Here is a 218886-nt window from a genome sequence, read left to right on the forward strand (position 1 = left end):
CAGAGATAGAGACAGAGAGAGAGAGAGAGATCCTTCTCTTTCTCTCTCCCTCTCTCTTTGAATTGATTACTTAGAGTTCGCTTCCAAGCGACACGTGCCGCTTGTCGCCTGTCACTTGTTGCTTAAGTGTGAAACCTCCAAAAGCCAAAACCGGATCCAATGGACCACACCCTTAGCCGCAGAGACAGAGTAGTGTGACAATGCGCTTATAAAGTGAATGCAAGTCAATATCTTGTTAGTTTCTATTGTCTAGACGTAAAATACCATTCTTCATCGCACAATCGTCGCAGTCCAAAAATTGGTTTATAGCCTTTCATCGGGTATTCGTCACGTCAGATAACGTAACCAATGGTAGCGGCGCAGAATCTTCGGACACAGAATATTAAATTTTGAAAGTCTATACTTCATAACACTGTAATAAATTTTGTCAAGTGTAATATTTCGATTGTAATGTACAAGTGAATAACAACGAATGTGCTGACTTCTTTGTCAGACCGGAAAAAATGTTTGCTAAACTGTAACAAAGAAATGATGTGTGTCAATTTGGAATATTTAATTTTAACGCATATTCACGAGTATTCCGTGCATGCTACGACAGTTTAACTTGCAATAAGTTATTTTAAGTACCGTCATACCCGCACATTTTTTTTCTTTGGAATAAGATTCACATAATGGTCACACCACACTTTTTTGCAAAAATATTTTGCATAAAATCTGCGACGATTATGCGGTAAAATACTGTAAGAAAAAGAATCGTTAATGCGGTAACGAACCCCTACAAAGAGTGCATTTGAAAGTTCTTTTTGACATTCTGGTTTATGTTTCTGCTTTTTCTCCCGCAAGAAGAAATCGATCCCCTGTTTTGTGCCGCAGTCGGGGTCTCCGCGGCGGTTCTTCATAAGGTGCGGCCATAGATCCGGAGTAAGCAGCGGATCAATCAGCGGATCCTCTTCCTTCCTGAGAGAGAGAGAGATTAACGGCAACGGTCTATCTGCGACGTGTTTTATTGTGGGCAACGCGACGGCAATATTTCGCCCGCGCTTCATTCGGCGATAATGAACTCCCATGCGACGGGGGCGACTAATGAAACAGTCGGCGGGGCCGCGTTTTTCGCATTCCGCGCGGAAACTGTTTCGCGTAATCACGTTTTCGCCGGCGCCCCGGTCACTGCAGTGACGCGACGGCAAACATTGACGATGGCTGACGGCCGGCCCTGCAACCAGGGGCACATAAATTACCCAACGGCTTCGCCAGGTTGCCCGAAATTTTGGTTTTGAATTCGGACTGTTTTACACGGTTGTTGCAGCCCGAAAAGTCATCTCGCTGGCCGAGTGCATCCTGTGTTCGAATCCCAGACAGTATAAGATGGGTGTTTTACCTTCATCAAATGCCTATCTCCGTAGCGAGCACAGCGCCACGACGCCAGGGGTCCAGGGTTCGAGTCCTGCCTGGGCATGGGTGTTCTTACATCATATCATGTATCCTCATCATGACGATTAACGAAAAGTGGCAGAAAAGCGAAGTGAAATAAACTAAATCAATCGATCAATCCCTTCATCAATTTAATGAAATCACCGTTCATCCTAATTCTAACGAACAGGAAAGCAATTTCAAAGGACAATGTACAAAAAGTAAAAAAGTTTTAGACAATAAAAAAATAACATTTAAAACAAATAGCAATAAAATTTGAGTCATCAGAGGAAGCATATTTTTTTTGTTACGAAATTGATAGTTGTATTAGAAAAACATACGTTTGCAATATGTCTTCCGCACATTAACCGCATCAAATGCTGTTCCCAAAGGTTTCGTACAGTATGTTTGAAGTCCGACGTCTTGAAACTCGTTGACCTGTTCATCTCAAATCTTGCTGCCATGAAACTTTCAACTCAAAAACTGTAAATTTATTATAATTTGCGGTGCACGATGAGGTAGTTGATCAGCGCACGGGACTTGCGGTAAAATCTCAGGTTCGTCTTTGGTTCGATCCCCACCACCGGCAAAATGAAGACGACAGAAGAATAGTTCTGCTGGAACAAGTAAACAGATACATGTATCTGGATAACATCAGAGGATATATGGGGTAAATTTTTCACCCGGGTGAGGTGGAGTTTTGGTGCCCGCTCCACATGTTCTACCTAGATCTTCCTACTTTCCACCTACTGTCTTGAAACGTGGTGATATAATGCATAGTAGATAAAAAGATAGACAATGGGTAAGGTACATGTATGCTAATGATTGTACAGTTACCGGCAATAAAAATGGAACACCTGCGCAGATCCTGAAATACTAGTTGGCGTTATGTGTGTTGCCTAACTCTGCTGCGATAAGTGGATTGTAACGGCAACTTTTCAATGGCAACTTGAACTACGTCCGTAGACAACACACATAACGCCTTGCAGAGTAGCAAGTATTTCAGGCGATAGGTGTCTCATTTTTATTGCCGGTGACTGTACATACGTTGAATATACATAGATGTTTATAGCTTCCACTTATTATCTAGAAGTTTCTAGTTATAAATATATTTTTGTTTTTTGCTGTTGGTGAGGAAATACGAAATCTCAGATATTGAAAATAATAATTGCATTTCGTTCCCCGTGTGGCCTCTCCCACTCCTTGCTATGAACAAGGTTCTCTTTTCCAATAGCCTCGTCTCTTGCAGATAATTTTCCGGAACCTCAAATTAAATTTTAACAAGCAGCTTTTCTCGAATGGTTGAGCAAGGTTATTAGATTTATGTGGAAGCCTCGCTTTTGAAATTATGTCCTAATTAGGGCGTTAGTTTTTGTTTCTGATTACTTCGGTTACAGTTCAGTCCGTTTCTTTTCTCTGGCTTGGTTCAAGGGAATCTAATTTGCTGCAGAGTTTTTATTGGTTTATCCTTGCAATGGTTTTGGAAGCTTCGAAGTTAGTTGACAGAGTAAGGGACGCCATCGAGTCGAATCGAGACTTGCTCGATTCTCGTCTCGCCCCGCTCTATCTCGTCTCGATTTATAAACACGCTTCAAAGTTAGAGTGAGATATGTCCGCTCTAATGATTTGATTGATTGATTGGTTTGGTTTATTTTACTTCGCTTTTCTGCCACTTTGGCTAATCGCCACGACGAGGATGAATGATGATATGATGAAATTGATGAAGGGAGACTCACAAAGAACACTCATGCCCCCGTGCCCTTCCTGCTAAATCCGCCAATGGCTGAACCTACACACAGAAACCTAAATGCATCATATCGATTGATGCACCAGAATGCATCGATTGATGCACTGAAGTGTGTTTTATGGCTTTTTCAAAGATTCAGATTCACATTTGATTCATTTGGGTGCATTTTTGTATGTCGTGAAAGAAACACCAAAGTGCATCATTTGATTAAAGTGAGGATTTATCTCAGTCGAGATGCACTTCAATGCATCACTTGATGTTCCTTGATGCACCTTCCTGCATCTTTTTTGCATGATGCACTCAAACTTTTGGTCTGAGCTAATGACTATGTAGCTCAGACGAAAAGTTTAAGTGCATCATCAAAAAAGTTGCATTCTGGTGCATCAGAACGCATCAACTGATGCATTGAAGTGCATCTCGACTGAGATAAATCCTCACTTTAATCAAATGATGCACTTTGGTGTTTCTTTCACGACATACAAAAATGCACCCAAATGAATCAAATGTGAATCTGAATCTTTGAAGAAGTCATAAAACACACTTTAGTGCATCAATCGATATGATGCATTTAGGTTTCTGAGCGTAACTTTCAGTGTACAGTCACCAGAAATAAAAATGGTACACCTAAATCCTGAAGTGCTCGCTTCTCTGCGGTGGTAGAGTGGCCATCGAAAATTTGTATTTGCTATTAAAATCCACTTATCGCCGTAGTTAGACGATACAACGTAACGCCTTGCAGGGAAGCGAGTTTATCACAATCTAGGTATCCCATTTTTATTGCCGGTGGCTGTACAAACACAACGTAACTTATCTTTGACAGCATCCTCACCAAACTCCGCCATTCATCCTCTGGTGTTTCTTGCCGCAGCGCCCGTTTCCTCTGCTTCGCCGCATTTCCTATTTCTTCTTCCTCCGAATTCTTTGTATTGGTAAATGGCGTGTTGCGGGGCTTCCTCCACCTGCAGAGGGCGGGGGAGATAACCGCGTTTCCAGAAGCTTCCCTCGAAGCCCAGGGAATCAATTGGCCTCCAATTTCGGAGGATCTCCAGAGAACTCGCGGGAAGAGGATTCCGTCACTCTCGACAACCGCCTGGGAGGGCGGGCGCTGTCTGCAGGAACCGACTTCCAAGCTCAGAGTTTCTTGTAAGTCAGCTTTTGCTCGGATCACCAGAAATGTTTGTAAGGGGGGCATTGCTAAAACTTGAACAGTAAAAATAACAATAATAATAATAATATGTAACGCCGTGGACATTACATTAGTTTTGTTATAGGTGGATCTAGAATCTTTTTTCTGGGAGAGGAACAGAATATGTAATAAGCATGTAAGATGTAACACTGGAAAATAACATCATATTTTACGACACACACATACTCATACATCCATAAGGTACACACACACAGATATATATATATATGTGTGTGCGTGTGTGTGTGATATTCACATTAATACAATTACAAAGGTTCGTTGTAGGTACACTGTGTACCATGTATCTCCACCAGCAAAGGAACTAAAGAACCTTCTGAGGTGACAGCATTAGTAGATTTTTGTTATTTGTACGGTATTAACAGTGATTACAGAAAGGAATAAGCTCGAGAATTCCTTCCTGAGCCCAAACTTTCACAAACATGGGAAATCTTTCACCTAGAATGCTCTCGTTTTGCATTCACCACGTTATTGCCTTGTAACCAACCGACCCCGACTTCGATTTCCGGTCAGGGGTCCCAGGTTCGAATCCTGGCCTGGGCATGAATGTTTGTGAGTGTCCATTCATAAATTTCATCATATCATCACTCATCCCCATCTTCGCAAATTAGCCAAAAGTGGCACAAAAAGCGAAGTAAAATAAAGCAAATCAAATCAAATCGATTTCCGGTGTCGATTTATTTAACGGTCTAGTGAAATCTAGTCACTATTAATTTTATCTAATTCTTTTACTATATAGAAAAGGATTGCTCGAAAAAAAATTATTCGTTGTAGTATAATGCTATCAACACTTTCTACGCGCGCAATGAGTTTGTTACTTTGAGTTTGTTCATGTTTTATATTGTCAACTGTTAGTGTGTCACAAACAACCAGTATCAGGATTGATTTGCTTTATTTTACTTCGCTTTTTGTGCCACTTTTGGCTAATTTGCGAAGATAAGGATGAGTGATAATATGATGAAATTGATGAATGGACACTCACAAACATCCATGTCCAGGCCGGGATTCGAACCCAAGACCTCTGGCTTCGTAGCGCGATGTGCTAACCACTCCGCCACGGCGGCCGGCCAACCAGTATCAGGAGTACAAGTGGATAAATTAACCTATAGATGTCAATCTATCCGTGGCAACGAGTTAACAGAATAGAGAAGAATTCGATAAAAATACCGACGCGGACTTTTAAACGTTTGTAGTATACAAGGAATAATCCTTTTGGTAAGGTTAAATTGGAAATTTCGTTTACCCCCACTTGAAATTATGAGGGTCTTTTGGTCACATTAGGAGCGAAGGGCTAATTTTCGTAGAGACGTGGACGTAACAATTGTCATTGTTGTGATTGTTGCAGGGTGTTTACCATTCTGGAAAAGACTGGGAATTTACTTTTTCTGGAAAGGTCGTGGAAATGGCAGAGAAATTTATCCTTCTTAGAAAATCATTGTCTTTATGGTAGTGCAGTAAAAATAGGTTTCCGAACAAAAAATATTAGCAGTAATAAGAAATTTTAAATTTGTCATGAACATACTTTTATTTGATGTACTGAGTATTTCTGGAACCAAAATGTGCGGCGTTCTTCAACACATCGTCGTCACCCGTCATCCAGTGACAAATGCTTGTATCATCCTACAAGGAAAAACCGTAGACAGAAAGGAGGAAATGAGAGATATAGGAAGGAGAGAAATGGTCACCCTAATTTATTGACATATTTGTCCTGCCCACTCACGCAAAATTTTCTGACGTTTTTAGTGGTGGTTGATTGAATTGTATTATTTTACTTCATTTTCTGCCAATTTTAGCCAATCGCGAAGATAAGTTATGATATGATGAAACTGTTGAAGGTACACTCATAAAGAATACCCGTACCGTGCTAACTACTAACTGTGACTTAGCAGGAAAGGTTGGTCGCCACACAGGAAATAAATTTTCCCTTCCTGGACTAATCGCGGATAATCTTTATAGATTTCATGATTCTGAATCCAAACATGACTTGGAAACATTTTAATACCTGAAACACGGAATCACAAACATATTATTAATGAGTATTTGGAAACTAGAATTTTCTTTCGTTCTGCCTTTCAAGCATGCACATAAAATAGGCTAGACCATTCGGAAAACAAAACTCTCGTTTCAGTGAAAACGATTCTGCACTAAAACAAACAATTGTTCTCAACAACAAACAACTGCAATTCTGCAATTTTTGCTCACGGGTCAATAGAAAAGGAAAAACTTTCATTAACGAAATAACAAACCCAACGGAACATTGTGCAAATAAGCAGATTTTGTTCTGTGAAACAAATATTGACCTCTGTGTAATGGCTGTGTTGTAACTGCGACATGCACCCCAGGGGAATATCCCAGTTAATTTTAGTTAGTATCTCGCAGAAGCTGATATGAATCATGCTGTTACACAGGGTGGTATTTACTAGGCGAAATACCCATCTGGATAAATGCATCCCCATTTGGGGTTGGATGGAGAAAGGATCTAGTTAATTTCTACCTCCTTTTTCATTCTTTTGAGTCATTTTCACCATAATGTAACTTTCAGGGCCATAAGAACATGAAATTTTATATGATTTTTCATGCTTAAATGTGTAAATAAATAATGGAATGTTCATGGGCTTTCTCTATGTTCGAAAATAATAAATTATTTGGGGCGGGGCTTCAGGAATTCATTTTCCGCATGCTTCCAGAACGAAACCAAGTGTTAGGTAATAATCAAAATGTAATTATAGATAACAGTTCATTTCAACCAATTTGTAAATTGAAATACTAAGGAGTAATATTAACAGATGGATATAATACGAGATGAAGGTAAAATTAATTCAGCTAGTGTATGCTTTTTCCATTCATAAACATTTTATCATCTCTACTACTAAAATATACAAGGCAGTAATTTTGCCTGTAGTATTGTATGAATATGAATCGTTGTCCCTTTGACTAAAAGCGGAATTCAGATGAGTTTTTGAAAATAAAAATCTTAAGGAAGATATTTGGACCTTGAAACAATAGGTGATTGAAGAAGGTTTCACAATACTGAACTCTATAATCTGTATTCATCCTATATTTTAAAAATAACTAAATCAAGAAGTCTTCGCTAAGTATGCCGTGCAGCATGAATGTGAAAGGACGGAAATGCTTATATGGTTCTTGTTGGGGGAACCTGATGAAAGAGACCTATAGGAACATACAGTGGCGTGCCCAAAGGGTGGGGGTCATATCCCGCATTTGGCCCATTATTCCTAAAAAAAGGTTAACGTCAAAGGCAGGAAAAGATGGCTGACTACTAAAAAAAAGTATATGTAACTTCCTCCTCTCTTTCGAAAACTCTGGGCCGCTACTGGGAACACATCATATATAAAACCATAGTAACTAATAACATTTCAAGAAACGTATTGAACATCCGATGTAATTATTACGGCTCGTCACACAATTAAAATTGTGTTATTACAGTAACAGTAACGTTTATTATTTAATAAATATTTATTAAAAACCAGAGACCTCTTAAATGTATTTTAAAGTAAAAGTTCCAGTTCCAGGATTTCAATTCTCTTCAGAAAGATTTGACATGGTAGTAATGGGGTTATCACTTTCCCTCATTACTATTAAGTTCTGGTATTGAAAATTATGGATGAATAATACAAATAGTTATGGTAGTGCAAATATTCTCAGATGGGAGAAAATTTCTTCTCGAGATGTTTCACAAGAAGTCACTGAAACTTCCTCAAGTGGAAAATATTCAAAATAGCGAGTTCGTTTGAGAAGGAAATTAATGAAAGCGTCCCTCATATATCACGGCTCTGTTCGTTATCTTCCATCTTGCAGGGAAACAATCTCTCGTCCCTTGATAAGTGTGGAAAATAACGAGCGAGTCGTCGACGCCAGGACAAAGCTCCCTGTTCCCGTTAACCGTCGGGGAACGGAATGAACTCGGATACAAGAGGTTGGAGTTCGGCAGTGCGCCAAAGCGTGTCGTGTAGGTGAGCGAGATGGGTGGGTTCGTGCATTGTGAACGACTTCCATTCCAGTGGAGATGCGTTTTATGAAAGATACGGAGTCAATTATAGAACAGGGTGTCTACCAAAGTAACATCCAAAATTCTTGACTTCTTCTTGACCTTTTTTCGTTTTCAGAAACCTTTATTTATTCAACAGTTGGAAATTAGCAATTAAGATAGTTATTTAATGAAAATCTCCTACCAAAAGGATAGTTAAGAAGAAAACTGTATTTAACAACAGAATTAGACTTTCTTTATATATTATAATATTTTCTATAATATTTTCTAATATTAATGCGTCCTAGACTGCATTTGGCAGACTGGGCAGAAAAGTGGAGTAAAATAAACTAAATCAACCAATCAGTCATTGTGTTAGTCACAATTCTTGACCACAAGTATAATTTCTTGACTTTTTATTGACTTCTTGACCTACTTGTTAATTTATTTACTTTTTCTTGACCTTCGTGCTTTTCATGACTGGTGGACACCCTGTATAAGCTTTGCATGTTGATCTTGTTTATCCCCCCATCGGCAGAGGTCACCAAACTCCCCGGGAGATGGAGCTACAAAAAATTGAAAGAATGACCCCCCAATGTCAGCGGAGTTTCTATGACGCCCAGGGTCTTGGGTTCGAATCCTGGGTTAGGCATGGATGTGTAATTTCTTGTATAGAGATTGACATTCTGGGTTCCCTCTCACCTCGAAATGAAGGAATATGTCAGAGAATTTGGTTGGGCAAAATGAGTGAGAACATTGACTGTTTTATGCAGTGAAAGATTCAAGAATTGAAATCAAACGCCCAGAGGAGGGGTAAAATGGTGTTACTGGACCCCCTGGAATAAGTAACACTTGGTTACTTTCTCCTCCCTGATATATCTTTTTGTATCCCATTTTTCTCTTCTTTTCTTTTCTTGCTTCTTTCCAGCATTTCATCTTTTTTTCCTACTCCTACAGTCGATTGTTTGTCGCTTACGATCTTTTCTGATCATCATTTATTTTACAACCATTTCTCTCCTGTTTCGTTTTCCCCTCCTCTCTCTTTCTCTCAACCTTTTCTATTTTATTCCCTTCCTCTTCTCTGTTCCGTTTTTTTTTCTTCCCCTTTGTCTGTTATATCTCTTCTTTCTTTTTTCTCTCGTTCTCTTTATCTCTCTTTTGCATTTTATTTCCTCCATATTTCTCTCTCTCTCTCTCTCTCTCTCTCTCTCTCTCTTGCCAACCTCCGTGGTCGAGTGGTTAGCACAGCGCGCTATGACACCAGGGACCCTGAGCATGGGTGTTCTTTGCGAGTGTCCCTTGATCAATTTCATCAGGCATCCTCATCGTCGCGATTAGTCAAAAGTGGCAGAAAAGCAACGTAAAATAACCTAATCAATCGAGAGGAAAATGGCAATTAGAGATATTAAAAAAAAAAAAAATGGTTTGCAATGTGTAAGCATGCAAACTGTCTCTGATTCGATATCCGGTGGAAGCACATTTAACAGTGATCCCGACCCAACTTTAAACTGTATATCCAGTCCCCATCAGCATATTTGGAATTTAACAAACTTTGCCTTTTTAAAACAGGCATTTACAAGTCGATACGAGCTCAAAAGCGAGACGCGCCTCTCCACACCGCCTCTAAAAATATGAACGCGCATGCGTGGCGTAGAAAATTAGTTCCTTGATATCGCCTCCGTATTGAATGTGGGTGTTCCTTCCTTAATTAGTACAACCCGAGAAATTTAACTTTGCTAGCTGGAATTATCTTCTTTCCTAATTAAGTTTTGTTCTATTGTCCTGTGGGGATGAATGGTGGACTTCTAAAACTAAGGAAGACTAATTTGTTCTGAAATTGCTGAACAAAATTAGTTCTACTCTTTTTCTTCTCACTTTTATTTTCACGAATGAGCAAATTGGGCATTTATCACGAGACAGAGTGTTTATTGGAATTCTTTGTAGGACCGGAAGAAGCCTTACCGTGACTTCAAAATGAGTTTCTTGCTTGTTTTGAGTACGTGCTTTAGTCACAAAACCTGAAATTAAAGTCCACTTATGTTCTAGCCATTTTATCCCAAATAGAATGACCAGGAGGCCAGAACTGTGGATTTTTGTGCAGTATGTACTATGAAAGAAACTGACAACTCAGATATCTAGATATGTGGCGGATAACAGAATTTCTAAAATCGGAATAAAATCTCTTTCGGATGTAGCCTGTCAGAGCACTGACGTATCGTTTAACGTTTTTCGAGGAACTAATGGATTTAGGAAAATTAAATTTGATTAATTTAACGTGGAATAGTTGTCCACAGAATTATTTTTGTCAAAATTGTCCATCACTGTGCTGCTTTACTCAATTGCAAAAATAATATCAGGCAAATTGTTCATCACTGTGTTGCTCTACTCAATTGCAGAAAATAACATGAGGCAAATTGTTCATCACTGTGTTGCTTTACTCAATTGTAAAAATAGCATCAGGGAAATTGTTCATCACTATGTTGCTTTACTCAATTGCAGAAAATAACATCGGGCAAATTGTTCATCACTGTGTTGCTTTACTCAATTGCAAAATAACATCAGACAAATTGTAAAAGCGAAGCAAAGAAGTAAATTGTAAAAGCGAATCAAAGAAGTAAATTGTAAATGCGAAGCAAAGAGGTAAATTGTAAAATCGAGCAAGGAAGTAAATTGTAAAGCGAAATGAAATAATACCAAATCAGTCAATCTATCAAGCATTGTAAATGAGGTGGCTGGCTGAGATTGGAGAATATACACTGGCACTTGCGTTGTGTTTTTGCCTGTGAAGGTTTTTTCGTAATTTCAACCGCATTGGCTTTGCACGAATATCTCCGGAAAAAAACATTCGGGAGATTCGGGAGGTCATATTTCAAATAAGTGGTAATCCAGCTCCGGAGCTCAGCTAACCACGTTCCGACGATATCCGCAGCATCAGCAGCTCCGGGATTATTATTAATTTATGCCGTGGCGGGGGAAATGCACGGGAGCCCTATTAGCTGTTCTTTTGCGTTTAATTTGCACTTGTTTGAATTGGATAAGAATATTTTCATCAAATCAAATCCCTTGCATTTTCGGCGCGTATTTGTACCGTTAAGTTCGATGCAAAAGCATTCTTTGTACTGAAGATTTTGTCTTCGGAATGTACGAGGGGTGATCAAATAATATGGACGAGAACTTAATTTCCACGAACGCAGGAAACAATGTATGGAAAGGCGAGTTCTGTATTTTAAACTGGCGGCTGGGAACCTTCTTTCCAAGTGTTGTTCACAAGCGTGTTTTTATTGCAATGCTACATTCTGTCCCAGGAATAAATGGAGCAAGCGAACGAAACAAGTCCTCCGCGCAAGTAGGGTTCGAGAAGGCTCACCAACGAAGGCTTGAGAGGGGAAGTGAATACATGGAGGGGGAGACGCGGCTGCTGCTACAAGCTGTTTGCAGCGGCGCACACTGCTTTGATCCGCCCTCTCGCTTTCTCCCCTTTATGTGCGGCCTTCTTAGAGATCTCTGAGACAGACTCAAAGTGGTGTTCTGGACAAGTTAACGTTCATATTTGAACAACCCTTGTATATCATATTTCGGGGATGTCTTTATGTTTGGAAGGTGAAACTAGAGTCGTTTATGTTCTCGTGGAAAGCTGGTTTTATTAAGTTCTTTAAAAGTAACAGTGGTTTGCAAAAGTTCGATCAATTTCTTCGAAGGTTAAGGTAAAGATAAAGCATACCCCTGCAAATTGCAACATTCCGTGATAGCACAAAGGGGTTTTCGACAATGACCCGGTCGCCTTTACCCTCTCCTCTCACGTATCCATTTTATTATAGGCTGGGTGAACCCCAGAGCCATTTCATGCAGCGATACGATTAGTGTTGGGCGATATGATATTGAAATAATATCTTCCAAGCGATATCAACTAGACGATATATCGTCATGATATATTTTGACGATATATATCGTGTCGGCGATATATCGTCACGATATGTCGGCAATATATATCGTGTCGGCGATATATCGTCACGATATTTTGCGATATATATCTTGTCGCCATATATCCTCACGATATTTGGCGATATATTATGTCTTGTCCGCGATATATCGTCACGCTGTTTGGCGATAACTACTGTGTTGGCGATATATCGTCACGATATTTTAGCGATATATATATATCGTGTCAACGATATATCGTCACGATATTTGTCGATATATATCGTGAAGACGATATTTCGCCGATATCACGATACGGAAAAATATTGTATCGTATCGTCTGTGACGATATATCGCGATAACAACAAATTTCCGATATCGTCCATCCCTAGATACGATTGGTAAAATCCCCCCCCCCCCCCTCAGATCACACCTAACCTGGGAGTCGAATTGGGGTGTCTCGCGTGGCAGTTAAAACTCTGCCGCTTGGACCACCGCGACTCTCTTCGAACATTAAATCGTGTATTTAAAAGATTTGAAACAGGGAAGAGAAAAAAATGTGTTCATTTATATTTCGGCGACCAATCATTCAATCTTCCGGGAGAACAGCAGTCTCACGAACAAATGTCAACTATATCATGATGTAAATTTTGAAAAATGAGGAGACGAATAAAAAACATGAAGAAACAAAAGAAGGAAAACGGCTGAAATAAAAACCAGAGAGAACTGCTGCCATAAATGAATGGCACAATATTTCTAAACGCCTTCCACCGAATGGGCCCTTACATTGCTCTGCCGAACGGAAGTGCCTTGGGAAGGCGGGGAATATAAGTGAATCCCCAAAGACGAAAAGTCATTAAAAAGAAAAGAAAAACGCTCAAACTTCCTAGGAACTGCATGGGGGGGACGTTCAGATCATTCCTCGTGCTTTCCTGGAAAGCTTCACGGCTCCGTGACAGTGTTGCCAACCCTGAGATCAAAAACGGAATTAGAAGTTTGTTTCGAAGTTTGTATGACGTCCGGTTTTAATTTTATCCGGTTTTGCCATTCATAGTTGCAAGAGTCTTTTTAAAGGACACGCAAATAACATGAGTTACTCAAAGCCTTAGAAGGCAAATTCTTTTCCGTTCGCCATCAGAAATAGGTCTACCTGCTCCCTGTGTGTCGTTGTACCTTCGTACCTAGGTATTTAGCGGAGTGTAAGAGTAGGTTTAGAGCCAAAATTATCACAAATTGGGCCTCTGTGAAAAATTTTAAGGGAGTGTTGAAGAAAATTTGGGTCGTGTAAGGGGGAATGTTGGCATTCTGGTGCGCAGGACGCTGAGGTAGGTTTATTTCATGGAGGGCTAAAGCCCCTCCTCGTCCACGGCCCTGTTGATCCGCCATTGCTGAAAATGCATACTTTATTTGCAACTGGGATGGCTGTCGTGGAGACCAAAAACACTAATAGAGTATTTATCTACTTATTTTCGGAACCAAAAAAGGCCCAGATTTGGTTCCAAAAAACGTGAGTCGGCAGCAGTGTGCTTTAGTGTCAATATGAAATCTTTATTCGTTTGCGTTAAAAACAGGCAGAGCTGAAATTAAGGTAAGTAAACGTGTATTCTGCGAGCTAAGTAAGGGAACTCCCACTCCGAACCCAAGCTCCAGCACTTACTTCATACAGTAATCCTAATTTATGCACTTTTTTTGTCATTACGTCCCGCGTTGGCCAACATTACCCATGTCTCGAAATGGCTCGTCTTAATAGTACTCGCTGCTGCAAGTTTTACGGTTGGGCCGTAAACGAGGAGAGAGGGGAAAGGTTTCCGCTGGCTTCTGATGCATCGCGCGAGACCCTTCATTCCTCAAGCTCTCGGTCGCAGCAAGCACAAGAGCCCTTCTACAAGATTGATTTCCCTGTGCGATGTGGGTTTAGGCTCTGAAGCAGATAATACGCTCTTATTACTAACAAGATGTAATGCGCTTTAAAAAAAAACGCAGTAATGGGCTGATATGATAGCTCTTGTATCTTGAACAAGCCCTGGAGTTAGGGGTGGTTCTGTGCCAAGCCCGGTATGTTATGAGTGAAGAAGTGACAGTTTTGAATAAATAATTGAAACCATTCAGCAAGTGGCGCTGATATGGAGTCTTCAAATTAGAAGACACAGGAGACGCGCTTTTGAAAAGTTCCGTATTGGAGGAACCAGTAAACGATTTATAGTTTGGAAAAAGTGACGCGGGATCCATTCTAAAGAAATGAGTGGGTGACGCCATGGATTGAAGCACAGTATTCTGTTATTGTAGAGTAAATTAAGAAAGAAAAAGTAAGAAGAAAGAATAAAAAGCACATGAAGGGATATGAATGTAAGAATGAAGGAAAACGAAAAATAAAGAAGGAAGGAAAGAAGTAGGAATAGATGAAAGAAGTACGGAAAGGATGGAACGAAGAAAGGAAATGAAGAAAACGAAAGAATGAGCGAATGATATGGGAAGAAAAATGGATAAAAGTACAAAAGATAGAACGAAGCGAAAATTAATAAAGAATTGAATTTGAATTTAAAATTTTTGGGTGCGTCAGCAGTAAGGCTATTTTGCACCCGCCACATTATACGGGGTCCAGCCCCTTATCGTTACACATAAGAACTCTAACGTTGCAGAACTAAAATCATAAAATCTTCTGTATTTCGTTAAAAGCTGAGGCTGTAAAGATTAGAGATTAGATTTATTTTCTTTTTGTGCGAGCCATAGGCTGTACGCACTACATATTTTTGATTTTTCTACAATATTTTGTTACATTTAGTCTTCGTTTAAGCTGTCTCTTACTTTGTTCCATATATACACATTCTTCCCCTCCCTCGACAGTTCTTATTTCAGTCTTTCTCCTGACTTCTTTTTCCTGCACTCTCACCAAAACACGCATACATGTTGCTTTACACACACTTACACTATAAAGATGGCTCGTCTGGAGCATGATCACTCATTTCGCTACCTTCTCTAATAGCTTTCCCCCGCCGTTCTCTTACCTCTCCCAGATATTTCCCCACTTGCTGCGCCGCTTCCTTTATCTTTATTCTGTCGTCTACCACTTCTATCATCTCCCTGCCTGTTAAGTTTTTCATCCATTTGTCCCTTAGGTCACGTGTAGAAGGGCAGTGCAGTAGGATATGCTCGTCCGTCTCCTCCCCATCGCACAAAGGACATATCGTTTCCCCTGCTTCGTTTCTCTTTCTTAGTTGTTTCCATCCCCCTAATCTGAACCATGCCAGCGCGCCTCTTTCATTTTTTCCCACGAACTGGATATATTTCGCTTTCCCCCATTCTCTTACTCTTAGCTGTTCCCTGATTGAGGTCTTTGTTTGGCAGTCTGCTATTATTTCTTGCCTGTCTATGTCGAGTAACCTGTCCCTGATTTGATTTTCTGTTGAGATGCCCCCCCCTTCCTCCCTCTTCCCATACCCAACCCATTCCGCTATTATATAAGAGATTTTTCACTTCCAGGCCCCAGCTGTAAACGTTATGCTCTCTTGTCTGTATTTCCAAACATTGTCCCCTCAGCGTAGTTTGGCCCTCTTGTGATAATCGCATCCAGTATTTAACAACCCTCATCCGTGCTTGTACCGCGTCTCTGTTCAGTCCCAATTCCTTAAGAATCCCACAGTTGGCCGTGCCTCTGCTTACGCCCATTACTCTCTTATAAAATTCTGTTTGTATGCCAATTATTGTGTTGTCCCCCCTTAACCCCCACAGTTCTATTCCATAGTTTAATGTACCTAACACTACTGATGAATAGAGGTTTTGAATGACCGGGAAAGGCATTTGAGGTGCCTTATTTATTGTCCTTATGACTTGTCCTATTGCAAATTTTGTTTTAGTTTTTCTTGCCCTTATGTGGTGTGTCCAACTCCCTGTCATGGAGAGCGTTGCCCCCAGGTATGTGAAGTTTTTAACCCGCTCGATTAACTCTCCCCCGTATGTCCATGTCTCTTGTCTGCTAAATATGTAGCCATTTTTGAAAGCAATAATTTTTGTCTTTTTAATGTTTACCTTCATTTTATATTTGATGCACCCCTCATATATGCTATCTATGCCCCTTTGAAGACCCTCTATTGTCTCGGACAAGATGACTATGTCGTCTGCATACATAAGGACTGGTATACTTTGCACTCCTATACATGGGATAGAATCCTGGTCCATGTTAATTTCATGCGCTACCCAATCTATGAACAGTGAAAATAGCACTGGTGAAAGGATGGATCCTTGTTTGAGTCCCCTGAGCGAAGGCTGCAGTGCCGAGACTTGGTTTCCTTCGCATCTTACTCCGAATTCTACCCTCGCATATATTGCTTGCAGTGCTCTGATCATGCGCGCGGACATTCCCTTCTCATACAATTTTCCCCACAAAATATCCCTATGAACTTTGTCGAATGCTTTTTCAAAATCAATGAAACATGCGTATAATTTCCCCCGCTTCTGTTTTATTTTCCTCTGTACGAGAGTTTGTAATATGAATATGTTGTCTAACGTGCTGTACCCTTTCCTGAAGCCCGCTTGTAGTGGTGAAATTTTGTCGAATATTTCTGTCCATTTCTGGATCCTACGGTTTAAGATGTGTGTGTAGATTTTACTCCATATAGGTAACAAAGAAATGCCCCTGAAATTGTTTGCGTCATTTCTGTCTCCTTTCCCTTTATAAATAGGACAGATTATGGAGCTTGCCCAGTCCTTCGGGAAGTACCCCTCTTTAAAAATCTTGTCCATTAATTTGCTTTGTGCTTCCACCATATGAATGTCAGTTTCGTTGGCTTTGAAAAATTCCGCCCCAATGGAGTCAAGTCCTGCCGCTTTCCCCTTTTTCAGTTTCCTTATCGCCATTTTTATCTCGTCGACCCCTATATCTTCGTCGAGAATCGGAACGAAATCCCCTAAAAAGTATATTTCCCGCGTAACTTCTAGGCGTGGTGGCCCCCCTTCCTCCCCGACGACACGACGACAGTGTGCTTCCCAAATGTAAGGTTCAATATGTGCCCAGTTGCTCTTTTGTCCCCGTAATTTCCGTAATATGCCCCACAAAGCGGTGTTATTCTTTTCTGCCACGGCCTTTTTTATATCTTCAAAATTTCCCTGTTCCCATTTCTCCTTTTCTTCCGTTAAGATGTTATTATAAGCCTTTCTGCTCGATATATAATTGTTTCTGGTTTCCATGCTATTTACGTATCTATACCCTTTTAACGCGTGATCTAGTTTCTTTTTCATCGCTTTACACCTCCCGTTGTACCACCCTGTCTTTGCAGGCCTGTCCCCCTTCCCTCCTCCCTTTACCATATTTCTTCCTGCACGTTCAAAGATATGATATCCCAGCTGGACCGCTTTGTCTATATTGGATTCGTCTAAGGCTGCGCACATGCGTTCACGCATCATTTTTGTTATGTCATCCCCCATAAAACCCACGTATTGTTCCTCCCCCTCCTTTGTCCATATGTATTTACGTATATTTTTCCCCGGCTCTGTCTTGAGTTTCGTATTACTGTTATTGAAAACTGCCTTCCCGTTTATTTTGTACTGGAGGGAGAATTCGAGAGGCATATGATGCGAATGCGTTTGGGCATGTACATGAAAATCCCTGATTTCTTTCAGCAAATCGAGTGAGCATATGGTATAGTCAATTGTGCTGCTTCCCCCCTCCCCCACGTACGTAAAGTGTCCTGGTTGATCATCGAAAAATTTGCCGTTTAATATCTGCATCCTATGTATCGCACAGAGATCCAACAGCGCCCTCCCCCCCGCGTTTAAAGTTTTGTCCCTGCTTTCTCGCCTATGTCCCAAATACATTCTGTAAGGGAGCACTCAGCACAAATAGGACAAAACACAGGACAACACAAACAAAATTATACTGGCCATGGGGCCAGTCGCCAGAGCCTCGTTAGTCTGCAGTCCAGGGTGTACTACGTGGAAGTGAGGTTGACATTTGGGTGCACTACGTGGAAGGAACACCCCTTAAACCCCTTAATAAAGAAAGAAGGAAAGAAAATAGGAAGGGGCGAAAGGAAGCAAGGAATTATTGGATGATGATAGAAAGAAGAGGTAAAATAATAATAATAATAAAAATTGAAAGGAAGGGAAAAATGAAGGAAAGAATGATATCGGGAGGGAAAGTGAGATGAAAGAGGGGGTTTCAAACGGGATGTGAGCAGGGAAGAAATTATTTTCACAAAATACTGCTTCGTCTTGAAGTTAGGTATGCCCGAATCGACCTGTACGACTTTAATTTGTAGTAATCGATCACTTGTAGTAAATAACGCAAATTATTATGACTAAAGTGGACTTATCTGTGAAATATATTATTTTGAACTGGCATTCGTTGCTTGGGCTGGGAGACCTAGTTTCCATTGAAGACCATAGGACACAGTGTTTTCTACCTTGCAGTTCGTCTGCCAGGCTCCTCTACCCATTGGAGGCTAACGAGGTTCTAGCGAGATTATTGATAAAAAAGTAACGAGAACTGAAGAGAAACATCCCAGTCAGGACTGCACAGGCATGTTTTATATTGTCTGTTTATTTAACAACTTAACGCTGTGTGGAACTGTAATACAATTCTCAAATCATTGACGTTTCCCTTTCAATCTACCGCACTCCGCTATTGATTGTTATTTTTTTTAGTACCGTTCTCGCGTAAACCGTTCGTCGATAAAGAATCGATAGTTTTCGATTCCTAGGTAAACCAAGGAGCTTTCCCCTCTCTCCCTCGCTGAGGAGAAAGAGATTCCGTTCGGGTTCTGCACCGGTGGGTTTTTTTTTTTTTTTTTTTTTTTTTTTTTGTCGTCGTCGTCGTGTGGAAGAAGGAACGACGCGTTCCTCCAATTAACTCTCAGTGGGAGCGTTTCGTGCGACGTGAGGCAGTCGCGTACCTCGGAGGCTGCCTTTTCCACCAACCGTTGCCTGGCCGGTCGAGACCCAAAATCATGTCCGAATTATTGATTGATTTGGTTTACCTTACTTCGCTTTTCTGCTACTTTTGGCTAATCGCAAAGATGAGGATCAGTTTGATGAAATTGATGAAGGGGCACTCACAAAGAACACCCATGCGCAGGCTGGGATTCGAACCACCCGGAACCCCTGGCGCCGTAACGGGCCTTGATAACCAGTGTTGATATAGATCCAGGAATTATAAATAAATTCAATTCCGGTCCAGGAAAGCAAAAGCAGCAAACGTAAATTGATTCTGGACCGCGAAGAATCTTTTTATCTGCAAAGCATTTCACTTCGGTCCAGGAACCTTTTTTTTTTCGGATCAATTTAAATACGCTCCAAGTTCCGTATTGAAATGAAACAATACCCAACTTGGACCGAATTGAAATTGTGCAAGAAAAAAGGTTCTGGCCATGTTGCGGAACCCAATAGAACCCATTAGAGTTTATGGGTTCTTGGACCTTTAACAACCTGATGCTAACCACTCCGTCACGGAGATCGGCATACCATAGGCGATAACTCGCTGTAAATGTTTTCTACTTTAAAAGAAAATGAAGGCTATAATCAGTGCTCGAAAAAAAATCTTCAAAGCTAGGCTCCAGCTCTGGAAATCAGGCGCTAGGAAACTACCTACTAGCAATTGTGCATACTACAGTGTGTTTCAAAAGTTGCAGAACCCAAACTTTGAAAATGTATATCATGAAAACCGTAAGAGGTATTTACACCAGGTTTTCTGCACTAAACTAATCGTGTACGCTATCACTGGGTTAATAAATTTATGTTAGCATGTATTCAAATAAAAGCAATTACATTATTTTAAAGAAATATTGTTAATTTGCTGAAAACATCTGAGAATTGATTTTGAACAATATATACCAAGTAGAAATTTTCAGCGAAAAATGCAGGTTCGACCAGGACTCGAACACCGGTCTCTGATATACCGTGCCATTGCTCTGACCACTGAGCTGCTGAGCCGGCCTGGCCTCGCCTGATTTTTCGTTGTCGCTGTTTTACCTGCGTGGAATCTTCTCTGCCAGTGCTACCGCAACGGGATCTGTTGCCTTTGAAATACAGTAGACTTCGACGTTGCCTGGTTCCTCCCAGCGTAGAGATGTTAATTATTGAAGATTAGGTACACACAGGAAATATACTACGTAGAAATTTTCAGCGAAAAATGCATTAACATCTCTATGCTGGGAGGAACCAGGCAATGTCGAAGTCTACAGTGTTTCAAAGGCAACAGATCCCGTTGCAGTAGCACTGGCAGAGACGATTCCACACAGGTAAAACATCGACAGCGAGAAATCAGGCGAGTCCAGGCCTGCTCAGTAGCTCAGTGGTTAGAGAAATCGTACGGTATGCCAGAGACCCAGGTTCGAGTCCTGGTCGAGCCTGCATTTTTCGCTGAAACTTTCTACGTAGTACATCTCCTGTGTGTGCCTAATCTTCAATAATAATACCAACTCTTAACAATTTGTGGGATCATTTGTTGGTGTTTGACTAGTCGTAAAACAGTTGCTTTGTGAGGTACAGCAGAAGCAAGGGATTTTTCTTGGAAAACCTCTTGCATATGAGTGTAAGAATGAGTAATAAAATACTCAGCAGCAATGCACACGCGCTGCTCCAAAGAATACGCCATGCTGAATCAATTAAAAGAACAGGCATAGTAGCGTCGAAAGTGAGCGAAGAGATTTCAGTGTAACCAGAGACAGACTAGGATTCTCTCAAGAGTTCAATTCCGGCACAAAATCTTGGTTTATGATTTTTCACGTAAATATATAGCCAATACTTAGACACATGTGGCGTGCGTCTGTTGACAATATTTCGACCTGCTAGCATTGCCATATATGTCCCAAAAATGGTACTTTTTCACTCAACCCATCAAATCGCAAATAGAAATCCATTAAATGTTGCACATGATCAATATTGGTCGCAAATGACAGATTGACATAGAATCAGTCATCAGACATCTAATTATGACCCTTCGTTATTTTCTTGCGTATTTTTCTCATTCAAAAGTGCATTTCTGGAAAAATTTTAACGCTGCCTTCCGCCAGTTATTAATTTATCTAAATTTTCTGTATGGAGAAAACTGATAATTTTAAGCATTGAAAAATATCTCAATGGGCGAGACTTTATAATGCAGAAAACTCGGTGTAAATATCTCTTACGGTTTTCATGATATACATTTTCAAAGTTTGGGTTGTGCAACTTTTGAAACACTCTGTATAAGAAGCTCAGCATCACGGTATTCAAAACATCGGTACATCATTCGAGAAAACAGGAAATGGAGTGTTGGGGGTCAAAGAGTAAGAAATTATTACTGACTCTCTGGAATGTTCACAACGTTGATTAAAAAAATAAAATAATAATTTGCTAACTTACGCTGTACTGGAATTTGAACTTAGAATCATCAAAATTTCGTACATATTACAGCATAAGATCACAGTCGCCAGGCTGAAATTTTTAGTCGCCATGGCGACCTGGCGACCAGGATTTTTCGAGCCCTGGCTATAATTTTCTAATTGGAATGTTCTCTCTTTACTGAAACTCATGAAAAAACTTTATTTGCACAAACTTTTTTTTTTGAACTTCTGAGTTTGTAAAATAACTTGAATAAAAAAAAATCGCGTAGAACAATCTAAAAAAAACTAATTAACAAGTCTATATCTAGAGAGTGAAAAGCTAAGATGAAAGCCTTCAGGCTACTCTTAAGAAGTATTTTAAAATAACAATTTCTTAAGTGGAATCCGGGAAACAGAAGCCTCGGAAGTAAGCCGTGAGGAAGGGAGAAATTAAATCCAAAGGCCGTTGAATGAAATCTGGCTAGAGTGTTTTTTTTTTATGTGTGCGCGAAGTTAGTTCATTATCTAATTGTTTTTCCTTTTCCCTTCTTACCTCCGCTGATCTTTTGTAGATTACATCACGTGACATCTCGAGCAGGGCCCATTCTCTGCGAATCTACGAACACTGTAGTCAAGACATCTAGAGACGTGTTGGGTGAGAGCGTCTACTAAGCCACGTTTGGTTCAACCTGTTATAGAGCGACCACATGGAAAAACTTGGACGAAAAGTCCCCGCGCAGTTTTCCCTTCTTCCGTTCAGCTCGGGCCATAAGGAATCATGGTCCTCTCTCTCCCTCCCCTCCTCGCGGGAGTACGGTACGTACACAGGAGTCGCGGGTCTGCGCAGGTTGTCTTGCTTGTGGTTCCACTATACTCGACAATTAGTGTGCCAATAGAAAGCGAGTAATGTGCCTCCCCGATGGTGTAGTGGTAACATCGTCGCATTGTGATCAAGGGGGTCCTGGGTTCGATACCCGGTGGAGGCACATGCCACATGCCACTTTAAACTGTAGGTCCAGTTCCGATTAGCCTTTCTGTGCATAAGTGGACTTTAAACCACAAATCAACCAATCTAGAAAGCGAGTAAAATGTCAACTGGACAGAGAGGAGCAAATAGCTAATATCTGGCCAAAAGTGCCAGAAAAGCGACGTAAAATAACCCAATCAATCAACCTTCATCAATTTCATCATATTATCACTCACCCTAATCTTCACGATTAGTCACAATTGGCAAGCAAGCAAGGTTTCTAAATAGGAGTGACGCTCTTACTGCTCATCACGCGGCTGCGCGCGCACCTTACCCCTCCCATCAGAAACGAGACCTGCGCAATCCGTCGTGGTGTTGCACGGAGCTCGGTTAGTTTAATTTCGTGAAGGCACGGTGTAACCGGGGGAGGTGTCGTGACGGCGACGGCCACTTGGATCCCCTCGCACCCCAGAGAGTCAGGTGCGTGTCCTCTCCTAAACAGGTTGCTCCTGCGATCATTAACGTGGGATGGGCGAGGAGAGACGAGAGAGAGAGAGACGTCACGCGACGCCAGGCATTTATTCCACTCGCGTGTCTGCTTTTTATGGGAAAGTCATAAGCTCCTCCTACTTTATCATTCCTTCAGAAACAAAGATGCTGCAGATGGAATACCCTGTCCTTTGTATTGGTCAACTGGATGCCGTAAACGTGGTTCCACGGATTATATTTCGGAGCAGTAATATGTGTGCCACATTTTAGAGTTTCTGCTACTTTTTCGGCTCGTAAAAGCAGCTGTTTTATGTTGGTGAAGTATTTCCCGGGCGAACGAACTTTTGTGTGGTCTCTCTCTAGCTAGAATACCAATTATACTGTCAGTGGTTAGCGCTCTCACTTTTGGTGCGATCGGTCCCGGGTTCGATTCCCGGTGGGAGCCCCCGAGTGTCGCAGGGACAGTTGGGCAGCTACGATAAATTGATTCTCTCGGGTTATAGACCAGGTGAATGACGGGGGAGGTAGTTGAAAAGAAGTGAAAGGTCAGAAAACTGCTGCGATGGGACTCGTGCGTTGACCACTCGTCACCCAATGACGAAGCTGCGTGGCATGCCCTGGCCCTTAGAGTTTAGTTTAAATTTATGAATAAATACTTTCATATTCATTCTGGAAACACTAGACTGAATATTATTTTATTACACAAGGACCTCTTTTCTGTAGGCTTCCCTGCTTATGCAATATCTTGCCTCCAGATGTGACATTTTCTTGCCAGAACCCAGATTGCGACAATCGTTAAGAATGTATGTGTAAGTTTTTTTTTTTTAAAAAAAAATATTTGCTCTTTCTTGTATTGTTGTTGATTTCCTGCTATTACAGTAATTTACTGTATCTGAAACTTTAATTATTTAAGTAAATGAACATTCACACAATGAATCTACTCGCTGCTGCAAATTCATAAAATTGTTTTCAGTAGATATAGCTATGATTACTGAAAATAGCTGCATTGTAAGGACCAATGAGGAGGTAGTTGAATAGAAGAAGTAGAGGGCTACAGTCTCGGAAGACAGAAAACAGCGGCGATGGGACTCGATGCGCTGACCACGTGTCGTTTAATCAAAATCTGCTTGGTAGCCCTTGGCCCTCCACGAGCTTTTGCGTCACGGGGTTTATATACAGTGACACACACAAGATACATACATAAATGAAACAAAAATAAGCATAAACATGGATACTCTATACAATGGACGTTGTATACGTGAAATTTATTTGTATATTTCATTGTATATAGCTGCTCTAGGATTCACCCGGCCTCTAATCAGTGGGTATCTGGAGCGTAAAGGTGGCCTGAACGTGGTGCTGATCACATCACCTCCATCATGCCCGAGATCGGTTATGTGCCATTATGGCGTGATGTAATGAACAGGCGATTTTAACTTTACTCAAATAAATGAATCAGCAAAACGTTTGGAACACCTTACCATGAAGGGACTCGACAGTTGAATCCATATCTTGGGAACAGAGTTTGTGAGCTGTTCCATGCGAAATGGAAACTAATATTAAAACAATAATAAAAACTCTCGCCTGATTTCTTATTATATCAGAACTCAACTGGCTCACAATGTCGGGACGTTCTTGTTCAGAGCAAGAGAACCGTGTATCAGTTATGACAGCGCATGACTGTGAAGCGAATCCTGTTGAAAATTTTAGGGAGATGACGCCAGAAGTAATCTATCCGAGACTCATTAAAAAGTCTTGAGGAGGAAACCTCCGCACTTCGAGTCAAATTCCGGAGATTGAGGCCGCGATGTCTGCAGGCATTAAATGGGAACTTTGGATGGAACCTAATCTTGGAACCCTAAGACACCTGCTCACACCTCATTTACAGATGAGATGGAGAGAGAGAGAGAGAGAGAGAGACGGAGGAATCTTCCTTAGTGATGTAGTTATCAAGAACATCCGACAAGCATCTCAGCGGTGGATACTTTGCAGATCATTCGGTACGGTACATTGGTGGGTGATCAGTCCATTAGGCAGCAATAAAAACTGCTCAAGGAGTGAGGAATTGCACTCTTTCTGAGAACAATTGTTTCTCGCAACGATTTTCTCAAGAGTACCAACTGGGTGATGGTTTATCCCGATTCCCATAAAGATTCAAACAGAAGAGATTGACAGGTATTTTTATTTTCCCCTTTGTCAGCTCTACTTACTATCAGACAAGAACCCTCATAAATGTCGGTAGTACTATTATGTCATTTATACGTATATTGATACGCATACGTATATTTCAGGGGTCCCGGGTTCGAATCTCGGCATGGGCATGGATGTTTGTGAGTGTCCATTCATCAATTTCATCATATCACCACTCATCCCCATCGTCGCAAATTTGCCAATAGTGGCACAAAAAGCGCCGACCTCCGTGGCGGAGTGGTTATGACGGCGGGCTATGAAGCCAGGGGTCCCGGGTTCGGATCTCGGCCTGGGCATGCGTGTTCTTTGTGAGATATCAATTTCATGGTATCATCACTCATCCTCATCTTTGCGATTAGCCAAAAGTAGCAGAACAGCGAAGTAAAATGAACCAAATCAGTAGTAAATAATTCGGCTTCCTACTCCTCATAAATTTCATGTAAATTCTTTATATCTGGTGCTGAGCCAGCATGAGTACGTACGGTATGGAAATAGAAAAAGCTGTGTATCTCTGAGCAAACCGGTTCGCATAGACATCACTCCGCTCCATAGAAATATGTGGGATGGTAGAGTAGAAGATGGGTTGTTTCGAACATCGTACCCTGAACAGTCGGTGTTGAAACTGTGAGCGTGCTGATCACATCATCTCCAAAATGACCGAGATGGAGAATGTGTGGGGCCGTACCCACACATTTCCTAAATCTGCCTTCATGGCATGGTGTTATATGCACGGGGAATTTTACCTTACCTTCCGAGATGATGGGTTACTACCGAAACTCATGCAGAAATGTTTTTGCTCCATTAGATCGAATGAGTCTTCACTAACTCCAACACACAATACGCTATCTGCTGGTTACTCGTCTTTTTGACTTACACTGTACATATAACTCCGGAACACACTTGTATATTAACCTTATCAAAATCACAGCATGTTCATGAAAATCCTAGCCTTAATAATTATATATATAATATAATATAATATAACGGATTTATATGCAGTAAAAATGTGCTAAATATGTAAATACATATTTAGTTGAATAAATTCTCTCGGGCTATCGACCAGGTGAGTTATGGAAAATATTCCAAGCTTTCGAGAGCTAACGTCACTCTCATCTTCAGGGTTGTTAGGGTTCAATCCTGAAGATGAGAGTGACGTTAGCTCTCGATAGCTTGAAATATTTTCCCCAACTCACCTGGTCGATATCCCGAGCGAATCTATTCATCATTCGTTGCCAGGAAAGCTTCAAGTCTTACTACATATTTAGTTATTTTCACGAAAATATGGAGTTAAATATGGACTTAAAATTGTAAAAATTTACCTTTTTAAAAAATATGAGCCACTACACCAGTTTCATAAAATACAGTGCGCTTACATTGACACTAATTATAAAACAACACAAAATGTGTTTTAATTTTCTGTTTCCAAAACAATGAATAACAAAATTTTGTTGTTAAGTGTTCGAACGTGAATTTCCTTGAGTTGTCTCTTAAAATGGATTTATATTGAATAACACTGCGTTCAATATCGCAAGATGTAATGGGAGTGTATTTCAAATTGGTCAGTTATTCGGAAGATATTCACTCTCTTTCGATCACGCGGGGGTTCTGAAATATGTAAATAATATGTAAAAATAACATAACTATGTATTTACATATAAATCCGCTACCTGATAATTATGATTGGGGATTGTAGACGTTTGATGCTTCGAGTAGGTGTAACTGCTGGTCTTAGAAGCACTTGCCTCTTACCCTTTCTGTGCTTGTGTTCCCCCGAGCGCAACCTCCTTAGCAGGCAGCGGGCGTCGCGCAGGGCCGAGATTCCGAGAGGCCTCTTCCCGCGAGGATGAACATGTTAGAAGCGACTCACGCACGGAGGGACGGGGGGGCATTAGCCATGCAGCACACGCAGGTGGAGGCGTCTGGAGAATTGACAGCCTTAAAATAGCTCCCTGCGAGCAGAGAGAGCCATATTCCTGCGCTGATAATGAAGGGCTGCGGATGCCAAGGGGGAGCGATTGAATTTGCGATAGGGGCGAGTGGTCATGTGAGCGTTGTCTTCAATTTCGCTAAGGAATTACTTAAATCTATTGTTCTTTGCGGTGGCTGCCAGGGTTCGAACTGAAAAGAACGTAGGAGGGGGAGGCTTTTTCCGCAGTTCTTATATTTTCTTCGGTGTCGTGGCTTATCTATCTCCTGCGTGGCTTCATGATGAGCGCTATCACATTGGTGGGAGCGGTGCCATAAAAATGTTGGTGTCGACCCAGCATCGTGACGACAATTTGTAACTAACAATTCTCTGAATGTTAGTGACAATGGTTCTACATTTGCATGCAAGGTTAATTGGACATTATCCGTTTCTTTAAACTATACTTACTTTAACACTACACTTCTCTCGTCTTCAGGTGATATTTATTTTGCCGTTGGTGGGAATCGAATCTACGACTGACCTGTGATTTTTGCTACAAATCCGGTGCTGTAACAGATTACTCCACGGCGCCCCCCAGAATTCTCTACTAATTTTTGCTCCATTTATGCTACTATATGTAATTTTTGAGCAGAGGGGACCGTATGTGTTTGAATTACACTGGGATGATATAGAAATGGAATGGTCGAAAACCCTATGGGACTCGATTATAAATTATGCATTACTTTGTTATAATAGTACACCCAACGGCAAAGGTAATGGTATGCTGAATGAGAATACTGGTGAGCATTTTTCCTTTTGTCTGTACAAATAGTGAAAATAATCCGTGGAAAAACGTAATGGAACAAATCGGAAACGTTACAAAATGAGAATTTTATTTTGATTTTATTTATTTATTTATTTTGTTAAAGAGGGAGATGTATTTGAACAATTTGTGAAATCATAGTGAAGTGTTTTATGTAATTCGAAGTCTGTTTTGAGTTTCTGAAAGCTAGCCTGGTTAAAACATTTTTTTTGTCCATCCCAAATTGACACTATTTCAAGAGAGTCAGTCACAAATTCAGAACCTTTGGGATCGCCTGTACCCTAGCGTAGAATTTGATTCTCGGTTAAGTGTGACACCTAGTGTAACTCTGTATAACTTCCGAGATTTTATCCTAGAAATAATTATTTCGTGCAGAGATTCTGTTAACTACATCTGCATGTTGTGTATTCGATGATAACGTCGAGAGAAGAGAAAATTCACCCCCTCCCCCCAACACCACGCACCCATTACAATTCAAGTAAAGACCTGCCCTTTTTACCACAACATGATGTAGGAAATGTTCGCTGCAACAGTTTGCCACACTCGCAGGCTGTCCTTGGTTTCTGTCGCCGCTGCAGATGCTCGCAGTTCGTGTAATTTAATTATTCTCTTGACGTCCGGCAAGATACCTCAGTGGAATTTTATTCCGCTCTCAAATTACTCCGAAAGAAGAAACCTTGGAAGAGATTGAAGTTTAGCATTTCGTCCCTGTGACGTACTTCAGTCAGCAATCACTCAAGTAGCGTCGATTTGCTTGACATAGGAGCAGCTCTCGGGTTATAACACGTTCTCGCATCAGCGCAGTGACAGAATGTAAATCGCAAGGGCAATTATTCTTTGGATGAGCTTTACATTAGAAGTCCAATGGCGAAGGAAGCGCAGGTACTATTATAGTATGGGGTGACACCTGTAAATCATATATTTCGCACTTTTTTACATTGCTAACGTACTATTTTGGAATGCGGAACATTTCTAAGGTGAAATAATGCATTTCTAACTAAGATAATGTCTATTTCTTACATTTACGAGCACTTACTGTTACTTATTATCTCGATTCTGTAACACATTATGGTGAGCGATAGCGTACTGGTTCAGGGCGCGTTTTGAGAGTGTTTTGTCGATTTATACAGTGTTGCAACCTCGTTCACCGGAAAATACATACATTCGTGCCCGGATTTGAAATTATGCTAATACCTCGAAAACCATTGACGTTAGCCCCACAAACCATTGACGTTAGCCCCACAAACCATTCACGTTAGCCCCAAAAAACATTCACGTTAGCCCCAAAAAACATTCACGTTAGCCCCCAAAACAATTTTCCGTAAGGTTAGGTTAGGTTAAGTTAGGTTAGGCAAGCATAGTTAAAAAAAAAATACTCGACACATGTTCTAGTGAAAACACTGCGAGTGTGAAACACTGACTACAGGGAACATTGTGCTCTCATGCAGAAAGCAAATGGCGGCAGCAGAAAAAGCGTGTCAGACAGAGATTTTTGCAGAAAACAACATGCATTCGCATTAAAATGGATCAAAACTACATTCACGAACTTCCACAACGCCACAGAAAATGATTTCCGTTAGTACTTTCTCCTGTAAATTTGAAGAAATACGTCACCCCTATACTATAATGTTACCGGAAGCGCATTCCTTGCATAGTTACTGAGTAGGTGTGGATGATTTTAAGAGTTTATTTTTTAAGTTTATGATGTGACAGGCTAATGGGGACTCGTGTCGTCTTGTGAACGAGGAAGCCTGCCTCGGTCTCGTCTCGTATTCCAGTTGCCTCCCTCGTTCTTGTTATCATCCCCATTAAACCCCACTGTGAATCGACTCGAGAGTTTGAATTATGATTTGAATAATTTTTCAGAGAGTTATATTGATATTTTAAAACCTTGATTAAATTTACCTTATACTGAACTTATACCGTGTACTTTTTAATAATTTACGTCGCTTCTATTCCCCTTTAGTTTCATCGCGACGATGAGGATGAGTGATGATAAGTCGGAGAAGGGACACTTACACTATGTTCACCGCAGGACTCGAACCTAGGACCTAGCGAGATCCTGAGTCCATCACTCGACGTACACATACACGGAGGCTACTGCTTTCATATTCTGTTCACTTGAAATTTGTATCATCAAACTTCAAAAGTGCAGAGTGTCTATTTGGACATCGTGTAACATATTGTTTCCTTTGAAGAAATGCGTTGCGAACAATGAATAAGTAGTTAAGTTTCCGAGAGGAAAAACTGCTCGGATCAAACCCGTTTATCTTATTTCTGCACCAATATCTAATTGAGACCCGAAACTAGAAGAAACCCATAAAGTGCTTCAATTGGAAGCCGAGAGGAAACTCGGGAACGGAATTCTTGACTCTTCCCGGCAAATGTTGCAGATAAAAGTCCATTACGGTGACATTGAAAAAGTTGAAATTCGTTCGCATAAAAGGCCTTTTCCTTGCTCGCTATTTTTTTTCCTCTGCTATCTCGGCAGAAAATGGATTATTGATTTCGGATCCAGGAGTGGCCGTAAGCCGTGGGCTTTTCCTGTTGCATTTCTATGAATTTCTGAAGGTGAGGGGACCTTAAAGGATCGAAGGAAACCGCCAAAGTATGGGGTGAGATTATCTAGTTCCGACAGACGTTGTTCCTCCTTCAAGAAAGCGTTCCTCAGTGTGCGTACTGATTCGTTCCCTTCAAAGAGCTCCAAGTGCATCCGAAAGCCGTTATTTATGGTATGCATTCGTGACAGAAAGGGACGAAAAAGATGTTAACACAAGTTCAAGATTTTGGTGGAGTAACACTTCTTTATTCATGGAAAAGTTAAACGAAATCGCACTTTGTTTTTGATGCAGTCTACTCGAGAATTCCGGATATGATATTTTTAGAATTATTCAGTAAAGGCATGAATTACGATAAGGGTAAGAATGCGTGTTTCCACATACAAGGTCGCCCTGAAAACAGACGACTGCGGAAGATTTTGCAACTTTAAAAATATCCTGCATACAGCTTGTTGTCGTTCAACATCGGCACATTGTCACACCGCCTAGAGTACATCAAGATGAGCAAGTTTTCTTGACGTTGTGCTCAGTGATGACTCGTTACACACCGTGGGCCAAAAGTCGCGATCGGATACTATTTATAGTGCAATGACGTATTATTCGCAAAGAAAATTGACGTAATAATTTCTTGTAGGTTGAGAGAATTGTTTATTATCCGTTGCGTGTTATTAATTCGTCTGTTTTCCGATAGAGGTAAGTCAGTCTCAATACTGTGGTTAGGAGTCAGGTTTTCCGATGGAGGTCCGTCCGTTAAGAGCCACGGCGTGCGTCATCCACGTGTTTGGTTTCCTTCCTTGTGTTGCGTGTGTTATAAACAATGGCGGATACAAGCCGATTCACTATTGAGGAACTTCTCGTTGTTAGCGTATGAGTGCATGAAAAGGGACGAACTGTTGAAACATGAAGAAATCAGGGAAGTCTTTTTTCATCGTTTCAATAAACTAGCTACAACTGAGGCGAATTTACGGAAACTTTTCCTATTTCATTCTTTAATATTGTTCAGTTCAGTACAGTTTCTACGTTGATTACCGGATTTTCTTTCACAGTAATAATATTATATCAATATCCCACCCTGTATATTGCATATCTCATTTTATGTTTTTGCATTAAAGAAATGCATCGTAAGTTTTGTGCAGAGGTATTCACACTCCAAAGAACAGCCACACTTTGCCCGTAGAGTACTAATGATTTTGTCATTTTCCGACCGAAAATATAACTGTCAGTGGCAACCGTGTATCCCAACTGAATGGTTGCATGCATACGAGATGCCGTTTTTCAAGGGCTGGTAGTGCCTATACGAAGCTTCAACGAGAAAAAATTTCGGGAAAAAAGTATTTTCTGAGACAGGCCAACATAGCGGTCCAGCGTCACCTTAAACACTGTGCTTGCTTTTGATGTAAAATTCTTGCAGCATCGAAAAAGGAAATTAACAGGCTTAAACCTTGACTTATTTCGGTTGCCTCGCCTGGAGATACACGTGCATCACCGGGAAAGGTGTTCGTTCCTCTGCAAAGCCCTGCCATTCTCTGGGATGCGCCCGGCAGCCACATCCAACATCTGACGCTCCAACGGCGGGCCAAAGGCGGTTCAGCATTCCGTTTGTGTGGAAACGGGTTTCCCTTTGTTCAGCTGAAAGCCACTTAGAACGGAAACCGTGCACATTAGCAGCAAGGGGATTCTTTTTTTCACTCTTGGAAACGTAGCTTTCCACCCCAGCTAGCTTTTGATAAGGATATGTAACACTTGACGGGAGGATGTGGCCAAAATCGGATCAAAGATAGTCGAAAATCTTTTTCGCTTACATGTTGGCTCTGTTTAATAAATCTGCAATGTAATCTCCAAAGGAGGCGCTCAGGTCTCTGTTAGATTAGTACTCACGGCAGTCTCTGGCAGGATAAGATGGAAAAGGGAACAGAATGAACTAAAATATAGGTTTAAGCTCTGCCAATAAGGGCACATTTAAGGGCACGTTGGATATTAGGCGAGAATTGGGTATGTATAGGTTGTCTTGGTTTTGAAACTTTCGTGCAATAGTGAATCTGGGTTCGAGGCTAAGTGCAAGATATTGAATTGGAGGCTCGAATATGTTGGCGGCTCTTACATTCGAGTTCCTTGTACAGTGTCTCTCAAAAGTTTTAGGACAACGACATTTTAAACTAGGCAACCCAATTTACACAAGGTGTTGGTGGGTTGCGTGTAGAGTTAGGCTCAATTTCAGGGTTGCCACATGCACAATAAATATTTATAAAATACGCGAAAGAAATAAAAACAAGTATTAGTGTATAAAAAGTATTAAAAATATCAATATTATATCGCAAGTGACAAAATTCTTTCTGAAAGAAAAATAATAGGTTTTCTAGCATTTCATCGCTGATGAGTCTACAGAAAGGAGAAGAGGTGAGAGAAAACGAGAGGTGACAAATGACAGGAGAAAGAGAAAGCGAGAGGAGAAGAGGAAAAGTAGAGGAGAGAAGAAAGAGAGGATAGACGAGGAGAGGAGATGTAGTGAGGAGAATGGAAAAAGATTCTAGGAGAGATGAGGAAAATGGAGCAAAGAAGAGAAAAGAGAAGGAAAACGAGATGAGAGAAGAGTGGAGAGTAGAGTAAAGGAGAGAAAAAGAGAAGAACGAAAAGAAGAGGAGAAAAGTGCGTGGAGTCGGAAATCTAAGACAGGAAAGGAAATACGAGGAGTGGAGATGAGTGGGATGGAGATAAGATGCGAGAAAAGTAGGGAAGGCGATATGAGATAAAAGCAGAGCAGAAGGAGAAGGAGAAGACAAGAACAGAAGGGACTGAAGAGAAGAGGTAGTTGCAGAAAATACCGTCTCAGCGTCAAGAATTGATGCATTGGTTAAATTATCGACATGAAACATTCAATAACATTTTGAAATGTATTGGAGAATGTAGTATTAAATCGGTGCGAAATGCCTTTTGACTTAGTTCAGAGCAAGGTAAAATCTTCCATTTAAGATCTTTGATTTTACCTGCGATTATACCACTAAAAACATGAATGTAATTTTAATATTTATAAGAATTATCCAATTTTTGTCCAATTCTCGGTTCGTTGAAATGGAGATTTTGTAATTTAATATTTCCCCTCCCCCCATCGTTAATTCCAAACTGAATCATTCCGTCTCACAAGGGGTGAACAATGAACACAATGGGATAGGTCTAAAACTTACGAAAATTTTCTGCCACCGGAAGGGTTTGAACCTACGACCATCAGATTGACAGTCGTGAACGTTAAACACTACACTACAAGCTTTCGCTCCTGAAAGTAAGTAGAAGGAGCTGACCAATGTGAAATGTAGATGCAACTCTCCTTATACATGTAATGTGCAAACAATACTTGTTTGTAACAAAGAAAACGAAGGTAGTACGACTCGGAGAAAATATTTAATGGAGAATTGCACATGATGAGAACTTTTCATTCGATATTTGCGGAGGTATCCTTGCATTGAACTCGAGTGGGAAAAGGGGTAAAATTAGTATGTCCTGAATTGCCACAAATATAAATAGTTATTTCATTAATATTTGTCAATGTCTTTGAAGCAGTACACAATTATCGTTAAAGTATTATAATTCACGATCTTATACTTAAAAATATCCCTTTGAACGTGTGTCAATTCATTTATTTGTTTATTTTTTTTAAATTCCATTTGCAGAACAATGTAGCTACTATACACTATTACAATTAATGTTACCATGCTCTTGTTTGTAATAAAAGGAGAATTAAAAAAAGAACACCTCCTAAGGAGGATCGAACCTGGGACCACAATCAATGCTTTCAAGAACTCTAACCACTACATCACGCCCTTGCTTTCGATTGAAACAACAATTTTTAAGTATTCTGTCTCTCCAATATTGTAAATGAAGTTGGGTTGAACTTTTACTTTAATTTTGGATTGCTTTCTTGTAGTATAGCAGATATCTTCGAGAAATAATTTTCGAAGTGATGAAGAAAAACGAGAATATTGGTAGTTGTGAAAATGCGAGGTATTTCTTCTAATTTATTATTGTGATTAGACATTATTAATGAAAAATATCTAGAGGCTTGAACATTTCAGGACGATGTTCTTTTCCTGTGATACTGCAACAGACGAAATGCTTGTTTGTTTACTGACGCAAGTGTCGTGTTCAGAACAGTCTTATGAAATGTATTTGCTGTTGCGTAAGGTAACACGAAATAATTACAGCGTTTGCGAACTACCAAATCTGCGCAACGTTAGACGTAAACAGGCGGAAAATTTTATTCTTCACACTTGAAAGTATTAGTCAAGAGAGACTCGTGGGACACTGTGTTAAGGTGCTGGAGTAAATCCTTCTTATTTTTCTTCCTCGAAGGACAACAATTTTTATAGTAGAGCAACAGTAGTTCCGCTCCTTCTTATTTCTTTTAAATTCTTCCACATTCCTTTCATTGGGTTAAATATAAATAAAAGTATTGCTTGTATTTCTGTCATTGACGTAGACCAGGCTAGTACGCAGGATTTCTTTGAGGGAGTGGCCAGACCATAATATGTGTGTGTGTGTGTGTGTGTGTGTGTGTGTGTGTGTGTGTGTGTGTGTGTGTGTGTGTGTGTGTGTGTGTGTGTGTGTGTGTGTGTGTGTGTGTGTGTGTGTGTGTGTGTGTGTGTGTGTGTATAGATAAGAGAGAGAGAGATATACAGATATTACAAAATAGTTCAAATAGTGCGAGCGCGATTCAAAAGTCATGATAATTCTATGATTAGAAAATAATATCTTTATAAATTAAATTTTGCGTACTAGGAATTATTATTACAATAAAGAACATGTCTAATTGTGAGTTAAGAAAACAACAATAACAAAGAGACATTCTCGCATCACTTTGCAGTTCGAAAGTGTCGGGTCAGGGATTGAAAGTAGCGCACTGTCCTGACTAAATCGGTGAATCGGACGTCTGATAGCCTTGCATTATAAAACTAAAACCATCCAATATGCAGCCTGAAGACTTTTCCGCAAGAAACAGATTCATTTATGTAAGAACAACATTGAAATGTTTACACATTTCTAAAATCGACGATGTTATGTATTTTCGTAGTTATTGATAGGTTCTAGTGTTGCCCACGGGACGAGACGGGACAGGCTTTTAAAAATTCGAGACGAGACGAGATTGACCATGTGTCATAAGACAAACGAATATTTTCGAGACGAGACAGCATTTCCACGAGGCTCCACGAGACGAGACAGGCCAAAGTCTCGTCTCGTGGGCAAAGGTTCACATTTAAATATTTCAGGGTTCGAGGGGGGCATGGCACCCATGCCCCCCCTGGATACTGGCCTGACGTTAGTGACGTAGACAGTGTGAGAGAAATTTTGGAGAATCTTTGTATTAAATTTATTATTTACATCCACCTTATGCTCAGATAGGTTTATTGACAATCGTGAACTTTTCGTTTAATAGATAATATTTGGTTTTAAACGACGGGAGAACATTGGTCTAATTTTCTTTCTTGCTCTTTTGTGAGAATATATACTTCTACAACAGCAATCGCGTTCGGAAACGGTGGAAAAAAAATGACTTGGTTTTCAAAGGCAGACAACCTTGGTAGCGTAGCTTGCTCGCGTTCAAGTGACCCACTCACGATATTCAAGGCCGCTTCTTATCGCAAAACATTGTCTGTCGATGCACCCAGCAAGTTACGAGTGACCAGAGTCGAATTTTAAAGAGAATCTGAAGAATGATAGATTTCATCAGAGGCGGCTAGGTGGGCACTAGCTCAACATGCAATAGTTTAATTGATAATTTCTGACAACCAAGTAACCTTATTGAATAAATATTGGGATAGTAATACGCGTACCCGCTCCTTTTTAACAATGTAAGCTCGAAGACAATCTGTATTCCATTTGTTTGTATTGGCAACTTGGTCAACCTGAGGTTATTATTATAAGGAACTATTTCCTAGATGTTCATGTAACCGTTATAAAATTACAAGTAAAATATATTCACAAGCTTAGATATACTAACAACGATGAAATAAATTCAGAGTTAATTTTCAAATGCATGTGTATAGAGTAATTGTAGAAGTACAGAGCTATATCAGAGTATTGAACTTCTTTTTGCAGGATAACGTTTACAATATTGACGCGACAGAATAATTAAGAACTGTTTCTCCAAAGGAAGCAAAGGGCGTAGTGTATTGGTTAGAGTTCTTGAAAGCATTGATTGTGGTCCCAGGTTCGATCCTCCTTAGGAGGTGTTCTTTTTTAATTCTCCTTTTATTACAAACAAGAGCATGGTAACATTAATTGTAATATCAGTGTATAGTAGCTACATTGTTCTGCAAATGGAATTTAAAAAAAAAATAAACAAATAAATGAATTGACACACGTTCAAAGGGATATTTTTAAGTATAAGATCGTGAATTTGGTTTGATTTGGTGTTCTTTAAGTCCACTTTATGCACAGTAAGGCTAATCGGGACTGGACCTACAGTTTAAAGTGGGATCCGAACCACTATGTGCCTCCACCGGGTATCGAACCCGGGACCCCTTGATTACAAGGCAACGACGCTACCACTGCGCCATCGGGGAGGCCCCCAAGATCGTGAATTATAATACTTTAACGATAATTGTGTACTGCTTCAAAGACATTGACAAATATTAATGAAATAACTATTTATATTTGTGGCAATTCAGGACATACTAATTTTACCCCTTTTCCCACTCGAGTTCAATGCAAGGATACCTCCGCAAATATCGAATGAAAAGTTCTCATCATGTGCAATTCTCCATTAAATATTTTCTCCGAGTCGTACTACCTTCGTTTTCTTTGTTACAAACAAGTATTGTTTGCACATTACATGTATAAGGAGAGTTGCATCTACATTTCACATTGGTCAGCTCCTTCTACTTACTTTCAGGAGCGAAAGCTTGTAGTGTAGTGTTTAACGTTCACGACTGTCAATCTGATGGTCGTAGGTTCAAACCCTTCCGGTGGCAGAAAATTTTCGTAAGTTTTAGACCTATCCCATTGTGTTCATTGTTCACCCCTTGTGAGACGGAATGATTCAGTTTGGAATTAACGATGGGGGGAGGGGAAATATTAAATTACAAAATCTCCATTTCAACGAACCGAGAATTGGACAAAAATTGGATAATTCTTATAAATATTAAAATTACATTCATGTTTTTAGTGGTATAATCGCAGGTAAAATCAAAGATCTTAAATGGAAGATTTTACCTTGCTCTGAACTAAGTCAAAAGGCATTTCGCACCGATTTAATACTACATTCTCCAATACATTTCAAAATGTTATTGAATGTTTCATGTCGATAATTTAACCAATGCATCAATTCTTGACGCTGAGACGATATTTTCTGCAACTACCTCTTCTCTTCAGTCCCTTCTGTTCTTGTCTTCTCCTTCTCCTTCTGCTCTGCTTTTATCTCATATCGCCTTCCCTACTTTTCTCGCATCTTATCTCCATCCCACTCATCTCCACTCCTCGTATTTCCTTTCCTGTCTTAGATTTCCGACTCCACGCACTTTTCTCCTCTTCTTTTCGTTCTTCTCTTTTTCTCTCCTTTACTCTACTCTCCACTCTTCTCTCATCTCGTTTTCCTTCTCTTTTCTCTTCTTTGCTCCATTTTCCTCATCTCTCCTAGAATCTTTTTCCATTCTCCTCACTACATCTCCTCTCCTCGTCTATCCTCTCTTTCTTCTCTCCTCTACTTTTCCTCTTCTCCTCTCGCTTTCTCTTTCTCCTGTCATTTGTCACCTCTCGTTTTCTCTCACCTCTTCTCCTTTCTGTAGACTCATCAGCGATGAAATGCTAGAAAACCTATTATTTTTCTTTCAGAAAGAATTTTGTCACTTGCGATATAATATTGATATTTTTAATACTTTTTATACACTAATACTTGTTTTTATTTCTTTCGCGTATTTTATAAATATTTATTGTGCATGTGGCAACCCTGAAATTGAGCCTAACTCTACACGCAACCCACCAACACCTTGTGTAAATTGGGTTGCCTAGTTTAAAATGTCGTTGTCCTAAAACTTTTGAGAGACACTGTACATAGGATAGCGAGTCTAGAGTTTGAAGTTCGGTTCGTGCATCTCTGATTCCAGGATCGTCTACTTCAGCGGTCGTGAATTCCAGAATGCGACAAGGTAACTGATCTTGGATTCTAGGATCGGATAGTGTAGCGGGTATTCAATTTCATGATCGGGCAAAGGAAAGAATTTTTTTTTACTTCACTGTATGCACAGGTAGGCTAATAGGGACTGAACCTACAGTTTAAAGTGGGATCCGAACCAATGTGTAACTGGGTGTCCAACCCAAGAGCCCCTTTATTACAAGGCAACGCTCATGGAGACCCGAAACTGGCCTTAGATTATAGTTGAAGATAATTCTAGGGTGTCGGGATAAAACACTTAAGTCACAAACTGCGATTTTCTGTTACTGTCTTTTAAGCCACACTTAATCAATAAAATGAAATATTACATCTATAATTTTATATTGGGCATGTGTAAAGATTCTTAACAGTGATGATCCAATATGTATCTCGTGCCTGTAATGTTTCCTATTAACACAATCAAAGTAAATAACAGGCTGCCACAAAATTTCGTTTTTGGATGCAAGTGCTTTTCCCGAACACCCTAGAATTTCCGTTCGATTCGTAGGCTCCATTTCTAGTGCAATACCTCACTGATTTTAGTGATACCGATGAAATATGTATTTATACCAACGAAATTAAAGTAACCTACGCCTATTTCATCCTGACGGGTCGCTTTTCGCGACCTCACCCCGCAAGCAAAGGAAGAACAAAGCTGCGGGGTGGCTTTCGTTCGGTTTTTCCCCTGGCCGTTTTAGAGCAGCGTTAATTTATTTTAAGTTCTCCATTACTCCGCAATCGTTAGCTGCTTATGCCCCGGGAGGCAGGAATTAGCGAGGAAATTGAGGCGTCAATTGACAATGAAGCGAGGTCGGCTGCCGTGAGCTGATTCCACCGAGTGGGAAGTCAATTTGCGAGCCGCGGAGGCTGGTTATCACCCGGGCCGCTAACTTCGCGAAGGTAAACACGGCCCCGATTCTTTCCTGCACGCCGAGGACTGGGTAAACAGGGGCGGAGCTGCTCCTTCGTTCAATCACCCGTGCTTGCTCAAGCACCCATTTTACCAAATAACTGTTCGTGAAACACTGTTGCAGATATGTCGGAACTTAATGATAGGATCGACCTCCACGTCACTCCATGTTCCTGGTAGGGATGGCCAAATCCGAATAAATATTGGATAAATTTCTATCCGGCTTTCAGACATCCGATATCGGATATTCTGATGTCCGAATTCTCCGGATATCCGATATTAGGATTATCTGAATTATCCAGGTATTCGTATTATTCGGATATTCGAGCTTTCCGGATATGAGGATTACCCGAAATGCCCAGATATCCGAATGTGTGCATTATCCGGACACTATTATCGTCTATCCGTTTTACGGGCTATCTACATATGTTTTAATTCGTCATGTTCGTATTTCACTGTACGCATTTTCCACAAATCCTTCATGAAATCTGTTCTATCCTGATATCCAGATTATCCGTTGCATCTGAAAAAGATATAGGATAATTTGAAATCCGGATATCCGTTATCCGGATTTTGTTGCTATCCCTAGTTCCGGGTTTGAGTTCCGGCCTGTGTGTGGGTCGTGATTGTCCCGTCATCAATACCATTTGTTCTTCAGTCATCTTCATCGTCGCAAGCAGAAGGAGCAGAACAGTGACGAAAAATAATAAAGAAATAAGATTAATGTACCCCATCTTTGGTATAATTGCAATAAGGATTTTCGCATAGCAAGACATATCGCAAGCAAAATCCAAAAACTTACCAACATTTTAAAATTGTGCTGGAACAACGTGTATTCTATTTTGAAAAAAGGCAAACCAGGACAACCCTACATGGGGGAAAAAACCTAGAAGGAAAAAGGGAAAAACAAATTAAGGTTTTCATTTGATTTTAAGTTTCGTAAATAAGTAACGCCCGGTGTTGCAACAGTGTGACATTTTTTCTTGTTACAGACTTTCCTCATGGTTTACACTTTCAATACTGTCAAAATGTGCATATATTGGAGGTGTGTGGCAAATGTGAACATTACGAAACATTACACTCACTCATCCTCATCCTCGCGATTATCAAAAAGTAACAGAAAAGCGAAGTGAAATAAATCAAATAAATAAGATTTCTCGTATTTTGTGGCTATTGGGAGAAGGTATCGAGTAATAACTGCAGGAATAAGAAAATGACGTCACAGCTTTATGAATCCTAAAACATATATCAAATTAAATCAGAGAACTGTAGTATGGTAATACCTGCCAGAGATTTTTTTAAAAATAATTTTCCCAGTGGAAACTTGTATTGGAGGGGGGATTCTTTAAAATGAGGAATTTATCCGAGAGAACTTGTGAGTTTCTTTTTCACAGTAGTTTCCGAGATGTGAGCTTTTTTTCACTACTTCTTTCCCGAACACCCTGTATTACAAAATGTTGGACGTAATTGAAAGTGCTCTTTTTTGTCCTCGTGTTTTCTCTCCGAAAACGATCATGGAACGAAATTGGAAGTGAAAAATGAAGATGGTGCACTACGTTGCGCTCAGGTGGCGTCTGAACACTTGGGATATTACGGTTCTTCAGATTATATATATATATAAATTGACTAATGTTTCCTCCTTGAGGGCCGCGCGATGACCCTCTGCCAATTGGCTCGGATAAAAGACCTAAGGGAGGAGAGTTCCCAGAGTCCTTTGCGGCTGTTGGCGTGATTCGACTTCCATCGAGGCAGCTGATAGCGGGGCCCATATCGCTGCTCCACGGACAGTGACGTATGGAGTCAATCTCTCTCTCTGCGGAGGCTGCGATATCTTTCCGCACAAAAGACGTCGAGTTGGTATTCTCCTCTGCGGCCGTGTCATCCTTCTTCCGTTGAAGGAGCAGACACGTATAAATCTACATTTCGGGATTTGCCGCGATTCTGTTCAAAGTTGCCCTGTTCTTGGAGCTCAGGTTTGTGATCACGTGACGGGGAAAATGCGCCAATCAAATTAAGACGCCTGATTAGGCGAATTTATTGCGGGGTTTTCGAATGTCGAAATGTATTGATTTGAAGAAGGAGCGCGGTTGGAATTTTTGGTTTGAAGGAGCTGAAGGTTGATAAGGAGGGCGTGCTTGAAAGTTTCGGATCAGCTGAAACGTGCAGCCATTGTTAAGCTTTAAACGGCCTCGTTGGTGTAGCAGTTGCAGTGCCTTAGAAAATCAGAATATTGTATACTATCTGGCATGTAACAAAAAAAAAACATGCAACACTATCGCATATAAATAAATATTATATAATAATAATAATAATCCATGGCTCGACAGCCCCTTGAAGGGCATTGGTCTCTCTCCCGACTGCCAGTCTCCCTCCTACAATTCTACCTAGAGGTGTGGAGATCTTCAATCGGTAATGGCGAGAGGTGGGGTCAGCACGTCGAACCCTCAGCCGTTATAGGAGATTTCGCAGACTGGGTTACGCTACTCACTCGTAGCTCACCAATTTCCTCACGATGGTGGGTTGCCACCGGTCCTATACACAGCCCGAGAACCCAGGGAATCAACCCAGGCGGACTCGAACCTATGCCGGCCCGCAGTCTGTGTCCAAAGCACCATTTTATGATATGCCAATTATTTATTGTTCGTGCTTTTTATATACAGGGTTAGCCTAAAAGAAATAGACACTTTCAAAGTTTTACAGAAAGAAGAGTTTTAATAATAAGGCTGAAGTACGTACGTGGTTTGAAGAGTACGTCATGAAGTTTACATTGGTAAGTTACAAGTGTTCTATGTGTGACCCTTTTGTAACACGACAGATATCAATGTGATAGTCCAGTTCTCCTCTGCCAGGACCTTTCTCCAATCGAAAATGGACTGCCTTGTGGGTGGTTGCTTGCCACACCGTGTTCTAGTAAAACGACGCTGTACGACGGTAACACAATTTGTTTTTGCAAATTCAGTCACGCAGAAAGGCTTCTCCACCTGGCTAGTGGCCATACTGCTCGACTTACGTCAAGGGTGCTCACGTGATGATGACGTCACGAAGACAAACGAAATGTGGAGGTCGTAAACTTGAAGACTTTCTCTATACAACAGTACTAAATGCTTTCTGATGTAACAAACAAATTTCAATTTATAAAGCGTTTAAACTTTTTTTTTCTTTTAGGCTAACCATGTATATCTACAACAAGAGCGTGTATGACAAATGCAGACTTGCAATCCTATTTCTTGACCACGAAAATGGTAGAAGAAATAGACGAAAGAAAAAACTTGAAGTTACTCATCTAAATGATTTCACAGCAAGGTGTCGCCCATAAGTTCACGTTGCCACTTCCTAAGAAAAATGACATGCCCATTTAGATATTGGTGCTCATCTCAGAAGGACCCCTTACACAAACATAAAAAATGTTACAAAGTGATGGTTTAATAGCCAGATGCATAACCCTTGGCCTTAATAACTACTTGGCATCTACTGTGCATAGAAGCGACCAAGGTCTTGCAGATGTCTGGCTGATTCCCTCCCACTCTAAAGCGACGGCCCTCTTCAGATCTTCTTTTGACTTGCACTCATGTTTATGTACACATTCCTTCAAAAATGTCCATAAATGCTCAATCGGATTCAGATCTGAACTTTGAACTGCTTTGGTACATTCAAAATCAACCAGTTCCTGTTGAGTTGAGTAGTATGTTTGCTGTCGTTATCCTGCTAGAACGTGAACACACGTGGTAACCCCATTTGCTGTGAACTTTTTTCACGTTATTTTTCTGGATATTATTACAGACATGTTTGTCCATGATCCACCAATGACTTGCATTTTCCCAACTCCTTTAGTCGACAAACAGGTCCAGGTCATAATGGATCCTCCATCATGTTTCACCGTAGGCGTTGTATTGGCAACATTGTCCTGCGTTTTTGCCTTCCTCCACACTCTGGCCACACCATCTGATCCGTGCAGGTTTATTTTGGTTTAATCGGACAAGATCACGTTGTCCCAAAACTCCCGATCCTTATGTAAATGCTCTTGAGCAAATTGTGAGTTGAGTAACTGAAATTATCGTAAAGGATCGTCCATTGAAACCGTTTTGCAGTAGCTCAAACGCCAACAACTTATTTTGGCAAAGAGATAACCCACTTTCAGTGAACGATAACCTGCAGATGCTTGATTCGAAACCGTGGGAGTTCATTTCCGTTCTATCTCCATGCTGTGCATTCGCCCACATGACAAGAAGGCGCTTTGGGTTGGCGTCGGCAGAAGGAGACTTATCTCGGCATTTGATTTTCCTCCAGGTATATCTCCAGTTCGCAGCTGCTGGTGACTTCTGGTTGGAGATTGGTTCCCACTGCTTGAATGAAGCAGTATTCAAGACCACAGGGCCGAGGATAGATATTCAAAGTAATTCTTCAGTACGAAGAGGTAGAGTAATCTTTGTAATTCAGAACCGTAGGGGATTGAATATTTTTTTCAAAATGGTTAGCGATTTGTTATCGCTGCCTCGTTTGGCGCGAGTGATCTTGGGTTCGAACCCCGACAGAAGCTCCAATATTTGTTGACTCAGTATCGAAATGGAAATTGGGAGGAGTTTGTAAAGAAGATTCAGCTGAATGGGGACTAGACCCTATGCCGGGAATCTCTGGAGCAAGGGGAGAAAGCGAGTGGGCAGAGCAAAGCAGCACACGCTGCTGCAATTGCTCTTAACTGCAGTCGCTTTTTCTCTTCCACGCAATCCCGGTCATTGGCCGAACTCTCTCGAGTCACTACGTGCGCACAGAGACTTGCTTTCGTTCGCTCGCTCTAGAGATTCCCTGGACAGAGTGTAGGAACCAGATTGACTCCATGCGACAATCAGTGCGAAGTCGCCTGTAGGGCTTTGGTTTGCAAAGAGCGTTGCGCCAAGCAGTTTTCTTTTGTTTGATTGTTTTCTGTTATCTTCTCGGTACTGGAAATGCCACAACGTTTTCCTTTCCATAATATCCATTTAAAGAACCTGTTCATAGATTTTTTTTCTGGTTTGTAATAAATGGATTTTAAATCAAATAGCACGATATTCTAAAACGTGTCTAATTTGTAATAATAATAATAATAATAATAATAAAATTGGAGAATAGTATCACCATCCATGTACAGTAACTAAAACATAAATAGAAATGATATAATGCGTATTCTTTGTCACCATTTCTTTTTTTTTCCAAAGGAAGTTTGCACAGTTCCTCTTCTCCTCAGGGCATTATCTCCAGAATGGTAATTCAATTTAACAAATCGAAGAAGTGAGCCCCAGACATGCAGGCAGCAATCAGCTCCCCCTCCACCATCTTTCTCACGGTCTCAGACAACATCGCCCCGAGATATCTATCATCTTTCTTCTCTCTCGGTCCTCTTTTATTATTCTTTTCTCCTTCCGCCTTCGTTCGTTGTAAGGAAACATCACCATGCTCGAACTTGCTAAATCTTGCGAGGGAGGCGCGGAATCATCGTCTCCCTCCCGGAGGCCCAACAAAGGGAGCTAGTTTGAAGCTTGGAGTTTGGTCGGGAGTCTGGAAAATTGCGTTCTAGAGAGCGGAAAGATGTCCGCCGGAGAATTGAGACCTTCATTGGCGGAGAGAGAGAGAGAGAGGGCGATAGATTGGGCCTCCTTTCAAATCTGGAAGGTACGTGCCGGCTCCGGCAGCTTGAGATTATGAGTCGCTGCGAGAGGAAGAATATTGGAGGCTGCGGTTAACTTCAGGCATCGAGGATGGAATCAACTTCCCTAATTGAATAAGAAGGGCCGGGCGTTCCGTCCAAAGTAGATTGCGGCCGCACCGTCAACTTTCCACCCTCATTTCTCCACCTTTTTTCCTTCTCGCGCCTTTGGGTTCTCTTTGCATACCTGACTCTGCTCTGTGGATTGTTCTGTGGATGCTAATTCCATAAAGTTCACGCAAAATTAGAATTTGTGCTTCGTTCTGTGTGTGCATTTTACTCCTCTAAGTACTCCCTTAATACTTTTCTAAGTGGCAATATATATCTCTATTCGTGCATTTAAAATGATCATTTCCTGTATTTTATTATCAATTTCGGAGTGAAGACAGGCACTAAAATGCCCCCCCCCTTCTTTTATGTCCCGTTTCCCTGGGTTTAGTGACAATTTTTTCCAATTTTTATTTCTTGTTTCTCTGATTTCATTACCGATTTTCCCTGTTTTAGTGCTTTTTTTTCTATTTCAGTATTTCTTTTTCTGATTTTAATGATATAGCCTTCCCTATGCCGCAGTGGTAACGTCGTCGCCTCGTAATCGAGGGGTCCCGGACTTGATACCCCCTGGAGGCATATAGTGGTTCGGATCCCACTTTAAACAGGCCAAGTCCCGATTTAGTCTATCTGTGCACAAAGTGAACTTGAAACTCAACAACTCATCGTCCTATTTTAATGCTTTCTCTATTTTTATCGTCCATTTGTTCTACTTTACTGTTTTTCATATTTTGATTTGTTTTCCCATATATTTTCTGTTTCCTTATTTTAATTTCCATTTTCAGTATTCTGATATTTGTTCTGCTATTTTATTTCAGTTTTCTTATTTACATCCTGTTTTAATTTCATTTCATTTTTGTATTCCAACTTCAGTTCTCTGATGTTATTGTCTGTTTTCCTATTTTGGTTCCATATTTTCTTATTTTAATGCATATTTTCTTATTTTAATGCATATTTTCTTATTTTAATGCATATTTTATTTCATTTTCCACATTTTAATTCCTGCTTTTCCTAACTTATTACATGTCTTCCTATTTGACAGTTTTTTAGTTTTCGTCAGTGTTTCTCCCACAGTTTCAGAATATGTTGAATATAGCTTACCTCGTTGTGAAAAGTCATTATCAAAGTTATAATGAGCGAAACCAGCAGGTTTGTATATTTGCCGTAAAAGCTTGTCGTGGCGCCACAGTCGCTGAACACCTTAACCAGAAACCTGGAGATGAGTGGAGTCGGCCTCCATTGTGATGGAGCGCGGCGGTGTTGTATTTCTCATGAATGTGAAATTAGGTCTCCAATTGACGGGGCGGGGGGATTTTCCTTATCTCCTTCCGTAAACGCTCCCCCGTCTTTATCCCACCACTAAATTATTCGTTCGTGTTTTGTTCGCGTTCCTTTGTCGTCGGAGCGAAAGCTTGATAATTGTGAATTGTAATTGTATATTTAATGAGGGCTTTTTGGCTCCGGCGGGCCTTCACTCTGGATTAACAGCCGTGGTGAATGCGACAGCGAAATTGAAATGTCTGTCTTAATATACGATTTTCCCCTGATGGCGATTGTCTCAGGAATGGACGCTGCTAGGATGTCCCGAGGAGTCCGTTCGCTGGCCTCTGGTTGCGAGTGCAAATCTCTGCTTCGTTACCTGGTGCACTTTCATCCTGGGGTGTAGTTATGACTTTGCCCAGAAAAAGTCTCCGCTATTCTCTCACTCACTCTCTTTCGTTTTCTTTCTCTCCAGCTCTTTCTTTTATCTCTTCTTTTTCTCCCTTCTCTATTTCTGCCTCTGTCTTTCCTTCTCTCTCTTTCTTTCTCTGTTTGTTCTCTTTTTCTTTCCTGTTCTCATCTCTCTGTCTGCCCTTCTATGTAGCCCCCTCCCTCTATCTATCTCTGATCTCTGCTTTATTTAGCCTTCTCTTTCTCTCCTGTTCCTTCCCGATGGCGCATTGGTAGCGTTGTAATGAAGGGGTCCCGGGTTCGATACCCGGTTTGAAGCACATGGTACAGTGGTTCGGATCCCACTTTAAACTGTAGGTCCAGTCTCGATTAGCCTTACTGTGCATAAAGTGGACTTAAAACAACAATTCAATTCAAATCTTTCTCTCCTCTCTTACCTGTGTTTCCATCAACATCAGCACAGTGAGATATCGTCTGGTTTGTAACTTAAATGTGGGGTCTATTTTCTGTTTAAGATCCTCTTAATAAAGAAGACATGTCAAAGTTTCCTGAGAGAAAGAACTTGTTAGTAACTAAATCTAGATTTCAAACTAACTATTGTGGAGCTTCATACCGTGTGATGACCATCGACCTCTTTTCCTCGCTCGGGGGGAGGGACGAGACAGTCCCTTGTTTTGGGGAGTCATCGTGCGGTACCCCTAATCAAACGTAACCTTTAATACGTTTATCTGTGCTGGTACTGTTGTCAAATATCTGGGGGGGAGGGGTATAGATGATTGAAGCGGAACTTGAGGTTGTCGCTGAGCGTGAAATTCAAGTAAAGGGGGAGTCATATAGAGAAGACACTGTGAAAATGCGACTGTAGAGTCCTCCCCCCTCGATCGGAGGTGAACGGTATGACTCAACCCCATGTTTCAACTATCGTAAAGAATCATGTAGAAAACGATTTACACCCCTTACCCATTTTGACATTTTCAAGCTTTTGTATATTTTTGAAGCCTGAGAAGCGAAACTCTTACAGCATGTAGGCCATCACAATTCGGAAATTGAAGACTAAAATTGGTAAACGCTGTAAGTGCCACAAGAATTCAAACACCGTTTTCCACGTTAAACTGTGAAATGTGCCATGCTTTTAGTGTTGCCCACGAGACGAGACGAGACTTTGGTCTGTCCCGTCCCGTCTCGTGAAAATGCTGTCTCGTCTCGTGTCTCGTCTCGAAAATATTCGTTTGTCCCGTCTCGTGTCCCGTCTCGAAGGGTTCCGTCTCGTCTCGTCTCGTCCCGTCTCGTTTTGTCCCGTCTCGTCTCGTAAAAGTGATCCGGGATATCATGCCAACGAAAGTCAAAAGTAGCAGAAACACGAAATATTTTTCCGGAAAATGGGATAAAGCTCCAAATATTTTACCCATTGCGTGTTGAGAATAAATAAGGTTCGTTAATCATGAGGACATTAATATTAAAAATGCAGTTTGTTGGTTACTGATTGCTAGGTATCTTATGAAATCTACCTTGTGGTTTTTCTCGCTTCATACAACTGTCTATCCATCGTACATTTATACCGAGTTTGTTAGAACCTGTCCCGTTTTCCGCGCTAGCGATCGCTCGACAGTTTTGGTGCCAATGAGAAACGAGAAAAAAGTCGTCTGCTGGGCAGCGAGGAGCGAATGGAAGCCAGAAGAGAGGAGCTTACGTAGACGCTGTTGTCACGTTGCGTATTTTAATTTGCTGCCTGGCTTTGGCTTTCCCCAGCACGGAGTTCAGGCGGTCTTCAGTAGCAACACCGCTTGGTTTATGCTAGAAAAGCCAGCGATCAGCTACTGCGGGAAGCCGGACAGGTTGTAACAAACACGGTATAAGTGAGTGCTCTTTTTCATTACTGCTATACCTTTTGGAAGTCTTGAAATGTTTTCCAATAGACCTTCTTTCTTTCTGAATGTCGAACTTCCGTGCACTATGAAAATGTACATTTTTTCTTTAAATTCTAAGCTTGGCGCTGGGGAGCAACAAAAAAGTTTTTAAATGTGTAGTACGAACACAAAAGACTATTTAAAATTTCAATATTTAGTATATTACAAATATAAAGCATTTATTGTTCTTAATATTGTTAAACATATTCTATGACATAAGTTTCAAAAAGTGTTTTTTGTGATATTGTGCTGTTTCTTATGCTCAGCTTATGAAGCACATACTTCTTTGTTTTCCCTTTAGCCTCTAAGTCCGGTACCACCACCGCTTGATCTAATTTATCCTTCGGCAGGCACGCATCTAGAAATATATGTCGGGGGAGGGTGTCTGAGCCAAGTGTTTCAGAAAAAATGATAATAATAACATTAACGACAACAATTAAGCAAATGTTTAAATTAATGCATTAATATAATTCATAGGTCTATTCACTTGAATATGTAAATTCATCAATTCTATTATTGTTATTGCATGACATGTTACAAAGATGGTAGAAGAATAGTAATATAACAGCACAAATATTAGCTAATATCTAGCTTACGTGTAGTTAAGATCGTCAAAATCTGCATAAAAACAGCTGTCCTGGCAAGAAAATTAATGTCAAAAAAGGTGATGAATTGAATATTTGCTGAATAACAAAAAAAGATGTTACATCCAGTTGACGAAAAATAAAGTTCCTGATTAATATTTTATGCTCATTATTATAAGTAGTAGCGTACATAAAACTTCATTGATACTGTCATTCAAAGCAGTATGATCCCAATAGAATCCTTGTTTTCTAGTAAGTTCGGCAGAAATATGTAACCCTCGATTATGCTAAACAAATATATTTTTTTGTTTAGCTAGAGCAAGGCCCCAGGAGGATGCAAGAAGCCTTTCCTGCAAAAGTGTATGTTTTACGAAGCGAAGAAACGTGACAAAATCACCACTTATGGAAGGCAAACCTGCATTAAGTTTATATCGCATGTTTACAGAGCCGTGCCTCCTGAAGTTATAAAAATCCCAACTTCAATGATTCTTTTAGACATGCTATAGTTGAAAAAAAATATGTTTAGATGCACCCAAAGTGCATTATTATCAGATTATGCATATAACGTGTTATTGGAATCAACATATTTGTGTAAATTGGGTGCCTCCCCGATGGCATAGTAATAACGTCGAGGTCTTGTAATCAAGGGTCCTCGCGTCGATACTCAATGGAGGCACAAAGTGGATCGGATCGCACTTTAAACTGTAGGTCGGTTCGCGATTTAGCCTATTTGCGAATCAAGTGGACTAAAAAAAAACACCTTAAGAATATTAGAATAAACTAATTCACCCGCAGGTAAGTCAAATTTCACATATCCTTCTTCATCCTCGTTCATAGACTTCCTGCAATATTGTTGTGTTGCATCCCACCAGGTGCGAAAAATGTGAAGTTATTATTTCCGCGTACTGCGTTATTTCTTTTCATAACAGTAAAGCTAAATTCTCGTTTTATCTGAACTTTTAAACAATGTGCAAAATACGTCTCTATCTTTAAACAACCACCCTTTCCCATGTATGTGTAAAATAATCCCACTCTGTCTCAGAAAACCTCTTTCTACGATCAAATGAAGGAACCAACTCTCAAGCTCTCAAGTCTCAACAATTATAAATTTTTGCTTAAATTTCCTATCATTTATACAAACAGTAGCACATATCACGTCCTTTGGTGCAACACTGTCAACTGCTCATGTTACTTTCCTCGTCCTAATAAATTTACTTCCAACCAGTGACGGCGCCAGGGAAATTTGACTGGGGGGGAGCCTGGCAACAAAATATTGTAAGGGGGCAGTCACATTAAAACGCCCGAAAACACTACACATATATACTTATATAATAATAATTATAATAATAATAATAATAATAATTATTATTATTATTATTATAATTATTATTATATTCATGTATGGTGTTTTGTGTGTGTCTTTTATTTAGAGTGGACATTTAATGCCTAAATTTACTTCTTGATTAAGAGTTTATCTCCACATGATTCGTTCTAATAAAGACATTAATTCTTTTTTATTGGTAAGTTGCGTTGTCTCTAGTGGCCTATTTCAGTATTGGAAGACATTCATAATTTTATAATTCATCGTCTTTCTTGAGCTGAAACTACTGATATAAATATTTAAGTTATAAGATAATAATATAAATGACGAAAAAATGCTTTGAAGAGTTTAATTTTCTTGCAAAATAAACGTGACGTTGGAAGAAATTAATCTTCAAGTATTAGAAACAATGTGAGGCACTTCTCCTGTAGGAGAATTCTGCTCAATGTGCTTTGGAGAACACATTGCCCACCTTTGGTACGTCCAGGACTTGACATTTCTTCTCAATGGCAAGAACAGCCAAATGAGGCAGTTTGCATCCAGCATCCTGTTTCGAGCAAGCCTTTTCAAAGATTTTAAGGACAACCATCTTCGTAATGCTGAAGAGTTTTGGGCAAAATTTGTGTTTCACCTTTCAGAGAAATGTTATCACAGGATAAAAAAATCAGACAAAGGTTACAGTTATCTCATAATTCAAGAAATATTCTGACCCTGGCATTACTTACTCTTACTCTATCACTCCAACGTATGTCTGTGCTACCCAATTACAGGCACCTATGGAGTTCGTGGGAAGAAGTTCTTCGATTTTGATATGTACGAACCTGCATCTAATGATTGAAGGTGGCAAATCCTAATAAGCGTTTTTTTTTACCTGGCCGCGATATGTTTTGAATCAAACTTTAAGTGTAATTTGCATTTTAAGGTTCACGTTCAATACATTTCCAAATAATATCCCCTCATTAACTTCAAGAGTATCGAAGAAATCCCCTTTGTTAAGGTTTCCTCAGACTCATCATCTCGAAATTCAAGTCCCTGAATAGTAAGAAACCGCGATGAATCCAACTGACATGTAGTGTCGGTTTTTCTCCGATCACCTTTGGTCCAGGGTTCGATACCCAGTGGAGGCACTTTAAACTATAAGTCCAGTCCCGATTAGCCTTACTGTGCATAAAGTGGACTTCAAACGCCAAATCAACCAACCAACCAAATCTTGAATCAACTTTGAATGTATTTTAATAATTAGCGTTGTCACTAACGACCACGATTAGAATAATTTGCCCGTACTACAGATGATGTCTTGTGGTCCTGAAAATATTCGTGATGTTTTAAAATCATCCATATTCAACACTTTTTCCCAGTTCTTAAGACTGGTTAAAACTTAGGTTAATCTCGGCTATTACAGGACATAAATGAATGAGAAATCACCTATGCCCAGGTCGGCGCTCGAATCTTGGACGAACCAAATTAATATTATTAATTTGGTATTAATATTAATCAAGTTGGTATTATAAGCAGGAAAGTGATATCATGCAGAATACACCACTTTGAAAAGGTGAAAATCGTCATACTCTTAAAAATGAACTCTCTTATTATTCGATATTTAATTAACTTCAGTTCGGGGGCCCGGGTGGGGGGGGCGAAGTGTGACATGGGGCGTCCCCCTGCCCCTCTGGCGTCGTCACTGCTTCCAACCCTCTAATAACTTCGCTGCTGATAGCCTCACCTTCGAAATGGAAGCTTGTGTGTCGGCGAATAATATAAATAACTTGTGTTCACTGTCCCTCTTTCATTCAAAGTCTGCTGTTTTCCTTTTCAGCTTTTCTTGCAAAACTTCCTTTCAGCAAGCAAACCAAATTACAGAATTTTTATTGCCCCTCCCTTGCATCAACTTTCATTCCTACTTTAGACCTGGATTTATGGCACGTACCCGCTACTGCAGGTTAACCTCGCCCTATGTTTGGTGTTTGCCCCCTGAAGCAACGGTGTCCATTGTTCAAAGCGAAACCTTTGTCAGTGGGGAACGGCGAAAAATAGTCTCGGAATACACCCTGGTCATAAACAAGCTCCCGCCACCCTGACATTGCTGTCAGCTTCCCTCTGAAGTTCGATAAAACTACTTTGTGAAATGTGTTTAATATCGAGTGAAAATGTAGACAGTAGATACTACATGTATTTTGCTCATAAACTTGAAGGCTAAATTTACAGAATAAAAAGAACAGCTACAACATTCCTTCATCTGATTTAAAGAAAGGCTAATCGGAACTGGACCCACAGTTTAAAGTGGGGTTCAAATCACAATGTGCCTTCACCGGGTATCGAACCCGGGACCCCTTGATTACAAGGCGACGATGCTACCACTGTACCATCGGCGAGTCCCTTCATAGAACAAAGTTTCATTCTAGGACGATTATACAGAACTTAGTGCACTTCCTTCATTTGAAATCTATTCTATATCAGCCTCAGTATTTCGTTATTACAATCCAAGGAATAGTATTCTCCTTAAATAAGAAATACAGAAATAAAAAAAAGCATTGGAAATAATCTTCAAACGGACGTAAAAAAATCTAATCCAACCACCTGCAGAATGCCTGAGGGAAACAATAAGAATTTTCTCAACAAAGACGTATCCGAAATTTCCATAACATTCTAATAATTTCGCAACCCGTGCAAATAATCATGTGGTAAAATCTTGTCGTGTTTCCCTGTAAATACTAAAATCACCAAATTACTTCTTTCCATATTTCCCGTATTTTCTCCTCCTCTTTAGCTCTCAGCTGTTCGGAGTGGGATAATGCAAGATTATTTGTCCCTAATTATCTCCTTCTCTTAGTCTTGCTTATATCTTGGACTCCTTAATAACTTTCCCAACAACTCCTTATCAATTTGTACTGCCATGTTTCCTACAATGGTTTTCCTACTTCCTAATAACAATCACTTCTGATGTAAAAATTAAATAATAATAATAAGAAACCCTATCCGTCGGTCCGTTTATCTTTCCAACCTATAGAGCTGAGACTATTTTTACAAGATAAACCTCGGACGCAGACATTCCACGATCTTTTGGCCCCTCCTCCCACCTTCTCTACCTGCCCTTTTACTTGATGGTATTTAGAATTGTATTAGTATCTGGAGTACTATCGTAACATAAAGTTATTAACCTGGAATATTTTTTTTTTAAAAAAAAATGGGGAGTAACCCTGTGTTTCGAAAGAGTATAGGAAATAAGTTTAGGTATTCATTCATGCCTCTCTCTAGAATAGTCTTCTTATTTTGACTTAATACACGCTTATCAACGTTTCTAATTGAAATACTTTACTCCAAGCAAACAAGTATTTGAAACTGATTAAAAATTTTGCTTTTATTTTTTCGAGACATTCGAGACGAGACGAGACTTTTCAAAAGCCGTCCTGTCCCGTCTCGTGTCTCGTCTCGAAAACGAGACGAGAAAGGCATTCCGTCTCGTCCCGTCTCGAATTTCAAAACGCTTGTCCCGTCCCGTGAGCAACACTACATGCTTTGTAATGTGGTAAAAGTGAAAAGTGGCTGGTAGCCCTCTTAGTAGTTCAAAGGGCGTGTGAAAAGGCACTGGTGTGAACGTTCTTACGGGCTGATGTGCGGAACGATGCGATTTCTCAACACTTTCGCTTTTGGCACTTACAACGTTTACCACTTTTGGTCCTCAATTATATCTTTGAAATCTAATGAGTGATTGAGGATGGGCAGGAAGTTAATGTTGCCGAACCCTATTACTACAGCTGCTCAGTTGAAATGACCACACCGATAAGATGCCTTCAAGAAGCCTGTTTTAGATTTAAGTAAGATCGGCCGACGTGTTTCAGAAAAAAATGTTGGCATGCTCTGTGTAATTACTATAAACAGCTTCTGTCGAAAAAGTAACAAGATATCCAATATATATGGGTGAACCCATAGAGGTTCTGTTATAACCACTGAAAAAGTTTTAATTTAATTATTCAAAAAGTTTTAATTTAATTATTCATACTGCACAGTGTAGTGTTCATAATACGTATGTAGATTACATGCACAAAAAGCAACTTCTGTCGTAGAATGTGCTCACACTGTTAGGATTGCCGTAAGTCACTGTAAAGGATACGACTTCCTGCCATGTGACTGACAATGTAAGTGCCCGTTTAGCCTTACACTTTATTCTTCCAAATGGAAACAAAAGGCTGCCATCTATCAATGAAATGTGCAACTATTATAATCGCCACTTATATTTTATTCTCTCCTGCCTATTATTTAGGCTGAGCTGGGCATTTTGCCGACGTCTGCGCAACTGTTTTCGAAATTCCCTCTCCTTTCGGAAAATTGCCTTGACATTCCAAAATCTGAAAAATCACATCTGCTTAGAATTTCTTCTCGAGCATTCACATGAATTTTCGTATGGTTTACTTTAATTGTTGTCTAGATATTCGCAATAGTTTCGTGGCTACGTAAGCTTATACTCTGTCCCAGGGAATCTCTGGGCCAAGCGAACGAAAGCAAGTCTCTGCTTGGGGGAGGGGAAAACGACTGCAGCAGCAGCGTGTACTGCTTCGCTCCGCCCACTCGTTATCTCTCCTCTACCTGATGTGCGGTCTTGCTCCAGAGATTCCGGGGATACAGTGTAGTAAACTATTGCAAATATCTCTACAAGAGGACAGATTCACATGAATGCTCTTGATGGAACAGTGAGCACATGTAATTTTCCAGATTTTTTAAATATCCCATCGGTTTTTCCAAAGGAGAGGGAATTTTGAAAACGGCTTCGCTGGTTTTGGCCAAAGGTCCAGTCGAGCGTTAATGTTACGATTAATAAGGGTATGTTGTAACAGTCCCTTTTCCCTTTTCGTAGGTTGGCGACAGAGGCTACCTGGAAGGCCTGGCGTCCCGATACGCAGACGAGTTTAACACCCACTACCAGGACGTCCTGGAGCACCTGGAGGAATTGCGGCGGAGGGAGTGGGAGGAGCTGTCCCCCAGGATCAGGATCCTCGCCACCACCCCCGAAACGCCCACCTACTGCCCTGCGGCCACCCTCACCACCTCCCTCTCGCAGCCCATATACGTCCCCGGAAAGTACTCGGTAAGTCATCCTACTCCCCACAGTTACCATTTTTTGTACGTAGATTGAATGCACGAACATATATGTTTCTTTTATTGCAAGTGTGTGACCCGTTTATAATGTCCCATATCCAGTATGCTCCTTGTGTGTATCCCCTTAGCATAGTCCAAAATTTGCAAACTCCCCCCTTTTTTTTATGGGAAAGCAAGTCACCCCCAGTCCGGTTTCAATTGACCAAGAAACACCTCACACAAAGTTTGGGATCCGAACAACATTTTCCCGCCGTGTCCCAAGCGTTTTTATTTTTACCATAAGGAGAACCTGCTCTATGACCATCAAAGGATCTGATCACTTTAATGTTATTTTAAACTTGAGCTCAAAGGTGTGCAGTATCAAATTAACACACACACGACTATGGTTCCCCCGGGCCTAACCTGTTTTTATCATGGCCAATTGTACCCAACATAACTGCTTTACATTTTATATGGGGCGTTAAAGGACTTTTGACTCACCCTGTACATAGAATACTGTGTGAGTGTGATGTTAAGTACTTGCCTAACAATTGTGACTTGTACTCTTTTTTAAACATAATCTTGTAATGTTATATATAACTTTGCAATGTAATGTTTCTACAATGAATATGTATTCTGTGACTCTGACTCTTCCATAACCTTCTGCATACTTCTGAGCTCAAGTTTTAAAGAAAACATTAAAGTGAACAGACCCTTTGAGGGTCATATATCAGGTTTGGCATGGTAAAAAGAAAAGTGGCCGGAAAATGTCGCTCGGATCCCAAACTTTGTGTGGGGTGTTTTGAGGTCCATTGACACCCGGAAGGTGACTTACTAAATTCTTACATTTTGGGAATTTTTGACCAGGATAGTATCCATTCTTCTGGTTGCAAATATTTTCCCTCGATGTTTCTAATCTGTTCTAGGGCAGAGAACTACAAGAGCCCAGTGGGTGTGCCGTCTGGGTGCCATGCGGGAAACCCGGTTCGAATCCTAGGGTGGGTGATCTCAGGTGGGAATTTTCCCATAAATAAAGCTGATGCTACCTTCACTACGACCTGGGTCGAGAACGTGTGCGGCTCTTTCGGCGCCCATACACTGGATTTTCTAATACTGAAAATTACTGATAAATAGGGCCAGAATTTTCATGTAATTACATATTTGTTTTTTTTCAAGCAAAAATGACAAATTACGATGTTAGGAACGATATACACAAATTTCATGTACATATATTAGTTTTCTTAGACTACATATTTTGAAATGCAGCGCAATATTTGCTTGAGTTCTGAGTTTCAGGTTACATGTCTTAATCGTTACCATTTGATGTCATAAGCGGAGAACCCCTCTGGCCATCGACTTTTTCTTTACTTGTTATGGTAGGTATATAAGAACACTGGACATGATGTACTTATAATACACCATGGCTTGGAAGATGATGAAAATAAGGTCCTTGAATACTGTACTAGTCAGGACTAGAAAACTTTCTTTTATTTTCCATTTAATTTTACTTTGTTGAATTATTTATCATTTCTAGAGTTGTTGCACTTTTATAATTTTGTGGAGGTTTTTTTTAACTGTGTTCACTCCTCCACAGCCATATCTTGCTTTTATTCAGTTGTGTCATTTTATTAAAGTACTTTTAGAAGTTGGACAAATCTTTTGGTATTTACGAAAAAATTAAAATGTGTATTAAATATTAAAATAATTTTATATATTTTTTAAAAAATAGTTTTTTTTTCTTTAAATAAGTTTAATTTAATGTTAAGTTCTCAGCCCTAGGTATTACACAGCGTGTCCCTAAACTCACCATCTGTACTAATGAAGATAGACTGGAAATGTCAAATAAAAGAACAATGTAATTCAACACATACACCCATACTTATGTGTCCATGATTTAATACAGAAGTATTGTACTGCAATACACATGACCTCCACTCATGTCAAAACTCATTCGATCGTTCAGTGTTTCAAAACATAGAGCGACGAGGTCTTACCTCTTACGTTACGCTACGGGAGACCCGGGTTCGATTCCCGGTTTGGGTAATCTCAGGTGGGAATTGTTACAATAATGTCCCCGCGGAAAACGGATCTGGATCTCACCTAGCCTCTCGTTAATGGAATCTGAGGGGGAGATAAAGGAGCGTGATGCTGATCACATCATCCCCACTATGGCCGAGAACAAGAATGTGTCCTGCCCTACCTTCGTGGGAACCGCGATGGTCTAGTCTGTAGGGCGTCTGGTTGCCGCGAGAGAGACCCGACGTGGGTAATCTAAGATCGGATTTTTTCGACCTTGACCCCGCATAAAGCTGCTCTGGGGCTTACCCAGCCTCAACTAAAGTCGTTTTCACGTTCAGAAGACACAATGGCTTCTTATGGACAATGCTTTTCTTATGGGAAACACGAGCGCGCTGTTGTGAAATTTCTCGATTTACAAATTTAGCTTACCTAAAATCGGTACCTGCAGTTTTGCAGGAAATTTTGTAGAGAATACGATGGTGAGCACAAAAAAGTGGTAACTTGTTTACATATTTTTAGATAAATTAAAAACGCAAATTTTCTGTGAAAACAAAATTTTTACATTGTTTTCATTCCTAACGTTGAAACATGCCGTAAAATTGAAGCATTCATTATTAAAAAAATCGACACTGTTTTTTAATTGTCATAGGTGACGGTGGTACTCAGAATTTATCAATATTTTAAAGCATATTTTCATTAAAAAATATTCAAATAAAGTATGTGGAGATTTTTTATATTCGTGCAGTAGAAAATGTCGTCGCTGGCAATTTTTTGTTCTTTAATTCCAAGTAAAAACTTCCAGCGACAAAGTTGTGAAGAAAATAATGAAATTATTTTTTATAACCACTCAAAGGTTCCCAGAAATATTACTTCCATGCATTTGGAGTTTCTTTTTAACCCGAACCGCGCGCGAAGTAAGGGAATGTTATCTGACCATCTTGAGCCGACTCACCGCAGCATTCCGGCTAATCACCACCACGTTTTCGAGTTGTTATTTTATTTCCATTCAGTAAAAATATTAACTTCATTCAGTTTGTTATAATAGAATTGCAAATTACTTTAATTTAATAATTGACAATTATTTCCAATGCTGCTGTTGTGAGCAACATTAGTGCTGTCGCAAATACACGTTGTTTTTGTTTACATTACTGTCGACATTAATACTGAAATGAAGATCACCTTTCAGTTTCTAACGTACACATAAATTCATAGACAATAATGAATTTATGTATATATATGTAACACATTACCATATCTCAATGTTATTCTATGAAATAATTACAGAGAAAGGCGAATGAATATTAAATGTGCCTGTGTATTAAATTAAATCTAATGGGAAAATGACATGCTAATGAACTGTAATGTTCACAGTATAATATTAATATTAATAATTACATATAATTATAATTTTATATAAAATATGTAACACCTACGTTGTGAAGGAAGCTCATCATTTCCCGGCGACATGAGTTAGCGCTGTATTGGCAACACTGTACGGTTTCCCCATAAGCGCCGTTCTGTCTTCTGAACGTGAAAACGACTCTAAATGAGTACCTGGGGGCAACCTTGGGGGGGAGGGGGTGAAGGCGGCCGGAACGTGGTGCTGAGCACATCACCTCCACTATGACCAAGATCGATAGAATGTCCGGGGCCTTAACCCCACATTCCCCTATATATACACCTCATGGCATGGTGCAAAGTGCACGGGCAAGTGCACGGGCAACTTTACCTACCTTCGTTCGTAAAACTTGGTGGCTAATCCTAATGCGAGGAAGTCCAAGGGTTTAGTTCGGGTGACTGAGGTTCGCCACTCTGTGTTCGATACTCGGTTTTTGGCACATAATGTTTGGTATTGCACACAAACTCTACAAGAAACAAAGAATTAAATACCAACGTTCCCATTGCAGATGGTGATTTTAGGGACACAGTGTTTGCCGTATGCATGACCCATTGTTGACTGTTTACGTGTGCATTGTCAGTGTTGGTGTTGACGCCGGTCTCTGTTCGCTCGCACAGCACAGCGTTTTGAGTGTGATGTGGCTAGCGTTGCGTTCTTTGCAGCCATCCAGCTGCCTCAGCGACAAGGAGGAGGACGAGATCTACGGCTTCAGCGGTTACGGCGTCTACGGGAAGCAGATGTTCCAGAGGCAGCAGCAGAACAAGATGATCATCTCGCCCGCCAACTACGCGCCCCAGTCCAATTATCAAAGGTTAGTCCCTTTATTTTGCCTTGCTTTCAGTGCAGTTATATACACGTAGTGCCTACTTTCGTGGCGGAGTGGTCAGTTCGGAGCTTCACTGCAACCCACAAATTAAACTTAAAGAAACATCGACTGACCAAACGAAAGTGCCTGGGTTTAGTTTTTCTGTAATGAACAGGAATGAGGTGTTGGTCTTAGTTTTGGTTTAAATACTGTATCTTCACTATATTAATTGTTTACATTATAAGTACGTAAATATGTTTCATTTTTCTATATTTTTTCTACTGTAACAGTTATAATATATTTTCAGAAAGTGTAAATGTAAAGTAATATGTATTTGACAAAGCCGGAACACCGAATAAAGGCAATTCTCGAAAGTACATCGCGCTACAACGTCAGGAGTTCCGGGTTTGAATCCCGGCCTGGACATTGGTGTTCTTTGTGAGTGTCCATTTATAAATTTCATCATATGATCGTTGATCTTTACCGTCACGACTAGCCAAAAGTGGCAGAACAGCGAAGTAAAACAAACCAAACCAATGAATTAATCGAAGGGCTCTTGTGTAAATCATGGTAAGTGACATTTTGATCATCTCTGAGTTCATTAAGAAAAAATGTTATTAGAAGCTACACTGTAGATAAATTGTTTTCGTGTTGTGTTTACCAATTTCAGATGGCTTTGCCGAGTCCAATGCAAATTGTATGACATGGCAATTTCACTCGGAAATTGAAGGATGGCACATTTTACTTTGTAACTCAAAAATTACGCAAATGTCACTTAGCATTTTTTACGCCAGAGCCCTTCAATCAATACATGTAGTGTATGAGGGTCAACCTGAGTGAGACGGCTGAAGCTCTTTGTGGGATACACACAGAAAACTAAATGCAGCACATCTGTTTGATGCATCAGAACGCATAGATTGATGCACTAAAATATGTTTTTAACCATTGCCAAGAATGAGGTTTACAGTTTTGAATACCGGTTGTGAAGGCAACGCCAGGTGCATCGTATTCAAGTGATTATTTCTTCCTGTATCGAGGCGTCAATTGATGAGTTGCTTGTATGTTTCTCGATCATGCGCTTGAAAATTGTGTCCGAGCTAAGACTTTTTGCATTTTTTGTTTCAATTCATGCATTTAGTTTTCTGCGTGTAGAAGAATCCCTCGTGTGAGAAGGAGTGCGTACGTCACTAGCAAAAGCTCTTGTTGAAATTAACGTATCAATTCCAGTGATTGTGTATGTTTGGGGTTCCGAATTTCCCTTCTTTTTTGTAACAATCTTTCTCAATTTCCGATTTTAATTTTACAGAAATTCGCGTTTTCAAAGTACAAAGGTACTCACCATTAAAATGATGAATTGCCAATCCACATATTCTTAGCCTTGTACACACTACAGAACTTTAGACTTGAGTGACACAATTTCCAAATTAATGAACGTATAACTTTTTGGAGATTCAAAAAGCCTTCGTATGAATAATATCGTCAAATCAACCGTTCGGCTTGAAACCTGATTTACTGATAAATCTTTAACATTTTGTTATTTCTAGCTTTTAAATACCACACTCAGAACATTAATATAGGAAAGCAATATGAGAAATGAAGAAGGAAGAAAATAGAGCAAGTCTCAGACTAATCTATGATCATCCCAACGTCATACTTAGCTTTCATGTTAGTATATTTGATGAAGACTGTTTGAGGCATCTGCTCGTATGAATAATATCTATTATCGCTATCGCCTTTTTTGCCACTTTGGCTAATCGCGAAGATGATTTGATTTGATTTGCTTTATTTTACTTCGCCTTTTGTTCCACTTTTGGCTAATTTGCGAAGATGGTGATGAGTAATAATATGATGACATTGATGAATAGACACCACAAACGTCCAGGCTTCGAACCTGGGACCCCTGACGTCGCAGCGCGATGTGCTAACCACTCCGCCACGCCGGCCGGCTCGCGAAGAAGAGAATGAGTAGTGATGATATGATGAAATTGACGAAGCGACCCTCGCAAAGAACACAAATGCCCAGGTCGGGATTCGAACCCGGACTCCTGTCGTCGCAGCGCACCATTCCACCACGGAGGGCAGCCCCTACCATTGAAGTACGTGATAAAGATCACCTGTTCAATTTTATTAATAAAATCGATTTTGTGTTGAAGCCAAATGTCAATATAAGTGCAATATTGACTTATATTTCATATTCATAAATTGAAAGATGTTTGAAGTTTTCTATGATAAATTGAACAGTAATTTTAAAAACGTTTCGACCGGATAAGTTTCTGTAGTTCGTGTAGTGTCTCACGAAATGTGTGTAATTTTAAACACGATTGCACCATGTTTTACTTCCGTGGCTGGGTTACCATGTAAACAGGAATGAGTTCTGGAAATGTTTCCCTACTTACTTATACTGGGACTTCCAGTGGAATCCACAACAGACCAGCCATTCAGAACATCCACGAAGTTCAGAAGTGTTATCCTCATACATAGAAGCCGACAACATTGGAATTGTTTGACAAATTGCTTCACCTCGTGCAATGTAATGCGGTTCGCTGATGATTCTTTTCGATGGAATTGATTGGTCGAATCGTTCACGACCGGAAGATAAATGCCGCAGTCGAGGAAATCGACTCCCGATGCTTCTTCCGCGATCGGAATCCCCTCCGGAGGGTCGGGACAATCGTATTCACATGTTCCCTCCAGCAGAGACGAATGCAGTTGGCAATCTGGATCAACTACATCTTGTGATGGCCTCATTTGGAAGCCCTTCACGTCTCTAATTCGGCGCTGGGCGGTTCTCGAGGAGGGACTGGGAGGATTGGTATGCAGGAGGCCCGGTGCCCTTTGTTTACAACCGAGACGAATAAGTTGAAGGTATTGATTGTGCAGTGTAACGGTGGTGCCACTCGTGGATGTCTTCGTCTCTCATTACCGGCCGTCTTGGAGTTTCGCAACCTCTCTCAGTTCCCTGAAAGGGTTTCAATATCATATCATCTAACAACACTTATGTTTGATTGAGAAATTAGAAGTTCAAGAAGGACCCGAACAGATGGCAATTAAAATATTCAATAACTACCAAATGATATAAAAGCAGAAAATATGACAAGGTTCAAAAACAAATTGAAAAAAACTATTATTAAATCAGGAATGTTATAGCGTTAGTGAATATTTAAGTTGTAAATTATATAAATTGTGTAATTATATTTTTTGCCTGAACTGTACTGAACCCTGCAAATATCAATGTAGGCTATATGGTTTATATGGAGTAATAAAATTAAAATTAAAAAAAAAAATCAGATGATATTATCATCCACTGTTTATTTATAAACACATTTCTTGCAACGTTTCACAAATTTCTTGTTTTCTTGATTGATTTCGCTTTTCTACCACTTTTGGCTAATCGCGAAGTTGAGAATGAATGACAGTATGATGATATTGATGAAGGGAGACACAAAGAACACCCATGTCCAGGCCGGGATTCGAACCCGGGACGCCTGCCGTCGTAGCGCGTTGTGATAACCACATCCGATACGGAGATCGGCACCGGACCTATGGTGAGAGTGAAACTGCTTACAAATGCTAATAATAAATTACAAAGAAATGTCAAAGAAGGAATTAGAATTATAAAATCAAAAATAAGTTAATTGGTAATGAATTTGGAAACCCTTATTTCACACCAGTACCAACAACAAAAAATACACATATCAAAGCCACAGTGTGTCTACCAGTCAAGATTGTCAAGAAAAAGTAAAATTGATTAATTTATTTTACTTCACATTTCTGCCCCTTTGGCTAATCGGGATGATGGATGAAGGGACAACCACATATATATAGAGAGAGACGACAACACAGGCCCCACATAAGATTATACTGGCTGCGAGTCCAGACGCCAGAGCCTAGCTAGTCTTGTTAAATATATCCTCAATTTCCTCTTAACTAGTCTTTAGGTAGATGTTTTTAATTAAATAAACATTTATTTTCTTAATCGCTAATCTCCAACTTTACCTAAGTAGGGTCTGAATGAATAAAGGTTAAGAAAAACTAAAATAAAAGGTCAAGAATTTTGGATTTGTTATTTGGTAGACACCCTGAGACAGTAATATCTAGTAAAAAATGTTAAAAAATGAAGATCTCACAAGAATGAGATTATATTTTGCCAACAACAAACAATTAACCAACCATCTTGGAACTTATTGAGCACATTATGTAGCCCACAATACAGGTGTCTTCATCCTCCTCCATTGCATCTGATGACGCAGACGAGATGAATCGTTGCCTCTTATATAAGCACTAAATGTGCTGTTCGTAAATAAATAATGAATAGTAATGTATTTTGCAGAAGAAACTTATGTTTTAATTAGTTTTTCGAATGCTGAACAGAGCTACATAGCCTTAGTACACAAAATGGTTTAACATTACGCAAGTTTCAAAACCATAATAAAATGTTCTAAATATAAGAATTTTCAAATATGTAAAGAATTAAATTAGATGCACAGAATATACAGCTGTATCATCTCAAAATCAATACAAGTACCCCAGAATTTTAAGTTCCATCAGTGAATGTATTTATACCGCGTTTGTTACAACCTGTCCCGGTTCCCGCGCTAGCTGGTCGCTGGCTTTTCTCAGTACTGGGGAAAGTCAAAGCCAGGCAGCCAATTAAAATACGCAACGTGGCAACAGCGTGTACGTAAGCGCCTCTCTTCTGGCTTCCATTCGCTCCTCGCTGCCCAGCAGACGATTTTTTCCTCGTTTCTCATTGGCACCGAAACTGTCGAGCGATCGCTAGCGCTGAAACGGGACAGGTTCTAACAAACGCGGTATAAATGTATATTTGTCAACAACTGTTCAGTATTCTTTGCACACTGCTATCAGTGTGTGTCTTCAGAAATTATAAGCCAGCATCCTTAACACTAATATTGACAATAAATATTCAACATGCAAATTTCCATAAACGTGTTCTATGAACTTATGTTTCTCACAATTGAAATTGTACCTAAATAGCTTAAACTTAATGTAGGAACATTTCAGAAACGTTTCCCCCCTTTTTTTGTCAAAACTGTCACGCCTAATTTTTGTGAATTCTGGAAAATATATAGGAGACTCATAATTCTTGGGATGGCCAAGAAATCCGATATCCGTAGTCTCCCCTGTACATTACACAGTCCCATAAAAAGTGTGATGACGTATTTAGATCCGACGTAAAATTGACCAGAGCGCATTAGCTGCTAGGTATAGTGCAGGAATACTTTGGTTAAGGTGGCGAATAAAGACTGCTTACTTTCACGACGAAACGTGAATTTTAAGAACTCGACAACATTAAGGCGATTGAAATATGGGTTACAAATCTTACGAAAGCCTATTGAGAGGTGGTTCCAAGATTTTCAGGATAATATATTTGAGGGTCGTACGTGAGACGCAATTGAAGCACTCATCTCGGGATCTGTAGCTCGCAGAGGAAGGGAAAGCTCCTCCAAGCACAGAAAAGTCTTCTACGTATCCTATTCTTACCGCAAACCCGCACAGCACATTCGTGTTTTTGGTTGCATAACTTGCAGGTATTTATTTTTGTTTCTTCACGATACCGAAAGCTCAAGTCTCTTCAACGGAGTAATGATTATTGTTGAACAGGCCCGTACCCAGGGGGGTGGGGGTCAAGGGGGTCATGCCCCCCCCCTTCGAGCTATGAAATATTTTGATGCAAACATACAAAAATAACATGGATATTTTTTAAGATTTTGCAAGAATTTAGTTTTTCTTCTTGTATAAATGAATGGGTTGTCTCTGGAGAGAGGCAGACTCCAGAAGTCTGCAGTCTACTATATTTAGTAATTTTAGTGTTATAACCACTTATGCGTAGCTACTAAATGTTCCAATTTGGTCGCGACAGTTCACCATATTTACTCCCCGTTTTGATTTTTTCGAACTGCAGTCTTGATGAGAAAATGTCCTCTTTTTGTGGTTAATTCACATTCAGAGATGTTCTTCATTATAAGGATAATTCCGTATCGTTGGTGGTCACATTCAGGGTACGAATTCCCATGGCGGAAGGGGGATCTCTCACCTTCCCACAAACGATCTTGTTCTATTAAAACTTTTCCCCTATTAAAATTTTCCGAGGGTAAGATTTGTGTTATAACAACAAAGATAAGCAATTAGTTTGGACTTCAAACATACTTTACTAAGAATAACATCATAAACACATAGAAAGAAGGAATAACAAAAAAAATATTTCTGCCTGTGTGTGAATGTTGCATACATCTTTATTTTGTTCTCTCTCTCTCTAGGGCTGATAACAGGATGGGCAAAAACGTACTTCTACAATCATAGATAAGATTTTAAAATTATATCAAATTGGACTAGTAAGAAATGGAACCGTAGCTGCGAAGGTGGTTGTCATTGTCACCCTAGGCCCCTGGAACATAGAAACTAGACCGACCTGTTATTTCTCCTCCATTTCTCACCTCCTTTCGTCGGAAATAAAACATAGCACTTACACGTTAATTTAATAGGAAACTAATGTCTTCTTGAAGTTTCTCATTTTTTGTCCCTCCACCTAGTTATCTTTAATTTGCAATCGATTTTGCAGATGTGAACAATAACACACACTGCTTGCATGAAGATTGTGTGGAATGTACAACTGTCCTTTTATTAGCCACATTTCTTGAATGTTAAGTTTTATTTTCAATGGAAAAGAGAAGGTACATAAAATTTCTACAATGTCTAAGTATGCCAGCTACATCTAGATAGGGAGGGGGGTTCAAATTCGGTGCAGGGGGTGCGAAAATGATTCTCGTCCTGTGCGCTGAAATCTCTAGCTAGAAGTCTGATAAGGAAATATTTCCTTTCGAGAGACTATTAATAGATTTACACTATTATAAAAACATAACACAATAAAAGTATGAATTCACCTATCTTCTAATTTCTTGACATTTTGAACCAACCGTTAAAGGAATTAATTTGCTAGTATATAAATGTAGCAAATTAATTTGTTTATAAATATATATATGTATAAATTAATTAATTATTTTACAATTGACATATATATATATATATATCATGACAATTATATATATATATATATATATATATATATATATATATATATATATATATATATATAAAACACGATGTCCGTTAAACCGTGGAAAATTTGGGCTGTTGCCACGTGCAACACACGTCTTTGCTCCGTTGAATAAAAATCTGTATGAAATCGGTTTCGCAATGTAAATTGACAATGGATACGGGTTTTAAAAACAGCTGCAATGAGCTTGAAAACAAGACCAAGATTGTTTTTGTACGACTACCCAAGACTAAGAAAAATATATAAGAGCCTCTTTTTGGCAGATTTAAGAAATCTGAAAGTTAAGAATTGTTTTTAAAACCTTTCTACCTGCACTGTATGTATTTAAATTTCATCACTATCAGACCCCAAGTTTTTTATTTATAGAACTTCAAAGAGAGCGGTCGTTAGGAAAACACAAAAAAAACCAGGCAATTTTTTTTGTTCTCATGATGATAAAAAACCGACGGCATACTCTGAAAATATTTGGTTACCATAGATTAACGCATCATTGAATAAGCAAAATTTAGATGTATTTCGTTTTTATGTAGGTCTGCTGGTTAATTTTGAGTTCGAGTGCAAATTCGAGTAACCATAATTTTTAATCCGGTAGTAAATTAGGTGCAGAACGTAATGGTCGCGTGCATGTGCTTCAAGCAGTATGGATTTCTTCATTAGCTTGATGAGACGGAAGATTTAGGGAAAAAGAAACTCCAAACAAGTCGTGCCACGAAGTTTTCAGATAACAGTATTGATAGCTTATGTATCTCTATGTGAAAAATGACTTCCTCTGTGGGATTTCTGGAATAATACCGAAACTTTCATATGTAAAACTTCTTGCAGCGAGTTCTCCAAAGATAAGCACGCAAGGAGCGGTTTCTGTCCGGGCGGTCGCGAGTCAATCTCCTTGCGGTCACCCGACACAGCATTCCCACTTGCTTTGCAAATCAATTCCATTTCCACGTGGAAAATTCCGACGAATAATATTGAAACAAGCGCATACTTTATTCATTTTCCTGGGGAGATTGGCTTCGTACATTTCCATTTTTTTCCCCGCTGTGAAGATGTTAATGCCGTAGACCTTGGTCCCAATTCTGCATAAATGCCCGTGCTGAAGGGGGTTGATTTCCACGGCCGTAATTGTCATTTACATACTTTTCGCGATACATTAATGAAAATCACTTTAAAAAAAAATAATAAAAAAAAAATCATCCTATTGTCTGGCTCGTGACAAAAGCATCTCATCTTTAAGGGGTTAGATACAGTTTTGTCAAAATGCATGCTGGTATTTGAAAACAGAGTTTGAGTTTTTGTTTTAAGTTCGCTTTGTTCATAGAAAGACTAATCGGGACTGAACCTATAGTTCAAAATTGAATCCGAACCGCTATGTGCCTCCATCGGGTATCGAACACTGGACTCCATGATTACAAGGCGACGACGTTATTATTACGCCGTCGGGAGGCTCTATTGGAAAACAGAAAACAGTGTGTTTTATGTTATGAATTTTTCCATTCGTTGCATTTGCAAGTGCATCTGTAAGCCAATTATTAAGCTAGTTAGAGTTGATTGAAGATATCATCATTGCATGTGCATCGATGTCCATATATTTCTTGTAGAGAATAAGAACTCTCTCTTCAATTTAAGTTCTTTCCGTTCGTGTGCTTTGTACACAGTATTATATTTGTAGAGTACTGAAAGAAGTTTATTTGTCCTAAGCACCCATGAAAAATACTGGCTTCTGTCCGACACAAGGTATCATCGATATTCTTCTGGTTCCTCCGCGCGCGGTCGGTGAAGGAGACTGCACTTCTCACCCTTAATAACAGTTGGGCTGAAAAGTTCGTAGGCTAACATAGTAAAAAATATTTTTTTGACAAAATTCGATTTTATTATTCAATATAGTTGCCTTTGAGGGCGATACAACGATTATAGCGGTCATACAATTTTTCGATGCCATTTTTATAGTACGATTTCTCTTTAGCCTCAAAATAGGCCTCAGTTTCGGCGATTACCTCTTCATCAGTGCTAAATTTCTTTCCAGCGAGCATTCTTTTAAGGTCTGCAAACAGGAAAAAGTCTCTGGGGGCCAGATCTGGAGAATATGGTGGATGGGGAAGCAATTCGTAGTCTAATTCATATAATTTTGCCATCGTTTTCATTGATTTGTGACACGGTGCATTGTCTTGATGAAACAGCACTTTTTTCTTCTTCAAATGGGGCCGTTTTTTCGTGATTTCATCCTTTAAACGCTCCAACAACGCTATGTAATAATCGCTGTTGATGGTCTGGCCCTTTTTGAGGTAATCGATGAATATAATACCATGCGCATCCCAGAATACTGATGCCATAACCTTGCCAGCCGACTGTCGCGTCTTTCCACGGTTTGGATTCGGTTCATCACGTGCAGTCCACTCGGCTGACTGTCGATTGGACTCTGGAGTGTAGTTATGGAGCCATGTTTCATCCATTGTAATATATCGACGGAAAAATTCGTGTTTATTACGGTTGAATATCGCTAAACATTGCTCCGAATCATCAAAACGTTGTTGCTTTTGATCGATTGTGAGCACGCGCGGCACCCATTTTGCACACAGCTTTCGCATGTTCAAATATTCATGCACAATATGTCCAACACGTTCCTTTGATATTTTTAAAGTCTCAGCTATCTCGATCAACTTCACTTTACGATCATTTAAAATTATTTTGTGGACTTTTTTGATGTTTTCGTCGGTAACAGCTTCTTTGGGGCGTCCACTGCGTGCATCGTCTTCGATGCTAATTTCGCCTCGTTTAAATTTAGCAAACCACTTCTCAACGGTTGATTTTCCTGGTGCAGAGTCCGAATAATGTTTATCAAGCCAAGCCTTGGCTTCAACAGTATTTTTTTTCGCCAAAAAGCAATGCTTTATTAACACACGAAATTCTTTTTTATCCATTTTTTCACAATAACAAAAGCTGCTTCACTCACAATGCTATATCTCACGAACTAATTATCCGGCAGCTGTGAAATGTATACACGTATCTTTTGAAGGTTAGTACTAAGTAAAAATCACATGGATTTAATTCTAGTAACGCCATCTATGAGTCAGCCTATGAACTTTTCAGCCCAACTGTTATTTAAAAATATAATAGTCATAGGTATCTAAAATTCGTATTTTGGTAATTTAAATAGTTATTCTCAATGTTTATCTGCACATCAAAACTTGTATTTTGTAACTACGTATAATTTGTACTACTTCCCGTATTGTGTTCAAATGCCGTTCATCACATACAAATTAGGAAAATTTGTTGATATTTTTATTATGTACATCATAGTCCATAATTGTCTTTTGCAACCTATTTTCCACTTCAAGCGTCTTTCATAATACTTACGTTTCATTTCACGTCACTACGCATCCAGTAAATTTTAGATGTGCAATATTTTGTACTTTCTTAGGTACTAACGTGGACGCTTTTTTAGTAAATAGGTCTTATGTGCCAGATGAATCGCGAATGCAGCCAGCAATCATCTCGAAGCATATCGTTAACTGCATAGCTATGTGTGAAATTTCATTAACTTTATTTTACATAGAAAATTAAATTAGGTACTAGTCAAGAGGTTACATAGAGACTTGGATGCACGCCATATCTAGGAGTACTTATATTGTATTGATAACAATTGTCTCTAATCTTGTGTTTATTTTTGTTTTTTCCAGCTGCCTCAGTCCACGATCAGCGTACTTCTACGAATTCCCCCCAAATGGTAAGTGAGCTCTTGTGTTCTGTGTCTACTTGTAAATGAGGGTCGGTGTCTTCAAACAGGGAGGTGGTGAGTTTTCTTCCGGAGAGAATGGCTTACGCATTACCATTTTTTCTGTGAAGAAATAGGACGATGAACACATTTGTAATTTCATCGCGTTTTAGTGATGAAAGCATCACTTTGACGTTATCACTTGTCGCATCACTTACGTGTTTTATTATTTATATATATCAAAGCCTTGATTCAAAATGACGAAGAATGTTAGCGCCACAGCGAGCGTTCCCCGAAGCTTCTGCTATGTGACCCCAGCTGCAGGTCACGTAAATACACTCATGCTCATAAATTAAGGATAATACTGAATCTTGTACAAAGAAATATTTGATGTGCACGTTGCAGCTTGAAATGATGTCTGGGTACTGTACCAAACAACATGTGTTTACTATGACCTTGATCGAGTGTGTGGTGGCGCTGTAAGGAGACAAATGACTCACAGGAGCGAAACTGCTGACCAGAGTACAGTGCCTATATGAAGTGTACAGCTGTGGTCGGTTGTGCGAATGGTGTGTGTGTGTGTGAAATGGCTCAAGGAACACATATTGATGATGCAGTGAGGGGCAGGATACTTGGGCGGCTAGAGGCGGGCCAAAGACAGCAGGTCGTGTCACAGGTGCTCCCATGTGCCACAAAGTGTCATCTCACGATTATGGAAACGATTCCAACAGACTGGAAACGTGTCTCGGCGCTACAGCAGTGGACGTCCACAGTGTACAACACCACGAGAAGACAGGTATCTGACCGTAAGTGCCCGGAGACACAGACGGAGTACTGCCGGGGGGCCTTGCTCGAAACCATGCAGCTGCCACTGGAACAGTTGTTTCCAGACACACTGTGTACAGACGACTCAACAGGCACGGTTTATTCGCCCGGAGGTCTGCAATTTGCATTCCACTGTCACATGGTTACAGAGTAGCCCGTAACAACTGGTGTAGAGAACACAGGCCATGGACAATGGAAGAATGGTCTCAGGTACTCTTCACTGACAAGTCCAGGTATAGTCTCAACACTGATTCTCGTCGTGTAACCATCTGGCGAGAACCAGGAACCAGATACCGACCCGGTAACATCGTCGAAAGGGACCAGTATGGAGGTAGTGGTGTCATGGTGCGGGGTGGCATTATCCTGGGTTCACGTACACCCTTGCATATCTTCGACAGAGGTACTGTAACAGGTCAGGTGTACCGGGATGTTATTCTGCAAGACTACATTCGTCTTTTCAGAGGTGCAGTCGGTCCTACGTTCCTTCTGATGGATGACAATGCCAGGCCACACCGAGCTGCTATTGTGGAGGAGTACCTTCAAACAGAAGACATCATACGAATGGAGTGGCCTGCCTATTCCCCCGACCTCAACCCAATCGAACATGCTTGGGATGCTCTAGGCCGACGTGTTGCCGCACGTCTTCTACCTCCTCGGACTCTTCAGAAGCTCCGACAGGCACTGGTGCAAGAATGGGAGGCCATACCCCAGCAGCTGCTCGACAACCTCCTCCAGAGTATGCCAAGCCGTTGTACTGCATGTGTCAATGTGCAAGGGCATCACATTCCATACTGAAACCTGTCCACGTGCTCAAAGAACTGTGGAACAACATTTTACAATCTCCCTTGCTTTGTATCATATGTGCGCTCTTTGGTTTTTCTCACGTTTTCTGCAATAAACAGGGTTAAACAGGGTATGTGGATGTCTTTCTTGTGTGTTCAACATGTGTCTGTGCTCCCACAACTAGTTTGTTTTAGTGCTGTATCGTGGGGCACCAAAACATCTATTATCCTTAATTTATGACCATGAGTGTACAAGCAAAAGCGTAGGAGTTTTATCGCCCCGCAGAGGCAGTGACCACTCTTCAGAAGCAATATTTACATCACGTATGCCTTTTACCTTGTTTTTCTGTCTTCTCCTCAAGTTATTGTTAACTTTGTTAACAGAAATACACCGGAGCTGAAGATATGCATGATAAATTGAACACAAATACGTGTCGTTGTATTTAATTATAAAGGGCTACTCCTCTATAACTTTTTAAAAAAGCTAATCGCGACAATGAAGATGGGTAACGATTAGACGAAACAAAGCAGGATAGAACATGCATATCGTGCTTGCAAAAGTTGTAAAATACTAAAAGCACACAGCCTAGAGCATAAAGCGGCTCACCCAGTCTCAAAAAATGGGTACCTGAGGGTAATACTGGGGGTAAAAGCGGCCGGACCGTGGTGCTGACCACATCCCCTCCAAAAAAATTGAGATCGATAATGTGTGGGCCCCTAACCCCCTTCCTTCGTCACTTCTAAGCGTGGAGATCGTCAACCAGTATTGGAATAGTCGGGTGGTCAGCCCGACGTATCCCCGGCCGTTATAGTATGTCTACGTAACCGGGTTACGCTTACTCATTCGAAGCTCCCCAATTTCCTCAAGATGGTGGGTTGCCACCGGCAACAAAAGGTCGAAATTTCCCGAGACTGAACCCGGGATCGAACCCATGCCGTCCCGCAGTCGCAGTCCAAAGCAAGGTGCCTTAGACCGCACGGCCACGGAGGACAGGTGCTATGTGCACTGGGAACTTTACCTTGTACCTAGAACGTTCTCATGTCACACGCCATTGTAGCAGACTACATTTACCCACAATTCCATCCATCGCGTTCATCAGCACCTACGTGTGGTGGACCGCTGACTCCATCGAATGTGCGGAATGGAAACTAAGATTCCACTTTACTTGTCAGAAGGAAGTGCGCCACAATCATCCACGATGTTTCAACTCTCGATGAGGAAAGATTAATTAATATACGAACGCACGCACTTTCCAGCGTTGCTAGTGGAAGATGATCACGCGTTCGAAGGGTGTACCCACAAGCTGCGAGAGTCACGCATGTACTTAAGGCCGAAAAAAAAAAAACCTGGTTGAAAGCGTGGCCGGGGCGCAATTTGGCACACGACGGCTTCCGTTCCCGAGGTTTGTTTTGTCCCGCGTCGACTTTCCGGAGGGTAACGAGGGAGCTGGTCGGCCTGCAATTAAAGCGAGCGGCCAGCGATTAGCGGAGGAGCCGAGATGTTTTCGCGTGAGGGAGAGGGACTTGTTGATTCGCGTGCTGCGAGAGGAGATTGCCATCACGTGCTTCCTGCGATGATGGAGATCGTCACGGCATCCGCCCTTCGCACGGTCACTGCACGGGAGAAGGCCCGGTTACTGGAGCGAAGGCACTTGGATCCGTTTGTTGGAAATCAACCAGTGATCAATCGATTTAATTGCGTTCGGCGCACATGACTTATTTTCGTGTCCCAAGATGCCGAACGCTGCTCGCGGGATCAGGAATCGAGATTCAGAGACAACCCATGCTACCAAACATACTGTAAGTTTCCTAGTAGCCAGCCACACCTACGTACTTTCCTCCCGTGCGCAGTTGTAAACACTAAACTAGCCAGAGACACTTGGGCGCTGTCCAGATTCCACCGGTGGACGGACTGCTGCACCGTTGATGCTCGCTTTGGCGTTCCGTATTTCGCCGATGTCCACCTCAGCTTTCTCCAGGTTAAACCATGACGTCATCATTTTACACCGGCCTCCAGAGCTGGTGCGAGCGATGAATCAAAATGGCGTCGTCTGGTTTGAAACTTGTTCTGATACTTGATATCTGTTCTGTAGGCATTAGTAGGGAATCATGCAGATTTTGTTGCACTGAGGGTGAATATACTGAATGCAGGCCTAAACTGTCGGCATTTTTTAATATTACTGCTCCTTAATTTCCATGCAAATGGAAATACATTGATCGATTGGCTTTATTTTACTTCGCTTTTGCGGCGCTTTTGGCTAATTTGCGAAGATCGAGTTGAGTGATGATGTGATGGAATTTATGAATGGACACTCACATGCATGCCCAGGCCGGCATTCAAACTCGGGACCCCTGGCGTCGTAGCGCGATGTAATAACCACTCCACCAACGGAGCCGGCAAAGTAGAATACAGTATATGCTGATGCATCGAAGTATACATCCGTATTCTGCTGCAACATGCAGGAAAGCCTCCATTCGCATTTTTACGAACAATACCACTTAAACTCTTAGTGCACATGCAAAATAAGATGTCGTTAAGTGAACATATATAATATTCATGACATACCATCTGTGATTTAGTCACTATAGTGGAACCACAAGCAAGACAACCTGCGAAGACCCTCGACTCCTGCCCGACCCTGTGGCCGAGTGTAGGGCGGCCCCTGTGGCGGAGTGGTTAGCACATCGCGCTACGACGCCAGGGGTCCCGGGTTCGATTCCCGGCTCGGCCATGGATGTTTGTGATTGTCTGTCCTGAAAAGTCTTGAAATTGAAATATGAATGAAATGATATGAGTGAATGAAGTGTGATGGGGGAAGCTTCCGCATAGGGGCTTTCCTTTTAAATAATAATAAAAAAAAAAGTGGTTAGCACATCGCGCTGCGACGCCAAGGGTCCCGGGTTCGAATCCTGGTCGGGCTTGGTTGTTTGTGAATGTCCATTCATCAATTTCATCATTTCATCACTCATCCCCATCTTCGCAAATTAGCCAAGAGGCACAAAACGCGAAGTAAAATAAACTAATTCAATCAATCAATCAATCAATCAACCCTCGACTCCTGTGCACCGTACTACCGCGAGGAGTAAGGGGGAGAGTTGACCATGCTTCCTTATGGCCCGAGCTGAACGGAAGAAGGGAAAGCTGCGCGGGAACTTTTCGTCCAAGGTTTTCTTCCTTGTGGTCGCTCTATATCAGTGACGTTTTCCTAATAATCGCCAATATGCACCCTCTTTCCGAATCTAGATTCCAAATTACACCGAATTTGACGCCATATTTTTGGTTCACCAGTCTGTTGCACGTTGGTGAATTCTGGAAATCACGACTTGTCAGCAGTGGCCCTCTTGAGCACGGATGCACAAACAATCTCCAAAAGAGGAAAATAAGTTAAACTCAAGATTCAATCATAAATACGCCACCACCACTGGGATTTTGAAGTATATTCTTGCATAATGAGTGCATTGGAATTAATATTGCCTGCGTCTTTCAGCTCTCAAGAATTAACGAACCGGTAACCGTGGCACCAGCGCTGCATTCCGAAATAACGCCTATGGCTGTCACCTACATCTCTCGGGTCGTAACGATGTTGCTTCGGCACGAGTCGGTCGATTAGTGTTGGCTAAATTTACGTCACGTTCGGCGTCGCGATTCGAACCTCTGAGTGTGTGCATTGTATTACGAGGAAAGGGGGGGGGGTGGAGGTACGGGATGAAACAGAGAAATTCAAATGGCGGAAGGGTACGGCACGCAAAATTTCAGTCACGCCGAGCCCTCGCCTCTCTGAACACATTCCGAGCGGATGCAAAATTCACGCACGCCGGAATTTGCTCCTGTGCCTTGTGCCCGTACGTGCTGCTACATCAGGTTTTGAGCGAATAGGGAAATGGGAGACGTGAAATTGTTTCGTTTTTTTGTGTAGCAAAAGCAGTACCGGATGTCTTTAGAAGCAGTCTTTGAAAGAAACAGCTCCATTTGTTCAAATTGTTTGATTTGGTTTAATTTACTTAACTTTTGGGCCACTTCTGGGTAATCGCGAAGATCAGGATGAATAACGATTGGATGATATTGACGAGGAAGCAAAGAACACGCATAGCAAGGTCGGGACTCGAACCCGAAAACGTCGGTGGAGAGATCTAAAGTCTACCACTCTGCCATCGAGCCGGCGGCTACGTTTTCAAGTAGAGCCAGATTATTTTTGGAACTTTTCCAGCACGAGTCTAGCTAACGAGCCTACCAACAGCGTAGAGCATGAGCAGATCAAGACGAACGTAAGTCATGGCTGAAATTAGGACTGAAGTTAGGACAGAGTCTAGAATGAAATCAGAACCGAGGTCAGGATGAAAGTCAAGACTGAAATCAGGACGGGTCAGGGAGTAAGTCGAGAATGAAATCAGGACTGAAGTCAGGACGTAATTCAAGACTGAAATCAGGACGTAAGTCAAGACTGAATTCGGGTGAGGCCAGGACGTAATTCAATGCTGATATCAGGACTGAGGCCAAGGCGTAAGTCAGGACTGAGATCAGAACGTGAGGAAGAAGTAAAATGAGGCCTGAAGAAGTGAATACTTGTTCTTGTGGATAAACAATGACAGTTACTCTTTTGGAGAGTGGCAAAGTGATTCTTTTGGAGAAAGAAAAGTAACCCGAGTTAATATTTTGGAAAAACAACCAGACCTGAGCTGACCTGACCTAACGTAACAAACAGTCCAACATAACCCGACCTCACCTCACCTAACTAACCATACACTATTACAAGTACTGCCACTAGTGAAAAATTCTAGAATACTGATTGATTTACTTTATTTTACTTCGCTTTTTGTGCCACTTTTGGCTTATTTGCGAAGATGGGGATGAGTGATGATACGATGAAATTGATGAATGGACACTCACAAACATCCATGCCCAGACCGGATTCGAACCCGGGACCTCTGGCGTCGTAGAGCGATGTGCTAACCAGTCTGCCACGGGGGCCGGCTCTAGAATACCGAATATCAACATACATTGTTTGATGCGTCAAATCTTTGAAGTCCATTCTACTTCTGCAGTAATACGATTGAAAACGAGTAGCCTGTTTCGAGTTCGAGACGATTAGGAGGCATGTGTATAATTTCGAGACCACAACGAGACTGACCCGCTTAATCCGATCATTACTGGTCCTCGTGTTCTCGATTAAGCGGATGAAGCAGAAAAGTGACGTAAAATGAGATAAACGAAAGCAAATTAGGTCAAACGGAGCATAAAATGGCGTCACATAAAACATGGCGGAAACTATCGGAGTTCGGGCATTACAATTGGAACGAGGCTGCTCGCGTATCGATGAGCGATTTGTTCCGTTTCGCTTTTAATGACGAACGAGCAACTGGTGCCCCGATAATGCCATGGAATTTGCAGGGAAACTTTATGCCGCCGCCATTCCTAATAACAGTTAATGGAACGGCGTTCGCTGAAAGATGAGCCCCCTCCCGCACGCATCGGACAAACATAGGACGTAATCGTCTGTGCGACCGGACGAGAGAGCCCGTCGTTGGATGGCCGCCTGGTTTTTGACAGACCGCGCGCCTCGCTTTAATGCTTCCGTGATGGATGCGCCTTGCGCGGGGAATCCCTGTTATTCTCGATCCGTGCTAATTATCTGCTCTCCACGTCCTGTTTCCTTCGGATGCAAATGACAGATGTGCGATCGAAAAGTCGCGGAAAATGCGATCCCCATTGGTCCTTTCGGCGCCTGCCACTTCCACGAGGACCTCTTCTTCAAGTTGAAGCCGCTTGTCCGGAACATGTGCAGATGATTGGTGATTGGGGAGAGAAAGCGTGCGATACCATGCCATTGTTTTTACGACTTGTGCACGTCGAGGAATCCATTATACTGGGTGTTCAAGTGAAAACTCCGGCTTTGTCCATCTCCGATGGCATAGAGTAAACGCTGCCGCCTTATAATCAAGGAGTCCAGGGTTCGATCCCCAATGGAGGCACGTTGCTCAGTGGTTCGGATTACACTTTAAACCGTTGGTCCGGTTAGATTAGTGATTATTAGATAAAATTGATGAAGTGATACATGGTCACGCCGGGATTGGAACCTGGGAATTTCGGTTGCGAGATCGAAAGTCGACAACTGAATGCTCTTTCATTCTTTCTTCAAAACCCTTGCATATGTTGCACTCATTCCTCCTCCACAAACATGCGTATCTTGTCCAGTATTCGAACTCGGGAACGCCTTGTGTACGACTACCCACGGAGATTGACGACCACAGAGCCGACCAGTAACCAGTTTCAGTCCAGAATTGTGAAAGCCACCTCTATGTTTAAATGCTGACAAAATTTGTTTAGATTTTCAAAACCGATTTCCAGTTTCAATTTTTTAACGTAAGTCACAAACGTATTAACAATTTAAAAGTGAATAATCCACTTCTCATTTTGCCTTGCAAGCAAATTCTCCATGTTGGATCCAAAGAGAGACCAGCTATAAATGATTTAAGTTTTAAAGGGAAATAGATTCGTGAAGGGTGTTTTTTTTTATCAGTATTTCGGAAAAACAGCGAGAAAAAACCAGGTTATTGAAACTGGTAAATACACCATCTAAATTGTTGACATCCAAAATCCGAAACAAGGAGCACCTTAGATTATATGATATACGGTATGTCCCGTGCTTTTACATGGTTGTTATTATAATTCGCAAGCTCCTGTAAGTGTTATTTATATGCCGGTGCAAATACCCAGCATGATGACGCACGGCGCAGTTTATTAGGTCACCTACATTTTCTAGAAGCCCATTTGGTTCTTGATGTAGATTGGAGGAGCCAGCAAAGATTCTAATAGCTCTTACTCTACATGGAGAGTGGTGTGAATAAAGTAAGTCTTGTAATGAATTGAGGCCAGAATTTTGTTTAGTGACTGTTTGACTCTTGTGATTCCAGAGCAAGGCGCCAACCAGCAGACGTCCAAGAAGAAGAGCTTCACGAGGTTCTTGCGGGGCCTTCGAACGCACCGGAAGGAAAAGGGATCGCCGCGCCACAGGAACAAGAATGGAGCTCCAAAGGTAAGCAGCGCCTCTGTGAGAATTCGTTGTGGTAATCTATTCTCAACCGTCGCTTTTTAGCCTCCCCGATGGCGTAGTGGTAACGTCGTCGCCTTGTAATCTAGAGGTCTCGGGTTCCATACCCGGTGGAGGCACGTAGTGGTTAGGATCCCACGTTAAAACAAGTTGTAACGTCGCTTTTTAAGGAGAGTCGCGACGATGAGAGAAGTAGAGGCTGAACGAAGACACGACCCTGACGGACCAAGCATTTTGTGAGGGCACTTGAATGTCTTATATATAGTCTCAAAACATATGCATCGCGAATACGGTTGTGTAACAGTATAATTGAGACGAATAGAAATAGTACAGAGTGCATTGGAATCCTTAACATGTGAAATTTACATGACAACATCATGTGTCTGTCCTATGTCGAATGCGAGATCCCACATTGCGCAAGTTGTTATCTGCCATGGAAAAGATATCCTGCTCAATCCGTGTTCGGAGCTCTTCCAACAGGCCCATAGCCAGGCAGGGGCCAGGGGTGGCTCGGCCCCCCCACCCCCTAGCACTGCCATCAGCCCCATTGACATTGGGTAAAACTATTTTGTGTAATTTGTTTCCAGTGAAGAGTGAGAATGTAGACAGCTCACAATTTTAAAGATAAATCCACAGAACATGAACAGCAGCTATTACATTCGCTCATCTTGTTTATGAGCAGAAGTCTAAGTAGCTGCAAATATTTTGAAGATTATCTGGACTTTGTAAGTTATTTCATAAGGGGTCTTCTTTATCTGTACCTTCACTGTCCCTGCTGCGACCTCCCTTTTAGACAGAAATCTGTGACTTTGATGTCATGCAAATTCCCTTCGCATCTGCATCAAAGGTCAACAGCTCTCAACATTTGGGAACGAAGGGGAGTGTCATTACTTCGGCCGGGCGTGAAATGTACTGTAGGCAATGTGATTGAATATTGTGTGTTCTTTTGTGTGTGATATACATGTCTGTATCATCTGTAGTATTGAGTGTGCAGTGGTCCTCAAAGTGTGCACCGCGGCACCCTGGTGCGACGTGGCTGGGTTTTAGGGTTGCTGCGAAATGTTACATTATTTTCACTGAAATGATTATATTGTTCCAAATATTTGCTCATTTAGTACTTTTTACATGTAAAATGTTTCTGAATTTGAAAACTGTGTATAATTTTTTTAAAACTAAAGCAAGCAACCTAACCACACTAATTGGGCGTTGCAAGTGCTAGATAGGCTTACATTCTGACCAGGGAAAAATCTTGAAACACTAGGGGCGCCGTGAAACGAAAAAGTTTTTTGGGAACCTCTAAATGTAAGGGATGATATCAGTTTCAATCAATTAACACTCCAAGAGATGGGTTAAAATATGTTGAAAAATGTAGTATCTGTATGATATTTATAAATTTTATATAAGTTAATGACACCCTCCACCACACACACACACACAATCTTAATTTAATACTTTTAACCTTTGGAAAAATAGACTTGGTTTACAAAGCCCCCCCCTGATAACCCGTGAGCCCCCCCTAGAGATCAATTCTAGCTACGGGCCTGTCTTCCAAAGGTCTAGAGTGTACGTGTATACTCTAGGATAACCCCACGAAAGTAAGGCATACGTATTTAGAGCGGGATAATAACGTGGCCAATGAATGCTGGTGCCACAGTGTTGTGTTAATTTAAGGCAATAATCGCCGAAATATTCACGGAGCACTGAACATAGAGACAAATGACCATATATGTGAACAACAATGAACACCGAAGTTTCGAACCATTTGGTGCCTTTTTGGGATGATGTCTATAATACCAAAGTTTGTTTTACTTGTGGCATTATGAATGATTTGAAATGGTAGATATATTTTACGACACCCTGTGTCCATCTCCTTACGTATATATATTTCCCTAACGTTCTCCGTACACGAATTATCATTGAAACAGAGCGTTCAAGACGCAGCGCAATCGACAATTGAAACATGTTGAACAACACTGTCATTGCAAAAATCCAAAAGGTCTAAAATTTCAAAAAAGAATTGGATAGCAGTTTCGCTTTTTTAACGAAAAGATGGCAATACATTGCAAGAAAATGAAATAAACGAATTTGCGTTACGAAGATAATAACACACATACATCCCCCCTCCCACCCAAGGGATGCTCTGATTGGTCAACAGGCTTGTTTGAATGGCTTTATTTAAAACCGTTCCTGAATAAGAATTTTGGAATGTTAACTGTGTGCTCTGACGTCACTTTTTGCCAACAAGGTTTTCAATGCGTAATTAAAGTCTCATGTGATTGTTTACGGACGGCTTTAGGCTTTTGAGATAAGGTGGAGGAGATGCTACTCCCTCAAGGCTTCCTAGGTACGCCACTGTTCATATGAGTCATGCATGCTACCGTCTGTTATTTCGTGTGTTCATCATCCATTTTCATCGTTGCAATTAACATGCGGAGTTAATAAAGCTGTTCGGTTACGTCGTAGAGTTAATGTACGAATTTTTGCCTTGAAATGCAAATGGGACAATTTTCGCACGTGCGAAACATTTTTCAGTCCCGGAAAGTTCCACTCGGATTGGTCATTTACACCGTGCTCTGCTTAATAGCTGCGTGCGTGTTCATCACATTGATTGCTTTTTTTTTTTAATGGCGAGCAAGCAAGACGCATATTCCCGGCGCTGTTTCACTCCCGCGGCGATTTTAATCACCTGTGCTGCGAGAACTCCATGAGCTTCGATCTCTTTGATAAAAAGGGAAAAGCAAAGCGCAGAGAGCGATGCTGTGGAACTTCGCGATCCTATCGGGCGGGAAAGTTTTAGCGGGTTTCTGCCCCGTGGCATTTATATAATACGTGCTCATCCAGCCACTTCGGCTGCGACACACGTTGGCAACGATTGAACGGTTCTGAAAATGCGCGCTCGCGTGATACGAACTGGGATAATAGTATACATGGTCGTGACTGCGTGGAGTGAGGGCCAGGGGCGGCTCCAGATAAAATGTTTACCCGGGCGAGGTGGATTTTTGGTGCCCCCTTTCTATTTACAAGGGCAAATCGAAAAGTCTTTGCCCCAATTTTTTTTTTCAGCCGAAGTAATAAACATGCAGGGAAATCAAAATATAGGAATCGTTCTATGTACCTTGCACTATTTTTCCACATAGTCACCACAACGGTGCAGGCATTTGTCTCATCGCACGTTTGGAGATGCCGATGTTGTTCGATTTCGGCCGGTTGATCGTGGAACCACCGCCGGACAGCGGTCTTCGCTTCGTCGTCGCAAATGAACCTGCCAGGAACTTTATCAGTGGACCGAACACTTGGAAATCACTGGGAGCGATGTCCGGACTATACGGCTGCTTTTCCCTGTGGATCTCGATGGGCGTTCGTCCCTTGCTCGATAGAAAACAAATAACACTTCGCTGCTCATACGACGTGGACGTGTTGAGTACTACAGCCATCTTTGCAAACTGACAGCAGCGCCGTGCCACGGAGCAGCCGAGAGTTAACGTTGGGCCGTTTCAAGAAGAACCTATTTCATTGGATGTATATCTCGGTTTCTCAATCACACTAATATTTCGGCTGAAAAAAAATAGGGGCAAATACTTTTCGATTTGCCCTCGTTTTTTAAAAATACTTTTAAATGTTATCGTTAAAGTAAACATTTTCCACTCTCAGCATGTTCTCGTTGCTCTACCAACCCGAACCACGAGCGACAGCTGTCGTCACACCGCGATTCTCGACTTCAGGATGCCGCTGTGCCTCGGGTATCGACTTCAGGACGAGAATCCTGCATCGATTCTCCACTTCAGGATGCGACTGTACATATTACCTTAGCTGGCAACACTAGCAGGTCGAAATTTTGTCAGCGCTACTTTTGAAACACTCTGCAGAATCATAACTTTATTTACACGTGCAATAATGTTATTATTACCACCGCCATGATATTCATTGATAATTATAATAAATATGACTGATACCATCATAAAATACATTCGTCAATAATGATAATGGAGATATGAAACCGTAAATTCAAATATGAGTTGCTTAAATATTCGTTATATAGTACGTGTATATAGTGGTGATTTTCTTTAACATGTCGGTTCTTGCCAGCTTAATTAAAAATATATATTTTTGTGTCTCGTTCTCAATGGGCGAAGCCGAAGTTTGACTTTTAATAAAAGACTCCTTGCCTCCAGGTTTTTAGCCCTAAGTATATTTTTACATTCCCTCCTATGTACTGCACGAAGAACTACTTTTTCGAAAATATGTTCCTCTTTTCTTGTCTGTCTTAAAGTACTCGGATGATCAACAATAAACTGAAGTACTGTTCGGCTTCGATGTAACTGGAGTTTACGCAAAGCAAAATTCGAAAGAGAAGATTCTCTTTCTTTGAGATTGCCCGGGATGCGACCCTTGTCCTCTTCCTCCCCCGTGGTTCGATCGACTTGAGAAGCCGCCAAGATACCTGGCAGATGGCGTTCCCCGTCTTGGAGGTTCTCGGGTCAGCGAACGGGAGAGCCGCAAGCAGCCAGGCTCCCTCCAGGTGGAAAGAGCCACTGTTCCCAATAGAGCCAGCGCAGGATGCAGCACATGTAGAGATTACTCAGGAACGCGATAAAGATTTATCCGCACGATTTGACGACCAGTGCGATATTTTATCACCGTATAACTAAACTCCTTTTACACTTTAATAATTCGAGACGGGGCCGAGACTTGATCTACATCCTCATCTCGTTCCATAGTATCACATACTACATTATAAGACCACCTCGATGACCTAGTGGTAACGTCGTCGCTTTTTAATCAAGGGGTCCCAGGTTCGATACTCTGTGGAGGCACATAGTCGTTCGGCGCACCAAGACGAAAATTGTCTGTTTAATATGTAAAAGTCGTGTTAGTTTGTTTTAATAAGTATATTTTCAAATCTTTATGTACATTGCATGATTCATAATGACCTGAAAATTCTGAAAAAAACTTGAAAAGCCAGATAAAGACACCTACAAGTAAAGGAAAGGTCATGAAATTTTGAAAATATGTTAAAAAACGCGGAAAAGCTAAGGAAAATCATTGTCAGGATTTGGGAATTCACTTTAATGAATTCAAACAGGCGCGCTCGGGTTACAAACCATGTTAAGTTTGCGTTTATTTGCAATGTTTCGAGCGCTTGCTCTCTTCTCATCATTCCGTGGATGAAAGCAATATATGCTCTTGGAAACGTTAGAAATAAGCAACAACTTAAACTGGCTGGTAACTCGAGCGCACCTGTTTGAATCATGTCGCCAAGCAAGCTACAATTCCCACTTTCAGGAATGTTTGTGACAGAATATTGTTTCGAGATATGCTTATTCAATTCAATTATTCTTTATTAAAGATTGAGGTTCAGTCTACACCTGTTCTGCCACTTAAACCCCAATTAATACTTACGTTGCATACATGTAGGCACATACACAAAAAAAAACAACAAAAGAAACACATACTAAAAGATAGGGTTGCTCTTTAAAAAAAAAAAAAGTCCAATTCACGCACGGGCTAATCGGGAGCGAACCTACAGTTTAAAGTGAGATCCGAACCAGTATGTGCCCCCACCGGATATCGTACTCGGGACCTCTTGATTGACGACTTCACCACTACGCCATTGTCGAGGCACAAAAAGATACGAAAAATACAAAAAGTGGGAACAAGGTTTCACACAACAAAATTACACAAAAAGACCCATACATGAATTAGACACGATTGTGTTTTGTGTCATTTAAGTAAGTTTAATAGAAATTAAGGTGATAGTAAAAAAGGTTAGATGGGCAGGCGATGTGGCACGAATGGGTGAGGAAAGAAGAGTTTACAGGATTCTTGTTGGGAAACCTGATGGTAAGAGACCTGTAGGAAGGGTAAGACGAAGATGGATGGATAACTTTGAGATGGTCCTAAAGGTAAGGAAGGAAAAGATTGGATTTATCTTGTCCAGGATAGGGACAGATGAAAGGCTTGTGTTGCTGCAGCCATAAACCTTTGGGTTTAAGAAGGCTAGAAAGTTAGTTAAAGTAATCGTAAAAAAGGACCCCAAAAAAATTGAAAACTATCGGCAGTATGTTTCGGGAAGCTGCAAAATAAGAATAGTGGTATTAAGACGTTAATTCAGAAGTTAATGAGATACGATGATAGCTGCAATTCCTGAGTGCTTGAGCACAGACATTGCCCATTTAACAATAGATATTTGAGTTTATATTTGGAGTTGTTGTGATTAATGAGTGACGTTATGAAAGGAGGAAGCAAGTGGGTTAGAAATGATGAAGATAGGAAGGGGGCGGGCAGTGTGTCGTGTCTGTACCATCCGTAATCCATATTTGCTATAGTCCCAGTCCTCCTTCAAACTCCACTTTACTTCAATGTAAGTTCCGAGAGTGTGTCAATTCCACGTGGAGCCCATAGTAGAAAACCCTTCCCTCAAACCTTTCCCACCAATAGCGTCCGTTTTAGGAACTGACATTACTTGTAAAGTCCACGTGGAGTAAATGAGATGTTGCCAATTCAGTTTCTTTAGAGATTTCATAACGTGAGGCTGCGGTTGTCTTTGCTAGGTTGTGTTGAGTTTTTTTTTTTATATATATACAATTTGTGGACTCTGGGAGTGAAACGTCGTCGCAGTTCGTGTTGGATGTCTAAACACTGCAGGCAAATGTGACAACAGCGCTTCTCAGAAAAGCAGGTGCTGGCTAGCAAGCAGATACGCGTCCGGTCGCCTTCCTTTCGAGCTATGTCAAAGATACCGAACTAGCGTTCCAATGAGGACTCAAGCTATACAACGTCGAATGCTTTCCTCAGATCTCGTTCGATCGGAATCTCCCGGTGTTATGGACGAGGCATCGGGTGTGTTTGTCTGTCGTTTCGCTGCGTGTCTGATGAGAGGACGGCCGGCCCCCGTTCCGCGAAAACTTCCGCGAGGGAAGTTGGGAACCGATCGTTGAGTAATTTAAGCAGGAGAGGGGCTTGTTTAGCAACGAGCCTGATAAATTATGAGAATGCGTCGAAAGTGTAAATGAGATTAATTTGCATATCGTAACGACGCGCTTTCTAACCGCTGCTGGAAATTGAGACCCCGTCGGCTGACGAAGCTTCTTTCGCGCTCTTAATATTGGACGTTCCGTACACCGAGAATAGCCGCCCCAGTGTTGCCAACCTAGAGTAGTAAAGTAACGCTTAATTGGTGGTAAAAATATTCAGTAGATTTATACAAGTAAAGGTGGTGCAGAAATGATAACGAGACACGCCCGTATAAAATCTGAACTGTGCGAGGCCATCGACCTCGTTCGGAACTTGGATAAAGTATACTGAATGATGGAAAGATTCTCTCAGGCTCTATCGACCAGGTGAGTTGCGGAAAAGATTCCAAGCTTTCGAGAGCTATCGTCACTCTTATAAAAGAGAATATTTTCGTCATTCGTCGCCAGGAAAACTTCAAGACTTTCTTCTGGTACTGTGTGATATTCGAATATATGTCTACGACTTATCCACACATATTTACTAACTCTTGTAGGTCATATGTACATTTTGTTTATCGTAATTACAAAGTTTATCTGTTAGCTGTGAATCAGGCATATATCTGGAGAACCAAGTGTATCACAGATAATAATAATAAAAATATAAATGTTAGTAATTAATAATTATTAGTTATTATTACATGAATAGATAACCAGATGACATAAGAATAGAGATATTACAGAACGTGTACATTATTGAGTTTATGTGTAGTTGAGATCGCTAAAATTTGTATATAATGAACTGACCTTAATGGGACATTAAGGAAAATATGTCAAAAAATAAAAACAATATTATTGAATAATAAAAAGGATATTAGGCCCAGCTGAATAATGTGTTATGCATATTATTATAAGTAGTAGTGTGCACAAATCTTTGGTTCTGTTAATTTGAAGCCATAGATCTCAATCTAAACTTGTAAATTCGGTCGAAATTACGCAACAGATGCTAAACAAGTATCTTTTAACTTTTGGGAAGTCTTTTGGGGGGGGAGGGGTCCGAACTCCCCTCTAAATATGTCCTTGCAGTGAATCTCTGAAACGCGGTTGCATATATGCAAGATAAAAATACCCATTGGAGAGGATTTGTAGCATTGAAATGAAGCGTCAAACTTAAAAACGATACTATACATTGTTTGTTTTGGTGTGAAAGTTTGTGCTTATGCTTTATATATCAAGAATCGAGATGAGAGAAGATATGATTCTGCTAAATCTCGTTTCGATACCAATCCTGTTTACAAAGGCTGTAAAGTTCTTTGAAAATCTTGATATTATTGTCGCCAGGAATTAATCGTAAATTTTATTATTGGGATATTGTTCACGTCCGTAAAGATTTTTTCTCAAAATTTCCACCGATCTGGAAGAGATGTAAGAATCGTGAAATTTCCTCCCAATATTCCCAGTATGTCTAATTGCCTATGAATCTTGATTATGTAAAACTGTTTTCCACTTCCTGATAAAGAGACAAAATAGGCATTCAACCTAAAATCTTAATATCGTAGGTATAACTCCTACCGCTTATGATGTCTTCACAGATTTTTGTTTGTATTTGTACTTTTTTTTACTTTAACATCGATTTTCTTCCACTTCTGGTTAATCGCGACGATGTAGATGATTGAGCATTAGATTAAAATGATGACGGGACCCCACAAAGGAAACCAATGCCCAGACCGACTTTAATGTCTTAACAAGATGTTGCGAAGAGTCGATTTGATTTCTTTTACTTCCCGTTCCTGGTTAATCGCGAAGATGAGGATGAGTGATGATATGATAAAATAGATGAAGAGACACTCACAAAGAACAGCCATGTCCAGACCAGGATTCGAACCTGGGTCCCCTGGCGTCGTAGCACGCTGTGCTAACCACTCCGCCACTGAGGTCGGCAAGATGCTACGAAAAGGTCTAACTTTTTCATGTGAGTGTATTCGGCGAATTTTTCATTTAAATAACTCTGGAAGTATGATAGTAATTTCCTGCTAAGAGAATAATGATTGTGCACACCGAAACCGAAAAAAGGTTAGATAGTACCAGACTTGGGTCCAAAAGAGCAAAGGTGGCAACAGTGGATCAGGATGTGGAGGAGAGGGATGGGGGTGCTCTTAGAAGAGAACGACCCTTTTTCACGCGTTTACTTAATTAATGAAGGATTTTGAGTGTTTTAATAAGAAACTATAATGGCCCGGAAAGGCTTAAGCTCACTCGAATCCTTTGACGCTAACTTGCATCTCTCCATTGCTTTAATTGATTCACAGCATTTTCCCATTTCGTCTCTTCTCGGGACTCGATATCGGGTTTTCCCCGTCTCCACGATGACGCAGTGCTCATCTGTTTCTTGCTGGGAAATTCTCACTGCGCAAAATAAACTTTTTTCTCCCCCTTTTTGAAGATGGGATGTCATTGTTTGCCAGAATGAGGCGTATACAACAGTGTACGAAATTAACGTGAGTTGCCGGGGATTCCCCCAAACAGATAAAATTATCCCCGGCAAAATACAATTATTCTTATCGCTGCCAGGGATGTTTTTATCTCCCTCAAGGAAAATGGAATTGAAAGCATGAAGTGTATCATTCTTGTAACACGCGCAATTGAAAAATCATTAATGGTCCAGTCATCACAGATTTCTCTGCCGAAAAGTATGCAGCCTTGTGGATTAAAGAAGGGCACCTTTCTGAAAGTGACCAACCTTACCGAGCCGAGAAACATCAGGCGGTACCACTTAAGTTTTCATGGTATATGGCTGATATTTTACAAGTATTAAAGTTTTCACAAGGAACTTGTAGGTAGATTAGATGGACATTAAGTTTGAACGTGGCAATATAAATTTGGGCAACTGTTTCTAAATTATGTGAAAATGTTATCATAAGATTTAACGATCTAACTTAGAACTGCAAAGCAATAGTTTAGTTTACTGGCTGCTATCATATACAAATTTGCATACCCAAGAAAGAACCTACTTCCAGAAGAGAAATGACAAATACGCCACGAGTGGGCAAAAAGCTTAATTCGCACAATGGTATACAAGGCATGAATGTACTGCATTCTGGAAGGATAGCCCCTTTCATTTTTTAGGAGAGCACATAATAATAATAATAACCAAATTAGTGCAGTAAGTTAATGTAACAGCCACTACACTTACCTGGTGCGTTAATTGGTTGACTTTTGATTTGGCCATCCAAGGTTTCGTGTTGGATTGATTGACTTGGTTTCTTATTCTTTGCTTTCCTGCCACTTTTGGCTAATCGCGAAGAGGAGGATGAGAGATGATATGATGAAATTGATGAAGGGAAACTCACAAATATCAACCATGACCGAGCCGGGATCCCAATTCGGGACACCCAGAGTCGTGACGCGATGTGATAACCACTACCCCACGGAGATCGGCAGTTTCGTGTTCGAGTCACGATATGGGCATGGCTGTTTCTTTGTGAGTGTCCCTTAATCAATTTAGCCTAATCGTAACGAGCTTCATCGTCACTATTAACGTACGACGCCAGAAGAGAATAGTGAGCAGGCAAAAGGAATATTTGACTGGTGGGCAGTCAAATCAATATTTGGGAAAAAAGCCAGAAGGGGTATTTTCTGGTGGGCAGTCACACTTAAATTCTATACAAAAATCAATATTTGGGATAAAAACTTTTACTTACGTACTTATTTACTCTCGTTTGCTGTGAAGGAGAGTATTGGTGTACCAGGGTGTCCGCCCTCTTGCCCCCCCCCCTTATAAACAGCTTCGTCGTATAGTACTGCAAATATTTTTCACTCTCCAACAGAAAACGTAAATCTCAGTGGCAACCTTGAATTTGTTCCACGTGGTTAAATACATACAGTATATAAAATGTGTTCGCATCTCAACAAGGAAGTGAGTAATCGTTTCCAAGAAAAGTTGCTCTCCCTTGTGTCAAGACGCTGTGAAAGTTTGTCGGTGTTATAGGGTTCACCCTGTATGTATTCCCACCTCTCGTTTGTGTTTTGCCGTTTTCAAACCCATGTCTTCCATCTATCTAGGGTATATTTTCAGAACTTCAGAAATTGTTGGTCTGATTCCAATTTTGTGATCCGGTAACTGCCATCAATTGAGAGATTTTGAGACGAAGTTTGTGAGGAAACTATAACATGTCCTGGGGGGACGGATCTGGCATTGCAATTGGACGAAAGCGAGTGACGCATTTCAAGATATAATAGATTTCCCTATGCTGCGCTTCAGAAATTAAGCAATGATGCGTATGGCACCTTTACGGCATCACCAGAGCTACAATTTGGTAATAACTGCTTGGAATGTGGTGAATGGTTTAGGAGTTTTGAGCGGGTGGTTTGTAAGTAAGGCAAGTCGCCAGTGTTACGACCTGGGCTAGGAAGTTTTTGACAAAATCATATTTTTTTCTGAACCTTTAAAACAATGCTAAACCTGTTATCAGTCAATTTTTCTTCAGTTAGAACAAGAAAACATTGTTTTTATTTTGCATTTTTCGGCCTTTTTTGCTTTTAGGTAATTTTTCAGTATTTTTTGACGTTTTTATTGCATTTTTCTTCTTTTTTGAGGTTTATTTTTCTCTTCCAGCGTTTAAATGCATTTGCTGTCATAACTTACATATTTAAATTTCCTGACATAGTCTTTTTAGCAAGTTCGCCATTAATCAAAAATATCGTCAATGCAAAATCACAATATTATTTTTAACTGAAATGTTTGGCAATGGAGTAAATCAATTGTGGTATTTTTTTCCCTTCCACCAAACTTTAGTACTTTGGGTGAAGTTGAGGTTCCCTTGCTGGCCATTATTATCGCTTTCATCTGTGGTTTTAAATTAAAATTAGTCACAATATAAAAAAATACTATGATGTACGAGAAACACAACTGTATTTTCAGATGCTGACCAACTACTGTATCGTGCAAGACGCACTCTGAATGGACAGCTATCATCCGTCCATTGTAAGATGCTGATTCAAAGAAATCCACGTGACTTTTGAAAAATAATTCTGTTCCTGATGGTTAAATCGGTTGTTATATAGCCCATATATTCATTATACAAGGTTTCAGCCCCCCTCCCCCTTAGTAGCTACGCACTAGATTCCCTCACAGCTATCATCTGAATAACCAATAGATTTTCTCAAAAGCCACGTGTATGTGTTTATACTGGCTTCGTTCTTTCAGTGGACGGAATTGTGTGGTATTGCAGTGGAACGAAATCGGTCGCAAAGTTTCAACATGGGAGACGTACATTGACAGATGCTGAGCTGGAATTTTAATGACATCCAGATATAATGAAATCGATCAAGTGGACTGACGTATGCGAGTATGTGGGCTTGAAAAGTAACAACAGCGAGTTAGAAATATTTGTAAATCGTGGGGAAAATGTTAAATTTTAAAAGGGGCTACTGATTCATTGATTCCTTTTAGTTTACTTCTCCTTTTTGTCTCTTTTGGCTAATCGCAAAGACGAGATTGACAAAAGGACAACAACAAATACACATGAACAGGACACAAGACGAGACCCACGGAGTTGTGGGTCCAAACGCCAGAGCCTCGTGTGCAAAATGCAGTTCAGGATGTACAACTAAGATTGTTTGAGTTTCTTTTCTTAAGTCCACTTTATGCACATAAACGCAATTGGAACTGGACCTACAGTTTAATGTCCAATCAGAACCTTTATGTGCTTCCACCGGACATCGAATCCTGAACCTATTGATTACAAGGCGACGACGGTACCACTATCTACGCCATCGGAGAGGCAGTGTACTGCGTGGAAGCATAGCCGTATATATACAGACATAATGGGTGGGGGGTTTAACGTACAGTAGCTGAAGGATGTCACACATTTCATAGTTACAATTTAATGGTTACTATTTATTTCTTATGAATAATAAATTTTAAATTGTAAGCAATAAATTTTCTCTACGCAAGTTGGATGGAAATATTGGCTTGATATACAGTCACCGGCAATAGAAATGGGACACACATATCCTGAAATGCACGCTTCCCTGCAAGGCGTTATGTGTGTTGCATAACTCTACGGCGATATGTGGATTTTAATAGCAAATTTTCAATGGCAACTTCTACCACCGCCGTATAGTTAGTCTACACACATAACGCTTTGGATGGGAAGGAAGTATTTCTGGATGTAGATGTCCCATTTTAATTGCCGGGGACTACAGTCTACATATAACAATATTATTTTTTAAACTGTTACTTTGTGGTGATATTAATAACTTTCAAAACATGTTCAACCAATCTAGTGTTTTGACCAAGTTTGAGTTTTTGGAGTTTATAATTAGTGCAAAATGTTTACTATACCAGTGTGAGGGGTTTTACCCGTTAAACACTTCCCTTAGATACGGCCACTGTGTTCACCCCGAAAGTCCTTGGTGGAAAGAAAGTCTGAATGCGCAGGGATCTGTTGAAGGAAACGCTGAAACATTTCGCCAGGATGCAACGAACACGCATCAAAAGTAAATTCCTCGCAGATGTTGCAAACATGGAGCTTTACATCCAAAGTTTCGACTTGAGAGAGCCCCGCTGTACCGTGCTGTTGCCGTTTCCGACTCATTTCCCAGTAATAACTCTGTTTTATATTCACGCGGCCTCCTTTTCCCTCTTGCTCGGTATTCGCGTCGCGCCGCGCCTGATTGTAGTTGATGCTCTCTTTTTCAATCTCGCTTTTTTCCCTCGTCTCCAGGTAGACACGCCGGACGGAGCGGCGGAGAACAGCGCCGCAGTGCCATCTCTCGGCGACGCCAGGGACTACGAGCAGTACCGCTTCGTCCAGATGAACGGCGGGGCCATCACCAACAGCTTCGAAGAAACCATCCAAAGGGTAGGTTTTTCTGCTGCTCGAATTTCTTCTAGACGAGAAAAGGATAGCTGTACATGAAATTACTCAAGGCCTGAACCAGAATGAGCTTGTAAACGCAATATTTAATGTTTTTTTTTAAAATATATGTTGTTAGGGAAAAAGTTAAGGGAAGGAAATGATGAAAAATTAAATCAATGACAGGTAAGAGATATAAGGGGGGTATAACTGAAAGTAAGAAAATTTTGTTGGGGGGTCAGGGCATTGATAAGAAAACGTGAATAACAGAAATTTAATAATTATTAGCATTTTATGATTATTATTATAATCTATTTTAAAAAAGCCAAATTCATTCCATATTATTATTATTATTATTGTTATTATTATATCCTTAGTCAGACTTTTCTACCCGATATGAGTGAATAACCAGCAAAACTGTTCATTATCTTTCTACAATTCATAGAGTTATTGTACTCAAATTCATAGTTATTCTGTTTGTTATTAACTTTACACACCTTGTTCACGAAAAAGCTTGAAAAGATAGGGGGCAATTTTAGCCATTACGTTTATGTTGTTTGACCTCGCAGGTAAAATACTAATTTTGGGAATTTTAAATACTGGAACCATTTATTATTTGGTTTAAATAGTAGAATATGAAAATATTTATTTATTTATTGAACTCAACATGTACATACCTAATTACAGAGCCCATATGAAGGATACATAGTGAATACAATTACATAATTTCTGTAATATTATATATATATATATATAAAATTATTTATTTTATATATATATATATATATATATATATATATATATATATATATATATATATACACACACACACACACACACTTTATCATACCATTTCCTTAGGAAATTATGTGTTTAAGCTTAGGCCATAACCTGGTTTCTGCATTTACACTGAAATGTTTCGATCTAAAGCAGATTTTACCTTGGCTATTCTGTTCAAATACAAACTAACTGAACTTTTTTGTTATTACCAATAGAAATTACATCTTTTTTGGGGGGGGGCTAGCTTGAAATAATTTCCAGAGCGTGTCGACCGACCCGTTCGATCCCCCCCCCCCCCCCGACTCTCATGTTAAGCAGTCATCTTTCTGCCTCTTGCGCCCATTTTACAACTGGCCCTGATCATGGATAATACACAGTCGTAAATGATATAAAACTTTTATTAAAACAAAATGTGTAAAAGAATATTCATGTATGAATATGAACATTTCAGACCAGAAGTCGTAACCACTAACGTACGCAGGATTTTTTGAGGAAGCTGAAAATGAAAAAGTAGATGTTACCTAGCTGCATTCTAAGGGAGGGGGTGAGGGGTGTGCAAAACATTACGTAATTACAATTTTTAATCTTCGTTTTATAAGTTGTTCAAAGATAAAAGTGGTAATCAAGTTAATTTTAAGGTAGGTTTCCATTTACCACTTTGGTTTTTTCCCCGAGTTCTTTACTGCTATTTTTTTTTTTAAAGAATTAGATTTTTCTGTCTGGCTGATGTTTTCATGAAATAGGGAGTAATTAAGAAGCAGAGAGAATAGGAAAACAAAGTCAGTTAAGAGGAAGATTGGTGCACACCATGAGAGAGACAGAGTACTTGTGAAATTCATTAATGTTCTGCATTTAAACCATTGAACTATATACAGGGTGACTGGTAATTAGATGTATTCCCTGAAAGGGGTTAAAGTAGAGACAATTTGCAATAAATTTGACCATATGATACCCCGTCCGAAAATTAGTAGTTTTCGAGATAATCGAGTTTCTATTGTTTTTTCTAAAAATGACAATTTTCCACATAAAAAGATGAATTGAGAAAAAACTGATAATTGTAGGGAACTTATTTAAGCGTTTACTGATAGCTAACAAACAAGTGGTTCGTTTAGAAAAAAGTTTTTTCCAAATAACAATCACATGTAAGTACCGGGTGGGTCTAAACTTACAAGTGATGATAAAAAAATGCACTCTTAGTTTACTTGGCAACGTATTAATAACAAAAATGGTATGACACGAACCGTACAAATTACTTAAATTACTTCCTTGAGTCATCAGCTATCCAACAAGGTACAAATGTTGCTAACATTTACATTTGTGTACAAGAAATAATACTTCATTCATCTTCATGTGTATGGAATCAATGAACAATACAATTAAAGAACATTACACGTCTTGCTCAAAGTGGGCACCTCCGTTACGAATGCAGGCACGCAGGTTTTTACGGGTCATTTGGTCTCTTAACTCGTGATGTGATGGTGGCCTTGACGTGTTGACCAGCTGTTAAGATCCTCTCCCTGAGCTCTTCTTGCGAGTTTACCGGTGCCTTGTCATGAGGCTCCAAATGTAAAAGTAGCAAGGCGACAAATCGGGGGATCGAGCCGGCCAGGGAATCGGTCCGCCTCGGCCAATCCATTTCTTTGGGTACTTTCATCCAGCCACTGTCGCACGCCCAGGCAGAAGTATGGATGGGCGTAATCAACAATCATTTCATCGAGCCATTTTTCCTGCCCCAAATCTTAAATGGCATCACTTATGAACATTTTTTGAGGAACGGGATGGCAATATTGTTGGAGGATGTGCCTCTAGCTACAAGACGTGACATGATTTATCAGCATGATGACTGCCCAGCTCGATCCCCCGATTGATTTGACGCCTTGCGACTTTTACATTTGGAGCCACATGACAAGGCACCGGTAAACTCGCAAGAAGAGCTCAGGGAGAGGATCTTAACAGCTGGTCAACACATCAAGGCCACCATCACATCACGAGTTAAGAGACCAAATGACCCGTAAAAACCTGCGTGCCTGCATTCGTAACGGAGGTGCCCACTTTGAGCAAGACGTGTAATGTTCTTTAATTGTATTGTTCATTGATTCCATACACATGAAGATGAATGAAGTATTATTTCTTGTACACAAATGTAAATGTTAGCAACATTTGTACCTTGTTGGATAGCTGATGACTCAAGGAAGTTAATTTAAGTAATTTGTACGGTTCGTGTCATACCATTTTTGTTATTAATACGTTGCCAAGTAAACTAAGAGTGCATTTTTTTATCATCACTTGTAAGTTTAGACCCACCCGGTACTTACATGTGATTGTTATTTGGAAAAAACTTTTTTCTAAACGAACCACTTGTTTGTTAGCTATCAGTAAACGCTTAAATAAGTTCCCTACAATTATCAGTTTTTTCTCAATTCATCTTTTTATGTGGAAAATTGTCATTTTTAGAAAAAACAATAGAAACTCGATTATCTCGAAAACTACTAATTTTCGGACGGGGTATCATATGGTCAAATTTATTGCAAATTGTCTCTACTTTAACCCCTTTCAGGAAATACATCTAATTACCAGTCACCCTGTATAGTTAAATGATTTAAACCTACCGACCAAATTTATCAATTCTTCTACCTATACTCATAAAAAATTGTCTGTTTGTATTTTATTTTTATCTTCAGAATGTACAGTATCTGTATCCGTAAAGGTGTGTTGTGTGCAATGATTGGGAAATTGTGGGGTAATATTACTGTTCACTTACATTTCTCATAAAATGATTTTTTTCTTTCTTCCAGCTCAAATTGCAAGAAGCGTTGAAAAAGAAAGAACGTTTTCACAAGGAACACGAAGAAGTAAGTACATATTTTCCTTTCATTTGATATTTCTACCAGTGTAAGCTTCTTCAAATTATTCCCCGTTTAATAAAACCGTGTTACAAAGACGCTGAAATCTGGTGCATAGTGAACCGGCTCCAGAGGGCTTTGAATTGGATTATTAGAGTCACCCAGTAGGTGAACCATTAGACTTAGTAGTATATTCAGTGAGATTCTTTAGCTATCCTTAACCCGTTGACGTCTGAATTGAGTCGTACGTCGTGGGTTTCTATACCACGGTGCTGAGCTATTGAATCAACCGTCAGTCCAAATCATGAGTAAAAACTCCCAAAATTTCCTCAGCGCGTGGCACAAAGAGCTGTTACGTGGCTGAAGGGGAACCTGGAAGCTGATATAAATGCCCCTATTTGTCTTGAGCTACCTGTGAAGGCAGTCGGAATAGGCCTCGTACGTCACGGAACCGCGAAACGACATCCGAGCGCAGTTGCTCCCTGGGAGAGATTTAATCCGGACGCCTAATTAACAGGCGGGAGCTCTTTCCAGCCGGATTCGAACCATCGATCAACCCTTTACTCCAAAAGTTCCGTCTTCATTTTAGCGATTAAATAGGTAAGAGAATATATGGAGAAAAGAAAAAATCTTCTCTGGGGTTTCCTCACAAATTCCATTGCTCCCAAAATTCTACAACGGAAAGTTCATCTTTTATACTTTGGTTCAAGTGCCAATTATTATTTTTTGGCAAGTTTTGGATTTCGCCGTTTAAGTTGCCTACGTTGAGGTTCCACTGATGAAGTGTTATTGATTCACTGATTGATTTGGTTTTATTTTACTTCCCATTTCTGTCACTTTTGACTATTCGCGGAGATGAGGATGATTGATGAAATATGATAAAGTTGATGAAGGAACGGACACTCACAAAGAACAGCCATGCTCGGGCGGAATTCGAACCCGGGATTCTTGGCGTCGTACCACGCTGTGCTAACCATCCCGCCGCAGAGATCGGCCTGTAATTAATTAATGCAGGGTGTTCTTTTACGGAGAAATCAATGATGTTAGAGGCTGCAGTAAAATTTAGATATTCTACCGTTAAAATTTAACAGTTTGCCTGTTAATTTACAAAAAGAGGACACAACCGTTTCTTTTATTTAAACTGGAATATTTTAACATGCATTAACATAGATAGTGATTATAAATTTAACGTTCCGTGCGTCGTAAATATATTTTTTTTAAAAATTAATCATAAAATTACATTGGATTAATGATGTAAATGGATGTTTAATACTTTAAAAGCAATGATGAAAATTTTTATGGTATAGTTGGATGGCATCGGAAATTGAAGGTCTTGGACCGTCATTTATCCATCAACCTTTTACAGTCTATAGATTTCTGTTGTATGTTCGGTTGATTTAATTTGATTTTGTGTTTTAAGTCCACTCTACGCACAGTAAGGCTCTGGACCTACAGTTTAAAGTGGGATCCGTGGTGCCTCCACCGGGTATCGAACCCGGGACCCCTTGATTACAAGGCGACGACTCTTCCACTGCTCCATCGGGGAGGCCTGTGGTTCTGGAAGAGGCACACAAGACACAAACTGCGATTTTCTGTTGCTGTCGTTTAAGTCACACTGAATCAATTTAAAGAAATATTATAAGTATAATTTTATATTGTTCATATGTAAAGATTCTAAACAGTGATGATTCAACATGCATATCGTGTCTGTAATGTTTGTTATTAAAAGAATAAACATAAATAATAGAGCTGAGCCGATACCGATAATCTCACCGATTCCCACCCATACCGATACTTGAACATTGTAATAATTAACAGTTATTCAAAATATTCATTGACAATAGAGTGGAATTCATCAATTAACCAATATTTTTGCTTTAAAATATATAAAAATACCGGCTTATCCCCAATAAATACGAGTAACTGCTGTAAAATTTCATTTTTTGTCTTAAGTGCTTTTTCAGGAACAGCCTAGAAATTACAGTAGAAGTTTTGCAGTGCATGTCCTTTACAGGCTTAGGATTGGAATTCTAGAATGTAGCTCCATAAAGAGTTTCAGTGGCTACTGGGAAGGTGGAGAGTTTTGCTGCATAGAATTTGCGTTCCTTCCGTTGGAGGAAAATTGCGAAACTTTGTGGAAAATTAACTGCGGACGGAGAGAAAAGAGATCTCGTAGAAAAATTTGGGAAAAGAAATTTTCCAATCATCCGAGGCCTCTCCAGAAGTATTATTTCCTCTTTCGATACGGAATAGCGGAGGTAACGACCGGCCCTTTCATCCGCCCACTTGGCAGCGCTTCAGACGAATATTGAAAAATGCCGCTACCCCTTTTTTTCCCTTTTCTTTTGCCTTCTCCGCTCGAAATCGAAGGCTCCGACGCACTAAGTGGCTTTGGCTGCGTCCCCCGCCGCTCGCGAAATATCCGAGTTTGCTCCAACTTCTGCGGGCACCGATAGCAATTTGTCCCAACTTACTAAGTCTCCTCGATTCCGGGAGCGGTCGCTGCTTCCAAGGCTACTGGAAGCCTTGTCTCGTCTTCCGCGTGGCCTCCCCGATGGCGTAGTGGTAACGTCGTCGACTTGAAATCAAGGGTTCCTTGTTCGATACTCTGTAGAGGCACATTGCACATTGGTTCAGATCCCACTTTAATCTGTAGGTTCAATGCCGACTAACCTAGCTGTGCATATAGTCGACTTAAAGCAACAAATTCAAATTCCTTCTCGGTCCCGAATTCGTTTCGTTGCTTCGCCTCGGTGACAGAGAGCGTTTAGTGATTGACTCGCGATCTTATGAGAAAAATACACATATTAATACGAAATGAAACAATCAAGTATGTTTTAAATAGAATATTTTGATCACTATATGCACAGATACGCTAATAGGGGCTGGACCTGGAATCTAAATCTGTGTGCCGCATAAGGGTATCGAACCCAGGACCCCTTGATTGCACAGCGACGACGTTACTAATATGCCGCAGGGGAGGCCCACCAGGATAAACTTTCTAGCCTGTAGTCAAGGGCGCCCGCAGAGGGGTTCCAAAGGGACACTTGCCCCCTGAGATATCTGGGAAAACCAGCTTGGGGAGAGGTGGAGAGATGTTTGTATCAACATGGAGAAAATTCAGTGCTATTTATCCTAGTGGGTATGTTTTATGAGAATTATCTTAACTGGGGGATGTCATTACTTCCCTTCGCTCCACTTTGACCACGGCTGCCCCCACCGAGGAACATTAGTTAGTATACAGTAGAACGGTGTTCGGTTAATCATCTATTCCATGTTTCTCTGTACTGGATACACTATTTGTATGTTCCAAACACGAATGTGGTGCATGCTTTGTTCACTCAAATTTCTGTCGTTCCTACCGTTCTCTCCCACTTCCTATTATTATTACTATTTACGCTTGGATGTTCAGTTGTTCGTTCCTCCGACTTCATTCAGTGTTCGACTGATTAGGACCATGAACGCCATCTGTCGGTGCATCGCTTATTTACAAGATCGTTGATCTCGCGTGCGTTGTTCCGACTGCCCTCACGCACGGAGCAGAAAAAAGCGTTTATTTCGAGGAAGAACCTGTTGTCTGGAACCTCTGGAGGCGAGTCTGCCTGGAAAAGTCCCCGCCGCGTGAATTAAATAAGAAGACGAGCGTGATCGAAACCAAATATGCACGCGGCCAAAGTTTAGTGTGTCGGGGCGAAGAGAGCGCGTCGAGGCCTCGGACGTAAAACGAGGAATTCATTCGTCCCCCGGGCCCCGTGGCCATCCACGTCGAATCGAAAGAGGACCTTCGCCGTGGAATCGATCATGCCGGATCTTGTTTTATGATTCCCGGAATCCCTCAGGAAGACGCGGGGCTTGTTGTTGGACGTTTCCGGTTTCCTCTCGAATTTTCCTTTTATTCACTTACCTCGAGGCCCGGTTCTTGCGGTCGCCTAATTGAAAACGGTGTGTTCGTTGTCCTTGGGTATCGCTGAAGTGATGTCTCCGAACAAAGTGGATCAGAAATGAAAACAAGATACGAACTAAGATTGGTATTTTAGCTGCCTAGGCAACTTGTTTAAGAAAATTTTCATCGTTTCGAGAAACAGTGTCATAAATAAAAAGTACGGCTATCGGTGTTGGTCGATACCAGTGGTATCTATATCGGGAAATATCGGTTGCAATTCATTTACCGATACCAGTCGATACTTTCCCAACGTAGGTTTCATGTGACGTCAGGATGCGCAGAGCCGCCATGTTTGCGGCAAATTTTATATGTCGTCTTCAAGGAAATATCCACCACCTTGCGTTTGTTACATCTGCACCAACTGCACGTTTGTTTTAAATCACGAATGTGTCTTAGTATCTGCCGCCCGCTCGCTTGAATTCCGTATGTTTACAAGAACTAACGTCAATCATGGCTGCTTGAATCCACAATGTGACCTAGGTGCAACACACCTGTATGGTCTTTCACGGGGTCTGCAAAAAATGCCCCGTGTTCCTGGAAATTATGCAAAATTCAAACTTTACTTTTAATTTGCTTCAATATATATATATATGTAGTGCCTGACGCCTGAATTTTCAAATTTAATTCTAAAAATATTATGAATGTTTCGAGTTTGCTTATATAAATTTTCATTACTTATTTTAAAAGTAACGAGTACAGTATATTGTTTTGATTTGGTTTACTTTGCCTCGCTTTTTGTTACTTTTGACTAATCGCGAAGATGAAAATAAATGATATGATGAAAGGACACTCACCCATATCCAGGCCGGAATTCGAACCTGGGACCTCTTGCGGAGTACAGTGTATGTTTCTGCTGTTTGTGTGTTTTCTGTATTTTGTTGAAAAACAAATAGACACACATAATGCAATATCGTAAAGATGGCTGGAATCTGATTGATGGGTATTCCCATAAGTGTCTCTTAAAAATAAATTACTTTTAATCCAATCTTGCATTAATAAATTAAGTGTCTTAAGGTGTCATATCAACTGTGTAATTTTGTATTAGTTTGATTCATAGTTTTTCTTACGCCTTATTTGCAAAAAAAAAAAGGAAGCACCTAAATTATTTTTAGTTTTATCTACGCCTGTATGTATGCATGCATATAATATGTTTGTTATACGGTGTTTGTTTGGGAGTAATTTCATCGCATTTTACAGTCGACGTGTGTGTAGCAAATCCCTCGCGAGGGAGAACACAATATGAAGCGCCGGCGATAATTTATGGATGCGCAGTGGAAGCAGGTAAGAGGTCACGTGGGCCCTAATGAAACTCGGGGACGGGGCCTCGAGTTTAACTTTGTTAGGCTCCTAATTCTGGAGAGTTCCCGGGCCTCCCGCGGAGAGCTTGTTTCCTGCCCTGGTTTTCCTGATTAACCCAAAACACTTCAGGGCGCGCTGATTGCCCAAAGTAGATTTCGAACAAAAAATCTCCGTAATGGAGGAGGATAATTGTAGTTTTGGTGAAGAATTTTAATTTCAGGACCTCAGCTGTTTAATTGCGGTAACCGGAAATTAAAGTGACGATCGTTGGTGCTGTGGCATGCAAGCTGGTGACAAATGAAAGTGGTCGCCATTTTCCAACATGGAGATGCAGAGGCTTCCTGCAATACTGCATTTCTAAGGTGTTCGGTAAAAGGCACACAAGTTAAAAAAAACTGGGATTTTCTGTTGTTAAATCATACTGAATCATGTTAAGAAAATATTATAAGTATAATTTTACATTGGGCACGTGTAAAGATTCTAAACAGTGACGCTCCAAAATGTATTTTTATGGAATATCAAAGTACAAAATATGTACATAAATATGTAACAATAATTGATAGAATATGTACCTAAATATGTATTATCAAACGGATATGTAGCTAAATATGTATTATCAAACAGATATGTAGCTAAATATGTAGTATCATAGAATATGTAATATTAATAATAATCGAGTATCCAAGCAATTTCAAGAATTCTGCTAGATATTCATTTTATTTGAACATATTCAACGTAATTGTAAAGACATAAATTGTTCAAATTAAAAATGTGCATCAAATTTATAAACTCATAAAAGCACAGCAACGTGCACATATTTAAGAAACCAATTTTGTCAACTATTAATTACTTTTCTCATCGAAAATTATTGTAGAAGATGTAAATATGTACGAGAGCTCTTCGTAACTTTCGAAACAAATTGTAAAAGAAGCGTCTACAGAAAGAACAATCGAATGAAAATACATAGCTACTTTTGTATTTTTTTGTACAAGGGAACATATTGTGTAACTCGCTACGTACAGGAAAGTAGCTTTCTTGTCCACCGATGCCAAGTTTCTAGGTGCTTTGCCTAAACCTAAAAGCGAAACAAAAATATGTAACCAGAATGGGGGGGGGGGGGAGAAACTCCAGCGTCTTTCGATAAATAACAGTTACATTTTTCTTCTTCTTCTTTCGACTAGTGTAGATACAAATTTTCTTCATCGTGTTTCAGAGATCGAAAATATAGGAAAAAGGATCAAGATAGGAAAACGTTGCCGAAATATGTTGTTTTATGTAAAGTAAATTAGCAAATATGTAAAATATGTAATATCCTGGCAAATATGGAAAAATATGTAACATAAAACTTATGCAAAATGTTGTCATTTACGTAATTCGTTGACATTTTCGTTTTCAATGTGTATCTAGAAAGGAATAGAATATGTAATTACATACAAATCCTAGATCTAATCATGACTATAATCTTTGCTGTTTAAAAAATAAACGAACATAACTGCCTGGTGTAAAATTGCATATTTTTTAACTTAAGAGCTTTTCCCCCGAACAACATAGATTTGTGCAAAGGTTTTAACTCTTGAAACTTGATTGATTGATTGAATCGAAAATGTTGGGTGTGTCAACATTTGTGCTATTTGCATCTACATGTGTGTCTGAGGACTAAACACTGAGGCTGTAAAGGGGCGCTCAACACATATAAGGACAAAACGCAGAACAACGCACAGCAACTCCCAACCTGGAGACTTTTCATATTTGATTTTTGTAGTTTTGTTATTTAGCGTCCCATGACGAAAATGAATTAGAAGGAATTGATGAAGGGGCACCCACAAAAACATCCGTGCCCAAGGCGGGACTCGATCCGAGGAACTTCGGTGCGACTTTTAATAAGGTGTCTAATAACACAAATACCAGAATTGATCCGGGCCTCCCCGATGGCGTAGTGGTAACGTCGTCGCCTTGTAAACAAGGGGTCCCGGGGTCGATACTTGGTGGAGGCACATTACACAGTGATTCGGATCCCACGTTAAACTGTAAGTCCAGTCCCGATTAGCCTTTCTGTGCATAAAGTGAACTTAAAACAACAAATCAAACCAGAATTGATCCAAGGTTCAAGTCAGGTGTCGAAAGTATTGAAAAACAGAAATGTGGCCGCCATTTTTAAAAATACCAATTGTCTAAATACTATATAGCATGAATAGAAGCGACATTTCTTTTCGGGCTCGATACCCGGTGAAGGCACATAGTGATTCAGATCCCACTTTAAACTGTAGGTCCAGTCCAATTAGCCTTACTGTGCATAAAGTGGACTTAAAACACTACTCAATCAATCAATTTATTTTCGGATATGTCAGTGACTTTTCATATGGTATTCATATGTTTCGTTGCGGACGTCCGTGACGGAGAGATTAGTACGGCGCGCTACGAGGCCAGGGTCTCTGGTTCGAATCCCATCCTAGGCATGGGTGTTCTTTGTAAGAGTCCCTTCATCACATCAACACTCATCCTCATTTTCGCGATTAGCCAAAGATGGCAGAAATGCGAAATAAAATAAACCAAATAAAATCATCTCGTATACATTGTAGTACCACATGTGTGCAAAGTTCAATGCTTCTTGAAATTCCTCCCGGGCAACCTCCATTTTATGCTTAATTTCCCAGGCCGATAAGAGAATTATTCTTAAAACCTGATAGACACCTTACCTTTCCCATTTTAAGTACCACATTCGCGTGAGAACAAGTATATCGGAGCCTCGCTCTAATCCGAAGTGGTAAACCGCCCGTGCCTTCCGGGATAAAACCAACCTCCCACCATATCGCGTTGTGTTCCCGGTTCAGAAACCCGTATTTTATTCCCCGCTTCATTGGGAAGCAATGGTAATGAGGTTAAGGGAACTTTTACGCGAGGAAATAACGACCCCGCTTCGGCCATTGATATTTCCTGCGCCCGCAATTCACCTTTTCATTTGTTGCGCCGAAGAGAACTCCTTGCAATTAAGGCATGCAACAGGCCCATTCGATTTCCTGTAGCGATTATTAAGGGAGATTAATGGCTTCGGAGAGTGAAATGGGTGTTTTATGAAAGTCGGGAAAGAGGGATAAATCATTCGAAACAATGGGAGACGAGAGGCGGGCGGGGCCAACATTTCAGGTGGCTGCCGACTGTTCCGCATTGCAGTCGCACTCGGTTGGGCAGACCTCAAGAAAAAGACGCCACGAAATATTCTCTTGGAAGCCTACTTTACGGTTTCATTTGGTTATTGGGCCACGCGTCGGTCCAGCGCTAGAGTACGATTGGTTTCGTAAAGCCATGCGCCCACTGGGACGGAGGCGAAGCGACGGGCGCGGTAGAAACTCTTTCTAGAAATATGCAAGATGGCCCATTAAAGCAGGGTCACGGGGAACATACGAAAGTATTTTGTGAACTTCCTCACGTCCCTCAAACGGTCAGGAAACAGATTATGCTCCCCTGATTCAACCATTTTAGTGTTGATCTCGTGCATCCGCGGTTTCTTCTCTTTTTTCACCTCGATCTCCTTTTCCGAGTAAAACGACCAATTGATCATCAGAACCACTGTCAGTTTCTTCACGCGTGTTTTCTCTTTCTGAAGACACACGCAGGGTGTAAGGAGTGGCCTTTTCAGAAAGGACTTGTGGGTCAACCTCTCCTTCCTCCACCTTTACACCCTGGGCTGCATTGTTGCAGATTAACGAGGCTCTTGTGTCTCGACCTACAGCCAGTATAATCCTCTGTGAGTTTTGTGTTCGGTCCTGCCCATGTGTGTTTGTTATTGCCCTTTCGGCGATTTCATCTTACCACCTCACTTCCTCATCGTTGCGATTAGCCATAAGTAAAAGAAAATCGACGTAAAATAACCGAATCCACAAACAGTTACGACACACGACACCTCTGTCGCGTTCCGGAAACGAAGCAAAGCTTGTGGTAGCGTGGTCTGCTGGAAAAATGTAGCTATCCAAGTGCCACTGCACGGAGGAACGAATCTCTTTCATGGTACATACTTTTTCGTGGATATGCAGTAGCCGTTAATGCTCGGAACAAAAGTGAAGTTCTCTCTATTTCGATTCGATTCGATTTGACAGCCTAGCCATCAAAATTCGACGCAACTTCAACTTCAAGCCTTAGATACGAATAGTACTTTGCTGTTCGCTACTGATAGCCCATGAACTTCTGCAACTTAGTTCAACGATGTAAATTTTTTGGTGCTCACCACGCCATCGAAATGCTACGCTGAAGTTCCCGAGACCGTGGATCGACTTGTTCATCAATCTTTCGTCGCACGGGAGAATTTCGACCCATGAACCTGCATGCAGATACCAGCTACGCGTGCCTGATCAAGAAAACAATCACTGTTATTATTGGAAACACTAGCAAGTAATATTCAAGTACTTAATATAGGCCAGTTGCTAAAGCTGTTGGAAGTCAGTAATGATCATTCCATCATCCAAACCGTTCTCGAGGGAACACTCAGCAACTACTCTATTTGAGAGCGATGCAATGGACAGTCTGTAGATGATCTGGAACTTGACCGGTCGCATACTGTTGTCCTAAAATATTGTCCAATCGTATCTTGTGAAGTAGAGTGAGTTTCTTCTGGCTATAAAAAGAACAAATATCTGTTTACATGTAGGGTTTGCAGTATCTGGAAAAAAATATTGAAGAAAGGTAAGTTTTTTTTTTCTAAAGTGCATTTTTATTTGCATGTTTTAGGTATTTTAAGTGCATAACGATCTGGGCCTTATTTGTAACTGCGTCCTCCTTTGACCGTACGGTCTAAGGCGCTGCTTTGGACTCCGACTGCGGGACCCATGGGTTCAGTCTCTGGCTTTTAGGCCTGTGTATAGGACCGCTGGCATCATGAGGAAATTGGGGAGCTACGAGTGAGTAGCGTAATCCGGTCTGGGAAATCTCCTATAACGGCTGAGGGTTCGACGTGCTGACTCCACATTACCCCATGAATATCTTACACCTCTAGGTAGGATTGTTGGAGGGAAAACTGGCAGTCGGTTGTCGAGCCACGGATTATTATTGTTATTATTTATAACTGTATTTCCACTGCTAAGTTGTAACACTGGTAACAGTTTTTCAACGGAGAGACATGTCACGTGCATACTTTCTCGCACATTGTATGGAGTGCAACAGAAAGTCGTCCAGTGTGGGTTATTGCGGAGGGAAGGAAGGAAAGCAGCGGAAGTAATTGTCCCCAGATGGATCGGAGAGGCGCGCGATGAACTTTGTGGAGCCCTGGCCAGCGCCTGGGACCCGAGCGCGAATTAACAGCGAAATGAGGCGGATTTGCGAAACCGTTCCCACCTCATAAGCCGCTCTCTTCGCCATAAATCCTCCCCAGATGAGCTGTCTTCTCCACCGGAAAGAAATATATTCTTCGTGACTGCGTCGCCTTCTAGTGATGACGATGGCTAGCCTTTCTCTCGGTTTGCTCCTACCTTCCCGCTTGCTACGCAGGGAATTCTCCAGGATTGAGATTGTTCTGAAGGAATCACCCGTTCTTGCTGAAGTTCCGGGACTACCTTACGACGGAAGTGATTCGCAGCTCCGCTGTTTTAGAAAACTTAAATATGTATATATTATGAACAGGGTAGAAAAATGCAGGGCACCTGAATTTTCAAATCGAGTTCTAAATTATTATTCTTTAAATATCGAGTTCGCTTATGGAAAGTTCCATATTTTTTTTTTAAAAAAAAAATAATAACGAATACAGTATGTGATTTTTAGATTTTGTGTGTTTTCTGCATCATGTGTATCAATTAGAGTAACAAACATGCCATTATAATTTTTTTGCACTTATTAGCGGAATTTTAAAATTGCAGCTATATGGTAGAGTATTAGAATGTATTGCATAGTTATTAATGCTGTTACCAGTTGAGCCTTTTTTAGGAGGTCACTCCAGTGCAATAATTAATTACTTTTAATCCACTATTGCATTAATTAATAAATTAAATGTTTTAAGATCACATTTCAAAATGTGTAGCTTTATCTTAGTTGGATTCATGGCTTTCAAAGCCCGTATTTGCAAATACACACACACACACACATGCACACACACACACACATGCACACACACAAACATATGCCAACTTTTCTCTCAACGGAGTACACCCTGAATTGCATTTTACAAGCTTATAATACATTTTCGTGTCTTTTCCTCCATCGTGCCTTTTTCTTTTCAAAAATTTTAGTGTCATTTTTGCCTGCCTGTTTAGTCAGATTTTACCGCCTAGAAATCCTGGCTCTAGTGAACAACCTAAACATGGAATAGAGTGTTCCTTCCATCAATTTTACCTGATCATCACCCATCCTCATCGTTGCGATTAGTCTTATAATGCAGAAGAGTGATGTGCATTAAGAAGAATACGAACAAAAACATTCCCAGAGGAAATTATGTTGTGGTCATGGACGGTGTCATTATTTGAATAATTGAAATACGAATTGCAAATTCGAGACATTCCTCCCAGTGGGAAATTTGTAAATGCCACGTTTGAGCCTGTGTATCGATCTGACTGTATGATTATTTCGACAATATTTCGTATGTTGTCTCGTAACATACACGAATTCAAAGGGGCATTCGTCTATTTTACTATAAGGCTTGTAAAGAAGCACGAATTGATGTGTCTTGAAGATACAGTGCTCAACCTTGAAGTTAGTTGGTTCAAGATTTTTTTTTCGTTCGAAAAGTTTACCCTTTCCTTTTGTGCTACCATTTCTCTACTCATTTCTTTTTTCCGTGCTTATTTGTTTCCCATGTTGATCCCTGCCTGTGGAAGTGGTTTATATGATTTTATTCATCATTCATCCTCATCGTCGTGATTGACAAAAGAGGTGCTTTTTGGATTTCTTTGTTTGCTCGGGCGAGAATATTGCGTCCCTTTCAATGAATTCGCCCCTCCTCCTTGGCCGACTTTATGGTCGCTACGGGCCTCCCGATGGCGCCTTGTAATAAATAAGTCCCGGGTTCGATACCCGGTGGAGGTTAGGATCCAACTTTAAACTGTAGGCCCAGTCCGAGCCTGTCGGTGTATAAACAAAACTCAGACAAGTAATTTGATACGTAGCCATAGGCCCTAGTTTCGAACGCTGATAAAAGCTTGTCCCGTCTTCTCTTCGATTCATCATTCATTGTCATTGTTGCGATTAACCCAAGAGGTAGAAAAGCGACGTGAGGAAAACTAGAAGAATTCCGTAAGAAATACACCGAGACTTGCCCTTTGTCCCATCTCGTTGCCTTCCTAAGTTAAGGCGACATCGTGACTCAACCACTCAACACGCTCGGCTCGGGTCGTCAATTCATGCTGGATTTTATTCACAAAGCTGCAAAGGTTAGAGCTACGTTTATGGCACGACCACGATATTATCCATGGATACTAATCAGAATTAAAAATCTGTTTTTTCAATGACACATAATCGTGCTGTCCGATTATGGAGTGAAAGTCATGTACTCCTTGAAATTTGAAAAAAGATTCCTGGAAAACCTGAAGATACTTCCGAACAGCCACCCTGGACAAGTCTTGAGCCAGGGACAGCAATGATTGAGGACGGTCTCCTCGTTGGCTGAGAAAACAAAATGCGCTCTTGATGGACGTTGCGCTTCTTATCGCTCTTGGCAGGCGATTCAGGCGGAAAGATACTGCGTTATCTCGTTTTTTGTTTGCATTCATCAGACTCCCGGCTCAGGAGCGTGATGGCGACCAATTCATTACCCTCGCCTGTTTAGCTCCTTCTTTGGAGGCCCCCTGTGACGTCAGGTAACATACACGGACTCTGATCTAATATGTACGGTCGCTGTCGTAAGTTCGTTGGACCAACAGTTCAGTAAAGTCAGGCAACGAGCGTAGCAGCATGGGCGTGCTGGTAGCAAACAGTGCAAGGATATCCATTCTATGAGACTAGATATATATATATATATATACAAACACACTTTACGGCCACCCTTTCAGACATTGGTATATCTTACCTCTCCTAGGCGTGTAAGCAGGTACACCAAAATGTCAAGTTCACTTCCACGTCATACATACTGGACTGCACTGTTGCAGACTAACAAGGCTCTGGCGACTGCACTCACGGCCAATATAATCCTCTGTGTTGTGTGTTTCTCCATTTGTGTTTGTGATTGTCCTTTCATCAATTTCATATTATCACATTCATCTTCATCTTCGCGGTTAGCCAAAGTGGCAGAAATGCGAAGTAAAATAAACCAAATTATCAATTTATCTATCTATATCCTCTACTAATATTATGCATGGGACCTCCGTGTCAGAATGGTTAGCTATGTTCGAATCCCGGCCTGGACATGAGTGTTCTTCGTGAGTGTTCCTTCTTCATTTTCATCATATCATCACCCATCTTCGCGATTAGCCAAAAATGGAAGAAAAGCGACGTAAAATGAAACAAATCAATCGAACCTCGCAATAAGCATATCCGGATTTCAATCCACTGAGATGATCGATTTGGATCGCAATGTTTCAAGCACTGCAACACATAAAACTCCAAGGAATACATACAGCCTTGCAAATCGATAATTATTTCTAACGTTAGTTTATATGCTTAGAATACAGTATCAGTCATCACTAGCAATAAATATTTCTCACCACTAAACTTGTTTCGTGTTCCGCCTGGTAGAGCTTTCTATGTTCACGTAAATGTGTTTAGTACGTATGTCATCTCGAAACACGAGGTACGAACAAGACAGTCTTACAATGCAAATGCATATGTACTTATTGGGACTACATTTTCTATGTTTGTGTTCACAGTCGTAAGAAAAACTGTTCACGAATTGTGCTTCCAACTTCATTTCACATCCCTGAGTTCACATTCGATTCGCAACACACGAGAGAACATTCCGAAAATCGAAGTTTCATCTACTCTGAACGAAGCCGTTTAAAGTTGAAGTTCTGATTCGAACGCTAGTTCGGTATCTTTGACCATAGACCGCTACGATGCTTCCGATCAAAGTGAGCTATGCTTTGACATAACTCGAGAGGAAGCCGACTGGAAGCGTATGTGGTTTCGAGCCAGCAACTTTCTCTCTCTCTCTCTCTCTCTCTCTCTCTCTCTCTCTATATATATATATATATATATATATATATATATATATATATATATAGAGAGAGAGAGAGAGAGAGAGAGAGAGAGAGAGAGAGGCGCGCTGTTGTCACTTTTACCGGCGGTGTTTAGACATCCAACAGGAACTGCGAACTGTAACTCCCAAGATCTCCACATTTTGTGTGTGTATGTGTGTGTTTATATATATATATACACATATATAGCACAACACAAAAAACAAACCTAGCAAAGATAACCGCAACCTCACGTTATGAAATCTCTCATTTACTCCATGTGGACTTGACAAGTAATGTCAGTTCCTAAGACGGACGGTATTGGTGGGAAAGGTTTCAGGGGAGGGCTCCAAGTGAACTTGATGTATGGTTGTCAGAGGGAAACTGATCTTCCGGAACTTTCTTTGAAGTAAAGTGGCGTTCGAATCAGTACTTCAACTATATCAGATCCAGCGCCCATAATGGCAGCGACAGTAGTGCAACGTCGGTAATTTGATCCCGAATACACTAAATTGAAGACGAAGACGGAACGAGTCTCTGAAACTTTGTATGTAAAAAATCAAATATGGTGGTTACAAGTCCAAACAATTCATGACGATTCAACCACCACCGATCAGTGAGAAAGGAGGAGGCTTAATTCGTTGCTTGTTGTCCTTTAATTACTTGTAAACACTTCAAATTAGCATCCGAGTGAGTTAATTGCTCCTTTCATCAACTAATGGCCGGTTCGCATTTCCTCTGCGAGCCAACCAACCGAAGATGTTGCAAACAGCGCACTGAATTATTCAAAGCACCTCGTGTCCGTTTTCTCCCGTCTGACGTCAGAGGACACCCCCAAAGACGGCGCCCGCTACGGGCCATGCAAGTTGCTCCTCTTCGAGGGAACTTCGGGCGGTCCTTTTGGGTGAAAATAGCTTCTCTGCGTTCGTGGATTTCCTTCCGGACATTGTTTCCGCAACCGACAAGGAAACTGTCGATGTAAGAACCGCATTAACGCCTATACGTTGCTTTGGTTTGGTTTATTTTCCTACGCTTTTCTGCCGCTTATGAGGATGAGTGATGAAATGAATAAATTGATGAAGGGACACTCGAAAGGAACGTCCATTCCCAAGCCGGGATATGAACCCGTGGTCCCGGGCGTTGTAGCGCGCTGTGATAGTCTTCTTAAACACGAAGGTTTATGGCTGCAGCAACACAAGCCTTTCATCTGTCCCTATCCTGGGCAAGTTCAATCCAATCTTTCCCATCCTTTCCGATTTCCCTTAGGTCCATCTGAACGTTATCGCTCCATCTTTGTCTTGGCCTTCCTAGTCATGGTCTCTTACCATCAGGTTTCCCAGTGTATATATGTATAAACTAAAATATAATTATTGTAAACTTGGATCCCACTTTAAACTGCATGCCCAGTCCCGATTAGCCTTATTGGACTTAAAACACCAAATCAACCAACCAACCAATTATTGTAAACTTATAATGAACTATTATATTATTGTCATTTACCAATGGTAGAGCTTGTTGAACCAATGTTTCATCCACCAACGAAACCTGAAGTTCTAAAAATAAGATAAGCATCCTAAAATTGTTTCTTTTCTTTTTCAGATACTACGAGATATTCGACAAGGGCTGCTGCAGATAGGGAGGGAGTCTCGAGGTGGTGAAGGTAAGTTAGATAATTACATAAAAATGTGTAATAACATTTTCTCCGTCACTGGCAGTGCAAATCGAAATAGTCCTCCCTTTGTATGAGAGTATTTACTTGTAGGCTATATTTTACGCGTATTTTAGACAATTCTTTATTTTAACAATTCTACTGCATCTGTGGTTTATAAAATGGGAGTTTTGCTATTTGTAATGTTGCGAACAGAAAATAAGTTAATTTTACATGCTTTATAATTAATTCTACTTTCTACTGTATCGCGACACTTCCTCTATTTCTTTCCGAACCACAGGTTCTCTCTCACTTTATAATAAGGATCCAATGCGCGCATGGTGTCATGTCTTATAATTTTCTCACGGCTATTTTAAGTGAGAATCATGAAACACTAAAAGGGAAGGATGATGAGCATTTGTATTAGTGTTTTGTCACATTTTGTAAATAGTGTGTTTTGGACAAGCATTCGTTTAATTACGAAGTTTTTATCTCGTTTGTTTGATTTGATTTGAGGAAGTGGGGATCTGGAAACCGTAAAGGAAGCAGTTGAACCAAGCCCCACTTGCCAGTTCAACGATTTTTTCCACAGACTGGGAGAAATAATGATTGATTGATTTCTTGTTTTAAGTCGACTTTATGCACAGATAGGCTAATCGGGACTGGACCTACAGTTTAAAGTGGAAACCGAACCACTGTACCATGGGCCTCCACCGGATATCGAATCCGGGACCCCTTGAATACAAGGTGACGACGTTACCGTTACGCCATCGGGGAGACCCTGACTGACAGAAAGAGATATGAAAGGGACGATATTCAACCTTTAAATTATAATATGTATGAAATAATATTAATACAATGTAAAACTACGAGATATGGAAGAAAGTATTTCCGTGAAAAAATGCATTGCATTTGAAGTCATTGTCGAAATGTCGACCAGATACACCAGTGCGTTACACACACAAAATATGAAGCAGGAACTGGTAGTTGCTACATCCTCCTGGCCTCCCCGATGGCGTAGTGGTAACGTCGTCGCCTTGTAACCATGGGATACAAGGTTCAATAACCGCTGGAGGCACATAGTGGTTCGGATCCCACTTTAAACTGTAGGTCCAGTTCCGATTAGCCTTTCTGTGCATAAAGTGGGACTTAAAATAACAAATCAAACAAACTACATTCTCCTGAAAGTGACGAGGTTTCAAGAACTCATCTTAAACAGACTTCTTCGAACGCACCGCGGAATGCATCGTTCACAGAGGCTGCACTTGGTTTCTGCACAATGTGGAGAGAATGCATGGTAAATAAAGTGGGACTTCATATTAGGCACTCCTTCCTGGCTGTGTTACTAAATCATGTATCGCCCTTAATCTTCCCTACGTGAACTTCCTGCATAAGCAATCCTGGAGATCGGAGGCAGGCTTTTAAGCGGGCCATTAAGGAAGTCCAGCGCCGAGCATCTTTCATCCTCCGCAATCGATAAAATTCATAATTCAGCGAATGGAGTTCGGGGAATGATTCAGTGACTCAATCTTGGGTCTTCCCAGGTTCTTCCAATAGCCCAAATGGCTTCCCGAGGAACAAAGCCCCGTAAAGGCCCTGGCGATCGGTTATTTGTTACTCGTAATTAGGTGCAGCCCTTTATGCTCGACCGCAATAGCAACGGTGCTTCGGAAGAAGAAGGGCGATGTAATTTGTTGATTAGAGTAAGGAGAACATTGTTTTAGTGATTGTGTCACCGATAAATTATATACGTGCTCTCATGGAGGTCCAAAACTGATGTTTTTACAATTACAGTAGTATTCTAGATTTATACAAATGATCACCTTTCAGAAGTGCTGTTTTTTTCACGTTTATAAGCGCACAGAATATCGATACATTTTTGTTGCAATAGGAATTGTGTAATAAATTCGCTAGAATGTTAAGCTTTGTGCATGGTTGATGAAGATTGTGTGGTTTATGGGCGTTTTCTGTTGTTTTTAGATCGCGGAGATGTGTTGTGGTGAAATAATGTATATCTGTTACCTAAGGTTGCTATATTATACAGGGTGTTCCATTTACAATGCAACCCGGAGTTGGGGATAGTACAACTTTTGAACCGGAAGTGGCACACACATAATCCTTATACCAAATTGAAGCCTTGTTCATGCATATATTTTTAAACCGGGGAACATGCACCTGGCAACCATGCAATGCATCAGGAATGGAACACGACTGGCCTTTCCTGTTTCTTTCCAAGCGGGAGAAAATGTAATCTCATCGCATGGTTGCCAGATGCATGTAAGTAACACTATTTTCATGAACATTTCCAAGTTTCTTTTTTAATATGTTCAGTAATTGCATGATGTGTACAGTTTCGGAACACACCTTTTGTTTTACTGAAACACCAGCAGTGCTGCCAATGCACAGTCTTAATTTCTAAAAACAGCGATTTTCCTAGTTCCCCCTTAAAGACGCCTCATCCGATTGGCTATCGGTAGAAATGAACATTTATTTCTTTCACTGCCATAGATGCCGAGCTAATCCACCTAACCAAATTGAAATTACTGACGGCATGTCCGTACATGTGTGTTATGTGCCATTTTTCATACTTTGTAAAAAAAATTCATTTACACTTCCCATTACATCTCGCAACACTGCTTGTACACTAATGAAATCCAATCATTGTTTCCCTTTTTAAAAATATATGCATGAACAAGGCTTCAATTTGGTGTAAGGATTATATGTGTACCACTTCCAGTTCAAAAGTTGTACTATCCTCAACTCCGGGTTGTGTTGTAAATAGAACACCCAGTATTTCATAAGTAAAAATCTGGGACGCCGCTGGCTGAAAGTCCAGTGGTTGTGTGTTGCCCAGAGAGTTGGGCAACACATAACGCCTTGCAGGGAAGCGAGTATTTCAGGATCTAGGTGCCCCATTTTTATTGCTGCTGATTGTACATTGTAAAATGACTATTTGTCGTATTTGGAAATTATTAAATAAATAAGTAATAAAATCCTTTCATTGCAGATGACACGTATATGTATGATGATGATGTGCGGTCTGTAATAGGACCGCATTGGTATGACGAGCCACCATATGAAAGTGATCCAGAGGACTTCTTGATGGGTGCCACAAACATCATGCCTCCCCCTGGAAATCAGAATGGCAGGTTGGTGTACATATGCACTTAATATATTCAATGTATGCCAGTAATGTTACATATGTCTGTCACAACAAGTGTTTATTGGAATTTTCAGATTTGTTGAGAATATCACTCCCTGTAATTTAGTTGCTGTTGCCTGACTTCTTTAGTAACCATTGATGATATCAGAGGGTGGGGGCAGAGAATGGCTGTGCCCCCAATTGGCCAGTCAGAAATCACAACTGCTCGCACACTAATAGACAAGGTTAATGAAATTAGCTTATACCAAAGACATGCATCCCCTTCCCCCTGTGCACATTGCAGTGTGCAATGAAGGGACATATAAGCGGCATGTGGAGGTAGGGCACCACACATTCTCGATGTTGGCCATTTTGGAGGTGATGTAATCAGCACCATGCTTCAGCAACTTTTAAACCTCACCCCCAGGGTTGCTCCCCGGTGCCCATTTATTTGAAGCTTGGTGCACTACAGAGCCACCTCATGCAAGGTCAAGGACAGAAAAATTCCAACCTTAGGTCATCCACCTTGGGGATCGAACCCGGGTCTCCCATTTGGCAATTAGATGCCCTAGTGACTAGACCACCATGGTTCCTAAATATGCATTTACATGTGGTATTTAGGGGTATATTAAATACTGCCTCCCACAAAACAGTCTTGCTCCTACCTCCTTTTGCCTCCCCCACTCACTTTTTCTGGTGAAAGTACTGTTTATAAAAAATGCTTGAAATTTAAATGTGATATAAAACACACCTGTCACAGTTATATCTTAAAAGAACTGAAAATACAGGTCTACTAGCACCCTGCCCACATTTTATTATATTACATATGTTCATGGGCCATGGTAGCTCAGTTGGTATAGCACCTGGCTACCACGTGGAAGACCCGGGTTTGAATCCCAGGCAGGTGATCTGAACCAGGAATTTTTCCTGTCATTTCCCCTGTTTTTGCGTGGCTCTGAAGGTCACCTAGCTTCGTATCAAAGGGTACCTGGGGGCAACCCTGGGGGCTAAAGGCAGCTGGGCATTATGCTGATCACATCATCCAAACTATGGCGATGATCAAGAATATGTGGAGCTGTACCTCCACATCACCCCGCATGCCTTCATGGCATGTGTACACATGCACAGGAGTACTTTTACCTTTTATCTTGCCTATATAGTTTGTTCAGGGACGTCGGAACCGAGGGTGGGGGCAGGTGGGGGTGGCTTGCCCCCCACCCATCAACAAGGGGGGGGTGCAAGTTAGTTTATTTGCCTCCCCATTTGCCTGCTAAAAATGAGACTATATTTTTTCCAACTTATGTTTCATTTTGAAAAAATGGAAAAATATTCTTGCACTAGATAAATGAACATGGACTCAAGTTTCCGCTGCCAGCAAGAAGTAAGTGACAGGAAGATCCATGTGCAGATAAGAATCGCAGCGACGTCTCAGCAAATCAGAGTAACGTGCAATTATTCCCGTAGGAATTCGCTGCTTCCGTTCCCAGTTTTCCTTTGAATCTTCCAGGTATTGTATGTACATGTGTGGTTGGTGTGAAACAATAAACCCAGTGTACCCTGATGAAAGGAGGGGGGGAGGTAGAGATTTTTAAATCTCTTTTTTTCCATCGACAACTACATTGCATGGATGCAAAGACTCCAAATCAGGAGGGCAGGTGGAGTTTGAGCCTTCTAGGTAAAAAGTTGAAGGTGGAATAAATTTGAGGTGAATGCCAGACGACGTGGTGGTCTAGTGGGTAGGGCTTCTGACTCCCACGTGGACACACAGGTTTGATTTCAGGGGTGGGTGATCTAAGATAGGAATTTTTACGGCCTTGTCCCCGCATAAATCGACTCTGGGGCTCACCCAGCCTCAAATGAATGGGTAACCCTGGGAGTTAAATATGGCTGGAGCTTGGTGCTGATCTCACCAGCTATGAACATGACATTTAAAACAAAGAGTAAACTTTTAATAAATCTAAATGGCCAAGAAATAAAAGTTCATCCCTTGGTTGTTCTGCCTCTACACAGTGCTTTCAGTATTGCCTGATGTGAAGAAACCACAGAGGAAGGGCATTGTTCAGATACAATCATTGTTCAGAGTAAAATAACTGCTGATGGTGTGTTTCGGCAGTTATTCTGGAAATTGTAGTGATGAGTTTGGATTTCCTTCCGCACCAAGCTATACAACTGTGCATTTATACACTTAAATCATTTGCAGAAAGTAGACCGACTGAAAGATCGCGTCACTGCACTGCAATAGTTGCCTGATATAGAATCAAGAGGCTGGTAAGTTTTACTTCTCTCCTTACGTTTTCTTTACTAATTTATATTTTCTGTGTGAAACGACAGAAAAAGACGAGACTAGAGACAGACAAGTATCATCTCGATATACCATCAATTGTCTGCCCTTTCTGGCTTTAACGCTGCAAACCTTGGAATGTATAAACCACCTCCTCTCATGGAAAGGGAAGAACCTTTTATTTCTTGGCCATTTAGATTTATTAAAAGTTTACTCTTTCTTTTAAAGGTCATGTTCGGGGCTGATGGCATAGTGCTTGACCTCAGAGAGAGGTAACAACATTTATTCGTATGTTCACGCGTGATTCATTTTTACGTTCTGAGAGAAGTAATTGTTTAGTTTTAGTTGGCTAGGTCGAGGTATGATCGATATTTTAGACTAATCGGAGGGCAGGAACGATCGCCCCTCTCACCTTCAGTCTTAGGTTCTTCTCTCAAATTTGAAACATCTGAGAAGGCCCATTGATATGAAAAGACATGTAAAGTTCAGACTGATTTCATTCAAATGCAATACCAGGTACCTAACTGCTATGATAATTACAGATCAAAATATTTAATTTTAAAGCTGTTGGAGTAGCGTGGAGACTTGCCCCATATTTGACATCTCAGCCCTCTCCAACCATGTACTATATTTGAAAGTATTCGTTGCAAAACTTTAGACTAGCAAATGCTCTAAAATTACTGATAATTTCATATCTTAATCTCAATCTCTGAATAGGAGTCTGAGATTTGAAAATATCAATCAAGGTGAAAGGTACATAATAAAATATACCATATTGCCTCAATCTCATCATCTGCCTTCGCGATTAGCTAAATATAAATATAGTAGAAAACTGAAGTAAAATAAACTAAATCTCTCATTAAATTATTTCTTTTTAACTCTTTCATTCATGTAATTCTTCTTTTAGTATGCGACGTTTTTGTTAAAATTATACTACGTTTTATAAAATGATGATATGAGAACACGGGCAACTTTCTTTGCAATACATCGAAGAGAAAGTTTCAGAAACATTGATTTTCTCAATACGATTACAGGTGTACTTCACCCCCTTTTAAAAGTAGTGCTTTATCAGTTATGTTACTAATCATTAAAGGAATGCCTCGCTGCATGCGAAGATCGGGTACCATGCAGGAATGGAAATTTGCTGTAATTATCGTAAGACCTAAAATTTCAGTTTTCATTAGTTTAATGGAATTATAAGTAACAAAATAATTCGTAATAGAGACCTCTGGGCTTCCTCTTATCTCTTATGAGGCTTTGTCACTGTGGATATTCATATATTTAATAACTATATAATTATAACAATAAAATATAATGAGAGATTTAATAATATATATATATATTGGGGAAGAGATTGTAAAAACTGGTTGATGGATTTGAAAACCTGCCACCCACTCCAAAATAAGTTCCGACATCCCGGAATTTGTCCATCATATATAAAACATCAAAATCAATAAACCAAAACCAAATCGTCAAATTCAAGCCACATTGTCAGGACAGAATGTATGAGTAGCACATCATTATGAAGCATTAGGTTCACTTCAGAAATTAGCATTCATAAGAATAATAGACATGTTCATTTGTCCAGTTATATATACTTTATCTTGGGAATCTCTGGAGCAATGCCACGCATAACGGTAGTGAAGGGTAGAAAGCGAGGGGATGGAGCGAAGCAGTACATGCTGCTGCAAAGGCTGCTGGAGTCTCTTTTCCCCCTACATGCAATCTCATTTTCTCACACGTGTTCATTGATCGAGTTCTCTCTGGTCACTACTTACGTTTACTCACTCCAGAGATTTCCAGGACAGAGTATAGATCTCCACAAAACACAATCATGTTAAGATGTATAATACACACAACACTTGAATACTTTTGTTTGTAATACAGTAACCCTCGTTAACATGAATCCCAAGGGACCGAAAAATCAAGAGTTCATGTTAAAAAAAAACCTTGCTAACCGAAGACTCAAATTTTATTGTTGCAATACAGTTATTTCTACACATTAACCATTTACAATACGTATTACGTATTTAAGTATTGCAGATAATGTAGATTTGGCAATTCCATACTGATCAGCAATTGTTGTTGTGTTCAATGCATCATGGTATACTTCCTCTAGGATTCTCCGTTTTGTTTGCAGGTCTTTATATACCTATCTGCTTCCTCTTGGCCATGACTCACATCTTACTGCTTGCAACTTGATGTTATTCGTACTGGCTACGTTTTAAAGAATAGAAAAACACATCTGAAGACACAACTGAATTTGTTGGTTAAATACGTATAAGCTCATTGTTGACGCGATGTTCGCAATTGTCGAGCAATTGCACCTAAGTTTTAATCTTGATGTTACTCGTACTGGCTATGTTTTAAAGAATAGAAAAACACATTTGAACACATTGTTGATCTGAATCTGTTGGTTACAATACTGTATAAGTTGATTGTTGACAAGATGATAGAGAGATTGTTGAGCGATTTCTTGCATACCTAGCAGATGAACGACAGAGGAACAACAGAAAAAAATAATGAAAAAATTTGAAAGTTCATGTTAAATGAGATCTAATGACGCAACGGACTAAAAAACAGTTCGTAATTTGTGGTAACCAGAATTTGCGTTAACCGATAAAACTTTCTATAAAATATAATATATCCCTGCCAGGACCAACATTTTCTTCGTGTTAACCGAGTGTTCGTCTTAAGCGAGTTTGTGTTAACGAGGGTTTACTGTATAAGTATTTTCATGTGTCAAGGTCCATTAGTTGGGGCTATGTGTTGATGAGTCAGTGAGTAAGGACAAACTCTTTCATATAGTACATTAAGATGACTTAGGTTCAGCAATGATTCAGCTGAAAGATTACCTGATTTCTAAAAGCAGCACGTCTCACTCAGGTATTTTTCACTGCCACCTTGTCAAATTGGCTCTGAAGTTCAGTTATATTAGATGATATGACCATAAGAGCAGCCTAGAGAGTAAAGGTGAAGCTGTGCACGTGTGTGTGCATGTACGTGTGTATGTACATGCATAATCTGTTCTTTGCAGAGTTTGCTTTACACTGAATCTCCGCAACGAACCACGAGGTGAAGGAGTCATATCACTGCGAACTGCGGGCGACATATCTTTGCCTAGGGAAGGGTGGATGGGCGAGGTGGTGGACGGAATGCCCATGGAAGTAGGTCTTCCCAATGGCCCAGGAGGTCGCCTTCTGCCAGCTACACTAACACCAACAGGGCCCGGTCCTGGGTATGTGTGCAGGATCTCGGCCCCTTCGGCACATTCCAGGGAGAGTGGTGATTATGCTGGATCGGACGTTCAGAGTGTTGGGTCTCGTCTGTCTACAGTTTCCGTAGAAACTAGTCGCTCGGAGCAAGATACAAGTTATCCTGCACCTCCAACTACTGGGAAAGGAAGAATGTTTCAAAAACTTCTCAGTTACACAGTAAGTATCATGCAATTCATGCAATGGTGAGTCTTTTTCATTCACATTATCATCATCATCATCCTTTGCTGTTTCCTGCCTCTGGCTGAGTCAGTCAGCATAGAATTCAAGCCTCTCCATTTCCAAACAGTAGAAATCACCAAGAAGTTTACTTGTACACTCCTGTTCAGATAAAGTGATACACACTTCAACTGTTGAATCTTATAAAATGTGCTACTTTATGTGAACAGGAGTGTACAATGAAATTCCTTTCTTTTTTAGTAATAAATTCAGATTATTCTCCATTCCAAAACATAATTTACATTTTCTACTTTAAAAAATGATATTTATTTTCCGTACGGCTGAAAATGCTTTTCCTTTCAAGTTGCCAGTATTCTCTCATAAAGTATAATAGAATTATAATGTTACAGTAAATTCTTAACTCCTAATGGGTAAATTTTATAGTTTCTCAGTGTTTGAGTGCACTTCATGTGTGTTTCTTGGGAATTAACACAATGTAATATGATACTAGTGACATAAGGCAAACAGTAAACAACTTATACTGTTGTCTTTCGCAAATAGAATTATAGTTGTATTGTGTGCTGTGCAGATATGCATCATGTAATCAAAATAAACATGAACATGTATGTACTTGTAATTTGTAATTGTAAATATGAGTAACGGATTTAAACTTATAAAAACACATTATGTGCACAATCACTACATTTTCTTTTTAAGCAGAGTTTCAGCACTTGCCATGGTGGTTTTGTTAGAATAACTGTTGATGTTTAAGCTTCAAGAATTATTTTAAGTTAACTGTAAGTTTTATCAGTAATAATTGTCATAGAAATTAGTGTTAAGAACAAAAGTAAGAACCTAATCATTGCTCTTGTAGTTATACAAGATTAAAATATTTCCTTCTCAGGGAAGAAGCAGTGCAAGCGTGAGTGCTGGAAGCGAAGAAGCTCTGTCAGCTAGTCAAAGTTCTGACTATGAAGATCAGGACGATCTTGAACAGGTACTGTCTCCATCTTCTTCTGTACTTGATGTCAGACAAGGTGCATAGGTGTAACTATAGGGCTAGGAGTCCAGACCCTCCCTAACTTCTCACCTGGTTCCCTAGGAAGATGATCAATTTTCAAGTGGAATTTCACAATTAACACATGCATAAATAAATTGTACATAAAAACCGATTGATTTTTTTAATTAGACTCCTGTAAATAATCTCCAAGCTAAACACTTGTGGTAATAACCGAGTTGTACCAGAATATGATCATATATATCCCAAAGAACATAGCACCCGTAGTATGTGAACATCTCACTAGATGGCAGTGTGATGAAGGCTTATCGTACAGAGTTGTTGAGTCAACCACCATACCATGGCATGAACAGCGTTTGTGTATCAGCTTGTGTAACTGTTCTTCGGGGAGAAGTGCCAGAAAGTTCCAAAGGGAAATGGTGAAAACTGGGGTGAATAGTGTCCTACTGTAGGCATGAGCCTCTTTGTTCATGTAATGCTAATGTATGCTTTATGACTTTTAAATACATGTGGCAAGATGCTATCTTTAAGGATATTTTGCTCATTTCTCTGTCCTCCACTTGGTACACACGACCTGCATTGTTCATAAATTCCACAGTATCATACACTGTCCCCCTCCATTTGTATATTTTGAATTTTCATGCCGGTCCTGCATTCTTGCGGAGCTAAAAAAAATAGTTTCCCCAACCCTCGTAGATCCAATATGTACCCTCCTCTTTATTTTTTAATGTGAGAGATTTATTTGTTTCATCATTAGCAGCATCTTCACATTGGAAATGAATTCTCTTTCCACCTCAGTGGCTGAGCAGATTGATTGGCAAATTTATGAGCTAGCCACATAATGTTCCAGGTTTGAGACCTGACTTGGGCATGGCTGTTCCTTCATCAGTTTCATCTAATCACCATTCATCCTCATCACTGCAGCCTAAAGAGGCACAAGGGTTAATAAAATGATAAATATACAAATACTAATGAAATCAGTTCTCTTAATTCTTGTACAAGTTGTGTGTGCCTGAGAGATGCTTTGCTTTCAATCGTATCAAACTAACTTATTGGTTGGATGATCTCCCACCTTGGGTGAGTGAGTGAGTAGAATCAGGTGGGAGTGAGACCTGGCAGTTGGTAGGTAGGCCTGGATCCTCAATGGGCTGTTGCACCATAGGTTAATTACTTATTTGATATTTTACTTTAATATGAATACCATTATCAAAACACTTGTTACTTCAGTCATTCCTCTCTCTGGGTGTTTAGTGTGAGTGTTTCTTCATCAATTTCATCATATCACCACTCATTCTCTACTTCGCGATTAGCCAAAAGTGAAAGAAAAGCAAAGTAAAAGAAACCAAATCAATCAATGAATTATCTCTGAAATATGATATCATTTATTCTGTGGTCATTTTTATTCTAAGTGCCTCAGAACAAATGATCCCTTTGAAATATTTTCTCTCTTTGAAGAGATTCCCTTGGAATATCATCCAGGTCAGTTCTGGATATACTTCCAAACTTTTAACAGCTGACATCACTCTGATCGTCAAGGATTTAATCCCAAGAGATTCTCTTCATAATTAGCCAACAGAAAAGCTTCAAAGATCGTTTCATGTATTTGTTCAAGCATAAATCTTTTGGATCTGTGATTCACTAAAGAGTTACAATATTTATTTTTAGTCTTCTCAAAAATATTCAGAGCTGTTTTCTGATAATATGATTACCATTTATATTTTTTTTCAAGTTGATTATTCCATGTTCTTTTTTTCAGAGGTTGGAGCATGACACAGGTCGAACAAGTGTTTCGTTGGTGGGGAGAATGAGGGGATTAAGGCAGGATGTTCAGAGGAAGATTTCCAAGCTGCGGACTAGTCGAAGTGCAGATGCAGATCACCATGGAGGACTTCAAACAGCAGAGACACGGGATAATTTTCAGTCAAATAGTTCAATAGAAAGTTTACCCAGTGGATCAGGTTCAAGTGAGTATTATGTTGTCAATTACATGGCCTGCAAATGCCACACTTGCTGACATATCTTTCGATATTTTAAAAAAATGTTAAGAAGTGGTGAAAACTAAAAAAGAATAACTAATAATTCCATCATTTACAATCAAAGTATATATTTGAATTTAGTATGGACCTGAATATATTTGGTAATTAGCGAGTATCATCCTGTAGCAGCATATCCAGTGATCGAAGAGAGGGGGAGGAGGATGCTGTCCCACCAGCTAGCAAAATTTTCCCAAAGCATTCCCCCGGTTGTCTTGTAATGATGTTAAACCATAGGAACATTTTCCCATTTGACCCCAAGGCTCAACCAAACATTCTCCCAGTTAACATTTTCCACATCAGGTGTTGAACACATCAGTATAATTTTTGATAATTGTATCAATAAAATATGTGTGTAAATAGTTTGCACAATGCTGAAATGTCATTGCTGTTTCTGACAGCCTCCATGGCAGAGTGGTTAGCACATCACACTACAATGCCAGAGGTTCCGGGTTTGAATCATGGCCTGGACATGCATACTCTTTGTGTAACCTTTCATCAATTTCATCATATCATCACTCATCCTCATCTTTGTAATTAGCCAAAATTGTCAGAAATGCGAAGTAAAATAAATCAATTATTGCTGTTTCTATGAATGTAAAAATACAGTTCTTGTATATTTTTATACACATCTCAAAATGTCATTTTTTTTATAAACAAAATTGTTTCCTTACCAATATTGAGAAATGTTTCATGTTGGTACGGCACTAATTTTTATTAAAACAATTTGTTGGCAATGTTTCTTGGCTTACAACCAAGAAAAGGCTTTCATGTTGGTTTTTTATGTAGTTTCTGCGAACATTACAGCATTCAGCATATGCTCACTATAAGTGCTTTTCTTGCCATAACTTACAAATTTTTGCCCATTCTCTGTTAGTATACTTGGCACTCTTCCCTACACCCTTGGTCTTTTTATACGAAACAAATTTAAATGATACTTTCCGTGTACATGGAATTTGTAAAATTGTACTATTACTCCTAATGTAATCAGATTTTTCATCCAGTGTGGTACTATCTGACAGTAGGGATATTGTAATAATTAGATTTCAATTCCAGAGCTAACTATTTATACTTCTTTCTTCTTTTAGGCACTCAAGCACTTGTTCCAGCTGGAAGCAACCACAGTTCCCTTTCGGAGGAGCAGGACTCTAGTATTGTTTGTCCTGCAATTGGAAAAGCTCGAGCTTTGGTTGACTACACTCCAAGTCCATATGATAAGGATGCTCTGAAGTTCAAGGTAATTTGGTCCTTGTTTTTGTAAAAATAATAATAGAGACAATAGCTTCCTTTTCTCTGGTATATCCATTCTGACTTATTTGGTGTTCATTTGTTCATCACTGAAACTGTTTTTCCTAACCACTTTAAAAATACATTTACCTTGTAGTCATGTATCAATATAATAAAGCTAAAGAAGAATAGATACAAAACAAGGTTCTAAATTTAGCCTTGTAATGTGACTTTGTTTAATGTTAAACATACTCTAATTATTACAAGATCTTCAGGTATTCTGAGGTGCCTGTTTTTTTTCCGTGTTTTTTTTTTCATTGTCTCTCAAACATATTTCATGAAATGAATAATGAACAGTTCAACACCGTGTAAATACCTAAACTGTTTGTAGTTGTTTGAACCACATCTTCGGAGTCAGGGTGTCTGTCATCTATGGGAGTCCCAGGTTCAATATCCAGTGGAGGCACTTGCTTTGATACTAGGGGTGTATGTGACAGATATTTTTTTGATCGGGATGGGAAATTATTTAAAATTCTGATGTTCAGAATGGGAAAAATTGCAGCCTCCTGACTAAGTCGGGAAATTTTTGGTACGGGAAATGCTTGAAATGTCCCGACATTCTGGAAATCTCGAATTCTACATGTTAATTTCACCTTAAGTGATTGTTTTTGCATTTTTAAATAAAAACTAACAATTTCCTAGAAGTTCCAGACACTTACAGTGCAGAAAACATAAAAAATTAACCACTTTTGAAAATGACAATTTTGAATTTCTCGACTGTTCGGGAACCCAAAAAGTCAGGAAATTATTCCCGAAGTTAGGATCGGGATGGGAATTTTTTCCCGGTCCCGGTACCACCTTTTCTGGATCCCACACACCCTTATTGGAAACAGTTGTTCACGGTGGAACAAAAATGAAACATTACAGAGAGATGGTCAGTATGAGGCACAAGATGTTTAATCTTATTTTTCTTTCTCCAACAGAAAGGAGACATAATAGACATTGTGGCAATGAATCCTAGTGGACTGTGGAAAGGTCGCTTATACAATCGAGTAGGAAGCTTTAAGTTCATCAATGTGGAACTAATATCCGAGAAGCCAAAAGTTAAGAGAAACAAGTATCCACACAGGAGGAATTCCAAGCGAGGGAAGCCCAAGTCGGTGGAGGAACTCCTGCAGAGGATAAACCTTGAGGTGAGCAACCTCGCCTGAAGAATAATGGACATTAAGAGAAAGTCAGTTTGATTGTTGAGGGCAAACATTAATTCCTGGAAATAATGCATTTTTTGTTTAACTATTGTTTTCCAAGTGAGCATTGTTAACTTTGGTTGAAATATTTGTGAATCTAAAGATAAAAATAATCCCATCCTTCACCTTAGCAATTGGAATTTGTACATTCATGCTTCGTGCTCAATGTTTTGCACAAGAATGTATGATCAAAGTAATCTCTGCTAAGAGTGGAGAGACATCCACTCTTAAGTTTTATCAATATGAACTTTTTGTGAATAAATACAAATACTGCTGTTATCAGTAGGCATCATAGTAAGTATGTACTGTTGTGCCAGAAATAATCAGTGTTTGATGTGAATACAAGATTTGAATTAGTAACAGTAGTATTCAGGTTTCACTGAGGCTCAGTAACATATTTTTCATTAATGTGTATGGTGTCAAACAACAGATCGTTTGTCAAAGAGGATACAGAATACTAATTTGGATTTAAATATTTGTGTAGGAGCTAGGCTTACGATACTGTGAAACTAACAGAATAACGAAAGCAATTTTTGGAATAGTCAGAGCTGAGATAAACCCTACCCTCTGAAATAGGAATGTACCTCCATCTTTACAAGGCAGTAGTGTTGTAGTGTGCCTCACCATCTAATTATAAGCTGTTTTCTATTACCCAGTTTTTGTCCACATGATTTCGTGATTGTTTAACAATGTATAAACAATAACACTTTGAAGTAACTTAATAGAATTTCACCTATCTCTACACAATGCAGTATCGTGAAGTTCAAAATCTTATTGATTCGTTTAGGTGGTTTAGTATTAAATTCTCTTGATATTCGCAGGGTTGAAGTCTGGAGTTTGTTGTTCCATTGAACAAGAGTTGCGTTGCTCAGTGAGTCTAGAAATATTGGTTCTTGATTTCTAGAAGCACAGCCTAGCTTGGTTCAGTTAATGATAATCATTACCTGTTTCATTAATGAACTAATTGAAGAGTATTTAATGTAATTTCTTCTTTTCAGCACTCTATCATGCATGTTTTTATTGCTGTTTGTAGTATTGTTTTGGTGTGTTTTGTGAGTGGAGTGTCATGTTTCTAAGGAAATGATAGTTTTTCTGTATGATTTGTGAAAAACTGTGGATCAAAATTTTTACATATCATAATTTGTTGTAAGTTCTCAGGATTTTAATCTTTTCACTGGGCTAACTGCATGCACCAGCAGCCATTACATGAGTTTCACATAAGGAACATGTGAAATTCTGTGAAACTTCTCAGTTTTGCATTCATAAACATTTCATCGTCTATAGTTACATTTGCAAAGTTGTTTGTATTAATGTATTACTGAAATCCTCATAATTGAAACATGTGTGACTAAGAGAAGATATTCATTTGCCTTTTGGTATATTAGTATCTCCCTTCTTTTACCAATTTTGGCTGTAACTCACCATAAAGAGAAATAATTGTCTGAAATGCTGTGAGGGGTGGGAACCTCCTACTTGAACACTGCACCTCAAGGCCAGTGAGCAGGAGAGCAGAGTGGGGAGGCTGCTTGCATTGAAAAGGGAGGAAAAAATTACTACAGGGAACAAGCACACTCCTTTTCACCGAATCAGATGATGAGTGAGAAACGTGACCAAGTGCTGTGGTCACTCCCTCTTTTATGTTCCTCTTACAATTTTACAGAATCCCTCATGCTTACGAGAGAGGTCTTCCTCAAGTGTGGTAGGTTGGTGAGGCTTGGAATAGGAACAGAATAAGAATGCAACCCACAAAAATAAATATCCAATGTTTCATTGGTTTTTCACCAACATTATGAATCTCATAATGGAAGACAATCAGGGAAGCAGATGAAGTCATAGTGCATCCTGATTGTCCATGTCTGTTTTTATTCTAATATGTTGCATGCCATTCTGAATTTCCCAATTTTTTTAAGAACAACATGCTGAAGCATGCACTTTGCATGCAAAATGTATGCCTCATAAATCTTTGAAGCTACCTTGCACCAAAAATGAGATTTCACTCCTCCCCCTCCCTATTGAAACACCAATAGATTCTACTCAGTTTTTCTTCTGTAATGTTTTCTATGGCTTTTAGGAAAGAAATTACATGTGTGCTTACATTTGTTTCCTTGATGTTGTCAATTTTCTTACTGTGCTTTCCTTATTGTTGTACTATACTTGTGTGTGTATTTTGAAGGAATGTTTGTTTTTTCCTTCTTTCAGGAACACATATCAGTATTTGTTTTGAATGGATATGAAGATATAGAGTTATTCAAAGATTTAGAAGGGGAAGACCTTGATTATCTTGGGATCTCTAATCCTGAACACCGTGCCAAAATCTTGACAGCAGTGGAACTTCTCCATGACTATGATTGTAAGTACATTTTCTTTTATTTAATTTATCGTGCTTCAATTATATTTGTTGGGGATCAGCATATATTTCACTCCTGCTATAAGAGGAGATTTTTAATGCCTTGTGTTCATGTAGATGAAGAGGTCTGCCTAGTTATAGTTTCTGTTCACTGTCCTCGTTCACTAAAATAGAAGACCTTGCCTTTCAAGAATACTTGTCATATCATGGAGCATAGCTTAGAAATGTAAATACCAGTGACAGTTTTGATTTTTTTTTTTTTTTTTTTTTTTTTTTTTTACAGATATACTGTTTTTCTTGTACGAGGGTCACTATTTATATTTTGAGCCTAACAATGAAAAAACAGGGATTTGACATTGAAAACTGCTTTATTGTTTTTCGAAGTATTCTCCTTTATGGTCAATACACTTTTGCATTCGTTCGAACAATTTGTCAAAGCAGTTTTTCCAATCTTCTTGAGACACCTCCATAATATGGTTTTTGAACGCATCAACGGCGTCTTCCGCCGACGAAAATCGTTGTCCACGCAATTTATTCTTGACATTCGGGAACAAGAAGAAATCATTGGGTGCCAAATGAGGACTGTACGGCGGATGACCCATCAATTCGATTTTTTGACTGTTCATAAAGTCGGTTGTTAGACGAGATGTGTGACAACTGGCATTGTCTTGATGAAGAATGATCCGACGGTGTTTGTTTCTTTTCCGTATTTGACCGAAGACCTCTCGCAAACAAATTGTTGTGTACCATTCAGAGTTGACCATTCTATGTTCCTCTAAAGGCACAGTTGCCACATGACCAGTTTTCCCGAAAAAACAGGCAACCATTTGTTTCGATGTGCTTCGAGCGCGAATAACTTTTGTTGGATTGGGTTCATCTTGAAACACCCATACAGTCAACTGCTGTTTACGTTCTGGCTCATATGCATATATCCATGATTCGTCACCTGTTACAATCTTATATACGTCTTTCGAAGCACCACGATTGTATTTATTGAGCATTTGTTTGCACCAATTGACGCGAGCGTCTTTTTGAGTTTTTGTCAAATTGTGTGGGATCCAACGAGAACATACCTTTCTCACAGCTAAATGATCATGTAATATTTTATATATGCTGGTGGAACTAATGCCTATGGTTGCCTCAATCTCACAGTATGTCACATGACGATCTTGCAGTATTAGGTTTTGCACAGCATCAATGTTTTCTTGAACAACAACTGATTTTGGACGACCTTCGCGAATCTCGTCGGTGAGCGAATGGCGGCCACGATTAAATTCGTTATACCAGCGTTTCACAAAGCAAAGGATGAGGCTTCATCGCCAAATGTGGAAGTAAATTGATCGATGCACTCTTGTCTTGATAATCCACATCGAAAATCGTAAAAAATCATCGCACGAAAATGTTCACGAGTTAATTCCATTTTATTGTTGTCGTGCAATCTCCAAGGCAACATAAACAACACAAATGAAGCTATTGACAAAACATTTGAAGTACGTTATGGTCAATAATGTCAGACGATTCCGTACAAACGTCAAATCGCGCCTAACTTCAATCAGTGTTGCGAAGTCTCAAAATATAAATAGTGACCCTCGTAGCACTATTATATTCGACTAGTAACATGGAAATGTGTACAAATATTGAAAAACAATGGTAATATATTTGTATATGTCTGTGAAGCTTCACTGGTTCATACAAATTGCAGCCAGTAAGAAATATCCAAGCATACTACTTTCAGTTAGCACATTTTTCATAATCCGTTTATGTCAAGACCTAATGAGGATCTCTTAATTGGATAGCTTATCTTTAGGTTATCTCATTAACATAATGTCTGTCATCTTCTGAAACAGAAAACTACAATATTTCAAAATGGTAGTTTCTTGATTGAATAATGTCAGCAAAACAAATCGGATAGATCATTTACAAACCCAAAGAACTGGAAAACTAAAACTTCAGGAAAATCTGAATTGCCTTATGCCAATGCTCGTTTGTTTGTTTGTGTGTGTGTGTGTGTGTGTGTGTGTGTGTGTGTGTGTTTTTGTTTGTTTGTTCCCGACTTACATTGAAGTTCCTTGAAACTAAATCCTAAATCAATCAATCAAGTTAATTGAAAGTCTTCAATTCAGTGCAAATATCCATATTTCAACAGAGATCAGACATTGTTTTTTCATTCAACCTTTAGGATTTTAAAAGCAATTATCAGTGGCAAGTAGAGTACCGCATGGGACCACTTTTGCTTAAAAATACTTGTTCGACTCCCACTTAGACTGAAGCTACAGACCCGATTAGCCTTACTGTGTATCAAGTGAACATAAAAGAAAAACTGAACAATCAATAACAAATCATGTCTTTGGTGAAAAGAAAAGGTGCATCTGCGATTAGTATGAATCAGATTGAAATGTGGATAATTGCTTCAATATGTACTGTCCCCACACGCACCTGCTTACTTCTTGAAGATATGAATGTTATGGAATACAGAGACAAAGTGGATGGTGGTGATAAGATGATTTGTCAAATAACTTTTGTGTTTAATAAGAAATTCCTTAGTTGACTTAAAAATATGGAGAATGTAAGACTGCACCATGATATGTAAATACAATACACATGTATAATTTACGGTTTCACGTGTATATCACATGTATAATATCATATTGAGTTTGCTCTAGAACTTAGGACTTTCTCAGCAAATACATTTTTAAAAATCTGCCAGATTTTGAAGAACCACTCCAGTATTGTAAATTCTGAAAAGTTACATGTGCTCGTACAGCATTTAGTACAAACTTTGTGTGTTGTCTGGATATTTGTAACAAATAATAATATAATTATCTAGAATACATGAAATACAATTCATACAAAGTTTATCCTGAATAACTTTAAAAAAATCTGAAGGTTAAGGTTATATCCTATCCTATGTTGCACCACACCATGAAGGTCTGCAAAGAGGTTTGATGTATTTTTGATTCAGTGCGTTGAACTCTTGACCTCACAATCTCGCTCCCAAAGGCTCCATGTGCAAGGCCTAGCCTAGGCATAAGTGTTTCTTTGTGAATGTACCTTGACTCATTTCATTCTCATCGTCACATTTAGCCAAAAGTGGCACAAAAGTGATGTTCAATCTCAGTCTCAGCCATTGTAAAGGTGATGTGATCAGCACCATGCTTTACCAGGGTATTTCACATGTGGAGCCATGATTGTCCAGTCAGTAGGACATCTGACTTCCATCCAAGAGGCTCAAGTTCGATCCCAGATTGAATTGCGAGGGAGAATTTTTCTGATGCTGTCTCCACGCAAACAACTCTGAAACCTTCCTTAGCCACCACTATGGCCCAAATAGAAAATATATTGAGCCCCACAACCTATATACCATGGTTCAATGCACAGGGAAGAACTTTACTGTTCAGATCACCATGACACTTGAAGGAAATCTAAAGAGTTTTAATGTTTCAGAGTTCAGAATAGCAATAAGGTTCTTCAACACTAGATACATTTTTTAAAAATCTTATTTAATGAAAAAAACAAACTCAAAAAATATCAGAAGAAAATCATTTGAAGAAATAAACATTGACTATGCTTGAGAGTGGACTGTTTTTAATGTAACTTTTCTTTGTTGAAGCTCCTGACTCCCCAGAGACTGAAGACGACCCAGCTTCCAGTACGGATGGCTCAGCCAGCCAATCAGAATCTTCCAAAGTATCTCACAAGTCATTCCAAAGAATGCATTTTCCCAGAGACTCAGGTTGCTATGCATCGAACGAACGCCTGCAGAAGGGCGAAGCTCAATCGAGCCAAGCGGCTGCCTCCACGTCCTGCAATCAAGAGTGCGGGCAGTCGGAGAGCGGAACTCATTGCACGATGAATCAGGCTGAAAGTGGAATTCATTGCAGTGAAAGCCACGAACTACCTAACAACCTGGATGGTGCTTCGTCCCATCAGAACTATGGTGGGGATGTGCATGATATAGGTGCTACTAATAAAGCTTCTCTCTGCGTGAACAATCTGACGACAGAGGATCTTCAAAGTTTTCTTCCAAACATTCCGGTTACAACAGCAATAGACCACAGTTCTAAAGTCATCGCTGGACACAGAACATTGTACGATTTCAAATCGTACGATCACTTGTCAGGGAAACTGGACCCCTCTGTTAACCGCCAGAACGTGAGTGTGAGTTTAAAGTACAGGAGAGCTTTAGATTCATCAAAATGTACCGGATCTTTCACTGACACAGGGACGCCATCAGGTAATAATACATCGTCGTCGTCGTCATCCAGCACGTGTCACAATGGATCCGGATGTGGTGACGGGTGCGAGAATCAAAAACTAAAGTGTAGCGAACACCAAGCAAGCATGGTTTGCGAAAGTGGTCGCTGTTTCAGTGAAAAATCGAGTGACTCCGGAATTAGTTCAAGTTCCCGCTCCCCCCCTTCTGGCCACCCCCATCCACAAGACCACAACAGTGGGAGTCCAACACCAGTATTTATGAACTTCAGTGCGTCTGTTAACAAGACCGGTATTGTAGTCCAGGGAACAGATAAAAATATGTTCCAATAACCTTGCAAAATATAAGCTGCAATACTTATTTTAATTGAAAACACCAAAGCTACGTAAGACCTGATGCTGTTACCTGCATGAAATTCTTCCACCAATATGCTCACACAGAATGCTTACCTTCATTGTGTTGTTTGTGCTTTGTTTCTTTCTAGAAATAGAAGTTCCTGTTTACTTTTTTGGTAGGATTTTTGTCCTCTATAGAAGTTTTCAAAAGTCTAGGAATAATGCTTGTGTAGAATAATGAGGATCATTTCTAAACAAACAAACAAAAAAAATGATAGTTCAGATTTCTCAAGATAAAAAAGAAAGGTTGTGACAGTGAATTGTAATATGTTATTATGAACACAAACATAATGTTCTCCACAAGAATTTTCGTTTATGTGTTGTGTTGAAACCAAAGAAAGATCTGTTTTTACCAACTTCGAAGAAGGGGTCTTAATGAAGCAATACAGGTACTTGCAGGTAAAGCAATATCACTAATAACAAAAGTCAATATATTTAATTACTAAAGCCTTGTACATTGTTTGTGTTGACCAATATTTTACTTCCATTATCTTGAATCTTTGTAAAAATAAAAAAAATATGTACAATTTTCATGGTGTACCTATGTTTAAAACATTGAATAAAAGAATATTTAAGAAAATATGTCCTGTTTAATGCTAGTAATGTGTTATAGTCCAGATGTACCTACAGATGATAAATCGTGTATGTATTGTGCTAAATTTTCAGTTAATGTAAGTTCAAATACTGCATTGTATTGAGCATGATAGTGACCAACGTTTTTTCCTCTTTTGTTGTTATTTTTATATTAAGTGCCTGGTACAAGCTGAGCCCCTGCCATGGCCAAAAGAGGTAACAACCCATCATTTCACAAGGTAAGAGAATATTTTTTTCTCCACTGTGTCATCACACATGTTGCTTATCTTTGTTAGACCTTCCTAGTGCCATGAAATTGACATGGAATGGTAAATTTTACATTTTGAAAGGAAATGCAGGCACAATTCTAAATCAGATATCCTTTATATGTGTTCAGTAGTATGGTCAAAACATCAAAATATTTATTTATTTATTATTTTGTAATAATAATACAATTTCTACACTACCTTTGACAGTGAATGATTAAAAGCAAGTGAGAACACAGGTATCCATCCAACTAGCTATTATATATTTTTTTCTTTCAAATATGGACCCACAGCTTAAGTGGATTCCACAACACATGAAATGTGCCCCTTGTGGATATCAAACCCAAGGGTTATAGTGGTAAGCTCTGCTATAAGGTGTTTGTGTTGGGGGGTAACAGGATGTAGGGGTCATCGATTCCCCTGCAACTCTTGATGAGATTTCATGTGCAAAGTGACTTATATGAATGCACTTACCAAACCATTTCTCTGGCAGTTTGTAATTATCCTTGTTTAAAGGTAGCTGTTGAAGGAAGCTGATTGTAGCTTAAGAGTCTAGACAGGCCCATAGCCAGATTTTTCGGGGGGGGGCCTCATCCCTTATCAACAGCCACCATCTAAAGGTGAAAAAGTGGGTATAGAAGCCCTGACGATGAATTTCTCAGTATATTACAACCAAGATACAATATGTTTATTCTTGGTATGGAAGTAAAATAAATTACCACTATACATTATTCAAATTAGAAATTTGTAGGATATGGGGGGGACCTTTGGTCCACCTGAGTCTAGATATTCTTTTTTCTTTACTGCCAAATTATTAAAATATCCAAATGAGAAACAGACCTGTGAGTATGTTTCAATATAACACTCTCGTAAAAATGAAATTCAAATTTTTACAGTTGAGGTTACCAAAAAATACTCTTCAAATATAATATTTTACAATCATTTTATTTATAATCCAACATGTCAGTGGTAAATACAAGTAACTTGAAATATATCATGACATAACAATAAATATATATGTTTTCTGTGTAAATAATAAAAAAAAATGTACTTTTCAATAATATATTTCCCTGAAAATCTACCGGAATGAAGAATTAAAGATTTATTTTTAAAAAAAACTGTGACTTGCGAAATCACACTTTTCTCAATTTCCCTTCAATTAAGCATACAAGACTCGTATATTGGCACCATGTATTTTATGTTTATGTAAGCGTCGTCTCCTCCATAACGCTCCAAGAGCTCCAGTGTCTCGTGGATCAAGTCACCGACATTTCCCTTCTTCTGGCTGTAGTCAATTTTATCCCCTGTGTTAACTGAAAAATGAAAGTTATCAAGAAATATAGTTATTGCAAAATTATGAGTGGATGTTCCATATTTTACAATGGTCTAAATCAGGGGTTTCCAACTGGCGGCCCGCGGTGCCTTTTTTGCGGCCCGCGAAGCCAGTTTGCAAAATACGTTCTATTTTTACTGAAGGAACAGTTTCAGAGTATGGACTTCCATAAACAACTGTCGTTTATAACAGATATCACAGGTCATCTGAACGAACTGAAACCAGCTGGTGTCAGATTTAATGGGAAACATAGATGGGTTTCATAATAAACTGAAGATTTTCAACGTTACTTTGGAGAGGAATAACCTGGTCCATTTTCCAAGCTGTCGGCGGCTAGCAGATGATGAAGAAACACTGGACATTTTTTAATTCAGTGCAAATATTAAAGAAATAATGGATGAGTTTGACACCAGATTAAATATTTTGAAGAACTTAAAGCAGCATCCAGCTATTTAGCAGTCCTCTTGGCGTTAACATCGAAGAACAAGAAGCTTCTCTCCAACTTGAATTGTGTGATTTGCAAGGCAATGTGTTCCTTCAAACTAGCCAATAAAAGGAGTCAGAGTTTTTCAAATACCTTTCAAACGAACGCTTTCCAAACCTTCGTGGTTTTGGACAAAGAATGACATGGATGTTCGGCAGCACATACACATGTGAAAGGGTTTTTTCTTCAATGAAGTTCATCAAGAACCGCTACAGAAGTCGATTGGTAGATTCTTCACTGCTTCACCTTCTGAGACTTTCAAATACAGAAATTGAAGTGGACATTCCAACTTTAATAAAAGAAGCAGATCGGCCTCAATTTTCACATTGAACACTTACTATGAAGGATTCTTATTTGTATGGTGTGATTTTCATTTCTTTCAATTCATCCATAAGTATTGTTTTTTTGTGAAGTAAATTGTAATTATACAATTTTGATTTGTGATTCCATTGTTTTTAATGCCTCATTTTAGACATTTAGGTCATGCGAAAGTAAGTACTACATTCTCAGTTCAGTACTTACAATTTTTGTAATTTTTAATCTCCCCCCCAAAAAAAATGCGGCCCGCCAATCAACCGCTGGATATAATTTTGGCCCTCGGACCTTTTGAAGTTGGAAACCACTGGTCTAAATTATGACGATGTTAGCCTTCCGTGGTGATGTATGAAGGAAAGATTGTCTCCAAGTATCAGCAAGATGATATCTGGAAATACTTCCAAGCTCTTGAGAGATATTAGAGAGGATTTAGATACATAAGTACCGTGCGTCCATTTCGATCTGCAGCCGAGAGATCGGGAGAAGCGTGGCGGGCGGCACTGACGGAGATGCCAACATTTGCGGCCTGAAATGCCCGCTTATTTTTATGGACATATGCAGACATTTATATAAATATTGCAAAACGAGCACTAACCTGTGTTATAAGAGTATGGTTTTAATTTTAGTAGCTTAGTGACTGTATGTGCCGATGATTTTGACACGCCCACCTCTTGTGAAACACGGCGTAGAGGTTTGTTTGGAGAACGTTCTAACGCTGCACCAATATCATCGAGTTTTGCTTCGGTTAGAATCCGTCGTTTTTGCTTAGGTGTTTTAAAATTTAACGATACAGTTTCTCGTAATTTAAGGACAAGATGTCTAACCGTATCTCTGTGTGGAGTTGAAACGCATGGGAATTTCTGTACAAATTACCTACACACGTCTCGACACGAGTTTGTTTTCACGTAGGTACGTGTCATACATAAAAAAATCTTTGTTCTAACGTGAATCTTGCGGCTGGCATTCCAATCGTCTCACTGACACGTCACACATACACACTACAATAACACAAACAAGTAACTGCAAGTAACCAAGAATAACACTCTTGCGCACAGTACGAAATTAACACGCTCTTGGTTTACATTGCTCGCCACTATATTTACAACTCTGTCTTCATCTAGTCGCGAAGGAACAAAAAACTCGAGCTCGGATATTTCGGATTGCAAGGAAGCTCACGAAAACCATTCACTTTTATCGGTTTCGTCTGCAGTGTAATCCTGATACAGTGTTGCACATTCGAAACCTCCAAACGATTCCCATGGCCACAAAACTCTTTCAAGGATATAAACCTAAACAGGACGTTACTGGTCAAAACTATGATTAAAATGCTTTATTATCTGTGGCTCTTAACATCCTTTCTATAGCGTATTTATTTGTGTATATAAGAGCAGAACTTGGATGAATTACAGAAGAACTTTTGCGTGTTATAACACAGGTTAGTGATCGTTTTGCAATATTTATATAAATGTCTGCATATGTCTATAAAAATAAGCGGGCATTACAGGCCGCAAATGTCGGCATCTCCGTCAGCGCCGCCCGCCACGCTTCTCCCGATCTCTCGGCTGCAGATCGAAATGAACGCACGGTACTATCTGTCCAGAAAGAAAATGCTCGGTTGATGGTGGCGTTGAAAGCAAAACTTCAAATATGAAAAATATTAAGGTCTGAACACACTTTAAGTTTTTTAAACTAACATATTCTCTTTTCTGGGAGTTATGTTTCAATAATGTATTCCATAAGGATCTCCGTGGGTGGCAAAAGGTAAAAAAAATGTATCGATCTGGAAAAACAACTACATCCGAAAGAAAATAAGTGAGAAGAAAATTGCGTCGCCAGTATTGAAACAATTCGAAAACTTACATAAGTAAATAAATACTTACCAATAGAAGGTGTAGGTGAGTTGTTAGTGTTACGGCTTCACGATCTGAAGGATGCGTGTTTGAGCCTGGTTACAGATTATTATTATTATTATTATTATTATTATTAGTTGCCAATGAGGCACCAACATGTGTGTGTTCGATTCTGCATTTATACAGTGATTTTTTTAATATCTGTGTCCACAGAATCTCGAATACATGGGATAATGGGATGTGGGAAGTGCATACCACATGCATTTTTAATCCATGATTTCACCTGTTAATTTCGAAAAGCACCTTAGATTTTTCCTCCTTAAATAAATAATAATAAATAACCCACGGTGCGACAGACCTCGAAGGGCCTTGGCCTATCTCCCGACTGCCTGTCTCCCTCCCACAATCCTACATAGAGGTGTGGAGAACTTCAACTGCTATTGGGGTGACATGGGGTCAGCACGTCGAACCCCCAGCCGTTGTAGAAGATTTCCGAGACCGAGATACACTACTCGCTCGTAGCTCCCAATTTCCTCACGATGGTGAGTTGCCACCGGCCGTATACACAGGCCGAGAACCCAGCTATTGAATCCAGGCAGACTCGAACCCATGCCATGCCCTCCCTCAGTCGGATTCTTATATACAGCTACAGATTTTACAACACAATTATAATGTTAAGATCTGGACTAATTCTGTCAACTCAATAACCTAATATGTTCTTAGCTACTTTTCGTTTTAAAAATTGAAATTCTATTCATAACTCAACCAATATATATTATTTTTTTCTTCAAAAAAAGCTGGAATTTTTGACGTGGCTGCTAAGAATTCTCTCCTTCTTTCTTTCCAAATTAACGTTCCACTGCTTCTTGCAAAGCAAGAACTGTATGTATCGTTCACATGCATTTCGACATTTTGTAAGAAGTTTAATATCGAGTAGTTACTCTCAAACCCATTACATTTATTAAAAAAATAACATTCGTGCTGATATGTGTAATTAATCCCATCCTAGATATATACTAGTTGGCACTGCACTGTAAAAAAAAAAAATCTACCTTTGACGAGAGGCGAACCCAGGACCATTGGTATTTTGGGAAGTTATCATACCGACTTGACCACAACGTCACGTTCACAAAGCATTTCATTTGCCCACTTAGGCTTCTGTAAAAAAAAACTATTATATGACTTTATATGTTATTCGACAATAAATGCAAGTTTAGGTATTTAAGGGAAGTGTAGGGAAACAGGGATCATGCACAGAAAAGTCTGTTTTGTGTGGGATACAATTCACACACAGGATGTTAGTTCCTTGATCGCTCTGCAATAGGACATTACCAAAAGGGTCGTGTAAGTGTGATCTCTGCCTCAACGTGTAGCATCAATGAAATGATTAATGATCATATGACGTCACAAATTGGTTCAATCACGTGGATCCACAATTGAAATCTCTTTGCAATGGAGAGAGGAGTAATTTTGTAAGCAAGAGATGTGGTTGTCGGGCAGGGGGCAGGGAGGAGGTGATGATAGTCTTTCAATTTTTAAGAAACGTTTGTATGTGGATAGGGAATGATTGAGTGCAGTGATACAAAGTCTATATCTTCTTTGCTCACTGCATGCATACAACGCCTGAAACTACACAATCTTTCAAAGTATGAATCAATATAAATCATTTATTATTTTAAGAGAAATTGAAGGAATATAAATAGCAAACTGAAAGAAACGTCACTTTTTGAAATGACAGCTTGACACTGGGTTACTAACAAATCCAGCATTAACACTTGTATCTGTGTTTGGATTTAGAGGCAAGATTTAATAGCACAGTAAACCAATGATGCACTAAGCATAAAATATAGTTCCATCAATTCTATGCAAACACTAGTTTTAAATTATACACTGTTTATTGTTTTTGTTATTACATTTATTTTATTCGTCTCATTTTATGGTTTCAAATTTATTAAAGTAGTTTTGTATTGAGCAGTTTCAAAACAATTTGCAATTTGTATTAAACATTAAAAACATTTGTCATCAAATATGAAATAAATATTTCACAGACTTACATTAATTCGCATTCTATCGTTTTAAAAAAAAGTGCTGTATGAGGAGAATCAAACTGAAAACCCTTCGTGTGGTGGGCAGGTATCGTAATGACTGGACCACACCATCCTTCTTGATTTATTGCTTATATGCTCATACTCATGTCTTCAAACCATATTGCACTCTTTTATCTGATATTCATAGAAAATATTTCAAACAGAATATTACAATTAAACTGGTGTTTTTTTTTTAAACTACAAAACATTAAGTTTCAAACAAAGTTGAAATTTTGTCTTAAGATTCGTCAGCAATCTTGCAAACTTCATTAACATACCTGCTGTTTCTCACTATTTTATTTTAACAACCTGGAATAGACTTGAGGTCTGCAACTCAGAACTAAGACTTCTGTGGTAACTTCTTCTCTCCAGTCTGATCTAATGTGACAAATCTCATGTATTGTAAATGCAAAGTGGCAGTGTGACATGTTGCAAATAATTTCTCATACAGACGTTAGTTCCAGATTTGGCCACATCCACCCGAGCATTTACTTTCTGAACAGATAGTACATAGCTTTAAAATAAAAAAAGTGATATTTACAAATGCCTGACAATATTTTAACTGATCTGGGGTAGTATTTATTGAAGTTGCTAATTAATATGTTTATTACAGCAAATGATAATAATAATTTACTTTCAAAAGGGCTATTGTGTCCTGGTCCTCTTCAACATTAATTAATATTGACACACTCATTCTGATAAGGAAATGTGTTAATTGATTTTAAAAATGCTTCACACAATTTTTCTTTTGTTTCCTTTGCTATTAAATCTTAAGTTTGAACCAACCTCATTTAATGCAAAATAAAACTTTTATCTTTTCTTTGTGTGTAAAAAAATAATGACTTGTCTGTACTTTCAGGAAAATTTTTAAATTGTTTTAAAGCACTAAATATTATTATCAAGAAACACCTTTTATCCAAATTGTGGTAGGGTAATTGTATTCACACTTGTAATTAACTTCACTTTCTTGATTGGCAGAAAGATTCAAGCAGAACAAGATTGCTTATTATAGCAAATGAACAAGATAATAAGTGATAATAAGAAGTTAATTATTTTTCTTATTACACATTCAAGACACACCCTTGCATTTCCATTTGTGAAACTTCTATTATCATACTTAAGGCTGCAAGGTCTCAAGCAAGTGGCAAGCTTATTTGCAAGAAATGCTACCTTCAAATGTTTCTGTGAAACAAGGCCAGAGTTTGGATGTAACCTGTTACTTTGTTGTAACTTGATAAATTCAGAGCAGGGGAATATATTTGAAATGATGAACTTGCTTTCTTGTGTTGTTTTCAATTTGTGCATGGAAAGTCACACTGGGACAACATGTACAACAGAGATCCCATGTGAAAGTAGTATAAATAGTTATGCTCTTATTGTATGTTGAAGTAATGGTAACATGTTACTTTTGAAGGCAAAGTAATGGTAACAGTAATACATCACCTTTGGAAGCAAAGTATGTGCAACTGTAATGTATTAGAGTAACTTAGCCAGCTCTAAACAAGACTCATTTTTAAAAGTTCCAACGATGATGGTGGCAGTAGCCACTGAAATTAATAGAACTATGATAAAAACAGTTTCATGGAAAAGGAGTACTAGTTTCTCTGTATTTATCTATACTGTGTGTCTAATTTCCCAAATATGAATTGCTAAGTTTAGTTTAACATTCAGTTTATTTTATATTATGTCGAAGGTAGACACTAAAATCAAAATTTGACTTATATGTATGCACATGATCTGAATCACTTAGTTTCATTTGCTGCATCTTAATCAAATCTAGCATATTTAGGTTTTTTCCCTTATTTGTAATATACTCTGTCTCGGGTATCTGGAATAAACGAACGAAAACAAGTCTCTGCGCAAGTAGTGATGCGAGATGGATCTACCAATGAACACATGAGGGGAATGGGATTACCAGGGAGGAGGAGCAACTGTAGTTACCAGCCTTTGCAGCAGCATGTGCTGCTTCCCTCTGCCCCCCCCCCCCCCTTTCATGCTTCTATGCATGGCCATAGACTGGACAGAGTATAGTTTGTCTTATCGGAAATACTGCACCATATTCATTGAACTGCAATGAAAATACATTTTGCCAGAATTATTATTATTATTTTTGTGTATCACAACAGCGTTATCTTACAATTCATTACTTGAAGCGATTTGTATTGTATTTGAGCTAATTTTATGCAGTTGTTTGTCAGGTGAAACAGGTTTAAATGCATTGCTAACCATGTAAGTTACGTAAGGTGGCCTTAGCACCCACTTCACACATTTTCTTTGTGTAAGAAAAGTGTAAGCTACAAACATACAAAACCAATAACGAATGGAACTGAAAATCAGCTGAAAAACTTTTTTTCTACTTGGGAACAGATACAAAGTAGCTCTCCCATGTTAAGACATTGTGCAGCTACCACTTGATTCAACCGACTGGTATTACCTAAATTCATTGAACCATTCTTGCACATTCCCAGGTAAGTAACCTGTAGAATTTGTTTTCACTATTTCATTGTTGACATCTAATCCAAAAGAAATATGCTAATTGAGTAAACACTGAATTGAATTTCATATTAAAGCAGTGTCTTTTAAATGTACTTACTGTTCTTGTTAATGAAGTAGTTAAAGACAGGCAGAATCTGTCTGTAGTAGGGGACTAGAGATTCCCCAACTCTGTCTGTGGATTTCACCAGATACTGCAACACCCTCAAGGTGGTGCACACAACTTCTGGGTTCAGAGTATTGAGGGCATCTGAAGAAGAAATAAAAAAATATGACTCACAATATTGGAGCATTAAAATTAAGACGATAAATGTAAGGTTTTTTCTTGAGGCACAAACATTCTCTATATTTCTTCCATAGGAAATAAGCAAAAAAAAAAAAAGAGGAAGTTTCAGCCAGGTTTCAAAGCTAGGTCTCCAGAGCATAATGTACAATAAGCTTATGAGCTAGCCCTGGTTTGTCTTCAATTTTGTGCTTGACCTATAATGGAGCTGCCGTATTAACTGGTGTGCAATCACAATGCAGAACAGTTATTTTGACAAAATCCTGTCTCCCTAATGGCTGCTTTGGGGAGTTGTTGGGAATTTTAACATTGTCACTTCTTGCCCAAGCAGTGGGTGTAACTGGCTGTTTGACCGCAAGTTCCTTCACAGGTAAACGCAGCAACAGAGAGTCACTGGCACAAAGGCGGTCTCCGTGCTGGTTCCTGACCCGGTGCGCTTATAGAGGAAATGTCTTAAACCAGTAATTACACAGCAGACCCTGTTAATTGTAATAAATACTGATTTAAACAGTTGTCAAATCTTTCCAATTGGAAATGTGGATATAATATTTTTTAATGATACATTTAACTTTCTTTCAATTTCAAGAACAAGGACTATGACTCCCAACAAAATGATTTCAAAACAATTTCTTTAATACTTTTTATGTGAGCAAATATATTTTATATGTGTGTTCATGTAAGTATGTATGTACCTAGTATGGCCATAAATAATGTTACAAACTTTCGGCTTGGACTGTACATCCGGTAGTCAGGCTCATGAACCATTCTTGTGCTGAAGTTCACTCCTGACCATTGTGTGTTCATCTGTGAAAGAGCAAGCGTGTATCTTCTTGTGCTTAACATGGAGTGGGGCGAATATGAAAACAGAGTAGCCGTAATTGCTCTGCATATGGTTGGGAAGTCACTCACTGAGATTTTCCAGCCCCTAAATTCCCGAAGATCAGCAAAAGGTTTGTGTATCAGACAATCCAGAGATTCACTGATACTGGTAGCATGAAAGATTGCCCAAGAGTTGGTCGACTTCACACCGTATTAACAGCTGCGACTGTTAAAACAGTGGTGGCTCGCATCCGCCAAAATCCCATCCGGAAACAAGTGATAATGGCACAGGAGCTGAACATTTCACAACAATCAATGTTCAGGGTACTTAATGAAGACCTTGGAATTGGATCTTACAGGTGGAGTACTGGAAATTTCCTGACACCACAAGTGAAGAAGCAGAGGGAACTGCCAATGGGCATTGCATGATTCTCTTCACTGATAAGAAATTGTTCACCACTGAATAAAGTTTTAACCGCCAAAATGAAAGGGTGTATGCTTCAAACTCTCGACAAGTTTGTGAGAGTGTGCCCAAAAATCAGAGATGCCACCAGCCCTCCTCAGTCATGGTTTGGTCGGGGGTGAACTATGAGAGTTCCACCAGGCCTCATTTCTGAGAAAAGGGCTTAAAAGCCATGCGAAGGTGTATGTGGAAAGTGTCCTGGACTCTCTCGTGACATTGTTGAACCAAACAATGTTTCACAATGAATCCTGGATGTTCAAGAAATATTTTTCCCCAGCTCATAAGGCAATGATGAAACGACGGTGACTGGAAACCAGTGTACCCAGTGTACTTGATTTCATATCCAGTTTTGATTGGCCATCTGATAGCCATGATCTCAGTACCTTGGACTACAAACTGTGCCCAGAGCTAGAGAAGACTGTCTGCAAGAAGAGGCATCCTATAATTGAAAGTTAAAAGTGCTCCTTGATAGCAGCAGGGGCGGACTTTCCCATCAAAACCATCCATGCTGCAATAGATGCCTGGCCAGGGAGACTTCGAACCTGTGTGCGGGCGAAAAGTGGAAAATTTGGAAACTGATTGGTGCTATTTGTGTGTAATATATGTAAGTGTAACATACTAAAAGAACATTTAAATATCTGAAACCATATTTAATTTATTCACAAAATAGTGTGTAGCAGTATTTATGGCCAGACTAGGTAGGTACATACACACATGCACTTTCTCGTTCATTAGCAGTTTTACTTACACGCAGGGTGGTATCTGAAGGGGGATGAGGACGAATCTACCTCTGGTTACTGTAACTTTTTTGGAACTTGGGGGTGGGGAGATGTTATGTACAATATCACGATGCTTCAACAGAAGTTGCTTGGATTTTCTCACTGGAAATTTTCAAATACCACACACTTACACCAATACACCCAAATAACTAATATATAAGTATAAAAACGGTAACACTTTACTATACCTGAGACAGATTTCTTCTAATTTACAGGAAAAAGTACTTACGCAAATCATTTTCTGTAGCGTTGTTGATGTTCGGGAATGTAGTTTTGATCCATTTTAATGCAAATGCATGTGGTTTTCTACGAAAATCTATTTCCGACACGCTATTGCTTCTGCTGCCATTTGCTTTCTGCACGAGAGCACAATACGCTCTCGTATTGTCCGTATATGCTAAATTCAACGAAAGGAGTGCTAATGGAACCAAACCTAACAGGCCTAACCTAACCTAGTAGACATACCTCGTCCCTGTGATGGTTTGTGGGGCTATCGTGAATTTTTGGGCTAATGTCAATGGTTTTTCTGGCTCAAGGAACGATCAACGGTAAGCTATCACCATGTTGTGTGTGGAAATAAACAAGAACAGTAAGTACTCGTAAATGTAAGAAATATACATTACTTTCCTAACAAATTCAATTATTTCACCTAAATAAGTGTTCCTGAATGCAGAATAGGACGTTAGCAATGTAAAAAAGTGCGAAAGAAATGATTCCCAGGTGTCTCAGGTATAGTAAAGTAGTACCATAAAAACAATATAAATGCAACCTGTATTCTCATATGTACTTACTTTTGATTGGAATTATCAATTGTGGAATGACTGGGAGTATCTTGGGTCCTCCTCTGTCTAACATATCATAGATTCCTTGCCTGGCAAAGAACTGATATGGGTGCTCTGTCTCGCAAAGACCATCAAAGAAAAGAGGAAGGTAATGGTGATAGTCCAATTTGTCTACCTCAACCTGTGGAAACAAAACATAACCTGTTGTAATTTTATTAATGATTATTACTTCAAATGCTTTAGGATCTACTACAGTGTTAAAACTCCAGCTATTTGTGAATAGGTGAAATATAACATATGTAGTCATTGGCAAATATAAGGATGACTAAATATCATAAAAAGAATTGATAGCATTATATTACAATGAACAAAACGAAATGAAGAAATATATTTTTCCAGATAGTAAAAATTTAAATCAAAGTTTTCACATTTAAATAATCTGAGATTTATTGAGAACAAGGCAAATTTGTTAGTGGCAAGTTTTCACCATATCTTTTGTTTAATTTCATTGAATTTGGACACTGTAGTAAATTTACATTGTTTCGTATGAAAACGTTTTCGCTGTGATTTCATTCTATAATAGCGCATATTAACTAATTTTGGATTTTGTAAGTATGTCGAAACAAACCATAAAGTCAGATTACTTGTTTAATTTCTTATAATAAATCCAAAATTAGTGAAATTACTATATTCTAATAAACCATACACAATCATTTTTATCTCATGCATGATCTTGTGTAAGTGCCCGAGCTCTCCCTCCCTAGGGCCGGCTCTGTCCTGAAAACAACCTTGTATCATGTATTGCGTTTTTATTTGTCTTCCAAAATGGAAATATGTTTTTTAATGATTCCATAACAACGGCAATTTGCTCCTGACTGTACAGATAAGTGACACCGACGAGAAGACAAAATGCCCCTACTGGGAATTCATGAGATAAATGTAAATAAATAACAATGTAAGTATTTACCTTCCATGCTATTTTGTATCCTCCAGAATCGAATTCCATAGAAATTGGAAAATCCCCTCGCTCATAAAATTTTCGAAATGCTGTTTGCTTCGGTTTTTTCATCTTTAGTGCCCTTTTGGGTGGCCCCTCTACAATGACATTTTTCTGCCTTGCTTGAACTGTGAAGGCTGGAACAACACGGGGAGGGGGTGGATATTTCTTTTCTGTTGTCGTTGGCATTGGTCTACGAACGTCGAACTTCTCCTTTCTTTTTTGTGTCCTTTTTTTTACACGCGCAACTTCATGGAAACACTGTTTGTGCTGACACGACGTACCGAGGCTAAATTTATTCTATTTGGTCGTTTCCTGGCATAGCTTTCTATCGAAAGTAAAATTCCGCGCGATAAATGGGACACGCAACTTGCAGACGACCACTTGTTTTCCGTTGCTACGCAACACAAAACTGTTGAACAACGAACTCCGTAATAATCGAAGTTCATGAAGTTACGATCGAAGTGTTACATAATTTGTTTATGCATTACTCGTATTTTACGTCACTTTGCTACTTCTTCAGGTTAATCGCAACAATGGGTATTGATAATATGATAGTCGCAAAGAAACAAAGAAACATATGTCCATGTCCAGAATAAAATACTCGCAGAGCACATAAATGTGTAGTGAACCACATTCGCTATCTCATTTATTTATTTACTTAAAGTTTCAGATACATTACTGAAAGACCATTTTATACTGAAACTGTAGCAACAAGAAGAAAATAAAAATAACAACAACAAAACAAGACAATACAAGATGGTAGACGAAAAACAAAGAAATTGTTACACGTGCAGTCTTAGCATAGGATAGGTCTTAGCGATTGTCGGAAATTGTGGTCTGACAAGAAAATATCGGTATTTACAGGCAGGTTATTATATAAATGGGAGAGCCTATAGTAAAGAGACCGCTGTAGGAGAGAGAGCCTTGTAGTCGGAATGTGAAAGAGCTTTACGTTGGGGGTTGGTCGTGTGGGTACTCGTGGAATTACATTAATTTTTCATACTTGAATTGACAAGCAACACCACCTAATATTTTTCATAAGGACCAAATTTACCCACCTTTTTTTCCCTTTTCCAATGGAAAATTCTAGAAAAATCCAAGGCGCATATCCGCCCAACCATAACTACAGACAAAGAAGTATACATATACTTCTTTGTCTGTGCCATATCGCACTGCTGAATTTAGCCGTATTATTTCCCCCTCTCTCTTCTATTTCGTATTTTATTTTTAGCTGCACCATAACTTTTTTAAAAAAGTTTCAAACTCCATTATTTTGGCTACAAAAGTAGATGTGTGTCTGACAACATTGCTGTTACCATAGCAACTGTTGCTAAGCAGTCTGACGTCACAATTTTAATGGCAGGAGTGACAGATGGGAAACGGTATGGGGGTCTTTAATAAATGCTGTTTCTTTAAAAATTGTTTAACATATAAAGTAATTAACCGAGGTAAGTACCAACCTATGTATTTTTCGTAATGAGAGGTACATTACGTACAATGGAAGTTCTGTCGTGTGTTAACTTCTTGTCTTTAGAACCGAACAGAGTAACCTCGTTCCTAATTGCGTTTTCCGCGAATTCAACTGAAATTAGGACATAACATATTTTCGAGATAGATACAAGGTGCGGCAAGATATGTGCTCGCTTTTCAGATCTACAATTATGATAGATCTAGAGGTGAAACACTACATTTGAATCCTCGGAGGTTCACGCTTTCAGTATGTCATAATGTTATGCTTCGTTTAGTTAATTACCATATGTACAGTATATTGTTTATAAACAAAGTTTTTAATCACTCTCTTTTCGTACATATGCTAGCTGAATTGTCATTTGTAGTTACACTTTTCTTATGCCTGATAATACTTCACATTTGCATTCGAAATGCACAAGTTCTTATGTAAAGACCAAAATGGTACTTTCTTATTATACACTACCGGTTTTGTAAAAATATACTATTTGTGATTGTACTTTTTTATTCATGTGTTAAACATTTCGACACAAATATACGTATTTAAGAACAATGAATGATTTAAAAAAATGTTATAGCACAAGAGAAATTTACAATAATGTTAAATATAAAATAACAGTATGTACACAGACAGCCTGTGCGGATATGTTCCCACAAATTGTACATCTTTCCCCCTACTGTTTTCTTTACATAACAACCTATTTGTATTTCCTTACATTTATATGTTTTGTAACCGTTTCATAGATCGGAGACACATTAAAATCGGATATTTTGTGTTTCGCATGGTTCGTACTTACCAATTGTGTATTGCGGAACATAGTTCAAGGTGCCATTATGCTTTTTACACGAAAACAAACGCAATTTTTCACATTCTGAGTGCTTTTTTTTATTCCTTTCTTCGCTCTGGAACACACAATATGTCGGGCACATCTTGACTCTTGTTGTGGGTATGCAGTGTTTCAACCTTCTGCACCGAAAAATACCTACTATTGTGTTCGTCACCGGTGGAAATTATACATTATGCACGGGTAGCTGATGGATAGCCCCACAAACCATTTTTGATAAGGTTAGGTTAGGTTTGGTTACCTTCGGCAATATAGTAAAAAAAAAGGGGGTTGAAACACTGACAGGGGCTTACATCATCAAACATTCACAGCATCCGGTTGTCGTAAGGCAAGTAAATGAAAGCAATGGCAATTTTGCGTTTGTGAGATATTTCTCTTGAAAAATACATAATTTCCCAGTCAAATATATTCCACGATGAAAGAAAATACCTGGATGAACGTTCTAAACCTTGGATAAACTCATTTCCGTAACAGTTTCATACATCGGAGACACATTTCTTCATTTTTACAGAAGAAACTACTTACGGAAATGAGTTTCTCTAAGGTTTCCAACGTTAGTCGAGGTATTTTCTTCAATCGTGGTATCTATTTGACCGGGAAATAATGTCAGTTTTTTTTTAAAACTATGCTTGCCTAACCTAACCAAGCCTAACCCAACCTTATCGGAATGGTTCGTGGGGCTATCCGTCAGCTACCCGTGCATAATGTACAATTTGCACACGTGACGAACACGATAGTAAGTATTTTTCGGTCAAGAAGGTTGGAAAACACTGATATTCGAAAACAAAAGAAGCGATATCATTCGCAAAGTAAGCGATATCTCACCGTTACATGCGTTCGGTAGTACTTAGATAAATGCATTTTTTCAGTAGAAAAAGTGCTTGTTTTCGTGTAAAAACACAATGGCACCTTGAACTATGTTCCGCAATACACAATTGGTAAGTACGAACCATGCAAGACACAAAATATCCGATTTTAATGTGTCTCCATTCTATGAAACTGGTACTGCAGTTTCTTGTGTAAAATTGAAGAAATGTGTCTCTGATGTATAAAACTGTTACCGTATATATTATTCTCTTGCTTTTTTCCCTCAGGTTTCTACTATTGCCAATGAGGTGAAGGTACATTGTAAGAGTGAGCGAAGTTACTAACTAGTGTAAAACCATGCTACCTTCAATGAAAAGGTAGGTATTGAGGTTGTAATAAAATAATAAGAAAGAATTTTTAGAATGCATTTAAAATTGTAAATATGACTGATCTTTAACAATTGCAGTATACATCCATCCATGATGTTTTCTTGCCAGTTTTTGAGAAGGCGATATATTTTTTCATGCAATTTCTTGCTTCTTTCATTTTGCAGAAAACAAAGATTGTGAACATACAACTCTAAGAAGTCAGTGAAAAGTATATTGGGGGCATTCCAGCATTACATGTGTGACATATTAGACACAAAATTTAAGGTTCTGGACATGAGATTGGATTAAAATATTCATAATGAACTGATTTCGTAGAATTATGAAGTACTTTAGTCTGCTAACAAATGATGGCATGCATGAAAAGCATGAGCGCAAGTGTTTTATGTGTGTGATGATTTAAAAATGTATCAAATTTTGCCTCAATTTGTCTGTGAAGCATATAGGCTGCAGATGCTAGTAACTTTCATTGGTGAAATGTGCAAATTATATGCATTCACAAATTTCTGAACTTTAATGCAATTAATAACAACAATATTTTCCATATTAATTCATTTTGTTATTTACATGTAGTAGGACCACTTTTCGTGGAATGCCCCAGTGCTAACAGGACTGGTGAATAACTAGTGAATATTGCATTGCCAATCACATGCAGTGAGATACTGTTTGATGTGTAATTGTATTCACTTGTTGGGAGTGAAATACAAATATAATAGATATAGATGCAAAATACATGGCTGCCTGAACTAATAACCATTACAAATAAAGTACCTTATGAAATATGTGGGTCGTTCAATATATAAGTTTCCCTATGCTGTAAAAAAAAATATGTTTAAGGTACATTAGAAAACTATACATACATGTGTAGGAGGATCCTTCCTCACTTCTCCACATAATCCCCATAGAGATTCAGGCATTTATCCCACCGTTGCACCAATTTGTCCATACACTTTGCAAGAAAATCAGGGCTCTGGCTATTGAGCACTATTCTCACATTACGCTTCACTTCTTCATCTGTTTCGAAACGGTAACCTTGCAATTCAGACTTTAACACCGGAAAAAGATGGAAATCACTCGGTGCTGGGTGGAGGGTGGGGCAGCCGTTCTCACCCCAATTCTTCAATTTTGTGTTGTGTTTGCACTGCTGAGTGGGGGCGAGCGTCATCGTCAAGAAGAATGACACCAGCTGACAGGAGACCTAGTCGCTTATGTCGAATTGCATTTTTCAGTTTATCCAATGTTTGACAATAACGGTCAGCATTAATTATTTTTCCTCGTTCCAAAAAGTCCATAAGCAGAATGCTCTTAGCATACATGCTTCTGAACTCCTTATGACGCGAGCCCGCATTTTCCGAACTATCATTCACTTTTCGCCCTTGAGCGCATGCGCCTTCACGTCTGATAACGAATCGATTGTTGTTCCTTGTAGACAAAGGATGGCACTTGCCAACCATGTGCTTCTTTTTAATGGCATTGCTTTATACAATATTTTATAGCACCGGGAAACTTATATATTGAATGTCCCTAAAAAAAAAAAAAAGGTAAAGTGTTCCCCTGTGCATAGCACCACGCCATGAAGGCGTATAGGGGGTGTGGGGGTAACGCCCCACACTTTCTTGATCCGGTCGTGAGTGGGGGTGATGTGATCAGCATCACGCCCCTGACCGCCTTTACCCCCCAGGGTTTCCCCCAGGTACCCATGTTATTCGACGCTGGGTAGGCGCCGGGGCCGCTTCCACCGTTAGAAAAGTTCCCGGATTTGAACCGGCCGGGGATCGAACCCGGGACCTTGAGCATGGTAGTCAGACGCGTTACCGAATATTGAATGTCCCTAGTAACATATATTGTAATTGAACTGAAGTGAAGAAAAACAATGTTCATTGTGAGTGGCCAAGTGCATGTGACTTCCTAACGTGACCAATGTAACATGGGTATGTGAACATAAAGTGAATAGAAATTATGGAAATCTAATCAATGTGCAGATTATTATAAAATGCCCAAGAAACAAATGAAAAGTGAAAAATATTTTCCACCACTCATATTACACTAAAGATTTACAAAAGTGCATGGTAGAAAACACTAAGAAGGAAAATGTAAATAGAAATTTGTGTATGTGTTAATACATAACATCACATCATATCCTATATACCCATACTTCCTAAATTGTCCATTTTTCATTTTTTGTATTGCCAGAAGCAGCCTTCACTATTTTGGAATAATTTATAAGATGGATAAGCCTGATGTCACTTGTTCATGTAAATTTTCCAATCTTTTCTTCGGTACTATTATCGTATGAGGGAAACACCTACGAATCATATATTTCAGACTTCTTTACATTGCTAACGTGTTATTTTCGAATGTGGAACATTTCCTAAAGTGAAATAATGTATATCAATGTCTATTTCTTAGATTTACGAGTACTTACTGTTACTTGTTGTTTTGAATCTGTAACACAATATGGCCGTGATAGCGTACTAGTTTAGGGGGCGTTCTGAGAGGGTTTTGTCGATTTATGCAGTGTTGCAACCTCGTTCACCGGAAAATATCTACTTTCGTGCCCGTATTTATTTATTTATTTATTTAAATTTCCAGTACAGCAGAAGCCATTTTAAACCGGAAAGAAACAACAGTAAAACAGTACACTAGTGTTTAAAAGAACACACGAAACAAAATAAAATAAACAAAATATAAATATAAACATAAACAAGTCGAGTCAGTTCCAAGGTAAACAGATGTGTTTCACAAAAGCATTACTTATATACATTTTTTTCTATGTTGGTGATAAAAGATGGATATGAACTGAATATATCGGTTTGGTTTGAGATGACATTGAACTGATTTGGTAGCCTATGGAATAGTGAACGTTGAATGAGTGAGAGTCTTGGAATTGCAGTGTGGAAAGTTTCCTTGCTCCGTGTTTTGTGTCTAGGCACTCTGAGGGAGAGTTCGTGGAGTGGGATGCTGCATCTTAGGTTTCCATTAATTATCTTATGTAGTAATTTCATATCTGCAACGTATCTACGTGATTCTGGAGTATTTATGTTTAAGTTTATAAGCAGATCTCTCTTAGGTAGGTGTCTCACTCTATATCGAACGATGGAGAGGAAAAAGCTGAGAACATTGTCGATCTTGGAGGTATGAGATGGGGCAGCCATGTTCCAGATGGGTGAACAGTATTCTAGAATGGGGGACACAAAAGTTTTGAAGTAAATGGAAAGTGCTTTCGGGTTATGGATTTCGGTGAATCTGTAAAGTAAGCCTAGCATACGCATTGCCTTTTTTGTGATGGTTGATATGTGATTATCGAAAGTTAGTTTAGAATCTATGAGGATACCTAGATCTCGGTGTTGTGCTTCTTTTGTTAGAGTGATGTCGGTTAGTGTATAATTACCTTCAAGAATGTTTTGCTTCAATGAAATTGTTATGTAAGAGCATTTCGAAGGGTTTGTGGTCAGTTTCCATCGCTTACACCATTCAGAGAATCTATTTATGTCATTTTGGAGAAGTTGCATGTCTGATAGCTGTTTTATTTCTCTCATAATCTTGCAATCATCAGCGAACATTAGAATTGTGCTTGAGATGGGGGAATTAAAGAGGTCTGTGAGATCATCCAGATATAATGCAAATAACAGAGGGCCAAGAACGCTTCCTTGCGGCACACCAGATATAACAGGAAGCCAGCTAGAATTAGTTCCAGGAAGTATAACACGTTGCTGTCTATTTCTTAGATAGTCTTTCACTATTTTTAACGTGTTTCCAGTTATATTAAATCTGTTAGCTAATTTATGCAGTAAATAATGGTGATCCACTGAATCAAAAGCTTTGGACAGATCAAAGTACACAACATCCAACTGATTACGATTAGTAATTGCTTTTATGGCATAGGATTGCATAGAAGACAGATTGGTAAGGCATGAAGAATTTGGAAGAAAGCTGTGTTGTGCTGGGTTAATGTAAGGGGATGTGAATTTCAGAAGTCTATTTTTTAGAATCTTTTCACAGACAATAGCAAGTGTGGAAAGGAGAGAAATGGGCCTGTAACATGTAGTATCGTTTGCATTGCCAGATTTAAAAATAGGAATGATATTTGCTTTCTTCCATTGAGTGAGAAAGCAGCCTTCAGAGAAGCACCTATTGTATAACATTGCAAGAGGAGTAGCTAGCGAGTGAGCTGTTTTTTGAAGGAAAATAGTAGAAATATTGTCTGGTCCAGATGCTCGGTGAGAAGAAAAGGAGGTAAGGAAGTGCAAGACTTCACCTGGTTCTGTAAAGACGGTAGAAAGAGAGTGAGAACAGATAGATTTGATAGGTGGGTGATCCAAAACATAATTTGAAACAAAATTATTTTGAAATGTTTGATTGAATAGTTAAGCTCTATCATTACCAACAGCTGAAATGCCATTGTGTGTTGCTTCCAAAGGGATGCGTTTGGTTTGTCTCCGTGAATTTATCTATGTCCAGAATCTCTTCGGATTAGTAAGGAGTTCATTTGTGACTGTGTTTACATATTCTGTGTATTTCAGTTTCATAAGGTCTTTACTATGCTTACGAAGTGCCTTGAAAGTGTCGTGTGTGTGTGGGGATTGGGGAAACTTCCACAGCTGCCATGCTCTCTTTTTGTTGTGCAACTCTTTATCGAACCACGGGGGAAACTTTTTATTTTTCATTGTTTTATGTGGCACATAGTCCTGAATTAGGGCAAGAATAACATCCGTAAACAGTTTGACAGCCTCGGTCACGGACCCTTCGGAAAGCAGGTTCCAGTTGAAAAGGTCAATGGCTCGACGGACGGCGTCCCATGGCGTTTTCTTCCTCAGCGGAATCTTATGCCTCGGGGGTGCAGAAGGGGGAGCCTCCCGCTTTCACAGGGATTTTGAAGGTAGCGCACAGCGACTTGTGGTCCGAATGAAGCAGATTCAAAGAGGGCGTGACATCACAGGTTTCAAACGAGGACAATATGAAGTCAAGGTTTTTATCTTTTCTTGTATTGTACATGTTGTGTTGAAGAAGACCCAGTCCATGAATAAAATTGTCTATGAACCAGTCTTCGTCTCCAGTGGTTGGTATGCCATCTACAGCATTATTCCACTTTATGTGCATATTAAAATCGCCACACAAAATAACTTCGTGGCTGGACAGAGCTGCCAAAGTGGAATCGTAGCAACACTCTAAGAGTTCTTTGGGACTCCTCCTATCAGGCCGATAGAAACAACCTATAAGTATTTTTTTACGGTGGTTTGTACTTACTTCTATCCAGAGTAATTCGCAGTCTCATTGTAAATCCAATCGTATCTTGCTGTGCCACTTCTTGTTCACACACACCATAACACCACCATTATGCTAATACATCGCAAACCATTGACGTTAGCCTCACAAACCATTGACGTCAGCCCCACAAACAATTGATGTTATCCCCAAAAACCATTCACGTTAGCCCCAAAAACCATTTCCGTTAGGTTAAGTTAGGTTAGGCAAGCACGTGATACTTGACACGTGATGTTCTAGTGAAAACACAGCGAGGCTGAAACACTAGCTATGGGGTTGCATCATCTTAACACACGGAACATTGCACTCTCGTGCAGAAAGCAAATGGCGGGAGCAGAAACAGCGTGCCGGACAGAGATTTTCACAGAAAACAACATGCATTCACATTAAAATGGATCACATCTACATTCAGGAACTTCCACAATGCTAAAGAAAATAATTTCCGTAAGTACTTTCTCCTGTAAATTTGAAGGAATCCGTTTCCCTCATATGATAATGTTACCTTTTCTTCTTTTCCTTTCCTGTGTGGAACTTACATAAATGATAATTGTGCTTCTCTTCCATGTTTTACCTTTATTATTTTCATTTTCTTTTCCCTTCTGTTTTATTTTGTCCCATTCTCCTTCCATTATCAATTTTATTAGTGATTATGCAAAGAATTTTAATAGGTAATTAAATTTGATCTCGTGCATTTCATCATTGTTGAATTGTTATATTGACCCAGTCCTAATATAAATCTATATCAAGCACGATTTATAATAGACAATAGAGAAGAATTTGCTATATCTCTTGCTGTTGTTCTCTAGGAACAATAGAGGAAGACCAATGCCATTTCGACATCCTGATTTCTCTGATGAACAGATCACGAAGCTTAAGGAGTCTACAAGGGAATTGTTTGATGGAGCTCAAGAGTCCAACTGCAACATCCTACCCTTGGAGACTCAGACAGTTGAAAATGATTTAAAGTGGTTGAGACGAGTGTCTACAGTTGGCAACTTTATTGATTTTAATAGTCAGTTCCTGAATACTGAGGGTGGCCAATTAGGTGATGGCTGTAAGTAGTGCACTGTGTTTTATGTTTTTCTTACTTGAGTAGCTATTTCATTGTTTAATAGAAATGCTTTCAGACCAAACCAACATGATACTGTATATGTCATGTGAGTGTCATCAGGTTGGGGAAAATTTTCTATAGAGTGTATTGTGTTATGTTGGTCTGTTGGTAGTGATGTGAAGTTGTAGTTTTATTTTTCCCTAAATTTTGGGGTTATTTTTTACTGCAATTCGGTGTTATTTTTCACGGTTTAAAGCAAAATCCGGTGTTATTAATTGCAAATTGGTTTTATGTTTACATGTGTTTTTTACGGTTTCTTCTATGCTTAAGATTTTCACATTGCTTTAGTTATGGAAAATTAAGGTAAATTTTAGTTTTAATGACAAAAATAAATAAATCGAAGGCCCTCTGTGAGATACGACCAAATTTCTTGCATTTGAAAAACTATTTCATTTCATCGGTCACTAAATATGAAATGTTTATTGAAGGATATCACCCAAATCTTTGAACACAATCATATTTCAAACCTTTCACCCTCACAGAATAAAATTTTCAAAAATTCACTTTTCAGTTTACAATAACATTGATGATTTTCCATGCATACATGGTGCGTAATAGTAAATGTTCACAGTATTCACTCACCACACTTCCTATTAAAAAAAAAAAAAACAACTTCTAAATAGAAATATAGCAGTTTTTTTCATTTGCTCTAATGGAATGATTGCTTTAAGAAAGGCTTCCACAGTTCGAAGTGGGATGTACTCCTTGTCTTCTTTCCTTCTTTGCTTTAATTTTGTTCTTGGGCCTCCCCGACGGCGTATTGGTATTGCCACCTTGTAATCAAACGGTCCCAGGATCGATACCCGGTGGAGGCACCACACTGGTTTGGATTCAACAAACTGTAGGTAAAGTCCCGATTAGCCTTTATGTGCATAAAGTGGTCATGAAACAGCCTCTCACTTCAATTGTGCTTAATCAAGGAATCCTTCCGCTCCCATGTTATTTTGCAATTCAGTGATTACAAAATAATGTAGTTCTATCTGAAGCATAAACTCTTTAAGAAGCAAACTAATGCATTCACTGCTGGCTTTGGGATGCTGCGAAGTACACAACAGAAGTAAAAAGAAATGAAAGACACTGCACAAACCATGAAGCTTCAGTGATTCTGACTGACTGAAATTTCCGTAACAATGCCAAAAAAATCCCTCTCAGACCTCAAAATATTGTTTCGTGTACAAACATGCACCCACACCCCTATGCCCCTACCCACACAAAAGATGTTTCTCCCTGAAAATTTTCCCTTTCCTACAAGACTTCCCTTCCGAGAATATCCCCGCGGCGAATTCTATTTCAGGACAAGGTCAAAGCATTTTCAGTCATTTCTGCGCCAAACTGCAATACGTGAAGGTTATGCTCAGTTTATAGTGCATATTTCACGGCTTTTTTCACGTTAAAGTGCAAAATCGGCATTATTCTGAAAAATTTGCAATTTCGAAACACCAAAAACTTGACCCCTTAACCTACCAAAATACATTTTAAACACTATATTTTGCTTTCCTCAATTTTCGGTGTTATCGTTAAAACGAAAACTTTACATCCCTATCTGTTGGTAGTGCGTGTACAATGAATGCTTGCCTGAAGACTGAAGGGTAAAGTGCCTATTCCTGGTTGTGCTGTTTGTGGTCATTACCAAAGGTGGGGAGGGGGGGTTGCTACTCCTGGAAAATGAATGTTGGCCTAAAATTATATATTTCTCACATGTACTTGCATTATTATTATTAAGGATTCATAATTACAGGTAAGATTGGTACAGGTTAGTGCAGGAACATGATTACCAGTGGCATATTCTGAAATTTAAGTTGGTTTACTGTAACAATTTGTGTTTACTATATATTAATTAGGTCCTCCTCCGTAGTCGAGTGGGTTAAGGCGTTCACTCGTCTTGAGATCGTTCGCTGCGGGATGGCGTAGGTTCGAATCCGGCTCTGGTCGGAATTTATTCGGCCTACGTATAGGGCCGGTGGCAACCCACCATCGTGAGGAAATTGGGAAGCTCCGAGTGAGTGAGCGTAACCCGGCCGAGAAGACCTACAACAACGGCTGGGGGTTCGTCGGGCTGATCACCCGTCACCCCAATACTGGTCTAATACCTCCACGCTATAACAGGTGACGGAGGAACAGTGTGGGAGGGAGACCAGCAGTCGGTAGGTAAGCCCAGGCCCTTCAAGAGCTGTAACGCTGTGGGGGGGTTATATATTAATTAGATATAGGCCCTAATAAAAATAAAACATCAATGCAGTAATACAAGTAAAACAAAAACGGAAGTCAGATAACTAGGGTGACCAGATTTTCTGAAACAAAAAGCAGGACATCCATGGATGCCCACGGGTATGGTCCTTTGGACAAGAGGAAGTCGTGCTACCTTTATGTCTACTTAAATATTACACAGCTCTCTTTAATATATTTTCTTCTCTTATATATTTTTATTAATTTCTCTCTTTTATTTTCTTATTTTCATTCTTCTTTTTACTTTACTTTTCCATTTTATAGATTAGCGTTTCTATGTCTCTTGCTCTTCTTTTTTTGTGTAACTTTACTCGCTTTCTTGTTCATAGTTTCCCTCTCCCCCATCTGTCATTTTCTTGTGTGTCTTGTGAATTTTTGGATGTACTGGACGTATTGTATTTTTTTGGTTGTACAAAATGTTTTTCATTACTGAAAACATCCAATTCAAACCATACAAATTTACACTTACAAGTAGTGCATGCTGGTTGTAGTATCTTTGGGATTCCACAACCAGTAGACTGAAAAGTGCATCTGTGAACAGTAGTTGGAAGAAGTCAAGGGGAGTAAACTGTTGGTGCCGTCCAGTTGGTTTTTGCTAGGTTGAGTCATCAGGAGCAGAGTTGCTTTGTCGTCCAAAGATCCACCCTGAGTCCCCTCGTCGTCACTGGAGTCACTCCCCAAAATCATCAGATCGGTGATGTCTTCATCTCCCCCTTCCGAATCCATACCTAATAACTCATTGTCAATTTCACTCAGTAACAAACTGGGTCTTCTTGCCATCTTATATGCCCTTTACTCTTGTCGCAGGAGAAGAAAGCCTCATGCCACAAGTTGGGGAACAAACGCACTGAACTAAAGTTAAAACTTGAATAATCTTAATTGGTCCAACTCGTTTTGTTAGTCTGTCATACCCTCCGCGGCAACTTACCTAAGTAAACACATGATGCAAGGGGCTAAAAATAGCATGACCGACAGAAACAAGGCAAATCATTCAACAATACTTCCTTTGTAATCCTACGATGCAGTTTATTGAGACATCAAAGAGCAGTCGGCTGTTTTCCAACCCTTTGTTGGCAGCTGGAGGCTTTTGACTTCCTTTTGCTACTGCCACCCCCTTTATCCTCCTGCCACCCCCACACATGCTTTTGGCACCAGGAATGTTGGAAGGTCGTACTTATATTGCCAAAAGTGTGTTTTGAAACCAAAATTGAGAAAGAAGCGATGTTTTTGAATCCAATGAAAATTAATCGCAAAGAAAAATCAATTTTTCGGACATTGCCCCCCCCCAAATAGTAACAATGAAATTAAACTTTACTAATTGTTAATTACATACCTCATACCTGCTTGTGACACTGCCTTAAGGGAAATACCTGCTGTGACTCCCGTGTCATGGCCCGTTCTTTAAGGGTTAATATTCATGCTGAAACAACTCCCTGATCCTGTAAAATATTCACACATTGTGAAATAATGTTAAAATATTATTATTAATTATTAATCAATTCTGAAAATATAGTTTTTCTTGTATGTACGTATTGCTTGCATTCTAGAATTATTTCTCTTGTAGTCTATGGTTATTTCCGGGGAGAGAGGTACGTACATTCCAGAACAACTAAAAACTGTGTTTCTATGCTTGTAATAACCGTATACTACAAGATGAATAATTCTGAAAATATAATTGTCTTTTGCCCCATCTGTAGTATATTCGTCCATAATCACCTCATCGATACATCAAACAATTTCAAATTCTCGAAGTGCCCCTGCATATACTTTTAGTCATCGCACCAACCTCGTATATCATATAATATGAACAAATTGAATGCAATATCTGTTTCTAAACAGTAAGTAAAAACTTAAAGGCAGGTACAATGCTGCTAGGGTGAAAATTTTTAGATTTACAACTATTTCTTTGTGTACATGATCTTGTACAGACACATACACACGCGTGTGTGTACTGTACATGTATATATGCCACCAATTTGTATTAAAAAGTTTATTGTGTATTTATGAAAGGGAGGACTTAATTGAGGTAAACAATTTGCAGGATGCTGTTGAAAAAAATGACATACTGTATTTGGTATTTTGGAGTGTCATCACGGACCACAGGACATGGCCCTCAAAAAAAGGACTGTCCTGTGAAAATCAGAACATCTGGTCACCCTACAGATAACTTCAAATTTGTCAGCAATTTCTATATATATGAAAAAGTTAAAAGTGGCCGTGGTGGCTCAGTCGGTAACGCGTCTGACTACCATGCTCAAGGTCCCGGGTTCGATCCCCGGCCGGTTCAAATCCGGGAACTTTTCTAACGTTGGAAGTGGCCCCGGCGCCCACCCAGCGTCGAATGACATGGGTACCTGGGGGAAACCCTGGGGGGTAAAGGCGGTCAGGGGTGTGATGCTGATCACATCACCCTCACTCGATCGGATCAAGAAAGTGTGGGGCGTTACCCTCACACCCCCTATACATCTTCATGGCATGGTGCTAAGCACAGGGGAGCACTTTACCTTTACCTTTATGAAAAAGTTGGTTTACTGGCGGTAAACCAGATAAGCCACTGATGATAACTATAAGCTGAAGTAGTATTTTTAGGGGAAAAAATACTTGCTTGTCTCCTTCCCCCTGGAAAAAAAGTCTGAAAGCTCCCTTAGAGGGATGAGCAGTCACACTATGTGATGATGAGTGTTGACTATTTTGTGACATTTAGAAGCTAATTTATTACAGGAGTGCACTAACATTAAATTATTTGTTATAACTAAAAAAAATTAAGAAATACTAAAAACATAGCAGAAAAAGAACAAAGATAGAAAGTCTCTTTTAAAAGTGAACACTTACAAAGAACCAATTGCCGACCCTGTGCCGGAGTGGTTAGCACATCACGCTACGTCGCCAGGGGTCCTGGGTTCGAATCCTGGCCTGGACATGGATGTTTGTGAGTGTCCATTCATCAATTTCATCATATCATCACTCATCCCCATCTTCGCAAATTAGCCAAAAGTTTCACAAGAAGTGAAGTAAAATAAAGCAAATCAACAACAACAAGAAGGAACCAATTAATCAATGCACAAGCAGAATAAATTTTAAGTGAATTAAGAAATCAGACTGATTACAATACCATGTTCGCCGACATACCCCCTTTCTTGTACACATTTTTGAGGAAGAGTTTTATCACTGAATGTTATAATTATTTTACAGTGTTTCAAATATAAAGTAATGTAAAGGTCTAATTTCAACAAATAACTTACGTAATCGAACTAGGAAAGAATACATCTTAATCATCTTCGTCAACCCAGACATTCATCTCCAGAGCTAAATGAAAAGTCAGTTGAAACATCTTCTTAACCCTTAACCGGGCAAGCAGTGTCTATCAGCCACTGTTGCTTATATTTTTTGTCACATACTCCAAACGATACTTCCTGCGAACATGATATTTTTTTTTTACTTTGTTTGTTTCTCTTTTTTTCTCATTTCACAATATTTGACTATGATTGATAAAGAAGGTCAGGCATAAAGAAATATTTTCCGTTTCACTTACGTAAATGGGCAAGCAGTGTCTGTCGGACACAGTGTACAAACAAAAGTTGTAATATTACTTGAATATGTATTAAATGTTTAATAAAAGATAAAGTATTTAATAAGACCACATAAATATATTATTAATGCTAAAATAGAAAAAAAGAAAACTATATGAGCAAATGAAACAATTTCCTCACACTACCTTCTGGCCTAACATGTTTCATATACTATGCTGCAAAAAAAGCAATTATGATGATGATGATGAATACAAGAATTATGGACATAAGAATGATTATTAGGTTAAATATCATGTTACTCGCTTGTTTCCACAGTGATGAAACATAAAAATTTCCTATTAGAAGGGCAAGATCCATTTAAAACAATGCAGTGTCCAACAGACACTGCTTGCCCAGACACATTACAAAAATAGCTTGCCCGGATAAGGGTTAATCAGAATCTGAGTCCTCACACAACTCCTCTGTACCATCCAGTGCATTACTGATGCCACACTTCATAAATGATTTAACCACTGTCTTAGTTTTCACAGCATCCCATGAAGCTTTGACCCATTCACAAACTTCTTCCTGATGGTATAACGTGAGTATCGGTGTATAAGATTCACCCTGTTTTATTGACCTATTTCTAAAGGAAAAAAAGTTGCGTTATATGCCAGAAAATATGGTAATTCTGAAATCAGTGATTGAAGTGAGGGGTAATCGGAGGGATGGTATCCTTCTTGCTAGCAGAATTTTCCCAGCTGTCTCACTTTCTCCATGTTAAACCATCGGAGCATCCACTGAACTAGCCCCTCAAGCAAACATCTCCCAGCTAGCAATTTTCACTTCAGGCACTGCTAGAGCCCCATCCCCCAATGAGATTTTTAAAGTTCTTTATAGTAAGTCTCGTGGAAAAAGTTAGTATCTTGTTTACATGTATTATTTACAGAATCACATGTTTTATTCCCCAATCATGAAAGATTTATCATGTACTAAAATTAAATAATCAGAATACATTTTTAGGATTTGTTGTATAATTGAGGATTATTTATTTCTACCACATGTACAAGAAGGCAAGGATTAGATTGGGATCACACAAATGAATTGACAGTGCCTGCAAAGATTTACGCACACTACTACTTATAATAATGGACATAAAAATATTAATGAGGAACTTTATTGTTCATCAGGTGGACATAACATTCATTTTGTTATTCAATAAATATTTGATTTTTTAATTTTTTGACATGATTTTCTTGGTAGGACAGTTGTTTTTATACAAATCCCAGCGATCTTAACTACACTTAAGCTATGTCTCTATTCTCATACCATCTTTTTACCTATCAGTGTAATAATAATGATTTTAATTAATTTACCTATTTTAATAATGTGAATACATGTATTAATCATGGTAACATATTAATCATTATTGTTTACATTATTATTATTTGGTTCAGGCACTTGGTTCAGACCCCTCCCGAAATATATTTCTAGGTATGTGCCTGACTACAAATTACAAATATTTCATCTTTAGCTTCAACTTGAATTATGATTGTATAGACATTTGTAAAATGTGTACAGTGTAATCTTAATGTGTCTGATCTTATACAAAAGATAAATGCCAACGTAAAACTTTAGGAGTATTTTGAAGTATGTGCCTAATAGAATTATCAGATTCATGTCGCAATCTGGTTTTGTGTTCTCAGTGCTCTACAAAAGATTTTCTCCCCTTGTTACTTGGTAGTTTTCATCTCCTGTTATGTTCATATGTTATAGTTATTCAGAGAGATTTTGTGCATTACTAATAGTGGTAGTTTTGTCTTAGATGAGAGAAACTATGTCTCAGAAACGCTCATGAATACTTTATACCCATAATGGTAATGATCAATTACTGATTAAATTACCAGATTTGTAGTTTATATTTTTCTCAGTGTATTAAAAGTATAATTATTATCAATTCTAGTATATAATGCCTGTAGGATATTGTGTTTAACATGGATGCAATTGTGATTTCAGCATATTCACCCACCAGTGGAGATATTATCTCCTTGCTCATAACGCAGGCAGTTCAGTTGGAACAACAGATGATAAAAATGCAGCAGAAGTTAGCTAATGCTGAACAAACTATAAGGAGCAAAGATGATGAAATTGCCTTGTTAAAGGAAAAGGTAAATTGGTTGTTACACAATTTAAGTGAAGTAGAGCTTTTGTTAAAACTTCTTGAAATATTTGAGAACTGTTTCTCACCCTGGGATTGAACCTGCGTTTGTGGCATTCCATGCTAATTCTCTGCCACAGAGCTACCTAGTCAGACACTGACCCCCTCCCCCCCCCCCTCTTCGATAAGTTGTGGAAATTGTGCTGAAGAGAATTGACTAGGAATTCCAAAGATCCAGGTTTGATCCTTGTTGTGCAACAATTTTCATATGACTTTTCTTGACCACAATGGCTGGATGTAACACAAATCAACCCTACCACAAAAGAGGTTACTTGACTTGGTATGGTTTTCTGATTTCTGCAGTGACACCTTTTAATCAAAGCTCACTGTTGTTACAAATACAAGGAAACATGAACATGAGATTCCACAGTGTACATAAGATGCTGTCAGCATGTGGGAAATCCTTCTTTGTCCATTCCTAAATAAAATCTATTCAATTTTTTAACAGACACTATACTTACCTGTATAATATGTAGTTTTTGTGTCAAACATCACATTTCACAATAGCACATCATGTTTTTACAATTTTAAATCATACTACAGTATTTTCTTTTGTAATTCAATCCCTATCAAGAACTCGTTGCAATTAGCATGGGAACAAGACTTCAAAATATAGAGATTAAGTGTGTATGTTAACATTCTCTGACATCATCACAACTGGGCTAAAATATTACAAACAAAATAAGAATCATATGCTTAGTTCCAGGGGTCACAAATAACAAGAACTACCATATTTGCCAGAGTATAAGGCGTTTTTGTACACATTTGTACACATTTTTGAGGAAAATGCATTATCACCAAATTTATAATTAATTTGCAGTATTTCAAGTATAAAGTAATATGCAGGCCTACTTTCAACAAATAACTTACTTTATCTAACTAGAAAAGAATACAGTTTAATTTTCTTCGTCACGTACTGCAAGGAAGCAAGAAAGAAATAATCTAACTCAGAACAAAGAATATTTCCAGAAATTAAGGTAATCAAAAACTAAGTTTCAGCATGTAAGACCTATTTAAAGCCAAAGAAGTGCATCTTATATGCCGCAGCAAATACAGTATATATTTTGTCCACAATGGAGAACACATGTCAACTACTTAGACAATGACAGATTATGAAGGAATGTCACCTTTATGAGTCATAGAATGATTGGTGCTCAACCTAGAGTTTAAAGTGGGTTCTGAACTTCTACAGTGCATCCTCACATGGAATCAAACCAGAGGACTCATGATAAAGAGCTCATAGTGTTAAGCCTTGCATCAATTTCCGTGCTAAAGAATGTATGCAGAAAGTTATGTGACTGCAAGCAGGGAATAGCTGCACGTGCAATACAAAAAACAATCACACTAATTTATATTTAGTCACAAAGTAAATATATTAAAATTGTCTGTGCTGGTTTCTTGTGCAATCCAATCGGTGTCTCACCTGACTACTTTCTGCACTGTATATGATCCACAGCTCGGATAACACAAACTGCTGTGTGTAACTAGGAGAAGAAGGTCTCACTTTGTCTATTATGTTTAAAAACATGATGGTTGCTTTCTGAACTGTTTCTTTGTTCCAGGGTCTGAAGAATGACATGTACACACCCTAATGCTGAACTTTGAGATATAACCAATTATATTATTTTTTTCTTGTAACGTGTCTACTTGTTATTCCAACATATTTGCTACTGAACATTTTTAGTTTATTTTCTAGAGAAATTACACTGTATAATATAAAGGAAACTGTGAGCAATATTAAGTGAAGTTGTGTCATTTATATGTCATTGTGGAATTCTTATATTGTATTTTTATGTAGCAATGTCGTTAACCATTTGGTAGGTAAAAAAAAAGATTTTTTTTTTTTTTTTTTTTTTTTTTTCCAGTTTTCAAACTTGGGGACAGATGGAAGCTCCTCTAATTTCAGTGAGAAGGGGTGCAGAGTTTTTGAGCATCAGCAGTTGGTGGAAAAATGCAAAAGCCTGGAGAAACAAATAAATGAAATGGAGGTAAGTGCTTGGTGTTTTGATACTTCTTACTTTTGTATGGATTGCTACTGGTCATTCCTTCACACAGGTATGCATAAATGTATAAAATGTTTGAATTACATACCTTGTGCAGGTACCTGACATTGTACACTTTACAGATCATGGATTTCATTACAAGATTGGGGAGGAGGAGTGGTGACAACTTCTAAAACATTGACACAATGTGTCTCTCGCTTACTACCCAGTAAGATGAATTGTTGAGCCTGAGATAATGGGGTATTGGGGTACATGTGATCTGTACTAGAATAATGCCAGGTGAGTGTTCCACCTAATCACATTGAAGACAAAATGTACCTAGACTCACTTGGACCAACTGTGATGTCACCAGGGTGACTGAACATGTTGAGTGGTCAACTCATGATTTTGCTGTCAAAGGTTGTGGGTGTGAATTCCAGTTTGGTCATGGTGTTTCTTCAGTCATTTCATCTAATCATCTTCCACCCCTTCATCATGTTTAGCTAAAAGTGCATAAAATGTGAGAAGTACAAGTACCAAATGTCTCACTGTTCTACCAAGAGAGAAAAAAACCTCTGGCATTCTTGTCGAATTTTCAGTGGTAGTAAGCAAATGGAGCATGGGTGATGAAATCAACTGCTTGCCATGTAATCCTGCTCCTGTTCAACACATTGTTGTCAAGTTTGTTACATCATGATGGCAAAACTATACACAGCAAAAGCAGAGACGTAATATTGGGTTGATGCATAAGTTTGTAGCATTTTTTTCACCGTGGAAAAGGTGTTTTTATTTGATTACTAATTTGAGATGAACAAAAGACATAAATTAATCAGTAATATATTTTCCTTCATTGTCTATGACTGTCTACCAATGCTAGGGCAGTTTTTCAGTTCAATGCCTGAAGAAATCAGTGGATTCGGGGTTAAAAGCAAGTTTGAAGAGCATTTTCGTCACCAAAGGAGCTTCCTTGAAGATTGATGGATTGAGAGCCAAAAAGGTAGCAAGATCAGGGGAGTAAGGAGGATGTTGAATATCTATCCAACCAACCTCCTGGATAGCAGCTTTTGTCTGTTAGCAGAGTGTGAGTGTGCATTATTGTCTCACAGCACATGATGCTGTCTTCCTGGCCTACCCGCTGATTTGGCTGTTTTCATTTAAAGCATGCAGTATCCTGAACCTTACCCATGGAATGCAAATATCGCACGATGGTTGAATGGTCACAGTTCATCACATTTGGTAATTCTCAAGTTGACTGATGTGGATCACCGTGGATTATAGTGTTTAAACTGTCTTCATTAAAGCCCGATGGTCTTCCTGAAGGTGCAGAAACGCTTAAGTCAAAAATGCCTACTTTGTAATGACAAAACCATTTTCTTGCCCTGCTTTCCCCGTTGGCATTCTCCTCGTACAAGGGACAAATGTTCCGAGCTGCCGCCCCTATGTTAAACTCGGACAGAAGAATATGACGGAATTTTTTTCCCCCACTAGACACTTATTGTTCTTTAGCCCATAAATAACACCGTCTTTCTTCAAATCTGTAAATTTCAATGCATATTCACAAGCACCACAATGCCATTCCAATTGATGAACATTAAACAATAAACAAACTTCTAACACTGCAGTGTTGCCATACCAAACACAAACGCTACGAACTTTTGTGTCAACCCAATATTTAAGTAAGGTAAAAGTACCCCTGTGCATGTACAGTCATGCCATTGAGGCATATGAGGTGATGTGGAGGTAGAGCTCCACATATTCTTGATCTCAGCCATAGTTGAAATGATGTGATCAGCACCATGCCTAGCTACCTTTACCCCCGAAGGATTGCCCCCAGGTACCCATTGATACAAGGCTGGGTGAGCCTCAGAGCCGCACAGAAACTAAGAAATGGCTGGAAAATTTCCTGTTCCAGATCACCTGCCCTGGAATTCGAAAAGTGGTAGCCAGATGCTGTACCAACTGATCTACCACGACTCTACGTAATATTTAATGTTGTTGAATTTTTTTGAAACAAAGCAAGCGATGGAAGTTATAAATATGGCAACATGGGCGGTGCCAGAAATTTTTGATCGGGTAGGCAGAACGGATATCTTGACAAATTAGGGTGGGAAGGTATACACATAGAGTTCATCTGTTTTCACTAAAAATACTCCTGTCTCCAATTTACTTTCACCGCCACTATACTACCTGCACATGGTACATAGTATTTTTATTGCAATCACAATTTTTATTAAATTCACTATTTTTATTAAATTCACTATCGGCACACACATTTTCCAAATTCCAAGACACTAAGCCAAATCTTATTTTTTCTCAGGACAACACTGGAACTGCCAAAAGTTCGGTTGCAATTTTCATCAATAAGGCACTCCGTTGAACAATACAGTACAAAATCATTAATCACAAATAAATTTATAGTAAAATTATTAAATTATAGTTCAATGATTATTACAAAACTGCATGCATCTCCCTGTATTAAGCCATAGCTTAAATACATAATAGATGCCATTTTATAATTCAAATTATAATTAACACTAAATATTTAATCAAGAACACCAAATATGAATTAGACTGTTACCACATTTTCGAAGACACACTACACTGTATCTGTACATATTATCAGCCACTACTCGGTAAATTGTGTATCACATCATCTTTAACAAATTATATGTAATATCTGTGTTATGTGCTAAGTATTTATAAGCATGATTTGACTTATAGAAATGGTTGCATTCCGATTGAAGAGAGCAAGAAAATTTTTACTTAATGTTTACTCGTTTCCAACCTTTTCTCTTTTTTTGATGGTTTCACACCTCATTGGCCTGAGCTGACAGTTTACATTAATGCAGAGCTATACGTCTGTTTTTATGCATACCATCAAATACATTCACTACTTCTTCCAGGTCAATACATTTCACAATTTTTCGTTCTGCAGCAAGCAGACACAGGTTACTCAACTTATCATTTGCCATTCGATTCCTCAAATGGGTCTTGATTCGCCTCATACAGGAGAACGAACGCTCACATGGTGCACTCGAAACAGGCATAGTAATTGATATAAAAAAGGTAAAGTGCTCCCCTGTGCTTAGCACGACGCCATGAAGGCGTATAGGGGGTGTGGGGGTAACGCCCCACACTTTCTTGATCCGGTCGTGAGTGGGGGTGATGTGATCAGCATCACGTCCCTGACCGCCTTTACCCCCCCCCCCCAGGGTTTCCCCCAGGTACCCATGTTATTCGACGCTGGGTGGGCGCCGGGGCCGCTTCCATCGTTAGAAAAGTTCCCGGATTTGAACCGGCCGGGGATCGAACCCGGGACTTTGAGCATGGTAGTCAGACGCGTTACCGAGTGAGCCAACAACTAATTTATGTGTTTCGTGGAAAACAATTTGGAATATATCAAGAAATTCAGCAAAATCTATCATTGTTTCTACCCGGCAATTCTTCTCTTGTTGATACCGCTTCAAAACTTTTGGTAGTAATTTTAATTCAACATCAACGCTATCCATATCACGTCCATAATGAAGTGCAAGAGGCTTTATCTTCTCGACAAGAAATTTTCATTTTTAGGGTGAAGGCTACTAACTCCGCTAAGAATATCACTATTTACTGTGAAACGTCGATCCATCTCTGACATGATTCTGTCTACGACAGGAAGAAATATTTTCATCCTGAAATCATTCTTGGATTCCAGCATATCCTCTATGGGCATGTGTTCTGTAACAATGAACTGAGAGAGGTGACGGGGCAACGATTTATTTCTGGATAGAGGGCATGTGATAGGAATATTGCAATCTTTTGCTGCATTTACAGATTCGGTCCAAATTTTTTCGAAATCCTTTTCTGAACCTCTTATGTTCCGAAATTCTTCTAATAAAGCATTGATGATCATGAAAGCATTAGCCATGTCGCAATTTTTATGCTGTAAATAATCTGACAAATTCTTCAGCTTTCCCAAAACAAAAGTGAACATGTGGAGTTGGAAGAGAAACTGAAAATTCATTGCATTTAACAGGTTTTTAGCATCAGCCGATCTGGTACGATTTTCACAGCCGTATTCAGCAAGAGTTAAAATGACGGCTCTCAATGTTCTCTTCAAAGATGCACAAGCTACAACCTGTAGGGAAATAATAGGAGGTTCTATTATATTGTTCCAGGTTCTTGACTAATTAGTCAACAGTTTTCTGAGAGAAAAATAAACTAAATAGTTGTAATAATAAATTACAAATTGCTCAAAATGTTTGTTTATTTAAATTTCAATATTTTAAATGGGGGAAACAGCTGTCTTACACTGGAGAAAAAAAGAGTTGTAAAGAAGTCTAGCCACGTGTATGTGTCGTGCGAGCAATTTGTTGTTGTTGTTGATGCATGATTGTTAGTTTTTGAAAGTAATAGTATGGAATGTAAGGCGGAATGTATTATAAAAACAAGTGCAAGGAAAAGCATACAGTATTCTTTCATTTCAAAGAGATTCTCAGACACATGTTTGCTCTTTACTAATCCAATCACGCAATATGGTGGTTTACTTGTTTTCCTTCTACTTTTTAGCAGAAAATATCAAGTACAATAAGAGCATTTCCACCATTACATTGGAAAATCTTCAATTGCAACAAAATATGTATGCACAGTATCTATGTTGGAGAAAAATGAGTGGAGCACAAGGAGAGAGAGAGATTGGGAATACTTTGGTAGATGGCAGTTAACATTAAAACACACCTACAAATATCATTGATCTACGTATATTTCAATTTGATTATATTACGTCGCTTCTCTACCTATTACGTTAATTGGGACAAACAGAATGAACGATGGGCATGTGAAGTGGATGATATATCAAACACAATCATAGCATGATCGAAGTTCGAACTTGAAATCTCTGACTTCTAGCACCTGACTCTGACCACTCCGCTACGTAGCCCGTCGACGGCATATATGATCACATGTAAAATGCATATTAATTTGTTCACAAACTTCAGGAAAATATCCTGGTTTTGAAATTAAATGGAAAATCGTTACAAGCAGCAAAACAAGAGGTTATATGTGTGTGTGTGTGTATAATGGCCAGAGTGGATTCAGTTTCCAAAAAGAATGAATAAATATCGAAAGACAAAACGGTTTGGCATTTCAAGTATTTTCTGTTTCAAGGAATGGATACATCGCTTATAGCTGAATTTTATTTCCCACTTTCTTCCTCACCCTCCCTTCCTATCGCACCATCTGCATCTATCTCTTGTGTCGGGATCAGTGTATGAATTGAGTGCATGTCTTATTATGTGTGTATGTGTGCAGTTTTACTATAACACTAAAACATTAGCGGAAAAAAACGTCGGAAGTAAGGGACCGTGCATGATTTTACTGTATCTACATTACAGGTTTTTGGTTTGAACGGAGCTGCATTTCAAAGAACTGTATCATATTAAATCATGAAAAGTTTAATAGTCAGAGATTGTATCATATACGTAGGAAGATAATATGCAAAAGTAGTAAGTGGCTAGGAATTATTAAGTAAAGACAAATAAAAGAACGGTGTATGTGATATTAAACCAGCCAGTGGTCAGAAGTAGCGAGCTACTTGTAGCGTCGCTACTGTAGCTAGCTACAAAATTTGTAGCTGTAGCTGTAGCGACGCTACATTTTGAAAATTGTAGTTGTAGCGGTAGCGAAGCTACAAAATTCCTGTAGTTGTAGCAAAAATTTCGCTACAGCTACTTTTTTTCTCAGCATTTTGAGGTGAATTTTGAATTTGGCAACAGCGTCAGAAAAAATCGACAATAACCCTTAATTTTGCAGGAGGTTCATAAAGACAGTCTCTTGCATGGAGATACAGATTATCTAGATTGTAGATTATAGATATCTGCGTAATTTATTCAATTAGTATCTGAATAATTCAGATATCCAGATAACTAACTGACATATATGAATATATTCCGGCTATTTTGGGGAGAAACATGCCTCGTTTGTTGCACCACTGGAAAAAAGTGCCTCGTTTGCGTCACTCTCGGAACAAATCCTGTGGATATTCATGGTGTAAGAGACACCAAAATCATTAATTGCTGTGTAAGACACAACTTGCAGTGCAAAAACGAGCGATGGATTTTCCACTGCACTGACAAGGGAATAGTGCCAGCAATAAATGGCTCAGTACGTTAACAGCATTGATCGTCAGTATATAGGATCTCACCAGCAATAAATTATTGTTACAAGAATGATATAGTTTCTGGAATTACAATTATTTTCGCGATAATATTTGTTCACAAATTTTAAAATTGCAATACATTTAGAACACTCAGGTTTACACGACAGTTTCCTCAATATTTTTTTTCATATTGCAAAACGTGTGTACGAGTTATTGACTTCTCTGCAGAAACGACAATTTTCTGTAGTTAATATACATAGTTTTCAAATTTATGTATTTCTCCTACTTTTCTGTAACTTTTGATAATCATGACATCATTATCATCAACTTTCGCTCTTTCCTGCCTCTGGCTGGGCCAGCATAGAAGTCAAGCCTGTCCATTTTTCCTGATCTTCCACCACTCCTCTCTTTCCAAGGTGTTCCAATCTTGTCCTCTTCTCCTAACACTCTCCACCATCTGCTCTCTCCACCGACATCTTGGTCTCCCCCTTGGCCTTATTCCCACTCCTTGTGCATTGTAAGTTCTTACTGGTACTCTTTCTGCATTCATCCTCTTCATGTGTCCGAACCATCTCATCTGTGCCTGATCTATTCTGTCCTGAAGCTTCACTACACCCACTGTCTGTCGGATCTCCTCATTTCTTATTCTATCCCTTCTAGTCTTCCTCAAAAGACTCCTTAAGAATGTAATCTCCACTGCCTGCATCTTTTCTTTGTTTCTCTATGTCATTGTCCAAGTCTTTGCTCCATACGTAATTATTGGCACATAGTATGTGTTATATATTAACTTCTTGCATTTAATAGGTACGTACATCCCTGTTCCATATTAATCTTCGAACGCTTTGATATAGTCCACCACCCATTTGTCCTCTTCTGTTTACCTCCTCATCTATTCTTCCACTTCTCTCAATCATGACAATGAGGATGAATGGTTTATTTAATTATTCTCTTATCTATAGTCGCTTTCTGCCACTTTCGGCTAATTGTGAGAACGAGGAAGAATGATGAATGATGAGCAGTGTGGGGAATGGAGGAGCAGGGGGATCTCATCCTCCCAACTTGGTTTCTTTCCTAGTTTTTGTTTTGAGTCCATTTTATGCATAGATAATCTGATCGAGACTGGATCCTAACCACTATGTGCCTCCGCTGGGTATCGAACCTGGGGGCCTTTTGCTGACTTCATATCAGTCTATAAAAAATGAAATATTTATTCTCAAGAGAAATATGTTGATGTGAACATAAATACGTAATCCTACCAAATTTTATTTGTGTATAGTTGTAATCATTAATTTGGGCAACACCCTAATTGCAATATTCATATATCAAATTTGAATTGATATGCCACTTGCATAGGTATGGTATTCTCAAAAACTATAGTAAAAATTAGTAACTGAAGTAACACTGCTATCAAAATTATCGAATGACTGGAATCATGATAATAAATAACAGAATCTATTTACCAGTAGTAGGGGATTTTTTTTAATACCCATGTGGTTGTTTTCATTTTTTTATGCAGAAGTAGCGCAAAAAGTAGCGAAGTAGCGAGTAGCGAACAGGAGTAGCGTAGCGAGCTACTTTTTGGTAAATGTAGCTGTAGCTGTAGCGAAGCTACATTTTGGAAGAGTAGCTGTAGCTGTAGCGAAGCTACTTTTAAAATGTAGCTTTCTGATCACTGAAACCAGCCAATATAGATTCTAGGACTGAGCCGATACCACTTACAGATTCTCATTGATCTCGTACCAATATCGGTGCTTGAAAATTGTAACAATTAAAAGTTGAAAAATAAAGATAATATGACCCTAATATTAGTGGGTGAGTATTTCACTCGTTATAAGTATCAATTTACCAGAGCATTGTTTCAAATATTCACAGATTACATCAGAATGTTAAAAATACCTTATATGTAATCACAGAACACTGTCTTCACACAATATTAGTGCAAAATAAGTGAAAACTTCGAATTTTGCATACTTTCCATTTTAATTAGAATCCGCGAAAGTGTAGCATGGCATTTTGTGGACCCCGCACAATACCAATATGCTGGAAAATTATCGGTATATAAAATCTGATCGATGCTTTCCATAACCGATACTACCAGTATCGGCCGATACCAATACATTGGCACCTGTATCGGCTCAATCCTAATAGATTCTTTAGTGGAGTGTGCAGCATCAGAGAGATTTGTTTTATCTTACAGAAAAGTAATTTACAACTTCGTTAAATCTCATTAACATTATCCCATTTGATTTAGGAACATTTCATATCACTCGATATTTCAAATTAACAATTATTGCTAGCGAATATTTCTGACAACGCAACCCAAAACAGGTGGTAAGCTAGATAAATATAATATAAGTAACAAATAAGTACACGAGTGTTATAAAATATTATGTAAAAATCCTTACCTGACATGCCCATCTTGTTTCACTTATCTTCTGTAGTTCAACAACATGCCCACCCATCTTCTCTTGCATCTTGATGAACCTCGGATGAACAACAGATCCACTAAGGAAAACGTATAGAGATTCCAAGAGGTCAAAGAAAGTTCTACAATGGCTTACTCCTTTACAAACTTCTACAATGACAAGATTCAATCTGTGGTTCATGCAGTGGATGTATATCACCTGAGTCACTTCTTGCCTGAAGAGCGCTTGAACGCCTTGAGATTGCCCGCTTAAGACATTAGCTCCATCATATGTTTGACACACACAGTTTTCCAAAGGAATACCACAATTGTTGAGAGTCTCTTTCATGTAAAGAAACAAAAGTTTTGAGTCCAACACTTCTGCTGGATGGAATCCAAGGAAGCGTTCGTACACAGTTCCTTTCAAATAATATCGAACAACAATAGTTAATTGCTCTGTTTTGCTAATGTCCTTGGACTCATCAATCATTTAACTGTAGTACACGGATTTGTCAATTTCACTTTTGATTGTTTTCAAAGTGAGTTTACTGAACACATCAAGTAATTCATTTCGTATGGAATGGTGCAAATATTTCGAATTCTTAGGACCATTATCTATCTTCTTCTTCAAAACACTATTAGTTTTTGCAACAAGTGAAACAAGTTCCAAAAAGTTTCCTCTATTTTCGCTGCTTTCCCCCTCATCGGCTCCTCTTTGAGCAATCCCTTGCAGAGCTGTATAGCGTAGTATATCTGTAAGCCTGGAAAGGTATTCCCTGTTTTCCTTAACTTGAGCTGAATATACTGAACTCACTACGGTGGCCATAGATGTTTCACTGCCTTTCGATTTCATATCTTTGAAAGACACCCAAACGACTTGTGGTGTTCACTGTTTTCGTGTTTCCAAAATCCAGATTCTTTCTCCAAAGCTCTTTTCCAATTTTTGTAACCTTCACTTATGAATACTTGGTTTTCTCTTCTCCCAACAAAAGTAGAAAACTGTCTACACGGAAAACAAAACACAGCGTCATTATTCACACTGTATTCAATCCATGGAAAATCCTTGTACCACTCACTATTGAAACCTCTATTATTCTTACCATATTTTGTTTGTGGAAAATTCCGTAGATTTGGTTGGCGAGGGGACTCAGCTGGTGATTGTGCCAAATCACTGAAACAATCCTGTACCTTTACACTTTGGATTTTGGCTGAATTTTCACTGCTCTTGTGTGGTTTTCTATGAAGCCTCTCATCCATGCAAACTTCACTGTTTCCGTTATCACTATCCTCATTATCCGATTATCTTCATATTCAAAATCTTCTATTTCTGCCGCACTACTTTCTTGCGTATGTTCACCTCTGGTCTTTTTTGCAGATATCGGCTCAGAACTGCCAATATCTTTTTCATCGTCATCATCATCTGTAGAACAATGATCTCTTTCCCTACTCGATGAAGCCGATGCGAAAAAGTCACTGATAAGCTTATTAGCCATTACCGTAGCTCTTTTCTGTCCTTACTGACAAAGAAGAAATGAGCAAAGCAACAGACAGGCATTTCAGTAAATTCAAGTCGCTTATGTTTACTAACATGCCTCATAACCATTGCTCAACACAACCTGGTGATTGTTGAGGCGTAGTATATACTATTGTTCTGCATTCTTTTCTTTGTGGAACAAAAGCACCGTGGGTTTTATAAAAATAAATATAGCAAAGCGGCAAGAGAGAGGAAGGAAACGTTTTTCTCGGCCTTGCTCCTTTAAGTTTGTGCTGGAAATGAAGATTGGGAAAGCATTCTGAATTATCGTTTTTCCTTTTAAAGATTGTATTGTATACATGAATAGTATTGGGGCTAAAAGCAACGCGAAATTAATCTGTTCAGATTACCCTACATGTATTTAAATCATTTTCAAAAATCTTAATTTCTGAATTTTTTGGGTGGGCAATCGGGTGGGCAGCGGAATTTTTGAGTGGGCGCTTGCCCAGCCGTGCCCACCCTTGGCGCCGTCCCTGCAACAAGTGGACACTCTTACACAAGAAAAGGGTAAATTTATAGTCTTCAGTGACTGTGAAAAGAGGAAACAAATGACTGATAAGGGACTGGTTGAACTACTATTAGACACTCAAATATTTCATTTCCATGTGTACTTACAGTTTATTTTACATATTCTATTTCAGATATTTTTGAATGATTATGGAATGGTATGGATTGGGGAGAATGATGAGTTGTCTGGTGAGGAAGATTCATTAGAAGAGATTCCAGAAAACAGGCAGAGTTTAGTTTTTAGGTATGTTAATATAACACTTCTTTGTTGTTTTGTAGTATGTAGATTTTCAAATATTTAAAATTGACCGTTGAAATTTACTTATACATTGTGCCTACATAAGAGTTTGCGAGTTTATTAATCCAGCCCAGTGGAAGGAATCATTTCCATATGTGACTTTTAGCAATGTACTTTGTATGAAATCTTATATGATACCTGCAGAGTATTAATATATCTCATGAAGTGTACCAGCAAACATAAATTTATCAGAGAAAAGTAACTACGTGTTCAAAATTTGGTGCAAAAACATTGTAACATCAAGAGAAAATTACCATTGTTAGGAAGTTATTGAAAAATATGCTGTCTTCAACTTACACCCCATCCTGAAAAGCAACTTGCATTGTGCATTGCCCCCTGATTTTTTACCATTATCTGCCTTTTTTCCTGAAAAGATACATAAAGTATGGAATTTTAGGGCGTATTTTATTAATTCCATAATAATGATAATTTTCTACGCACTGTACATGACAAAAATAAGAAATGTATTATTAGGGTTATGGGTGCAAATTAAATTATAGACTATTTAGATAGTGACCAATCTCTGGTATGTACATATATTGGCATACATTTCTCATTTAGCTAGAATTGTCAGAGTAATGATCTTAAGATGACAACATTTGTTTGAACCATGTTGCTGTAAAGTTGTAGCCAGCCTCTGTGGTAGAGTGGATAGCTCAGCATGCTATAACGCCAGATGTCCAGGGTTCAAATCTAGGCCTGTATGGATTTTCTTTGTGAGTGATCCATTTCATCATATCATTCATCCTCATCGTTGCGATTAGCCAAAATTGGCAAAAAGCTATGCTGAAAAACAAAAAAAGAAATCAAAAGTAAACTTGTGGATGTGGTAAATGCAGTTTAAGTATTACGTACGTGAAGATTCATCCACTCCAGATACTGTACCCTTAGTAAATGAAGGCAGTGAGCCTTCGAAATTAATCAGAAAAAATATCCCATTATGCAACGTGGAAACACGAATCTTCACATACGTAATAAACTTGTAATATGTGTATGTTTATAAAAAAATATGCCATTTGTTTTAAGGAGGTTTCCTGCATATATTATGAAATAGTATACCATGTGCTCCATAACTCACAGCTTATTTTTCTTTAACTTCATTTTTTTCCGTAGTGGAGGCTCTTGGCATCCTGATGCTTCACATGTTGAAGGCTTTGCTGTTGATTTTGATCGAGTGCTGAAGAATATTGAGGAACTTAACTTAATTGCTGGTGATGGGGTTCCTCAGATATATTACACAAATGAAGGTGCAACATTCAAGGTAAGTTAAAATAAAATGTATACCATGTTTCATTTGTTTCTGTATACATATAGTGTTGTCAGGGGATAATGTGCCTATTGAACACGTTCAGCCCTCAATGCCTGCATTTTTAAAGACAGCTGAGAATGTTGAGTTAGTAGCTTGCCAATGAAGGTACTGGCATACATGTTCCTCTGTTAGTGTCAGTTCATAGTTTCCTGTAATCATCATTCATCATGTGTGGTTGCAATTAGCCAAGCGAGTCAGAAAAGTGATGCATAATATGAAAAATATAAAATACAAATATAGCAAGGGTCAGTTTCTTCTAATAATAGTGTCAAATCTATTTGAATATGGTATATTCTACCTGTTGTTACATTGAAATGTGAAATCTTTTAGAATGCAAAAATAACACTATGAATAAAATCAGCAACAGTTATTTTAGACTGCTGCACTTCAACTTTCCTTAGAAAGTTTTCATATACCTATTGCAGGGGCGGCTCAAGATAAAATTTTCACCCGGGCACAATTGGGTTTTCCATGCCCCCCCCCCCCCCCGACTTTACACTCCCAATAAAACCTTGACCATGTTACATATTTACTGTTCTAAATAAGAAAAATAATAGCTTTATTTTTAAATACTTTAAGTATTACTGTTAAAGAATATGTTTAATTGCATTTATTTAATACCTACATAATGAAATAAAAAACAGTAATCTCTTAAATTGCTACATGATTTAGCAATGTATGTATTGTTACGCAGCAATAAATTTAAAAATATCTTCTTTCGAAGCATGGTAGCAATGAAGACAAAGTCCCTAAATGTTTACTTCTTTGAGAGCTTCTTTATACATGCCTACTAATTGACTATAGGGTCAATCCATATGAAGTGGTACAACATGGTTGCTTGACCATTTATTAAAAATATATATTTTTTGTGTGGTGTTAGCCTCATATGTTGACAGTTCAGAACCACTGTTATTTTACTTTTACTATCACCGATTTGAAGATGGTGGGCATTTTTATCATGGTGTGCATAATTTTCTCCATTCGTAAGCATCAGCGGCAACTTTTTTTATCTCAGCTCTGGTAAGTCCTAGGACAATGAGACAAAATCTGTGATGTTAAGCATATTATAGGATATAATTATATTTGTGTATAATACCCTCAATATTATTCCTTCATAATACATTTTAAAGTCAAAGTTGTGCATCCTAATCACTCAAAATGTCATTTTTGGACATTTTTTAGAGGGAAGGCAGTTTGTTTAACACTTGAATTTTTTTGTGCAAGTTTCTGTGTACCAATAGTGTGTGTCAAAATTATTTGAAACTTGAGACTATAATCCTTCTTTTTCTACAGGGTCATAAACATGTATTTTTTGTTACAAAATTCCAAGTTCAGGGTTAAATATCTCTGGTGGGCAGTTGTTTAAAAATCTAAAATTTGTACACAATACAGTACTCTTATGATAATTAAGTTCAGTAAAAATTTTGAGTTTCAGATTCAATTGGTTTAAAAGATACAAAACTCGTGAAAAATTCAATATTTTGCATTAAATATGGTATGCCTAATTTCATTTCTTATTAACACTTTGTGTTAAAATTCTGCAAACTGTAATTTGGAATGTGAATAAACACCATTACAATCCTGAAATGGATCTACAATAAAGTATATATACGAGGCCATGGTGAAAAGTAAAGCTTCCTATGTTTTTATTTTTTGTTGTTACCTTGTAAACGCATTTTGGATTTCAGCAACCATACATTGCACTTATGAGACTTTCCTGCTTCTCCATTGAAGGTTTAAAACTTCTATCACCAGGGGGTGTTAAACTATAGCAAGGAAAATAGCAGCATGTAACCATGCAATGTTGGTGGAGCACCTGAAGTAGCATGCCATGATCAAGATTCTAACCATAGAGAATATGCTACAAATTGACATACATCTGAGACTGAAGGCATTTTATGGGGATGAATGCGTAGACATCAATACTGTGCGATCTTGGGCTTTTCATGCTCATAAAGAAAACCCCAGCTGAAGAAGTCTTAGCATATATGAGAGAATGGAGTGGAAGGCCACATACTGCAACTGATGGAGGTCATCGGAATCGTGTTCAGCTGGGGTTTTCTTTACGAGCATGAACAGCCCAAAATCACACAGTATTGATGCCTACATGGATTTAAATGTACAAGTATTTCAAATATGACTATATGTACATGAAACATCACTGACTGAGAACTTCGTTTCTTGGAAGGTTTATGTTTCATTTATTCTGGGCAGAACAGCAGACTTCACAGACTTTCACTCCCCAAATGAATATATTTGGGTAAAATTTTAAAAATTTCTTCTTCATCTTCTAACTATACTTGCTGGAAGGGAGGTGAAAATATTTCACTTTTGACAAGAGCATGGTCTTTCCCCAGAAAACTAAAACCAACGTCAACTCTCTACAATAAGTTCATTTATTTTTTATACATCACTGCACACTTGAAGAGTGTATGCATGAAAGCCTCCTGATTGTTTACAATGGCTTGACATCACATTATTAAACCTAAAAATAAGAACAGAGGAAGATAAATATGCACAGACTTTAATTGCATTTGTCTTGATGGGATAGAGAAAATTCATTCAGAAACAACTAACACATCATAAACGCTTCTTGCATAGCCTTTAATTGCATTAGTATTTCAATATTTATTCAAGTAATCATTTTTTTATTTCCCAGACTCCAGAATATGTTCCATTGACTTTGTACTCTAACGGCTTGGTCCTGTACTGCGGCCCATTTCGGCCATACTCTGACCCTGGGACCCAGAGCTTCGTGCAGGATATCGTGGATGGATTCTTCCCCTCAGAACTCCAACATTCATACCCAGATGGAGTTCCTTTCAAGGTATTCAGTACAATTTATGCATTAAATCAAAATTTAATATATTTAGTATCCTAATGTATAGTATATTTACTACCTTTATTTTTTACAGCATCTTTTCAATGCATTGGAGTTGGTGTCTGATGTTTCATTGTAGGCTGAAAATAGTATAGTATAACTGGCCTCGGAATTGATAAAAGGAATAAAACTTTCTCATTCCAATATTCAGTTTCTCACTTTCACTACTTTAACCATGGGGGAGATATTGTTCTTTTGTGTGTGTGTGTGTTCTCCTGTAAGAAAAACCTAACAAATGCTCCATTTTTTTTGTGATGATTTCAAATTTCATAACGTGATCCCATATAAATATGCAAAAATATCCAAGCACATTTATAGTGGCAATCTAGCCACTGAAGGTTCCAAGTGTGAGTCCTGACATTCGTAGGTATAACTAGCTTCCAATCATTGGAGGGGGTCAGTCATAGGTGTGAGTTTCTGATTTCTTGAGCAGTTGGGTGGGATGGAGGGGGAGAGGTTCGAATTCTGATTTAAGCAATACCAAACTGTATTCCATATAAACATCTTGGCTCACCATGAAATGTGTCAAATTTATCGGAAATTTTACCTTTAATTTATGCAGAGTTTTATATAAAATATTTTGTTCCAACCTCAACCATATTTGGGCATTCTAATAATATTTGTTGCAAGTCAGCACTTTTCCAGTCACAGTTATATTTGTTGTGTTTGTAATTCCAATTTTCCATAAATATTTTAAACTGCTGCTTAAAAATAGGATTTCTTTCATTCCCTTTCCTGAAACTGACAACAATCTTGTCTAGTTTCCTCTATTTGCTATTTCATTGATATTAAGCATATATTCTTCCCATTTTTGCAACAATTAGGAATGATAATTGCTAATGCTATGCTATCTAGCTATGATTTTCTACGAAAAAGCATTGTTACTATAAATTAGACTGATCTGTATGTAAGGATTGTTGCCCACCATCACATGTGTCTGTCTTGGTTTATGTATTATGTCACACAGGAAAATATGTTCCCCCTTTTCTCCCATCTCTGAATTATTAAAGGGAATATATCCCCCAGTTTCGCTGCCAATGATGTCTGCTCTGACCTGGGTTTACTGTGCACCACCATAACTCACCAATACTAACCTGTGGCCAAGCCTTACATTTAGGTGTTTATCCTTGTTCAGCTGACTTTTTGGTAATCAACATATTGTGAACAAAGGCAATAATATGTGTCACATATAAAAATAAATCATTGTACACATTTATGTATGTATATTTATTGTAAAAATTGCATATATGCTAGTATATGAATCCTTGTAATTACTATTGCAAGATCTTTCTTTTTCATTTTTCAGGTGGTAGATAAACGTAACGTGATGTTTAAAAATCAACTTCTTGTGAGAAGACCATTTGTAGGAAAGGGACAGAAGCTGGGCATTAAGTCTCCTGCATCTGCTCAGCAGGGAGAAGTCATCCCAGATAATGTGCACGAATCTTTCAGAAACATGGATGCATTAAAGCAGAAAGAGATCGATTGCATGTTGAATCTCAGAGGAAGCAATAAATTAAATTCCATTAAGAAAATCAACGGTAAGATCTCCTCTTCCAAACAAATCATCAACAAACATTCAAAGGACAGTAGAAGTGCAAGTCAGCCTGTCGAGAATGGAAATGCTTTGAAACCTCTTGCAGAAAACCATGTGGATTTGAAACATGTGCGGAAGCCTGAAGCAAGAAGCAACAAGACAAAGACAGAACTTGAAATCTCTGGACGGAAGATGTCGGCAGATGAATTTCTGAGCAAACTTCCACCTGCTGTTGTCAGGCATGGAAAGATTATAGACATTCGATCAAACATTGCAGAAATTTTAAAGGTATCAGCTTTCACTTCTGATGGAAGTAAAATATCAAATCTGTGTTACTTGCAAAAAGATGTAATCTTTTAATTGCCTCACTGCTACCATTCACAAAATGTATTTGTTTGTAGTCGCCAAGATCAATAGGCAAATAAAAATTACATTCATTTGCAGGTGACATGGACTTTGTGCTTATTTTTGTAAGTTAATTTTAACCATATCTGTGATATGACTTTAAGTAATGGTTTTATTCTATAACTAATTGTTATTTGGTTTTTGTGTGAGGACATGTGCAAGAATTTTCCCAAAGGAAGGTTATGACTTCTTTTTAATAATTGTTACTAAATTCGTCAGCTAGAGGGTGGTTGAAACTCCTATCACCCCTGCCCCCTTTGGGTGTGCCATTATATGTGGTATACTATGCTACTACCCTAGTTTTACCTCATTTTATCATTTGTGAACTGTGTGTATACATTACCATGATTGAATTTGTTGTTATTACAAGCACACTGGGCAAAAAATGAGACCCCTCCAGGCAAACATGGAATGGTTATGTTGGCACTGCCAGTATCCACTTAGTGTGACACTCGCTGCAGCTGATAAGCAAATTGTGAGGTACATGGACCACAGTATCTGTGCCAGTTGTGGTTCCTGACAAGCATGTGTTTCTCATGTGCAGTATGGGTCAGAAGAAAGACGTTGGTGAGTGGCAAAAAGGGGTCATTGCATTTGGGTGTTCAAAAGGACACAGTGTACAGGAAGTAGCAGAATTCTTTGATGTGTCACACAGTACACTGAAACGTGTTGATAGGCAGTGGAAGCAAACACAGTCTACAAGAAACCAGCATGCTCACAAACAGAGACCACTGACGAATGTCACATCTTGTGTCATCAACCAACCATTTTGCAACGAAGCAACTCTTGTTGCAACACGTCTATGATGGGCCACATGCCTCAGTTTCAGAACATACACTGCAAAGGGAACTTCACATCATGGACATCTGGAGTAGAGTACTCAGGAAGAGGCCACTGCTCATAACTGCACACAAAAAAGCATGCCCTCAATGGGCTAAACACCACACAACCTGGACAGTAGATGACTAGAAACAGGCCATTTGGCCTGATGAGTCCCATTTCTGCCTCTACAGTAATGATGCTCAATGTAGAGTACACCACCGACCGCATAAAGCCTTCCATGAGGACTGTGTACAAGCAGGTGGTGGGTCAGTGATGCTCTGGGGGTGCTTCACATACACAGAATTGGGTCCTTTGGTTGGAGTTACTATTCACATAAACCAGCATGGCTTCATTCGACTTCTGAACAAACAGTTGTTGCCGTTTGTCCAACATCTCACCGATAATCCAACTGTGGACACATCAATTTTTCAGGATTGCAATTGTCATGTGCATAGGGCCGAAACTGTCACTGCATGGAACGATGAGCATGCGGAGAAGATCTCCCATCTTCCCTGGTCGGCGAAGTCCCCAGATCTCAATCCTATTGAGAATCTGTGGGACCACTTGCAACAACGGGTCAAGCAGAGAAATAGACATCCACGGCACCTCGCCGAACTTTATGACTAGTTGAGGACTGAATGGCTTGCACTCGATGTGACCCTTATCTAGTGACGACGTCAGAAGGGAGCACCCCCACAGTCAGACATTTAATCCCCACCCCCCCCCCCCCACTGACGTTAAGGAAATATCGTATAATAAGAGAGTTCATTTCTAACGATTTTCACTTTTTCTAAGTCGTGTATTCTGCATCATATCACTTCTTCTGCTTATAATACCAACATGACTATAACAAAAATTAATTTTCTTTTAGTGTAACATCAATATATGTCAATACTTGGAGGACATATTCCTCACATGAAGACGATTAAATAATGTTATATGAACATGGGCCCGGAAAATGCGTCATTGACGCATTAGAGTGCATTTTCGAAAACGCTGCACACTGTGTATGAGGCGAAAGCAGTGTAGTGTGGAATGCTGAAAACGCTGTCAGATGCTACATATCCCACATCTGAACTGGCAGAAAACATGGTGGGAGACATTGGCGTTGACCCCAGGTGAAATGGGGGGGGAGGTCGAGAAACACATCGTAGTCAGGAAACGCTTTATTGACACGTTTCAGTTCGTATGCTACTACATCACTCAACACCCCGTACCAGAACACGCAGTCCGCATGTAATGTAGTAGAGGTTCTAGTGAACCCCCCGGATGTACGCATGGAGGAGGGGAAGGTACAACGTGTCAGTTCGGTGGTTTACCACAAGTGGCATCCCGTGCACACAGGAAGACGTAGTGAGCTTGCCATGCAAATTACATCAGTTGTTGTGTATTCATCACAGATGTGGGTGCAGGTACAGTCAAATGTACAGGCATTCAAATGCAGAATTGGCCAATGCCCATTTCATGTATGGGTTAGCAGGCGGTAATAGTAGTCATGCTCAGCGTTTGTACCGTGAGAGATATCCAGAACAACAGTGCAAAGACAGGAGAATGTTTCAGGCAATACATCGTCGTCTGAGGTAACAAGAAACATTCACGCCTGCCACACGTGACAGGGGGAGGTCGAAAAGGACGAGGACCCCACAACTGGAGGCGGCGATTCTGCATGCCGTTGAAGGCGAACCGAGTGTCAGCACAAGACAATTAGCAGCCAGACGTAATGTGGACCACATGACTATCTGGAGAGTGTTGCGTGACAACCGGTTGTACCCGTACCATTTACAACACGTGCAGGCACTGTCAGCAGCCGATTTCCCCTCACGAGTAGTGTTCTGTGAATGGTTTCGAACAATGTGCAAACCCTGACTTTAGTGCAACTGTGCTGTTTTCCGATGAGGTCTCCTTCCAATATGACCAGATTGTGAATTTCCACAATCAGCACGTATGGGCCAACGTGATTGTGCAATCACGTCATCAACACCAGTTCGCCATCAATGTGTGGGCTGGCATTGTGGGTGATGGCTTGGTGGGGACCTATGTTCTCCCCATCCCCAGGCTTAACAGATGGACATACAAAGCATTCTTACAGGACACCTTACCTGTGTGAATGTTCGTCGGTTTCTGCATCGACATTTTCGTGGTAGGGGATAGGTAGAGGTGGACCCATTACGTGGCGTCCACGCTCTCCAGACCTCAACCCACTAGACTCTTATTTGTGGGGACATTTAAAGGCTCTTGTGTATGCAACATCGGTGCACGATGCTGAGAGTCTTCGTGTCTGTATTATGGACGGATGCGATACGAAACTGAATTCTCCAGGGATTCACAAGTGCATCCGGGAGTGTATGCAATGGCAGTTTGCTGCATGTCTGTGCACATGGTGGACATTTTGAGCATTTCTTGTGAACCTGTTTGTCTCTCACCTACAGGTCTGGTATGCAGTGTTCTGCTATGGGGTGTTGTGCGATGTAGTAGCATATGAACTGTAACGTGTCAATAAAGTGTTTTCCTGACTACGTTTTTTTTTTTCTCGAACCCCCCCCCCCCCCCCAATTTCACCCAGGGTCAATGCCAATGTCTCCCACCATGTTTCCCGCCAGTTCAGATGTAGGTTACGTGGCATCTGATAGCTTTTTCGACATTCTACACTACACCGCTTTCGCCTCATACATAGTGTGCAGCGTTTTCGTAAATGCACTCTAATGTGTCAATGATGCATTTCCGGACCCATGTTCATATAACATTATTTCATCGTCTCCATGTGAGGAATATGTGCCCCAAGTATTGACATATATTTATGTTACACCCTGTATATGTGTGTGTGTGTGATTTTTGTTCAAGATTCCAGCACCAACCTGGACATAGGTGATTTCTCATTCATCACACCGATTCACAAAAGTGGTAACAAAAATTTTGTTTCATCTTACAGACCAATCTCCTTACTCTCTCTTCTGTCCATCATCTGTGAAAAAGTAATCAAAGACATACTGTACAAATTTGTTTCTCCGTACTTAAGCTCTAAGCAACATGGTTTTCTTCCTGGTAGCTCCTGTCTTACAAACCTGTCTGTTTTACTCTCACATGCTATGAAATGCATTTCAAATAATTCACAATTAGATGTAATATACTTTGATCTGGCCAAAGCCTTTGATACTGTTAGTCATCGTCTTCTGATTCACAAATTATGCAATAGATTCAACATTCATGGCAAATTTCTCACCCTTCTCACAGATTACCTTAGCGATCGCCAACAACATGTCGTTCTTCCTGGAACTGTTTCTAACTTTCTTCCTGTCCTCTCTGGAGTTCCACAGGGTAGTGTTCTAGGACCTCTCTTGTTCATATTATTCGTCGATGACCTTGCCGACCATCTCACAGCTCCCTCTAGCAATTACCTTCTTTTCGCAGATGACTGTAAAATTTTCAGGGAAATCTCCACTTCCGACGATACTCATCTTCTTCAGAATGACATAGCAACATTTACTTCCTGGTGCCTGACATGGGACCTTACATTACATCCTGACAAGTGTACTACTCTCACTATCTCTCTCAAGAAGAATCTGTTAAAGTCATGTTACTCCATCTCTGGCAATAACATCAAAGCAGTATCCTCTCATAAGGACCTAGGCATTGTTTTCGACCAAAAGCTCACATTTGAGGATCATATTTTATGCACCACAAAAAAGGCCATGCGTCTCTTAGGTTTACTCTACCGTTTCACTGAAATTAGTGACATCTCAGCCCTCACTTTGTACTTCAAATCATTCATCTCCCCAATAATAGAATACTGCTCTCCCGTCTGGTCCATGGCATGTCCCAGTCACCTCTCCAGAATCGATTCAGTCTTTAACTTCTTCCTAGCTATAGTCCGTCACAGGGTTCCCTCATTACGCAATTTTTCATCTCCGCATCTCTTGTCTTTTCTAAACTTACAAACTGCTTATCAGCGACGTTTGCAGAATGATTTCAGTTACTTATACAAAATTGTGAATGGCAAAATCCGCTGCAACACACTCCTTGAGGAATTCCACTTTAGAGTACCTATGCGCACAACTCGCAATACAAGGTTATTTTATACAAAAAACCTAGACTGGAAATTCAAAAAAGATCTCTCTTTTATAGACTTGCCACACAATACAATGATCTCCCCTCAAATATTGATATATTTTCCTCCGAGTTTGCCTTTCGGTCTTCTATCAGAAGAAATACTTGTAATTAATATCACATAGTGCCATCTCTTACTTATTTTTTTGTTCATTTGCTATTCACTTTTATGTTGTTTTGTTACTCTTAATTATTTCTTATTTATTTTTATTTATTTATTTTATTTTTTATCTTTATGCTTATTATAATTATTGCTTTCTCATTGTTGACAATTTCAGTGTAAAATGGCCACCTGTGCTGTATCTGAAATTTTCTCAAATAAATAAATAAATAAATAAATTTATGTTCTGTATTCATCGCGATTAACCTAAGTTTTAACTAGTTTTAAGAACTGGAAAGAAGCATTAAATGTAGATGGTTTTAAAACATCACGAACATTCTGAGGACTACAAAACATCATCTGTAGTATGGAAAAATTATTCTAATAGTGGATCATTAGTGACAACAATAATTAGTGAAAGACATTCAAATGTGATTCAATAAAACCGACACTACATGTCACTATTGTGAATGCATTGCTGTTTCTTACTATTCAGACTTTGCTTTTCAAGAAGATGATGAGTCTGACGCAAGCCTTAACAGAGGGATTTTCTTGGAACTCTTGAATTTATTTTCAAAATGAGGTGATATGATATTCAGAAAGCACATGTAGCAGAATTCTCCTACAGGAGAATTGCACTTCACTAAGTGACTTTCGTTGTTTTTAATACTTAAGAAAATTAATTTCTTCCAACGTCATGTTTATTTTGCAAGAAAATTAAACTCTTCGAAACATTTTTTTCGTCATTTATATTATTATATATTAACTTTAATATTTATATGAGTATTTTCATATCAAGAAAGACGATAAATTATAAAATTATAAATGGGGAATCTATTTTACACCATTTTCTACCTGTCTTCCAACACTGAAATAGGCCACTAGAGACAACGCAACTTACGAATAAACAAAAAAAAATTAATGCCTTTATTAAAACAAATCATATGGATCTTAACTAGGCAGTCCACTCTGAATAAAGGACAAACACAAAACACCATACATGAATATAATAAGATTAAGAATAATAATAATACTATTATTATATATTATATGTATGTAGTGTTTTCGTGTGTTTTAATGTGACTGTCCCCTACAATATTTTCTCGCCCCTTCTACCCCCTCAGTCACTTTTCCCTGGCACTGTTACTGCCCACATCCACAGACTTGTAGAGTCCTGCTGTCATTCGCTCCAAGGGAGGGCCAATTAACTATTACGTACGATTGCCTTTTGAGGTCTAATTTTTTGTCTGGTGTGCTTACTTTTGAATGTTTGTGAAGGTTGTTAAGAAAAATGGGGCTGGGAATTTTTAAGCTTATTTGCTCTGTTCTGTTCAGTGCTTGGGTATGCCATCCTTCAGTTAAGAAAAATGTTCATTAAAGCATCCTCCAGGTAGGATAAATTGTTCAAGCATCCCCCACCCCACCTACTGAATTGTCGCCATGTTCATCTACACACTTATCCTACTGGGATGTAAGAGGTGATCCTTTCAGAAAGCACCCAAATGTCAGCCTCACATCCATGTAATACACCCTGGACTGCATTTTGCAGACTGGTGAGGTTCTGTCATGTGGACTCGTGGCCAGTATAATCCTCCATGAGGCTCATGTGGTGTCATCCATATATGTGCGTAATTTTCCCTTCATCCATCTCATCTTATGACCATTCATCCTTATCATGATTAGCCAAAAGTGGCAGAAAAGCAAAGTATAATAAATTAAATCAATCAGTTAATCAAAACAAGCATTCTAACACCTATCCCAAACTCGACCAAGCATCTCCCAGCTAGGAATTTCCGCTCCGAGCACTGGTTCTGTTGATTATAAATTTTCAATGATATCCATTTCACCTGACGTGGACGTTGATGTTGACTTCAGTGAGTATGACTGTTCCACGGTGTCACATTGAACCGATGTCAATAACACTGCTGACACTCGTTCCAATTCCTGCTGATACTGATACTAAAAAATGTAACAATTCAAAGTTGTTCAGAAAATTAATAAATTTTAAAATATAAATTTTCCTTTACAACTATGTCATAGAAACCTACCAGAGTTTAGCTTTATAATATTCATAATTCCACATGACATAATTTTTCAACCACTAAAATCCACATCTTCCCACAATGTTGTAAAAATAGGAACGTTATGCATAATTTCCAGGACTCTAGAAAAGTATTGGCTAGTATTGGTGCCAATGCTTTCCAATCCTCACACCACGGGTATTAGCTCCACCCTAATATCAAGTTTTCCCCTCCTTTGCCACTGGTCACCGAGAACAATACTGAAAGTGTCAAACTCGTTGTATGAGATGCAATTTGGCTGTCATGTGTGGTTGTGCTGACTTACACACATGTACTTCAGATATTTTGCATAAATATAGGTCTGTATTTAGTACTGTATGCTGTACTTGGTTGCTTAATTATCCACATCTACTGTATGCTGTATACATAATATACCATACATTTTAACAACTATGCTCTACACAGTGGTTTATAGGGAGGAAAATACTTTACCGAGTTTCAATGGAGTCCAGATTGAGGTTTTTTACTCCTGTGTTACTGTAGTTATTATTATGTAAACTTATCATTATAATTATTTCTTTCAAATGTTTCCAGCCACCAAAGTCCAGTGTGATGAGCCACATTGTGGAAAATGAACATGTGTTATCTGATGAGGCAGTGGCAACAGTTAAAGTGCGGTCTGAAACAGGTATGTTTTGAAAATATTATTTTATAAAATCATTAAGAGATATTTAGGTCTTCCTCGATGGTTGTTATCAAGGGATCCCAGGTTTGATACCCAGTGAAGGCACATATAGTAGTTTGGATCCGATTTTAAACTGTAAGTCCAGTCCCAATTAGCCTGTCTATGCATAAAGTGAACTTAAAACAAAAAGTCAAAAATAAAAAAATGTTTCTTAAGAAATGTTTCTATTTTACTCTATTTTTGCATGCATTCACTCCTTTCTTCTTACATTCAAGTTTAATTTTGATATAAAGAAATTACACACAAATGTCACATTCTAATGTAAGACTCTCTTAGAAAATAATATGATATGAATGCATACCACAATTGTCATGGATTGATTCCAAATATTATCTATTATTTATTCATTTAGGGACCTAATAGATGATGAAATTAATTTTCTGAAATCCCATGTACAGTATGTGATTGAACAAAGTGAGATAGTTGCACTTTTTGATTTGCTTCATTTTTTTATACGTTGAAGTAGGTCATGAGAAATGAATATTGTGCAACTTTGAGACCTTGAAAATTTTTCCCCTCCCCTGTAGAAAATTTCAAAGTTCAAGGTCAGACTGCCCATTTTTCATGAAAAGTGAAACATGGGTAAGTTCGAACTGCTGTATCTTTGAAAATCAACAACATCCCAAACTTTTGTTTTGATATACTGTTCATATAAGGCGGGTGGCTTATATACATTCAATGGTTTTGATGGGACATTGTTGCTTTCCATTGTTATGCAGCAACAAAGAGGGTCCAAAATGCAGTTCTTTTCCTGTTTTCGGCCCTTAATATCTTGGTTAAGCAAGGTAGAACAAATTCTAAAAAATTACATATGCTTAGAATTCCTTCTGTAGTATTCACGTGAACCTTTCTCTGTTGCCTAGATATTCTCAAGAGATACTACGTAAGTACACAGTGCGGCAATTTGAAATCAGGACTAGTGCTGTAAAAAATAAACAAGTGTTCACAGAAAGTTACTTACCTGGGTTCATTCAAAGTAGGACCCTCCTGCATCCACACATCGCTGCACCCTGCCTACCAGTGCTTGGAAGGATTGCTGGAATACGTTTTGTGTAATGCTATTTAAAATCATTGTCGTAGCCTTCTTGTTGGTTGGTACAAATCAATATAGGAACCTTTCAGTGCAGCTTTCAGTTTAGGAAATAAAAAATAATCACACACAGCCAGCCAGATCCAGTGAATAGGTCAGGTGTGACAACACCCAGATTGCCTTTTGGGTCAAAAAGTCCTTCACAATCAGAGCCTTGTGACTTGGGGAATTGTCATGAAGCAGATGCCAGCTGCATCAACCCGATACTCGAGCCTCAAATGTGTTATTCTTTGCACAAACGTTTCAGTATCTCAAGATAAAACGTAGCTGTAATAGTCTGTCTGTAATTTTGATCTTCGGTAATGATTGTCCTCACTTTCTCAACCAATTTCAGTGTTCTCACCGTACTTGCTCCACCCAGATGCTCGTCATCTTCAATTAGCTCCCGTCCTTCACTGAAATGCTAGTGTATGTTTGTATGTAGTCTGAATCTATGGTTCATTCCGCATATGGGTACTTGATTCATCCGTCTAGGGCAATTAGCCTCCAATATACAGTCGTTTCAAGGTAACTCTGCAATCTGAGACTTGAGTCAGTGGCGCACAGACATGTCGTTTGGAGGGGGTACAAGTCGTGTTCTATTGCTCATATGATAATAGTGCAATTATTTTTTTGTTCCAAACATGTCTGTGATCATTTCCATGTGTATTTTGACAATGTCCTGTACTTTGTTGTCCAGGGAGGAGGGGGAGGCATTTTTCTTCATAAATATTGGAATTTTCCAGTTCCTCCCCTCTCCCCCCGTTTCATATATATACTCAATGTGCATAAATTGTATATAGTCCGAATCTATGGTTCATTCCGCATATAACGACGTATCATTTTTTCTGTCTAGGATAATTAACCTCCGATCTACAGTCATCTAAATGAAACTCTGCATTTTGCTAAAAAATTGGCCCAGTCCTGGGGGGCTTATATGGCAAAATGGGCTCGGTATGAACTTTTACCTTCAATAAAAGTACAACACAATTCTTGTGCATGTTGGGTCGTCAGCTACTGTAACGAGCTTCAACAATGAATAATAAGTTTTGCATGTTAAAAACATTGTTGTGTGTTAGACCACGTTCATTTAAAAAATAACCTAGACTGTAAAGGAAGTAGTTTCAAACATAAAGAAAGTAAATATTGAAACTGAATGTGAAGTTAGCAAATCTCTGGACTTAGCTAATTTGACTTTTTTTAATATATCCATTTTGACTTCGTTGCTCATTACCTGTATCAGTTCATTTTGAATTTCAGAACGTGGATAATTATTGTGAATCTCATTTTATTGTATATGTCTGAAATGTTCTTGTGGTAATTCGTCATAAATTTCGAAAAAATTTCACCAAGTACGTACATGAAGTTTCCTTAATTTTCTGTGGTTTCTGCTGTGTTTAATGTTTCTCGATGTTCTCAAACCACTAAATTATGAGAAGTCGAAAATTGTGATTATGCTTATTAACCGTTGTAAGAGAATGTTTAATTTTTGTTGTTTGGCTTCCTGAATATTCCAAAATGCGATGGCTACCACTCGGTTTATTTAAGATACTAAATAGTTGATGTATTCAATCAAAGTGTATAATTTCACTAGTATTTATGACCGGTTAAAATGTTGTAGTTTTATCAGCCACAAAAATAGCTCTTTTCATCTATTTTTATCACTTCTATTTATTGCATTTAAAATAATAATAATAATAAACCCATGGAATGTGAAGCCCCAAGTGCTCGCTCACTTCACCCACCCTTTGCTATGTGTTTGTTGTTATCATAATTCCTCCCATTGCCATACTAAACTGAAGGTCAGATATGAGAAGTAAAATGGATAAACAAAGAAATAGAAATGCATTCTCTGCAGTGGTCTCAGGTCCGATTCCCTTTTAACGCATCTTGTAGATGCATTTTGATCCAAATTTAAACTGTTGGTCCAGTTCAGATTAGCCTACCATGAGCATATAGTGGACTTCTTGAGCCTGTTAAACAGGCTGATAAAAATACAAAAGAAATGAGTCTTGAATATTATTAGGCATGATAATATATCCAAAACATGGCAGTTGGGAGGGGTGATCACCCCTTTTGCCCTCCTCATGGATCCGCACCTGCTGTGGGCCAGACGACATGGTCTCATTAGTCCAGAAAGAGAGAATGACATTTGGGTGTCTAAGAAGGAGAATAGAGAAAGACAGAGTGAGAGTGTATCCATAGGTAATATGACTTATCTGGCATAGGGGTGTAAATGGCAATCATGTTTTTGATTGTTTGCTTTCTTTCAAATTTAAACCACATAAAACTTTGCCATATCGTAGCAGAAAGTTTCTAAAATCATGATCATCTCAATTGTGATACTTGCTAACACCCATTCATTAGATATCAAACAGTGCAAACATTTTGTAAATGGCATCAGATTAGTAACAATACAAACATGGGTAAGGAAGAAAACAATTGAAAATTGTGATAGATACACAATTACATTTATAATCATTACAGAAAAATTGTATTAGGATTGTGGTAAGTTTGTGCATGAAACTTCCTTGTTCCATTAGCAATGAAATATTATTTATTCCTTCTAATCTCAAGGAACAGATGGTATGTAATGCCTTTCTTGACTATTTTACACTGTGTGAAGAGATTGAAACTCTCCATTCCTTGCAAGAGGTCAGGTGACGTGCAAGGAAAGACCTTACTTGGAACGGATGTGTCTCATTTCCACGAGCAGCACTGGAAATATTGTACACAGTACTTACTTTTCAGTATCAGGTGTTGGGATATGGCATGTATGTACAGTGTGTACATAGTCTCTGCTGATAATTTAATTTTGTTATTGTATCAGCTGATATAGGGATGTTATTTTATTATTATTTTATAAAATTTAATGTATAAATTCATATGGCGTGGTTACGTGAAGGTAAATGTGTAAAAAGCGCAGTCTTTCTTCCATAAGTTGCAATCACTTGTTACGTATATGAATTAAGATTAATGAATCATTTATAATGTTTAAGGAACTTACGCAATTTTGTATCAGATTGGTAGAATCTCGGATACCAGTATCGACAAATTTTATATCAGGACTTCATCAGTACCAGTCGGTCCATTCCACGTGTCTGTACATATGATACAATGTATGAAGTATTTATTATTGTTGTATGGGTTATTTAGTTAAGTTGATTACTGCTTGATACACAGATTTTGCTGTCTTTTAGGTACTGATGTATATATTGTGAATATATCAGTTGAAGATTCTGTAGAGAAGCTTCGTCACTTGGTGGACCAACAGCGCTCATCTCAGACTGGTTATCGCTTCCTTTGTGGTTACCCACCAGAAGTAATCAAGAACGAATGCAGATCTCTGCATGAATGTGGCATAATTCATGACTCTGTCATCTACATGCAATCAGTCTCAAGATTAGTAGAATAAATTCTTTTGTGCATGAAGTTTCATTGAATGTGAATGGATAATGTGAATGATGCACGCAAATATTTTATCTGTATAAATGTGGTCATACGCGGATCATGTAAACTAATAAGTTGTGATCTCTCATCTCAAAACCAAAGACTTATTTTGTACAAATGAAGCTACTTGTTAACTTAATCATTTTGTAGTTGTTCGATTTTGCTTCTCTAAAATTAGTAAATCTTTAAATGTTAGTTTTTGATGCTGTAAGTACTCTAGAAAAGTAATATAATTCAGATCCATTTCAGATGTCGTGCTGATTCCACTCAGATTCTCTACCACAAAGTACAATTTGCAGTCGGTAGCCACAAATAAATAGCTCAGGGTTGTAAATTCTTAGGGAAGTAATTATATGTATATGTGTTTAAGTGATTAGAGTTTTTGTTGTAAAGGAACAGCACATCCAAAAGTACAAACATATTTAAATTTCAAATCTTCCATGTAGGAAAAGTAATATTAAAACATGAGGACATCGTACAGAAAATACCAGGACTTATTGCAAATAGACTGCTGTAGAAATCCAACAGCGAAGAAAATGGGCATCCTAGTCTTAAGATTTGTAGTGAAGGATTGGAAAATTGACAAATTCATTTCTCATTTTAGATGATTTTTCTTTTGTACTTTGTGTAATTTTTGTTTATAGATGAGTAATAAAGATATCATTGAATTATTTGTAGTAATGCTATTAAAATCCTACTTTGACATGTATGTTTTTTATTTTCTGCATCTATATGTTATGCAGTGTGTTATACAGGATTTCCGAGATGAAACACCCTAATTTGAACTGTCTGTAATACGACATGTATTCGATGCATAAAGAAGATTGATACAACAATGGATACACATAGTTATGAAGTTTTGTTTGTGCAATCACACCATTTCTACATGTGCCCCATGAGCGTCACGGAGGATCTCTAATCGATACTCGATTTCACACCAGGTAGCCTGTAGCATCTGTGGCGTAACTGTCTCAATAGCAGCTCTAATCCTCTCACGAAGCTGTTCCACAGTTGTCACTTTGATGGAGTACACCTTGTCCTTAACATACCCCCACAGGAAGAAATCCAGGGGAGTAATTTCAGGCGACCGGGGTGGCCAGGTAATTGGACCACCTCTCAAAATCCATCTTTGTGGGAATTTTTCAGTCAATGTGTTCCGAACTTCCAAATGCCAGTGTGGAGGTGGTCCATCCTGCTGGAACAGCAGGTGTGGGTATCGATGTCTTATCTGAGGGAACACAAAATTAACTAACATATCAAGATATATGTGACCAGTGATAGTTGCCTCTGCAAAGAAAAAAGGTCCAATAACTTCATCCTTGAGTAAGCCACACCAAACATTGACCTTTGGGCTGTCTCGTTGATACTCTATAGCCTCTCGAGGATGTTCACTACCCCAAATTTGCACATTGTGTCTGTTGACCTTACCACTGAGGTGAAATGTTGACTCATCAGAAAACATAACCTTGGCCAAAAAGTTGTTGTCTTCCTCGATGCGCTGAAGAATGTCTTCGGCAAACATTGCTCGTTTGGGTTTATTGTCGGGTTTCACCTCATGTAACAATTGCAATTTATATGCATAAAGCTTTAGGCGCTTGTGTAGTACATCGTGGACAGTTGATTTCAGGACATCAAACTCACGTGACGCCAGACGAACAGATTTTTTGGGACTTCTTGCATATGTATCTGAAAATGCACCGAACATTCTAATCTGATGTTCTTGATGCCTCTTAGCAACAGATCCTGTCTCTAGAGTCGTTTTCACGTTCAGAAGACACAATGGGCTCTTATGGGAAATACGAGCACGCTGTTGTCAAATTTCTGGATTTACAAATTTAGCTTAAGTAAAATCGGTACCTGCAGTTTTGCAGGAAATTTTGTAGAGAATACGATGGTGAACACAAAAAACTGGTAACTTGCTTACATAATTTTAGATAAATTAAAAACGCAAATTTTCTGTGAAAACACAATTGTTACATTGTTTTCATTCCTAACGTTGAAACATGCCGTAAAATTGAAGCTTTCATTATGAAAAAAATTGACACTGTTTTTTAATTGTCATAGGTGACGGTGGTACTCAGAATTTATCAATACTTTAAAGCATATTTGCATTAAAAAATATTCAAATAAAGTATGTGGAGATTTTTTATATTCGTGCAGTAGAAAATGTCGTCGCTGGCCATTTCTTGTTCTGTAATTCCAAGTAAAAACTTCCAGCGACAAAGTTGTGGAGAAAATAATGAAATTATTTTTTATAACCACTCAAAGGTTCCCAGAAATATTACTTCCATGCATTTGGAGTTTCTTTTTAACCCGAACCGCGCGGTAAGGAGACGTTGTCTGGCCATCTTGAGCTGACTCACCGCAGCATTCCGGCTAATCACCACCAAGTTTTCCAGTTGTTATTTTATTTCCATTCAGTAAAAATATGAACTTCATGCAGTTTGTTATAATAGAATTGAAATTACTTAAATTTAATAATTGACAATTATTTCCAATGTTGCTGTTGTGAGCAACATTAGTGCTGTCGCAAATACACGTTGTTTTCGTTTACATTACTGTCGACATTAATACTGAAATGAAGATCACCTTTCAGTTTCCAACGTACACATAAATTCATAGACACCATATTAACCTTTGAAAGGCTTTCCAACACGTGACAAAATATGGTGCTTCAAGATAGAAATATGACATGCCTTGCTTGAGTCATTCACGTCTTATCAGTTCACGTGGGCCATAACTCATTTGTTTGTTTGGGTTGCAACTTGAATTTAACCCATGTGCCAGGTTTCGCTTACTTGAGTGAGAGATCTGCTTTGGTCTGTTTAGACTTTTTCCCTCTCCCGAAAAAGTGTTTTCAGTTGTGTGAGCTCCCAGTGATTTTTACTTTTTTAAGTGATTTCTGAAGTGTCATATTCGTGCATTACACTCGCGTGTGTAGTGATCGCAATGGATCATAGTAAAAAAGGTAACTGTAACGTTCACTACATATAATTATCATTATATATACAAAATATGTAACGCCCGACCCTGTGGCCGAGTGGTTAGCACATCGCGCTGCGACGCTAAGGGTCCCGGGTTCGAATCCCAGTTGGGCTTGGTTGTTTGTGAATGTCCATTCATCAATTTTCATCACTCATCCCCATCTTCGCAAATTAGCCAAGAGACACAAACCGCGAAGTAAAATAAACTAAATCAATCAATCAATCAAAATATGTAACACCTTCATTGTGAAGGAAGGTCATCATTTCCCGGCGACATGAGCTAGCGCTGTATTGGCAACACTGTGCGGTTTCTCCATAAGCGCCGTTGTGTCTTCTGAACGTGGAAATGACTCTAGAAACGCTGCTTTCCATGCCTTGATTCTCTTGGCATCTGGAGGGTCTCACGGAAACGTCGTTGAACTGCGATAATGGACCCTAATTCTGCATACCACCACACGGTTTGTGCTTTTTGAGCATTCATTGTCATTTTCCTTTTTTCTCGGTTTTCAGCACCTGCAATGAAAATGATCTTGCTATTACATTACATAATTAAAATTTCCACAGCTAATCTACCATATACCACCTGACAAAATTGTCTTGGTTGTTTATTATGTTCAGTATAAGTGTTTCAAATTAGGACGTTTCGTCTCGGACACGCTGTATAATGGTTGCAAAGATTGAGATAAAAGGATTTACTCCTCCTCTTATCGTTCACTTTATCATGGCAATGCATTCGCCCCTCCTAACTGTAACTTCTGGATCTGCCACTGCTACCGTGTCACAGTATGCCTAAAATTGGATAATAAGGTGTAACACATAACACATGTGGACAATGTTGGAAATTTATCTTCACTTTGAAAATATTTGATTGGTGGGAAGTCACATTTTTAAATATGATATGAAAGACTAATGTTAGTGGTTAAAGTTAATGAATTAAGTTGAATTGTTTATTCTGTGGCAATAACAGACACACTGGCTGAGAAACCCAATCTTTGTACATACAACACAAATCACAGATACGGGACACATCATCACAATGAACTTCATTCTTCAAAACTCGACTATGCTATGAAGCTCATCTTTTTCTGCATCTGCCCCAAAAGCATGGAATGCACTAGCAACCAATATAAAATCCATAATAAGTAACAACAGTTTCAAAATTAAACTGGCACTCAACAAACATCTTAACACTTATATTCTATAACTGTAGCTATTGGTATTTTATTACTATTTTTACATTAATTTTTTACTTGTAGTCACATTTGTATTTTTTTTCCTCAGTTTTCTCAATTCATATTTTTTCACATTTGTATTTTTTTTTTAATTTCTTGTTTTCACATTTGTAAAGACTTGTTATGACTACTATTACTATAATGATTATATTTGTAATGTAATGTAGGTACATGTGAAATTATTTATTTCTCATTAGTTTTACCAATTCTTTTTATATGTATTCATGTATTATTTATTTTATTATACATACTTATATTTTCTTACTTATATTTTTCAGCTTACGGTTGAACCTCACCTGCTAAATAAAAGAATTATTATTATTATATTTTTGCTGGAATCATAACTGAAGACAATTTACACTTTATAGGTTAATGACAAACAGTGTCGAAAAGTATGAGATGAAGATTCTTTCTTCCTATCAATGGCTAACTGTGGAAGTAAGTTAATTCAGCATTTCAGAGGAGACCCACATGTCAAGTTGACAGGGCCTCCGATATCTGAGCCAATATGCACCTTATTATTATCACAGATATCGCTTTATGAAATATTAATACTCAACCATATCTCACATATTAAAAAAAATTGAACAATGAATCGTGAAGTTATTTGTGGTGCCCATTGACCCGTACAATACAGCTAACTCAGGTTGTGTGTATACATATTCTAAGTTCACCGACAGAAATAAACAAGAGAGGACCTTTATATTCAGTGCTCACCTTGAGGAATTTCCAACTCGAATTGTTTCCTTGTTGATCCCCATGTGTTTTGTAAATCGATTTTTCATTGTCCAGCATTGTCCGTTGAATTTCTGGGATTTATATACAAAATTTCAGAGCACAAAGAGACCATTGTGTGGGTGACCGCTATGCCACTGCATTCAGCAAAATAAATTACCAATATATGCTTCAAAGGCAATAAAAAAAGTAATTGTGGGTAATGTGAAGAGTCAAATGGCTCAGTTGACCCCACTCTTCATCCATCTCATCATGAGCTCATCCTCGCGAGCAGCCAAAATAGGCAAGAATGTGACAGAAAAGAAATACAACAAATAAGACAAGACAGGTCTCCAGCTTTAGTACTGAAATTGTAAAGTTATTTGAATATATTACTCACTCTTAACATTAGTACAACTTTTAAAATTATCGTACTCGACTACTCGGTAAGCAGGGATTTATCCATGATTTTTCCCTTGGGAGGGGGCATGTTGGAAACTTTTGGGGGGTGTGAGTTTGGGGATGTTAAGTGCATATTTTGGACCGTTTTTAAAATGTTTGCCTTAATTCAATTTGTTCATAGATGTTTCCAGAGATTAACCCCCTCCCTTCCCTTCACATAACATGTCAAATGCAGGAAAAGATGGAACATAGATTTTACTGATTATGTGAACATTTCAGTCTAATGTTTCAAGTGTTGCTTTCCGATAATGTTCAGGACTTGATTTAATCAATCGTTAGACAAAACACAAGAGATGACATTGAAAAACGCAAAATTTAAACATATTATTACCAGGAATCATTTCATGCAATTCTTAAGTTAGTTATAAAGAAATTAGGAACACTTGCGCAATATTTTTTAACTGTATTTGTATGGTTCTTACCGTAGGTGTAACTCGGAGTTCATATCGGGAGGGGAAGGGGAATCATTGACGAAATATCAGTGAGAATGCATTGCATGGGCATGCTTGCCTGTCTGAAGTAGTAGTGATAAGTACATATACAGGGTGTTCTGGGAGGAAGCAGCAATACTTGGGGAACTGGTAGCATGGGTGATTCTAAGCAAAAAAGTTCATATGAACATGTGTCCGATTTTGAACAATAACTGAGATATGAACAGAAATAAAAATGATGTAGGAAAACATAAACAATAACAGTAACAAGTAAAACATGGCAATGTAATGGTAATTGTGTAAGTAAATACGAGAAGGAACATGCTGATACTAATCTTTATTGCATTAATTTGTGGTGTAACAGTAATTAGTACATGATAATTAAGTAATGAAGCAAGCAATAAATGTAGAAAAATGAAATGTTAACACCTGCTGGTCAGTACTCACATGAACGAATGTAAGGAGGGAAAAGGCCACAGAAATGATAGCAGGTCACAGCAGATTCTCAAAAATACCACCACCAAATTCAATGCACTTCTGAGCACGTGTGAGGACATCTTGTGTTGCACTACAAAGTTCCCGATGTTCCCGGATTAACGCAGCAGCATTCATAATGCGAATGTGCAGTTCATCCCTTGTATTCACCCTTTCCCAGTAAATCTCCTGCTTCATTCACCCCCATAAACAGATATCAAGAGGGGTTAGGTCGGGAGAACGAGGTGGCCATGGAACCAGACCACTACCACGATGATGACAACGACCAATCCATCGATTAGGGTAGGTGGAATTCAGATGTTGAATGATCAACCAACCGGAATGAGCAGGTGCTCAGTCATGCTACAGATGAAGGTACTACTGTGTATTCATGCATTCATGAAGGATAATTGGGCCAAGAAGAATGTTGCCAACCATTCCACACCACACATTTATGGAAAATCTGTCTTGGTACCCTGTGACAAGGGTTTTGTGAGGGTTGTCCCGAGCCCAAGTGTGTGTATTATGGGTATTATTCACACCAGTACGAGTGAAGGTCGCCTCATCAGTGAATAAAATGTATGGCACTTGTACTGCATGCTGTAGTAACCAATGACAAAATCGACAGCGAGAAGCGTAATCACCAGGACGTAAGTCCTGCACTGGTTGGTGGTGAAATGGATACAAATGTTCCCCATGTAATGTCCGCCACACACGAGTATGTGGAATACCCAGACGTTTTGTCATTCATCTGATACTAGTGGTAGGACTTTGTTGCACCGTGGTAAGTATTTCCTCCTGTTTGTCAACAGATTGTCTGGTTTAGCAGACCAGTCACTTTAGCACTGGGAAGTGTTCCACGCTCTCTCAATGCATGAAACGTATTAGTATAAACTACCTTATTTGGTGTCCTTCGTAATGGAAAACGCCTCCTGTATTCTTCAACAGCTGCGTGCGCACTTCCATTACAAAACCCGTACACAAACACCATGTCTGCATACTCCTCATTTGTGTTTGTAGGTGCCATTTGACGGTAACTGTCTGTGAACTGCTACAGAAACAACCCAGATAATAGCATCTCACAAATGTGGACATGTTCCAAGTACACACACTCACAACACTGCAGGTAAGATGCTTTGATGAGTAACTGTGTCACTTGTGCTGCCACCTGTTTGCAATCTTGTGAAATTGTCAGGAAACATTATGGTTTACTAAGGGGCCATGGTAGCTCGGTCGGTACGGCGTTCCACTATCAATCCAAGGGTTGCGGGTTCGACTCCCGACTGGGGAAACCAGGAATTGTTCTGACGGTGGAAGAGGCTCCGGCGTCTATCCAGAGTATAATAACATGAGTATTTACTTACACAATTACCATTACATTGCCATGTTTTACTTGTTACTGTTTTTGTATTAGTTTTCCTACATCATTTTTATTTCTGTTCTTATCTGTTCTGTTCAAAATCGGACCCATGTTCATATGAACTTTTTTGCTTAGAATCACCCATACTACCAGTTTCCAAAGTATTGCTGCTTCCTCCCAGAACACCCTGTATAATATGACTTAAATGAATGACCACACTGCGAGCGAAGCGAGGAAGAAAATTTTTTGAACTATTTCTTTGCAAACTGATAATGCATATTATTAGTTAAACATAGTGACAATAGTTTCATTTCACAGTAACCCACAATGTTTACTCTTTACAATCTTGCTTTGCTCGTTCGGCATCCTCTTTACCTCCTGTTCTAGCTTCAGTTACAAAATATGGATATATATAATTTTAATAGTTCTGTGTTGCGAATGAGTTCCAAATTCTGCTGGTGTTTTCAAATCTCTGTTTAAACAATAATTCACAAACTGAAATAAAGTAATGAAACAGTATATATTTAGAGCATGGCCATGAAGACTTTAAAATATAGTGTGAAGTTGGGATGCACGTTTGGTAGATACCTGGTATTGCTTTTGAACAAAATTGGTCAAAAAATTTCATATTGAATTCGTATACCCTTACAAAACTTTGGAAAATACGCTTATCTCTACTGAGAGTTTATTTTTCAAATACAGAATATCAGAGACTTGGGAATTCGGAGTTATGTGCCTCTTTGCATTCGCCATGATAAACAAGACGTAATAAATAAATAAATTAAATAAAATAACGTGCAAATAAACGCATGTCATGTTAGCTGCAAAGTAAAGGCAAGGAATTTTCACTTCTAAATTGAGGTATTGCTTTATTTTCAATTATTTAAAAATTGAATGGCATTTATTTCACTTTCCAACACAAGGAGCACAATGAACCAAATGAAATTTTTCTCTCAACATTTTCCAGCAGGCAGTGGCAAGTGCTGTCGTGTCCCCACTGGTGCGCCTATGGTCAGATATAAATTTGGGACTTAAAGTAAATTAACTTTCTTTTTATGTTTAATTCCTTATACTTCCTTTGCTTCCTCTGAAAAGTTGGAAAAAATTAAATATGTCATTATGTCAGGGAACAAACTAGATAAAAAAAGAAGACAAATTTAACTAAATCTCTATCTTCGCAAACTGACAATAACTTTAATTTAATAGGGTGCCAATAATTTCACAGGGCACTACGAGGTTAATGCTTTTCTATTTTTATCTAATTTGCTTGTTCGGCACCCTATTTGTCCTTAGTGCCCAGGCAACCACTCCACGTGGACCCCCCTTCCTTTTACAACTCTCTTTCTAATTACTGTATAATTTCTTTTACAAAGGTAAGAACTCTTAGAGTCACAAAAATTGGTCACATACACCCATAGGCGTAGCTAGAACATTATATTTGGGTGAGCACAAAGAAAAAAATGAGGTCTTGTACCTTTTTAATAGCATATTTTGCAACACAATCACTTGGCTCTTAACTGCACTGATGTTTGTAAAGGAATATAAAATCACTAAATGACAGTGTTGAAAATTTCTGAATATATGTAGTAGAAAAAATCAAATTGCATGGAAACAGACACAAAATGTTCAAAAATGTTACAAACAAATACATCAAAATACACATCATCTATAACAAGAGACGTCTGTCAAAAGGTACAGTGTTCTTAAACTCATTAATAGCTTCATTTACATCAATAGACGAAGCTTTTTCCTGTTCCACAAATAGCAAGAGCAGGGCTTCCAATCTATCCTGCTTCTGAGTTGCTCTTAATTTAGTTTTAACTTGGGTAAGCTTGGAGAAAGCTCTCTCTCACACGTGCAGCTTGTGACAGGTATAGAAGAAAAGCGCTGCAGTACAGAGTAGTATGCAGTAAATATCTTCCTTCTCCAATGACATCACAAAATCGAAAAACTACAGACACTCATTTGATTAGCGATAATGCACACGTTTGTACCAAGTAATGACATTTTCAACTTTTTACAAACTGCCGCTTATTTTCTCTCTTATTGAAATATCTGCCTTTAATTCTCTTTGATAAAGCAGCGCACCCCGTAGCTACGCCTATGCATACACCAACTATAGACGTGAAGGAATCACTTAGGTTCTTCATGAAATACTTGTCATTTTACATCGAATACTCGGGTGTAAATTTTGGTACTTTATGAATATCCGTTGGGAGAAATTATACCTACATATAGTGTCAATGCTTTTCTGCTAGCCCATTTCGGTTTCTTTCTGTCTGGTTTCATTTCTCTACCTTCTTCAGCCAGTTTTGCAGTAAAGTTTCGGACATTGTTTCACTAAGCAAACGACAACACACAAACTGAGATGCTACACTGAGACTGGCCTAAGGCATTTGACTGTTCTCTTCTCTACCACTCCAAACTCATCAATCTCGCCCAAGTAACAGAAAATAGTGTTGCTAACCATAGAAATACAATTCACAACAAATAGTCAAACCTGTATCTTTGTACAGGGTGATTTTTTTAAAACTCATGGTTTTCTTTGTTGTGTAAAATTTGTAAATGAAGTATTATTTCCATGCGGTTTGTGGCAAATGAATAAGGAAGGATGGGAGATTTATTGGAGTATGTTTACCGGTTTATATGCATCCCGGGTAATATCGCCCACGTCTCAACAAAAACAGCAAATATTCACCAGTGTACCCAACAATAACATTGAAGTATTGGATTTTTGCTAAAATGAATTAATGAAAATGAGTTCTTTTTTTTTTGTATTCACTCAAACATAAATAAAACATAAAAATTATAGCACAGACATATGACATAACATCTCACCTTTAAAGAAGGTGCTGAAAGTGTCGACCTCCTTCCTGTAAACAAAGTCGAACACGCCGCTCCATGTTAAGGGCTGTCTGACAGTGTTTCTGCGCTAATGTTCGCAATTTCAGTGATAATGTTCTGCTTCAACATTTCCAGAGATGTAGGGTTGTTTGTGTACACATGTCCCTTTAGGAAGCCCCACAGAAAGAAGTCAAGTGAAGTTAAGTCTGGAGACCTCGGAGGCCACAATCCCTTTGAAATAACCCTATTCGCAAAGAAACTTTCAATCAGTGCCATACTGTCATGCGATGTATGGCATGTAGCACCATCCTGTTGTAAATAACCCTTTGTGAGTTCAATGTCGTCCAAACTTTCAACAAATTCCATGAATTTTGCCCTGTACCGCTCTGTGTTCACTGTTTCATTGAAGGAGATTGGACCCACTATACGTGATGCTGAGTCAGCGCACCATACCCCAACTTTCTGTGAGTGGAACGGAATTTCGATTACACTATGTGGATTTTCAGCTGCCCATATCCGTGTATTCTGAGAATAAACATACCCAGAGAGATGAAACCAGGCTTCATCAGTAAGCCACGTTATTTTCAGGATATCAGGATTACGCACAATAAACATTAAAAACCAATTACAGTAATCTACACGTTTAACATAATCTGGATCCTTCAATTCTTGAACAGCTGTAATTTTGCACACCCTTAGTTTCGCAGTTTTTGCTGCCTTTTGACATGTTGAATAGCAGTTTCCTGGTTATTGTTGAGAATGACAACGGTGCTATCTACAGGAGGAAACCTAAACCTCCGCACTGCATCCAAACCCCCAGACCATATAGATGCGAAAGGTACACTGGTGAATATTTGCTGTTTTTGTTGAGGCGTGGGCGATATTACCCGGGATGCATATAAACCGGTATACATACTCCAATAAATCTCCCATCCTTCCTTATTCATTTGCCACAAACCGCATGGAAATAATACTTCATTTACAAATTTTACACAACAAAGAAAACCATGAGTTTTAAAAAAATCACCCTGTATTTCTTCCTTTACTTTTATCATACATTTTTCACATGAAAGAATCGAAAGGAAAATGCAACACAATGTAAATTTCATTGACTCAGGGGTTGAATTTACAAATCTCTAATGTATTTAAGAAATATTATTTAGCTATTCAAACGCTGAACTGTCAACACTGTGTGCGGTATGTGCTCCCTGGAAGGGGGTTGAGGGTGAGAGGTCAGTTTGACATTTTCCAGATGGCAGTGTCCCTTCCTTGAAGCTGACCGAAGCCTTGTCAAGGGAGCTGCTGTTTCCAGGAAATGACCATGCTGCACATTCCACCCTCCTTCCTTGACACTTTGGTTGTAGTTGATCGAAAGCCCCATTGTACTTCGCTTCTTGTAGAGCTACAAATGGTTCCTTTCTGTTAATGTTGAAGTATTGTGATTCTATTGTTGATATAAAAATCCATATTTACACCCCCCTTACAGGGGCTTGGGGGTGTGGGTGTTCATGAAAATTTGGGAGGGTGTTAGGGGTGTGTGGATAAATCACTGTCGGTAAGTATAAACTTAATTTTTGTGAAAATTTTGACATTTTGTGATTTTTTAAAATTTTTATATCAATAATCGTTATTATTCCATGATTTTCTAATACGTATTTCTGTTTCAGTAGAAGTAATAAAAAATAAATAGCTAAGGTAATAGGGGTGTGCAAGACCGAATTTTTTCCAACAGTGTCAGGAAGTTTTCATTACTGGAAATGTTTGAAATTTCCCGACAAGCCGAAAATCTCGAATTCAGCACACCATTTTCCTCTTAAGATACAGTTATGCACAAATTATGCATTTATTTCAAGATCGCACGAATGGGCACTTATACTAAAAAAAAAAAAAAGAAAAAAGAAAAAAGAAAAACCTGGGTGTATCCAAGAGTATGAATTTCTCTCCATGTGGAAGCATTTTTTTTTGTGTTGGTTATTTAGCTGAATGCGATGTTTGAAAAATATGATGAATAAGAATTTTCGTAATCCCATGTATTCCTTATGGGGAATCAATTTCAACATCAAGTTACTGCTAAACAAATGGAAGTTTCGACTTTTCCGTTGGTGAAATGCATCTTCAAACTGCCCTCTTCCCCTTGATATAGTTTTCTATTCCATCGGAAGTTTGATATTCCCAAGAGAACAAATCAAATAATACTCCCATAAGCCCAATGTATTTCTCCTTGTCTCCTACGGCCATCCTGGCAGTGTCGCAAGACCTGATGCGCATAAAAGAGCTAAATTTCACCTTAAATGGAGTTAATTACTTTCAAGGAGGTAGATTTACGAAATCTGGATAAAGTGCCTCCTAGGGTAATTTTAGTTGTCAAGGGGGTGGGGTAGCTGCTATGTGATGACAATTTCTTCTTAGTTTTCACCGTCTATATCTGGCGGCATTACCCATCTCAATAATCCACCGATGGTCGTATGAAATCGAAAATAAAGCATTCCCTGATAACAATATTATGTCAAACACGTCCAACACGGCGCTATATATATATAAGAAAAGTAGCTTGGGATATATCACGTCACGTGCAAAATGTATAATCATGGCAAAAGTTGGTCTATGTGGGCCAGTGATGGCATCGTTGTGGGTCACGGGGGGGGGGGGGGGGGCGCGTCCCAGTTCATAGCCAAACGAATGCACGAAAGCGCCAGATCTGGCTCCAAGAGACCTAAGTTGGCAACACTGCCACGGGGGAAGAGCCGTGGAGACTATTCCCCATGTCCTTATGTGGTTGTTTTTACATTTCTGGAATGAAATCTTATAATGCAGAAAAACATGGAGAATTTAACAATAAACACGCCCATTTGAATCCTTTCCTGAAATCGGGATGATGATAATAATAATAGTTTCTTTATTAAGCTGGCGAGGTTCAGCCAAGCGCTGCTCTGCCACCTAACCCTTATCAATGATGATACATATATAAGAAGATAAACTGCGTATGGAGCACCCAGTAAGCTAAATGTAAAATAATAATAATAAAATGCACAGAAATTAGTTGCATACAAAAAAGTGTAACTACAAATACAAAGACAATATAGTAATAATAATATAATAATACAATTCCATATAGTGAATGACTTTATGCCTTCAGTATGTGCCCCAACTCTGCCATTGAAATTCAGGGTTGTTTATACTTGCGATGTCCGCAGGCAATGCATTCCAAGATTTGGGAGCCGAAAAGGAGAAATGTGATTTGTAGGCCATGGTAGATTGATGGGGTAAACAGGGGTGTAACTAGGCTGTGGCATTTTTCATATGCATGCACCAAACCAGAGCTATATACCTGGAACCAATGGCGGGCCCAGAAAGTCAGGGGGCAATATGGCGCTCTCTTTTACCCATGAAAAATCAGGAGAATGGTCCTTCACTATGGTTAGAAAGGAAGTGGAGCGGAAAACATGTTTAATGCGTAAAACGTTGTTTTTTTCTCATTTTTTAGTAGTTCCTGGAAACCGTGAGAGTTTTGTCGGTCGTTAATTGAAAAGAAGCGAACCTTTTGAATACACAATAACATTGTGAGCCATCTTGTTTTGCTTTTTGAATATCTGTTCGTAAATAACTACCTATAATACACCTTTTTTAAAAAAAAAAAAAAAGAAGAGAAAATAATTATTAGGAAATTTGACAACATTGGGAACCGAACCTGGGATCTCTTGATTTCAGCATTAACTTTTACATCCTATTTCCTCTTTAGTTCATTTCCTCTTTGTGCACAAAAGCTAATCGAGACTTTTAAACAAACGGAATTAAATACCCAATCTTGTCAAACTTGGGAATCGAACCCGGAACCGTTTGATTAAAAACATCCTAATATTATACAATTAACTGTCATCTCAGGTCGTCATGACAATGGGGCCGCTATACGCTGGTCAAGTCGTCTGCTGGTCCCGCGCATGGGTGCGGCCATATTGGCAATAAACAAACGGTTACTACGGTCGTTGCTAAGGTCGGTAACATGGCGTTGGCTATAGAGCGTTGCTGAGGTTTTGGAAAGATGAGCCGAAAACAATGAAGGAGGGAGGGTTAGCATGTAAGGAGAACAACTTTCGTAGTTTCAGATACACAAGATAAGAAGGCGTCGTCAAAGTAAGGGTGAAAGCAAGCATGAAGGAAAGAATATGATGTTAAGGAAAGCGATACTTAGATGTCGCACGTGTTGTGACTAGCACTTCTTCCAAAATTTTGCAATAGCTTTGTGTATGTGCGAAGAGATGTTTATTATCTTTCTTTCAGTGGCGGCAATTAGGGGGGGGGGCAAATTCCCCCACTTTTTCGCCCACTTTTGCCCCCGCACTATGTTAAATCTTATCTAAAAAGAGAAATATGCTGTCTTTGCCTCCCAGTTTTGACACCTTGCCCTCCCCTTTTTTGGAACCCAATCGCCGCCACTGCTTTCTTTATATTTATGTGAACCAGATGAAATATTTTACATAACCAATGTAGCCTCTATTCCTTTGTTACGAGCCTATTACGAGGACAAAAGGGTTGAACACAACATGTGCCCTTTCCTCTGCTTGTTATTATTTCAACTTATCACTTTATCATGTTCTTTTATGCAAAAACATTAGAATGAAAACAATTTGTTGTAATTAATAATGGGCTGCCAAGCTGAAAACACCTTCAGGTCGATCAGTAGGCTCCAGGCGCCAGGAATGTATCCAGTAGCGTAACTAACATGCTCTGCGCCCCCCACCCCCGCAACTTTCAGTTGTGCGCCCATACTCGTCTAAAAATATACAAATATATTTCTTTTCTAAAATATTAATTCACGCCCACATTTATATTAGGTATATAAAAACATGAAAATGCATACATGTAATTTGAATCAATGTAGAAACTGATACGAAAGGTTAAGACAACAGAGAAGCTGTAAAAAATTATATATGAAAACAGACTGTTATTACAAAAATTACGATATTGTCAAATGATCATTAGCAGTCCTCTGCATTTTTTCATGGAAGCTAATTATTTTGCTAGTTTTCGAGCTCGATCACTCTCACTCCTGACATTGTGCTTCTCAAGGAATTTTTGATGAATTTCAACTTGGAAAATCATTTCGTCGAGGAAGATTTTTTTAAACTTCTCTTTTCCGTTTGGTAAAAATTGTAAGTAGGGTAAAAATTAGCGTTGCCAGTGTGTTCTCTTGCCTGTCGTCTACCCTTCGGCTACGTAAACCATTCAGCTAATGAAGTTTTGTTTTCTAATCTGGTAATCCACTTTCTACTTGTGATTAACATTTTCAGTTTGCAGTTAGGGGCATAAAATATAATATGTTCGGTTGAAAATATATTTTAACGCCGAAAGTGAACTATGGGTCTTTCTTAGTTTATCATTCTTACTGCGCCCCGAAGCTCGTGCGCCTCACCCGCGCACCGTGGGGGTGTTATTTACGCCACTGCATTTATCACATGTTCAATCTTTCGTTCAATAGTCCTTAATGCACACAGCGATATGCATAACTCGAAAAAGGGGTGAATTTCCAAGAAGCGGGAAGATAAGCTTCTAGGGGAGAGATTTCTTTCGTATTATCTCAATTCCACATAATCTATAATTTGGAGTAAAATATTTTCGGTTAGAAATCGCTTATTTACGAGTTACGATTATTCAGAATTTCTGGAAATTCAAGAACATAATATTAATATATTTTGGAAAGTGCCATTCGTTTAAGATGTAAATGCGAACCTAATTTCCTGAAATAACAGACGTGAGTAGAATTGATAACACTTAGGAGCTAACAATAGAGCCTTTAATTGACATTAATGGGTTTTTTATTCATTATCGAGGGGTGACGCTATTGTTAATTAATCTAGCGCCACGTGTCGTGGGTGGAGGAGGAGATGAGTCATCGATGACTTATGCACACATGTGAGTTTGAAATTAATGGTTTTCCATTAGTGCACAAAAGACACTATTATGTATTCCGTTTTCGGCCTAAGCTAACACTATTGTTGTATTTTATTAATGCGTTTCTGCCGGATATGAGTCATGGGTGCTTTATACAGACGTGGGAACTTGGAATTAATGGTTTTTCCATTAATGTACAAAAGACATTTTCGGCCTATTCTAAGGCGTCACGTCCGGCCATTTTGGCGTCGGTGGTGAGTCATATTTGGTATAATTAAGGATCCGGATTTACCCGTATTCAACCGGTGCCGACGCGTTCGATCGGAGGTAGAAGATATTATAACACATGTTCGCTTTAAAGGCGAAGAAATTGAACGATGTATCCTATATGAAAACGAAGTATGCGAGCAGAATCCATGTTATTAATATTAACCTGTTACGGAAGAACCTGTTATGTGGTTGCATTCATCGGCACCCCCAAACCGCGCGCGTTCATGGACACGTGAGGGGGAAGAAAGGTTCTCTATTGTTATGGCCCCCATCGCTTGGTCTTCTTCCGAAGTTGAATGGAAGTCAAGTGACGCCAAATTTTTACACACGAGTATTGATTTTCTTTGAGGTTCCAATTTTATTTGGTGGAAGTAATCTACGCGGTATTTCTGCCGCCTTTCGTAACATTGCAAAGACTATTTAACCAAATCCGTAAGGAATTTGGCTGAACTAGGAACATTCAGTTCCAGTATCTACAAGTTAAAGTGGATGGCATCCACTATTTGCCCTTATTTCGGGGTTGCGAACCACAGTCCATTTGATTATTGCCTTATAAACATCAGGATTCACGTAAAATTGACCAGATGTTTTTACTGTTAGAGACAATATTTCGCATTTTTTGTGTATTTTTACTCAGAAAACGCTATTTGAACGATTCAAGCAAGAGTTCGCATGGGAATTTAGACACACAAACTGTGTTTCTTCAACTTTAGCTGAAATTTAGGTTTATTTTTTTACTCTAATATCACAATTTCTTCTATTCAGGCAACATTTTTTATTAAATTTTGGACTCACAAAGACATTTTTCAACTTTTAACTTGTTATTTTAAAAGTTTATTTCCATTTTTTACTCTAATATCACAATTTCTTCTATTCAGGCAACATCTTTTATTAAATTTTGGACTCACAAAGACATTTTTCAACTTTTAACTTGCTATTTTAAAAGTTTATTTCCATTTTTTACTCTAATATGACAATTTCATCTATTCTTGCAGAAGTGTTTATTGCAATTTTGACTTGCAAAGATAATTTTTTCAACTTCTTTTATTATTTTTTCTATTTATTGCCTTTTGTATCTTATATTTTTAATTCTTAACTTTGAGTTTTGTTCTTTATTTAAAAAAATTTCTCTAATCACTAAGGAAGAAGTACTTTTAAGTAAAACTGTACCCACAAAGTTTATTATTACTATTATTATTAGTATTATTATTATTATTGTTGTTGTTTTTGTTTTGATGTAGTTGTTGAATCTTGTTGTTGTTGTTAGGGTTTATTGACTTCCACTACGCTATTTTTGGTTTGCTTCGTAGGAAAGTTTGTTTATTTTAGAGTTTCCTCGGTATTTTTTTACTGTTAGGGTAGGTAAAGTTTCTTAAATATATGAGTAGGGTTCCATATATTCTTGTTCTTGCATGTTTTTCATATGATGTGATCACAACAACTCTCCAAGTGCTTTTACTGCATGTTTCCATTTTTATTGAGGCTTAGTGATTCCTAGAGCCACTTTATGCATGAGAGAAAGCTTGAAAATTTCGATCTCAGATAGCCGTCAACCTTATGTCAGAGTATTTTCGAGTATATTTTAGACTTATTATGGGGCAGTAGAATATCACGGCTTGCTTATTTTTTAAGTATGTTGCGCAGTTATTGTATTTTTGCTTTTGCTTTCTAGATAAACTGTATGAAATGTTTAATATTTGTACTTTTTTTTTTGCCCTTATAAGAGGCCAAACTTTTACTGTAACTAAAATTATTATGTCTCTAAGCACTGAAACCCCTTTACCAAGAGTACTATAACTGAATGTTTATTAATATTGTTTCTTTCATCCCTTAAATATAACTACTTAACAATATAATGACAAATCACGGGACAAGACGATGTTAGCAGATGACTACGTGGCTCTTAAGTCCACCTGCCAAACTTTTTTTACCATGCTATTTACCCTTATAGTCTTTTATTCGGGGTACGTTTCAAGTACTATTGACTTTTTGAGTGTTTGATTAACACCAGGGGTTATTTGTATCTGTTATGCTGTATTATTTGAGGCTTCTTTTTTATTCTACAATCACTATATGTCCCTGAGAACTAAATTTCCACTGACTGAAGCTTAAAGCTTACGCTCTACAGCATGTTGAATGGTTAAGCACTGGTCAATATGAATTTTACAGAGGCTAGTAGGAGGCATAGGAACACACGACAGAGCCTTATTAGCATGCAAGAAGCATTTTCAGGGAGTACTACGAGGAAACGAAGTTGATTTTTTGAGTGATTTACCAGTTACACAGCCAATATTTGCTATTTCAAGTAACTACAGGTACCAAAACATTTTACAGCCCAACACTAACTAGACTTCAATTTATATTTTATTAGGTGCTAAATGTAGCAAGAACACTGATTGTACATACTTTTGAGAATCCAACTATTTCAGGATTTTTTCTATGTAAGCATATTTTTATTGATTACTAACTTTAACAGACCAATCAGGAAGACGCCAAAATTTCACTAAACTTAGTACTATAGTGTAGGTGATTGCATGAAAAGTAGAAATTATAACAACCACAAGATTTCGCTTTTTTGCTTTTGTGACTAATTGTGACGCTGAGGATGAATGGATGGCCAAAAATCTTAAGGACTGGATGTATTTTACCACTACAGACGCCTATGTAGAAACACTAGAGTACTGTTAGCTTTCAAAATTGAGGTTATACTGTACTGTTTTTTAAATATTTCGTATTTGGCACGCTTAACAAGTTACATTTATATCCATTTCAGGACAAATATTGCTAAAACTCTCAAATTAATGTGTACAACTTTATATTTCGGCTATCAAAGGAATTAAGAACCCTATTTTACAAACAAAGGGTATTGTTTACACTTTATTTACTTCAATCTGAGACTAATATTTTACAGTAATTGAATCATTCAGCCCTAGTCAATATTTTACTGCATCAGAAAGTTTGTTATTAATCTAATAAGTATGCTATTTTGTGCTATTCTAACGCAAACGTTGTTTAATTCACTGGTTATAATGCAAACTTTTGCACAAATTCGATATATTCACTACCTTCAAACCAAACAATTGTACTTATTTAGCGCATTTCATTTATATTTCTTGTAATTAACTTATGTTTCTTATAATTAACAATCTAAACTAATTACTTTGGCATGTTAAAAACCTTATTTTTTACTATTTCCTATTCTATCAGGTTCTATATTGCTGTTTTTATCAATTTATGTAAGACCACACTCTGGTAAATGCCTATATATTCTCTTTTATACACACGCACGCACGCTACACACACACTCACACACACACACACATTTACACACTTATACGAACATACATCTGACGTTTTTCAATATTTTGCTATGAAGTTTGCATCCACGCTATTCAATCAAGGGCAGGCAATGTAGTATTTATGAGTATTAGTAATCCAAAAGTGGTGTTTTTGGTGTCCAAGTTCAGATGAGAGTCTGCTATGTGCCTTTTGCAGGGGATTGCATGTGAAGTGTATCCATATTGAGCATTATTGAGTGTGTATGCTTCCAAGTTTTGCTGTTATTTTCCTATAATTCTGCGAGACTGTAGAGAGTTCTCCCTTTTCAACCAGTTTTCTTTCATTGATTGGATACTTTTTGGGAACTTAGCAGTTTTTTATGTTATGAAGCAGATTGTTGTAGAATATTTTGCATGGTCTTTTGTGATATTGAGTGGCTGCTGTATCGGTAGTAAGTACCTTTCCTTCTTGTGTTGATGTTCTCGTGTAGGTTTCCTATTTTCGGTCAAGTTGCAGTAGGGAACTTAGCAGTTTTTTATGTTATGAAGCAGATTGTTGTTAGAATATTTTGCATGGTCTTTTGTGATATTGAGTGGGTGCTGTAATGGTAGTAAGTATCTTTCCTTTTTGTGTTGATGTTCTTGTGTAGGTTTCCTACTTTCGGTCAAGTTGCAGTACTTAGAATAATCGCTATTGTCTTATTGATCTACGAAGCTCCTTTGAATAATCATTTGCATGTGACCCTATACTCCACGCTGTACTTTGTTCTGGGAGCTATCTTTTGAAGCCTTGGCATTCTGCTAGTACAGCATTATTATCGTAGAGGTAAATTAGTTCGTGAAAATATGTATTTTTCTGATTAACTATAGTCGCTTAGTTGTTCTAGCAGGTATAAGTAGTTACTGGTGATGTTGTTAATTTTCTATTCGCACGGGCTATGTATGATGTAGCGTATTTGTGTTGGCTGTCCCTTTTATTCCTATGTTGTTGAGTTTCTCCATAAGCATGTCCTGTTTTACTCTATTCTATGCCTTGTTGCTGCTAGATATCTGAGGTATGTTGCTGGTTCATATCTGAGTTAGCTTGTTTGACTATCTATTATTTTTGCTATGGCTGTGGCTATTGATGTCCCTTTCTGAATTCCATGTTGGTTTCTGTTTATCCTTGTTGCTGCTTGTTATCTGAGTTAGGTTGTTTGACTTCAGGACTATCCTTTTTTAACTTTATTGTTGATTGCTTTTTTGTTTATTTCCTTATTTGTTTTTATTTGTTTACTGAATCTATTTGTTTTGTGTCTTGTAATATTATTTACTATAGTAACAAAATTATTTTCTTCAAAAATTGATTATTCTATCAACATACTTGTATATTTCTTGTTCAGTATTTGTCAAAGTTTAATTTATTTTGTCCGCTATCTTGAGCAAGTAACACTATTTTGAAATTTAATATATAAATTCCTGAAAATTTACTGTAATTTTATATCAACTAACATATTTATTTTAACAATAATAACAAAATTGTACAAAAGTTCAAATAGCAGAAGAATTGTACTCTTAAATTATTAACTTTGAAAGAATAGTATTTTTAAAACATTAACTTTGTAAAAATTGTACTTTTAAAACATTAACTTTGTAAAAATTGTACTTTTAAAACATTAACTTTGTAAAAATTGTACTTTTAAAACATTCACTTTGAAAAAAATGTACTTTTACACCAGAAATAATCAAATATATGGGAAAGAAGGAGAAGTTCTGTTGCTCAGAATAATAATGTGGGATGGAAGGAAAATAATTTTGTTACTATAGTAAATAATATTACAAGACACAAAACAAATAGATTCAGAAATAAAAACAAATAAGGAAATAAACAAAAAAGCAATCAACAATAAAGTTAAAAAAGGATAGTCCTGAAGTCAAACAACCTAACTCAGATAACAAGCAGCAACAAGGATAAACAGAAACCAACATGGAATTCAGAAAGGGACATCAATAGCCACAGCCATAGCAAAAATAATAGATAGTCAAACAAGCTAACTCAGATATGAAC

At 38.9% G+C, this 218886-nt stretch overlaps 3 protein-coding genes across 4 annotated transcripts; 2 read left to right on the forward strand and 1 right to left on the reverse strand.

The window, feature by feature from the left end:
- The first annotated feature begins 43761 nt into the window (after nt 1-43761).
- LOC145989100 (uncharacterized) lies at nt 43762-134766 on the forward strand. The gene is made up of 16 exons (XM_083124395.1): nt 43762-43947; nt 55607-55837; nt 59908-60056; nt 70800-70846; nt 79354-79475; nt 93169-93306; nt 96876-96932; nt 112851-112911; nt 115907-116048; nt 121360-121756; nt 122661-122753; nt 124531-124738; nt 125896-126044; nt 127018-127227; nt 129481-129631; nt 133239-134766. Exons 1-16 carry the CDS (start codon nt 43762-43764, stop codon nt 134171-134173), a joined length of 3276 nt encoding a protein of 1091 aa, XP_082980521.1. The 3' UTR covers nt 134174-134766.
- Nucleotides 134767-135999: 1233 nt separating this feature from the next.
- LOC145988854 (parkin coregulated gene protein) lies at nt 136000-148152 on the reverse strand. Its single transcript, XM_083124091.1, has 4 exons — nt 147731-148152; nt 146773-146944; nt 143738-143887; nt 136000-136388 (listed from the first exon to the last, which is right to left on the reverse strand). The coding sequence occupies exons 1-4, from the start codon at nt 147947-147949 to the stop codon at nt 136231-136233; spliced, it is 699 nt and encodes a 232-aa protein (XP_082980217.1). The 5' UTR covers nt 147950-148152; the 3' UTR covers nt 136000-136230.
- Nucleotides 143591-197606, forward strand: LOC145988852 (UBX domain-containing protein 11-like). 2 transcript variants are annotated; one of them, XM_083124090.1, is made up of 11 exons: nt 143591-143612; nt 151170-151259; nt 157340-157587; nt 165396-165547; nt 167463-167585; nt 178295-178404; nt 179572-179719; nt 182427-182594; nt 183955-184473; nt 192232-192325; nt 196652-197606. In XM_083124090.1, the coding sequence occupies exons 2-11, from the start codon at nt 151240-151242 to the stop codon at nt 196864-196866; spliced, it is 1797 nt and encodes a 598-aa protein (XP_082980216.1). In that variant the 5' UTR covers nt 143591-143612; nt 151170-151239; the 3' UTR covers nt 196867-197606. The 2 variants fall into 2 exon arrangements, with proteins under 2 accessions (XP_082980216.1, XP_082980215.1); XM_083124089.1 differs by lacking the exon at nt 143591-143612 and adding an exon at nt 149107-149211.
- The last annotated feature ends 21280 nt before the right edge of the window (nt 197607-218886 follow it).

The sequence above is a fragment of the Lepisma saccharinum genome, chromosome 6 (genome assembly GCF_977018435.1).
Source record: "Lepisma saccharinum chromosome 6, izLepSacc3.1, whole genome shotgun sequence".
NCBI classification, from domain to species: Eukaryota; Metazoa; Arthropoda; class Insecta; order Zygentoma; family Lepismatidae; genus Lepisma; species Lepisma saccharinum.

Bases quoted from the DNA above. Each gene is read 5' to 3' on its own strand.
- LOC145989100 (XM_083124395.1), top strand. From the start codon at position 43,762: ATGACAAGAAGGCGCTTTGGGTTGGCGTCGGCAGAAGGAGACTTATCT. The intron at 60,057-70,799 runs GTTAGTCCCTTT...TGTTTTTTCCAG, and splicing joins CCCCAGTCCAATTATCAAAG to CTGCCTCAGTCCACGATCAG. The intron at 126,045-127,017 runs GTAATTTGGTCC...TTTCTCCAACAG, and splicing joins AGGATGCTCTGAAGTTCAAG to AAAGGAGACATAATAGACAT.
- LOC145988854 (XM_083124091.1), bottom strand. From the start codon at position 147,949: ATGCCAACGACAACAGAAAAGAAATATCCACCCCCTCCCCGTGTTGTT. The intron at 146,945-147,730 runs GTAAATACTTAC...TTGTTTCCACAG, and splicing joins GATACAAAATAGCATGGAAG to GTTGAGGTAGACAAATTGGA. The intron at 143,888-146,772 runs GTAAGTACATAT...TTTCTTCTTCAG, and splicing joins ATTGATAATTCCAATCAAAA to ATGCCCTCAATACTCTGAAC.
- LOC145988852 (XM_083124090.1), top strand. From the start codon at position 151,240: ATGCTACCTTCAATGAAAAG. The intron at 151,260-157,339 runs GTAGGTATTGAG...GTTGTTCTCTAG, and splicing joins ATGCTACCTTCAATGAAAAG to GAACAATAGAGGAAGACCAA. The intron at 184,474-192,231 runs GTATCAGCTTTC...AAATGTTTCCAG, and splicing joins ACATTGCAGAAATTTTAAAG to CCACCAAAGTCCAGTGTGAT.